Source organism: Bufo gargarizans, chromosome 10 (genome assembly GCF_014858855.1).
Source record: "Bufo gargarizans isolate SCDJY-AF-19 chromosome 10, ASM1485885v1, whole genome shotgun sequence".
Classification (NCBI taxonomy): Eukaryota; Metazoa; Chordata; class Amphibia; order Anura; family Bufonidae; genus Bufo; species Bufo gargarizans.
The window spans coordinates 30,862,568-31,071,577 of NC_058089.1; the positions used below are offsets into that span (position 1 = coordinate 30,862,568).

The following is a 209,010-nucleotide window of genomic DNA, read 5'->3' on the forward strand; positions in this document are numbered from 1 at the left end:
TAGAATTAAAATTGGGGAAGGGGATTATAAATTTAGTACTCCATGGAAGTGTAGTACTCCCTGACGCAACCGTCAATGCAGAGGCCCGGATGATCGGGGCACATGTCACACTGAGTGGTGGTGTCCTTCCGTATCCCCCTCTTGTGACACACTCTGCACTTTTTTAGGGACTGTCCCTTCTTTTCAGTATGGGGGATCACAACTGGAAAGTGTTGGCCAGGGGCGATCCGGGCGCCTCCAGTTCCCGAGTTTTGCGCATGCCATTATATGGCTTGAGAACTTGATCAGAGAGATCAACTCCTCCCATATACCGATTGTAGTTGACGACGTCCCCACTCCAGTACTGCTGATCGACACAGTTTTTTTTTTACTAGGCCCATGTGCAGCAAAAGGCCTCAAAACGTCCTCATCTCGACTGCACTGACCGGAGTCCAGCCACCGGACCTAGCCAAAAAGGAGCCTGGGAGTTGAGCAATGAACTGTTGGGTGAACAAGTTCGTTTGCTCCACCATCAGATTCACAAAATGGTCACTGAAAAAAAAAAAAATTGTCATATTCAGTGAAGCCAACTGTGGGAATCTGGATTCCTGGTTGGCCAACAAAATCAAGAATCATGGCTCAAAATCCTCTGGGGTACACTATGCAAGTTCACCGGTAGGGGGCTCAGGTGGACTTATCTGGTGGGCTGGAAAACTAGTATGAGCCCCAGAGCTGCTCGTACTAGTGTGGGCCACAGGGTCCATGGCATAGGGGTCCCCTTGCTCCGTCTGGCTGCGTCTTCGCCGTCTTGGGGGCTCATCATCATCACTAGATGATGAGAGGATGCTTATGACAAGAGGAAAGTGGGGTCATCCTCGTCCTCACTGGGGCTCTCGGAGTCAGAGGCAAGCAGGGCATATGCCTTCTCAGTCGAGAATGTCTGGCAGGCCATAGGGGAGTGTGTGCGTGTGTGTGCGTGCGTGCGTGGAAAACTTTATTTAGCGTGCGTGTGTGTGGGGGCACAGGTGTTCTAGTACTTACCCTAAACCTATCAGAAAAATAATTTAAAAAAAAGTGGAAAAATAAAAGATTCGAACTCACTGATCAGCGGTGGGGTGGGCGGTGCGCTAACAGTGGCCGGACGCTAAGAGTCAGCTCAAGCACAAAAAAATAAAAATAAAGTGCTTGCGCCCCCAAAAATGTGGGGGGAGGGACAGGGGGACAAGCTGCAGCACCCCTGGGGGGGGGGTCTAGGGTCACACAGCTGTGTGTGCTGTGGACCCCAGACACCTGATCAGACTGATGCTGAAAAAAAAATAACGTATTTTTTCCTTAAACTCTCCCTAATCTCCCTGCCTAATCTAAGCTGTCCCTAAACCTGTCCCTAGGTACCTGTGGTGGCTCAGATGGGGGGTGCTGGCAAAAGTTGAGGGGTGCTGGGCTCCACGAGGCTCATTTCTCCATGCTCCAGGACGCAGTGTGGAGGAGGAGGCAGAGCTGGGGTAGGTCAACCGCTCCACCAGCCTGTGCAGCCAATCGGAAGCGATCCTGAGAGGTGATGTCATCATCACCTCTTAGGATCTAAGGATGGTGATTTGTGGTATATTATCACACCACCGATCACCATCCTATTCCGGGTTATCGGGTCACCAGAGACCCGAATAACCCGGAAATGCAGCAAACCGCAGGTCTGATATGACCTGCGGTTTGCCGCGATCGCCGATACGGGGGGGGGGGTCACAGGGCCCCCCTCGGCATTGTTACAGAGTGCCTGCTGAATGATTTCAGCAGGCACTCTGTTCCGATCCCCGCCCACCGCACAGCGGTGATCGGGAATACATAGGGCGTACAGAGAGTAAAGATCTTTAAGTACCGGGACATCAGGGCTTACCTGTACGCCCTGTGTCCCCAACAGGTTAATGCTTGGGTTCTCCCATTGACTTCCATTGTGCTCAGGTGCTTGGTACACAGGAGATACTTAACCCATCACTATAACTCCTATCTCAATTTGCTGGATGTTTATTTCAATTGTTTAATATGGCCAGTTTCCTCTCAGGGACTTTGTTCACCGAGGCTCTAGCGATCGAAGCAAGGGATATATTTTCGGATAAGGATGTACCAGGTATAGGCCAACAGGCCACCAGTAAACAGATTTTTAATGATTTATATAATTGCTATAAAGAAAACATTAAATCATGGTGGGAGATTAAATCCCTGGAAAGTTATATAGGTAATAAAATCGTTCCTAGGGGGTTACGCCTTCATGTAAAACCAGCAGAGAGAATCTCCTCACCTTCCCTTCTGACTAAGTGGGAGGAGGTACTAACACAAAGCTCCCTCAATCTGATGAGCCTACTGCTCGAGGAGGAGAGATCGACCTTTGAGCAGTCTTCGAATAAATTACAAGAACAAATTGAGAGTGCCCTGAAACTAAAGGAGGACCCTGAATTTTCAAGACGAGAGGGATCACTCCAAACATCTGTTGAACGCTTTCAGAATCTGATCAAAGACAGGAAGCATAGACAGTTTGTCAGGGACCTCAGTGAATTTAAGGAGAACAGGGCTTACAGCATCATACAGAAACCGGAAGGGGCTGTTGAACCCTCATCTTCTGAATTCGATTCATCAGACACCGACTCATATACAAAGTCCCACGGTAGCTCTTCCCTTACAAGCCGTCAGGGGACGAGGCGACGAGGTGGACGGGGATGGCAGAGGGGAGGTGGTTACAGGGGAAGGGGACGGGGTTCACGAGGGTCAGGATACGTGAATACTTCCTCCTCCTCACCTCCCTCTGGTTATTCCAACACCCAAATTCATACTCAGACTCAACCTCAGCCTTCATCCACCTCTTTTTTAGACAAAAATACGATGCCGTATCCACTGCGCGGTCGCCTGGACAAGGGTCAGTGATGGACCTCCAAATCATCAATTTGTCCAAGCGGTGTCTTACTCCGGACGAGGTGGAGGTCCTTAAAAGAGGCCTGTCATTTGTGCCAACATCCAACTTTAGTCTTTTTTCTTGGACTAAGGACCTCCACCTCTTCTGCAGGAGACTCCGCTGGCACAAGTTCTTCAAGGTCTCAAATAGAGACACCTGTAACAGGCTTGGTCTTGGTGAGGAAGATTTCGATGATCTCCAAACCCTTACTGAATTAAATAGGGACCACACTCGAACTGTCGGTTCAGGTCCCTTTACAACACTGAGACCAAAAAGTAAGAAAATGCCACCACCGGCGAATTACGAACATGTAGACATTTTTCTACAGATGGTGATAAGGGACCTTGAAGAGCTTGACCAACGAGGCCCAAAATTCTATAATCTGTCCATCTCAGAGATGAATGCACTACGTTCCCTGGAGAAGGATCACAGTATCGTAATAAAATCTTCAGATAAAGGCGGGAATCTAGTGGTACTTGAAAACGAGGCATACATGCATATGTGCCTGGAACTGCTAAAGGACAAGGAGGGATATAGAATTTTACCGTCCAACCCGACTCAGACGTTTTTAACCGAGCTTAAAGACATCTTATTGCTCGGTCTGGAGGATAAGGTGATTGGAACATCAGAATTCGAATTTCTCTTACCTAGTAAACCCATGATAGCGACCTTCTATGGACTCCCGAAAGTCCACAAGGGGACTAATCCACTTAAAGGTCGCCCCATAGTGTCAGGTGTAAATTCGCTTACCCAGAACTGCGGGGTGTATTTGGATAAGGTGCTGAGGGAGTTCGTTGTGTCCCTCCCAGCATATACGAGGGACACAATGGACTTCCTCAACAAAATTGATGCCCTTACCCTTGACCCTGAATGTATGTTGTGTAGTATTGACGTGGAATCACTATACAGCTCCATTCCACATCAACATGGGATCAAGGCCATTGAATATTTTCTATGTGCCAGGGGCATTCAATTTGACTTACATAATGCCTTTATTATTAGGTTGCTTGAGTACACTCTTACTCACAATTTCTTTTTGTTCAATTCTAAATTCTACCACCAGCTCAGGGGGACGGCAATGGGCAGTCCCTGTGCCCCGACCTATGCAAACCTCTTCCTGGGCTGGTGGGAGGATACCCATGTCTTCCCAGATCGTGATGTCTGGTGGTCCAAGAATATCCAGCTATGGACCCGCTATATAGACGACGTTTTCGTCGTCTGGAAAGGTGATTCTTGTCAATTTAAACGTTTTGTGTCCGATCTTAACGTGAACGAAATCGGACTCCACTTTACCTTCGAATACCATCCGTCGAGTATTACCTTTCTTGACGTCAAGGTAACAATAGTGGGAGACCGACTTTCTACTAACATACATAGGAAAACAACTGCAACCAACTCTCTTCTTCACTGGAGCAGTTACCACCCTACCCCCCTGAAACGGGGTATCCCTAGGGGACAATATCTCCGAGTTCGGAGGAACTGCTCCAGTGACGAAGCATTCTTTAAGGAGGCGAGGGCTCTCCAGGATAGATTTTTGGCAAGGGGGTATCCACAATCGGTGCTTGGGGAAGCCTTTAAGCACGCATCAACCAGTAAACGTAATGACCTACTAAGTCCTAAAAAGAGGATCACGGATAGCCCCCAACCATTGAGGATTGTTTCAAACTTCGACACCGCTAACCCGGATGTCAAAAAAATACTCAATAAATATTGGCCTATCCTGAGGATGGACCAGGACCTTTATCAGGTCGTTACGGAACGTCCATCTGTGTCCTATCGACGGGGCAGGAGTCTCAAAGACAGGTTGGTAGCTAGTCATTTCACACCACCTGCCAGGGCAGGTACCTGGCTGGACCGTAGACCAGTAGGCATTTATAAATGTGGCAGTTGTAAAGCCTGCCCTTTCTTGAATACGGCCAAAACTATTGTAGGATCCACTTCTGGCCAGACGTTCCAGGTACGAGATTTCATCAACTGTAGATCTAGGGGGTTGGTGTATCTGTGCCAATGCACATGCCCTCTGGACTATGTTGGGAAAACTACTAGAGAGTTCAGAAGGCGTATTCTGGAACATATCAATGATGTCAAAAACAAGGAAATTACTCCGATAGCTGTACATGTTAACGATCATCATGGTGGGGATCCAGGGTGTCTTCGATTCACGGCGCTTGAATTAATACATCCATCGCCACGCGGAGGGGATTGGGACAGGAGGATCCTACAAAAAGAAAGCGAATGGATCCATAGACTCCGGTCTCAATCCCCCCTTGGCCTAAATGAAAGATTGACCTTTTCCTGCTTCTTATAATCTGTTTTACTTACTGGCCTCTGGCCTATGCTAGCTATATCCATAATTCCCCCCCCCCTCCCTCTCTCTCCCCCCCTTCCCGTTCCCTTTTCCGTATGTCCCTCCCCTGTCCTTTCCCTTTATCCTTGCAGCATATGGGCTCGGTTGGACATTTCTATCCTTTTGGACTGAGCCGGGTGCGTGAAGTACCCAAAAAATTTTTGAATATCACAAACGGTGTATAGTAAATGTTTCACCGTCATTTCTATCATCTCTCTATATATTCTATATCTATTATTACAATAACCCCTTGTCCTCATTATGGCCCTTTATTTAATCATCTGCCATCTTGATATCCTCTTTATCTATAGATTTATATATACTCCCCTCTGAGCATTAATCCTAAATAACAAAGTTACCTTCTATTATTCAGATAGTTGATTTCTATATTACTTATCTCCATGTATCCATCTCAATGGACTTACAAAAGCGGCTTTAAATTATCATTGACACATTGTGGCCATGCACTTATGCCACTCAATGTTGTTATATATATGTTATTGGGAGGATTTCACGCTCCCTTATTCGATCTGGCCCATTGCGCTCCAGTCTGGAACGCAGGGCTCAGTCTGGTCATGCCGCATTTAGACGCCGGGATCGCCGTGTGTTCCACGCTGGAACGCAAGACCCGATGACGTCAGATCCGGACGGCTGAACCGGATATCCTGCGGCGTGCGTTCCACAATGGAGCGCACGCCGTCACTAGTTCAGGCGTGCGAACCATACACCGGAGGGGGTCACCTATGAACAGGTGATTATATTTCTAATTAGAGGACCTGTATAAATCAAGGGCTACTTGGATCTGACCAAGTATTGGACCCTGGGAGGCTTCATAGGATCTGAGGGACTCATCTTCATAAGTAAGTACCCCTATTTTATTACAGCTAGCCAGGAGATGATACTTTTTGGGCATGCCTGAGATATATATACTCCTTTGTCATTAAGTGTACTTCAATTAGTGGACGGCCAGACCCTGAGGGGCCGGACTACACTATCCAGATCACCGTTAAAGGTAACTAGTCTATCAGGTGTTACTTTATATATGGGTATTGGATATTCCGCTGTGATCTTACCTATTACTATTTTTCTAGTATCCCATCATACTGGATGTGAGTCAAACAGACTGTGGACAACATTAACACAACCTGTTGTCTAGAGCACCACTATCTAGAAGACTGCCATATGTATTTTTTGGCATCAACCACGATCACGTATGTGCTCTATATGTTGCCTTACTCTAGTGAGTGTTCTCCTATAATCTGATAGATGTTGGTGGAGGCGTCTCACAATAGTGGGTGTGTAACCTGTGTACACTTGAACGCATATATATAGCGTGTGTTATCTTTTTCTCTACAGATATCCACGGTTGATGGCCATATGTGAGGTGCACATGCCCGTTATATCAAGATGCCCGATTTTGCACCTATCCCTCTAGACCTCCCAGAAATACTATCTGGTCCAATTTCCTTTCTTTTTTAACTATATATGTCGTGTGATACCGCCTGCTAGACGGCTACTTTATAGGGATGCCAACATTGTTTGGGTCTCCACCCGTCTGACATGGTCTTTGCTTTATTATCCTTATTGGTGATTTATCTTATATGTATCCACCCCCTGATGATCCCATACGGTGGGGGAAACGCGTCGGGGCTTTACACAGACTAGTTCTGTGACATGATTGATTATCCTTCATTCGGTGTCCTTTTGTAATTGTAGTTTAGTTTATTGCACCGTGTACCTGTTGGTCCTCTGCATCAACAGGGCTGTATACACCGTGCATTGCGTGTTATTGATCTTCCTTGTCCACGCCCACACCAGCCCGCCACATTCGACCCTGACTCTTAATCACCTTACTTGTTAGGGCACATCAGGAGTGTCCAGTTAGGTTCGAGGACAGGGGGCCTCCACCATCAGGAGTCGCCCCTGGGCTCAGGGCCTAGTATTAGGGATTATAGCCTAGGGCTCTCTCCAACATCCCCAAAAGCTTGGTTATCTGGGTGGTCTGGTGTGGACCTGGACATTATGTGGACAATGTGTTTGTTATAAGTAATATTAAACTTTAATCATTTATATTTTTGTTAGGGTTAGGCCTTAGCTGGACTTGGCTTGGTACACAGGAGATACCCAGGTTATAACAGCATGATCTAATTAAATAATTATAATTTATACTAGCTGTACATTTATAATGATATACAGATGATGCCCAAGTTATTCCAGCTTAGTCCATATATAATTTATACTCTGATATGTAGTCCTGTAAGTACCTGGGGCAGAGGGATCTGTGCTAACCTTATGCCTAGTGGGCTGAGTGCTGATTCTGCTGGCTCTTCAAGCACTGTACGGCCTGGACCAGTGTGGAATCATAGATGGCAGGCAGTGCTAGTGAGCATTGATCAGAGTGGCACCCGCGACCCGCAGCCGCTCCCGTCTGAACTAAAGGTACACGTCGGAGCACGTAGCAGCGCTGATGACATTGTGATGTCACGTCATGCAGCGCACTGTGCGGTCTGGACATGCTGCCAGGCCCTGCTCCTAGTGATGGGGATACGTAAAGTCATCCTGACCGGTGCCCACTACCATCACCCGTGTAACCACAAAAAAATAGAACTTCTGGCCGTCCTAGCCTTGTGTCGGACGGAGGACCAGGAGCCTGAAAACCGGACTGTCCCGCCACCCTAGTGTGTGTGTGTGTGTGGTATATACTGTGTGGCAGGAAAATGGATGTGCAATGTGCATGTGAGAGATATTTCTCTGCTGTCTATACATATGCTACAGACATAGTGGTGCAATGTCACAATAATACTTAGTGCACCAATCAGCAAGATCTACTTAGACCTAATAAAATTTTAAGTTGCATGTATTGCAATTGTGTGTCATTAATGCCTATTTGCACAATCGCGAATCTATTGGAACACTCTATCTGCATATAAAGCAACTAGCAGAACTAGGCCACACCTGTATCGCGCATGCGCATTGCGCGCATACTGCATTGCTGATTTTGCAATCAAGAAAATAATCTTGAATTGTCGAATATATGACGAATATTCTACCAAATATTTGCTAAATATCGCAAATTCGAATATTGCCCCTGTCGATCATCACTAGTCTCCGCTGAACATCATCAAGGCGAGCTATGGTCGTGTAAGATCTTCTAAAATAGCCAGAGATTTTCCTGGCCTACCATAAGACGTCCTGGACCCTGGGGTATTTGGCAACAAAACGCTGCACGACTAATTTTAGGATGTGTGCCGTGCACGGCACGTGTGTAATTGTGCCCTGTTTGACGCTCAGCAGATTGGCACCATTGTCACACACCACTTTACCAACTGCCAAATTGAGCAGGGTTAGCCACTGATTGGCCTGTGTCTGCAGAACTGAAAGCAGTGCAGGACTGGTGTGGTCTTGGCTTCCAGGCACAACAGCCGCAGCACAGCATGGCAACATCTCACCTGGGAAGTCGAATAGGTTCTGAGGAGCTTGGGGGGTGCAGCGGAAGGGGCAGTAGCAGTGGAAAAGGAGGAGTCAACTGAGGAGTAGATGGAGGATGGAGTAGGAGGAGAAGAAGAAGAGGCAGGCCTGCATGCAATCCGTGGCGGTAACACCAAATCCACATGGGAGCCACGGGTTACATGCTTGACGGCCGTCAGAAGGTTCACTCAGTGGGCAGTAAGTTATGCACCTTCCCTGTCCGTGTTTGCTAGACCACGTGTCTGTGGTCAGATGTATGTTGGCACCGACACTGTGTGCCAGAGATATATTCACTTGCCGCTGAACATGGCCACATAGCTCTGGAATGCTCTTCTGGGAGAAATCTTTCCTTCCGGGGACTTTCCATTGCAGTGTGCTAATGGCCACAAATTTTCTAAAGGCCTCCAAGTCCACAAGTTTATATGGCAGTAGTTGGAGGGCTAGCAGTTCCGACAAATCCGACGTTGGGCACGAGGGTTATCCGGCGTCATCAACTTTTTTTGATCAATATTTGTTGGACACTTTTACTGAAAAGTTCGGGTTCAGGTCCGTGGTCCAAAAATCCTAAAGTTCGGTATGAACCCAACCTTATGTATCACAAAATACTGCCACCAGCAGCGCAAAATACATCCCCAAAAACCTTCACTCGCCGGGCCGTGAGGAGTGCTTAGGCAGCCCCCTGGGCATCGGACAAATTTCCCTGTAAGGTTTATGGCCAATCCGTCCCTGGTCTGAGCAAACGACATGTGTCACACATTAGCTGCCAATGGCTAATGTGGAAGTTACATCGGGGAGTATTAAGCATTAAGAGAACATTCACCTCCTTCCTCTGCTCATGCAGGAGGTCTCACATATGGAGCATGGAGTTTCAATGGGTAGAAATATTGCATATCAGGAGATGTTGGGGAAGAGCATTTTGCCTTTGCAGCTCCAGGAGGGCATGTTTTGCACAGTAGCTACTTTCACACTAGCGTTTTTGCTGGATCTGGCAGGGTTCAGCAAAAATGCTTCTGTTGCTGATAATACAACTATCTGCATCCGTTATGAACGGATCCGGTTGTATTATCTTTAACATGCCCAAGACGGATCCATCATGAACTCGATTGAAAGTCAATGGGGAACGGATCCATTTTCTATTTTGTCAGATTGTGTAAGAGAAAACGGATCCGTCCTCATTGACTTGCTTTGTGGGTCATGACAGATCCGTCTTGCTCTGCATGCCAGGACGGAAAGCAAACTGCAGCATGCTGAGGTTTGCTCTCCGGTATAAGAACAGAACGGAATGCATTTTGGAGCATTCCATTCTGTTCAGTTACGTTTTGTCCCCTATGACGGATCTCATTATCGGAAAATATTAACGCTAGTGTGAAAGTAGCCTAAGAGTACCTGAAGTGCATGCACTGTTTCCTGGACATTTTTAACAGGTCTTGCAGTTCAGTAGAAGGTTTGAGGAACCGGGTGACAACAAGATGGAATGTTCTTCCCACTATCAGTAGCCATGGTTCCTGTCTACAGTTGGTGAGGAGACATCCAGTGTTCGATTTCTTTATTGATGACATCACACAGTTCCTTCCCTGTGTGGATCCGTTCACCAAGGCTGACCAGGTGCTCAGGCAAGTGCACACACACATCCTGCATGCCGCCACGTTAACGTCTACTAGTGACTTTGTGAAAAATTCCCAGTCGAGTATGACATTGTCCCTCTACCACTGTGTGATGCCTGCCTGCCGCTGCTTTTATGAACCTGCTCTTAGCTATTGTGTTCCTCACAAGTAGTGACTAGTGACCTGACCTGTTGCTGCGGCTGTGGCTGCGGCTGCTACCACCCGCTTCTTCTGCTGCTACTTGTGCCAGCTACAGCATAATTTTTGCCACTGCCCGTTCCTTTGGAGGGCCCAGGGAACTGTCTGTTGGCCATAGTGTATAACAACTGTATTGGTATCAGAACAAATTAACTATGAATGTCTGTGCATTTGACAGCGATGCACAGGGCAATATATTACACCTGCCTTTTATACTGAGGCACATGACAGGGGTATTGGCTACTTGATGGCCGACCCCATTCTCATCCTCACCACCCATTGGGACACCCCCCTTAACACACAGCCCCTTCCTCCACCTTTTACTAATACATAACCCTCCCATCCTCCCCCCAAAAAACTTCCCTTTAATAAAGACTCAGACACCAGGCCACAGCAGCTATTTTTATTAACAAACAACATAGAATATAAATAAACATATAAAAATAACCATAACAATAATCAATTCCTTGCAAAGGGAGGTCATTGAAGCCCCAAATAACTGGAATACCTTACTAGGTTGCCATCATGCCCGCCAGCTCGAAAGCACCACTGAATGGCCCCTCCTTCAATTCCGCCACCACTGGGAGTCCAGCCCCAACCCATCATCCTCACCAGTGAATAAACCAACTTCAAGGACCTCTCCCCACCTCAGCTGCCGTGACACGACCTTCGCATCCCATTCCCCACCATGCCGACATTCCCATAAGCTGCCACACCCCACCTCCTTCCCATCATAAAGGAAAAAAGAGGGTGGGCACCCTTCTTCTCCCTGTCTCCTTCTTTTAACCCCTCAACCCCCACCCCTAAACTCCACTTAACCAATCCTTAACCCCCTGATCTCCATAATCTGCCCCCCTTTAATCAATTCTTTGCAAAGGGAGGTCCTTGAAGCCCCAAATAACTGGAATACCTCACTAGGTTGCCATCTTGCCTCCAGCCGTTGCCCGCCAGCTCGGATGCCCCACTGAATGGCCCCTCCTTTAACAGAATATGTAACACTTTATACAGAGGGCAAAGAGCATATGGCCCTATACACAAAAGGCACAGAGTATGTGGCCATATACACAAAAGGCACAGAGCATGTGGCACTATATACAGAGGGCACAGAGTATGTGGAACTATATACAGAGGGTACAGAGTATGTGGCACTACCATTGGGGGCCCTATGTGTAGCACCAATGCTGATATTATATTCAGGGCACAGAATGTTGCACTGAGAGGAGTTTGTATGCAGGGTGCCAAAGTGTTGGTAAAGAGAGAAGCTGAAGACATATTCTTGGCAAAATCTGCAGAGCTGAATTGTGGCCAGGAGATGTCATCATGGTTGCCTGAACCAGATGGAGAAGAACTGAGGAGGAGACGTCACCTATAAGTCACTAAAATGGAAATGATTATTCTGCTACTGACTGTGTAGGATGAGTACTGTAGTCACGAGGATGATCTACAGCTGATGATGGGTGGTATTATGCTGTTTTGTGAAACAACAACTCCCAGCATCCCTTTACTACTGTTTAGGCTATACCAGTAGCTTTAGTCTCCGGATTTGACCCTCCACTACTTCACCTGAGCTAAACCTGATCTCCATACTTACCCTGAGTTGACTGCCCTGACTGAAATTGAATTACATGAACTCTGCTTGTCCTGGCCTCAACTTGTCCTTGAGGTCAGGTTTTGCCTGACCCCTCAGTGTTTTGCACTAGTGTATCTTGACTCTATAGGTCAGCAGTCTACAGTCATAGGCAGGTAACATTATCAAGCTGGTGGCATAGCTACATCGCCACTATTCACAGTGGTTCAAAGGTGATGTTCATCATCTATGTAGCATGAGGCTTCTTCCAGGCTCTTTTATTCTCAGTTCCAAGTACAGACTGCTTCCTCTATGCTTGTTTCTAGACAAGTTTCTGCCCCCCTCTGCCCCACAACAGAATGCAGCTTTTACCGCACCATATCCCTCTCATCTGCCATGACAAGCAGACTCCTTAAGCCACTGAAATGCTGTCACTCAGCTGGTAGCCTCTCACCACTTGGTTACCACTGATTGTGTCTGGTTATGAAGCTTGGGTTTGTGGCAAAGTCATAAGCTGTGGCTGATCTGCTCTGCTGTTCTGTGCTGGGCCTGCAACCTCTGGGGGGTTCATCAGCAGACAGCAACTCTCTGTCCTGGCTTTCTCTCATGTCCAAGACCTTCTTTGTTACGATCACATTGCATCTGTGACTGCACTCCATGGTCATCCTAATCACAGTCACCATCTCATTGTCCCCAACTTGAGAACTCTCCTCCTCCTGCTTCCTAGCCTGCATTCCTATGCAGAAAGCAGTGTACAATCCATTGGTAGGGCACCATCACCATCTAGTGACCAGATTTCACTATTATAACTCATTTACGCTAGCTTTTCCTGGCTGCTGACACTTCTTCCTTCATCAGGGCTGAGTTCGAGCAGCAGAACCACCTGCATCTCCATATGTACATATGATGTTTCTCCTATGACCAAAATTATGGACCACTTCATCCTGTATTTGATAGTAGAGCAACATGCTCAGTAGTTTTTGTGTTCTCTTCCTTCTCTCAGTGGTATTACAGAGTGATTTCATAGAGAAACTCAGACACCTTTTGTTCATTGGTTCCCCAAATCCATAGTAATGTATAGCTATATTTCTGTCTAGACAATGGAGAAGTTAATTGCAGTTCATTACATACTATAATTTATGAGTGAAATTGCTGAGGGTGTGTGTGTGTGTGTGTGTGTGAGGGGATATTTTCTTTGCCCGGCAGGAAGACAGGAGAACAGAGGATTAGCTACTGGGGGAGACAGGGTCAGCAGGAGCAGACTGGAATGCACTCCTGGGAAATGCAGGGGCTTTATCTGTCATGTGACCGGCTGCTTCAGATTAGTGATCAAACTAGTTAAAAAGGGTAGCAAACTACACCTGAAAGCAGTCTTTTTGTATTGATAACAATATTGGTTTGCATTTCCTTTACATTGCTGACAACCCATTTAACCTTGATTATACAACTTCATATTGTACTAGCTGAAATTTACGTTTTAATAGAAAAAGAGAAGAAGATAATATGATATAAGTGCTTTTATTTCAAGGCAGGAAAACAAATCCAGCATGCTAAAAAAACAAAAAAAATTACATTAATTATGTGACAAATATTTAGTTGTTAATAGCGTTCTTCATTGCAAATGGAAATGGGCTCTTCTTAATGCAAATTAAGACCTCTTCTTCTTACAGAGCGTCTCACACGGACAGGAGTCTGATCTGCACTCGTTTTCTCGTGTCCACAGTCTGTATTCATGCAGTCACATTTCTCCACATCAATGTACTCATGGTCTACCTCACTGCCATCAGAACATTGGAGCTTGACGTGCTTCTGGCTGGTCTGCACCTCCTGGCAGCAGGTACATTTATGTGACATGGCTTTGGCTTGCGCAGAGTACCTAGAGTATAGAAACGGTATTAATTTATCAGTCTTTATCATTATAATATATATATTTTTTTATGTATTACTCTAAGGTAATGTAATAAAGTTTGCATGAGAAAAAAGTAATAAAATTCTTAGGTGACTTTAATCACCACTTAGGGAAGCTCAGGGGTTTTCGTCATACTGTTCAATGATAGAGTTTAACCCCTTAAAGGGGTTGTCCATCATTAACATGTTTTTTTAAATACCAAACCCACACTACCAAACCTGTAAAGCATACTTTCTTGCTTTCGACTGCTTGGTTCCTGCTCCATGGACCTACTGCTGTCTTCACTGTGCTTCTAAACTTCTAGCATGGACAGGGTCACATTCACCGCTGTAGCCAATAACTGACCTCATCACTCACCCACTCAACCCAACTTCTTTTGTTGGAAAGTGTGCAGCTGTTACATCATAAATATGGCCCTCATTTTGAACACCATATTTCACAATTTATTTACACCAGACAACTTAAAGCTCTATGTCTCCTGCTTCTCTTCACACTTTGCATGACAAAAAAAAAGCTGCCTGCAACCACCACTAGATGGAGCTCAGTGAATGGAAATGTATACAGTTACCATTGACATTAATGTTGCACTGAGCTGTTCCTAGTTGTGGCTGCAGTGGACCTATGTCGGGAACAAATGTAGCTCAGCCAGGTCACCCATCTTATCTGGCCCCATAGCAGTCTGCCTCCATGGTGAATACACCACTGCTCTAAACAGGCCATTGGAAAATCAAAAGTTGATAAAATGGTTCACTAGAATATTGAACATATTATTCATATACATTAATATCACAAATAAATTTATATCCATTGTGAACTAATATTTTGTAGTATTACTTACAATGAATAGGTTCCACATGTTCCATCACAACGAGCCATCCTCACTCTATTTTCTGACCGGCAGTTGTTGTAGACGAGATAGTCATAGCTTGTTTGCAGGTGACAGCCAGAAGTTTTTTCAATACCTGCCAAGTAAATTATATTTTGTTGTATTTACTTTGATACAATAGCAAGATAATTACAGAACAAGATAAGAATTCAAAGGGGTGATCCCATCTCGACCATTCACGGCCAAAATGGGAACGACCAGAGTAAGTAGTTCTAGAAACATCCGAGCCTGCTGTACTCCGCTGAGTCCATAACTCCCATAGCAATGAATGGGACCTATGCAAACAGTGGATTATATGAGATTAGAAAAAAGGCTTCTTAGGTTGCATCTGGTATTGCAGCTTGAATGTGTCTGAGGAGCTGTACCAGAAAGAGTCTTTGGACAAGAGTTTCTTGAAGAGAGAAGCCATTTTGATTTTTGCATCAAAATATAGTCCCTTTACAAAGGTTTTACTGTACCAATAAAAATAAAACACTGCTGTAAATTCTATACATATGTTCTATACTTACATATCTTACAGCAGCCATTAGGTAAAAGCTGAATGGTGTCCTGCAAAAATATATAAACACATTTACAGTCTGTTCAAAAATATATATTTAGGAAAAAATAAAAACATCCCAGAAAAGATGAAGGCTGTAAAATTTGGAGTTAGGGACAAATATATTATTACAAGTAGGATATTTTATGTCAAGCGGTATTGCGCAAATGTTGGCATCAGACTATTGGAAGTAATAAGGAGGTGGAGGGGAAATTGTTTAGCAACTTCCAGTACAGTATCTTTCGGGTGAATTAATTTCCAACTTTTAAATATGGGTTAATTTTGAGTGAAGCACTGGTGTAATTACATTGGTCCCTTGAGTTACATTATTAATTGGTTCCAGGATGACCATTGTACCGTATGTTGAAACCATTGTATCATGAGTCCAAATCTCCATGGAAAACTAGTGATTGGTTCTGGAGCCCAAAGGGTGGGGTGTAAGACATAAACGGGATCTGAACATGGTGCATGTGCTGAAAACAGATAGTAGAGGCTGAAGCATGGAGGCTAGTGGTTTATTTCAGTGATGGTTTATATCAGTTAAATTGAGTCTTACGACTGTTAGTGATGAGCGGCAGGGGCAATATTCGAATTCGCAATATTTCGTGAATATATGGTAGAATATTCGTCATATAATGTAAAAATTGCGTAAGATTATTTTTGTGATTTTGAAAAATCTTTAATGTAAAAATCGCTTAATGCGAAGCAGGTCAAAAACAAATATATAGCACTATAGAATATAGTGCTATATATACATTTTTTAGAATATTCAGTATTTTTTTCCATCTGAAGTTTTGATTCCTCCCTGCTTAAGTTGCTTGTGGGCCAATGGCTCATTGGCCCACGAACAAGAAGCAGGGAGGAATCATGTTTTCAGATGGAAAGAAAATTCCAAATATTCGACATAACGAATATATGGCACTATATTCAAAATATTAGCGAATTCTCAAAGTTGCGATATTCGCGATAAATATTCGTAATTCGAATATTTGCACGCAACACTAACGACTGTATCTTAAACCAATATGTTCTGGCAAAATGTGTTCAATAGGTAGGATGCTTGCATTTATATTACTCACAGGTTCACATAGATCCTCATTAAAAAGAGGGCATGAGATTTCTGAGACGGATGTGATGAATTGTTTCCTTAACACGACACAGCTGTACACGGTGCAGTTGTCATTTTCAGCATATAGAGTTGTATCAGGCTGTAGAAGACAACAGTAAAGAAAGTCAAGGTTGTAAAAATGTTAGCAAGTTCTTAAAGATATTTCCAGTGCTTCCCATTATAGGTACAGTGTATACAGGAAGGCAACCGATGCATGTTCAGCCTAATTTTTATACTTGAATATTGTCATTTCCCTAAGGCATCTACCAAGGTGTTGTCCTACCATAAGAACTGGAGGAGGGCTTTTATCAAGACTATCAAGTCCTGATTCCCCCTTTCTCAGCCAGATGTATGCACATTAGGGGTTTACATTGATCTTGATACTGCCCTGCATGTCAGGTGAGATTCTCAGCAAACTAACCCTGGGGGTAAATTCTAGATCTGTCTGCATGTTCCCACGTTTTTTACTTTTAAAAGACGCAGCCCAGTCTTTGGTCATAGCCTTTGGGATAATTTGCTGCAGTTTTTTTGAGAAGTGAATACTTGGCTTAGGAATATATGAAAATACTTTTCTAGGCTATATTCGCCAAGAAGTACCCTATAAGTTCTATATTAATACTATAGATTGACTGATCATTAGTTCTCCCAAATCTCCCAATGTCAATATTTCTGGACCAATGAGGCTGCTCCCATTAAAGGGATCTTCCATTTTCAAAAAAGAAAATGACCAAGAGGGAAATATTGTATTTAATTATGAAAAAAAAAAATGCAGATTCTGGTAAATCCTCTATAGTTTCAGCACTGTTGCCCTGGTGCCCACCATCACTGCAGTAATGTCAGCATATTAACAACATGTGACCACTGCAGCCAATCATTGGCGTCAGCAGTTGAAAATGACTATGTGTGTACAGCTCCTATAAGTTTCTTTCATCTGTCACATACTTAATTAACTCACTGCCTAGGGGAAAGGATGAATGGAGTATCAATATAGGATCGGACTACACAGGGTCTGTTTGTAGTCTGTTACCATGGGAACACGTAGATCTACATAGAAGCTGTATACACTTTGCAAGACTAGTTGCAGCATTACTTCTTTTTCATTTTAGATGCTTTAGAATAATAGGATGGACATGGTTTTTAAATATTACCAATGTAATCAATAGAAAAAGTGATGTATGAACATACCTTCATGAGTTTGTAACTGCCGCCATAGTTTATAACGCAATGGGTTTGTTCACAGACTCCACAACAGTCGTTTGTGTTCGGTCTCAGCTCAAAGCCCTGTGATTAAAAGTTGAGAAGAAAACCATATATGACATATATATATATATATATATATATACCATATTACTTATATATCATTACTTATATAGACTGTACTTACGATCGGGCACTCTACGTTACAAGGTACATGGGTGCATTTTATCTCTAGTCCCGTTGGGCTATGGTCATCCTCTGCACACACACAGCTCTGGCATTTGTCGGAAAACACTGGTGCTCCAGGCTGCAGAGATACAAGGTCACAGCATGCTCAGAAGGACAGTGAGAAGCATTGTACAAATAGTTAAAGCATCAATATTAGCTAAATAAGAGAAATGTCAAAAAAATTCATTAAGTTTAGCATTGCAATATACATTTTGGATTGCATAACCGGGGTGGTCATAGTGTGTCACAAACACTACAGAACTCGCCTAATAGATATTACGGTAGTTATAAACTCACACTAAGTTTCTGTGGATCTCTGACTATAGAGAATGGCCTTGATGCATTGTAACGACTACATGTTCCTGTCAAGGTGGCCATACACCTTCAATAGCTGTTGGCCAAATGCTCATTTCACCGACAGCTATCTCTCACGACCTCCCCAATTACACTTGGTTCAGGAGAAAAGTGGTTATGTAAATGGAGATAGAGGAGGAAGCCTGTGGAAAGATACCCAGGCAGTAGATTAACTCTAGTCGGGACAAAAGGATGAGGTGTTAAAATTCAACATGCTTGATCCAGATGATGTTCGTAGAGATTCCCCATTTACATTAGATTGGCATAAAGTCCTACCAAAAATGGTAGGTTCAGCAGACAATACTGTTATGTTTATAGAGGTTTTTAGCTGATTATAAAGCAGTGCAAGACCACGGAAGAGCAAAGTTGGACACTGCTGTGTCTGGGGCACAGCAGTGACTATTTTATGGATACTGCTATGTGGCTGGCTCAATATATGGTTAATTCTGTTTAATGGGCACAATTCTGCATGGATGCTAGTACTTTGCTGATCTATGTACAATATATGGCCTGTATATACTAAAATGTGGAATGTGGATAGGTAGTGCCACTTCATAGGCACTGTGATACCTAATTAGTTTAAGGTATGTTTTCCAGAGTTTGGCTAGTATTATAGTGCATTTAAAGTTCTATACTTGTAGTTCTTGAACAGCAATTTTGTCTTTAGTGCATGGCCCAAAAGGCAGGGAGCTGGCCATCCATATTACATGTAATAGCTTGGCACGTAGTTGCTAGTGATGAGCGGCAGGGGCTATATTCAAATTCGCGACATTTCACAAATATTTGGGAAAATATTTGTCATATATTCGCGAAATCAGGATAATTTTTTTGATTGCAAAAAATCGGCAATGTGATATTCTCATAATGCGCACAAAATACAGGCGTGGGTCACTTTTTCTACATTTTCCAAGCTGCTACAAGTTTCCTGAGACCGGAGAAAATGGTTGGCACAGCAGAACATTAAAAACGGTTTTATATGCAGATAGAGTGCTCCAATATATTCGCGATTGTGCTAATCGCCACTAATGATGCGAACATTTTAGCGGGTCTGCATTTATGTATGGACAGCACTACCTAACACACTGCACTGCAACAACTACACTATATCGGGATATAACCTACACAGACTATCTGTATTATATATATATATAAGCTATCTAACTATCTAATGTAATGTAATGAGTGGAAAGCACAGAGCACAGCAATGACACTGCTCTCTCTTTAGAAAATGGCTGCTGGGGAGGTTCTTATATAGTAAGGGGTAGGCAGCTTTCCTATTGGTTGCTAGGGATATTACTAAGCTCAGACAAAGACATTGCAGCCTTCTCATTGTCCCACAAGCAAGAAGGGATGGTACTGATTTAAAAAAAATCTAGACTATATTCGAAATTATGAAAATATATCACTATAGTCTAAATATTAGCGAATTCTCAAAGTGCTGATATTCGCGATTAATATTCGCAATTCGAATATTCGCGTCCAACACTAGTAATTGCAGCATTGAATAATTGTCTGCTGTGCCTAAACCCATTTGGTTATGTGGTGCAGAGAGAGTTCCCTTGATTTGCCTCCAAATGTTCAACTATTATCTGCATGAGAACCTGTTTCCAGGAGTTTAATTCCCCTACAGCACCAGTACAGGGTTAGTGACAGCAATACAATGGTGCTTCCTGAGATCTATGATGTTGTAGTCACTCTGATTAATTGATTTAATGTCAATAAACTATCCCAGATAGTGGAAAAGAATATGGAGTTCCTTAAGCCTATAGAACAACTTACCAAATATTCAGCGTTTCCATGCACACAGACATTCTTACGAACTGCAAGACAGCAAAACAGATATAAGTTGTTTTAACTAGCATACAACTGGTTAAAATGTTTGAGGTAACTGGGAAATGTATTGTCATTTATAACTAATGAAAGTTGGCGATCGGCTACCAATACAATGTGACCAAGTTGACTAGTGTCTTATCCTGTATGATTTGACATTTTTTTTGCCTAATTTTTTCTTTATTTGCTTGAAGAAGCCATCTTACATAAAAAAAAAAAAAAGAGAGAAATCTCTCAATGTTAAAGGGTGATAAAACCTACTGTATGTTAAAAGAAAATTGAGTGCGCAAGCGCTCTGGCCTTTCAACATTCATGGCTCTGCTCGGTTTTCGAATGAGTATGGATGCCATGTACTTTTTATAAATCTGAATTCCTCTCCCTTAATAAGCCTAGTAGAGCCAATGAAAACCAAAGAGACGGAGAGCTTTGAGCAGTTGGCGGTGCAGGTAAAAATTAGCAGCCAATTTTTTTCCACTGCATGTTAATGGATTGTGGAAACCCCATTTACTTGCATGGGAGGCAGTTTGAGTATGGAATTTCAGCATGGGAATCTTTAAACCTAGCCTCATACATATTTAAAATATACATAACAATTTTATTTATAAAAGCAGAAAGCTAAAACTAAGGTAAATCAAAAAGATTATAAAAATGTATATATTATCTAATTATTTGTCCATTGAGTCTTCTTTTGCAACAACAAAAAACATCACTAGCATTAAGATAGCCTTAGCAAAAAAAAAAAAATTAAGATCTTAAAGAGATTTTCTGGTACTAGCAATTGAATAGATCCCAGATCAACATTCTATATAACTACCAGTAACCCTATTGATGACATATTAGATTGGTGGGAGTCGAAACAAGAAGGAGCCATGACGTGCCAGCACTAGCACAGCCCCATGCACTGTGTAGTGGCACAGAACTGTTCTGCAAGCTCTGTCCCATTGAAGAGTCACACTCATACCAATCTAATATTGATGACTTACCCTAAAAAATTCCTCATTAGGTTCTGGAAAGCCCATTTAAGTCCTGAGCAGTTTAGAATATTGTACTGATTTAGGTCAATGGCAGCAAAATTAATTACATCATCAAATAGAAAATAATGAAAAAAGGATCTCCCAGGGCCCATGGAAAATCTGATATTAAGCACATACCGCATGTGTAGACAGGACAGCAATGTCCATCTGGAATGCTTCCAACCACTTCATAGCCAAGCTTACAGTTGGGGGATTTCGTTGAGCATAATTTAGTGTCACATTCTAAATGGAGGAAAGAATATCATAATTAGCCTTATGTCAGCACATACTGTCTACATGTTCATTCACATCAGAACTCTTTATGTAGTGTAACTATGAAGGAGACACCAGTACTTACTGCACACGGTCTCATTACAGCAGCTATCAGTGGGACTGATCTGGATCTCTGGATAGAAACCTTCCAGATTACAGGTCACTTGATTCATTTCTTTACATTTATGTTCTTGACAAGTGATTCCAATACCACCTTCTCGGCAAATGCAGTCCTGGCAGTTATGCTGGAACTGTTCCCCAAACTGTAAGGACACAATATTAATAAAAATTTAACAAAATCTAAATTTAAAATGCAAAAACATGGTATGCTTTCGAGTAGCATACATAATACAGCACCCATCGGTCTTCACTGGTCTCTTCTTCCTGGTCCCTCTTGAACAACAGGAAATGACCTCAGCCTAGTGATTGGCTGAGTGTTCTTTCTTGAGTACTGCATCTAGAGGGACCTCAAAGTAGAAACCAGCTGAAGTGTCAGAATGAAAATGACAAATATCAGTAAGTATCACTTTTTAAATGCCCTTTATTTCTGAGTCTTTAAAAAAAATGTTAGTGGCTGACAACCCCTTTGATAGTCTTCCTTCTTTGACTTCTTTGAAGTTGTCAATTTCTACTTATCTCAGACAGCAATACAAAGATTTCTGGCCCAGCTGCTTGTAATGTGATGTACATTTACAGCCATGGCCTGGTCAACATTTTATAGAGAATGGCTAAAAGGTTGAAAGGATGCCAGAAGAATGACTTACTTGTCGTGGTATGTTGTCCGTTCCAACACATCCTGAAAGAACAGAACAATACAAGTGAGATGCCGTGGTTCACTTAACTAATGCTTCAATATTTGCCCCTTATTTTTCGTCTTCTAGCTTGTACCATGTTATAGTCGACTGAGAAATCCTGAAACCAATATTTCCCAGGTAAGCTGCTTAACCACCTACGATTTTCATTCCCCTCATTACCCCGAGGTAATGAATATGTAACACCGCTTCATAATATACAATAGATATGTTATGTATATTTCTACTAACAGGTGAATAACATCCTACTCATTCTTACCACAAGTTTCCACGCAAATGTCCACTGCTTGACTAAAGAGTATTGTACCCGGTGGGCAGAAACATCCTTCAACAGTGCGATTATTTGCTGCAATCTGAGCATTTTCTTTTGGACTGAAAGATAACAGTCATAGTTTAGATGTTTGCATAGATATGTGATGTTATCCCCATCTAGTGGTGACTGTAGGCATTAATACTTATTTTTTATAGGGGAGTTTATTAAGACATTAATTATACCAGTGTTATAAAAAAAAAAAAAATATGAAAAAAAAGCCAACTTTATTAACAGGCATCGACCTGTTAGTAAACATGGCATATCTTCTGGTAGTCCATCAGCCAGAAAAGCAAATCCTCACCAGCTATGAGCTGACATAGATTTTAGAAACATAGAAACATAGAATGTGTCGGCAGATAAGAACCATTTGGCCCATCTAGTTTGCACTATGGTTTACTCCAGTTTCTGGTAACAGTAAATCTCTCAAGCCACTGGAGGCCACGTCACCCCTCTTAATAAACCCCATCCAATTGGTGGTTAGACCAGAATAAAAACATTTTTAAAAGTTTCAAATTTTGTACCAAATTTTTAGACTAATTTAACAAGAAAACTGAAATTACTCCAAACTACTGGCTTTCATAATTTTCTGTCTGGTGCATGGACAGTAGGAAATCTGAAAAAACTTAATAAATTTGGCACTTCTCATGATAGCACAGGGCAAATAAAGACTTGCATTCTTAATAAATCTTAATAAATCGCCCCCTATGTGTATGTAGGTGTTTTGGAGCTCTGCATCAGAAAACGTGATAAAACAGATTCTATGAAATATAAAAAAATACATGAGCACAACATCTTTGACTTAAGGTTAATAAACTATAACTCGGGCTGATTTTTAGCATACACTGCGCAAAATAATTGTCACGAAATTGGGTGTAGTTTATGTGGCCTAAAATTCCCATTTAACACTTACGTGGTTTCACATGTTTGTGATAAAACTGGACCACAGGCTTTGTAGACTTTGGATGATGGGCAAGATAATGCTGAAATAAATGAAATCCAATAGTTTATTCCAGTATGTAACTAATAAAAAATAAAAAAGTAGCTTAGTTTTTTTTTTTTGGGGGTGAAATGCACTGCTACAAAGTAACTTACGACATTCTGGGGCTCGAGATCTCCAGTCAACGCAAACACCTTGATCTCCACAGATGAAAGCATATTGTTGCAAACTGGTACATTCAATGTTGGAATTTGGAACATGGCAGCTATCAAACTGGCAAGCTTTGTAAAAGTCATTGGGTGACAGGGTCTTGTGGCATTCCTTGAATGGTCTTTTCATTGCAAATACAAAAAGAATAAAACATTATTTGGGGCAAGTAAAAAAAATATATAATTCCAACTAATATGTGAAAAAAAGCTATAAAATGCTTACGCTTCCAAAAGGAGGTCGCATAGAGGTGACGGTTTGCAGGGGGTTGGACGCACTGTGACTTTGGGGGGTACTGTCGGTCTTAAGTGACTACATTCTGGTTTCCTTGGATCTGATACAACCCAGGCATCAGCCATAATTTCACAGTTCGATATAATAGTACCATTAGGCAACCTGCAGTCATCCGTTTTGTTGTTGGTGCAAGTACCTATAAAGGATGAATTTCTATTATTTCTAGAATTCATGATATTCCTAGTAATTGTTTTTTTTCCATACAGATCAGAATATTAGAGTTTACAGTAAATTGTTAATGTGTACCTAAACTTTTATTTTATATTTAATAATTCAACAGTTTGAATGGTAACAGGAAACTGTGCAATGTATTTTATTAAAGGAAAGTATCTACTTCTGGATTTGTTTAGTTGTTTCTGCATACTATGCTGCCTAACATAGCTGTTTTATGTGATAGAATATGCAGCATATTTTTGCTATGTGAGCACATCCTCATGGATTTCACCATGAAAAGCATTCTGCAGATTGCTATGTACTATGATACTGGAAACTGCAGAAGGCAAACAGTGAAAACAATTTAACTGGACCCTATTGCAAAAATGTTTTTCAACCTAAACTGCATACATTAAAGTAATAAAAAGTCCAAAGGTGTCCATGACCTTTAATAACTGTGGAGAAGTGTTACCTTTGATTACCATATATCATAGATAAACATGTAAAAATACAGTATCATTCAAAACTGACTTCCAGTAGTGCAAATTTTGTATTAAGTGCAGTGTGTACTGTGTGTTTCATGTGGTTGCATGCACAAGGCATTACTGACTGCAAACATTTAGAAGGCGACATGATGGGATTTTGTGAAACTGTAGGAATCTCAAAAGTGCATTTAGTAAGTGTCTCTAATGACACAAATAATATGACCTCCAAAATGTAACTTAATATATTATAAGGGTATTTTAAGTACTGATTGGTTCTGTCCCTTTAATTCTGTTCCCTTTTATTATTACCATTCTGTGTAATGATGTTCCTTGTAAATGTAGTACCCATCCCCCATTGTGCTGATAACAACACATTCCTAAGTGATCTGATGGGAAAAACTGTGGTCTGCTCTAACAATTAATTGGGATTCCACCATGAACTTCATCCTAGGTAGGATATAAGTATTGATTTGCCCTATCTCTTGTACACCCTGGGGTGTCAGTCATGTGTTATAACTTGGTAGACAGACATGTGTTATAGCATGATTGACTGGATCCCTACCCCATATTTAGGCTAGTGATGTTTCTAAACTTTTTTTTATTCTTTATGTAATTTGTTTGTGTTATTGTTTATTTAATCACACTTAGTAAATATATTTATTCACTTAGCCTGCGTAAATTTATTAATTCTTAAATCTTTTGAATTCACGTTACGTTACACTTGTCCAAATGTTACCTTGTTCACAGCAATTAAGCGGTGGATATGCAAAAGTCAACATTATGTATGTTCATGGAATGTATCCAAGCAGAACAAGCAAAGGTTCAATATTTTAAATTATAGCAGTAAAGGAGGGAAATTGACATAAATTATGCATTATAATACCTCATAAGAAAAACTTACCGCACTGCCCTTGTGTGTTATGTCCAAAAAGTCTATATGGCAATTTAACCGAGAAAGACAAACCATTGTATGTGATATTGGTCTCCAATTCTGGTATTTCCACAACATAATTAATGCCAGATTTATACACTTTAACTCCATATTTCTTATAAGGTAATCCAACTATTTCATCATTTATGAGAACCTGTAGACAAATTACACAACAATAAAGCAACCAATGTATAAAAGTCTAAAATAGCCAAGGAAATCAAAGGGAACCTGTCACCATGAAAATGTGAATTAATCTACATGCAGCATGCCATAGAGCAGGAGGAGCTGAGCAGACTGATATGGAGTTTAGTAACATTTGTTTCTGTATCATTTGTATTTTTTTTTTCATTTAAATTCCTGCTTGTTCTGTGCTTTGAAGTCAAGAAGGGGGTCCTATCAGTGATTGACAGCTATCTCTGTATACATAGTCATAGAGGGAAGGCTATCAATCACTAATAGAACCACCTCCTTGACTCCGAAGTTCAGAATGAGCAGAGATATAAATGTATACATTGCAAGTTTTACTGAATCTTTTCCCATAAAACAATATAACAATCTGCCCAGCTTCTGCTCTGTCACATGCTGCCTGCAGCTCATACTCCATGTTCTACATGACAGGTTCCCTTTAAGCATTTGTGTTTTAGAGGATCTCTTGCAGGAAATCCCCTTATATCAGTACGGGTGGCTGACATTCAAATAACCAACTCCTCACATTAGCTGTTTAAGGTGGCAAACTGGTAAAGCAGCATCTTAACATTTTTGGCCAGTAATTACTAAACATTGTTTATGGATGTCTTTATCTTCTAGTTTATGGAACCATACAACAGTAGGGCTGGCCGTCTCATGATCTGTTATACATATGTTTGATCCATCCTACCTGTAAGCTTATTGGTATCAAGCTTTTTGCTTTAATGCGTATTATCTGCGATTCATGCTGGACAATGATATCACGAGGGCAAGAGACTCGGTCTTGTGCTCCGCAATCATAGTTATCAATGTATACTCCAAAGTTGTCAATCTTCTTTTCAATTTCCTCCACTAAGGTATAGGTGCAGTTGCCTTGGAAACTATAATAGGTCCCATCAAATGTGATATAATGGGGGTCTCCCCAGCCATTGCACACACCTAAATAAGAAAATTAAGGATAGGATTTACAGCAGTTATCAACATTTAGATTTTTTAGCATGTTATATATATACACTTTTACAGTTAGTTTCAGGGACCCTATCTCTAACCTAACATTATGCTTTTGACACATTTTATAATTCAGAGCAGAAACACTCACAATCACACTCCCAGTGCCAGCAGCAGAGGTCTTCATCTGGTACAGCTATGGGTTGAAGACCATTAGCACATGTGATCTTAGGTGGTGGTTCACACTTGAGTTCAATGATCTCTACTGTGTTGTTTTCCAGACACCTAGCCATAGTGCAGTTACACAGCATCCAGGTTTCATTATGCTGGAAAGACAAAACATAAATGTAAGTGATAAATATAATTCAAATGAGTTTTCATGATAATTATTCATGATAATTCATGCCCCAGAAGTATGTCTATTACTAGACATTCCAAGAGAGTAGGCAAGTATTGTCTAGAACAATAATAGAAAGGAGCACTGTATTAATCTTTTAGAACACTGAAATTAATGAGCAGCTTTCAAGGAGTCTAGAGAGGGAAACTAGCAAATAGACATCCACCAATTAGTAGAATGACTCATACTAATATGAAAGCAGCACAGAATGGTCGAAATATGAGGTGCTTGCCACAAGAACCTTGGAGCTATGATGCTCCAATTAGAGTTCTTTTCAAGGTATGAGAAGAATGAAGTAGCAACAGTGCTAAGAAACTGTGGTGCCACTTTGTCTCCCATCAGCTCCACTTGGCTTTTCCATTTGGTTGCATGGTCTCTCATTGACTATAAAGGGCTAAACATGCCTCACCCAACCTCTGATGAACCATCATCTAACAGAGGGGCTTGATGCATTTCTAACTCCCCTGCCACTTTATTTCATAAATTCACAGTAGTTGGTCCTTCACGATTCAGACATTGATGGAAATTCCTACATATATACCATCAATGCCTTTAAAACGTACCTGTCATTTCAAATACGTTTTCACAATAAGCTGCTATAGGCGTGCAAATGACTGATAACACTATATCTGACCATCGCATGACCTGACATTTTCCCCTGCATGCTGCACCTCTAATGCTCAATTGTCAGAGCTGGTGGGTGGAAAATAGCTGTAATGATGTCTACCCATAGACTACACATATAGATAAGATATTCTTGCACAGTACTGAGCTGAATTGATGTGAATAAAGCACTTAGTGTGAAATGTCACATTTATTATTAGAGGCTGAATCATGTCTCCCTCTCTTTGTTTTTAAATGATGTTTACTGCTTTGCCTACTATCCTTTCCATAGACTTCTATGGGACAATGTTTTCTAATCTTTCAGTGAGCAGGCAGCCCATTTTAGTTTTAACAAAATGCATCTATCACAAATTACAGAGAGAAAGTCAATTTAGAAAATAGGGATGAGTAAGAAAACAGCTGATCAGTCTAGTACAAGGCATTTTCTCTGATCAGCTATATTACAAAGTTTCTCATATTTACACGTAATATTGATTTATGCAGTTGTATAAAAGCACAGTGGCCATTTAAAGTATGTGTTTCATCTTTCATGTTAAGCCTTCTCTCTCCCACTTTCTCTGTTTTCAATAAATAGTTCTTACTTATCATCTAGAATTTACTTTAAACTATTGCCTGAAGAAAAGACGTAGTAAAATACGATTCAATTCATTATTAAGATTGAGGAAATTATATAACGTCCATCCAAACAATTTTATTTAAACATTATCTATCCCTCCATTGGTATTTTGTAAAATAATATTAGAAAAGGGGCCCACTGACTTCATACACAGTTACTGTGAAATAATCGAATGTGACATTTTGTTTCCACTAGAATCTGTGGGACTGTAATGGCCCATCAGCTTCCCTCATGAAAACTAGAGGGAAAATGCATATATACAGTTTTGTACATATGCTTTTTACTTACCTCGCGATATGGGTCAAATGGACAACCAGGTTTTTTACTTGTTGACATGACCATAGATGTTGTAGTTGTGGACTTTGTTGTTGATGTTGTGGTTGGCGTTGTAGTAGAAGTCTGTGTTGGTGTGCTGGTAGTAGTTGTAGTGTTGGTTATGATTTCCGGTGGTATGGTGCTGCTTTGTGGTGGTGTTGAAGGACTTGTGGTGGTGGGCGTTGTAGTAGTAGTCTGTGTTGGTGTGCTGGTGGTAGTTGTAGTGTTGGTTATGATTTCCGGTGGTATGGTGCTGCTTTGTGGTGGTGTTGAAGGACTTGTGGTGGTGGGCGTTGTAGTAGTAGTCTCTGTTGGTGTGCTGGTGGTAGTTGTAGTGCTAGTTATGATTTCCGGTGTTGTGGTGCTGCTTTGTGGTGGTGTTGAAGGACTTGTGGTTGTGGATGAGTTGCAATTCCAGTGATTAACTCGTAGCACGCATTCTTTAGTGCAAATGACTTCGTAACAAGTTTCATTTATAAAACCAGTAGTTATTGTTTGATCTGTAAATTAAAAAAAATGTTTACATAATTATTGGAAATGGAACATTTCAGTATTTTTTGTACCTACAAAATGAAACATTTTCTTTTTTTAACAGTTCATAGTTACTGGGGTTGCCTGCCTTTGCCTATGCCGTTCATTTCAAAGTTAATAGTCCAAATTTTATATGGAGAAAATTGGACATGGCACCTGAAGAGTGAGTGAAGCAGGTCTGTGAAAGTGGTTCTACAGCCGGGGCTATATGGTGACTAAATATGGAGATTAAATTTATATGGTTAGGCATTTTAGGAAGATGCAATATTTCTCATGGGGTATATTTCAAACTGCATAATTTGCTCATGAATTATAGACATTATATAGTCCCAGTCTTATGGCTCGTATATAGCGGCACAGTCTCCATTTACTGGCTCCAACAAGAACTATGGGGGAAATGTATCATTCCCCTTACATCTCTTCGTGGCAAATCCACCGGATTTGTGACTTTACAATGCAAGTGTGACTTTTTTAGTCTGCATTTTATGCCACCCTCGCCAAGTGATCCGTGATGTGGGGTGCACACGGCCGGTGCCTGAAAATTGCAGACCCACTGTTTGCAGGCCGCAATATGGGCACAGCCGGGAAATGGCCATGTGCATGACCCCTAACTTTGTTTCTAAGGGAGAGTCCCCTACATACATATAATCACTGCCTAAAGAAACGTTGACTGATGGGATTAAAACACTAAGCTTTATTAAATATATATTAAAAAGGAAATAAGGAGGGACTTATATGTCACATAAAAAATGAAAAGAAAAAAAAACTGTTGCTAATGACCTAAAAACAGCTGCAAATTATAGTAGTACACTTGGTCATACATGCTTTATGGCAGATGAGGGACCAGTGGCTACTCAATATTGTAGACTGCAGCGTAGATACTTTACTGCACGCTGCCCACAAATGCACACAGTGGCTCTAAGCCATATCCTGTCTGCTGTAGCGCCTGTTTGACAGATAGGATGCCAGTAGTCACTGTGTGCTATTGAGCCAAAGAACACCCAATGACGGAGTGTACTGAGCCAGGGGTCGGGGGAGCCAATATCAGCACCAACCCCCATTCCACCTCCACATGCTCAGACACCTCTCCTTCCTACTGGCAAATGCAGCGGCTATGCTATACATGTTGTCCATACAATTCACTAAGTCTGCTGTCCATGATCCTATCTATAGCTCTACACATTTCGCCGTAGGGCACATCAGGAGCTAAGGATCCCTAATCTAAAGATAGATAAACAAACATATTGGTATAGTCTGGCAATTATTGGTAAACTACGAGATTCACCCAATGTTGCCAATGCAAATGTACTGTATTAGCACTCTTAATAATGTACTAGGGTGTAGACTTTAGATTGGATTTCAACAAGCAATTTCTGAGTCAAACACAGGAGTGGATACTACAGAAAAGAGATATAATCGGTATTTCCTGCATACCTTTCCTTCCCTTTGTATCCACTACTGACTTTGGTGGAAAAACCATAAAAGTGCATCAAAAACCACTTGTGTGAATCCAACCTGTAGACTGCAGTAAATCCTGCTTAAACTTCTGTAAGAAGCTAATGCAAATTAAAATATATTTTTATTTTCATGTTGCAGAAAAAATCTGCTGCAAGTTCATCATCTGCACAGATTCTGCAAGATTCGTAAGAATAGGTCATCAATATCTTCAGCACCCTTTAAATATTTTGAGTGTTGGGAAACCAGAGATGTTTAGGTCTATATATGAGAAATAAACTCTGATGGCTAATACATGACTGAAAGGTATATTCCAATTTCAGGCATTGATGGCATATCACTAGGATATGTCATCAATGTCAGATAGGTGCAGGTCCCACCTCCAGGACCCACCCCTATCTCTGGAATGGGACCACCTCTCTATTCACCACTACTGGACTGTCGGAAATAACTTGGCTATTTTCAGAGGTCCCTAGCGGTGAACCGAAGGTGCTACGCATGCACATCTCCTCTCCCTTCACTTCAGGGGCCTTGTTCTGGAGATATAAGTGGGTCCCAGAGGTGGGAGCTACACCTATCTGAAATTGATAGCATATAATAGCGATATGACCTCAATGTCTGACATGGGAAAACCCCTTTAAGATATAGATTTTTTTACTTTGGTAATTGTAATGCTAAGTACTATTTAAATGAAAAACCTGTCAAACCGGTATTGTGATTGGTTTGGTATTAAATACAGAATTTCTGTGAATGACATACCTGGTGGATATGGTGTCCCATGGTACAAGCAGACACATGGTGTGGAAGACATGATGGTCGTCTGAGAAGTGGTGGTGGTTTCTGGAGTTGTAACAGAACTAGTAGAAAAGTTTGTGGTTGTTGGACTAATCGTAGTTGGTTCTGGAAACACATACATTACAATATAATTATTTGAGAAATAGCAACAATAATGCAGTTATTGAGTTGTAAATTCTGCCATTATGTCATCAGTGTGGACAGTATGTGTATAATATTGTCTACATACAGTGGATTATGTTGAGGCATACAGGACAGGATGTTTAGCTCACAGAACATTGCCTAGACAGAACACAATTGCATCCACTTTTCAGCTGAGGGCAGAACTAGTGGCACCAATTTTCTGCAACCGAAAATTGGTGCCACTCAACTGAATGGTGCTTGCTGAAATCTATGTGCTTACCACCAAAATAAATCCCATTGAAATAGATGGAAATGATTTGCTGTGTGTGAAGGCCCCCTTGCAGCTTGTGAAGTTTACCAACAGTGTTCTTATCAATGACAGCAGATAGATATCTTGGGAATTAAAGTACTGTGTGCTATTTATGCAGTGATTAAACTTTATTTGAATGAAACCAGAAAACCACTTTAAAGGGTTTCCTTGGATCACTATGGTGTTTAACGGACATGCTCATGTAGTTGCTTACCTAGTGTACATACATTGTTTCAGTTAGACCCTCCTGACCTGTTTTGACCATGTAAACTTACCCCTCTGTTTCCATCTTGTGTTTTTGCACTTCCTGTTGCATTATCCAACCAAACCCATGATGCACTTCTCCTTCCTTTGCCACAGCTCCAGCACCGCCCCTAACAACATCCAGCTAGTTTATAGCTCCTCCCACCTAGCTAGTTACATAGACACCTCCCTATCAATGCCCCGCCCATGGACATAACTTCACAGGAAATAAGAAAGAGCGGCATGGACAGGGTCATGTGACCACAGCCCACATCAGATGATTTGAGCAATAAAGGTAAAATAAATACATTACAAAATTAGAGCTACCTTCGTAAGTGAGTATTTTAAAGGATGACGATGCAACTAAGAAAACCCCTTTAAGCGTATTTTCATCCTTGTCAGATACATTGTGGATTTTCTGTCACAGATTTTCCTGTGGTAAATCTGCAGAGCTGTATGGTACCAGCAAAGTGGATAAGATTTTAACAAATCTCACCCATGTGATGTGTAAAAAATTCACATTATTAAGTTAACATTCTGTGTGGATTTGAAATATGCTGCTCATTTCCAATGTGGATTTCAGCATTTGGAGTGGAGACTGTGAAATCTGCAGCCATTTCTGCTTCAAAAACATACAGTTTTGTGCCATGGTTTTTGTTGCAATTTTTGCTGTACTTCTGTGTCAAAATTCATGACATCCATGACAAGATGGTTAGTGGTTCATCATCAAGATGTCTGTAATGGATCCGTGTTTGGTCCATGTGTCCGTTTTTTTGCCCTCCATGTGTCATCTGTATTCCATGGACACTGCTAGGCTGAAAATTAATTTCCAGAGCATCTCCTAGCAACCATCTGCAAAAACCACGGTCCAAACATGGATGCCATCCGTGTTGTGTCAGTGGTTTTCACTGACTCATAGACTATAATTGGTGTTAGGGATTCATAATCATGGACAGAAATAGTGTATGCCTCCATGGAGTCACCATGGACCCACAGTTCATGGAAAACCACTGATGTGTGAATACACGCATTAAAGTCAATGGTTACGTGAGTGGTCCGTGGAGACCACAGACAGCGGACATCCATGATTCACTGAAGTCTGAAAGAGTCATCAGTCTGGATGAGCGATGTAAAACCCATCCATTTTCCATTTTCACTACACAAGAATGGAGTCTGTGTGTTGAAAATATTTTCCCCAGACTAAGGGCTAATACACGGTGGGTCCGCAATACATGGGCACCGGTCGTCTTCATCCTGCATCACGGACCCATTCACTTGAATGGGTCAGCAATCTGGTTCTATTTTTCTGCGGTGCGGAAGGTTTACAAACCCATTCAAGTTGAATGGGTCTGGATCCATCTGCGGAATCCACACAGATGTTGCCCGTGTATTGGTAACCGCAAATTGCAGGCCTCATGCACGGAACAGCCGACCAACGACCATGCGCATGAGCCCTTATTCACTTGAATGAACAAGTCTTGCACTTGCACTTGCTGGAGTGCTTGGATTCATTTCTCTGCAAAGACCGACATCCGGCACAGAAAATTGTACTCACTCATTGACGATAATACTCTATGTCAGCGTTCAGTCCACGGACATGAACATTGCTCATCTGAAAAATCTACAAGGCTATAGGGATTTATCAAACTGGTGTAAAGTAGAACTGGCTTAGTTGCCCATAGCAACCAATCGGATTTCACCTTACATTTTTCACAGCTTCTTTGGAAAATGAAAGGTGGAATCTGATTGGTTGCTATGGGCAACTAAGCCAGTTCTACTTTACACCAGTTTGATAAATCTCCCACTATGTTCTCACTTTGGTTATTTGATAAGTATTTCGGGTTGGATTCTGTACCGAAATATGAACACAATTTACATCCAACGCAAGCAGATGGGGTTTTTGGAACCCTATCCAGATGCTCACAGCAAAAATGCACACTAAGGGCTCAGGCACACGACCGTATGTATTTTGCGATCTGCAAAACAAGGGTCTGCAAAAAATGCAGATGACGACCGTATGCATTCAATATTTTGCGGAACGGAACAGCTGGCCTCTAATAGAACAGTCCTATTCTTGTCTGTTATTCGGACAATAATAGGACATGTTTTTTTTTTGTGAAACGGACATGCGGACATACGGAAACGGAATGAACATGGAATAGCTTCTGTTTTTTTTTGCAGACCCATTAAAATGAATGGTTCCGCATACGGTCCACAAAAAAAAATGGAACGGGCACGGAAAGAAAATTAGTTTGTGTGCATGAGCCCTAACTAGTATGTTTATTCTTCTCTTGGATTTTGCTTGCAAAAGCTACAGATGAGACCAGTTGAATGGCAGTGGGGCTAATCCTTGCATGGATCACGAGCACATCTGTGGCAGAAATCCCAAAATTATACTCAGATTCATTATGAAAGAATCACTCTTCCTGCCTCCCCTTGCCCCTCTCATCTGTGACTATAGTTAAGTATATTTAATAGGAACAGGAGGAGGCGAGATACAGCAGATTCAGAACTATTATAAGACCCGTCTCTCCACCTCCTATGTATTAAACACTTGTAAGCTATTTTAAACTCCTTTTTTAAACTCCTTTTAAACTCAACTATGTAGCTCCATACACCCTATTCCTAAAGGGGTATTCCCATCTTGGAAACCGTGGGCATATAGCTAGGATATGCCCCCAATGTCTTATAGGTGTGGTTCCCGCCTCTGGGACTCACACCTATACTTAGAATGGAACTTGTAAAGTCTAGGAGGGTGCATAATGGGATAAATGCATAAATGAATGGGATGTTCACTTACTGAACTCCATTACTCCACTCCCTTCTATGGGGCTGACAGATATAGCCAAGCCATCACTCAGTTATTTTCAGCACTCCCTTAGGAATGAATGGATGGCGGCCGCGCATGCACGGTGCACCCTACGGTACTTTGCGAGCTTCAGTCTAATTTTAGATGCGGGTCCCACCTCTGCCCCCTAGCGATATACCCCCAATGTCTGAGATGGGAATTCCTCTTTAACTGCTTCCTACAATCTCACGCTATTTAGTTGCATTGCCCGGCAGAATAAAACTTCAAATTCACACTACTCCTGATGAGAAAAAAAGGTGTGTACTACACTCCCCAACTCCTACCTGGCAATAGTTTAGCATGGTTATAAGTGCAGATGAAAAAGGGCTCCTGCGGCCTACTGACAGTTTTCTCTATTACTGTGCATAGAAAGAAAGCTATCATTCAGCAGCAGGGGGGTGGGAGCTAGTAGCCCATAAATATCAGGGACTTCAGATCGCACCTACATTATTGAGAGTTTTCCTGGCTTGGCTTACACCTATTAAATTGTGATTTTATGGAAACTACTGGAAGAAAGCAACTGAGTATAATCAGGGCTTCTGTCACTACTTAATGAGAGGGCAGCATAAACCGGGTTCACTTTAATTGGAGACACTTGAGGTTGATGTGGATGTAATGTGCTTTTATGCAGTATTTGAGGTTGTGCTAATCATGATACAATAGTGTGAGAGTGCTGGCAACAGTGGATTAGGAAGCTGAGATTGTTCATGATGTCAGCTCGTTATTATAATTACCGTATAGGGTTTCGTTAGATGGTGTGGACAACGTTGTAAGTGGCGGTGTTCTGATTTCGACGCTATGCGCTGTGTGAGAATAATATTAATATTGTTAAAAACTGTAAGACAGACTTAAAGAAGACAAGAACAACCCTCTCACACTGATTACAAATATAATTCATCATACATAGACCCTTTACAATCCATAAAGTAAAATCTACAGCAAATTTGCTACAAAATCTGTGGATTTTGTCACAAATTCACCACAGATTCAATGGTAAGTCCACAACCTAATTTTTTTTCACTACAAATTATGTCTAGTGTGGACATGCGCTAAAAGTATGTTAAATAGAACTTGTCTGTTATCATTTAACTACATAGTAGGCTTGGTATTATGGCATTTTTTGCGAAAATTGTGAATGCAACCGATATTACACCAGAATTTATTTATTTATTCTTAACACTAATACAGCAAATAACGTTCAATGTACACCACATGACTGATAAAACATTTTTGGTTTAAAACACTATTTGAGTTACCACATTATGGATGGAACAGCTGAAATAAATAGAAAAATATGAAATTAAACAATACGCATTCATCTTTAATAGTTCTACTTACTTGGAGTTCTGGTCGTTGTAGAAGTTGTAGTGGTGGTTGATGGTGATATAGTTGTAATCACAGAGGTGGTGGTTGTTGGTGATGAAGTTGTAGTCTCAGAGGTGGTGGTTGTTGGTGATGAAGTTGTAGTCTCAGAGGTGGTGGTTGTTGGTGATGAAGTTGTAGTCTCAGAGGTGGTGGTTGTTGGTGAAGTAGTTGTAGTCTCAGAGGTGGTGGTCGTTGGTGATGGAGTTCTAGAAGTTGTAGTCTCAGATGTTGTTGGTGATGTAGTTGTTGTAGTTGTAGTAGTTGTATAAGGTGTAGTTGGGCAATAGTCAGGTAAAGGCCGGCAGCAGTACACACTGATCTCATAGTTGTAGCACACTGGCTTGTATCCTATAAGATCTTTGTTGTTACAGATGAGCCCAATGGAGACATCACAGGTCACCATCTGTCCCAACTGGTATAATGGCTTATCTGGGTATTTTGTTGCTCTGCAGGAAATGTTCTCTGGTTTCATATCACCCTCACACACTTCAAATCCAGCATTCTCAATGTTCTCATATGTCTCATAATCTCCTCCATTGGGTTCATATTTAGGAGTACTCACATCAAACCATTGTGACCACTTGCAAACAGGATCACAGTTAGGAGTTGCTAGATAAAACAGAAGTAAAATACATAACATTAACCAAGTAGACTCACTTAATATGAGTTCTAGAGAAAAAATTAGTCTGGGCTGACACAATGCGGCTTCCAGTTGTGGCCGACACACTGCAACCTACAGTTGGTACACATTTTTGGTGGGAATACTTCAACTTCAAAATCCTGTGATCATTGGCAGCTGAGGAAGGGCCTTAAAGTTTAGCATAAAAAGAGTTTTCCGAGATTTTAATACTGATGACCTTTCAGCGTACATTGTATAGCAGCTGTGTCTGGTATAACACTCAGCCCCACTCACTTCTATGTGGCTGAACTGTGTCTAGGCCACATGACAGATGAACATGCAGTCACTGGCTTAGGAAAAGCTGCGAGAAGGCCAGTGCTCACAGGAGCGCCGTTGCCTTCTCAAACAGCTGTTTGGTGGGGACCCTGGTTGTCAGACCCCCACCAATACGATACTGATAACCTATCCAGAAGTTAGGTCATCAGTATTAAAATCATGGAAACCCCATTTTCCTGTGTATAAGCTACTAACAGGGATGAACAAATATCACAGGCCTTCAATCTTGAATTCCTCTTTCCCCTGGTTCTTATGGGGAAGTATTTAGAAAACATTATACTTTTGTTATTTTCAATCCATTTCTACTTTTGTCTTTATATTGGTTTCTGCATGCAATTTCTAAAGCCAATATCAGTAGTGGATTATAAAATGAGAGAAAGTATAAAGAACAGATACGACTTCTCTTCTTTTTAATTCACTCCTGATTTTGGTTTCCAAAACTGCATGCTGAAACCTGACAGTGCGGTCATACTCTCTTAGATACCTTTGTGCAGCATGACAAGGGGGAAAAAAACAAAATGGCCACATGATTTTTCCGCAATTGTGCAGTAGTTTTACCCTCAAAACCACCTGACTATTAACATAACTTTTAATGGGCATGCAGTTTGGTGGGTTAAACTGTGGTATGGCTGTAAAAATCATGTACTCATTATCAATCATTAAACCGCACCCATCAGGAATGGGCATCACATGCTTCTGGCCAACTCTATATGTGCCCGTAACCTCACCACTCCTGCTGATCTAATAAACCAGTAGTATACGTGGAGGAACCACTGGCACTTGCTCTCCCCATTTTACAGGTCACATGGCACCACCAACATGACTTTTTTTCAATGACAGATGAATGCCAAAATAAAGAAAAGAAAGGAGCACTTCATGTGCAGGACTATAAAACAAGGGGAGTAATGCAGGTATGGGTAAACAGTAATACATTAATAGGGTGATGTGCTGCGGGCATGACAGATATACAAGCATGGTACAAATTCTCCGGACTTCTGGCCTGGATCCCAACCAGCATAAACAACAGTATCTGTGGCCGGTAGTAGTAGTGGAGAGAATATCACCAATATAGGATTGGTGCTATACTGTCCTCAGGGGTAGAAAGGCTAATCCCATGTAGTTATTTCTAGTTTCAGTTTATTAGGGCATCAAATCAACACATTTTAAAGGTGAAAAGCCATCTTCATTGGGTTCAATCCCAGATGAAAAATGGTTGTTCACATTCAAAATGTGTACTTTTGATGCAGTAATAAACGAAAACTAGAAGTAGCTATACTGGATTTACTGTTCAATCCCTGAGGACATTACCAGAATGTTGATTCTCTTTTTGCTGATATTGTCTCCACTACTGAATAAAAACTACACTTCCTGCATGTGGTCTGGTGTCTACCTCTTGGTGACGCTGAAAACAGAGGAAATGCCTGCTCAGCCAATTATAAAGATAAGTCACCACTGCATTAAGATCAGTTCTATTTATTTTTTTAATTTAAATTATTCTGAGGTTTTTAAAAATAATTATCATCTTACAGATAAGCCTTTCGAACAGGCTTTTTCACCACCAATATTTATGGCATATTCACAGAATATGCCATAAAAGATCTTATACTTGGGGTTACCACCTTTGCAACACCACCAACTAATAATGTTTACTCTATAGCACACATTTGAAAAAAGGACCAAAAAAACAGTACTGTGGTTTAAAACTATTTGGGTTACTTGGTTATAAATAAAACTGTAGAAATACATCTAATACTAATTAAATAAATATGCACTAAAGATATATGGTTCCTTGTTTCATTCTTACTTGAAGATGTGGTCACTGATGTAGTTGTAGCAGTCAAAGTGGTTGATGTTTGAGGTTCTGGAGTACTTGGGATGACAGAAGTAGTTGTACTCTCAGTGGTGGTGGTGGTTGCTGGTGATGAAGTTGTAGTCTCAGAGGTGGTGGTTGTTGGTGAAAGAGTTGTAGTCTCAGAGGTGGTGGTTGTTGGTGAAGTAGTTGTAGTCTCAGAGGTGGTGGTTGTTGGTGATGAAGTTGTAGTCTCAGAGGTGGTGGTTGTTGGTGAAGTAGTTGTAGTCTCAGAGGTGGTGGTTGTTGGTGAAGTAGTTGTAGTCTCAGAGGTGGTGGTAGTTGGTGAAGTAGTTGTAGTTTCAGAGGTGGTAGTTATTGGTGATGTAGTTGTCGTCTCAGTGGTGGTGGTCGTTGGTGATGTAGTTCTAGAAGTTGTAGTCTCAGATGTTGTTGGTGATGTAGTTGTTGTAGTTGTAGTAGTTGCATAAGTTGTAGTTAGGCAATCATCATGTAAAGGCCGGCAGCAGTACACACTGATCTCATAGTTGTAGCACACTGGCTTGTATCCTATAAGATCTTTGTTGCTACAGATGAGCCCAATGGAGACATCACAGGTCACCATCTGTCCCAACTGGTATAATGGCTTATCTGGGTATTTTGTTGCTCTGCAGGAAATGTTCTCTGGTTTCATATCACCCTCACACACTTCAAATCCAGCATTCTTGATGTTCTCATATGTCTCATAATCTCCTCCATTGGGTTCATATTTAGGAGTACTCACATCAAACCATTGTGACCACTTGCAAACAGGATCACAGTTAGGAGTTGCTAGATAAAACAGAAGTAAAATACATAACATTAACCAAGTAGACTCACTTAATATGAGTTCTAGAGAACAAATTAGCCTGGGCTGACACAATGCGGCTTCCAGTTGTGGCCGACACACTGCAACCTACAGTTGGTACACAATTTTGATGGCAATACTTTAACTTCAAAATCCTGTTATCATTGGCAGCTGAGGAAGGGCCTTAAAGATTAGCATAAAAAGGGTTTTCCGAGATTTTAATACTGATGACCTATCAGCGTACATTGTATAGCAGCTGTGTCTGGTATAGCACTCAGCCCCACTCACTTCTATGTGGCTAAACTGTGTCTAGGCCACATGACAGATGAACATGCCGTCACTGGCTTAGGAAATGTTGCGAGAAGGCCAGCGCTCACAGGACCGCCGTTGCCTTCTCAAACAGCTGTTTGGTGGGGACCCGGGATGTCAGACCCCCACCAATGCGATACTGATAACCTATCCAGAAGTTAGGTCATCAGTATTAAAATTACAGAAACCCTGTTTTACTGTGTATAAGCTACTAACAGGGATGAACAAATATCACAGGCCTTCAATCCTGAATTCCCCTTTCCCCTGGTTCTTATGGGGAAGTATTTAGAAAACATTATACTTTTGTTATTTTCAATCCATTTCTACTTTTGTCTTTATATTGGTTTCTGCATGCAATTTCTAAAGCCAATATCAGTAGTGGATTATAAAATGAGAGAAAGTATAAAGAACAGATACGACTTCTCTTCTTTTTAATTCATTTCTGATTTTGGTTTCCAAAACTGCATGCTGAAACCTGACAGTGCGGTCATACTCTCTTAGATACCTTTGTGCAGCATGACAAGGGGGAAAAAAACAAAATGGCCACATGATTTTTCCGCAATTGTGCAGTAGTTTTACCCTCAAAACCACCTGACTATTAACATAACTTTTAATGGGCATGCAGTTTGGTGGGTTAAACTGTGGTATGGCTGTAAAAATCATGTACTCATTATCAATCTTTAATCCGCACCCATCAGGAATGGGCATCACATGCTTCTGGCCAACACTACGTGTGCCCGTAACCTCACCACTGCTGCTGATCTAATAAACCAGTAGTATACGTGGAGGAACCACTGGCACTTGCTCTCCCTATTTTACAGGTCTCATGGCACCACCAACATGACTTTTTTTCAATGACAGATGAATGCCAAAATAAAGAAAAGAAAGGAGCACTTCATGTGCAGGACTATAAAACAAGGGGAGTAATGCAGGTATGGGTAAACAGTAATACATTAATAGGGTGATGTGCTGCGGGCATGACAGATATACAAGCATGGTACAAATTCTCTGGACTTCTGGCCTGGATCCCAACCAGCATAAACAACAGTATCTGTGGCCGGTAGTAGTAGTGGAGAGAATATCACCAATATAGGATTGGTGCTATACTGTCCTCAGGGGTAGAAAGGCTAATCCCATGTAGTTATTTCTAGTTTCAGTTTATTAGGGCATCAAAACAATACATTTCAAAGGTGAAAAGCCATCTTTATTGGGCTCAATCCCAGATGAAAAAGGTTGTTCACATTCAAAATGTGTACTTTTGATGCAGTAATAAACGAAAACTAGAAGTAGCTATACTGGATTTACTGTTCAATCCCTGAGGACATTACCAGAATGTTGATTCTCTTTTTGCTGATATTGTCTCGACTACTGAATAAAAACTACACTTCCTGGAATGTGGTCTGGTGTCTACCTCTTGGTGACTGAGGAAATGCCTGCTCAGCCAATTACTAAGACAAGTCACCACTGCACTAAGATCGTTTTTTTATTCATTTTTTATTTAAATTATTCTGAGGTTTTTAAAAATAATTATCATCTTACAGATAAGCCTTTCGAACGGGCGTTTTCACCACCAATATTTATGGCATATCCACAAAATATGCCATAAAGATCTTATACTTGGGGTTAACACCTTTGCAACACCACCAACTGATAAGGTTCACGCTATACCACACATTTGAAAAAAGGACCAAAAAACAGTACTGTGGTTTTAAACTATTTTGGTTACTTGGTTATAAATAAAACTGTAGAAATAAATCTAATACTAATTAAATAAATATGCACTAAAGATATATGGTTCCTTGTTTCATTCTTACTTGAAGATGCGGTCACTGATGTAGTTGTAGCAGTCGAAGTGGTTGATGTTGGAGATTCTGGAGTACTTGTGATGACAGAAGTAGTTGTACTCTCAGTGGTGGTGGTTGTTGGTGAAGTAGTTGTAGTCTCAGAGGTGGTGGTTGTTGGTGATGAAGTTGTAGTCTCAGAGGTAGTAGTTGTTGGTGAAAGAGTTGTAGTCTCAGAGGTGGTGGTGGTTGGTGAAGTAGTTGTAGTCTCAGAGGTGGTGGTTGTTGGTGATGAAGTTGTAGTCTCAGAGGTGGTGGTTGTTGGTGAAGTAGTTGTAGTCTCAGAGGTGGTAGTTGGTGATGTAGTTGTCGTCTCAGTGGTGGTGGTCGTTGGTGATGGAGTTCTAGAAGTTGTAGTCTCAGAGGTGGTAGTTGGTGATGTAGTTGTCGTCTCAGTGGTGGTGGTCGTTGGTGATGGAGTTCTAGAAGTTGTAGTCTCAGATGTTGTTGGTGATGTAGTTGTTGTAGTTGTAGTAGTTGTATAAGGTGTAGTTGGGCAATAGTCAGGTAAAGGCCGGCAACAGTACACACTGATCTCATAGTTGTAGCACACTGGCTTGTATCCTATAAGATCTTTGTTGTTACAGATGAGCCCAATGGAGACATCACAGGTCACCATCTGTCCCAACTGGTATAATGGCTTATCTGGGTATTTTGTTGCTCTGCAGGAAATGTTCTCTGGTTTCATATCACCCTCACACACTTCAAATCCAGCATTCTCAATGTTCTCATATGTCTCATAATCTCCTCCATTGGGTTCATATTTAGGAGTACTCACATCAAACCATTGTGACCACTTGCAAACAGGATCACAGTTAGGAGTTGCTAGATAAAACAGAAGTAAAATACATAACATTAACCAAGTAGACTCACTTAATATGAGTTCTAGAGAACAAATTAGTCTGGGCTGACACAATGTGGCTTCCAGTTGTGGCCGACACACTGCAACCTACAGTTAGTAAACAATTTTGGTGGCAATACTTTAACTTCAAAATCCTGTTATCATTGGCAGCTGAGGAAGGGCCTTAAAGTTAAGCATAAAAAGAGTTTTCCGAGATTTTAATACTGATGACCTTTCAGCGTACATTGTATAGCAGCTGTGTCTGGTATAGCACTCAGCCCCACTCACTTCTATGTGGCTGAACTGTGTCTAGGCCACATGACAGATGAACATGCAGTCACTGGCTTAGGAAATGTTGCGAGAAGGCCCCAGTGCTCACAGGAGCGCCGTTGCCTTCTCAAACAGCTGTTTGGTGGGGACCCTGGATGTCAGACCCCCACCAATACGATACTGATAACCTATCCAGAAGTTAGGTCATCAGTATTAAAATCACGGAAACCCAATTTTACTGTGTATAAGCTACTAACAGGGATGAACAAATATCACAGGCCTTCAATCTTGAATTCCCCTTTCCTCTGGTTCTTATGGGGAAGTATTTAGAAAACATTATACTTTTGTTATTTTCAATCCATTTCTACTTTTGTCTTTATATTGGTTTCTGCATGCAATTTTTAAAGCCAATATCAGTAGTGGATTATAAAATGAGAGAAAGTATAAAGAACAGATACAACTTCTCTTCTTTTTAATTCACTCCTGATTTTGGTTTCCAAAACTGCATGCTGAAACCTGACAGTGCGGTCATACTCTCTTAGATACCTTTGTGCAGCATGACAAGGGGGAAAAAAACAAAATGGCCACATGATTTTTCCGCAATTGTGCAGTAGTTTTATCCTCAAAACCACCTGACTATTAACATCACTTTTAATGGGCATGCAGTTTGGTGGGTTAAACTGTGGTATGGCTGTAAAAATCATGTACTCATTATCAATCTTTAAACTGCACCCATCAGGAATGGGCATCACATGCTTCTGGCCAACACTACGTGTGCCCGTAACCTCACCACTGCTGCTGATCTAATAAACCAGTAGTATACGTGGAGGAACCACTGGCAATTGCTCTCCCTATTTTACAGGTCTCATGGCACCACCAACATGACTTTTTTCAATGACAGATGAATGCCAAAATAAAGAAAAGAAAGGAGCACTTCATGTGCAGGACTATAAAACAAGGGGAGTAATGCAGGTTTCGGTAAACAGTAATACATTAATAGGGTGATGTGCTGCGGGCATGACAGATATACAAGCATGGTACAAATTCTCTGGACTTCTGGCCTGGATCCCAACCAGCATAAACTACAGTATCTGTGGCCGGTAGTAGTAGTGGAGAGAATATCACCAATATAGGATTGGTGCTATACTGTCCTCAGGGGTAGAAAGGCTAATCCCATGTAGTTATTTCTAGTTTCAGTTCATTAGGGCATCAAATCAACACATTTCAAAGGTGAAAAGCCATCTTCATTGGGCTCAATCCCAGATGAAAAAGGTTGTTCACATTCAAAATGTGTACTTTTGATGCAGTAATAAACGAAAACTAGAAGTAGCTATACTGAATTTACTGTTCAATCCCCGAGGACATTACCAGAATGTTGATTCTCTTTTTGCTGATATTGTCTCCACTACTGAATAAAAACTACACTTCCTGGAATGTGGTCTGGTGTCTACCTCTTGGTGACTGAGGAAATGCCTGCTCAGCCAATTACTAAGACAAGTCACCACTGCACTAAGATCATTTTTTTATTTATTTAAATTATTCTGAGGTTTTTAAAAATAATTATCATCTTACAGATAAGCCTTTCGAACAGGCTTTTTCACCACCAATATTTATAGCATATATTTATGGCATATCCACAGAATATGCCATAAAGATCTTATACTTGGGGTTAACACCTTTGCAACACCACCAACTAATAAGGTTCACTCTATACCACACATTTGAAAAAAGGACAAAAAAAACTGTACCGTGGTTTAAAACTATTTGGGTTACTTGGTTATAAATAAAACTGTAGAAATAAATCTAATACTAATTAAATCAATATGCACTAAAGATATATGGTTCCTTGTTTCATTCTTACTTGAAGATGCGGTCACTGATGTAGTTGTAGCAGTCGAAGTGGTTGATGTTGGAGATTCTGGAGTACTTGTGATGACAGAAGTAGTTGTACTCTCAGTGGTGGTGGTTGTTGGTGAAGTAGTTGTAGTCTCAGAGGTGGTGGTTGTTGGTGATGAAGTTGTAGTCTCAGAGGTAGTAGTTGTTGGTGAAAGAGTTGTAGTCTCAGAGGTGGTGGTGGTTGGTGAAGTAGTTGTAGTCTCAGAGGTGGTGGTTGTTGGTGATGAAGTTGTAGTCTCAGAGGTGGTGGTTGTTGGTGAAGTAGTTGTAGTCTCAGAGGTGGTAGTTGTTGGTGAAGTAGTTGTAGTCTCAGAGGTGGTCGTTGGTGATGTAGTTGTCGTCTCAGTGGTGGTGGTCGTTGGTGATGGAGTTCTAGAAGTTGTAGTCTCAGATGTTGTTGGTGATGTAGTTGAAGTAGTTGTATAAGGTGTAGTTGGGCAATAGTCAGGTAAAGGCCGGCAGCAGTACACACTGATCTCATAGTTGTAGCACACTGGCTTGTATCCTATAAGATCTTTGTTGTAACAGATGAGCCCAATGGAGACATCACAGGTCACCATCTGTCCCAACTGGTATAATGGCTTATCTGGGTATTTCGTTGCTCTGCAGGAAATGTTCTCTGGTTTCATATCACCCTCACACACTTCAAATCCAGCATTCTCAATGTTCTCATAAGTCTCATAATCTCCTCCATTGGGTTCATATTTAGGAGTACTCACATCAAACCATTGTGACCACTTGCAAACAGGATCACAGTTAGGAGTTGCTAGATAAAACAGAAGTAAAATACATAACATTAACCAAGTAGACTCACTTAATATGAGTTCTAGAGAACAAATTAGTCTGGGCTGACACAATGCAGCTTCCAGTTGTGGCCGACACACTGCAACCTACAGTTGGTAAACAATTTTGGTGGGAATACTTCAACTTCAAAATCCTGTTATCATTGGCAGCTGAGGAAGGGCCTTAAAGTTTAGCATAAAAGGGTTTTCTGAGATTTTAATACTGATGACCTTTCAGTGTACATTGTATAGCAGCTGTGTCTGGTATAGCACTCAGCCCCACTCACTTCTATATGGCTGAACTGTGTCTAGGCCACATGACAGATGAACATGCAGTCACTGGCTTAGGAAATGTTGTGAGAAGGCCAGCGCTCACAGGAGCGCCGTTGCCTTCTCAAACAGATGTTTGGTGGGGACCCTGGTTGTGAGACCCCCACCAATTCGATACTGATAACCTATCCTGAGGTTAGGTCATCAGTATTAAAATCACGGAAACCCCATTTTCCTGTGTATAGGCTACTAACAGGGATGAACAAATATCACAGGCCTTCAATCTTGAATTCCCCTTTCCCCTAGTTCTTATGGGGAAGTATTTAGAAAACATTATACTTTTGTTATTTTCAATCCTTTTCTACTTTTGTCTTTATATTGGTTTCTGCATGCAATTTTTAAAGCCAATATCAGTAGTGGATTATAAAATGAGAGAAAGTATAAAGAACAGATACAACTTCTCTTCTTTTTAATTCACTCCTGATTTTGGTTTCCAAAACTGCATGCTGAAACCTGACAGTGCGGTCATACTCTCTTAGATACCTTTGTGCAGCATGACAAGGGGAAAAAAATCAAAATGGCCACATGATTTTGCAGCAATTGTGCAGTAGCTTTACCCTCAAAACCACCTGACTATTAACATAACTTTTAATGGGCATGTAGTTTGGTGGGTTAAACTGTGGTATGGCTGTAAAAATCATGTACTCATTATCAATCTTTAAACTGCACCCATCAGGAATGGGCATCACATGCTTCTGGCCAACACTACGTGTGCCCGTAACCTCTCCACTCCTGCTGATCTAATAAACCAGTAGTATACGTGGAGGAACCACTGGCACTTGCTCTCTCCCTATTTTACAGGTCTCATGGCACCACCAACATGACTTTTTTTAATGACAGATGAATGCCAAAATAAAGAAAAGAAAGGAGCACTTCATGTGCAGGACTATAAAACAAGGGGAGGAATGCAGGTTTGGGTAAACAGTAATACATTAACAGGGTGATGTGCTGCAGGCATGACAGATATACAAGCATGGTACAAATTCTCTGGACTTCTGGCCTGGATCCCAACCAGCATAAACGACAGTATCTGTGGCCGGTAGTAGTAGTGGAGAGAATATCACCAATATAGGATTGGTGCTATACTGTCCTCAGGGGTAGAAAGGCTAATCCCATGTAGTTATTTCTAGTTTCAGTTTGGGCATCAAAACAATACATTTCAAATGTGAAAAGCCATCTTCATTGGGCTCAATCCCAGATGAAAAAGGTTGTTCACATTCAAAATGTGTACTTTTGATGCAGTAATAAACGAAAACTAGAAGTAGCTATACTGGATTTACTGTTCAATCCCTGAGGACATTACCAGAATGTTGATTCTCTTTTTGCTGATATTGTCTCCACTACTGAATAAAAACTACACTTCCTGGAATGTGGTCTGGTGTCTACCTCTTGGTGACTGAGGAAATGCCTGCTCAGCCAATTACTAAGACAAGTCACCAAGTATTTTTTTTAATTTAAATTATTCTGAAGTTTTTAAAAATAATTTTAATCTTACCAATAAGCCTTTTCAAAAGGGCTTTTTCACCACCAATATTTATGGCATAGCCACAGAATATGCTATAAAGATCTCATACTTGGGGTTACCACCTTTGGAACACCACCAACTAATAATGTTTACTCTATACCACACATTTGAAAAAAGGACAAAAAAATACAATACTGCGGTTTAAAGCTATTTGGGATTCTTGGTTATAAATAAAACTGTAGAAATAAATATAATACTAATTAAATAAATATGCACTAAAGATATATGGTTCCTTGTTTCATTCTTACTTGAAGATACGGTCACTGATGTAGTTGTAGCAGTTGAAGTGGTTGGTGTTGGAGGTTCTGGAGTACTTGTGATGACAGAAGTAGTTGTAGTCTCAGAGGTGGTGGTTGTTGGTGATGGAGTTGTAGTTTCAGAGGTGGTAGTCGTTGGTGATGTAGTTGTAGTCTCAGAGGTGGTGGTCGTTGGTGATGTAGTTGTAGTCTCAGAGGTGGTGGTCGTTGGTGATGTAGTTGTAGTCTCAGAGGTGGTGGTAGTTGATGATGGAGTTGTAGTTTCAGAGGTGGTGGTTGTTGGTGATGTAGTTGTAGTTTCAGAAGTGGTGGTTGTTGGTGATGTAGTTGTAGTTTCAGAGGTGGTAGTTGTTGGTGATGTAGTTGTAGTAGTGGTTTTAGAGGTTGTTGTAAAGCATTCTTCAGGTAAAGGTCGGCAGCAGTACACACTGATCTCATAGTTGTAGCACACAGGCATGAACCCTGTTTGATCTTTGTTGTAACAGATTAGGCCAGTGGAGACATCACAGGCCAATGTCTGTCCCAGCTGGTCTAGTGTCATATCTGGGAATTTCTGTGCTCTGCAGGAAATGTTTTCTGGTCTCATATCACCCTCACACACTTCTAATCCAGCATTTGTGATGTTCTCATATGTCTCAAAATCTCCTCCATTGGGTTCATATTTAGGATAACTCACATCAAACCACGGTGACCATGTGCAGGAAGGATCACAGTTAGGAGTTACTAGATAAAATAGAAATAAAATACATAACATTAACCAATTGCACTCACTTAATATGAGCTCTAAAGAACAAATTAGTGTGGGAGGACAAAATGCAGCTGCCAGTTGTGTCCGACACACTGCAACCTACAGTTGCTACACAATTTTGGTGGGAATACTTCAATTTCAACTTTAAAATCCTCTGGTCAATGGCAGCTGTGGGAGGGCCTTAAAAAGTAACAAAATATTTGTTAACATGTCCCTAATGCCCTAACAATTTTTTTTAAAATATACTTTATTAATGTATTTTGTATTTTTAATAGACCCCCCCAAAGCGCACCTTTCCCTGTGAGCTTAAAATTGACTTTTCTGTACACCGCTGACTTCTCAGTAGTGTACAGAGTTGTCACTTCATCAATGGGGCCACAGTGCAGGGCCTACGGGCAAGAGCACACATTGCAGCTCCTGTCTGTGCCCCCCCCCCCCGGAGGTTTACTAAATGCTGGCATAGCACATGGGTACCCTATAACCACGTGCTATGCCAGGATCAGCTGAGCGGAGTGAGCTCCTGCCTGAGCCTGCTTCTCTAAGCTAAAAGTCCTGCATGTCAGCTCTTACCTTAGTGAAGCAGGCAAAGGCAGGAGCCGCTCCACTCAGCTAATCCTGGCATAGCACATGGTTACAGGGCACCCTTGTGCTATTCCAGCAATAAACCTCCGGGGGAGAACGGGCAGGAGCAGCAATGTGTGCTTCTGCCTGTACTCCCTGCGCTGCGGCCCCATTGAGAAACTGTAAACTCCGTACACCGCTGACAAGTTCCACAGAGAAAGGTGCGCCTTGAGTGGGGGGGGGGGAGGTTTAGTCTATTCAAAATAATACAAAATGCATTAATAAAGTACATGACAAAAACTGTTATTAGAGCATTAGGGACATTAACAAAAATTTATTGAAAAGTTTACTTACTTTTTAAAGTTAAGCGTAAAACGGGTTTTCTGAGATTTTAATACTGATAACCTTTTCGCTGTACATTGTATAGCAGCTGTGCCTGGTATAGCGCTGAGCCCCATTCACTTCTATAGGGCTGAACTGCGTCTAGGCCACGTGACACATGAACGTGCCGTCACTGACTAAGGGAGAGCACAGGAGCGCCGTTGCCTTCTCAAACAGCTGTTTGGTGGGGGTCTCTGGTGTCAGACCCCGACCAATAAGATACTGATAACCTATCCAGAGGATAGTTCATCAGTATTAAAATCATGGAAACACCATTGTACTGTGCATAGGTTACTAGCAGGCTACAGGACTTCATTCTTGAATTCCCCTTTCCCCTGGTCTTCTCACACAGTGGGGAAGTATTTAGAAAACATTATACTTTTGTTATTTTCAATCCATTTCTACTTTTGTCTTTATATTTGTTTCCGCGTGCAACTTTTGAAGCCAATATCAGGAGTGGATTATAAAAGGAGAGAAAATATAAAGAACAGATACGACTTCTCTTCTTTTTAATTTACTCCTCATGTTGGTTTCCAAAACTCTCTTAGATACCTTTGTGCGGCTAATTGGCCACACAATTTTGCATCAATTTTACCCTCAAAACCACCTGACTATTAACATAACTTTGAATGGGCATGCAGTTTGGTGGGTTAAACTGTGGTATTGCTGTAGAAATCATGTACACATTATCAATCTTTAAACCGCACCCACCAGGAATGGGCATCACATGCTTCTGGCCAACACTACGTGTGCCCGTAACCTCACCACTGCTGCTGATCTAATAAACCAGTAGTATATGTAGAGGAACCACTGGCACTTGCTCTGCCCATTTTACAGGTCTCATGGCACCACCAACATGACTTTTTTTCAATGACAGATGAATGCCAAAATAAAGAAAAGAAAGGAGCACTTCATTTGCAGGGCTATAAAACAAGGGGAGGAATGCAGGTATGGGTAAACAGTAATACATTAACAGGGTGATGTGCTGCGGGCATGACAGATATACAAGCATGGTACAAATTCTCTGGACTTCTGGCCTGGATCCCAACCAGCATAAACTACAGTAACTGTGGCCGGTAGTAGTTGTGGAGAAAATATCACCAATATAGGATTGGTGCTATACTGTCCTCAGGGGTAGAAAGGCTAATCCCATGTAGTTATTTCTAGTTTCAGTTTATTAGGGCATCAAAACAATACATTTCAAAGGTGAAAAGCCATCTTCATTGGGCTCAATCCCAGATGAAGAAGGTTGTTCACATTCAAGAAGGTTGTTCAGAATCAAAATGTTTACTTTTGATGCAGTAATAAACGAAAACTAGAAGTAACTATACTGAATTTACTGTTCAATCCCTGAGGACATTACCAGAATGTTGAATCTCTTTTTCCTGATGTTCTCTCCACTACTGAATAAAAACTACACTTCCTGGAATGTGGTCTGGTGTCTACCTCTTGGAAATAGAGGAAATGCCTGCTCAGCCAAGCCAAATTATTATAAGACAAGTCACAACTGTGTTATGGTCAGTATTAATAAAAAAAAAATATATATATATTTTTTTTACTATTCTGATCCTTTTGAAAAGGCTTTTCACCACCAATAATCCACAGAATATGCCATAAGGATCTCATACTTGGGGTTATCACCTGGAACCCCACCAACTAATAATGTTCACTCTATACCACACATTAGAAAAAATAGAGTAGTTTGAGTTGAAATCTTTCAGCTCCTAGCTCACCAGGACCAAAAGGGCATAAAGCATAGAGTACCTTCACAATGCTCCTGCTTTTAATGCTTCAGCCCATGGGCAAAGCTTCTTGGAAAGAATTTATTTTACTATTATGCAGCACATTCCTGGAAAGCCGCTGCTTCTGTTCTGTGACAATGGCAGGACCGAATAGGCGTTCCATATCTGTGGGATCAGGATGCTGCACTTAGAGGCAGGCAGACAGCAGTACAGCTGGGTGGGTGAGTCTCACAGGGGATCAGCTGCTTCCTCCTTGGTGGCCACATAGACTGCCTATAGTGTCTATCTGTCACTAAGATGATTGGTGGAGCAGCAATGTGCTTCTAAATCAATCAGATTAGCATTTAGTGCTGCATTGCAAAGGAAAGGGGTAAGAGCCTGGACAGAGGGCGGCTTTGGATGTAGTGTTCTTGGATTTTGCAAAGGCTTTTGATACTGTCCCTCATAGACATTTAATAGGTAAAATAAGGTCTATAGGTTTAGAAAGTATAGTCTGTAATTGGATTGAAAACTGTCTGAAGGACCGTGTCCAGAGAGTTGTGGTCAATGATTTCTATTCAGAATGGTCCCAGGTTATAAGTGGTGTACCCCAAGGTTCAGTGCTGGGTCCTGTATTATCTAATTTATTTCCATTTTTGCAGATGACACTAAGCTATGTAGTACTGTGCAGTCTTCGGAAGATGTCCATAAACTACAAGCTGAATTGGACACTCTGGGTGAATGGGCATCAACTTGACAAATGAGGTTCAATGTGGATAAATGTAAAGTTATGCATTTGGGTGGTAATAATCTAAGTGCATCATATGTCCTAAGGGATGTAACACTGGGAGGGTCTCTTGTAGAGAAAGTCTTTGATGTCCTTGTAGATCAAAGATTAAATAACAGCATACAATGTCAATCAACTGCTTTTAAGGCCACCAGGATACTGTCATGCATTAAACGAGGCATGGACTCGCAGGACAGGGATGTAATATTACTAATTTATAAAGCTTTTCTGTGGCCTCATCTGGAATATGCAGTTCAGTTCTGGGCACCAGTTCATAGAAAGGATGCTCTGGAGCTGGAGAGAGTACAGAAGAGAGCGACTAAACTCATAAGGGGCATGGAGGGTCTTGTAATTTATTTAGTCTTGAGAAGAGACGTCTAAGGGGGGACATGATTAACCTATACAAAAATATAAATGGCTCATACACAAAATATGCTGAAAAGCTGTTCCATGTAAAATACCAAGACAAGGGGCACTGCCTCCGACTGGAGAAGATAAAGTTCAGCCCCCAGAGGGATCAAGAATTTTTCACTGCAATAGTCTAACTCACGACGTGGTCACAGCAGGAACAGTGGACAGTTTTAAAAAGTGCCTAGATAAGTTCTTGAAAGTAAATGACATTAATGCTTATGAAACTGTGCAGAAATCTGGGTCTCCCTTCCTTTTCTAAAATTTGCGTCCCCACATCCCTTGATTGAAATTTATTGGACTTTATTGGATTTTTTTTCAGCCGTATTTACTATGTAACTAAAATGAATCACTCCTCACTCCTCTCTCCTCGTCCTCTGCCAGGACCTCCACTACAGGAAGGAAAGTCATGCCATGGTTGTAGCGTGCAGTGGCACTCCACTGTTTAAACCCCTGGCAACATGGATGCCCAAAAGGCAGGGATGTAAAGAAATAAAAGATTTAAAAAAGATGTCCTCTGTGGTGGCACCCCCTTCAGACCGCTACCCTAGGCTAGTGTCCTTTAGTGCCTAATTGGAAATACGCCCCTGTCTCTCTCCATGCATCGGGGGGGGGGGGGGGAAGCAAGACAAACTCAATAGAAAGTAAATCTTGCTTCTGATTACTGCAGTGAGGAGAGAGAACGCACTATGGAAGTGTTTCTCTCTACCCATCAGTGGGGGATCTCAGTCACCAATCAAAACCTTTGATACCGTTTGTCTCTATGACATATAAGAAGTTTCCTGAACACTCTTTAAAGTGACATGAACACTTAACACTAAACACTTTACCCTTTAATGTGACATGCTATAAGTAGATACCTTACAATCATTACAATCAATTTTCTTATGAACATAACTTGGAGCAGTTAATGCAGTACAGATTTGTATGTATGGTGGATGTCAGGTTTTTGAAGATCACCCCACAGCCGATTAGTAGAGATGTCCCGAACTATTCGCCGGCGAATAGTTCCCGGCGAACATAGCTTGTTCGCGTTCGCCGCTGCGGGCGAACATATGCGATGTTCGGTCCGCCTCCTATACGTCATCATTGAGCAAACTTTGACCCTGTACCTCACAGTCAGCAGACATATTCCAGCCAATCAGCAGCAGACCCTCACTCCCAGACCCTCCCACCGCCTATCAAAAAGCATCTATCTTAAATTTATTCTGAAGCTGCAGTGTCACAAAGTTGTAATCACAATGTGATTAATACAGGTTATATTAATGGCATTGCAATTACAACTTAGAGCTGGGTTCCTAATGGTTATATTGATAGAACGAAGATTGAGAATATAGTGCTATATTCGTTGTAAATTCTAGCAATACAACCATTAGGAACTCAGATCTAAGTTGTAATCGCAATGCGAATGCAAGCTAAGTTCCTAATGGTTGTATTGCTAGAATTGACGAATATAACGAATATAGCGCTATATTCTCAATCTTCGTTATATTCTAGCAATACAACCATTAGGAACCCAGCAGCTCTAAGTTGAAATCGCAATGCGATTTATATAACCTGCATTAATCGCATTGCGATTACAACTTTGTCAAATCCGACAGTACATTCTAGCATGGAGCCGTTCCCATGGTGATGGGGATGCCCCATGAGCACGGAAGTCGGCAGAAGCTCTAAGTTGAAATCGCAATGCGATCAATTCAAGTTCTATAAATCGCATTGCGATTTCAACAGAACTTCTGCTGACTTCCGTGCTCATGGAGCGTCCCCATCACCATGGGAACGGCTCCATGCTAGAATGTACTGTCGGATTTGAGAAAGTTGAAATCGCAATGCGATTAATTCAAGTTCTATAAATCGCATTGCGATTTCAACTTACCACACTCTGCGTCAACTACGTAATTTTCCATGGGAGTTTTGCCATGGATCCCCCTCCGGCATGCCACAGTCCAGGTGTTGGTCCCCTTGAAACAACTTTTCCATCACTATTGTGGCCACAAAGAGTACCTGTGGGTTTTCAAATTCGCCTTCCTATTGATGTCTATTGCGGTTCGCACGTTCGCGAACATTTGCGGAAATTCGCGTTCGCCGTTCGCGTTCGCCGTTTGCGAACGGAAAATTTTATGTTCGCGACATCACTACCGATTAGTCCCTGCTGTATCACACAGAAGACATCCATTAGCAGTGTCTGTTATCGGAAGCAACTCCCATTACTGACACTTAATCCCTCACATACTATAGTCCAGTGATGGCTAACCTCTGGCACTCCAGTTGTGGTAAAACTATGACTCCCATCATGCTCCATTTATTTCTATGGAGTTCTGAGCACAGCCAAGCAAGTATGCATCTTGAGAGTTGTAGTTTTACCATAGCTGGAGTGCCGGAGGTTAGCCATCACAGCTATAGTCTATTGCAAGCGTGGCATTTGAGTAGAGGCTCCCTTCGACGATCAAACATCCACCTGTAAGAAGACTACCAGAGCTGTTCTGTTAACATGGCAGCCTGGGAACTTCCAAAGGCTCCCAGATCAGCCATAGAAAAGTTCCTATTTAGACTTGTCTTATGCTGATGGTCTTAAGGTCGATCACCAAAATCAGATGGATTTTAGGGAGGCAGCACTCCAAGCATAGCATTATGTGCACAGTTGTGGTTATGACTTTTGCTATATAAATATAAAACTGTAATTGAATGATTCAGGAGTAGAAGTATCTGGAGGACATCATTGTCTCTGAGGCCCAGTGTACCTCTACCTTTAGCAAGCCGATGGAGAAACTGGCTGGCTTCCAGGGCTGTTCTTACAAAACATAGTCTGAGAGAGAAAGATTTGTTAAATTGTACGTACCGGTACTTGGACTTGACGTTGGAGTTGTCTCTTCAGTTTCTTCAGTTGTACACTCTGTGGTGGTGACTGGTGTTGGTAAAGTTGTGGTCACACTAGTTGTAGTGGGGCTTGTAGTTGTGCTCTTTGTTGTAGTCACACTGGGGGTTGGAGTTGTAGGCTCTGTGTTTTTAGAAGCAGAGTCTTAACAATAAGTGGGTGAAACTAAACATTATTAAAGGGTTTTCTGGAACTTAAATATTAATAATTTATTCTCATCAATATTTAATGGGTTCCAGGCATGGCAAATAAGTGCTGCAGTGCTACAAGTGGATATTCTATCTACATGTATATAAAAAAAAACTGTGTTCACAAGGAGAACAAGCCCCATCTTCCAGGAGCGGCAGAGGAGCTCCATTTAAATTTTAGCTATGATGACACCTATGCTATATGTACATTACTGAATGTACAACAATGTTTTACTTCATGTGCAAGTCCTGTATATATATATATATATATATATATATATATATGATGACTGCTTCAAGTAATATGAGGCAAAGGAAAGATATATTAAACCGCCTAAAAGAAAAACCATTTGATGTCTATAGCGACCACTCACATCACAGCTTTTATTTTGTACTTGACTTTTGAAAAATAAAAACTGTGCTGTGATGGGTTTCTGTGGGCAGCAGACAGCTTTTCATGTAGATGATTATCATAAATCATTTATGTGTGACGTTGAAAACAATGCAAACACACTTACTGCAGAACATACTGACTAGGAAAGATTTAGAGGGAGATTTATCAAAACTCCATAGCAACCAATCAATATTCCATTTTTCAGAGCTACTTTGGAAAATGAAAGGATCAATCTTACAGGTTGCTATTTTGGAAACATATTACTTTTTTAGTGAATATTGTAAATAAACTTTACCTGAGGTTGTAGTTGTAGTAGTGGTGGTTGGAGATGTACAGAAACCAGGTAGAGGTCGGCAGCAGTACACACTGATCTCATAGTTGTAGCACACAGGCATGAACCCTGTTTGATCTTTGTTGTAACAGATGAGGCCAGTGGAGACATTACAGGTCAATGTCTGTCCCAGCTGGTCTAGTGTCATATCTGGGAATTTCTGTGCTCTGCAGGAAATGTCCTCTGGTCTCATATCACCCTCACACACTTCTAATCCAGCATTTGTGATGTTCTTATAGGTCTCAAAATCTCCTCCATTGGGTTCATATTTTGGATAACTCACATCAAACCACGGTGACCACTTGCAATCAGGAACACAAATACCTACAAAAATCAGAACATATTTTATTGTCAATAAATATTATGATAAATATAAAACAGATATCCACAGTATATGTTCCTTATAGTAGAGACAAAAAGTAACACACTTGTCACACATTAGTGGTTTCAAATGTAGTAGTCTTAGTATTCATTTAAAATGTTAATATTTGAACATCTAAAATAATAAAATAAAAAAAACGGAGAGCAATGTATATTGTAGTGTACAGGTGTTTAACTATACTGATATAAAAAGCCACTGTGCTCTATATGTGTTTCCATTTTAAATATTACTTGCAAATTCACAGGAAATATGCATTGAATGCATGATAGGTCATAGGTAGACAGACTCAAAAACACCTGTGATAGAAAAGTCAACCCAGAAATAACATATTGGCGTAGTCTATTATATTTTTGACAACTGTTCTATGATGGACAAATTGAGTCTCTGTAAGTGTGATGAACTGCACTCTACCTTGCATCTATTTGAAAAATAATAGTTTTTTGTGCATGTCTTTGCATACCTGATCCTAATTTGTTATGTTCTTATAATATACCTCTTTTAGTTACTCAACTTAGAGACGTCTGTAACCACTTCTTATTATTTGATATAAATATGTATTCTAGATATGATTTATACTGTAATGCAATTAATGCACATATTCCACATCTCTTTATGAAGTATCCCGCTTTTTCTGAATTTTCCTTTATGGTTTTTGCTTGTTTGCCTATGTAAGTAATGTAGCTTTTTACAGGGTTTGTCTGTTTACCAAGTCAGTTTAGAGGCTGATTGGACAGGGTTTAAAATAGAAACATTTGAGCATTCATATTTTTAGGGCTCAATAGTCACGTGGTGTTTGTGACATATCACTATTGAGGCAATTGATTGGTTAGCAGTGCCACCAATAGTCACATGTATAAGGCACTTCATCTCTAATGGGCTGGCAGATACAGGAGCCGCCAGGGACAGGAACCTCATCACTGCAATGGGGACACTGTAAATAAAAGCCTTTTGTTAAGTTTTTTTTATTTATTTTTTTATATATATTCTATATCTACCCAGCCCTTAAATTCAATTTCATCTCAATCAATCAAGCATTTTCATATTATAATATTTTATAATGTTTCTCACCTGAAGTTGTAGTGAACTTTGTAGTGGTAAAAAAAAATCTAATGCTAATTAAATCAATTTGCACTAAAGATGTTTTGGGGGTTATTTTTCAAACTGGTGTAAAGTAGAACTGGCTTAGTTGCCCATAGCAACCGATCAGATTCCTCCTTTTATTTTCCAAAGGAGCTGTCCGAAATGAAAGGTTGAATCTGATTGGTTGCCATAGGCAACTAAGCCAGTTCTACTTTATACCAGTTTAATAAATCACCACCTTTGTTTCTAGTTTAATTCTTACTTGAAAATGTGGTCACTGATGTAGTTGTTGCAGTCGTAGTGGTTGGTGTTGGAGGTTCTAGAGTACTCGTGATGACAGAAGTAGTTGTGGTCTCAGAGGTGGTGGTTGCTGGTGATGTAGTTGTCGTCTCAGAGGTGGTGGTTGTTGATGATGTAGTTGTAGTTTCAGAGGTGGTGGTTGTTGGTGATGTAGTTGTCCACTCAGAGGTGGTGGTTGTTGGTGATGGAGTTGTAGTCTCAGAGGTGGTGGTTGTTGGTGATGTAGTTGTCCACTCAGAGCTGTGGGTTGTTGGTGAATTAGTTGAAGTTGCTGTAGTTGTGGTTGTTGGTGATGTAGTTGTCGTCTCAGAGGTGGTGGTTGTTGGTGATGTAGTTGTCCACTCAGAGGTGGTGGTTGTTGGTGATGGAGTTGTAGTCTCAGAGGTGGTGGTTGTTGGTGATGTAGTTGTCCACTCAGAACTGTGGGTTGTTGGTGAATTAGTTGAAGTTGCTGTAGTTGTGGTTGTTGGTGATGTGGTTGTCGTCTCAGAGGTGGTGGTTGTTGGTGATGTAGTTGTCCACTCAGAGGTGGTGGTTGTTGGTGATGGAGTTGTAGTCTCAGAGGTGGTGGTTGTTGGTGATGTAGTTGTCCACTCAGAACTGTGGGTTGTTGGTGAATTAGTTGAAGTTGATGTAGTTGTGGTTGTTGGTGATGTAGTTGTCGTCTCAGAGGTGGTGGTTGTTGGTGATGTAGTTGTCCACTCAGAGGTGGTGGTTGTTGGTGATGGAGTTGTAATCTCAGAGGTGGTGGTTGTTGGTGATGTAGTTGTCCACTCAGAACTGTGGGTTGTTGGTGAATTAGTTGAAGTTGCTGTAGTTGTGGTTGTTGGTGATGTAGTTGTCGTCTCAGAGGTGGTGGTTGTTGGTGATGTAGTTGTCCACTCAGAGGTAGTGGTTGTTGGTGAAGTAGTTGAAGTTGCTGTACTTGTGGTTGTTGGTGATGTAGTTGTAGTCTCAGAGGTGGTGGTTGTTGGTGATGTGGTTGTCCACTCAGAGGTGGTGGTTGTTGGAGAAGTAGTTGTAGTTGTTGGAGTTGTGGTTGTTGGTGATGTAGTTGTCGTCTCAGAGTTGGTGGTTGTTGGTGATGTAGTTGTCCATTCAGAAGTCGGTGGTTGTTGGTGATGTAGTTGTTGCAGTAGTTGTATAGGTTGTAGTTGTACAGAAATCAGGTAGAGGTTGGCAGCAGTACACACTGATCTCATAGTTGTAGCACACAGGCTTGTATCCTATAAGATCGTTATTGTTACAGATGAGCCCAATGGAGACATCACAGGTCACCATCTGTCCCAGCTGGTGTAATGGCTTATCTGGGTATTTCGTTGCTCTGCAGGAAATGTTCTCTGGTCTCATATCACCCTCACACACTTCAAATCCAGCATTCTCAATGTTCTTATATGTCTCAAAATCTCCTCCATTGGGTTCATATTTAGGAGTACTCACATCAAACCATTGTGACCACTTGCAAACAGGATCACAGTTAGGAGTTGCTAGATAAAACAGAAATAAAATATATAACATTTATCAAGTAGACTCACTTTAATATAAGCCCTAGGGGACAAATTTGACTACTATTATACATTGGAACTCCTATTGGCCACATGATTTTGTTTGTAATACGTTGCAAGCAAAATCGTGTTGGCATTGGCAACCAAGGGTTGCCGCATGTGGCAACCATGGCTCATACACCCAGCCTCAGAGTTTAGTATTTACAGTGTGGGGTTCTTTTTCCCTTGTTTTTTCACAGACAATGAAAATGCAGAATTTTTTCAACAACTAGATTACTATTTTGTAAGTGATATTGCAGTTCCTGAATCCAAAAGTGAGTGGACTTTAGGGTACGAACACACGGCATGGCCGTACTGTGATCGGGTTGCGGCCCTGCTGCCATCAGGAACCACGCGGCCAATAAGCCACAGCTGCCTTGCATTTGGCTAATTTGGTGTTTTTTTTTTTTGCATTTGGTGGTTTTTACCCCACCTGCTCTTCGCATACAGGGAGGTACCCCAAGAATCGACAGGGTTTTCTCCTTTTGAATTACTGTTTGGAAGGAGGGTACGAGGGCCGTTAGACCTAATTAGGGAGCATTGGGAGGGTGAGAGTAGCCCAGATGGAACCCCTATCGTATCTTACGTACTGGAGTTCCAGGACCGTCTGGAGGCGCTGACTCAGACTGTGCGCACCAACCTCCGGGCGGCCCAGTAGCGCCAGCGCCGATGGTACGATAGGGGAGCCAGAGACCGCAGCTTTCAAGTGGGGCAGAAGGTTTTGATTTTAAAACCCATCCGCACAGACAAGCTGCAGGCCATCTGGCAACGCCCATACTAGGTGGTGGAACAGAGATGTGACACCACCTATGTGATTGTCCCCTGCTCAGGGGTAGGGAAGAGACGCATGCTCCATATAAACATGCTCAAACCCTACCATGAGAGGATAGAGGACGTGGCGGCGATATGCGCCTCAGCCTCTGAGGATCAGGAGAATCTGCCCCTACCTGACCTATTAGAACAGGAAGAACAGACAGAGCCCTCCAAGGGGGTTCGGCTGGGGGAGCGGCTAAGCCCTCAGGAGCGTGCCCAGGTACAAGAGCTGATTGTAGCTAAAGGGGCTACCTTCTCCAATTTGCCTGGGTACACTCCGCTGGCCACCCACCGAGTCGAAACCCCGGGACAGCTACCTATGCGGCAGACTCCATATCGCATCCCTGAAGCAGTCAGAACACATATGAAAACTGAAATTGACGAGATGTTGCAGCTGGGGGTTATCGAACCTTCCGATAGCCCCTGGGCATCGCCGGTAGTGCTGGTACCCAGGAAGGACGGTACGACACGTTTCAGTGTCGACTACCGGAGGCTAAATGACAAAACGGTGTCTGATGCCTATCCGATGCCTCGGATAGACGAGCTGCTGGATAAGATGGCACGGGGCCAGTATCTCACTACCATAGATCTATGTAAGGGATACTGGCAGATTCCCTAGCCGAGGATGCCATGCCCAAGTCAGGCGTTTGTCACCCCAGTTTGGCCTGTATCAATTTCGGGTCATGCCATTCGGGATGAAAAACGCTCCGGCAACTTTTCAGCGGATGGTCGATCGGTTACTGGACGGATTCCAGGAATACGCCTGTGCCTACTTGGATGACATCGCTATATTCAGCCAGACCTGGGAAGAGCACCTACAACACATAGGGGCCATCCTAGATCGTATTGGAGAGGCAGGATTAACACTGAAACCCAGCAAGTGTCATATAGGGATGGCCGAAGTGCAGTACTTGGGCCACCGGGTGGGGAGCGGGCAACAGAAACCGGAACCAGCTAAAGTGGAAGCTGTAGCTAAATGGCCCACTCCTAGGACAAAAACCCAAGTGCTAGCGTTTCTGGGTACCGCAGGGTACTATAGAAAATTCGTGCCCAATTATAGCGCCCTGGCTAAACCCCTGACTGACCTGACACGTAAGAATCTTGCTTGACAGGTTGTCTGGGCCCCAGAGTGTGATCAGGCATTCCAACAACTGAAGACTGCTCTAACTAATGCTCCCGTACTTGCTGCTCCTGATCAAACTAAAAGATTTCTTGTTCACACAGACGCTTCAATGTTTGGATTGGGAGCAGTGCTGAGCCAAGTTGGAGCCGATGGCGGAGAACACCCCGTAGCTTACTTGAGCCGAAAGTTATTGCCACGAGAAGTAAGTTACGCCGCCATTGAGAAGGAGTGTCTGGCTGTGGTGTGGGCCCTCAAAAAGTTACAGCCGTACTTATATGGACAACCTTTTTCCTTACTCACAGATCACAACCCGTTGGTGTGGCTAAATCGTGTGGCTGGAGACAATGCCAGGCTGCTGCGCTGGAGTCTGGCGCTGCAGCCGTATGACTTTACCATCCACTACCGCCCAGGGAAACAAAACGATAACGCCGACGGGTTATCCAGACAAACTGAACTTGAAAAGTGATCTGTGAGTACTCTCCCGGACATCCCCAAGCCGATCCGTTGGGATCAGACTGTGCATGCCGGCTTGGTTCTGAGGGAGCATTGTGGCAAACCTAGCCACTTCTGGACTATAATGTAAGAAAGGTTGTCCGTACGTTTGAATGCAATATAGGGGCATGTGGTATTTTATATTGCTACTACTGCCCCTTTAAGACTGGGTAGCAGATTGCATTCAGGCTGTCTTAAAGATTATGTATGCTATTATGTGTTCGGTTAAATTGTATATGTGTATGCCAGGGTTCAAGTTAGTCCATTACGTTTGGTAATTGTATTTTGTGGATTACGTCTCAGACAATGCTTATTGTGTTGGTTAATTACGTCTCAGACAATGCTCATTTGGTTTTGTTTATTGTGTTACAGACAGAGGGAAGGGGATTTTGTGTACAATGGCATGGGGAACTGTATAAATATACAAGCTTGTGAATAAAGCGGGCTGTTGACTCCCAGACTGTGTTTCGTCCGGTTATTGGGAGGATTGGGAATATTGCCGTACTGTTCAGCGCTGACTGTGGATTTACCTGTTATACCAGCGGAGATCGTGGATTCTAATATTGCACTCCGCTACACAGATTTTTTTCAACAACTAGATTACTATTTTGTAAGTGATATTGCATTTACTGAATCGAAAAGTGAGTGGACATTAGGGTACGAACACACGGCATGGCCGTACTGTGATCGGGTTGTGGCCCTGCTGCGTGCTGTCCACTGAGATGTATAGGTCCGTGGACCAAAATTACAGCCGTGTGCATGAACATTAAAAGCTATATAAACTTTTATGGTATGCAATTTCTATTATTTTTATGTGTTAGAGTATAATTTTAAAACTTTTAGATTTTTTTTAAACATTCATTTCCTTTAAGGCTGGGTTCACATCACCATTTTGTTTTCCGTTCCCCTAATCCATCAGAAAAACAGAAAAGAACAAAATGAAAACGCTGTCTGTATTTTAAGCATACATATCAGTTATGCACATTTTGCATCCATTTTAGACATTTCCATCTGAGACCCGTTTTAGACGGAATAAAAGTCCTACACAGATTATTTTTATTTTATATTCTAAAATAATGGATCTCAGATCGAAATGGCTAAAGCGGGTGCAAAATGTGCATAACTGAGCACAATGGAGTTGTCTTTTTTTTTTTTTTTTATTCTGATGGATTGGATTAACAGACAATGAAGCAATGATGTGAACCTGGCCTAGGTCTCTGGGGAAAATTATTTTAATCTGGTGTTGCTCATAGTAACCATTTAAATTCTACATTTCATTTTTTAGCGCACCTTTGAAAAATAAAAGGTGAAATAGGATTGTTGCTATGTGTAACTAACTCAGTTTTCCTTTTTTATCAGTTTTGACATAACATCTATGTTATACAAGATTGAAAAATTACACCTACTACATAAGTGTCATCTTTTAACCAATGCCACACTGTGCCAAAGTAATATAAACCATCTTGAGTGTCTATATATATATATATATATATATATATATATATTGTTTGTTTGTTTTAAAGAATAACATTTGTATACAGCATATAGAGGAAAAACGAGGTGCCCAGGGCTGGACTGGCCTAGCAGAGTACTAGAGGAATTCTCCAGTGGGCCCAAATTCTAACAATGATGGACCCCTAATAAAACAGGGCCTTTAAGGTCCAATATTCACACAAATTGGGTCCGCAGAAGCATTCCCTCTGGTGGGCCAAAGGGACTTCAGTCTAACCCTGAAGATGCTTTAGTTTTGTACAGTACAAATGTATCTTACGTGAAGATGTTGTCACCGATGTAGTTGTTGTGGTCTTTGTAATAGTTGGAGTCGAAGGCTCTGGAGTAGATGTAATGATAGGAGTGTTTGTAGACTGTGAGGTGGTAGTTGTTGGTGATGTGCTCGTACTTTGAGTTGGTGTGGTCTCTGTAGTAGTTGTTGGACCTAAATTAAATGTAGTTAAGCATTTCAGAATACCATATAATTTGTGTTTATGCAATTTAAAGAAAAATTACTATACATAATTTTCAGCTATATAGTGACTTTTACAGTGGTGCTTGAAAGTTCATACATCCTTCAGAATTCTGTAATTCCTGTCTAAATTTGACCTAAACCTACACTAGATTTTCACACAAGTCCTAAAAATAGATAAAGATAATTAAATCACACAAATCTGTCAAAAATATTAGACTTGGTCATTTATTTTAGGAAAATGATCCAATACCACATGTCTGTGAGTGGCAAAAGTATGTGAACCTGGTGTTCTGGTAATTGTTAATTTGTCCTGCACATCGGCTTACAGGAATTTTAGCCAATTTTTAAGTACAAAATAGCTTAATCTCTGTTATGTTGCTGGGTTTACCTCCTATAAACAGCTCACTTCAGGTTCTTCCACAACATTTCTATTGGATTAAGGTCAGGACATTGACTTGACCATTCCAAAGCTTTAATTTAATTCTTTTTTAACCATTCTTTAGCAGAATAACTTTTGTTCTTAGGGTAGTTGTTTTGCTGCATGACCCACATTCTCTTGAGATTCACCTCACAGACTGATGTATGGCCTAGATGCAGCAAAATAGGCTCAAACCATGACCATGACTACCACCACTAGGTTTCAAACTGGAATGCAGTGTTTTCCTTTCTGCAACCATATAACTTCTCAATTAAATCAAACATTCTATTTTGTACTCATCCATCCACAAAACATTGTTCCAATAGCGTTCTGGCTTGTCCAGGTGAGCAAACTGCAAATGGGCAGCATTGTTCTTTTTGGAGCTTTCTCCTTTCAATCCTGCCATGCACACCGTTGTTGTTCATTGTCCTCCTCATGGTGCACTTATGATCTTTAACATTAGGTAATGTGAGAAAGGCCTTTAGTTGCTTAGAGGTTAACTCGGGTTCGTTTGTGACCTAGCTGACTATTACACACCTCTCTCTTGGCATGATTTTGATTGCTTGAGCACTCCTAGGGGTGGGAATAATTGTCTTGAATTTCCTAAAATCTGTCCAAACTCTTTAGAGATGATTTTCTAACCTTTTCCAAATTGATGAGCATCACTAGCTTTCTTCAGAGGTCCTCAAAAATCTATTTTGTTTGTGCCTTGATACATAAACATGTGTTGTGAAGATCAGACTTTGATAGAGCCCTATTCTTTGAATAAAACAGGTTGCTTATTCACAGCTGATTATCAGCCCATTGATTGAAAACACCTAACTGTAATTTCAGTTTCAAATTATCTGTTAATTCTAAGGATTCATACTTTTGCAACTCACAGACGTGATATTGTGTCATTTCCCTCACAAAATAGATGACTAAATCTTCTGATTTGTTATCTTTATTTTATCTTTATAGACAATTCTGCAGGGTTCACAAACTTCCAAGCACCACTGTATAATATCTGGGAAGTACCTCTGGGAAAACTACTTATTGGAAGGACAGGGGACCCTTGTATACTCTGAGATGTTTGTTCTGCTGATAGGTGGCATTATCAAAGGTGGGCTCTTCACGTATCATTTATAACATATCCTGTATGTATACAATAAGTATTTTGGTGGGAAAACCACTTGAATAGCTCATAAAAACGTGACCACATAAATACATGTTATACAGTACACATAAAATTTATTTTATTATTCCTAGTTTGGTTACTTACTTGAAGTTGTGGTTACTGATGTAGTCGTTGTGGTCTTTGTAATGGTTGGTGTTGGAGGCTCTGGAGTACTTGTAATGAAAGGAGTAGTTGTGGTCTCAGAGGTGGTTGTTGGTGATGTACTTGTTGTAGTTGTAGTCTCAGAGGTGGTTGTTGGTGATGTACTTGTTGTAGTTGTAGTCTCAGAGGTGGTTGTTGGTGATGTACTTGTTGTAGTTGTAGTCTCAGAGGTGGTTGTTGATGTTGTAGTTGTAGAGGTTGTAGTTGTACAGAAATCAGGTAGAGGTCGGCAGCAGTACACACTGATCTCATAGTTGTAGCACACTGGCTTGTATCCTATAAGATCTTTGTTGTTACAGATGAGCCCAATGGAGACATCACAGGTCACCATCTGTCCCAATTGTTGTATTGGCTTATCTGGGTATTTTGTTGCTCTGCAGGAAATGTTCTCTGGTCTCATGTCTCCTTCACACACTTCAAATCCAGCATTCTTAATGCTCTCATATGTCTCAAAATCTCCTCCATTGGGTTCATATTTAGGAGTACTCACATCAAACCATTGTGACCATGTGCAGAAAGGATCACAGTTAGGAGTTACTGAATAGAATAAAACACAAAGATTTGTACATACATACATATGTAAGTTAAGATAAATGTAAACACATTCATTCTTAAAGGATCACTGAGTTTTCAGAAAACTTTTTAAATGACATAGAAACATCTGAGTGCTGAGACCCTCACCAATTGGTAGAACGAGAAGAGAAAAATGCTCTCTCCAGGGCCGTATTAAGAGTTCATACTGCCATAGGCACTTTAATGCCCCTCCCCATATGTCCATAGAATGTAGATAGTTGGCAGCCAAATGCTCTCTAGACCATCCTCTATCCCTCCCAACAACCCAATATGCATATAAGCTACACTGCAAAAAAAAATCAACAGTGGGACAGATTATACTAAGGCTGATGTTTCCTACCCCAGTGTTACTTAGAGGCCCAATAAAGTCAGGTGCACCTAATTTATTAAGAGGCTTATGGTTAGTCTCCTCTTTCGGCAATCCATGCAACTAAATACAAAGCAATGCCAGCTCTGAGCTGGGGTACATTTGCATTATAATTTTCGGACCTAAACTGTAATAAATGTGTAGGGCTGCGCATGGCCGTGGGTTTTCGCTGCTTGTAACATAGTAGTTTGAGTTGACATCTTCGAGCTCCTAGCTAACCAGAACCAAAAGGACATAAAGGATATAGTAACTTCACAATGCTCCTGCTTTTAATGCTTCAGCCCATGGGCAAAGCTTCCTGGAAAGGTTTACTTTTACTATTATGCAGCACATTCCTGTAAAGCCGCTGCCTCTGTTCTGTGACAATGGCAGGACCGGATTTTAATAATGAATGAATTGTACATTGCACTTATTACAACTATTTTTTTAAAAGTACAACTGCTCCACTTCATGTTTATATTTGTAGGATGAAGGAGCTTGAGATGAGACACTATTATTTTTATAGTGCATACATAATAGTACAGTATATAGTAGATCTCCTGCCCATAGTACATATATTATATATACACTTGCACTATATGCAGCATGGTATCTGCTATATATACTACTACTGTATATCTACTGTGGCGATGTGAACTGTAAAATGCATGGGAAAGTCCCGGAAGGGGTGTATATCTCTCCAAGGTTCCTCAACTGGCTGAGGTGGGTGAAATCCAGAATGACGCTGGCTTCACTAAATATAGTTGGTGGAGCTATTTTCTTTATTTATTCAGGGCTGGATTTTACTTGGATTGGGATGGTAGGTTTTGTCAGTGGGACCTCCCAATCCACCCAGGTTTTTCCCTAGCAGGAAGGTGATCGCAGGTGAGGCCCGCTGTAATCAGGCCGGCATAAAGCACCTCCCAGGGTGTCAGTCTGAGAAGGGAGAAGTGTGAACCTGGAGCAGAGGCTCTGTGTGTGGTCTCAGTCAGGAGGACGGAGGGGCCACAAGGCTATGCGAAGCCTGATCTCTTCCCTGTGCGGACTTACTCTTGATGAGCGGAACCTGCTAAGGCTTGGAGCCTGAGACCCTGACACTAAGTGGTACTCAGAGGTGAGTCAGGGAAACCTATGTGTTTAGGTAGAGCCCAGACGGGCAGGAGTTTATTTTGTATAACTGTTTATGTTTTGTCCCTTAAATCCTGGTGTCTGTAAAGATATCTGTGAGTGTGACCCCCTGAAAGAGAGCTACCCCTTACTACACAATATCTGCAGAAGATCTAGCATATATACTGTGCAGTGCATTAGGTCTATATGTAGTAGATCTCCTGCATATAGTGTGTATATATAGTAGATCTCCTGCGTATAATAGTATATAAACAGTACTAGATCTTCTGCATATAGGACTGGTAGTGAACCTTGGCATGATTGACCGCATAGGGATGATAGGGGTTCCATACCTGTGGGATCAGGATGCTGCACTCAGAGGCAGGCAGACAGCAGTACAGCTGGGTGGGTGAGTCTCACAGGGGATCAGCTGCTTCCTCCTTGGTGGCCACATAGACTGCCTATAGTGTCTACCTCAAGAGAATTTAGACTAGGACCTTCAGAATCACAGGTGCATATCCATGAAGCAAACATGATGATAAAAAAGAAAATGGCTGCACACCATTATACATACATACAAACAATAGAAGCTAAGAAATGGGGGTCATTCTAAATAAAACTTGTATAATACCTACTATAAATGAGTCAATGGAGGCTCTTAGCGCACATATTTGATCAAACGTGTGTCGGGCCCATCTACCAGGTGTCAAGGTGGCTTCCGCAGATGGGTCCCTGACACTAGTATACTGCCTCTCTATGGACTTACCTAAGCCTACAATTTTCTTTTTTATAATCATGTTTGCTTCATGGATATGCACCTGTGATTTGGAAGGTTCTAGTCTAAATTTTCTTGTAGTATTAATTGAGGGTAGCTCCTTTTTTAGACTGAACACGCCCTTCTACCTGGGACTTCTGAGCAGAGTATTTATGTAGCTGGTCCTTACACTGCCCTGAATATTGTAGGCCTTTAGTGCCTAATTGGAAATACGCCCCGTGCAGTAGGAGAGAATGCAAGACAAACTCAATAGAAAGTAAATGAGTCCATCTTGCTTCTGACTACTGCAGTGAGGAGAGAGAACGCACTATGGAAGTGTTTCTCTCTACCCATCAGTGGGGGATCTCAGCACTATGTAGTTTGTCTCTATGACATATCAGAAATTTCCTGAACACTCTTTAAAGGGAACCTGTCACCTGGATTTTGGGTAGAGAGCTGAGGACATGGGCTGCTAGATGGCCGCTAGCACATCCACAATATCCAGTCCCCATAGCTCTGTGTGCTTTTATTGTCCAAAAAAACGATTTGATACATATTCAAATCAACATAAAAGAGTCATATCTTACTTGTGTGACCAGAGAAGAGTCATATTTTCAAGCTCTGACTCATCTCAGGTTAATTTGCATATGTATCAAATAGTTTTTTTTACACAATAAAAGCACACAGAGCTATGGGGACTGGGTATTGCGGATGTGCTAGCGGCCATCTAGACACCCATGTCCTCAGCTCTATACACAAAATCCTGGTGACAGGTTCCCTTTAAAGTGACAGAAACACTTACACTTTTCGCTTTAATGTGACATGCTATATGTAGATACCTTACAATGATTACAATCAGCAATTTTCTTATGAACATAACTTTTGGGGCAGTTAATGCAGTACAGATTTGCATGTACTGTATGATGGATGTCAGGTCTTTGAAGATCGCCCCATAGCCGATGAGTCCCTGCTGTTTCATACAGAAGACATCCGTTAGCAGTGTCTGTTATTCAAGGCAACTCCCATTACTGACACTTAATCCCTCGGGTGTTATGGTCTATTGCAACCACGGCATAGTCATTTAGAAACAATCAAACATCCACCTGTAACCCTGGGTTCAGATCAGAGCGTTCGGGGTGTCGCGCTCTGTATGCGCGATTCTACGGGCGTCTGACATACGCGGCTCCGAAACAAGCGAACGCCTATTGTCGCGCGTTCCCGCTAAGTCTATGTACGTGAATGCGCGACAAGACGCCCCAAAGAAGCTCATGTACTTCTTGGGGCGTCAGGCGTTTTACAGCGCGATCGTACGCGCTGTAAAACGCCCAGGTGAGAACCATGCCGATAGGGAAGCATTGGTTTCTCCTTGTTAAGCGTTTTACAGCGCGTAGGAACGCGCTGTAAAACGCTTAGGTCTGAACCCAGCCTTAGACTACCAGAGCTGTTTTGTTAACATGGCAGCCTGGGAACTTCTAAAGGCTCCCAGATCAGTAAAGTTCCTATTAAGACCTGTCTTATGCTGATGGTCTTACTAGGATGGATTTCCGGGAGGCAGCACTCCAAGCATAGCATTATGTGCACCGTTGTGGCTATGACTTTTTCTATATAAATTTAAAACTGTAATTGAATGATTCAGGAGTAGAAGTATCTGGAGGACATCATCATCTCTGAGGCCCAGTGTACCTCTACCTTTAGCAAGCCATATGGAGAAACTGTCTGGCTTCCAGGGCTGTTCTTACAAAACATAGTCTGAGAGAGAAAGATTTGTTAAATTGTACGTACCGGTACTTGGACGTGACGTTGGAGTTGTCTCTTCAGTTTCTTCAGTTGTACACTCTGTGGTGGTGACTGTTGTTGGTAAAGTTGTGGTCACACTGGTTGTAGTGGGGCTTGTAGTTGTGCTCTTTGTTGTAGTTACGCTGGGGGTTGGAGTTGTAGGCTCTGTGTGTTTAGAAGCAGAGTCTTAACAATAAGTGGGTGAAACTAAACATTATTAAAGAGTTTTCTGGAACTTAAATATTAATGATTTATTCTCATCAATATTTAATGGATTCCTGGCACAGCAAATGAGTGCTGCAGCATCTTAAAAAGGTTTCCCTACAGATAACATTCAACAGTTTTTAAATCAGCACCTGGATCTGGATACTTTTGTAACTGCATGTAATTAAAAATGTATGATAGCTACTGAGTTATTTAATCAAACTATCTGCATAGCGCCATCTGCTGTTTGCTTTTTTCTGATTTCTCTGTCCTGCTAAGGCTACTTTTACACTTGCGTTCGGAGCGTATCCGTCTGGTATCTGCACAGACGGATCCGCTCCTATAATGCAAACGATGGTATCTGTACTCAGACGGATCCGTCCAGACTTTACATTGAAAGTCAATGGGGGACGGATCCGTTTGAAATTGCACCATATTGTGTCAACTTCAAACGGATCCGTCCCCATTGACTTACATTGTAAGTCTGGACGGATCCGTTTGGCTCCGCACTGCCAGACGGACACCAAAACGCTGCAAGCAGCGTTCGGGTGTCCGTCTGCTGAGCGGAGCAGAGGCAAGACGGAGCCAGACTGATGCATTCTGAGCGGATCTGCATCCACTCAGAATGCATTGGGGCTGGACGGATCCGTTCGGGGCCGCTTGTGAGAGCCTTCAAAAGGAATTTACAAGCCACTGTGCTCTATATGTGTTCCCATTTCAAATATCAATTGCTAATTCACAGGAAATATGCATTGAATGCATGATAGGTCATAGGTAGATAGACTAAAAATAAATAAATAACGTATTGGCATTGCATATAATATTTTTGACACTTGTTATATGATGGACAAATTCAGTCTCTGTAAGTTTGATGAACTACACTCTACCTTGCATCTATTTGAAATAAAATAGTTTTTTTGTGCGTGTCTTTGAATACTTGATCCTACTTTGTTATATTCTTATAATATATCTCTTTAAGGGCTTTTTCACACTTGCGTTGTCCGGATCCGTCGTGTACTCCACTTGCCGGAATTACACGCCGGATCCGGAAAAACACAAGTCAACTGAAAGCATTTGAAGACGGATCCGTCTTCAAAATGCGTTCAGTGTTACTATGGCAGCCAGGATGCTATTAAAGTCCTGGTTGCCATAGTAGTAGTGGGGAGCGGGGGAGCAGTATACTTACCGTCCGTGCGGCTCCCAGGGCGCTCCAGAATGACGTCAGAGGGCCCCATGCGCATGGATGACGTGTCCATGCGATCACATGATCCATGCGCGTGGGGCGCCCTGACGTCACTCTGGAGCGCCCCGGGAGCCGCACGGACGGTAAGTATACTGCTCCCCCGCTCCCCACTACACTTTACCATGGCTGCCAGGACTTTAGCGTCCTGGCAGCCATGGTAACCATTCAGAAAAAGCTAAACGTCGGATCCGGTAATGTGCCGAAACGACGTTTAGCTTAAGGCCGGATCCGGATTAATGCCTTTCAATGGGCATTAATTCCGGATCCGGCCTTGCGGCAAGTGTTCAGGATTTTTGGCCGGAGCAAAAAGCGCAGCATGCTGCGGTATTTTATCCGGCCAAAAAACGTTCCGGTCGTGAACTGAAGACATCCTGATGCATCCTGAACGGATTTCACTCCATTCAGAATGCATTAGGATAATCCTGATCAGGATTCTTCCGGCATAGAGCCCCGACGACGGAACTCTATGCCGGAAGAAAAGAACGCAAGTGTGAAAGAGCCCTTTGTTACTTAACTTAGAGACTTCTATAACCACTTATTATTATTTGATATCAATGTGTGTTCTAGATATGGTTTATACTGTAATGCAATCAATGCACATATTCCACATCTCTTTATGAAGTATCCCCCTTTCTGAATTGTCCTTTTTGCTTGTTTGCCTGTTAAGTAATGTAGCTTTTTTTTACAGGGGTTTGTCTGTTTACCAAGTCAGTTTGGAGGCTGATTGGACAGGGTTTAAAACAGAAACACTTGGGCATTCATATTTTTAGGGCTCAGTAGTCATGTGGTGTTTGTGACATATCACTACTAAGGCATTTGATTGGTTAGCAGTGATCACATGCCACCAATAGTCACATGTATAAGGCACGTCATCACTAATGGGCTGGCAGATACAGGAGCCGCCAGGGACAGGAACCTCAGCACTGGAATGGGGACACTGAATAAATGCCTTTTGTTAAGTTCTTTTGTTTTGCTTTGAACCATGTCTAGCCAGCCCTCAAATTCAATTTAATCTCAATCTCTTTTACCATTTATATCAAGCATTTTCATATCATAATATTTTATAATGTTTCTCACCTGAAGTTGTAGTGAACTTTGTAGTCGTTGTACTTTCAGTTGTTGTGGTTGTTGGTGTTGTGGTTTCAGATGTTGTTGTGGTCTCTGTAGTGGTAGGAGTTGTACTTTCAGTTGTTGTGGTTGTTGGTGTTGTAGTTACAGATGTTGTGGTCTCTGTAGTGGTGGAAGTTGTACTTTCAGTTGTTGTGGTTGTTGGTGTTGTGGTTTCAGATGTTGTTGTGGTCTCTGTAGTGGTAGGAGTTGTACTTTCAGTTGTTGTGGTTGTTGGTGTTGTAGTTACAGATGTTGTGGTCTCTGTAGTGGTGGAAGTTGTACTTTCAGTTGTTGTGGGTGTTGGTGTTGTGGTTTCAGATGTTGTTGTGGTCTCTGTAGTGGTAGGAGTTGTACTTTCAGTTGTTGTAGTTGTTGGTGTTGTAGTTACAGATGTTGTGGTCTCTGTAGTGGTGGGAGTTGTACTTTCAGTTGTTGTGGTTGTTGGTGCTGTAGTGGTAGGACTTAATGTCTCTGTGGTAGTTGTGATTTTAGTAGTAGTACTTTGAGTAGTAGTTGTAGTTGTGGTAGTGGTTTTAGAGGTTGTACTTTCACAATATTCAGGTAAAGGTCGGCAGCAGTATACACTGATCTCATAGTTGTAGCACACAGGCATGAACCCTGTTTGATCTTTGTTGTAACAGATTAGGCCAGTGGAGACATCACAGGTCAATGTCTGTCCCAGCTGGTCAAGTGTCATATCTGGGAATTTCTGTGCTCTGCAGGAAATGTTTCTGGTCTCATATTCTCCTTACACACTTCATGTCCAGCATTTGTGATGTTCTCATAGGTCTCAAAATCTCCTCCATTGGGTTCATATTTAGGATAACTCACATCAAACCATTGTGACCACTTGCAATCAGGATCACAGGGGCCAGGATTTGCTAGATGAAATAAAAGTAAAATATATTATCTAACATTTATCAAGTAAATTCACTTAATATGATCTCTAGGAAACAACTTAGCCTAGGATTACATACTATCACTGCCATAATTCATAGAAAATTCAATTTTGATGGTAATGCCTCAGCTTTACAAGCAAAATAGTGAGAGCACTAGCGGTCAAGGGGAGGTGGGATTCGGCCACTTGCAGCAGCCGAAGCATAGAAAAACAGCTTTAGAGTTTAGTCTTTACAGTGTATAGGTCACTAGCAAGGGTGAAAACAAATATTACAAGCCCGCATTCTTGGAGTCCCCTTTCTTTTGTTTCTTTACAGACAATGGCAACAAGACTGTCTTAGATGCCATTGGGCAAGGAATGATTTGAGATGAGCAAAGTTCTTAAAAGTTCAATTTGAATTTTACAAGCGCATTTCTTTGTAAGTAGTACGTGCAATGATTGCACCACTCCACGTCATTGTACCCCTCAGATGCCACAATCATACATGATCACGCCATCTGATAGTTGAAATGCAGTGTAAAATTTACAGAAATTCTTTTTTTTTAAATCATACTTACGGCCTCCATTTGCTCTCGACAGACCGGCCGCCTTCCTTGAAGATCTGGCACGAAATCTTGTGCGGCCTGAGATGACGTCTTTACGCCGGCCGGCGTAGTGACATCATATGTCACCACACATGGGATTTCGACTGAGATCTTCAAATAATGTGGCGACAGCCGACCCATCACAAGCAAATGGAGGAGGTAAGTATGATTTTGTTTTTGTTTTTATTTATACTATTTCAGGTTAAATTGATCATCTATCACAAAGCACAAGGATTATTAGCTGCAGATCTTGACCAGACAAGTCTTCTAAGGGAATTAGACACAAGTCTAGCATTTATGATATTCTGATAGCTCTTAAAGCCTGTCTGCTCTCATCAATTCTGTGAATGCTCTGCACCTGCTACTGCTGTGAGTTGCCTGTTGCTGCCACCACCATCATCATCATCATGATACTACTCCTATCCTGTATAGGTGAAAATGAAGAGGTGATGATATGGTTTTGTTGAAGCTGCTTATTCTTGCCAGTGCATGCTATCAGTTTGGCTATGTAAATGGGGGGGGGGGGGGCACTGGGTGGGGGGGATCTGGAGCGTATAATTTTTATGAAGTCTCATCGGGAACTTTCTATAAGGTCAAATCTGGGGTTTGTAATTTTAGGGGATGTCATGTGGGGTCTGTAAACAGAGGGAGGCTGGTCTGAGTTCTGTATAAATAGGGAGACCTGTATATACAAGGGAATCTGAGGTCTGTATTCTAGGGGTTCTATCTTTTATGCTTTAGGGTCTATATACTGGGCTAGGCTGGGGTCTGTATGGTGAGGATCTGTATCTTTATTTAGGAAGTCTGACCTGGAAATCACAATGCAATGCCAGATCCATGATAAAGCAAACTCCATCAGCATTCCAACTGGTTCCATTGTTTTCAAATGGTGCCTGTCTGGGTTTTGACGTGGTGTTTGTCATTTTGGCAGAAGAACAGTGCTGCATGCTGTGCTATTCTTCCTGCCACGTACAACAGAACCTGCAAAGCGGCTCCACTGACAGGAATTTAACAAAACCTTATCACTGATCACTTCCTTGGGGTATTTAGTTATAATGTGTTATCACTAGAGGGTGCTTGATTTAAAGAGGTCTGGAAACACTTCTTTATACTATATAAAACATATACTAAGCTAAATAATTAGATATGACAATACATTTTTACATAGAGACTGGTCATCCTATGATCAAGGGGTTTAGTCCTAGTCATCCATATTAAAGTCTTCAAGTCATCCATATTAAAAAGTTACCAAAAACCCACAGAAGAAAGGTGTATTTTTTAATTAATGTTGGCTGCAAGATGGCATTGTATTATTTTGCTTTCCTTGATTGCATGATACTACTCATTTCCATGTTTAAGTTGTCAAGTTGAGCATTAGCAGTTGAATCCATGCTATATGTACTGTAGGTTTTAATTTGTATTTTGCATTTTTGTATTTTGTATATATTTTTTTGTATTCAAGACAATGTATTTCTATATTTCTTTTTTAAAGGGGTTGTCCAGTTTAGAAAACCCAGTTTATAGTAGCGGTAGTCCTCCTCATCGCTTGGCCAGAGTTTAGAATAGTTACAAAGAGCATTTGCAAAGATTTGAATGAGCCCTGTGTAATGCTTAGCATTTTATATCTTGTGAGCTGGTTTAATCTTTCTTTCAACACTGTTTTTCTTTTTAAAAATGTCAAACAGAAAGTTGTTCCCATCAATTGTTACTTACTTGGTGTTGGAGTTGGAGTTGTCTCTTCAGTTTCTTCAGTTGTACACTCTGTGGTGGTGACTGTTGTTGGCAAAGTTGTGGTCACACTGGTAGTAGTGGGGCTAGTAGTTGTGGTCTTTGTTGAAGTTGATGTGGGCTCTGGAGTTGTAGACTCTGTGCATATAGAATATTAATAATAAGTGGGTGATGCTGAACATTATTAATGCTAATAAAAAATTGAACAGCAAGAATAGAGACATTGACCGACACTGTAACGTAAGAATCTGCACAGTAACCAACTCTCACCACGTTCCAATTTTTTTTACTGTGCTTAAAAAGGTTTTCAAGGACTTACCTACTGATTTTAGGTCATCAACATCAGATCATCAGGGTCTGAATTTTTCCACCTGTACTGTTTAGCTGTTTGCAGGAGAAGCGGTGCTACAACCAGACACCTGAACTGCACAGCTCGATCCACTATGCAGTGGCCTCACCTGGTTATTGCAGCTCTACTCCTGCCTCCTGCCAATCTGATTCTGATGACCTATCCTAATATAAATTATTGTTCTAGTATATAGGAGTTATTATATTGAACAGAATAACAGATAGATCATGCACATTACATACAAGTATCTACTATAGATTATTTAATATACGTTTTCAGTTCTTAAAATGGGGAATCAGAATGGAGAAATGGTGTCTACAAGGGAAACAAGCCTCAACCCTTCCTTCCTCAATGTATGGGGGTAATGGTGATATATCCCAAAAGAGGTAGCAGATGGGCATGATGCCAACTATGCCTTAGGTACATCCCTTCATGTACACAAAATTATGTTTTATTGCAGCTGCAGCTTTTTCAGCATTTATAATACCTTGACACAATAGGGAAGTTTTATAAGCCTTGTCTAGTATTAAGCATGTGTAAACTTGACTACAAATGAACCAAATGATGCTGGAGGATTAAATTGGCATAACTTTTTTGGTGTAATTTTGTCACACATTTAAGCCATGCCCTTACCTACTTAACCACATCTCCTTGTCTGGGAAGGTGCATAAAATAAATGTGGGGCCAGTTTTTTTGGGCTGAATTAAGCAAAAATTGTGGGGCATTAAGCTTAATAAATTGCCCCATTGCATACACCTTTGCTACAGAACTTTATTTATTTATTACATTTTATTGGATATTACAAACAATGCGATCCTTTACCTGAGATTGTAGTTGTTGTACTTGGAGTTGTAGTTGTAGTGGTGGTTGTTGGTGTTGTAGTTGTACATTCAGGTCGGCAGCAGTACACACTGATCTCATAGTTGTAGCACACAGGCATGAACCCTGTTTGATCTTTGTTGTAACAAATGAGGCCAGTGGAGACATCACAGGTCAATGTCTGTCCCAGCTGGTCTAGTGTCATATCTGGGAATTTCGTTGCTCTGCAGGAAATGTTCTCTGGTTTCATATCCTCCTTACACACTTCCAAGCCAGCATTCTTGATGTTCTCGTATGTCTCAAACTCTCCTCCATTGGGTTCATATTTAGGATAGCTCACATCAAACCATGGTGACCATGTGCAAACTTGGTCACAGGGGGGATAAACTGCAGAAATCAGGACACATTTTTATGGTGAAATGATTAAATATTCTAATGAATAAAAAACATATCTAAATAACTAAAGGTCCCACCTTTGGTTTCAAATGTATAGTGGTCAACTTAATTGAGTCCATTTATTTTAAAGTACTTTTTTAACTTAACTATTTTTTATTTATTTGTTTTAGTTATTTATTTATTTTTTTATGCTTTTATTTATTTTTACATTTGAGCACTTAAAATTTGGATATTGCTGTAAGTAAATAGTAGAAAATAGTTTATTTTAAAAAGTTGCAAATATTTATGTTGGAATACAAAAGAATATTGGCATGTGTCAAAAAAAACTTGTTCCTGTTCTATCTCTTTCATTGAACAGTTTCTACAAGAATCAAACCCCTTTACTCCATCATCAACTAGCAAACTATCATCTATAAATCATACTGCGTTAGATAGTATTTGGAGCAAATTGTGCAAAAGCAAAGCAATAAATATGTTAAAATACATGCTCAACGTAGGTGTCACTGGTTTATTTTTTTTTATTTTTTTACGGAATTTCATAACAGTAGTAGAACTAAATTCAGACTGTTTGGATTTGCTGCAGATCTGCAAGGAAAATATGCAAGATAAATTTACAATGAATAGTGTAATTTGATGTGGAATCTCAAAAGGAGAAAAAACTCAATGGTTTGGAGATCTACTATTGTAGATTTTTTCGTGGATCTGTAAGTAACCTACAGCAAAACTGCAACATAAAATTGCATAAATGGACACTAACTTTTCAAACAACTCTAGGTGAACCTGAACAAATCTTTAAAGCACTTTGATTAAACATTTTCCTATTTTTCACCTTAAAAACACTTCTGAAATCTCAACCACTAGGGTTCTCCCCCTAGCAATTTTACTGTCCACTGACTAGGTGAATCCCATCCTTAGTAGCCAAGACAGACTGAAGAAAGTGGTTGTGTCTTTCTTCACTGGCTGGCTCCACATCTTAATGTGTATCTGAGCTCAGTGCAGAGGCCCCTTCCCTATTTAGCTTGAACAGTACAGAATGCTGAGTGTCTTAGACTGATGTTTTCCATGTATGACAGCCACATCTTCACTGTGCTACATAGTAAGTGTATTTCTTACTTCAATCATATTACAATTCATTTATGAAGTCTGTGCTATAATCAATGTGTCCTTTGAGTTCTGTGACCCGCAATTATTTCCCCCCTTTCTATGTTGTCATAATAATGTGTATTTTGAGTCCAAAATCTGTGTGCTGTGAGATTAAACTGTCTGTTACACACCATCTGTGCTGACAATAGGGCAAAATATTAGAATAGGGCTCACTGGTGATTGACCTAGTAGTATGGAAAATAAAGTCTAGAGCAGTATAGTACTGGCAGACTGCCTGCATTAGGACACCCCTTCCCCCCCCCCCCCCTCCAGGCTTGGGGAGAACTACTGGATGCAGGAGCAGCATACTGTGGAAGATAAAGGCAATATGAGCAGAACAGAGCACTTGGGGAAGGCTGGAATGGATGCTCATATTGAATTATATAAATATTTTGTCAATATTTCTCACCTGAAGTTGTTGTTCCTATTGTAGTAGTAACTGTTGTTGTCGTAGGTGACGTTGTTGTTGGTGGAGTTGTCGTAGGTGACATTGTTGTTGGTGGAGTTGTCGTAGGTGACGTTGTTGTTGGTGGAGTTGTCGTTGGTGAAGTTGTTGATGGCGGAGTTGTCGTTGGTGAAGTTGTTGGTGGAGTTGTCGTTGGTGAAGTTGTCGTTGTAGTAGTAGTGGTAGTGAATGTTGTGGTAGCTGGCGTTGTGGAATGAACACAATCAATGCTGCAACAGTATACGCTGATCTCATAATTGAAGCACTTTTGCCAAAGGCTGCTCCCTGTGCTCTGCTCACTGTTCCTACAAATGAGTCCATATGATACATTGCAATATACAACCTGATTCAATTCATCTAAGCTGACATCAGGAGCATTTGCTGCTCTGCATTGAATTTTCTCTGGGACGTCACAGAATTTGTGATGCTTTCTTATCTCGTCATATGTTTCATAATCACCGCTACCAACATCATCTTTTGGCTTGCTGACATCAAACCATTCGGTCCAAAGGCAAACTTCTTGAAGAACACAAGCTGTGAAAAAAAGAGGTAAGCAAATGAAATACGATATGTACAATCATTTAAAAAAATATTTGGTGAGGTAGATCTATACCTGCCAATAACATCATAGGAAATGGATGACAACAAGTTAAGTAGTTACTGGGTTGAAAAAAGATATAAGCCCTTCAACTTCAACCTTTCATACTGGTAAAAACTGATTCCTTCAGAGAAAGACCAATAACTCCCACTAAATAACAAAGGCCAAAGTGCCATAAAATTCCATCCTGACTTCTACATGTGTGGTAAGTGGTGGTGTTCCAACCTCCAGAACCACTACAATCAACAGAATGATGGAGCAGCAGAGTTCTTTGGGCTGAGCGAGTAACCAAGGAGTGGCCAGGGTGCTCACAGTCCTGTTTGACTACAGAAGTGTATAGACATTTCTGTTTACTAGTTTATTTCATGACATTAAAAGAGTCTTTAATGTAGAAAATTTACACAAAAAATCCCGGCACCTGCCTTTCATCTCATTCTTTTTCTTTGTCCTACTTTGTGTTATATTAAAGTCAAAGCTGAAAAAGATATCTCTAGCATATGCCATCAATGTCAGATAATTGAGGATCTAACCTCTGGGACCTGCTTCTATCTCCAGAAAAGGCACCCCAAAGTTAAGGAAGAGCAGCCAACCATACGCGACCAGCCTCCATTTAGCGCTACGAAAGTTCCAAAAATAGCTAAGCGCTGGCTCTGCTATTTCTGGCAGTTCCATAGCGGTAAGTTGACAGGTAGCCATACATGTACGGTGTGCTCTCCATTCACAGTTATGGGACTTCTGAAATTAGCTGAGAACGCTTTCTCAGCTATTTTTAAAACTTCACTAGCGGTAAATGAAGATCATGCCACTCAGAAACGGTGTGCTCTCCTTCACTTTAGGGGCCCTGTTCTTGAGATAGCGGTGGAACCTGCACCCATCTGACATTGATGGCATTTGCTAGACATAAGTCATCAATGTCGGAGATTGGAATAACAGCAGTAGTAGGTACTTACTTGTAGATGGAGGGCTTGTTGTTGTCACAGGAGTTGTGACTGAAAATAGAAATATTGGTGTTATTTTCTCTTTAAATTTTGTGGTGGTGAAAGGTTCGGATCATACAAAATATGATATCATGGATATGTTAAAAAGCATAAAACATTTATGCATATGGCTGTGAAAAGGCTTTGTAGTAAAGAAATAGATGTAAAATGTGCCTACGTCCCCAAACTCTTATGGCTAATGTTATACTGTACAGTTTTCAAACCAGCACCTGGATCTGAATAGTGATGAGCGGCAGGGGTCATATTCTAATTTGCGATATTTCGCGAATACTTTTTAGAATATTCGAAAATTCAATTTTTTTTTTACTCGAAAAATCAGCAAGGTTATGATTTTTCGTAATTCGAATTTTCGGATTCGAATTTTTATTGCGAATTTTTCAACTTACAACTATTAGACAAAGAAGATTATAGTACTATATTAGCTAAATTGCTCTATATTCGATTTTGTTTTCGAATATTCGCTATATTGCTATAACTTCTTGTTTTAGAATATTACGAATATTCGAAAAAACTAATATATAGCAATATAGCGAATATTCTAAAAAAAACTAATATAGAGCAATTTAGCTAATATAGTGCTATAATCTTTTATTTTATAGTTCTAATTTTTTTCAATCTGAACTTCAGATGAGAAAAAAAGTACAACTGTTAGACAAAGAAGATTATAGCACTATATTAGCTAAATTGCTCTATATTCGTTTCTTTTCGAATATTCGCTATATTGCTATAACTTCGTTTTTTTGAATATTTGTAATATTCTAAAACAAGAATATATAGCAATATAGCGAATATTCGAAAAAAAATGAATATAGAGCAATTTAGCTAATATAGTGCTATAATCTTCTTTGTCTAACAGTTGTAATTTTTTTCCCATCTGAAGTCCAGATTGGAAAAAAATTACAACTATAAAAAAAAGATTATAGCACTATATTAGCTAAATTGCTCTATATTAGTTTTTTTCGAATATTCGCTATATTGCTATAACTTTGTTTTTCGAATATTCGTAATATTCTAAAACAAGAATATATAGCAATATAGCGAATATTCGAAAAACTAATATAGAGCAAAATTCGCAAACACTACTACTCCTGAAGTCAAGTATATTGCAGCCTTCTTATTGGCCCACAAGCTAGAAGCAGGGAGGGATCATGTGTACTGATAAAAAAAAAAAAAAAGGAAAAAAAAATTTGAATATTCAAAATTACGAATATATATAACTATATTAAAAATATTTGTGAATTTTCGAAGTACCTATATTCGTGATAAAAATTCGAATATTCGTGATCAACGCTAGATCTGAATACATTTGGAATTGTTTTGTAATAAAAAATGTATCATAGCCACTGAGTTATTCAATAATATGTATCGGTATATCGCCACCTGCTGTTCGCGCTTTTTAAAATTTCTCTGCCCTGCTCAGTGAGATGGAAGCACGTACTCAGTTCCATCCTTCTACTGGTACTAGCTACAATAGAAGGGCCACACCCTCTATGCCCCTGAGATAGGACATGACCCTGGGCTTCAAATCAATCTAGTAGAACGATTGGAACAATGAATGGGGAGATCTCTGGATCCATGTGAGGTGCAGGGCTGGTTCTAGCTTTGTTAGAAAGAGACTATCATGTACTATATTGTGTATGATCTTCATTTTTTACATTAATCATGTGATAACCCCTTTATCAGTGGAGTTATTTTGTGACAGTTTTGTTATAACAGACAGCTAAATAGAAGTAGTACCTGTTGTGGTGGATACAGTAGGAGTAGTAGTAACAGTAGTGATTGATGTTGTAGTAGGTGCTGTAGTAGTACAGACTGTAACATTTACTGTAACATTCCCATTTTCACATCGTCTTTCAATGCAAACTCCAGACTGTTCTTCTGCAGATATGATTTCACCTTCTTCATATCTTGTCCCATTGATCATACAGAAACATGCTACAACCGAAGTGTTCAAAGTGAGTTACTGAAAACTGTACCAGGAAATTGCACTTTACTACATTGCAATGGAGTAGTATCACATGGAAGAAGACATCACTCTGTCTTTTGACAGTTGGTGACTTCATGCAAAGTAACATATCGGCTGTACTTTTATGTTATGTACTTTCACATCTAACAGTATTTCCTTAATTGCCATTAGTAGCCCCAAAATAAAGTAATTATAAGTCATAATACCTCACATTTACATTGCAGCTTAAAGGGGTTCTCCAGAAGTTTTTTAATGATGACCTAGCCTTTGTATAGATCATCAATATCTGATTGGTGGGGGTCTGACACCCAGGACCCCCACCAATCAGTTGCTTGAGGAAGCATTGTTGCTAGCAGTAGCGCCACGGCCTTCTCTTGTACATTGTATAGCGGCTGTGTTTGGTATTATGCCCAGCCCCATTCCCTTCAATGGGACTGAGCTGTGCCTAGGCCATGTAACCAATAAAGGTGAGCTAACATGGCCAAGGAAAAGCTGAGAAGACCGATGTACTACTACCAGCACTACTGCCTTCTCACACAGCTGATCGGCAGAGGATCCCCAGAAATCAGATACTGATATTGACCTATTTAGAGGATAGGTCATCAGTAAAAAAAACTCCAAGAAAATCCCTTTAACCCAATCATTATAGCCTTCGGGGGGCTATTTCGTTAGAAAGCCCTGCCCCCCACCAATACCCTGAGGTTTTTGCAAAAACAGGGAACTGACAACATTATGTATTACCATATGTTTTTATACAGCCCCTTCAACTTTATTAGATCCTTTTCTAAATGTGCTAAAAATAATTTTTATAATATAATTTTTAATATTTCTATATATATATATATTTTTTTTTTTTTACTTTCCATGCAAAATAGACAGCTAAAGTTCAGGTGCCTATTTCACTTTAAAATCCATAGTCATATACAGCTCTACTGGAGTACAGATTCCTCTAAGGCTGAGTTCACACGGGCGAGATTTCCACGCGGGTGCAATGCGGGAGGTGAACGCATTGCACCCGCACTGAATCTGGACCTATTCATTTCTATGGGGCTGTGCACATGAGCGGTGATTTTCACGCATCACTTATGCGTTGCGTGAAAATCGCAGCATACTCTATATTGTGCGTTTATCACGCAACGCAGGCCCCATAGAAGTGAATGGGGCTGAGTGAAAATCGCAAGCATCCGCAATCAAGTGCAGATGCGGTGCGATTTTCACGCATGGTTGCTAAGATGACAGTCTATTCACTGTATTATTTTCCCTTTTAACATGGTTATAAGGGAAAATAATAGCATTCTTTAACACAGAATGCTTAGTAGGTGCTCAATTGACCACCTACTAAGCATTCTGTGTTAAAGAATGCTTATATTTTCCCTTATAACATAACCGTGTTATAAGGGAAAATAATAACATCTACACAACACTGAACCCAAACCTATACTTCAGTGAAGAAGTTCGGGTCTGAGTACCACAGTCAGTTTTTTTATCACGCGCGTACAAAACGCATTGCACCCATTGCAAAACTGACTGCAATTGGGTACCTACTCGCGCGGGTTTGCCGAAACGCATCTGGACCTTATCCGGACACGCTCATGTGAACTCAGCCTAAGGCCGCACTGAGTGCTGTACAGGCCAAAGCATTGTTGCTCCTGCCTGTACCAGCGTTGCTCCATAAAGCCTGGCATACATGGGCTATGTAGGCTTTACCAGAGCAGGTACAAGCAGGAGAGCGATGTCTTATGTGAGCTCCTGGCCTGAGCTCGCCCGCTCCCTAATTGCCTGCACTGATGTGGTATACCACCTATTGGCAGAGCTGAGAGGATCAAGCGCACGTAAGAAGCTGCTCTCTGCTCGTGCCCCCTCTGCATGGAGTTTGTATGTTCTCCCCGTATTTGGGTGGGTTTCCTCCTGGTACTCGGGTTTCCTCCCACACTCCAAAGACATACTAATAGGAAACTTATGCCTAAGGCCTCATGCACACGGCCATTGTTTGGGTCCGCATCCGAGCCGCCGTTTTGGCGGCTCGGATGCGGACCCATTCATTTCAATGGAGCCGCCAAAGATGCGGACAACACTCCGTGTGCTGTCCGCATCCGTGGCTCCGTTCCGCAGCACCGCAAAAAAAATATAACATGTCCTTTTCTTGTCCGTGATTTGCGGACAAGAATAGGCATTATATTGCCGGCGCCCGTTCAATTCCGCAAATTGCGGAAGGCAACACGGGCGCCTTCAATTTTTTGCGGATCCGTGGTTTGCGGACTACAAAAAACGGCACGGTAGTGTGCATGAGGCCTTATTCTCATGTCAGTGTTTGGTCAGTGATTTTCATCAGTGATTGTGAGCCAAAACCAGGACTGGAGCCTCCACAGAGATAAGGTCTAAGGGAAAGATCTGCATCTGTTCTGTGTTTAGAGCCGTGTCTGGTTGTGGCTGAAAATCACTGATCTGTGTGAATAAGGCCTCATGCACACGACCGTTGTGTCCCGTGTCCGTTGTTCCATTTTTCGTGATTTTCTGCGGACCCATTGACTTTCAATGAGTCAGTGGAAAACTCGGCTAATGCACCGTTTGTCATCCGCGTCCGTGATCTGTGTTTCCAGTCCGTGAAAAAAATATGACCTGTCCTATTTTTTTCACGGACAGCGGTTCGCGGACCCATTCAAGTCAATGGCTCCGTGAAAAAACACTGAGGCACACAAGATTGTCATCCGCGTCCGTGCGTCAGCGTCCGTTTTTTTCCTATCATTTGCATGGCAAACTTGACTTAGATTTTTTTTTTACTTTCCGTGTGTCTAACTTTATTTTTGGAGGATCACCAGACATGAAGGAAACAAAAACGGACACGGATCACGGAACAACGGAACCCCTTTTTGCGGACCGCAAAAAAATACTGTCGTGTGCATGAGGCCTAAGGCATTAAATTGTGAGCTCCACAGGAGACAGAAAGCAATGATAACATCTGTAAAGTTCTGTGGAATTTGTCAGCGCTATAAAAGTGAGTAAAATAAATAAAATAAATGTACATATAATATATAGTCTCATTATGTATCCACCTGATAAGTAGAGAGCTGGTTGTGCAGATCTATTTTGAGGGTCTGCTGTATATGTATGACTATGCCTGTAATTTCTAACTCCCTTTGAATTTCTTAAAATTCAATAGCACCCTCATGAAATAGAAATAAAAAATGCTAGAGCAAATATTACAATAATAATAGTGAATCTACCTGATTGATTGTAAAAACACTCGACCTTTGATTCAGAGGTGCAGACACTGAAACAGAAAAGAAATATATTGTTACATAGTTGTCCTATCACTGATGACTTATCCTCAAGATAGCAGATTAGTGGGGGGTACAACACCCCTACCAATCAGCTCTTTCAGCATGGTAGCAGCAGAAGCAGAAGGCTCCATACACTGAGGGGTTTCTGGTATTGGCATACTGCAGTTCAGCTCTCTTTTATTTGAAAGGAAAATAAGCTGCAGTACCCCAGCACTGCCACGAAACAGTATATGGCGCTGTCTTCCTTCAGCTCTATACACCGTATACCACCCAGCAGCCCAGAACAGCTGATTGGTGGGTGTGCATTTCTCAGACCACCACTGATCTGATATTGATGACCTATCCAGATGATCGGTCATCAATAGCTGTAGCCCGAAGAACACCTTGGAGTAAAAGCCTGCCTACTTGCAGGCAGTAGTAATTCTTACCAAGAAGTACAAGGTATAGTAGTAGGCACAGGATTATCCTTGTCATAGTGAGTATTGTTAATGTAACAGCCACAGTCCTCCTTGGTTACGCATATTCTGTTTGACTCATCAAATATAGGCCGGTCCTGTGGACAACTAGGGTAACAACCTGAAAAACATGGATGGTAAAGAGGTTCAACATACAAACGTAGAAATGATCATCAATAACATCAGTACAATCACAATTGAAATGACTCCTAAGTCAGGAGCTCAGAAATGTTTTGTAGGTCGGTATCTGCATTGGATGATTACTTGCTGTTTAGTTTCCTCAGATCTTGGCTGCTTTCAGAGCCTTCATCTGTGTCTACAGTTTAGCTTCAGTGCCTAGACTGAGGTAGTCTGAGACTCACTCCATGTATGATCATGTGTACAATCTCTAGAAACAATAATCACTTTTCATGGACATCCATAGCAATGCAAAGCAGTAAATATTCTTCTATAGGATACACTACAACAGTCCTTACACCGGGTGCCCTTTTAACTTAATGACTTGGAAGCACTTTGTGTTTTAATCCAGTACTTGCAGTGATATCATGTTGTCCCCTATTACAATCCACTTCTCTGTTATGGGGATGCCATACAGTGGACACGCTTGCTTTCCACGCCTAGGTCTGTAGGTACCTCTGTATCTACTATTTTGTTGTCCAGGAAATATTACAGACTGTCTTTCTACTACAGCATATGACCTGTCACTTTGCAGGCTCCAAAACCTTTCCTAACTGTCTCCTGAACTTTGGTTCCACCTCCCTCTTGCAGACACACAGCACATAGACACTCTAGCAGGATCTGTATGCTGGGGGAATGCAGCTGCTCTGGGTTTTACAATGAGAAAGGAGGTGTGTCTCAGACTATCTCAGACTCCCTCTGTGTAGTGTAGCTAAACAGTGGTCACCAATAACAGCTCTGTCCTAAAGGAACTAAGCTGAAAAAAGGAGCCAATAAAATAACACCAGAAAAACATCCCCTGTAGGTACATATAGTTTTGAGCTCCTGAATCCAGGGTCATTTCAAGTCAAATCTATCTCTAATACAACTAGTGTAGACATAATGATTATCGTATTACAAATATTTCCTTAAAGGGCTATTCCATTGAATGGCAATATTCACTGTTGACTTCAAGAGGAAGCAATGTTTTTGAAATTATGGGCTACTTATGTATGAAGCATATTAGAAAATTGCATAGTTTACATTGTATAATGAACAGGCTTTATTTGCTGAAATTGGAATACCCCTTTGCTATTTTACACAGAAATATAAATTGCATAGACTTTGGACCAGTGATGACTGAATTTCTTGAAATTCAATTCTACATTAATTCTGCAGTCGGTCCGGTGATTTGATTCAGTTCTTAATAAATTTGGCCCAAATGGAAAATACGCCAATTGTCCTGAAAAGTTTTGTATAATTCTCTTGGGTCTACTGGGACTGTATCTAACTCATTTTGAACGCCAAACCTGCATATGTAATCTTAAAGTTACAGCAACGTGTATAGCTATGGATAATTGCATAGCTGCTGGTGGCAACAAACATCTGCACTTTTTGTTTAAAAAGATAGTCCCAAAAAAACTTTATTTTTGGTGGCAATTGCCTGCTGGTATGTATACACACATATTGCCTGGGTCATATGTTCCACCTTCTTCATCTTACCTATCTTCTGAGCTGAAAAATGGCTGATGCCAATTTGAGAAATTCACCCAAATTCAATTGCCAAAAATTCAGTTTTGATATGACCAGAATTTTGGGAAAATTCATGTTGAATTTGGTTCATTTAGAATCAATTGTCCCATCTCTACTTAGGTCCTATATATTTTATTACTAAAACATTTCTCAAAATTGGTAGGATACAATGCTTACCTTCCAGATAAGTAATGGTGACATTTGTGTAGACGTTATTAATGGAACGACATGTCTGAATTTCGTGATTGCCGCATGGGTGATAATGCCATTCACATTCATCCTCAGGATTGTAATAGTCACAAAATATGGCTAAAGTGGAAGAAAAGAACGTTTCCTGTAAATACTTTAGTTCTTCAAATCTCAAATGCTGTTTTAAGTGGACAACACATACGTATGTACCATATGCATTTATTGTAATCGTGTGCTTTATATGCAGGTGATCGAAAATGTCATACAGAAACTAACTCATATATAATGCTACCTCTGAAGCCAGACTATTGAAGGTAAACCTTCTACAGTACCATCTTAAGTATTGTATGGGGTGGAACATGCCACAGTTTTTTCATATGAAATGGGAGGCACAGTATGGGTCCACCATAGACTTTTATGGGTGCTGTATTATGGCTCCAAACAAAACGAGGTCTTACTTGCTATGGGCAAACTGGGACTCATCAACTTTCCACCAATACTACATATATACAATACATTGTCCCCAAAGTAATTGTTAATAAATTACTCACGGCATATGTCTGGTGTTCTCCAGTAGACACAGGCTTCTGCTTTGGTACACTCTTGAGCATAGGCAGCGACTGCGGTACAGAAGCATTCACAGTCTCCACCACTGTCACATGAGCAGGCATCATTTACACAGGCCTCATAAAATGGTATTGGATCAACCTTAAAGAAGTAGATCAATTTTTGTGAATTTTTCAAAAATGTTTTCGAATTGCACTAATAAAAACATTAGCATTTAAAGTGATCAGAAACTCTCATCTAATGCAGGGCTTTTCAAACCTTTTCTTTCAGGGCCTCACCAGCCAAAACATTCCCCTGGGACTCAAAAGTACTCTACCTTTGTACCAAAAGAGGGATTTAAAATGTTCAGTGTCAGCCACAGTGCCCTAATATAGTGTCATCCAATGTGTTCCCAGTACGAGCCACAAAGTCCATACTTAGTTATCTTCTTGATGCTCCTGCCTCTTCTTCCTCAAGAAGGGACTTAAAGGGAATGTGTCACCAAATTGTTCTGCCATCTTGCCTGAGCTGTTCTTAACATAATTTAAAAAAACATTTAAAGAATTGCTTTATGGCAGCCACAAGGACCATAGACACAACGGACAGGAACTGACATCGTTGACTTCTATGGGACAGTTTTCTAGGCATGCTCTGTGACCTGTGCAGAGGTCATTGTACAAGGAAAGAATAGATAAGCTTTGACAATCACCTATTGTAAATGAAGGATCCTGTGTTATCTATACACAGGGGTGCTATTTGTCATTCTAAACTTGCCTGTAATGATAAGGAGATAACTACAGTAAAGTGATTTGTACAGAACAAGAAGTGCTCCCTTTTATTAGGCCTAGTGACCATTGTGAAAACTTCAGGATTTTATGGGTATTTTTTAAATATGGATATTGCTATTTGTCAATTAAAAATAACATGGACATTTCTTAATGCTAACTCTGAGATGCTTAGGATGCATGATGCCCCTCATGATGAGTTAGGGGAGTGACTTCCAGTTTGAAAAGCCCTGCTCTATACTCATTGCATTATTGCAGAAGAAAACCTTGATGCAGACTTGAGAGTTTCCATACAGTCCAGTCTAATCTGATTACCTTGCTATGACAGACTTTGAATACTTGGCTTTTGATAAGTCCGCACTGTTTTTCTGACCAGGAGTGGCGATGTGGGTTTTTGCTACAGGGATTGATGATTTCGGTTGCCTCAGGACAGGAGGCATCCAACTTCCAGCTGTTTCCAAACTCCAGCACATCATTGACTTGTAACATATGACTGGTTTTAAAGTCGTTTTGTGAGTTGTCATCAAAATTTCCACATAAGCCACAAAGTTTTCCCTAGAACAAAAAAAAATGAGGTGGCAAGTTAGTGAAAACTGAACAAAGTCAAAATATGCACAAGCTGTAAATTTGGTTATCAGGAAAGCGTATGGGTATATTTTCTTCTGTTTTTATTCCATCTTTGATTTTCAAATCCCCTGATATTCAGTTTACAACCTGCTTCTAGATTCAGACTTTTCTCATGTGGGTATGTCTCTTCCAATAATGCATACTGGATCTGTGTGTCCAGGATGTTTCTGCCTTCCCCCTGCAATTTGCCTTGTGTGTGTTTTCCTCCCCATCTACATCCTGTGTGAGCTGCCCTTCTTATATCCTCTCCCTTCTCCACACATCTACCATGTAGAGACCCTCATGCTGCTATCTCTATGGGCTCATGCACTTGAACGTATTTTTATTCTGTTTGCTGAACCATTCACTTCAATGTTGCTTGAAAAAAACAGAAATGACTTTGTGTGCATTCCATGTCTGCTTTTTAAAATTCTTGAAACCTTGTGTTCTGTAGAACTGAGTATTGAACAAGATCAACTTACCTTGTATGCTGGTGACACCTTAATGAAAATAGTTGTTTTTCTATCCCAAATCAAAAGAATTCCGTTGCTTGCTTCAATGACCATGTAAATCCCCACTTCCCGGGTCAGGTATGTCACACGCTTCACACCTTCACCTGTTGTTTCCTCTATGTGCTTGTCTGCTAACTTCAGTACAGTTTTCTGAAAGTTGTCAGAATATAACCAAAGGGATAAATTTTACTTTCTACTTGTACACAGTTTATGGCATTACACTATCATGTGGCTCTGACACTGACGTTTTCTGTCTAGATTGGTTCATTTGTCCTTATGAATGATCTCAGGATTACAAAAACATGGCTGCTTTCTGGTAGACACATATCCATGTTTCAGCATGCTCTGTGTAGTTAATAGAGCTGAGCTGCTATAGCGTACCACAAACAACCTGTGGAGAGAGATCAACTGTTTTTGGAAGAAAGTGGCCTTGTTTTTCTAAACCTGGACAAGCTGTGGCTTACCACCGCCATGTCTCCTTAGCTACAAAAAGGGTCAGGACCACTAGTACAAAGTAACAGTTCTTCAATGTTGAGCAGATATGTTCTGTAAAAGCCATAAAGTAAAAATACAAGTGTAGTAATGGTGAAATACAGCTGATCGGTGGGGATGCTAGGTTTAAGACCATAACTGATCAGATATTGATGACCCTTCCTGTGGAAAGGTCATCAATATACCGTAGGAGTCTCTTTAATAATATAATGTAACATTCATGAACAATCTGGATAGAAAATACATACTCCTAGGAAGACTTTTATAGACTTGGAACAAGTAACGCCGGTGGTGCCACATGGGATGTTCTCTATGATGATGCTGAAGTTGCCTGCAGAGTGGTTGGGGCCACAGTAATCCTGCAATGACATAAGTTACATTATTGATGACAGTGTAATGGCAAACACTTCACATCAAAATATTTCTACCTTAAACAAATATTTTGAACTCAGTAACCAGCCACCCCCATCCCCCAAAACACACAGTTACTACAGAGAGAGAGAGAGCAGGGTCCCACCACTTGACATTAACTTTTTTGCCAATTCAGTATTCACTTACATGCCCTATATGGAGAGCAGAGTGGTATATAGATTTTAAGGCTTCATTCACACGTCAGAGTTTTGGTCAGTGATTTCCGTCCAGCTATTTTAAAGACGCAGATATTCATACAGTAGTAATTCACCAAAGTCTTGCACAACTTCGGGCGAGAAGAACTTTGGCTCCATGGAGCCAATACATTTTAATGCTATACAGAAACAGCATTAAAATCTAGGTATTTGAACAAATTGACTTTGGATCTATGATCCAAAGGTTGATTTGCTGAAGCCTATTGCCTGAGACCATTAAAATCTTGTACAAACCCAGCAATATGGTAAAATAAAAAAAGTTATCTTATACTCATCCCTTCTCTCCGGCAGAATTTTGTGCAGTCCAACACTGCAGACAGTGATTGGCTGCAGTGGTCACATGTGATGTTCAGTTGTATGAAATGTTACTGCTCAGTGTTGGACTGGGATTCCTTGGCCCAGCAGAAGAAATTACTTTTGGGACCCAAACAGCTGTTTCAAAACTACAACTCCTAGCATGCCCAGACTGCCTATAGATATCAGCCTACACCAGAGCATGGTGGAAATAGTAGCTGGAGAGCCACAGGTTGGCCATCCATGCTCTATCAATCATCAATAATAAATAATGTCTAATAGGTTTTAAAACAAAGAAACAGACCCCAGTAGCAAGTGACTAGCTCCAATGAGGCTCCAAATGGGATTTCTCTCATGGACCAGTGGGGCCCAGTATTGCATCAGAGCCAGGGCCACCTGGGACATCCTCTGGTGCACCGGTCCACCTCTGTTACTGCTGCAGCCAATCCCCTTCCTTGGTGTTAGACCAATGATGACAGTGATTGGCTGCAGTGGTCATGTGCCATATAATGACACGTCTCCGCTGCAGTTTGTAAACAAGTTGCGGCAGGAGGGCCAGGCCGGCGACATGGATAACACTAATTGTTTTTTTATTTTAGGCTATTGCAGGGTTTGCCCAAGACCTTTGATTATCTCAGACATTCCTTTGGGATTTATATATAAAACGCCAGTTTCAATTAATTGTCCCCAAAGTGTTGTGATAATTACATACATTTCTTTTATTTGTATTTCTTTATTAATGGTTGACGTATCATTTTTTTGCCCTTATAGTTACAGATGACGCTTTTCATGCTTTGACAACAGTAGTTCAGATCTTGCATACCTTTAGTCTACTCCATTCTTCCATACATAACTACATGCAGTTCCGTCGCATGCGGATCCGTCTAAAAAATGCATTGAAACACCGGATCCGTCTCTCCTGTTGTCATCCGGAAATACGGATCCGGTATTTTTGCTTTTTTTTTTTTGCATTTTTAAAGGTCTGCGTCAATGCGGCAATTTTAATGCCGGATCTGGCACTAAAACATTTCAATGGAAATTAATGTCAGAGCCAGCTTTCCGGCAAGTGTTCTGGAATTTTAGACTGAGAAAATACGATATTTTCTCCGGCCAAATACCGTAAGAGTCACTGAACTGATGCATCCTGATGCATACTGAATGGATTGCTTTCCATTCAGAATTCATTAGGATTAAACTGATCAGTTTTTTTCCAGTATTGAGCTCCTGTGACAGAACTCAATATCGGAAAAGAATAATGCTAGTGTGAAAGTACCCTCTCACCTATTTTAAATATCTATACTAAATACAACCCCACCTTCAGCTAGCAAGGCTCTCCATTCTAGGATTATGGTTGGAATTTTGAAGTATCACAAACACCTTATATCATGTTAAGGCATAAGAAAAGATCAGTGAATGAGGAATCTCAAAATGTCATATTTGCTAAGTGCAAAATAATATGTGAACAAATAGTAAAGAGAAATGAGCAAATAGTAGAAAAAGTATAGATAGCAGCAGATAGTTGCTATGTATAGTTACATGTGAATTGCTTTGCTTACCTGGGCAGCAACAAATTCACAGTTTCCATCGAAGTCATAAAATTTGTCGTCAAATGTGATATAATGACCATTTCCATAGATTATACATGTTCCATAGCAGATAGCATTAGTACACGTCCATCTTCCTCTCTGACATGAGCTAGAACAGTGAAAAAATCCAATTAGATTTTCAGATTTTTTTTTTGCTATATTAGGTATAATTCCATTAATAATCCATTAACCACAGTCTCAGTTTTAAGAATAAGGTGAAGCGTTTAGCCGATCCTCATAGATCTGGATTTTCCACTTCCCTGCAATTAGTTGTTATTTCCAGGGGCCACTTCTCTCCAGACATTTCTCTTGAAACTGAGTAACCATTCATGCCATGGACAGGTCAAGTCCACCACTGTGGCAGCTGCTCTTACAAGGCACTCTCTCTTTCAGCTCATAGAGGTAGGATCCCATCAGGACACCACACTCTATAATGTCCGTTATGCCCTTGTAGGGTTGTCTTCATGAGAAAGCTATTTGCTTAAAGAGATCCTCTTGCTCCAAATAAAAAAAAATCACATTAGATGGGGAACAGAGAGTACAGCAACCTGGTGCCCTCATTTTCACCTGTTGAACCATGGATCTGCCAATTCACCTGTCCCACCTCTACCACCTAAGATGACCACCACGCTTCTCAGATTACCAGATGCACAGTTCCTGCTGCTTTCAGATTGACCAGTGCTGACCACGTAAGCAGTGCTGACCTATCCAAGAACAGTGTTTTAGACTACCAATGCACAGTGTACATTGCGTAGTCTGGGAAGTGGAGCCTTAGGTGGCAGAAGAGGCACTATCTTCAGATACCCATAGAAAGGAATGGAGAGATCCAAGTATATACACCCACCTCTCCATTCATGTTAGTTGCAAATCAGGGCACCATTTTCAAGATAGGAGAAAGTCCCAGAGGTGGGATTTGCAGCTACTGGACTTCTATGGCATATGTTGTGGATATGTCATAAATATCCAGTCAGGAGTACCCCTTTTAAGGCCCAAGGGAAGAAAGTTGGGTCTTTACTGCAAGTAAAAGTGTAATAGTGGCAGATATGATTGATATTTTATCTTCTAAATGTCTGTTTACCACACTGGTGGGGTTCTTACCAATACCTCTTAGGCTACTACTCTGAAAGGCTGGCCTACTTGTTCACCACTCGACAACAAATGACCTTGTTACAAGTGATTTAAATGGTCGCCTCACAACAGATGATCATCAACCTATCATTGCTCCAACTAATCTTTTCCAGATCGTCTTCTTCCCTTCCTACGCCAGTTCTTCTTTTCTCGCTTAATATTTTTGTATCATGTTCAAAAAAATAAAGTTTTTTTGAAACTCCACAAGCAAAGCACTGGGACAGATTTCTATTTCAACTCTGAATCCCCCGAAAGTCATCAGTATATGTAGTTCATGGATAACATTGTTCATAGGAACAGTTAGGAAATATTAAATCACATACTAAAGTAAAATAAGAGATGAAACTATTCAAACGAATGAATTCAAGAGAGAGAGCGGTATGCAAATGCTAAGAATTTCCAAACTGTCCAGTTTTTCTATAATGAAACCCTTCGGATCGCTTATAAATTTATATTTAAAGTTATATTAGTTTGTTCATTAAAACGCTATGTTACCATGTATTGCAGTCAACTTTCACTTTGGATCCATGGGGATAAATGTCTTCATTATGGACACAAGGACACCTGTCTTCAGGGACGCAGCCTCCAGCTCCATCATCTAGAAGTCCATTGGGGCAAACACATCCTGAGATACACTCTGTCTGGAACTATATTAGAAAAAAGTAATTGTACAGTCTCTGCTTTACTATAAAATATAATAATAGTAATAATAGAGAGAGACTCAACATACGTATTCAACTCCCAGAGTCTTGCAGCTTCTATGTACTGTAGATCGTGAAACCCCTGAGTAGGCCTTGTTACAGTCAAAGTAGACTTTTCCAGCAGGACAAGCTGTGAAGAGACATTGGACGAGTCTGTATTATACTATATATGAAGTATATCTATAATGTATTACTAACATTATTTGTATGAGAGTAGAAACAAACCAGGTTCTCTTTAAAGGCTCACAATAATCTCAATTTGTTATTAGTTGCATTAACATTATAATATAGATAAAAAAGAGAACAATGCAATATTTTCCTACTTTCATTGACTGGTGTGGTGCAGAGAAGTTTTCCATGATGGCAGGAGCTGGTTTAAAAAAGAATTGTAGAATATGTTGTTAATAACTTCATGTTATGTCATGTTGTGCAAATACATTGACCTAAAATATATATGGAGTCATGCTTATACATTACTTGTAATTAATCTATTGCAGTTTCTCTCTGAGAACCACAGAATAGCCAGAGGAAAACTGATGCCAGAATAGATCCCATGGTTGTCTATGAGATAGTTTCTAATCTGTATCGCAGTTTTGACATCGATCGGATGCTTTATAGTGCCAGACCAAAAAACATAGCGTGCAGTTTTTGGGCTATGGCTACAGGACTGGTGCTCATGCATATACCGTACATCAATCATGTCCGGCACTGGCATGAAGCCCTGTCAGAAACACCTGATATATGTACACCCAGCCTAAGGCTTCATGTACATGGCCATAACCATATTTTGATCCACAAAAAAAAAAGATTTGCAAGATATGGATACTTTCCATGTGTATGTACACATTTTCCTCACTCCCATCAATAAAAAGGACTATTCTTGTCCACAATATGGACCACATTAGGACATATTCTATAATTTGAAGAGTGGCCACATGGATCCACAAAAATTACATGCGTGCATAGCCTCATAGAAATGAATTGATCAGTGGATCAGTGTTCTATCCACAAAAAAAGGTCATGTGTACGGAGCTTTACTGTGTTGAGCAAGAAATCACTTACCAGCGCTCATCGTGCTTGTAGATAACATCTAATGGCTGAACATATGTGCCTTGGTAATAGCAGGAACATTTAGCTACATCTACACAATGGTCCTTTTCATTCAAATACTGTCCGTCTGGACACCCACAGCCATCTACTGGTGTAAAGACAGTGTGACAAGACTTCTCGCCCTCTGCCAGGGATTGGCAGGTTGGTTGGCATGTAGTCAAGTTGTACAGATAAACTTGGGTAGATGGACAAGAATGAATGTCCTTGTCTGTAGAGAACAAAACATGAAACAAGATTTTAATGTTTTTGAATTTTTGACTTTGAATTTTCCCAAGAAATCAACTTAAAGAGAGTCTGACATTTCTGTTTTAGTAAATAATTGTCATAGATTAACAATGCCGAAACAGCTTTTCTCATAACTCTACGCTGTGCCATTCTTCTGCCGTTCCTCATGGATATTAACAATTGGGTGTTACCAGTTTGGAAGGGTGTCCTTACATAGGTTGACATTGTCCAATTAGTACTAACAGTGCCAGACTGAGTAGGGACCACACCCAACTGGTACCACTTGCTTGTCAGTTTATTCATAAATTTGTAGGAGACATAAAAAGGAATAACACAATGCAGAGCTCAAGAGAAAGATGCTCCAGAATTGAGGAATACAAGTTTTTTTATTAAAATACATACAGTATGTCAGGAGAGATGGCAGGTCCACTTTACTTTAATTCTGGCTTATACTAAAGTCTTAAGTCAATTTATAATAGAAATATAAAGGATTAACAAAAATTGCATGAAATAATTTATAATTTCCTCTACTGCAGGACACTGTATGAGTAAATACTACTGTTAAACAAATCTCTAAAATAATCAGTTTTTAAGGTCATTATGCTCCTATAGAGAATGTAGAAAGGGAAGGCCCCATTTCACCATGGTGTCATTATACTTCCTCGTGGGTGTCAACTTTTAAAATGCTCCCGCCCTATACATTCATTGACACATACCCAAACAAGGGTAGAATAAAAAGGCACAAAGGCAGTGCTATTGTGAGCCAATATAAGAAAGGGGCCTCATTTTGGATCCGCTCTCCTCTAGCGTTTCTATATCATTAGCCGATTAAGCTGTTCTTACCACAGATCCCTTTCTTCCATCCCCAGAGAATGATCCCTTTCGCGGCACAGGCTCTGACGTAGGAGGAGAGAGCTGCACACATACAGTGCTCACTGTCCTTACAGTTACATGAGTCATAGCGACATCTCTGTGGATGAATCATAAGATGAAATTATAGTATAGTATAGTATGGTATAGTACAAAGGTGCTTGAGATTGTACATGCAAAATTGCCACCAACCTTTACATATTCAGTAGGATCTATTGTGGAATGACACTTGGCAAAAGCAGACTCCTCCCTTTCCAAGTTAGAGCACCAATATTCTGCGTAATTTTCTGAAAAATACAGGAATTTGGAAATTTAAATGCCATATTAGTGGAAGAAAATTCAAGAACATCATATGTGGCTACAGAAAACCAAGAATCGGCACACTGCTCTTATAGGTAAGGAGACTTCAGTAGGTAAGTATAAGCTGTTTATTTAATTGGATGGGAATTATACGTTTCAGGGCTGGATGGGCCCATCTATCAGATTCAAACCAAGAAAGTAATCTATATACACTGTAATCCTTGGAGATATGGCTATGTTAACAATATCTTCATTGCTTTAATTCATAAAAGCTGGATCAGTATCCATTCCTGACAGACTATTACTACTATGATGGTCTTTCCTATGTTCACTACTGACTGGTATCTACAGTATAGTGTTGTCTTTTTTACTATGCTTTGTATCCCTGTCTTTATTACAGTAGATTTTTTTTAGTCAAACAACTTTATCTTTTAGATATAATTTTTATCAAGACATGTTTTGATGTGCAGTGAAATATAGTCTTACTGTTCTCAATGCTGAGGCTGCACGGATCCTCCAACCAGTCAGATATGTCATGGCAACTGGCCTGGGCCTTCCACGTGTTGACAAAGGCTGATGCTGTGGCTTCCACAAGACCTCCAGATGTTTTAAAGTCATCTCCTTCCTTAGAGTTAAAGTCTCCACAAAGACCTAAACAAGACAATGAATTGTTATGACCATTTGGAATATTGTTAATAAAAAATATAGTGAAACTGGAAAATAAATGGGCCACATTCCACCAGTTCTTTTATGATCCAAAAATGAAGAACACATGGTGCTGCTGCAAAACTCTCTTCAACCCAGATGTGTAAGTTTCCATCCAGATGGAGACTCAATTACTTTGATATCAGTGGTGCTCAGTGTCGCAGAGAAAGTCTCTAGATTGCAACATGCAGTAGAAGACGGATTTGACACTCACCCATCCAAAGTGGCATTTATTCACACATCATGGTACATAGGAGGTGGACAGGAAAGTCATTTTCTGTCCACATCCCATGTACCATGGCATCTGAATAAACTCCATTTTCGATGGGTGAGTGCCTCGTCCTTTTACTTTTACTGTAAGTTCTTATATTATACCATGTCTACTTGATACTTTGGAGATCCAAATAAAAAGAGACTGCTAGAACTATTTTAAAAAAATTATTGGGATTTTTTTCCCTCAAGGTATTCTATATGCTAAAAGGGGTTTCCAGCTTTTTAGAAGCTAGAAGTTGGAGTTGGAACTACACTGCTCTGTCCACTGTATGGTGCTTGGAGTTGGTTACTGCAGCACTGCTCCCAGGCACTTCACTTTGCTGCAGTAACCAGCTTCCATCAGTGGGGTGTTGGTGATCAGACAGTCATGGCCTATTCTAAGGACAATGCCACCATTTGTAAAAATCTGGACAGCACTGAGAGAGTTGGAGGCTATACGGAGAGCTTTGATGGAATTTTTTACAAACTGTGAAGTTTTTTGGTTAAAATTATTTTTTGTGATTGGGTTTTGTTGAAATGTTTAACAGTTTATTCTCATACAATGTATTCTGATACACTGCAGGCTGCTTTTTCCGGTTCTATGCTAAATCCATCAAATGAGCTCTCTGGTGGCCCTCTCTCTGCTCTCCTAAATGTTCATAAAGCTGAAACCTTTTTGAAGTATGGTTATTTTATTTGGTTGTAAAAATGTCAGCTTATAATCATGTTCAGGAGAGCTGGGACCTAGACCCTTGACTACAGTCCGAGCCATCAAAGGACTTGTCTGATGGATTCACTGAATAGGACTGAGCAGCCTGCAATGTATGAGAGTACATGCAGGCTGCAGAAGACAAACAATGGAACATTTTTAATAAGACTCAATTATAAAAATTGCTTTTAGAAAAAATACAAGCAGTTCATTAAAAAAAACACACCCCAAAGGTGTTCATAACTTTTATGATAGTTGTCACAAAACAAGTTATTTCACATTGTGCTTCTATATAGTTGCATCTTTAGAAAACCCAATAGACAACAAGTTCTAAATTTGTGATGCGATAGCATGATAGAGGTATTATATATGATTTAGTTCTTACCAGCTTGCCCTTTTTGCAAGTTATTCATATTGCTAAATACAAATATGAAGCAGAGTGTTTATAACCTTTAGAATTTATCATATTTCTGCATGCACTTTTTTATTAAAGGGGTCAAATGTATGTTCTATCATGGTCATTTCTGTGGGATTCCATTTGGTGCAAAATGAATCACTTCAAACGCATTTGTTTGTCCTAGCTCAGTCAAGATAATTTTTCCCTAGATCCAAAATAAGCAGCATGCTTAAAAAACACCACGCAACAACCAAAAAATTGGTGTTGGTTTAACTGACCTTGCAGTTGTCCTTTGGCGAATTTCTCCATTGTAAGGTATAACTGCATTGTCGGAGACAGCTGAATCTGCATTTTGAGGCCATTTATAGCTTGAAGAATGATATAGTTTTCAAACGGCTGCAGGACTGAAAAACTGGCTGTGGAAAAACAGAGACATCCTGATAGTTACCTAGTGACCTAGAAATTGAGATCCCACCATCAAATCTCCTTCACCCATTCGGACCCATGGTTTTGTTTATTTTCTGAATATATAATTGCATACATTTTATATATATTTGTGATTTTTACCTGTTAGATGAGGCAAGGTTATTTTAAGCTCATTGAATAGCACTGTGCCATCTGCTTTGATGATCACAACCTAGAGGAATTAAAAGATAGATGAATGGGCTTCTTAGATTAGATTAGTCTTAATTCTTTATTATTTTCTTAAGAGCCACTACTATTACTATTGCCAGTCTATTGTTAATAATACTTACATTGTTCTTGTTGTCTGTCAGGAATACAACAGATTTAAGACAGGTTTCTCTCTCGGAAGAACTACAGGGTGTCAGTTCACCTAATATTACATGTGATTCATTTGAATTGCCCTGTAATGAGGAATAAACCATAAGAAAGTCAATTACATTTTCATAGATAGATAGATAGAAAAAAGAACTTAAAATAACTATTTCTTGCCTTAGATAACACATAGTAACAGTTCCCATGAAAAGTGTAGGCCTTCTTATCAAAAGTGGTGAAATGTGCTCCACCTTCAATGGCGCAAACTCCTGGGCAGGACCGATCTGTACAACTCCATTTTCCTGCTACACAGTGGCTAAAATAAATATAATATTGGGAAGATACATGAGAGACATGGATTGGTAGATTGCTTGGAGACAGAACGTAGATATATAGGTCTGGCAGAGCCTACAAGCCTCTCCTTTGGCCAGGTTATAACAGGGCTAGAGCAGCAAGCAGAATCTTTGCCCCGGTTGGAGGAAAGCATAGCTACTTGGTTAGAAAACCACTGAGATCATCTTAGAGACCCTCATATTCCTGTCCTTACCATTCATCGCAGTCGTTTTCCATGGTTTCTCCGGGCGCATATAAAGTATCTCGATGCTTGCAGTGACACTGGCTGACCGGTACACAGCCCCTGTTGGTATAATCATCCTGTACAGTGCCTGGAAAGAGTCAATAAATATATTTTATTATTCTATAAAATGTCATTTTAATCTTTCATAAATGTATATATGCGCAATATATGTACTATAGTCTATTCTCCTGTGAATTTGCCACCTATGAGACCCCTAAAAACTGTATAGTTACAGAATCATTACTTGTCCAAATCTCCTCATATCTCACTCCTCCTGTAAATGTCAGAGACGGCCTGCAGCCACCACATACTGTCTATACATTGAACTTCATTAGAAGACAAGACCAGTCCCAGTCTTAACCTCCCTCTACTGGTGTAAGATGCCTCTTGTAACAGCGGCTGTCGTGCGCCGCTGTTACCCTGCTTACCACCACGGTCCCGTGCTCAGGGGTGATTTGTGGCCAGAGCTTCCCATTTACCGCTGCAGCTCTGGGCTCTGTTTGTGTAGGTGCTGTGGTTCTGAGGATCCGCTCCACAGTTTCATGGCCCACAGCATGCTTGCTGCTGGTTTTTTGCAGCTCTTCCTTGAGGGCTGGCGCACATCATTTCCTGGGTTTTATGGGTTAGGTCATGTGACCTTGCTGACCAATCCTAGCCCTCATGCGCATATATAAGTGGCTCAGCCCCCTTCCCAGATGCCTCAGTGTCAAGTTCCTTATGCTCTGCTAGGTTCCTGAGATTCATTTGTGTTCCTGACTTGTACCTGTGTTCATGGATTCTGTTACCCGTCTGATCCCTACCTGCTTGCCTTGACTCTCCTGTTGCCAAACTTGATTGCCTGACCTGTACCTGTGCCACCTGCCCTGACCTTTTGCCTATCTGACTACGCCTCTGCCTCATCCTTTGGTCATGCACTGTTGCTCCTAGTAATGACCCACCTGCCTGACTAACACCTGTACTTCTAGTACCCTTCCCCGGTACCTCCTGGTCTGCCTGGACCAGCTGCCACTGACTTAGAGATTGCTCTGGAGTAGCCCCTGGCAACTACACTATCGGCTCAAGTCTATCCTCACCATCAAAAGCTCTAGTGAAAACCAGGTAGTTGCTTAGACACGCCCCTCCAGAGTATAGCCAGTCAGTGGCACAGTGGGTTCATACCCGCTGATTCGTAACACCTCTTAATATATTAGTTACATCTCTGCCCTGCCGTGCCCCAGAAACTGAAGTCTACACCAGCTAGAGGCTGGGCAGACTTGAGCTCTAATCTATGCCAGTTTTTGACAACGGTTATAGTAAAACCAGCTGGCAGCGCTAAGCCCCACCCTCCTTCTGTGCCCCGACCCTTTTCTCAACACTTTTAAAAAGTGTCAAGAACCTCTAAATGTCCAAATTATGGCACAAATATAACATGTGCCATAATCATACACTTTTTTACGCCACTATTGTGGCATAAAATCTTTGATAAATCCTACCCCTAAGTATGCATTAGACTTCTAAACTCCCCCTAAGTTCCCCCTAGTGACTGAAGCGGGTGGAAAAGTTCAAGCGGTTTCCTATGTTAATTACCTATTGCAACTTTTTAAATGTTACAAAAAAGGAGCACTCTTACTCTAGCAGAAGGGTGACATAAAAACTGTAAGTAAGTCTAGTGATTGGACAGCTCCACCAGATATTACAGTGGTTTGAGGTGCAACTGCTGTGACTCACCCAGTCAGTAATAAAGAATATAGAGGAACTGTAGTAGCAGGCACTCTCTAATTCTAGAGTCACATATTAATTGTAATAAAAACAGGCAATACTGAGTTATCAAATTTTAGATGTATTTCTATAAAATGCAGATAATAAAAAATCTCAATAATAAATGATGCAATAAAGGTAATAAATAATGATAAAAGGAAAAATTGATGAGGTAATAGTCCCAAACAATAGTAGATTAATGATATAAAAATAGTATAAAAATAGTAAAACCAGGTAGCTAATAATCTGAAAAAAGATGATGTAAAAATTAATCAGTATTGCATATATAGTCCTTCCAATGTTGTTAACCATATACTTTCGATTTTTGTAATATTCGGTAGCAACCTTGTATGTTTCAGGTTGTAGCTGATCCGAAATAGTACTGCTGGTCTCAGGTACAAGTCTTAATAAACTGCTGATCTCAAGTTAAAAATCATATTCGATAAAAACACAGAAAACCCTCCTGTTGAATTAGTATCCTATCAGAGGGAGTCTGTCAAAAGAACTTACGTGCGGGGTAGGTATTCTTCGGTAGCTGTGCCTTAACGCGGCGTCCCCGTGTCTTCTTCGGCACCTAAAATTGTTTACCTCTCAGAATTTTCCCCTACGCAGCTCTTCCGATTTAGTCAATTGCAGCCTTACCCGGACAAGGCCTCGGCGTCCCATGTGGACTCTGGGGGCGCGCTTCGCATAGGTTAGGCAATGCGGTTGTTTGCTCTGTCTCACGATTACACGTGACCGGGATGTAATTGATCCGGGAAAAAGGCAAAACCAGTGATGCGATACAGTCTCTGATTAGATGAATAATAATACTGGAGTGCGCAGCGCTCAGTGAGTGTGATGATGAAGGGACCGAATGCCCCGAAACACGTTTGAGGAAGTTTGGGGACTTACTAATATTATTCATCTAATCAAAGACTTTACCGCATCACTGGTTTTGCCTTTTTCCCGGATCAATTACATCCCGGTCACGTGTGAAGGATACGTGGCGAGACAGCGCAAATAACTGCATTCCCTAACCTATGCGAAGCACGCCACCAGACTCCACGTGGGACGCCGAGGCCTTGTCCGGGTAAGGCTGCAATTGACTAAATAGGAAGAGCTGAGTAGGGGGAAATGCGGGACGCCGTGTTAAGGCACAGCTACCGAAGAATACCTACCCCGCACGTAGGTTCCTTTGACAGACTCCCTCTGATAGGATACAAATTCAACAGGAGGGTTTTCTGTGTTTTTATCGAATACGATTTTTAACTTGATATCAGCAGTTTATTAAGACTTGTACCTGAGACCAGCAGTATTATTTCGGATCAGCTACAACCCAAAACATACAAGGTTGCTACCGAATATAGTATAAAGTATATGTTTTACAACATTGGAAGGACTATATATGCAATACTGATTTATTTTTACATCATAATTTTTTTGCAAATTATTAGCTACCTGATTTTACCATTTTATACTATTTTTATATCAATAATCTACTATTGTTTGGGACTATTACCTCATCTATTTTTCCTTTTATCATTATTTATTACCTTTTGCATCATTTATTATTGAGATTTGTATTACCTGCATTTTATAGAAATACATCTAAATTTTGATAACTCAGTATTGCTGTTTTTATTACAATTAATATGTGACTCTAGATTTAGAGAGTGCCTGCTACTACAGTTCCTTGATATAAAAACTGTAGACTGTAGTGTTATATGCGACTTTTAATAAATTTGGAGCTCATTAGGGCAACAGAGACTCAAGAAAAACTGACTTCAGAAATTGTCTTCATCATAAACTCTGCTTATTTATGTCTCTGCATGGATTTTGGAGCCCTCAAGCAGAAAACGTACAGCCATAAATATGCAGCATCTTAAGAAATTACATGATCAGCAGAAAAGGTTGAACCCACATAGTGTTAAATTGTTTAGGAGGTACCTAACTGGATGCAGTTGTAAAGGTAGAGACCATGTGCACTTGCTGACTTCTCTGTATGCTCAGTGTAGTTTTATTATGTTTGTATAGTACAATAAACCTCTCACTTTATTATTATGGGCAGGAATTTTATATATTATTTCTGCATAACTCACCTTCAGGACAGAAGCAGCCATCCATGTAATGCTCCTCACACAAGCTGTGTATTTCTAGGTGGGAGCACGAGTTCTTGCAAGGCGAGGCACTTTCTTGATAAATCATATTTGCAGGACATTGTTTAGCTGGAAAACATATCAATCTCAATTTATATTATGCATGAAATAAGTGAGAGCATCAATCTCTTCTGCGTGAATGCTTTATATTTCATTCATAGTCATTTAAGGCTTATAGAGGAGCTGTCACCTCTAGTGTTGGGCGAGCACGCTCAGCGTTCGGCTCGAGCATCCCTATGCTCGGCCAAATATCACGTGTTCTCAAGCGCGATGCTCGAGTCAGTGTATTTAAATCTAATTATAGCCTCTATTTCTGAAAAGTTTCTGGCGGGTTTCGAACTCACAACCATCTACATTACAGGCAAGAATGTTAACCACTACACTTTAGAGTTGCATGGCCAGTTACATAATAAATTAGACTTCAACTGTGTCTCATATTTTTTTAATTTTTTTTTTTTTTTAGTAACTGGCAATGCAGCTCTATAGTGTAGTGGTTAACATTCTTGGCTGTAATGTAGAGGTTTGTGAGTTTGAATCCTGCCAGAAACTTTTCAGAAATACAGGCTAAATTAGATTTAAATACACTGGGTGTCCCCAAGCACTGACCCCATATATGGACATAGCTATATATGGAGTCAGAGCAGGGACTCCTAAGCCTAACTAGAGTCCCGACACCCTCCCCTTTTCAGAGCAGGGGGTGCCTGGTTTAATGCTCGGGTTCTTCCATTGTGCTCGGGTGCTCTGTAGATCACTTGAGCATCGGGAAATATTCTACTCGAGCACCAGAGCACATGAGCACTTTGGTGCTTGACCAACACTAGTCACCTCTCCTGGAAGTTCTGTTTTAATATGCACTTGTATTCTTCATGATATAAGAATTTAGGATTTTTAGAATTTTCTTCTTAGAATGCTGTTTTATGCAGCTCATCTGTTACTGCTAGAAGTGCATGAACGAATTTGACACAGTCTGGCACTGTCCAGTCAGAGCTAACAACATCAGACTGTGCAGGAGCAAGCTCCTTTCGCATTTCCAGGAGGAATAACATCTTCTCAGAGTTCCAGATGAGCATGTATGGCCTATAAGTCTCCTCGCGCTGACTAAGGCGCTCTCTTTCCCCGAGGAGAGATAGTAACCAACAAATCCTGACTTAGGCCTCTCACCCAGTTAAGCCAGTACTCTCTGCTCTGCATTGATGAGGGTAAATCACCCTGAAACAGCTGTCTGCAGATGAGATGCTGGCTTATTTAATATCCAAGTCATGTCTCAAGGGCTAGTTAAAGGGCCAAATATTGACTTATAGTATAGCTGCCTTACATCTGGTGGCATTAGCAGAGCTTGTTTAGAGCTCATTTCCATACCCTCTTCCCAGAATTCCAGAGGAGCATGGCCTATAACTCTTCTCATGCCAACTAAGGCACTCTCTCTCCAAGAAGAGATAGTACCCCCCAAATCCCACTAGTGGAATGACATACATTTAAAGAAAACATGCTCCAGACTTGTTGTTCCATGGGTAATATAATATTTACTAAAACTGTCATGTCAGGAGAGGTGACAGATTTTATGTAAGTGAGGAGAATTAAAATCCTTACGACAGAAGTTATCAGTTCTCCAGTTTCCCGGACGTCCTCCAGCGTGAGAGCATTGTCGGGAATACTCAGTGATGGTGCTACACAAGCAGAAGGAGTCTTGAGAGTGATCACAGGAGCACATGTCCAGCATGCAGGCCTGGATGTAGTTTTCCAGGTTCAGGAGACTTTCACAGTCTGAGAATGCCTCATGTCTCAGGTGCTGTTCACACACAGAGCGCTAAAGGGTAGAAATATCAATAGTTACATACTCTCTGCAAAGTAACATTTATAAGAGATTTCTGGGTGAAAACAGTGGATCAATATTAGTATTAAACACTCAGACAAGCCCTTTACTTACGAATTGGGAACATTGCGCTGTGTCTGTTTTCTGAGTCTCATCTTTGTCTGTGCACTCATCATTTGGGTCATGAATGTTTTGCAAATTTCCAAATTGTATTGGGTTCAGTATAATACCTAAAGAGAAGAAAGACACCATGTAGCATACCACTTGCTATTTGGACTGAGAAGTGAACAACATAACCTGTGTCCTGTTTGCCAATTTGGTTAAACTGGTATTCTTATGAAAGACGATGGCAGTATCTTGTAATATAGGTGATCAGTGTCTAACATTGATGGTTAGGGATGAGCGAACTCGAACTGTATAGTTCGGGTTCGTACCGAATTTTGGGGTGTCCGTGACACGGACCCGAACCCGGACATTTTCGTAAAAGTCCGGGTTCGGGTTCGGTGTTCGTCGCTTTCTTGGCGCTTTTGTGACGCTTTCTTGGCGCTTTTTGAAAGGCTGCAAAGCAGCCAATCAACAAGCGTCATACTACTTGCCCCAAGAGGCCATCACAGCCATGCCTACTATTGGCATGGCTGTGATTGGCCAGAGCACCATGTGACCCAGCCTCTATTTAAGCTGGAGTCACATAGCGCCGCCCGTCACTCTGCTCTGATTAGCGTAGGGAGAGGTTGCGGCTGCGACAGTAGGGCGAGATTAGGCAGATTAACTCCTCCAAAGGACTTGATTAACTGATCGATCTGCAGCTGTGGATCATTGAGCTGCTGATCCTCAATTGCTCACTGTTTTTAGGCTGCACAGACCGTTTGTCAGTCTCATTTTTCTGGGGTGATCGGCGGCCATTTTGTGTCTTGTGGTGCGCCAGCACAAGCTGCGACCAAGTGCATTTAACCCTCAATGGTGTGGTTGTTTTTTGGCTAAAGCCTACATCAGGGTGAAGCTGTCACACCAAGTGCATTTAACCAGCAATAGTCTGTTCATTTTTTGGCCATATACAAAATCAGGGGCAAGCTGCGCCTGTCACCAAGTGCATTTAACCCTCAATGGTGTGGTTGTTTTTTGGCTAAAGCCTACATCAGGGTGAAGCTGTCACACCAAGTGCATTTAACCAGCAATAGTCTGTTCATTTTTTGGCCATATACAAAATCAGGGGCAAGCTGCGCCTGTCACCAAGTGCATTTAACCCTCAATGGTGTGGTTGTTTTTTGGCTAAAGCCTACATCAGGGTGAAGCTGTCACACCAAGTGCATTTAACCAGCAATAGTCTGTTCATTTTTTGGCCATATACAAAATCAGGGGCAAGCTGCGCCTGTCACCAAGTGCATTTAACCCTCAATGGTGTGGTTGTTTTTTGGCTAAAGCCTACATCAGGGTGAAGCTGTCACACCAAGTGCATTTAACCAGCAATAGTCTGTTCATTTTTTGGCCATATCCCAGTCTAATTCTGTCACTAAATCCATACCGGTCACCCAGCGCCTAAATACTAGGCCTCAAATTTATATCCAGCTAAATCTGTCCCTAGTGCTGTAGCTGGGCGAGTTATTTAGTGTCCGTTCAAGCACATTTCTTGTTCTGGGTTGAAATACAATTCCCAATTTAGCAATTTCATAATTTAGTGGTTCCTGCTATATCAGAGCTCTTTGAAATCTATCCCAAAAAGGGTATATAATATTGAAGGTGCACATAGGGTCATTCAGAGTAACTTCACACACACCCGCTACTGTGTATTTCCAAGTCTAATTCTGTCACTAAATCCATACCGGTGACCCAGCGCCTAAATACTAGGCCTCAAATTTAATTCCCTCTAAATCTCTCGTTACCCACCGCTGTACTGTTGTTGCTGGGCAAGATATTTAGTGTCCGTCAAAGCACATTTTTTGTTCTGGGTTGAAGTACAATTCCCAATTTAGCAATTTCATAATTTAGTGGTTTCTGCTATATCAGAGCTATTTGAAATCTATCCCAAAAAGGGTATATAATATTGAAGGTGCACATAGGGTCATTCAGAATAACTTCACACACACCCGCTACTGTGTATTTCCAAGTCTAATTCTGTCACTAAACCCATACCTGTCACCCAGCGCCTAAATACTAGGCCTCAAATTTAAATCCCTCTAAATCTCTCGTTACCGTTGTCCTGTTGTAGCTGGGAAAGTTATTTAGTGCCCGTCAAAGCACATTTTTTGTTCTGGGTTGAAGTACAATTCCCAATTTAGCAATTTCATAATTTAGTGGTTCCTGCTATATCAGAGCTATTTGAAATCTATCCCAAAAAGGGTATATAATATTGAAGGTGCACATAGGGTCATTCAGAATAACTTCACACACACCCGCTACTGTGTATTTCCAAGTCTAATTCTGTCACTAAATCCATACCGGTGACCCAGCGCCTAAATACTAGGCCTCAAATTTAATTCCCTCTAAATCTCTCGTTACCCACCGCTGTACTGTTGTTGCTGGGCAAGATATTTAGTGTCCGTCAAAGCACATTTTTTGTTCTGGGTTGAAGTACAATTCCCAATTTAGCAATTTCATAATTTAGTGGTTTCTGCTATATCAGAGCTATTTGAAATCTATCCCTAAAAGGGTATATAATATTGAAGGTGCACATAGGGTCATTCAGAATAACTTCACACACACCCGCTACTGTGTATTTCCAAGTCTAATTCTGTCACTAAATCCATACCGGTGACCCAGCGCCTAAATACTAGGCCTCAAATTTAATTCCCTCTAAATCTCTCGTTACCCACCGGTGTACTGTTGTTGCTGGGCAAGATATTTAGTGTCCGTCAAAGCACATTTTTTGTTCTGGGTTGAAGTACAATTCGCAATTTAGCAATTTCATAATTTAGTGGTTTCTGCTATATCAGAGCTATTTGAAATCTATCCCTAAAAGGGTATATAATATTGAAGGTGCACATAGGGTCATTCAGAATAACTTCACACACACGCTTCTGTGCATTTCCAAGTCTAATTCTGTCACTAAATCCATACCGGTGACCCAGCGCCTAAATACTAGGCCTCAAATTTAATTCCCTCTAAATCTCTCGTTACCCACCGGTGTACTGTTGTTGCTGGGCAAGATATTTAGTGTCCGTCAAAGCACATTTTTTGTTCTGGGTTGAAGTACAATTCCCAATTTAGCAATTTCATAATTTAGTGGTTTCTGCTATATCAGAGCTATTTGAAATCTATCCCAAAAAGGGTATATAATATTGAAGGTGCACATAGGGTCATTCAGAATAACTTCACACACACCCGCTTCTGTGCATTTCCAAGTCTAATTCTGTCACTAAATCCATACCGGTGACCCAGCGCCTAAATACTAGGCCTCAAATTTAATTCCCTCTAAATCTCTCGTTACCCACCGGTGTACTGTTGTTGCTGGGCAAGATATTTAGTGTCCGTCAAAGCACATTTTTTGTTCTGGGTTGAAGTACAATTCCCAATTTAGCAATTTCATAATTTAGTGGTTTCTGCTATATCAGAGCTATTTGAAATCTATCCCTAAAAGGGTATATAATATTGAAGGTGCACATAGGGTCATTCAGAATAACTTCACACACACGCTTCTGTGCATTTCCAAGTCTAATTCTGTCACTAAATCCATACCGGTGACCCAGCGCCTAAATACTAGGCCTCAAATTTAAATCCCTCTAAATCTCTCGTTACCCACCACTGTACTGTTGTTGCTGGGCAAGATATTTAGTGTCCGTCAAAGCACATTTTTTGTTCTGGGTTGAAGTACAATTCCCAATTTAGCAATTTCATAATTTAGTGGTTTCTGCTATATCAGAGCTATTTGAAATCTATCCCTAAAAGGGTATATAATATTGAAGGTGCACATTGGGTTATTCAGAATAACTTCACACACACGCTTCTGTGCATTTCCAAGTCTAATTCTGTCACTAAATCCATACCGGTGACCCAGCGCCTAAATACTAGGCCTCAAATTTAAATACCTCTAAATCTCTCGTTACCCACCGCTGTACTGTTGTTGCTGGGCAAGATATTTAGTGTCCGTCAAAGCACATTTTTTGTTCCGGGTTGAAGTACAATTCCCAATTTAGCAATTTCATAATTTAGTGGTTTCTGCTATATCAGAGCTATTTGAAATCTATCCCTAAAAGGGTATATAATATTGAAGGTGCACATAGGGTCATTCAGAATAACTTCACACACACGCTTCTGTGCATTTCCAAGTCTAATTCTGTCACTAAATCCATACCGGTGACCCAGCGCCTAAATACTAGGCCTCAAATTTAATTCCCTCTAAATCTCTCGTTACCCACCGGTGTACTGTTGTTGCTGGGCAAGATATTTAGTGTCCGTCAAAGCACATTTTTTGTTCTGGGTTGAAGTACAATTCCCAATTTAGCAATTTCATAATTTAGTGGTTTCTGCTATATCAGAGCTATTTGAAATCTATCCCTAAAAGGGTATATAATATTGAAGGTGCACATAGGGTCATTCAGAATAACTTCACACACACGCTTCTGTGCATTTCCAAGTCTAATTCTGTCACTAAATCCATACCGGTGACCCAGCGCCTAAATACTAGGCCTCAAATTTAATTCCCTCTAAATCTCTCGTTACCCACCGGTGTACTGTTGTTGCTGGGCAAGATATTTAGTGTCCGTCAAAGCACATTTTTTGTTCTGGGTTGAAGTACAATTCCCAATTTAGCAATTTCATAATTTAGTGGTTTCTGCTATATCAGAGCTATTTGAAATCTATCCCTAAAAGGGTATATAATATTGAAGGTGCACATAGGGTCATTCAGAATAACTTCACACACACGCTTCTGTGCATTTCCAAGTCTAATTCTGTCACTAAATCCATACCGGTGACCCAGCGCCTAAATACTAGGCCTCAAATTTAAATCCCTCTAAATCTCTCGTTACCCACCGCTGTACTGTTGTTGCTGGGCAAGATATTTAGTGTCCGTCAAAGCACATTTTTTGTTCTGGGTTGAAGTACAATTCCCAATTTAGCAATTTCATAATTTAGTGGTTTCTGCTATATCAGAGCTATTTGAAATCTATCCCTAAAAGGGTATATAATATTGAAGGTGCACATAGGGTCATTCAGAATAACTTCACACACACGCTTCTGTGCATTTCCAAGTCTAATTCTGTCACTAAATCCATACCGGTCACCCAGCGCCTAAATACTAGGCCTCAAATTTATATCCCGCTGAATTTGAATACAATACATTGGGCCAAATAATATATTTGTTGTTGTGGTGAACCATAACAATGAGAAAAACATCTAGTAAGGGACGCGGACGTGGACATGGTCGTGGTGGTGTTAGTGGACCCTCTGGTGCTGGGAGAGGACGTGGCCGTTCTGCCACATCCACACGTCCTAGTGTACCAACTACCTCAGGTCCCAGTAGCCGCCAGAATTTACAGCGATATATGGTGGGGCCCAATGCCGTTCTAAGGATGGTAAGGCCTGAGCAGGTACAGGCATTAGTCAATTGGGTGGCCGACAGTGGATCCAGCACGTTCACATTATCTCCCACCCAGTCTTCTGCAGAAAGCGCACAGATGGCGCCTGAAAACCAACCCCATCAGTCTGTCACATCACCCCCATGCATACCAGGGAAACTGTCTCAGCCTCAAGTTATGCAGCAGTCTCTTATGCTGTTTGAAGACTCCGCTGGCAGGGTTTCCCAAGGGCATCCACCTAGCCCTTCCCCAGCGGTGAAAGACATAGAATGCACTGACGCACAACCACTTATGTTTCCTGATGATGAGGACATGGGAATACCACCTCAGCATGTCTCTGATGATGACGAAACACAGGTGCCAACTGCTGCGTCTTTCTGCAGTGTGCAGACTGAACAGGAGGTCAGGGATCAAGACTGGGTGGAAGACGATGCAGGGGACGATGAGGTCCTAGACCCCACATGGAATGAAGGTCGTGCCACTGACTTTCACAGTTCGGAGGAAGAGGCAGTGGTGAGACCGAGCCAACAGCGTAGCAAAAGAGGGAGCAGTGGGCAAAAGCAGAACACCCGCCGCCAAGAGACTCCGCCTGCTACTGACCGCCGCCATCTGGGACCGAGCACCCCAAAGGCAGCTTCAAGGAGTTCCCTGGCATGGCACTTCTTCAAACAATGTGCTGACGACAAGACCCGAGTGGTTTGCACGCTGTGCCATCAGAGCCTGAAGCGAGGCATTAACGTTCTGAACCTGAGCACAACCTGCATGACCAGGCACCTGCATGCAAAGCATGAACTGCAGTGGAGTAAACACCTTAAAACCAAGGAAGTCACTCAGGCTCCCCCTGCTACCTCTTCTGCTGCTGCCGCCTCGGCCTATTCTGCTGCTGCCGCCTCGGCCTCTTCCTCCGCCTCTGGAGGAACGTTGGCACCTGCCGCCCAGCAAACAGGGGATGTACCACCAACACCACCACCACCACCTCCGTCACCAAGCGTCTCAACCATGTCACACGCCAGCGTTCAGCTCTCCATCTCACAAACATTTGATAGAAAGCGTAAATTCCCACCTAGCCACCCTCGATCCCTGGCCCTGAATGCCAGCATTTCTAAACTACTGGCCTATGAAATGCTGTCATTTAGGCTGGTGGACACAGACAGCTTCAAACAGCTCATGTCGCTTGCTGTCCCACAGTATGTTGTTCCCAGCCGGCACTACTTCTCCAAGAGAGCCGTGCCTTCCCTGCACAACCAAGTATCCGATAAAATCAAGTGTGCACTGCGCAACGCCATCTGTAGCAAGGTCCACCTAACCACAGATACGTGGACCAGTAAGCACGGCCAGGGACGCTATATCTCCCTAACTGCACACTGGGTAAATGTAGTGGCAGCTGGGCCCCAGGCGGAGAGCTGTTTGGCGCACGTCCTGCCGCCGCCAAGGATCGCAGGGCAACATTCTTTGCCTCCTGTTGCCACCTCCTCCTTCTCGGCTTCCTCCTCCTCTTCTTCCACCTGCTCATCCAGTCAGCCACACACCTTCACCACCAACTTCAGCACAGCCCGGGGTAAACGTCAGCAGGCCATTCTGAAACTCATATGTTTGGGGGACAGGCCCCACACCGCACAGGAGTTGTGGCGGGGTATTGAACAACAGACCGACGAGTGGTTGCTGCCGGTGAGCCTCAAGCCCGGCCTGGTGGTGTGTGATAATGGGCGAAATCTCGTTGCAGCTCTGGGACTAGCCAATTTGACGCACATCCCTTGCTTGGCGCATGTGCTGAATTTGGTGGTGCAGAAGTTCATTCACAACTACCCCGACATGTCAGAGCTGCTGCATAAAGTGCGGGCCGTCTGTTCGCGCTTCCGGCGTTCACATCCTGCCGCTGCTCGCCTGTCTGCGCTACAGCGTAACTTCGGCCTTCCCGCTCACCGCCTCATATGCGACGTGCCCACCAGGTGGAACTCCACCTTGCACATGCTGGACAGACTGTGCGAGCAGCAGCAGGCCATAGTGGAGTTTCAGCTGCAGCACGCACGGGTCAGTCGCACTACAGAACAGCACCACTTCACCACCAATGACTGGGCCTCCATGCGAGACCTGTGTGCCCTGTTGCGCTGTTTCGAGTACTCCACCAACATGGCCAGTGGCGATGACACCGTTATCAGCGTTACAATACCACTTCTATGTCTCCTTGAGAAAACACTTAGGGCGATGATGGAACAGGAGGTGGCCCAGGAGGAGGAGGAGGAGGATGAGGAAGAGGGGTCATTTTTAGCACTTTCAGGCCAGTCTCTTCGAAGTGACTCAGAGGGAGGTTTTTTGCAACAGCAGAGGCCAGGTACAAATGTGGCCAGCCAGGGCCCACTACTGGAGGACGAGGAGGACGAGGATGAGGAGGAGGTGGAGGAGGATGAGGATGAAGCATGGTCACAGCGGGGTGGCACCCAACGCAGCTCGGGTCCATCACTGGTGCGTGGCTGGGGGGAAAGGCAGGACGATGACGATACGCCTCCCACAGAGGACAGCTTGTCCTTACCCCTGGGCAGCCTGGCACACATGAGCGACTACATGCTGCAGTGCCTGCGCAACGACAGCAGAGTTGCCCACATTTTAACCTGTGCGGACTACTGGGTTGCCACCCTGCTGGATCCACGCTACAAAGACAATGTGCCCACCTTACTTCCTGCACTGGAGCGTGATAGGAAGATGCGCGAGTACAAGCGCACGTTGGTAGACGCGCTACTGAGAGCATTCCCAAATGTCACAGGGGAACAAGTGGAAGCCCAAGGCCAAGGCAGAGGAGGAGCAAGAGGTCGCCAAGGCAGCTGTGTCACGGCCAGCTCCTCTGAGGGCAGGGTTAGCATGGCAGAGATGTGGAAAACTTTTGTCAACACGCCACAGCTAACTGCACCACCACCTGATACGCAACGTGTTAGCAGGAGGCAACATTTCACTAACATGGTGGAACAGTACGTGTGCACACCCCTCCACGTACTGACTGATGGTTCGGCCCCATTCAACTTCTGGGTCTCTAAATTGTCCACGTGGCCAGAGCTAGCCTTTTATGCCTTGGAGGTGCTGGCCTGCCCGGCAGCCAGCGTTTTGTCTGAACGTGTATTCAGCACGGCAGGGGGCGTCATTACAGACAAACGCAGCCGCCTGTCTACAGCCAATGTGGACAAGCTGACGTTCATAAAAATGAACCAGGCATGGATCCCACAGGACCTGTCCGTCCCTTGTCCAGATTAGACATTAACTACCTCCCCATAACCATATATTATTGGACTCCAGGGCACTTCCTCATTCAATCCTATTTTTATTTTCATTTTACCATTATATTGCGAGGCTACCCAAAGTTGAATGAACCTCTCCTCTGCCTGTGTGCTAGGCCTAAATATATGCCAATGGACTGTTGCAGTGGTGGGTGACGTGAAGCCTCATTCTCTGCTATGACATGCAGACTGATTCTCTGCTGACATGAAGCCAGATCCTCTGTTACGGGAGCTCTCTCCTCTGCCTGGGTGCTGGGCCTAAATTTATGACAATTGACTGTTGCAGTGGTGGGTGACGTGAAGCCTGATTCTCTGCTATGACATGCAGACTGATTCTCTGCTGACATGAAGCCAGATCCTCTGTTACGGGACCTCTCTCCTCTGCCTGGGTGCTGGGCCTAAATTTATGAAAATTGACTGTTGCAGTGGTGGGTGACGTGAAGCCTGATTCTCTGCTATGATATGAAGACTGATTCTCTGCTGACATGAAGCCAGATTGTCTGTTACGGGACCTTTCTCCTCTGCCTGGGTTCTGGGCCTAAATTTATGAAAATTGACTGTTGCAGTGGTGGGTGACGTGAAGCCTGATTCTCTGCTATGATATGAAGACTGATTCTCTGCTGACATGAAGCCAGATTGTCTGTTACGGGACCTTTCTCCTCTGCCTGGGTTCTGGGCCTAAATTTATGAAAATTGACTGTTGCAGTGGTGGGTGACGTGAAGCCTGATTCTCTGCTATGATATGAAGACTGATTCTCTGCTGACATGAAGCCAGATTGTCTGTTACGGGACCTTTCTCCTCTGCCTGGGTTCTGGGCCTAAATTTATGAAAATTGACTCTTACAGTGGTGGGTGACGTGAAGCCTGATTCTCTGCTATGATATGAAGACTGATTCTCTGCTGACATGAAGCCAGATTCTCTGTTACGGGACCTCTCTCCTCTGCCTGGGTGCTGGGCCTAAATTTATGACAATGGACTGTTGCAGTGGTGGCTGACGTGAAGCCTGATTCTCTGCTATGACATGCAGACTGATTCTCTGCTGTCATGAAGCCAGATTGTCTGTTACGGGACCTCTCTGCTCTGCCTGTGTGCTAGGCCTAAATATATGCCAATGGACTGTTGCAGTGGTGGCTGACGTGAAGCCTCATTCTCTGCTATGACATGCAGACTAATTCTCTGCTGACATGAAGCCAGATTGTCTGTTACGGGACCTCTCTCCTCTGCCTGGGTGCTGGGCCTAAATTTATGACAATGGACTGTTGCAGTGGTGGCTGACGTGAAGCCTGATTCTCTGCTATGACATGCAGACTAATTCTCTGCTGACATGAAGCCAGATTGTCTGTTACGGGACCTCTCTCCTCTGCCTGGGTGCTGGGCCTAAATATATGCCAATGGACTGTTGCAGTGGTGGCTGACGTGAAGCCTCATTCTCTGCTATGACATGCAGACTAATTCTCTGCTGTCATGAAGCCAGATTGTCTGTTACGGGACCTCTCTGCTCTGCCTGTGTGCTAGGCCTAAATATATGCCAATGGACTGTTGCAGTGGTGGGTGACGTGAAGCCTCATTCTCTGCTATGACATGCAGACTGATTCTCTGCTGACATGAAGCCAGATTGTCTGTTACGGGACCTCTCTGCTCTGCCTGTGTGCTAGGCCTAAATATATGCCAATGGACTGTTGCAGTGGTGGGTGACGTGAAGCCTCATTCTCTGCTATGACATGCAGACTGATTCTCTGCTGACATGAAGCCAGATTGTCTGTTACGGGACCTCTCTGCTCTGCCTGTGTGCTAGGCCTAAATATATGCCAATGGACTGTTGCAGTGGTGGGTGACGTGAAGCCTCATTCTCTGCTATGACATGCAGACTAATTCTCTGCTGACATGAAGCCAGATTGTCTGTTACGGGACCTCTCTGCTCTGCCTGTGTGCTAGGCCTAAATATATGCCAATGGACTGTTGCAGTGGTGGGTGACGTGAAGCCTCATTCTCTGCTATGACATGCAGACTGATTCTCTGCTGACATGAAGCCAGATCCTCTGTTACGGGAGCTCTCTCCTCTGCCTGGGTGCTGGGCCTAAATTTATGACAATTGACTGTTGCAGTGGTGGGTGACGTGAAGCCTCATTCTCTGCTATGACATGCAGACTGATTCTCTGCTGACATGAAGCCAGATCCTCTGTTACGGGAGCTCTCTCCTCTGCCTGGGTGCTGGGCCTAAATTTATGACAATTGACTGTTGCAGTGGTGGGTGACGTGAAGCCTGATTCTCTGCTATGATATGAAGACTGATTCTCTGCTGACATGAAGCCAGATTGTCTGTTACGGGACCTTTCTCCTCTGCCTGGGTTCTGGGCCTAAATTTATGAAAATTGACTCTTACAGTGGTGGGTGACGTGAAGCCTGATTCTCTGCTATGATATGAAGACTGATTCTCTGCTGACATGAAGCCAGATTCTCTGTTACGGGACCTCTCTCCTCTGCCTGGGTGCTGGGTAGTGTTGAGCGCGAATATTCGAAAAGCAAATTTTTTTCGCGAATATCGCAACTTCGCGATTTCGCGAATATTTCGAATATAGTGCTATATATTCGTAAAAACGAATATTCGTTTTTTGTTTCCCCCCCCCCCCCCCACAAAATTACAGTACACATATAATTGATTGTTTCCCAAAGGTCCAACAGCTCAGATCTTACTCACATTGCCTAGAAAGTGATTGAGGCGCGAATCTTCGTAAGGCGATTTTATTAGCGCACATGCGAATATCGGCACGTCCCAGAACAGAGGCAAAGGGCTTTGCATTCATACATTAGTGAATTGAGTTGCGAATCTTCGTAAGGCGATTTTATTAGCGCACATGCGAATATCTACACTTGTCCCAGAACAGAGGCAAAGGGCTTTGCATTCATACATTAGTGATTGAATTGAGCTGCGAATCTTCGTAAGGCGATTTTATTAACGCAAATGCAAATATCTACACTTGTCCCCAGAACAGAGAGGCAAAGGCCTGTGCATTCATATAGTATAGCACCATATTCGCGAATACGTAGAACTTCGTAAAATTCGATTTACGAATATTCGTATTTTTTATTTTACTTTCCACCTTACAGATTACATTGATCTGTACTCTGTCAACTACTGTCATCACCCCCCACTGTATCTCGATTGATTCCCAAAAGTCTCACATTCCCTAGAAAGTGATTGAGGTGCGAATCTTCGTAAGGCGATTTTATTAGCGCACATGCGAATATCTACACTTGTCCCAGAACAGAGGCAAAGGGCATTGCATTCATACATTAGTGATTGAATTGAGTTGCGAATCTTCGTAAGGCGATTTCATTAGCGCACATGTGAATTTTGCATAGCATATGTATTATGCGATAATTCGAATTATCGCATATGCGAAATAATAACGAATTTGAATAATCGCGAATATTTTACGAATATTCTTTCGAATATTCACAAAATTTCGCGAATTCGAATATGGGACATGCCGCTCAACACTAGTGCTGGGCCTAAATTTATGACAATGGACTGTTGCAGTGGTGGGTGACGTGAAGCCTGATTCTCTGCTATGACATGCAGACTGATTCTCTGCTGACATGAAGCCAGATTGTCTGTTACGGGACCTCTCTCCTCTGCCTGGGTGCCGGGGCCTAAATATCTGAGAATGGACTGTTCCAGTGGTGGGTGACGGGAAGCCAGATTCTCTGCTATGGAACCTCTCTCCAATTGATTTTGGTTAATTTTTATTTATTTAATTTTTATTTTAATTCATTTCCCTATCCACATTTGTTTGCAGGGGATTTACCTACATGTTGCTGCCTTTTGCAGCCCTCTAGCTCTTTCCTGGGCTGTTTTACAGCCTTTTTAGTGCCGAAAAGTTCGGGTCCCCATTGACTTCAATGGGGTTCGGGTTCGGGACGAAGTTCGGATCGGGTTCGGATCCCGAACCCGAACATTTCCGGGATGTTCGGCCGAACTTCTCGAACCCGAACATCCAGGTGTTCGCTCAACTCTATTGATGGTATATCCTAGCCAAGCCCACTTTGGCACTCCAATGATACAGCACTGCTCTCTTCTGTGTCCTGTGTTATAACCTTGTTTTGCTGAATTAGGTTGTCTTCCACTTTCTACAGAGGATCAAGTTGGTCATGGCCAAAGGGGAAAATGCACTATCTATCGTATTTCTGTTCTAGATATCAGTATTGTATGGTCAATCTCTTGGGAATTGTGGTAACCCACGCACATCTATTGTTAACATTACTACTAATTGTGTAACTAATAAGCAAATGCTAAACCATGACTCCTCTAGCTTTATTTTGTGCTAGACCAATCCTTACATCTTTACCTCTTCTGTGTACTAAATCCCTAATTTACTACATTTCACATTGTGCCCATCCAAGATTAGGGTGCTAAAATTAACCATTTTTTACAGACTACTTACTCCCAGATACAAATTCATTATAAAGAGGGACACCATTGTAATCACCACACAGACCGCAGGTACGGTTATTAAACTTTGGATCCAGTTCCAGCTAAGAAGAAAAGAAGAGAAAACATTCATCATGAGGAACAATAAACCAAGACTTACTTAACTAAAATAATATCAGAACAAAGTGTTAATTTCTCTATATGAGTTAATGATAGTACAGTTTAGGTTGTGGAACTTATACGCCAGTGGAAAATTATATAAAGAAAATGTGTATATAAACACAACCAGCTTCCTCAAATCTGCCTAGGAGCTATATATTTTGCATGAAACTCACCATGACAGCATCTTCTTTATTCCACATGAGGGTCAAGCCCGTCTTTGTGTACAACTTAAAATAGGCATCGTTTTTATGAATCAGGATTCCAAAGCTGTAGTAAGGTGTCTTAGCTCTAAAAAATAAAAATAATCAAAAGAATGAAAATCTCCTTCTCATAGATCTTCAAAAAATTCTCAGAAAGTATGCTTAGAGACCTGATGTGGCACCTATCACATTGACCTGACACAAGTCTATTACGTGCAAAAAGTTTGGTAGGGATCTACTTGTTTGAACTCCCTTTAAATGTTATACTTGCTTGTCTCTTTCCTCACATCTGCATTGATGGGTCATCTAGGACTTTCTAACAATAGACATTCACCTTCTACCTTCTTTTGATCGATGGGAAGAATGAAGTATACAACACCATGGATTCAGTTACACAAAGGGTTTGAGTGTTGAACTTGAGGTCATCTACTATGGGGTCAGCCAAGTCAGCATTTCCATTATGAGGAATAGGAAATGACAACACAAGTAGATATAATATATAAACTATACAAAGGAAGACGATATTATGTGCAAATGGCTCATAAAGTTTGGTGCTCAAAATCAATGTAGAATCATACAATTTAATACGTATATCAGTAGTACGTAAACCATTTTAATTTCAGACTTCATAAAGTCATGTTAAATTTAACTTCTTATTCCCATGGACATCTCAGGTATAAAAAGATAAAAGAGTATCCTTAGAAATTCCCCTGCTTCCTTAGTATGGACTGGCTTCAATTAAAATGCTGAAATTATTTAGTAAATCAATATAAAAACTTTCAGATTGATAACCTTAGACCTTCATGGATTTCCATGACAGTATGACACATAATAGGCTTTATCAATGTAGCCACATCTCTTCAGATCTTCAAATAATTTTAATTTAAAAAAGGTAAAGGGTTAAACCTAATATCCACTTGATGACTAATCCAGTGTGGTATGATATTATAAATATTTATAGCTTCTTATTAAATTTTACAATCTGATGAGTCCAACCTCAGCCTGCTCACCATATGGTCTAAGATATATATGAGGCTTGGTGTGGTCATGAATAAACTCATTTTAATTGCTTTATAAAATGGACAACACCCAAGGGAACTCCTTATACAAATGTCAGTCTATATACTAGACCTTCAGGACCACAGATGTTCTTCCCAGAAGGCAGTGCTGTCATTTGACAGCTTAATAAATGCTTTCCTATAGGTAATTTATGACATTTTCAGGAAATACCACAACATTGTCAGTAGTTAGATATTTATCATTCAGGGAACTCTTATATAGTCAGTAGACCTTAACTAAAAACTACTTTACTAAAAAGTAATTATAGTCATGGGAGAATTCTATTGCACAAAGGCTTCGTAGGGGTTATTACTTTATCTATGGACAATATATCTGCAACAACTTTACAAAGATATCCATCTGCAAATTATTGAAATGTGATTTTCTGCCCCAGACCTACATTTTACTACCACTACGCTCCATTGGCTAAAGAATGAGATGGTATCATTACATAAGCAAAAGGCATTCTCTAAAAAATTCTTCACAGTAGGTTGAAGGTAAGCCCATGGTACAGTATAAATGATAGTGTAATGGGTGAGATTTCATTGTGCATCAAATATCGTAACCCTCCACCAAGATTCTTAACCTTATTGCCCCCGATAAGGCAGCAAGGGGTTGCCCAAGATTTTGATGTTGATGACCTTTCATTAGGATGGATCATCAATATCAGATCAGCGTGGGTCTGACTGCCGCAACCCTCAACTGAGCTGCTGGATCTGCTGCCTATTCCTAGGATAGTGACATTATGTTCATTGGTCACATAGCCTAGGCTCAGCTCAGTCCCTTTCAAATGAAGGGGGCTGAGGTACAATACCAAGCACACCTATTATTCATTGGGTGGCGCTGTGCTTGTTGAACTGTGAGGAGGTGCTCACCAAAGTGCCAGAGTCTCCTCACACAACTGATCATCAGTGGTCTCAGGTGTTGAACACCTGCTGCTTATCTGATATTGGTGACCTCTCCTGAAAAGAGGTCATCAATTCATAATCTTGGAAAAAACCCTTTAAAAGGTCACTGAGTTTTCAGGAAATGTTTGATATGTCATGAGTCATCCAAGTTTCTGATTGGTGGGGGTCTAACTGCTGAGACCTCTACTATCCCTAAATTGAAGAGGACCCCTATGCTTTTTATTAAGTCTGTCTTGCTTCTTCTCCTGCAGCGAGAAGAGAAAACTTGATATGCAAGCACTTCTCTCTCCTTCTACTGACCACCACCAGTCAAAATTTAAGGATATTCATATAGCTCTAGCTATCAAATGCAAAGCAATGATAAGATCTGTCCATCATCTATCCATCTACCCACTTGACAAGGGTAGAACATGTCTACTCGAATGGCCATAGGACCCATAAAAATCAGTGGCCCTGCCAAATGCTTAAGTTTGCTAGATGTTGACGCTGATTTTATCTGCCAGTGAATACAGGAAAGATTTAGGGTTACTTTAGGGAATATGAATCTTAATTAGGCATCTTAAGCTACTTTCAACTAGCTTTAATATTTTCTGGTATTGAGATCCGTCATATGGTCTCAATACCAGAAATAAAACGCTTCAGTTTTGTCCCTATTAATTGTCAATGGGGACAAAACGTAATTGAACAGAATGGAGTGCTCCAAAATGCATTCCGCATGCTGCGGTTTGCTTTCCATCATGGGATGTGGAGCAAGATGGATCCGTCATGACCCACACTGCAAGTCAACAAGGACGGATCCGTTTTCTCTGATACAATCTGACACAATAGAAAACTGATCCGTCCTCCATTGAATTTCAATGGAGTTCATGACGGATCCGTCTTGGCTATGTTAAAGATAATACAACCGGATCCGTTCATAACGGATGCAGATAGTTGTATTATCAGTAACGGAAGCATTTTTGCTTAGCACTGCTGGAGCCAGCAAAAACACTAGTGTGAAAATACCCTTAGGGGGTGTTGGATCAGAGCAAACATGTTTTATCCACTGAAATATTATGTCACAGCAATTCTCACCCTATAATTTGTAGGTTTGTATTACAGGAGGGTCAGTTATAGGATATCAATTGCAATGACACTGACAACGCAAGCCCAAGGTAAAATTAACAAAAAAACTGTGGTTTACTTTAAATCAAGGAACATGAAAATGTGTTATGGTATTTAGATAAAGATAGGTAGACTGTATACTGTGGAGATACATTCATAGAATTCAGTGGAGAAAATGACAATTTACTGTAAGTTACTTTTTCTATCAAGTCTTTGACAAACTTTCTATTACATATTCAGCAAATTAAAGTGTAAGCAGGTAAGTTACGGTAGATTTACCAATAAAAGAGTCTCTATTTGAATTATTTCCAAAATCTCGATCGAGATAGGGGTCTGGAATTAAGCATCAGATATCCCGAATAAATTGGACTTGGCGTGAAGTAGTACTCTTTTACTCCTCAGCCTCTGACTTTTGTACGTTTATAGATCAGTTTGGTCAATTTTAACAGCCAACTGATTTTAGTGGAGCAAGGACCACAACTATATGTCCCCCAGATTACAACAGTTTATAGAAAAGGGCAAGGAAGATTAAAGTCTCAATTTGAGGGGCTGGTAGTCAACAAACATATCAAGAAAAACAGAACTCCTTTTACACAAATTAGCTCTAGTTCACACCTTTTTCCTTTCTGAAATTCTATACATTATGCAACTCGTCATGATGACAATTCAATACAATTGTGTGCCACAGAGTAAAAAAAGGTGAAACATTGAATGTGTTTACATAGGAGCCCCATAGGTGACAAATGGCTGATGGTTGGTATCCTTCAGATGCATCCATCAGAACCATTCAGTAAAACTGCATATATACATGAAACATACATTTTTTTTTTTTACATAAAAGCCAATGGTGGTGGAAGTTTGAAGGGTTCCATCCATCAAGGTTTTTTTTTTTCACGATTGTGTCTTACATCTCAAGATATGATTTAGAGACAGTTAAGGAAGAACACATCTGTATAAAGTGTTGCTAAATTTTACCTATAAGTTAGTATTGGGTACAGCAGCTACACAGTTTATAAACTGGAGCATAATGCACTCTGACAGAGCAACACAAATTTTAAAGGGAACCGGTGAGCATTGAAATGCAGTGCAATCTGCTGCATATTATAGATCAGGAGGAGCTGAGCAGATTAATATATAGTTTTGTGGGTAAAGATTCAGTAAAAATTGTAATTTATACATTTAAGGTATATTCCTGCTATTTCTGATTTCATTGGTCAGGGGGAGGTGTTACCAGTGATTGATACCATTCCCTGTATATATACACACTTACACAGAGAATGCAGAGATTTAAATGTATAATTTACAAGTTTTACTGAATCTTTCCCCATAAAAAATATATATCAATCTGCCCAGCTCCTCCTGCTCCATAACATGCTGCCTGCAGATTACACTGGATTTTATGGCGACATGTCCTCTTTAAATACATCTCTGTTCACACCGGCACTATTTCTATCAGGTTTCTGTTGTTTTACATCATTCTGACACAGGTTGCCGTTCTTTCCATTACAGAAAATGGAAAACTGGCTAACCCGGAAAAAAAGGGATTAAGATCATGCATGCGCTATTAAACAGATTATATAGTAAAAATGGAAGGCATGACAGAGGTGTGAACAGAAGTGTTTATAAAAATATTAGGTGTCCAAACTTTAAAAAATTCTATAATATTATTATTTTTTATTATTATTATTATTATAAAATTATATAAGTATAATGTACTTACATGGCTCCGTTCACTATCACGATGCTACTTTTCAGCTGAATGATGACATCTTTGATTGCGACGGTGATCTTGTCTATATGGGGGTGACCACTGACCATGGACCGGTGGACGTGGACAGAGAACTCCTGATAGGACTCTCCACAGTCTGAGGCCAAATTGTAGCTACAGCTGCCAGGAAACTGGTAGAAATCCCCATCAAAGGTTTTGAAATGATGGTTTCCCCAGGTACTGCAGACGTAGTGACCATGATTACGGATTCGACCTGTTGACAATTGGTCAAGAAGGTTAGAACGAGTTTAAAAACGGTAGAGGTAATTTATCAAAGGAAAGCTGTCTTCGTTGCTCTTAGAAACCAATCAGGTTCTACCTTTCATTTTACAAAGGAACTTTGAAAAATAAAAGGTGGAATCTGAATGGTTGCTATGGGCAACTAAACCAGTTCTAGTTAACACCAGTTTTGATACATTTCCCCCACTTAGTATGTAGCAATTAACAAAGCTAGTTCCTCTGTGTAATGTCCCTATAAACATGAAGTAAGAATGTTATAACTTCACTAGAAAGCCTCATGAGCGGGCAGAACTTCTGTAAGAAAGATCAAATCTCTAATATAGAGTAAAACCACTAATTTACGTTACATTAAAAGACTCTCTTCATCCATACAGTGGTTTATTGTCCAGGGTTCTTAGCATGTGTAAACTTCCCAGACTCTTATCTATTGACTAAGTTGTTAAACTGTCTACAATGAGGAGTAAAAACCTGTTATTACCATTAGTACATTATTATGGTCTTTCTTGATCACTTGGTCCAAAATGACTCTCTTCTGCCAGACAGTAAACCCAATCATTTTCTACTATGTCAAAATGCACACATGTAACGTAAAAGGGATTTCAGAAACTTTAAGTATTTACCTGTTCTCACATCTACAGCATCAGAGAGGCCCAAAGCCAACCATAGCACCCACAAGCTGGCAGTGTGGTACCCCATTGTATGCCCCAGGGGCGATGCACATTCAGGAGTGTCAGGATCATTCGCACCTTGCTCTTATAGGATTATTTGGTGTCTTAATGACATCACAGCAGGAGGGGCATGGAAATCTTTAATCTTTACAATCGAGGTAAACATTCCTTTTCTTTCTTCATATCAATACATTTGGGAGGGATATTTTAAAAGATATTCATTTCCTTAACTCTGTCACTACAGACCAAGCCTTTGACAAACAAGCTGGTCAATCTAGACTATATATCTCTTGTTGGCTTCATTTTCTTTCAAGTAAGGGTCACAATATGGTTTTAACTATGTGTGAATATAACATCGTACATATAATACATGATAATTTAAGAGACAGATAAATAGACAGATAGATAGCAAAAAAAAGAAGGTCCATCGTAACAAAAGACAAGGCAAACACAAAAGAACAGCGCCGTTGCCTTCTCAAATAGCTGATCGGCGGAGGTCTCCGGTGTCAGACCCCCACCGATCACATACTCATCACCTATCAAGAGGATAGGTCATCAGTATTTAAGTCTCAGAAACCCCCTATGACATATTCAAAGTTGTACCATGCTAGGTTCATTAAAGCAGGCATTAAAGAGTCCTATTCTACAACCTGTTACTTGATGTAAATGATTACTTCTGATTAATTCTGACATGTTAATTGACCTAAATGTAGGAGTCATCAGCCTGAAAAACCTACCTCTACTTCAACCACATCTCCAGATTTGATGTTCTAGTGCAAAGTTGTGTTTCTTGTTTATTTTCTAGTAATGGACCCTTAAAGGGGTTTTGTACAGATTTTGTCTGATAAATGCGGGTCCCACCTCTGGGACCCACACCTACACGGAGAACAGAAAGTAGTGGAGGGCATACTTCGTATGTGCAGCCGTCCTTCATTCATTTCTATGGGGCCGCTGGCACTGCCTCAGCTACGCCACATAGCCACTGGCTCAGCCACATAGAAATGAATGAGAGCGGAGCCGTGCATGCGCAGTGTGCTCCCATTAACTTGTAGGGAAGCAGCGCTTAGTGGTGGCCGGACCCCAGGAAAACCCGGGGTCCTCCAGCCACAACTCTCCCTGCTCAGTTCTCTTGGTAGGTGTGGGTCCCCGAGGTGGGACCTGCACCAGTCAGACAATGGGGTCATATCCTAGCCGCCCAAGAAAAACAGCAGAGGAAGCTACCAGAGAGGAAAGTGTACATGAAAAAAGTAACAATATTTTATCGCATGTATATTGCAATAATACTTCATTTGAAATACTATATTCATTACATAGTAATATATTTCATGGGATGCCCACTTATGAGCACTTGTAAGCTTGTGAATAAACAAGAACTTTTTTGGAGTGATGCCTAAATTCTTTTCTAGACCATAGGAATCTAGTGTCTGAAGATGACTCATCACGGACATGCATAGGATATTATTCTTGGCATGGTCTGTGACCTAAGCAAAGGTTATTGTGTAGGGAGGGGTGGGGGAGCTGTGACCATCATATGTTGTCAAAGGTGGAAAAAAAACACCACCAATTTGTTAGAAAAAAAATGTTTCAATGTAATACTTGATTTAAAACATATGTTTTCAGATGATAGATTAGATTAAAAAAAGTGATTGTAAATAAAAAAGGTTTGTTTTCTTTTGTAGAAATTCTCTAGTCTATACCAAGAGTTGCCTATAGTCAAACATGGTGCTGCTTCTGTATACGGTAAGCTATCTCTTTCAACCTCTTAAACTTTTTGCCAAAAATAGTAATATATAAGGAAATATTTAAAACCTAAAGCAAAGTGCTTCTCTTGCAAACCTTTACATATATACATCAATGGGCTAGACGCTACAGAAGGTTTCTGTTTGTGCCTGCTAATTCATGGATGAAGGAAAGTTCAAGAACGTGCGAAGCCATGGTGCATGAGTGAATTGCTGCTTATAGTTACATAGTTATAGAGTGAATACAAAAAGATAAAATACACAAATCCACCAAGTTCAAGCAAGGGATAGGTGGGAATGTGAATTTTAGAATAAGGGAGTGAGTCATAGACTTCAACACATTTTCATAAGCATTAATATTATTTCATTTTAAGAAGTCATCTAAGGCTACTTTAACACTAGCGTTTCTATTTTCCGGTATTGAGATCCGTCATAGGGTCTCAACAGAGATGAGCTATTTGAATCTTACAAAGTGGAATTCCATCCGAATTTCAGGAAAAATTGGATTTGCAACGAATGCAAGTTTCCTCGCGCTTCGTGGTAACGAATCACAATTTTTCCTAAAATGGCGGCTACACATGTGAGGACATGGGGCAATGAACTCTGGGAAGGTGGGCTGACCCATAATGTCATGCATGCAGCCAATCAGCAGCCAGCCAGCCCTTTGATGTCAGAGCCCTATAAATACGGCGGCCATCTTAGAGTTAGACATTTTCTAGTGTTCTGACTGCAGGGACAGTTGTAAGAAGGCACTAGGGACAGCAATAGGAAAAACCTAATTGTGAAAAAAAAAAGGGAAAAAACGATTTGTAAGTGCATCATTTCACAGCATCATAGTGCAGGGAGAGACGTCAGAAGGCGCTAGGGACAGTGCCAGAAAAGCGATTTACAAGTGCAGGGAAAAAATAGGGAGGAATCATTTCCCAGCATCTTAGTGCAGGAAGTAATGTCTGAAGTCGCTAGGGACAGTACTAGAAAAACCTCATAGTGAAAAAAAAAAAAAAAAGTGATTTACAAGTGCAGGAAAACATTATTTGGGGATCCAAATAGCCATCATACAGCTCTTGTATTCTAGCAGTTTTTTGTGTTAAAAGAGTTTAGTGTGCTATTTCATTACCAAAGGGAAAACAATATACGCACTTCACTGTTGCAGTTATTTGTGGTGAAAGAGTTTAGTGGTCTATTTCAGTACAGAAAAAAATATATATTCTCAGTTCACTTCGGCGGTTATATCTTTTGAAAGCGTTTAGTGGCCTATTTCAGTACAAAAAGAAAAATATAAATATATTCTCAGTTCACGTCGACGGTTATATGTCTTGAAAGCGTTTAGTGGCCTATTTCAGTATAAAAAAATATATATATTCTAAGTTGTGTTGAAAGCTCCCCTACAAGTGAATGGGAGCACACTGCGCATGCGCGGCTCAGCTCCCATTCAAAGCATGGCTGGGAGTCAGCAGGGTGGCAGTAGTGGGAGGTCGGGAGCCAAACATGCCCGGGGTAGGCCACCTGCTTCGCAGCAGCCTACCTGCCCGGGAAGTAGTGGTGCAGGGGTCCACGGAAGCAGCTGCGGTAGCAGTCAGTCAATGCGACGGTTATATGTGTCTCCACTCTGTCAAGGGGCTCTACTTGTATAAGCGTTCAATAGAACAGGTTCTGTAGACATCTATGTGGAATCAGCTGGCGACTGTGTAAAAGCAGTGCGCTTCTTCTTGGCACTAACATAGATCTGTAAGGCTGAGTTCATACTTGAGTTATTTGGTCAGTTTTGGCCCTGTGACTGCCCTAATAAGTGAAGTGTGCATTGCTTTTAAGAGCGACGTATGTTATCTGCATGTCATACGGACTCACAGTATTATTTCACTACCAAAGCAGACTCTCTATGCGTGTTACTTAAGGCACAGTGTTCTACATCACTATTAAGGCTCTCAGCAGCCAGGAAATAGCCGTTTCTTTTATGTAATTCGCTGCAAATATATTCGGAACAAACCAAATTTTCCAGAAAAAGTCGTCTTAGAAAATTTTAGAAAAATTTGCTTCTCTCTAGGTCTCAGTACCGGAAAAAAACGCTTGAGTTTTGTCCCCATTCATTGTCAATGGGGACAAAACGTAACTGAACAAAACGTAATGCTCCAAAATGCATTCTATTCCGTTCCGTTCTCATACCAGAGAGAAAACCGCAGCATCCTGCGGTTTGCTTTCCGTCCTGGGATGTCGAGCAAGACGGATCCGTCATGAGCCACAATGTAAGTCAATGGGGACGGATCCATTTTCTCTGACACAATTTGACACAATAGAAAATGGATCCGTCCTCCATTGACTTTCAATGGTGTTCATGACGGATCCGTCTTGGGTATGTTAAAGATAATACAACCGGATCTGTTCATAACGCATGCAGATGGTTGTATTACCAGTAACGGAAGTGTTTTTGCTGAACCCTGCTGGATCAAAAACACTAGTGTGAGAGTAGCCTAAGCCTTTTTAAAAATATCCACTGTTCCTGCTGTAACCACGTCCTGAGGTAGACTATTCCACTGATTCACAGTTCTCACAGTGAAGAATCCTTGGTGCTTCTGGAGACTGAACTTTTCCTTCTCCAGTCGGAGGCAGTGCCCCCTTGTCTTTTGAGGGGATTTTACATGGAACAGCTTTTCACAATATTTTTTGTATGGCCCATTTATATATTTGTATGGGTTAACCCCTTCCTGACTCCCCTCACGTAAATTTACGTTGCCGATAGGGCATTTAAAAATGGCGCTGCTCGCGAGCAGAGCGGGTGCCATAGCCGACGGGCGCCTAATATTTTAAACAGCGGGCACCTGGGACTAATTTAACCCCTCAGATGCCTTGGTAAAATGTGACCACAGCTCCCAGTCGTGTACCGGCTCCACCTGGTGAGGGTCGGGGGGGCCGGATGTACTGTGTGGCAGCACCTCTACTCAGGAGTAGTACAGGGCTGCCGTACATTAGTTCCTATGGAGCGCCTGTGGCAGTGTAATTTTCATAAACTCCAATGCTAGTGCATTGGAGTCTATGAAAAAAACTATCTACTGATTGTTTATTATAGTTCCATAGAGGAACTATTAAAAAGTGAAAAAAATGAAAAAAGTTTTAAAAATATAAAAATTTTAATCACCCCCCTTTCCTCAAAGTTAAACTTAAAAATAGCGTCATGTGCATTGCTCTGTGCGAAAACACCTGTACTATTAAAATATGGAAATATTGTTTTTTGGTCGCTTTACCTCCCACAAAAATTTATTAAAAACTGATCAAAAGTTATACACATCCCAGAATGGTATCAATAAAAAGATCAAGATAACCCCGCAAAAAATAAGCCATCACACTGCTCTGTACACAGAAATTATATAAAGCAAGTTATGGGGGTCAGAATATGCCAATGCAAAGAACAAAATATTTTTTTCCAAAGTTTTTAATTTTTTTTCAGTATTAAAATGCAAGAAAAACTATACATATGTGGTATCATTGTAATCATACTGGTCCGGAGAATAAAAGTAACAGGTCAGTTTCACCACATAAGAAACAGTGTAAAAAAAATGTGCTTTTTTTTTTATTTCCACCCCATTTGGAATTTTTTCTCCACTTTCCACCACATTGTATGCATTTATAAATGGTGCCATTCGAAATTTTGTCCTGCAAAAAACAAGCCTTCATACGGCTATGTGAATGAAAAAATAAAAAAGTTATGCCTTTGGGAGGGCTGGGAATAAAAAAACTTAAACTGAAAATCAACTGGTCTTGAAAGGGTTAATCATGTCCCCCCCCTTAGACGCCTCTTCTCAAGACTATATACATTTAATTATTTTAATCAATCCTCATAACTAAGACCCTCCATGCCCCTTATCAGTTTAGTCGCTCTCCGTTGTACTTTTTCCAGCTCCAGAGCATCATTTCTATGGACAGGTGCACAGAACTGAACTGTATATTCCAGATGAGGCTGCACCAAAACTTTGTAAGGTGGTAATATTACATCCCTTTCCCGCGAGTCCATGCCTTGTTTAATGCATGACAATATTCTGCTAGACCTAGAAGCAGCTAATTGACATAGTATGCTGTTATTTAATCTACGATCTACAAGGACACCCAAAGCCTTTTTTACAAATGACTTCCCCAGTGTTACCTCCCCTAGGACGTATGATGCTTGGAGATTATTATAACCAAGATTCAAAACTTTACATTTATCCACATTGAACCTCATTTGCCAAGCTGATGCCCAAATACTCAGTCTCAAAGTCAGCTTGTAGTTTATGGACATCTTCCATACACTGCACAGTACAATATAGCTTAGTGTCATCTGCAAAAATAGAAACGGTGCTATTAATCCTGTCTTTGATATCATTAATAAATACATTAAATAATAGGGGGCCTAGCACTGAACCTGGAACTTCTACATCTCAAAAACTTATACTCATGAGTCCTACCAAATTGATCTTGAAGAGCATATGAACCAAATATGTGTCACCGTATGTCTATACTGTGGCATACATTTGCCACAGACTGCCAATAAAAATGACATCACATGGTCTAATTGTCTTGAAGACATTGTCAACTCTGCTTTCCCAACATATACTTGTCACACCAAGTCTGAAAAAAATACCTTTTTTGCATACTATGTGTGGGTTTTTAAAGTGCATAAACGTTCCAAAGATGATTAGTCTCTGTACGCACTGCAAACATGGGGGGTAATTTACTATAGAGTAGTTCTGCACTAGTTTTCTGGTGTTTCAAAGTCCCAAATGTTGTTGCAAGTGTTGTTATGTGACCAAATTTGGGACTGTTTAGCTTTTTATGACAACTTCACCACAAAAAAAAAAAGAGGGCAGGAGAGGCAGGCAAAGGGTGGGAGGTCAGGGACCTAACTCTTTTGATAGGTGCACCAGAAAACTGTCTCAGAAAACCTACATCAGAAACCTACTCTAGCTCCTTACTTTCAGATTTCAGTTCTTGTGCAGAAGATACAACAAATTTAAGCCTCATGCACAGAACCATACTTTTGGTCCGCAGATCGAATGCAGACCCATTCATTTCAGTGGGACCGCAAAAGATGCAGACAGTATCTTTTGGGTAGGACATTTCTACAGATGTTAAAAAAATGGTGGCAAGCACATAGCTGGGATTTGTGTGGTCATGGGCAAAAGGCCTTATTGAGAGGTACAGTATGCACCCTTTATAAATTGATTAGATCTTCTAGTTGGGCTTATAGGCTGGTGTGTGAAATACTGTTCTTAGTAAAATGAACCCCGTGGGGGGAAATCAGCCTTCAGTGCACCAGCTTCCCAAGAAGTAATTGATAGATGTTGGCACCTGAGTAGCTCTAATCCAATTTACCAGAATACAGTGAAATTACAAAAGGTGGGTAGATCTATTAATGTGTATGCAGAGCAAATACAATTAGATTGTTTTCCTGGGTAAACCTATAAATAATGCAGTGTCTACACCCTGTTCAGAATACAGCAGATATCACTAACACTTTCTAATGTAAGATTCCTTCAATATTTCGTGCTCTATTCTAAGGGATATGTGACCCTTTGTTGTTAATAATTACAAATAAGCCAGTTCCCATCACATTAAGTTGGGGACTAAGAGACGTATTAATGGGTTTAAAGGTCAGTACGTACGGCATTTACAATGTTCCTGCTCTAGAATAAGTCAGAATGTCTACAGACTGGTGCAGTTAATGCTAAACTAATGCCTGCAGAGTTAAATGCCCATAGGTGAAGTGTTGCCAGTCTGCCAGACTCAAAATGCACCTTCACTCCGTATTTTCTAGCAAATGATACACTCAAGTATCACTATATGTACCGGTCAGCCATAACATTGATGCACATGAGGAGCCATGGCTAGCCCATCTTGTCTGAAGAAGAGCTACTGGAGCACAAATTGCTGAAATTACTGGCTATTTAGAAAGAAATCAGCAGAGTTGCAGACCAGTCAGAATGTCCATGCTGACCCTTGTCCACGAGTGGACTGGCCATAGACTCTACAGGGAAATTTCCCAGTGAGCCAATGTCCAGGAGGCCACCCAAGCCCTCCTCATGGCCGCCAGATCTGTACATAACGATCTGATGTTCTCAGCTAGGAGTATCAGGTACAGGTGCCCTCATGAATTTAACTGTATCACCAACCTCAGGACAATGATACAGTTGAATACTATGATGCGGGCGGCAGTATTTTATGCTGCTCTGTGGTATTTAATTCTGCTGGGGCAGTATTTTGTGCTGCACTAAGGTACTACTGGCCCTGCCTACTTCTACACATATTATTCATGCTGACTTGTGTTGCCCTGCCTTCTGTCAGTCTGGATCCATCTATTACCTGGGGCCACTTTGAAATTATTTTCCAGGGCCACTTTAAGTTCCCAGTCCACCCCTGCCCCTGCCCAAAGAATCTACAGTACAGGGTGGGCCATTTATATGGATACACCTTAATAAAATGGGAATGGTTGGTGATATTAACTTCCTGTTTGTGGCACATTAGTATATGTAAGGGGGGAAACTTTTCAAGATGGGTGGTGACCATGGTGGCCATTTTGAAGTCGGACATTTTGAATCCAACTTTTGTTTTCTCAATAGGAAGAGGGTCATGTGACACATCAAACTTATTGGGAATTTCACAAGAAAATGGTGTGCTTGGTTTTAACGTAACTTTATTCTTTCATGAGTTATTTACAAGTTTCTGACCACTTATAAAATGTGTTCAATGTGCTGCCCATTGTGTTGGATTGTCAATGCAACCCTCTTCTCCGACTCTTCACACACTGATAGCAACACCGCAGGAGAAATGCTAGCACAGGCTTCCAGTATCCGTAGTTTCAGGTGCTGCACATCTCATATCTTCACAACATATAGGCACATGAGCATCAGAAATTGACCACTGAGCAATGTAATAAGGTCTTATCAATCACATTTTCTTATACATCATGTGCATGGTCGGGTGTGTGTGCATCTTTCCTGGGGAAAAGATAGCGCTAGAATGCACTATAGGGAGAGCACAAGATGGTAGAGCAGGGATGTTCTGCCCAATGCTCTGATGGGAAACCTTGAGTCCTGGCATTTATGCATTCATGTGGACATTCCCGAGGCATGGTGTTGCCATCAGGAATTTCTGGGCCTCATATAGGCAATTAGGGAAATCATGTATCCCACCACCTCCAGCCAATCTTACATTCATGGCCATAACTATTTTTTCTTTTTTGTTTTGCATCAGGTCATTTTTCCATATACATAAGTACAATTTTAATTTCTATTAACTTTTATTATAGGTCAACGAAGAGAAAAAAATATGGTGCATTTTAATTTATACTATTTACCAATCAGCATTAATGATATATTCACCATATTATATGAGTTATTATGATTACAGGGATACACAATACTGTTATTATGTGATATTTAAGAATTGTTACAAATGAGTATATTACAAAATCGCATTTATTGTAATGGCTTTTGCTTTGTTACTTATTTTTAATAACATTAATTTTGCTGAAAAAATGCAACTTTTACTTTTATCTTTTCTTTTGCCAAAAAAGAAAAGCTGGGAAGTAAAAATTCAATTTTTTCTGCCAAAATTTCAACTCACTGTACAGGTCTCTGCTGGGATATGAACCTCAAACCTTCTGTATAGCAAGCAGAAGGTTTACCACTATACTATAGAACTACTGCTCTGTTTTAAAGGTAGGATTTTCTTTGCTTAAAAAGTAGTATTACTGTACTCATCACAGGCATAGTAAATAGTATTATAGTAGTTTCTTTTTTTTACGAACAGAAAATTATTTTGTCACTACAGAGCAGTTCTCTATTGTAATGGTAAATCTGCCACATAAAATAACATAACAAAAACAGGTGCACTCTGCGGTCTTATTAACCCTCGTACTGGTGTAAAATTGAGAAATAGCCAACATATCCTGCTTGGAGGACATGTCTGAGCCCGAGTACCGCGCCAAGGTTTCTCAAGTAGCTCGGGACCTAACGCTAAACCTACCTGGCAGTATGGGCAATACCAGGAGCCAGTGGGTACTTGTGGTCCGCTGCAGGCATCCTCCATTGTATGCATTTTTGCTGGGGATTGCCATTAGCAACGGGCCACAAGTGCAGGATCTGCCCAGCCCGGTATAGATGCACCACTGCATATGGGGTTGAGCACTTCCTGCTTTTTAATACCACGCCAATTTGTAGTTTGTATTTAGAATTTCTGGAGGTGTAGAAACTCCTAGTCTGAATGTGCCTTCATTTGCATCCACAGGCAGCATTCTGGTGCACATGTGAGGCCCTGGCTATATCAGCCAGTCTTGGGTGGGGCTCAGAGCTCTCTGCCTCCTCCCATTGTATGCATGGTCACATGCTGGAGATTACTGGGAGATTGCTTTGAGTTAGACCTTGCGCGCCTGTAATTCGCCCACTGGCTCCTGGTATTGCCCATACGGCCCAGGTAGGTTTAGCGTTTGGTCCAAAGCTACTTGAGAAACCTTGGCACAGTGCTTGGGCTCAGACATGTCCTCCAAGCAGGATATGTTGGCTAATTCTCAATTTTACACCAGTGCGAGGGTTAGTACCGCAGAGTGCACCTGTCTTTGTTTTTGTTATGTTATTTTGACTGCTTATCACATCCACACAATTGCTATCCAGTGTAGGATGTCCATTGTGGTACTTGTGGTCCGCTGCAGGAATCCTCCATTGTATGCATTTTGCATTAGCAACGGGCCACAAGTGCGGGGTCTGCCCCCCCCCCCCTTCCTGCTTTTTAATACCACGCCAATTTGTAGTTTAAATCAGCCACCTGCCATACAGAAGTTCTTGGATTCAATTTAAAACATAAATCTGCAAAATAGTTTGTTTAGTGAATGTTTATGTGCTGGGAGAGGACCTCTTCCCCAAGCTCATATTGAGAGGGCCCCACTTTTTTAGTATTCATTGAAGTGACTACTAATGAAGCTGATGATGTAAATTGGCTGGGCCCAGCCCCCCAGCTGCTCTGGACCCGTGACTGCAGTACCACCAGTGGATTCCCTGCTAAGACACATCCAACCTACAGTACCTAAATGACACAGACCAAATACAACCCTTCATGCCAACAGTATTTCCTATTGGCAGTAGTCTCTTTAAGCAGGATAATGTACCCTGCCACACTGCAAAAATATTCAGGAATGGTTTGAGGAACATGAACAAGAGTTCAAGGTATTGACTTGGCCTCCAAATTACTGAGATCTCAATCTAATCCATCACTTGTGAGATGCACTAGACCATGGAGTCCCCAAATGATAAATTACAGGACTTAAAGAATTTAATGTAAAATACTACAGGACATCTCCATGGGACCTGTGGAAGCCATGTTTTCATGGATCTGTTTTGGTGGTACTAAGGGGATCTACAAAATATTAGGCAGGTGGATTTAATGTTATGACTGATTGGAGTTTAGTCCATTAATGCACAAAAATAAGCAATGTCTCTGGTTACAATTTTATAATCCTCTGTGTCACCAAAATAAAAATTGTCTTTCTGTGAAACCTATTGGCACAGGGATAGAACACGATAACAGTGTAATGTTGGGCTTATATTTTACATCATTTTCAACAAAAGTCAACATGATCTGACAAATATTATATGTTTGTGGGCAGCCTGACTCTACCTTAATGTCTGCTGTCGGGGAAAACAGGGATCGGCCATGTTGTATTTTAACATTCTCAATACTTCATTCCCCTAGAGGTAAGCAGAGCCAGACTTGGCAAGCCACTTATTGTCTACTCCATACTGCAAAATTCATGATCCACTCCTTTGTCAGAGTTTATCTCCCCAAGAACAAAAGAATGGGGGGAGAGTCTTGAGGCCCATATACACACATGATGGTTGACCGACACCACTGAAGTCTGACATACATTCAATATGTATGGACAGCATATGGTCCAGCAGAAGAAAAGCCCATTTGCAGCTGACGTTGAAGCCAATTACTTGCACCTTAAGATCTAATTCTTTTTGGTAGATTGACCTAATAGATGATAAATCCCAAGTGTTCAACGATAAGGAAAATGTTTGCAATGCAATTAAAAGTGGATGTGCACATGTTCTGTATCTACATAGGTGAGATGTGTCAGCCCTGAGTCCACATACAGTTAGTATAACTTTTATCATACAAAGACTACGCCTACCAGAAATCCCTTTTCGAAGAGCATCATGTCTCAATAAAATGATAAGTTGTATTTCCCAAATATGCAAAGTAGGATAAGTAGAGATCTACTAGAAAGCGACTAGATAACATATTATCTGCCATTTAAAAGGGAACCTCCTTTGACAATTGATCTGGGTTTTCTTTGGAAGCCTTCTGCTACAAACTCCAAATGTTATCCAAAGCCGTCTCCTGTTGCTATGTTTAATATGAATGAATGGGAACTAGCAGTCTTATAATATTAGTAGATGAGATATTTTATCAGGTTTATCTGTATATTCTGGTGTCACCCGCTCATAAAAGTAAACAGCTGAAGCGTGTATATTTCTGTTGACATAAGATTATACAATGTCCAAACCATCTTATGTATGAGATCTGATGTCAATTGTGCTGGAAATTCCGACAGGTCTATATTTTGTGTCCCCCTCCTTACTATGTGTTTCGTATGCAGGCAAAACCTGATGATCGAGTTTTTGATGTTTCAACATTTTTGACAGTGTGCCATTTATATATATATATATATATATGTTAGCAATTTATTGAACTTGGAACAACATCTTAAACAAATAAAAAAAAGTTACAAGGGTGCAAGCCATCCCAGCTGCTGTGTGCATAGTGCTAAATATACTTACCCTCCACGTTGGACTCTTCACATAAGTCAGCATACACTGTATTGCAATAGCCAATTTAACCACTGGGCTTGTGATCCATAATCAGTACCTGAAGACTGGGTGCCTGTAAGGTCTGGTAATCGGGTTCACTCCACATATTATATATTGGATATAGTAGATTCATTGTATCAGGGCAGATTTGTTGGGGGATCAAATACAGCAATTGTGTCAGAATTCCAGGGAAAATTGTGCCATGCACCAGATTTGTTAGGCTACTTTCACACAAGAGTTTTTGCTGAATCCATAATGGATCAGCAAACCTGCTTCCGTCACGAAAATACAACCGTCTGCACAGATACGGTTGTATTATCTGTAAAAAAGCCAAGACGGATCTGTCATGAACACCATTGAAAGTCAGTGGGGGGCGGATCCGTTTTCTATTGTGTCAAAGAAAACGGATCCGTCCCCATTGACTTACATTGTGTGTCAGGACGTCTTACTTCGCACCACATCGCAGACAGAAAATGAGGGGAAGGAAACCAAACAGAACGGAATGCATTCTGGTGCACTCCGTTTCATTCAGTTTTGTACCCATTGACAATGAATGTAGACAACACGGAAGCGTTTTCCCCCAGTATTGAGATCCTATGACGGATCTCAATAGCGGAAAGGGAAAGCGCAGATGTGAAAGTGTTTTAGACACTTTTTGCACTTTAACAGACACTTTACAGACTAGGGGAACATAATACAGATTAGGGGAGGAAACTAATGAGATTAAACCATTGTGGCACAATCCAAATCGCCCCTCTAGTCTTTAATAAGGGCCCTTTAGACTGTCCAATGTTCGTACGCTCGTTTATCGGGTAATAAGATCTTTGGTGCAGACACCCAAATCATCATTTGCCGGCAGCAGATTGTCTAAACAGCACTGCTGCCAGCAAACACTGGGTTTGCTGTACTAAGTCGGCTTCTGAATAAGTGGAGTTTAAAGAACCGGAGTTTAAGACAAGGAGCAAGAAACTAAGGTTTGCTAGATTTCATTGTGTGTTGTTTGCTTGATTCTAGCTAGTCCTCCAACTACAGCAGACGGGGTCTAATTCCAACTCATATTTACTGTTTTCCTTCCTTACTGTTAATCCCCATTAAAACATGTGCTCCATGGACAATGCTACCAAGTGTGTGTCCTGTGCAATGTATGCGTGCCTTGAATAGCCATTCGAGGGTGAATACATTTGCACTAGATGCAATCACGTTGCGTATTTGGAAGCCCAGATCTTGGATCTAAATAAGCAGCTTGAAATACTTATGGGCATTGCAGACCTGGAGAGAGGCTTAGACCTCACTGTGCAGGCGCTGACTGAGGTCAGTGCAATGGAGGTGGGAGGAGGAGGGCAAGATCAGGACTATTGGGTCAGCAGTTGGGTTAATGTAGGAAGAAGGGGTAGAGGGAAAAGTGCCAGGGAGGCTAGCCCTGAGCTGGAACGCCCTAGTAAATATGCCTGTTTGGCTGATATTAGGAAATTAAGCTCAGGGCCAGCAACACCGCAGCAGGGCATTTCTCCTAGCAATTTTTTTCTTGATCGCGAAAAATCAGCAATGTTATATTTGCGTAACGCACGCAAAATACAGGCGTGGGTCACTATAGCTACATTTTTCAAGCTGCTATAAGTTTTCTGAGACTGGAGAAAATGGTTGGCACGGCAGAACATTACAATAGCTTTATATGCAGATAGAGTGCTCCAATATATGCACAATTGCGAAATCGGCACTAATGATGCAAATATTTTGGCGCAATACGTGCAACTTCACATTTTAACAGGTCTGACTACTTATTAGTGATTGGTGCACTAAGTATTGTTGTGAACTTGTGACATCACAGCACTATGTATGTAGCATGTACAGGGAGTGCAGAATTATTAGGCAAATGAGTATTTTGACCACATCATCCTCTTTATGCATGTTGTCTTACTCCAAGCTGTATAGGCTCGAAAGCCTACTACCAATTAAGCATATTAGGTGATGTGCATCTCTGTAATGAGAAGGGGTGTGGTCTAATGACATCAACACCCTATATCAGGTGTGCATAATTATTAGGCAACTTCCTTTCCTTTGGCAAAATGGGTCAAAAGAAGGACTTGACAGGCTCAGAAAAGGCAAAAATAGTGCAATATCTTGCAGAGGGATGCAGCACTCTTAAAATTGCAAAGCTTCTGAAGCGTGATCATCGAACAATCAAGCGTTTCATTCAAAATAGTCAACAGGGTCGCAAGAAGCGTGTGCAAAAACCAAGGCGCAAAATAACTGCCCATGAACTGAGAAAAGTCAAGCGTGCAGCTGCCAAGATGCCACTTGCCACCAGTTTGGCCATATTTCAGAGCTGCAACATCACTGGAGTGCCCAAAAGCACAAGGTGTGCAATACTCAGAGACATGGCCAAGGTAAGAAAGGCTGAAAGACGACCACCACTGAACAAGACACACAAGCTGAAACGTCAAGACTGGGCCAAGAAATATCTCAAGACTGATTTTTCAAAGGTTTTATGGACTGATGAAATGAGAGTGAGTCTTGATGGGCCAGATGGATGGGCCCGTGGCTGGATTGGTAAAGGGCAGAGAGCTCCAGTCCGACTCAGACGCCAGCAAGGTGGAGGTGGAGTACTGGTTTGGGCTGGTATCATCAAAGATGAGCTTGTGGGGCCTTTTCGGGTTGAGGATGGAGTCAAGCTCAACTCCCAGTCCTACTGCCAGTTTCTGGAAGACACCTTCTTCAAGCAGTGGTACAGGAAGAAGTCTGCATCCTTCAAGAAAAACATGATTTTCATGCAGGACAATGCTCCCTCACACGCGTCCAAGTACTCCACAGCGTGGCTGGCAAGAAAGGGTATAAAAGAATAAAATCTAATGACATGGCCTCCTTGTTCACCTGATCTGAACCCCATTGAGAACCTGTGGTCCATCATCAAATGTGAGATTTACAAGGAGGGAAAACAGTACACCTCTCTGAACAGTGTCTGGGAGGCTGTGGTTGCTGCTGCACGCAATGTTGATGGTGAACAGATCAAAACACTGACAGAATCCATGGATGGCAGGCTTTTGAGTGTCCTTGCACGGCAATGACACTGCTGTCTCTCTCATATTTGCAAAATACTGCATACAAGGGCTGCTGGGGAGGTTCTTATATAGTAAGGGGTAGGCAACTTTCCTATTGGTTGCTAGGGATGTTGCTAAGCTCAGACAGACATCGCAGCCTTCTCATTGGCCTACAAGCAAGAAGGGAGGTTACTGATTAAAACAAATCTAGAATATTCAAAATTACAAATATATATCACTATGTTCTAAATATTCTCAAATTCTCGAAGTGCCGATATTCGTGATTAATATTCGCTATTTGAATATTTGCGCCCAACACTAGCAACCAGGAGGAATTCCCCTGCAGGAAGGATGGGAAAAGGAGTGCAGCAAAGGTTAGACAGATGCTAGTGGTAGGGGACTCTAATATTAGGACAGATAGGGTCATCTGTGACCGTGAATGCCGAACAGTGTGTTGTCTTCCGTGTGCTCGGATTCAGCATATTGCGGATCGGATTGGCAAAATGCTGGGTGGGGCTGGGGAAGACCTGGTGGTCATGGTACACATTGGCACCAATGACAAAGTCAGGGAGAGATGGAAGGTCCTCAAAAATGATTTTAGGGAACTAGGAGAGAAGCTCAAGTCCAGGACCTCCAAGGTCCAAGTATTTTCAGAAATACTACCAGTGCCACGAGCATCACCAGAGAGACAACGGGAGCTTAGGGAGTTAAATAAGTGGCTCAGAAGCTGGTGCAGGAAGGAAGGGTTTGGGTTCATGGTGAGCCGACTTCTCTGTCAGTTACAGGCTCTACAGTAGGGACGGGCTGCACCTTAATGGGGAGGGTGCAACTGCCCTGGGGGATAAATGTTAAGATGGCTGGAGGATAGTGTTGGGCGAGCATCCTCGGCCAAACACAAATTTTACTCGAGCATAGCAATGCTTGGCACATCGCCGTGTTCGGCCGAGTACTGTGTGTGCTCGAGCGTGATGCTCAAGTCTCCTCCCTGCAACGTTTGTTGGCTGCTACGAAGCCAATAAACGTACAGGTAAGTACTGCCATTCACTGTAATGCCGTAGCCATGTTGGCTACTGGCATTACAGTGATTGGCTGGCCGGAACGCGTCAGATGACACGTGTTCGGCTCAGTCTCAGGCTACATACACACGTCCGTTGTGTGTTTTGCAAAACACGGATGGCGTCCATATGCGTTCCGCAATTTGCGGAACGGCACAGACAGCAATTAATATAACTGCCTATTCTAGTCTGCAAAATGGACAAGAATAGGACAGGTTTTATTTTTATGCGGACCACGGAACGGAGCAGCGGATGCGGACAGCACACAGAGTGAATGGGTCCGCATCCAAGCCGCAAAAACTGCGGCTCGGATGCGGACCAAAACAATGGTAGTGTGCATGTAGCCTTAGTCAGGGAGAGCTGGAGAGCAGAAGGGAGAGATAATGTAGGGAGTGAAATAGGAATATTTTAGCTTTTATACTTGTTATAGACCCAAAAGTCCTTTTAAGGACTATTGTTGTGTGTGGCAGCAATATATATTTTTAGTGCAACCTGCTCTAAATAGCTTGCAATTGTTTGGCAGCTGCAGACAGCGACATTTTCTGCACTACATCTCCTGTGTAACGTTGGCGCAACCTAAAAATATCTGTGACATCCATTGTACTTTTTCCATAGACGGTGTCCGCTGCGGACAGTTAAATTACCTGCGCTACATCTACTGTATAACGTTTGCGTATGTGATATATCAGTGACATTCAGTCTAATTTTTTCTGCTACTGGTGGTAGCGACATTAACTGCGCTACATCTCCTGTATAACATTTGCCAATCCTAAATATCAGTGACATTAATCAGTATTTTTTTATTAGCCGCTGGTGACAGCGACATTAATTGCGCTATACTTCCTGTTTAACGTGTGTGCATCCTAAATATCAGTGACATTCATTCAGTGTAATTTTTTATTAGTCGGTGGTGACAGAGACATTACTTGCGCTATACCTCCTGTTTAACGTGTGCGAATCCTAAATATCAGTGACATTCATTCTGTGTAATTTTTTATTAGCCGGTGGTGACAGAGACATTACTTGCGCTATACCTCCTGTATAACCTGTGCGCATCCTAAAAATATCTATGACATTCTGTGTACTTTATTTGCGCATACACTTACAAAACCTGCGCTACTGTACGTGTGACATACTTGCAAGCACATATACCATTTAATATGCACAAGGCGAGCAGTAAGGGATAAGGAAGTGGCCGTGCTGCTATGGTGAACGCAGAGGCCGTGGCCCTGGGTGTGGTGAAACTGTGCCTGCTGCCAGAGCACAAGAAAAATGCTGATCCACGATACCTAGCTTCATGTCCCAGTTTGCAAGGTAATGCAGGACACCACTCTCAAAGTCAGACCAGTGCGACCAGGTGCTTGGTTGGATTGCAGCAGATAATGCTTCCAGTCGGTTAAGCACCACCCTATCTTCCACAAAGTCCAGTCTCAATAGCCAAGAGTCTGGTCCACAGAATCCTCACCCTGATCCTCCTTCCACCCACCATGGAGAGTCTTGGTAAACAAGTGATCCCACACTTGGATATTCCGAGGAGCTGTTTTCATCGCCATTCCTTAATTTGGGCCTCTTGCCAAGCCCGCTTGAAGAGGGACATGAGATCTTGTGCCCCGATTCCCAAACTCTAGAGCATCCACAGTCTGAAGAAGATGACGGTGGGGAACGACAATTAGTGTTTCACGAGGTGGATGATGATAATGAGACACAGTTGCCAATAAGTCAACTGCAATTAGTGTCTCAAGAGGTTCATGATGAGGATGAGACACAGTTGTCAATAACTGTGTCACAGAGGTCAACAAGTCAGGACGATGACCAGAGTGAGGAAGTGGAACAGGAGGTGCTAGACGATGAAGTCACTGACCCAACCTGGGAAGGTGGCAAGCCGAGCAAGAATAGCAGTACAGAGGGGGAGGGATCCGCAGCGCCAGAACAGGCTGGAAGAGGCAGTAGGGTGGCAAAAGGGAGAAGGCGGGCCACACCAAACAGGCCAGCAAATGTTCCCCGGAGCACCCCCTTACATCAATCTCCCTTGCCAAGGGGTAAGTGTTCCGCAGTCTGGCGCTTTTTTGAGGAAAGTGCAGACAATAAAAGAATTGTCATTTGCAACCTGTGCTGTACCAAAATGAGCAGGGGCATGAACACTAGCAACCTCACCACCAGCAGCATGGTCCTCCACATGGCATCAAAGCACCCTAATAGGTGGGCTGAACTCCTGGGTCCACAACAAGTGTCTGTGGGTCACAACACTGCCTCCTCTTCCCCTGTGTTATGTGCTGGCCGATCCCCTGTCCAAGACGCAGGCCCAGATGCCTCCCGCCATGCACCTGGACCTTTGAAAGCACCATCAGCTAGCACATCCACTTCTGTATCCCAGCGCAGCGTACAGATGTCTATACCCCAGGCCTTTGAACAAAAGCGCAAATACCCAGCCACCCACCTACAGACCATAGCACTAAATGCCCACCTTTCCAAATTGCTGGCCCTGGAAATGTTGCCATTTAGGCTTGTGGACACTGAAGCTTTCTGCAGTCTGATAGCGGTGGCTGTCCTGCGATACTCTGTTCCCAGCTGCCAAAATTTTTCACGGTGTGCAGTCCCAGCCTTACAACCAGCATGTGTCCCTTAACATCACCCGTGCCCTGACCAACGCAGTTATTGGGAGGGTCCACTTAACGACTGACACATGGACAAGTGCTTTTGGCCAGGGACGCTACATTTTCCTGACGGCACACTGGGTGAATGTTGTGAACGCTGGGAGTGAGTCGTACCCTGGGATGGCACAGGTGCTACCGACGCCAAGGATTGCGGGCCCTACTTCCATGCGTTAGTGGCTGCAATCCCTCTTTATCCTCCTCCACTTCCACCTCTGAATTCTCATCTTGCAGCACCAGTCAGCCATCAGTCAGTAGCTGGAAACAGTGTAGCACTGCAGTGGGGAAGCGGCAACAGGCCTGCTTAAACTGATCTGTTTAGGTGACAAACAGCACACCGCCGCAGAGCTGTGGCAGGGGATAAGGGACTAGACTGAGCTGTGGCTCTCGCCACTCTACCTACAACCAGGCATAGTTGTGTCTGATAATGTGTGCAACTTGGTGGTGGCTTTGGAGCTCGGAAAGCTCACACACATACCATGCCTAGCCCATTTGTTCAACTTAGCGGTTCAGCGGTTTCTCAAAACCTACCCCAATTTGCCTGAGCTACTGGTGAAGGTGCACCACGTGTGTCCCACTTCCACAAGTCGTCGACAGCTTCTGCCGGTCTCGCAACGCTGCAGCAGCGCTTGCAATTGCCAGCTCACTGACTGTTCTGCGACGTGAGCACGAGCTGGAACTCCACGTTCCACATGTTGGCCAGGCTTTGTGAGCAGCAGAGGGCAGTAGTGGAATACCAGCTGCAACATGGTCTTCGCCTTTCCAGTCAGCTTCCGCTCTTCACAAGCGACGAGTGGGCATTGATGTCTGACCTCTGTGAGGTTTTACGCAACTTTGTGGAATCAACACAGATGGTGAGCTGCGATAACACTATTATCAGCGTAACCATCCCACTTCTGTGTCTACTCAAATGCTCACTGCTCACAATTAAGGCGGACCCTTTGCATGTGGAAGAGGTGGAAATAGGGGAAGAAAGTACACAGGCTGATAGCCAGACCACCCTCAGTTCGTCTTCTCAGCGCAAATTAGATGATGATGAGGAGAAGAAGGAGGAGCAGGAGATGGTTGCCTCCGCTACAGAGGGTAGTACCCATGGAAGTTTTATTTTATCTGTTCAGTGTTGATGGGTAGAAGAGGAGGAAAAGGATGATGAGATTGAGAGTCATCCTCCTGATGAGGACAGTAAAATCTTGTCTGTAGGGATCCCTTGATCCTCGCGTTGTAAGCATTTTGGCCAACACCGATTACTGGTTGTTCACCCTTCTTGTCCCCCACTACAAAAAGATTTTCTCATCTCTCATTTCTGTGGTGGAGAGGACGAGCAAAACGGTGCAATACCAGAAGGTCCTTGTGGAAAAATTGCTCCCAAAATTTCCAGCTGACAACGCTGGCTGCAGAGTACGTAGTTCCTTGGCCAACCGAGGAGGGAAGACGAGGGGAATACACAGCAGTTCCAACAGAGGCAGGGCAACACTCTCCAAGGCCTGGGACAGTTTCATGACACCCTGTCAGCACCCTCAACCTAAAGCTTGGCCTAGTGTCACAAGGAGGGAAACATTTTGGAATATGGTGAAGGAGTACCTGGCAGACCGTGTCAGCGTCCTCAGTGATCCCTGTGTGCCTTACAACTATTGGATGTCCAAGCTGAACACATGGCACGAACATGCTTTTTAGGCTGCCCTCGCTCCTAATGTTTTAGAGATTCAGCTCAGCGGGGGGCCCTCACCCATAATGTTTTAGAGGGTCACCAGCAGGCCCTCAACCATAATGTTTTTGAGGGTCACCAGCAGGCCCTCAACCATAATGTTTTAGAGGGTCAGCTCAGCAGCAGACCCTCACCCCTAAATTTTTAGATGGTCAGCTCGGCAGCAGGCCATCACCCACAACATTTTTTAGATGGTCAGCTCAGCAGCAGGCCCTGGCCCACAAAAGTTTTTAGATGGTCAGCTCGGGAGCAGGCCCTCACCCACAAAATTTTTTAGATGGTCAGCTCAACAGCAGGCCCTTAAATTTTTTTAGGTGGTCAGCTCGGCAGCAGGCCCTCATCTACAATGTTTTAGATGGTCAGCTCAGAAGCAGGCCCTCGCCCACTAAATTTTTTAGATGGTCAGTTCGGCAGAAGGCCCTCGCACACAAAATATTTTAGATGGTCAGCTCGGCAGCAGGCCCTCGCCCACAATTTTTTTTAGATGGTCAGCTTGGCAGCAGGCCCTCACCCCTAATGTTTAAAATGGTCAGCTCAGCAGGAGACCGTCACCCCTAATGTTTCAGATGGTCCTGGAGCGTTTGGTCTACTCTCGCCTTACCCGCTATCTCTCTGATCACTCTCTCCTCGATCCACTACAATTTGGTTTCCGCCCCCTGCATTCGACAGAAAATGCCCTCACCAAAGTGACAAATGACCTCCTGACAGCAAAATGCAACGGTAACTACTCTCTGCTCATTCTCCTTGAACTCTCTGCAGCTTTTGACACTGTAGACCACCATCTCCTGCTCACCATACTCCAATCCTTTGGCCTAAAGGATACCGCCCTCTCCTGGTGTTCTTCCTATCTCTCTGGTCGCTCTTTCAGTGTATCATTTGCTGGCTCCACTTCCTTACCTCTCCCCCTCGCTGTTGGAGTTCCTCGGGGTTTAGTCCTAGGCCCTCTCCTTCTCCCTGTACACAGCACAATTGGACAGACCATCAGCAGATTTTGTTTCCAGTACCATCTCTATGCTTATCTTTGGTGTGTTGGACAGATCTAAATTCCTCTCAATGAATGAGGGGAATAGAGAAATAGGAGAGAAAAGGGGCGCACAATAGGGTAGTATGTATATACAGATACAATGATAATATCATAGGAATTGTGAAGGCTCACCTTTTTTGGTTGTGCAAAATTTAGGCACAACTCTATTGAAGGCTTTAAAGTGATGAGACTTATCTTCCGGAACTGCAGCCGCAGATTGTGAGTGCTTTTTGATGGGATGTCCAATCCCACAAAAGGAAAAAATGGCAATAAGAGAGAAATTCTGCTTTGGCGCAAGTCCACAAATGGAAACAGTCTCACAAGTATGGTAGTTCTTCTTTAATGGAAACAACGCGTTTCGGGGAGTGAAACTTCCCCTTCATCAGGTTTCAGGATGAAACCTGATGAAGGGGAAGTTTCACTCCCCGAAACGCGTTGTTTCCATTAAAGAAGAACTACCATACTTGTGAGACTGTTTTCATTTGTGGACTTGCGCCGAAGCAGAATTTCTCTCTTATTGCCATCTCTATGCTTATGACACACAACTATACACTTTATCCCCTGACATCACACCTGCTGTATTACAGAACACCAGCGACTGTCTCTAACATTATGTCCTCTCTCTCTATCTGAAACGTAATCTTTCAAAAACTGAACTTCTTTTGTTCTCTCCATCTACTAACCTACCTAAACCTGATATCTGCCTCTCGGAGTGCAACACCATCATCACATCTAGGCAGCACGCCCGCTGTCTCGGGGTGACTTTTGACACGGATCTTTCTTTCACCCCCTATATTCAATCTCTCTCCCGCTCATGCCACCTGCACCTCAAAAACATCTCTAGTATCCACCCATTTCTCACTATGGAAACAACAAAAACTCTCATTGCTGCCCTGATCCACTCCCGCCTTGATTACTGCAACTCACTATTAATTGGCCTCCTCACCAGACTCTCCCCTCTCCAATCTATTCTTAATGCAGCAGCCAGGGTCACCTATCTGTCCAAACGCTATTCTGATGCCTCCGCCCTGTGTCAGTCATTGCACTGACTACCCATACACTATAGAGTCCAATTCAAACTGCTCGTTCTCACCCACAAAGCCCTCCACCCTACATCTCTTCCCTTATCTCTGTCTACCACCCTTCCCGTGCTCTCTGTTCAGCCAATGACTTACGACTGACTTCCACAAAAATCTGAACCTCTCTCTCCCAGCTCCAAGATTTCTCCCGAGCTGCACCGGTTCTCTGGAATGCCCTACCCCAAGAAATTAGGCTTAATCACAACATGCACAGTTTTAAGCGTTTGCTAAAAACACATATTTTCAGGGTGGCCTATCACCTCCCTCGATCTAACCTCCCAATAGACCATTTATCATTCCCTGAAGCTGAGCCTCCACTGCACCCAGAAGCACTCCATATATCGGCTGCTGACCGGCTCATGTGGCTTTATATCTGCTTCTCTATTCTCCCAAGATGGCTGGACTACCGTACATAACAAGCACTTCTACCTTTTGTGTTACCCCTATCCCCTCATAGATTGTAAGCTCTTGCGAGAAGGGCCCTCATTCCTCTTGTTGTAGTAATCAACTTGTCTGTTGCTATGTTATTTATGACTGTTTGTACATAAACCCCTGAATTGTAAGGCGCAGCGGAATATGTTGGCGCTATATAAATAAAGATTATTATTATTATATTATTGTCAGTCTGTAAAATTGGTGTACTACTCGGACAACATTGTTCCCAGCAGCGACCTGGGAGTCCAAGATGCATCCAGACATCCTCCCCATGCTGTTCCTGAACCATTTCAGTGGTATTTTCATCAATTTCTGACCTTTTCCTGTGAAACAGGGTGTACCATTGAAAATACGGCAAAATCAGCAGCAATCGCCCCATAAGACGCACTGCTATTTTCCCCCCACTTTTGGGTATATATATGTATATATTTTTTTAGATACATATTTATTTCCCTCTAGCCTGTTTTATATATATATAAGGACTCATGCACACGACCGTTGTTTCATTCCGTGTCCGTTATTCAGTTTTTCGTGATTTTCTGCAAACCCATTGACTTTCAATGGGTCTGTTGAAAACTCGGTTAATGCACCATTTGTCATCCGCGATCCGTGGTTCCAATCCATCAAAAAAATATAACCTGTCCTATTTTTTTCACGGAAAATGGTTTGCGGACCCATTCAAGTCAATGGGACCGTGAAAAAACACAGAGGCACACAAGATTGTCATCCGCTTCCGCGCGTCCGTTTTTTTCCTATCATTTGCATGGCAAACCTGTCTTAGATTTTTTTTATTTTCCTTTATGTCTGGTGATCCTCCAAAAATAAAGGAAGACACACGGAAACAAAAACGGAAACGGATCACGGAACAACGGAACCCCATTTTGCGGAACGGAACACAACAACGGTCGTGTGCATGAGGCCTAAATATATGATTTTAATCTTTGGCTACTTTCACATCTGCGTTTTCAATTCCACTGTTGAGATCCGTCATAGGATCTCAATAGAGGAAGAAAACGCTTCAGTTTTGTCCCCATTCATTGTCAATAGGGACAAAACTGAACTGAACAAAACAAAATGCACCAAAATGCATTCCGTTCCGTTTGGTTGCTTTCCCATCGTGGACAGAAAAACGCTGTGGTGCGGAGCAAGACGGATCTATCCTGACACAATGTAAGTCAGCGGGGACAGATCTGTTTTCTCTCACACGGATCCGTCCCCCATTGACTTTTAATGGTGTTCAAGACGGATCCGTCATGGCTATATAAGACATAATACAACCGGATCCGTTCATGACGGATGCATGCGGTTGTATTATTGTAACGGAAGCATTTTTGCAGATCCATGACAGATCCACAAAAAATGCTAATGTGAAAGTAGCCTTAATTGTACTGTTTTATCCACTGTACAGTGCCTTGCAAAAGTATTCACCCCCCTTGGCTTTTTTCATATTTTGTTACATTACAGCCTTAAGTTCAATGTTTTGCTAATCTGAATTGTATGTGGTTGATCAGAACACAATAGTCTAAGTTGGTAAAGTGAAATAAAAAATATATATATATTAAACTATTGTTTAGAACTAGAAAACAGAAAATTGGCATGTGCCTATGTATTCACCCCCTTTGTTAGAAAGACCATAAAAAGCTCTGGCGCAACCAATTACCTTCAGAAGTCACATAATTAGTGAAATGATGTCAACCTGTGTGCAATCTTAGTGTCACATGATCTGTCAATACATATACACACCTTTTTTGAAAGGCCCCAGAGGCTGCAAAACCTTAGCAAGAGGCATCACTAACCAAACACTGCCATGAAGACCAAGGAACTCTCCAAACAAGTAAGGGACAATGTTGTTGAGAAGTACAACTCAGGGTTAGGTTATAAAAAAATATCCAAATCTTTGATGATCCCCAGGAGCACCATAAAATCTATCATAACCAAATGGAAAGAACATGGCACAACAGTAAACCTGCCTAGAGACGGCCGCCCACCAAAACTCACAGACCGGTCAAGGAGGGTATTAATCAGAGAAGCAGCACAGAGACTTACGGGAAACCAGGAGGAGCTGCAGAGTTCCACAGCAGAGACTGGAGTATCTGTACATAGGAGGACAATAAGCCGTACGCTCCATAGAGTTGGGCTTTATGGCAGAGTGGCCAGAAGAAAGCCATTACTTTTAGCTAAAAACAAGGCATGTTGTGAGTTTGCAAAAAGGCATGTGGGAGACTCACAAAATGTATGGAGGAAGGTGCATCATGCTGTGGGGATGTATTTCAGCAGCCGGGACTGGGAAACTGGTCAGAGTTGAGGCAAAGATGGATGGTGCTAAATAGAGGGATATTCTTGAGCAAAACCTGCACCACTCTGTGCGTGATTTGAGGCTAGGACGGAGGTTCACCTTCCAGCAGGACACTGACCCCAAACACACTGCTAAAGCAACACGTGAGTGGTTTAAGGGGAAACATGTTAATGTGTTGGAATGGCCTAGTCAAAGCCCAGGTCTGAATCCAATAGAAAATCTGTGGTCAGACTTAAAGATTGCTGTTCACAAGCACAAACCATCCAACTTGAAGGAACTGGAGCAGTTTTGCAAGGAGGAATGGGCAAAAATCACAGTCTGGGAAACTGGTCAGAGTTGAGGCAAAGATGGATGGTGCTAAATAGAGGTATATTCTTGAGCAAAACCTGCACCACTCTGTGCGTGATTTGAGGCTAGGACGGAGGTTCACCTTCCAGCAGGACACTGACCCCAAACACACTGCTAAAGCAACACGTGAGTGGTTTAAGGGGAAACATGTACAGGTCCTTCTCAAAAAATTAGCATATTGTGATAAAGTTCATTATTTTCTGTAATGTACTGATAAACATTAGACTTTCATATATTTTAGATTCATTACACACCAACTGAAGTAGTTCAAGCCTTTTATTGTTTTAATATTGATGATTTTGGCATACAGTTCATGAAAACCCAAATTTCCTATCTCAAAAAATTTGCATATTTCATCCGACCAATAAAAGAAAAGTGTTTTTAATACAAAAAAAAGTCAACCTTCAAATAATTATGTTCAGTTATGCACTCAATACTTGGTCGGGAATCCTTTTGCAGAAATGACTGCTTCAATGCGGCGTGGCATGGAGGCAATCAGCCTGTGGCACTGCTGAGGTGTTATGGAGGCCCAGGATGCTTCGATAGCGGCCTTAAGCTTATCCAGAGTGTTGGGTCTTGCGTCTCTCAACTTTCTCTTCCCAATATCCCACAGATTCTCTATGGGGTTCAGGTCAGGAGAGTTGGCAGGCCAATTGAGCACAGTAATACCATGGTCAGTAAACCATTTACCAGGGGTTTTGGCACTGTGAGCAGGTGCCAGGTCGTGCTGAAAAATGATATCTTCATCTCCATAAAGCTTTTCAGCAGATGGAAGCATGAAGTGCTCCAAAATCTCCTGATAGCTAGCTGCATTGACCCTGCCCTTGATAAAACACAGTGGACCAACACCAGCAGCTGACATGGCACCCCAGACCATCACTGACTGTGGGTACTTGACACTGGACTTCAGGCATTTTGGCATTTCCCTCTCCCCAGTCTTCCTCCAGACTCTGGCACCTTGATTTCCGAATGACATGCAAAATTTGCTTTCATCCGAAAAAAGTACTTTGGACCACTGAGCAACAGTCCAGTGCTGCTTCTCTGTAGCCCAGGTCAGGCACTTCTGCCACTGTTTCTGGGGAATGCGGCACCTGTAGCCCATTTCCTGCACACGCCTGTACACGGTGGCTCTGGATGTTTCTACTCCAGACTCAGTCCACTGCTTCCGCAGGTCCCCCAAGGTCTGGAATCGGTCCTTCTCCACAATCTTCCGCAGGGTCCGGTCACCTCTTCTCGCTGTGCAGCGTTTTCTGCCACACTTTTTCCTTCCCACAGACTTCTCACTGAGGTGCCTTGATACAGCACTCTGGGAACTGCCTTTTCGTTCAGAAATTTCTTTCTGTGTCTTACCCTCTTGCTTGAGGGTGACAATGATGGCCTTCTGGACAGCAGTCAGGTCGGCAGTCTTACCCATGATTGCGGTTTTGAGTAATGAACCAGGCTGGGAGTTTTTAAAAGCCTCAGGAATCTTTTGCAGGTGTTTAGAGTTAATTAGTTGATTCAGATGATTAGGTTAATAGCTCGTTTAGAGAACCTTTTCATGATATGCTAATTTTTTGAGATAGGAATTTTGGGTTTTCATGAGCTGTATGCCAAAATCATCGATATTAAAACAATAAAAGGCTTGAACTACTTCAGTTGGTGTGTAATGAATCTAAAATATATGAAAGTCTAATGTTTATCAGTACATTACAGAAAATAATGAACTTTATCACAATATGCTAATTTTTTGAGAAGGACCTGTAAATGTGTTGGAATGGCCTAGTCAAAGCCCAGGTCTGAATCCAATAGAAAATCTGTGGTCAGACTTAAAGATTGCTGTTCACAAGCACAAACCATCCAACTTGAAGGAACTGGAGCAGTTTTGCAAGGAGGAATGGGCAAAAATCACAGTGGTAAGATCTGGCAAGCTCATAGATACTTATCCAAAGTGACTTGGAGCTGTGATTGCCGCAAAAAGTGGCTCTACAAAGTATTGACTTTAGGAGGGTGAATAGTTATGCACATTGACTTTTTCTGTTATTTTGTCCTATTTTTTGTTTGCTTCACAATAAGAAAAAAAAATCTTCAAAGTTGTGGGCATGTTCTGTAAATGAAACGATGCAAATCCTCAAACAATCTATGTTAATTCCAGGTTGTGAGGCACCAAAATACGAAAAAATCTAAAGGGGTGAATACTTTTGCAAGGCACTGTATATTTCCTTAGGAATTCCATCTTTGAATATTGTATAGGTGCAGCAAAAAAAACACTCTGATGATCATCTAGCTTTCCACTATGTAATCCGGTTGCCACTTTGGCTGCACAGTATTATAGAGAGGTACATTCAATATGATGATGTGTTCCACTGTAGAATGCAAGAGACCCTCTTTTTTGTGGGTTATCAGTGTAATTACGGTATGTTGAAGATCATCATTGGAACGCATACATCACTTCTGGTGGCTGGACACTTTGTACATCACTCACACGAACAGTTATTAGATACTGTTTTTAGTTGTGGTTAGATTTTTTACTGAATAATTTGAATGAAATACGAGTATGCATGTTTGGTGTACATGGACATTAGATCATCTTTGAACCCATTGAGGTGTTTCAGTATTTCTGGTTTACTTCCAGAAGTGACACAATTTCTCTGGTCTTGTGAACATAATGTAAGTAAGTAATGTATAATAGAATGTATTTATGTTTATTGAAATGTTTACTCCTGATGAAGGAAAGATAATACCCAAAAATCTTTGAGGTCTAAGAAAGAAACTTCTAGCAAGTGGTATCCCTGTATCCAACCTAGGTGACTCATCAGTTGAGTGAACATGGCGCAAGGGGTGAGGGATACAAGTATAAGTGCTGACCTCGATTGGAGTGAGAAGTAGGTTCTATGAGAACCTTTGTTCATTGAACTAGATGTCTACTTTTAGATTGTGTTGGTACGAGCGCCTCACTTTGTATATCCTATGTGTTATCTACAGTGGTCGGTGGCTCCATCACCAGCCAAGCATTTATATTAGAGATAAGCGAATCGAATCCCACAAAGTGGAATTCGATCCGAATTTCAGGATAAATTTGATTTGCCTAGAAGCCGAATTTCCTTGTGCTTTGTGTCAGTGAATCGATTTAACGTGAAATAGTATAAAAAACTAAAAAATTCAAACCTCCTCCATTTGCTCGCGACGGGCCACCAGCCTCCATCTTGTTTGAAGATCTCGTCGGAAATCCCGTGGGGCGCGAGATTACATTATCACGCCAGCCGGTGTGATGATATCATACGTCACTACGCCAGCCGGTGTGATGATATCATACGTCACTACGCCAGCCGGTGTGATGACCTAATCTTGTGATGCACAGGATTTCGTCTGAGATCTTCAAGCAAGATGGCGGCGGCCAGCCCGTTGTGAGCAAATGGAGGCGGTAAGTTTGATTTAAAAAAAAAATTATTGTTAATTTTACACTCAGATGCCATGATCATGTATGAACTCGGCATCTGAGCGCGGTACAATGACGGGGGCTGCGCTATCACAGCTCCCTGTTATTGCACCCGCTACTTAGAAAAAATGCGCATTACGAAGTGAATTTTTTTGTGAAATTCGGCGAATCAGCAGAATCGAACTTTTAAGAAATTTGCTCATCTCTAATTCATATCTCTTGAGCGCTGCTGTCCCACTGGATAGTTTAATTACTGAGAGGTTTGTTATTAATACGGCTATTTGGGGTCTATACCTTCTGAACAGTTCCCCAAGAAATATATAGTCCTTTGTTGTCTTCTGTGTTTTTTTTTATTTTTATCTTTCATTCCAACAGATTTTATCTCTTTTTTGCCATTATATTATTCAACCCCATTAAACATCTTTGAAATGAATTAGAACGGAGAATGTAAGCCAGGCCCTCTTCTCCATCATCAATGTCTGACCTTTCAGATGCTCTTCTGGATTAATGAGAAAACATTTCCACAGACACACTCCAAAATGTTGTAGAAAGCCTTCCCAGAAGAGTGGAAACTGTTTAACTGCAAACAGGATTAGAATGGGATATTGTAAAAGCTCCTGTAGGAGTAATTTGTAGGTGTCCCAAAGAAATTGGTCCATATAGTGTAGATGTGTAGGCTAACCTGGAAATGATTTAGAGGCACAGTGAAGACAGAAGTGCACTTTTCTTGCTCCTCCGTATCCCAATGGTTGTCACCAGCATTTACAGTACATAGGAACTTTCGTCCATTTCCATCCATTTGCTTGCACCTCTGAACACTCAATTGGCTAGGTTATTATTGATGCAGTCTATTTCATTTCACCTGCTCTCCATTCAGTAAAGGTCATTTATGGAGGTTCTGAGAAGGGAAGTGACAGATCTCTATTATTACATGATCAGTAGCTACCGACAAAATGCAAAATGAGAGCGTTGGCCAGCTACATGACATTAGTAGACAGCAGCCCAAAAGCAAGATCACATACTGGATATAATGTCTTGAAGTCACTCCATGTATTCTACTTCCTGTACTGACTCATTAACTTCCCCCTTTGTTTGGACTTTTAGCATGGCAGACAGCCTCACTTGACTCTCTCAGTCAGACCATCACCGAGGAGTGAGAGGAATGAGCGACTTAATTAGAGCATCACACATTACTCTGCGTGCAATGCTCTTCTGTGGAAGCCTTTCAAGTGAACAATAGAGCTGTTACTGTTATCCTAATTCTACCTCTCTACTATTTTTCTCTTTCCCTTGCAGCAGCATTAAACTGACAGTGGGTCACCTATCTGTATATAAGTTTTATCTTTCTGTGTTCACTGCTACAAATGTTGTATTTAATTTTCAATGGCATAGTCCAACATAGTGAAAAGGAAAACTTTTTTTTTTTTTTTTTTTTGCATGACTGCTGAGTTTAAAAAAAAAACTTTCTAGTGGAAATGTCTTTTTAAAGTTGTCTTCAAACGCGGCAGATTTTGTAAAAATTCAGCAACTAAAATATCAGTCCCATTTAATTTAATTGGGCGGCAAGCACATGGATTTCTGCAAGTCCCATTCAGGTGAATGGAACTGATTTCCAGTCACAAACGTTTCTGCCACAAAATCTGCTGTGTGTGAAGGCACCCTAAGAAGCAAGATACAGCGGGGCAGTGTGACTGCAGCTTGGCTGAAGTTCAGTAGACATCTCCAGAATAGCAAGAATTTTGGTGGTTGTAGAGGCTCCTAAGCACAGGCAAATTTTGAATTTTCACTATCATCCCCCTTAGTTTTTGGATATGTGATAGAAGGTATTTTATTGAAAGACCATGTACTGGTACTTAAAGAAGGCAACCATGCTTTATTTAAGTGAATATTTTAGGTCTCTTTTAATCCCATGTCACTTTAAAGGTGTCCTTTTGGCTTTTTAAAATATCCATGCATTCTCCTAACATGTCGAAGAAAGATTAGTTTAGGTAGTAGTTACCCGTCCATAACTATGCCGATGCCATTTCTGCTGCATTCACACTGGCAGCGGGCTCTTCCATTCAGGTTCCAACTGGTAGTCTTCCCTTCTCTTCCTGTTCAGCTGCATAATATTAATAGAGAAGGAAAGACATTGAGTTTGGACCAAAGTAGAAGATCTCGCAGCCAGTGTGAATGCAGCAGAAATGGCGGCATTGATGGAGCAATTGATGGGTAAGTTCTAACTAAACTATCTTTCTCCCATAGGTCAGAAGAAAGAAGGGAATTTTTAAAAAGCCCAGAGAGCACCTTTAGCATCAGAGGAGATCCAGTAGAGTTTGCAAGCAAAATATGAAATAATTGATTTAATGTTCAAAAAGAAGGCATTGCACAAAATCATTGTGTTCAATGTTGAATGACAGATCTTTTTGCAGTGATTTCTTCTTTCTTCGTGTTGAGTTTGTTGTAGCTTTAGTGCATCTTCCCGTGTTGGCTTAGTCTTCTGTGGAGCTCTTGGTAAGAGCTGATGTCATTACTTCTTCTACATTCAACAGTTCACATTCTGCATTTATGCAGTCACATTTCTCCACTGCAATGTACTCGTGATCTACCTGACTTCCATCAGAACATTGGAGCATTACTCTCTTCAGGCTGGTCTGCACCTCCTGGCAACAGGCACAACTATGTGACATGGTTTTGGCAGCTGAAGAGTAACTGAAAAAAATATTATATGAAAATATTCACTTCATTAATTCATCTTATAAGGTTAAAAACAGAAGGAGCAGCTGGCCGCTTGCTGCCAAGCCACGCCCACCCAAGCTGCCAATGTCAATTATTTTGGTGGTCATGGATCCACCATATGTGGCCAGTCACACCACCGGGTCATATACTAAATGTAAGTTAAATTTAAAGGGCATCTGTTGGCAGACTATGAAATTGGTTGACCTGGCAGCTGAAGCCATCGATGTTGGTCCTATGTTCATATGTGCCTGCATTGTTAAAAGATTTTTTTTTCCATATATGCAAATGAGCCTCTAGGAGCAATGGGGGCATTGTCAATGTTCCTAGAGGCTCAGTTCTCTCTGCAACTCCTGCGACCTCTGCATTATGATTGACAGGGCCAGGTGTGATAACTAGTTTTGAGCGAGTCGAACCATCCGAACTGGAATTCGAGTTGGAATTGGAGTTTAGAAAAATTAGATACGCAATAAATCCAAATTTCCTTGAGCTTTATGGTAACTAATTATTTTTTTCTTAAAATGGTGGCTACACGTGTTACAAAGTGAAAGTAAGGAGATCACCCATAATGCTGTGCAGGCAGCCAACCACCAGCTAGCCAGCCCCTGTGATGTCACAGCCCTTTAAATGCCTCATCCCGTGTGGTCTCTGTCATTTCACTGTGAGCTGAGCATAGAGAGAGACGTGACAAGCACTAGGGACAGTGTTGTTAAAAGCTTTTATTTGTGAAATGTTGGGTAGGGAGACAGCAAGGACAGTGCAAGGACAGTGTAGGGAGATCATAGGGGGAGTTTACACACTGTAGGGTGAGCATAGGGAGAGCATAGGGAGACTGCAGGGACAGTGTAGGGATTGTAATCTGAAGCTTAAGGGATTCATAGGAGACAGTGCAGTTTGCATCAATCCCTGTGCAGAACACAGAGCTATCTAATTAAAAAGTGTCCACCTTGTGTAATAGATAAGCAATTCTATTAGGCCTTGATTCTCAAATTCGGGTGTGTAAGCTGTCTAATTTTACTGTTATTGTGGTGTTCTCCTGCCTGTCACAGTAACTGTTTCACTACCAGAAAGGTCGTTGTAGAAGAGGACGTCTCTAATTTACACTCAAACCACAAGTGGGGTGGTGGGAGAGAGAAAAGGGGCACACACTACTGTAGTATGTTCGAGCAAATTGAGGTATTAAAAAAGAGAGAAAGGCTCACCTTATTGAGTTGTGCTAGTGATAGGCACAACTCTATTGTAGATGTATAAATGAGATATAATCCGATTCCACAGGACTGCAGCCGCAGGAAATGTTTTTCCTGGAATGGGTGTCCAATCCTCCAGAGAGTGCTTGTCACAGAGAAAGTACTGAATTGGCACCAATTCACTGATGGAGACGGACGTGGAACTTCAAGTTGGATGATTCTTTTTATTCAATGGAAGAGCATACACATGTAAACAACGCGTTTCGGGGACAAACAGTTCCCCTTCATCAGGTTTATCAGAAACCTGATGAAGGGGAACTGTTTGTCACCGAAACGTTTTGTTTACATGTGTTTGCGCTTCCATTGAATAAAAAGAATCATCCAACTTGAAGTTCCACATCCGTCTCCATCAGTGAATTTGCGCCACTGCAGTACTTTCTCCATCACTACCAGAAAGGACTTGCTATGCATGTTGCTGCAATGCACAGAGATTTACACAGAGATACACTCTCTCTGTAGGCCTGAGATACACTCTCCCTGCTGATTTAACACGCTTTGTGGCAAATTAATTCGGATTGAAGCAAATTTCTTGAAAAAATTTGGCAAAGCGTCCAAATAAAATTTTTGAAAACTTCGCTCATCTTTAGTGATAGTGTTTACACCGCCAGGCCCTGTCAATCTAAGTGGAGAGGACATGGCAGTTGCAGAGCCTCTAGGACTAATGGCATATATTAAAGCATAATTTTTCTCAGCAATGAACATGGGACCAACAAAGGTGCCTTCAGCTGCCAAGCCACATAAAAACAGGACAACTAGTTTCATAGGTACAAATCTGCTGACAGATGCCCTTTAATAATCATTATAATAATTATCATAGGTGTAACGTAGGCCATAATGTAGAATTTGTATTAGGTCCCGCCAAAGATGTGACTTTCATAATACTGGTGACTGGGCAGAGGAGCCCTTTGACCCACTCATCATGATGATATATATACAAGTGAAAAGAGATTGTCAGCTTCATTCACATATTTTTGCATGCCTATCACTTCTATCAGTTATATCCTATTGTCAATGTGAGCATATCTCCAGTTACAGAAAGTGCACTGATATTTCATTCATAGGTGGTAGTGATGAGTGGACCAGTGGATGTTCGAGGGGTTCGACCGAACTTCGTTTTAAAGTTTGGTTCGAGTCCAGAACTAGACCTTGCACACCAAACCCCATTGAAGTCAATAGAGACCTGAACTTTAGGGCTGAAAAATGGCTGTAAAAAAGTAATAGAAAGGGCTAGAGGGCTGCAAAAGGATCCAAAATGGGCAAAAGAGCAGTACAATTGCCCTGCAAACAAATATGGATAGGGGAATGGATAGGGGAAAAAATAACAATCTTGAACCAGGAAGCGGAGGTCCAAGTGGAGTAGGAAGTTGAGGAGGCTGTGGACGTGGCGGTGTAGGTGGAAGAGGTGGAGGAAGAAGCAATACTGTTTCTGTTTTTTTTATTTTTTATGTGTCTGTCAATTCTGTGTGTGACCTTCAGCTATTTTTTTGGGGTGGGGTGCAGCCGGTATAATTCTCTACTCTGACAATTTAAGACATAATAAACTTGAGCCAGAAGGTGGAGGTCCGAGTGGAGGAGGAGAGGGACGTGGTGCTACAGGCAGAAGAGGGGGTGGAGGTAGCCAACATTTTATTTTCTTATTTTTTGTGGGTTATTTGGTTAGTGTAGGCCCCAAAACATTGGCAAATGGCAAAGGGAATGCACAAAGTGCGCTGGAGTATAACAATGGCGGGGTGCGGACGGTATACTTCCCTACACTGGCCAAGGGACGGACAAGTCCTGTGGGATCCATTCCCGTTCATTTTAATGAATGTGAGCTTGTCCACGTTGGCTGGTTGGACAGGTGGATGCGCTTGTCTATGATCACCCCCCTTGCCGTGGTAAACAAACGTTCGGACAATACACTTGCTGCACGGCAGGCCAGCACCTCCACAGCGGAAAGGGCAAGCTCAGGCCATGTGCCCAATTTGGAGATCCAGAAGTTGAATGGGGCAGACCCATTAGTCAATATGTGCAGGCATGTGCACGCATACTGTTCCACCATGTTGCTGAAACGCTGCCTCCTGCTAAGACGGTCCGTATCAGATGGTGGTGCTGGATGCTGTTGCATGCTGACAAAGCTTTTCCACATTTTGGCCATGCTAACCCTCGAGGTGCTGGCAGTGCCCCAGCTGTGTTGATGACTTCTTCCTCCTCCTCCTCCTCCTCCTCTGCCTTCACCTCGTGCTTCAACTGAGCCCCCACTGTCAGGTGGGAAGGCCATCAGTAGCACTTTTACCAGTGTGCGCTTGTACTCGCACATCTTTCGATCACGCTCCAGTTACAGAAGTAAGGATGGCACATTGTAATCAGCACTGGTGAGAATGAGGGCAACTTGGCAGCCATTGTGCAGGCACTACAGCATGTAGTCGCTCATGAGTACCAGGCTGCCCAGAGCCAACAACAAGCTGTCCTCGGTGGAAGGTGTATCGTCTGTGTCCTCTGTTTCCTCCCGATCCAGTGATGCCCGTAAGCTGATTTGGATGCCAACCTGCTGTGAATGTGGATGATCCTCATCATCATCATCATCCGCTCCTCCTCATCCTCCAAAACTGTGCCCTCGCTGGACAGTTGTGTACCTGGCCGCTGTTGGTGCAGGAACCCACCCTCGGAGCCACCTGTAAACGACTGGCCTGATAATCGTGGGAATGATCCCTGTTCTTCCTCCTTTTCCTCTTCCATCATCGCCTAAAGGAGACCTAGAAGCAGGATAGTAACGCTGAGGACAGTGTCATCAGCGCTGGCAATATTGGTGGAGTACTCGAAACAGCACAACAAAAAACACAACCCCCGCATGGAGGCCAACTCGTTGGGGGTGAAGTGGTGCTGTTCCGCAGAGCAACACACCTGTGCGTGCTGTAGCTGAAACTCCACTATCGCCTGCTGCTTGCACAGTCTCTCCAGCAGGTGCAAGGTGGAGTTCACCTTGTAGGCACATCGCATCGCAGACAGCACGTGGCGCTGCAGCGCAGACAGACGTGCAGCAGCAGGGTGAAAACACAGAAAGCAGCAATGTCCAATTTTTAACAGGTCCCCTACTCAATGGCGGACATGTGGTGTCACGACACATGTATACACCATATATATGCAACACGCATAAATACACCATATACAGTGGATATAAAAAGTCTACACACCCCTGTTAAAATGTCAGGTTTCTGTGCTGTAAAAAAATGAGACAAATAAATAATTTCAGGACGTTTTCCCCCTTAATGTGACCTATAAACTGTACCACTCAATTGAAAAACAAACTGAAATCTTTTAGGTGGAGGGAAGAAAACAAAACAAAATAAAATAATGAGGTTGCATAAGTGTGCACACCCTCCTATAACTGGGGATGTAGCTGTGTTCAGAATTAAGCAATAACATTCAAAATCATGTTAAATAGGAGTCAGCATACACCATCACTTAAAGTGTCTCTGATTAACCCCAAATAAAGTTCAGCTGCTCTAGTTGGTATTTCCAGAAATTTTCTTAGTCACATCCCACAGCAAAAGCCATGATCCACAGAGAGCTTCTAAAGCATCAGAGGGATCTCATTGTTAAAAGGTATCAGTCAGGAGAAGGGTACAAAAGAATTTCTAAGGCATTAGCTGTACCATGGAACACAGTGAAGTCATCATCAAGTGGAGAAAATATGGCACAACTGTGAAAATTACCAAGAACTGAACGTCCCTCCAAAATTTATGAAAAGACAAGAAGAAAACTGGTCTGGGAGGCTACCAAGAGGCCAACAGCAACAATAAAGGAGCTGCAGGAATATCTGGCAAGTACTGGCTGTGTGGCATATGAGACAACAATCTCCCGTATTCTTCGTATGTCTGGGCTATGGGGTAGAGTGGCAAGATGAAAGCCTTTTCTTACGAAGAAAAACATCCAAGCCAGGCTACATTTTGCAAAAACACATCTGAAGTCTCCCAAAAGCAAGTGGAAAAAGGTATTATGGTCTGATGAAACCAAGGTTGAACTTTTTATTTGGCCATAATTCCAAAATATATGTTTGGCGCAAAAACAACACTGCACATCACCAAAAGAACACCATACCCACACTGAAGAATGGTGGTGGCAGCATCATGCTTTGGGGCAGTTTTTTTTTCAGCTGGAACTGGGTCCTTAGGTAAGCTAGAAGGAATTTTGAACAGTTCCAAATACCAGTCAATATTGGCACAAAACCTTCTGGCTTCTGCTAGAAAGCTGAACATGAAGAGGAACTTCATCTTTCAGCATGACAAAGACCCAAAGCATACATCCAAATCAACAAAGGAATGGCTTCACCAGAAGAAGATTAGAGTTTTGGAATTGCCCAGCCAGAGCCCAGACCTGAATCTGAATGAAAATCTGTTGGGTGATCTGAAGAGTGCTGTGCACAGGAGATGCCCTCGCAATCTGACAGATTTGGAGTGTTTTTGCAAAGAAGAGTGGGCAAATCTTGCCAAGTCAAAATGTGCCATGCTGAAAAATACCCCAAAAGACTGAGTGCTGTAATAAAATCAAAAGGTGCTTCCGCCACATCATCTTCCACCCACTCCTCACCCCTGCTCTCCTCACTGGTCTGCACAGTGCAGAAAGCCGCAGCAGTTGACACCTGTGTTTCGTCATTGTCAGAGACTTGATGTGGTGGTCCTTCCATGTCCTCATCCTCAAACATAATTGGTTGGGCATCAGTTCACTCAATATCTTCCACTTCTGGGGCAGGGCTAGGTGGATGGAAACGGAAACCGCGCCAGCAGAGTCATCAAAGAGCATAAGTGACTGCTGCATGGCTTGGGGCTCAGACTGCTTGGCTGATGTGCAAGGGGTTGAGGTGGTAAACAGATGCCTGTGGGCCACCGTTGCAAACTCTGCGCTTTCAGCAGTGGACCAGGTAGAAGACAGTGTGAAGGAATTGGAGGCACTCTCAGCCATCCAATCTACTTCCGCCTCTACCTGTTCTGGCCCCACCATTCTTAGAGCAGTATTCGGGCCTACAAAATGACACAGAACATCCTGTCGCCTGCATGTCGCCAGAGGAAGGCGTTTCATTTGGGCGCATAGCTGGCACAGATCGACAACGTCCTCTCCCTGCAGCAGGAGCTCCAACACCACTAACACCAGCAGCACCACGGCCACGTTCCTTATTTGATGCTCTCCTCATATTTTTTTACGGTCACCCACCAAATAGGCTGACAGACGAACAATTGTATTTCCACGTCACAAGTTCAAAATAAGTGTTTTGCACCACAAAAAATGGCTTTAGGTCACTGACACAATGAACAGACAAATTTACTCTCCTACTACAGTTAGATGGATGAAAATGAGGTGTTCTTACTATAAAAAAAAAATTTGCTTAGTGTCACCGACACAACAAACAGACGAATGTACTCTCCTACTACAGTTAGACAGATGAAAATGCAGCGTTCTTACAAAAAAAAAAATTCTTCGTGTCACCGACACAATTAACAGATTAATTAACTATTGTATTTCCGTGCCACAGGTGCAAAAGAAGTCTTTTTCACCCCAAAAAATGGCTATAGGTCACCGACACAAGGAAAAGATTAATTTACCCTCCTACTACCATTAGACGGATGCAAATGCAGTGTTCTTAATTTTTTCAGTGTTCAAATTTGGTTTGTCACCAACACAATTAACAGATGGATTAACTATTGTATTTCTGTGTCACAGGGTTACTATAATTGTTTTGCACCCAAAATATGTGTCACTGTCACAATTAACAGATGGATTAAATATTCTATTTCCATGTCACAGGGGAATCTTTAATTGTTTTGAACCCAAAATATAGCTATGTGTCACCGACACAATTAACAGACAGAATAAATATTGGATTTCCTTGTCACAGTGGTACTAAAATTCTTTTGCCCCCCAAAAGATTGCAATGTGTCACCGACACAATTAACAGACTATCGTATTCCCGTGTTACAGGGGTACTAAAACAGTTTTACACCCAAAAAAATAGCTATGTGTCACTGACACAATTAACAGACATTAACTATTGTATTTCTGTGTCACAGGGGTAATTAAAGTGTTTTTCACCCAAAAAATAGCTATGTGTCACCAACACAATTAACAGACGGATTAAGTATTGTATTTCCATGTCACTGGTGCAAAGGAGTATTATTGCACTGACCAAAAATGACTACAGGTCCCCCACAGACTGAAAAGCACGATTAAGTATTGTATTTCAGTGTCAGTTGTGCAAATGTGTTGTATTGCACTACCAAAAATGCCTACAGGCCGTCCTCAGACTGAACAACCCGATTAAGTATTGTATTTCTGTGTCACTGGTGCAAAGGTGTTGTATTGCACTCCAGAAAAATGCCTACAAGTCACCCACAGAGTTATTAAAATCAATAACAGTCCAACACTGTCCATTCATGCAGCAGAGTCCTGTCCCTACACTAGTCAGAGCAGAATGGCGGCACACCACGTGATCCAGCATTTATTCATGCAGGGTCACATGGTGTGCCGGCCAATCACAGCCATGCCAATACTAGGCATGACTGTGATGGCTTCCAAGTGCCCACAGCTTAAACACTCGTTGATTGGCTGTGCTGCCATTTAACAAGCTTTATTTTAACTCCGAAAATGAACACGGACTATGGCGCCAATAAGCGAGTTCGGGTACCCGGACACCGAAATGTTCAGTACAAAGCCGAACAGGGCGGTCCAGGTTCACTCATCACTAATAATAGGGGCTCCTTGCTTTTGGACCCCTGCTTTTGACTGGAATTAAATTGATACAGCACTTGGCAGAGCACATAGCAATTTTAGCTTTTGTCAGCATATTTTGCCTTTACTCAGGAAAGCCAAAGGCAGATAACAGACTACTGACCAAACAAATTTGATTCAACTTATCTAATCATCTGTTGACAGAATTTACTATATGTATGGGGAAAGGCCTGTTTCACACTGGAGTTAATGGCTCCATAGCTTGTTGGATCCATAACTACCGTGTGCAGCTGTGCGCTGCCGGAAGTCCGTCCGGCCCCATATTCATTATAGTGAATGGGACCGGACAGACTTCCAGCAGCACAAAGCTGCACGTGGTATTTACGGATCCAACAAGCTGTTCCCCTGCCGGAACCATTAGCGCCAGTGTGAAACAGGCCTAACTGGTAAAAACGTATGACATGCTCTTACATGGAAAACGTTCCACATGACCCATCACAACGAGACATCTTCACAAAGTCTGCTGTGCGACAATTGTTGTAGGACAGACGCTCATGGTATTCATGCAGCTTGCAAGTCTTTTCAACACCTGGAAAGAGTAGATCACATTTAAAACATTTGTATGCTTTGTCATTAAGGTAATATTTGTCATTACAAAGCTGGATGGTAAATGAATTTGGATCCTTTTTCCTATACATTGTAGATCAAGATATTGTTGTCATTGGAGTCAGCGGTGCACTTACAGGGCAGTGACACAGTTGGAGGCTGCGGCGGGGCAGGGGAGAGGCATGTCCCTTCCCCGTTCCTCTGATAGGCTGCAGGCACTAGTATCTGCAGCCTATCAGAGGCCAGCGCAGACGCCGCGACGATATCATTATCATCGCAGTGCCTGAGCCGGGCAGCATACAAAGCGGGGCACAGGCCTGCATTGCATCGGTGACAGCCGCATGGAGGTAAGTATTAGAGCTTTTTTTTTTTTTTTTTTTTTTGGCACAATGTATGAGAGGGGAACTATAGGGGCATCTAGGGGCGTTTTTTTACTAGCACATTATGGGGGGCACTATGAGGAAGGGGGAGAGGAGCACTGTGGGGGCATCTACTGAGTGAACTAAGAAGGGGGATTTTTACTGGCACATTATGGGGGCCACTATGGGGTCATCTACTGGGGGTACTTTATAGGAGTATGTTATACTGGTACATTATGGGGCACTATGAGGAAGCAGAGAGTGAAGCATTATAGGGGCATTTACTGGGGGCACTATATTGGGGTATTTTATACTGGCATACATTATTGGGTAACTATGGGGACATTAGCTCAACTGCGGGCACTAAGAGGGGGTATTTTATGTACTAGCACACAGAACGGAGGCATTATTTTACTCGTTCACATAATTAGGGGGAATTATTTGCACTGGCACATATTTTAAGGGGGCATTTAAGTACTTTCTACTGTCTCATTATAAGGAGAATTATTACTACTAGGGGCATTATCGTGAGATTTACTACTATGGGGAACACGAGTATTAATATGGGCACTATGGGGGCATTATTACTACTAAGTGTGCTCTGGCAGAGAATTATTTCTATTGGTGGGATTTTGGGGAGCACTATTACTGTGGTAGGCACCCTGGCACAGTATCATCTTAGCACAATAATTTTTGTATAATAATGTTTATACTATTAGTGTCATGGATACTATTTACTGGGCGCAGTTATTTTTTTTAGGGTGCTGTGTGCCAATAATTATTCAAGGGGGCATTTTCTCTGTGGTACTAGTATTTTCAGGGGGACTGTATAGTATTGGGGAGCACAGCAGGCACAGTATTGGGGGTGGCAGGAAAGGGTGTTCAGAAGATGTGAAGATGATGGAAAAGTAGGAAACTAATGTCTGTTTGTCAATATCTGCAGAGACGAGAGATGGCTGAAAAATCATCATGGTGGTCTGGTCTGAATGGAGAAGATGAGGAAAGAGAAAGTCTACATCAAAGGTGACATCACTGAATGTAAGAGGTATGTGGTGCTATGTAGGAAAGGAGATACTCCGGCTCTTCCACTTGCCATTTCCAGAAGGAGGATTCAGAGCTGAGCAGCTATAAGCATGGTGGTGGTAGTTGTCTATTGTATAATGTAAAGCAGGCAGTGCAGCCAGGGCAGGCCCTTCCCTCTCTGTATGATGTGTAGAGCCGGGCTTCTCCACCCGAACCTACACCTTAAATATCGTGCAGCTCCTCCTCCACTCTTCTTTTGGTGCCTTCAGGACTAGAAGGGAGGAAGTGAAGCTGCAACAGCTCCTGCCATGGAGCCATGTGGTGGGCAGTTTGTGAACAGAACTGGATGGTGATTCCTACCACAAGGAGGGGAAAAGAATAGTTTGAGCACAGTAGCTTTATGTTGGGGCCCTGAGTATTAAATACAGTGTGTCTATATTATGAAATCTGAGGCCTATAAGGTATGATAGGGCTCCATAGACTTCTATGGATACCATATTACCACTCCTTACAACCCTCAGGTTTATGGAGCCATGGTATGCATAAGAATTATAGGGGCTTTTTTGGTTCAGAATATTGATGGCCTATCCTCATGATAAGCCATAAATATTAGATCTGAGGGGGTCTGACTCTTGATACCCAATCATCTGTTTAAAGGGGCTGCCATGCTTTTGTGAGTCCTGTGTCCTCTTATTTGTTAGTATGCACAACCACAGTAGGCCCTCAACCATAATGTTTTTGAGGGTCACCAGCAGGCCCTCAACCATAATGTTTTAGAGGGTCAGCTCAGCAGCAGACCCTCACCCCTAAATTTTTAGATGGTCAGCTCGGCAGCAGGCCATCACCCACAACATTTTTTAGATGGTCAGCTCAGCAGCAGGCCCTGGCCCACAAAAGTTTTTAGATGGTCAGCTCGGGAGCAGGCCCTCACCCACAAAATTTTTTAGATGGTCAGCTCAACAGCAGGCCCTTAAATTTTTTTAGGTGGTCAGCTCGGCAGCAGGCCCTCATCTACAATGTTTTAGATGGTCAGCTCAGAAGCAGGCCCTCGCCCACTAAATTTTTTAGATGGTCAGTTCGGCAGAAGGCCCTCGCACACAAAATATTTTAGATGGTCAGCTCGGCAGCAGGCCCTCGCCCACAATTTTTTTTAGATGGTCAGCTTGGCAGCAGGCCCTCACCCCTAATGTTTAAAATGGTCAGCTCAGCAGGAGACCGTCACCCCTAATGTTTCAGATGGTCCTGGAGCGTTTGGTCTACTCTCGCCTTACCCGCTATCTCTCTGATCACTCTCTCCTCGATCCACTACAATTTGGTTTCCGCCCCCTGCATTCGACAGAAAATGCCCTCACCAAAGTGACAAATGACCTCCTGACAGCAAAATGCAACGGTAACTACTCTCTGCTCATTCTCCTTGAACTCTCTGCAGCTTTTGACACTGTAGACCACCATCTCCTGCTCACCATACTCCAATCCTTTGGCCTAAAGGATACCGCCCTCTCCTGGTGTTCTTCCTATCTCTCTGGTCGCTCTTTCAGTGTATCATTTGCTGGCTCCACTTCCTTACCTCTCCCCCTCGCTGTTGGAGTTCCTCGGGGTTTAGTCCTAGGCCCTCTCCTTCTCCCTGTACACAGCACAATTGGACAGACCATCAGCAGATTTTGTTTCCAGTACCATCTCTATGCTTATCTTTGGTGTGTTGGACAGATCTAAATTCCTCTCAATGAATGAGGGGAATAGAGAAATAGGAGAGAAAAGGGGCGCACAATAGGGTAGTATGTATATACAGATACAATGATAATATCATAGGAATTGTGAAGGCTCACCTTTTTTGGTTGTGCAAAATTTAGGCACAACTCTATTGAAGGCTTTAAAGTGATGAGACTTATCTTCCGGAACTGCAGCCGCAGATTGTGAGTGCTTTTTGATGGGATGTCCAATCCCACAAAAGGAAAAAATGGCAATAAGAGAGAAATTCTGCTTTGGCGCAAGTCCACAAATGGAAACAGTCTCACAAGTATGGTAGTTCTTCTTTAATGGAAACAACGCGTTTCGGGGAGTGAAACTTCCCCTTCATCAGGTTTCAGGATGAAACCTGATGAAGGGGAAGTTTCACTCCCCGAAACGCGTTGTTTCCATTAAAGAAGAACTACCATACTTGTGAGACTGTTTTCATTTGTGGACTTGCGCCGAAGCAGAATTTCTCTCTTATTGCCATCTCTATGCTTATGACACACAACTATACACTTTATCCCCTGACATCACACCTGCTGTATTACAGAACACCAGCGACTGTCTCTAACATTATGTCCTCTCTCTCTATCTGAAACGTAATCTTTCAAAAACTGAACTTCTTTTGTTCTCTCCATCTACTAACCTACCTAAACCTGATATCTGCCTCTCGGAGTGCAACACCATCATCACATCTAGGCAGCACGCCCGCTGTCTCGGGGTGACTTTTGACACGGATCTTTCTTTCACCCCCTATATTCAATCTCTCTCCCGCTCATGCCGCCTGCACCTCAAAAACATCTCTAGTATCCACCCATTTCTCACTATGGAAACAACAAAAACTCTCATTGCTGCCCTGATCCACTCCCGCCTTGATTACTGCAACTCACTATTAATTGGCCTCCTCACCAGACTCTCCCCTCTCCAATCTATTCTTAATGCAGCAGCCAGGGTCACCTATCTGTCCAAACGCTATTCTGATGCCTCCGCCCTGTGTCAGTCATTGCACTGACTACCCATACACTATAGAGTCCAATTCAAACTGCTCGTTCTCACCCACAAAGCCCTCCACCCTACATCTCTTCCCTTATCTCTGTCTACCACCCTTCCCGTGCTCTCTGTTCAGCCAATGACTTACGACTGACTTCCACAAAAATCTGAACCTCTCTCTCCCAGCTCCAAGATTTCTCCCGAGCTGCACCGGTTCTCTGGAATGCCCTACCCCAAGAAATTAGGCTTAATCACAACATGCACAGTTTTAAGCGTTTGCTAAAAACACATATTTTCAGGGTGGCCTATCACCTCCCTCGATCTAACCTCCCAATAGACCATTTATCATTCCCTGAAGCTGAGCCTCCACTGCACCCAGAAGCACTCCATATATCGGCTGCTGACCGGCTCATGTGGCTTTATATCTGCTTCTCTATTCTCCCAAGATGGCTGGACTACCGTACATAACAAGCACTTCTACCTTTTGTGTTACCCCTATCCCCTCATAGATTGTAAGCTCTTGCGAGAAGGGCCCTCATTCCTCTTGTTGTAGTAATCAACTTGTCTGTTGCTATGTTATTTATGACTGTTTGTACATAAACCCCTGAATTGTAAGGCGCTGCGGAATATGTTGGCGCTATATAAATAAAGATTATTATTATTATATTATTGTCAGTCTGTAAAATTGGTGTACTACTCAGACAACATTGTTCCCAGCAGCGACCTGGGAGTCCAAGATGCATCCAGACATCCTCCCCATGCTGTTCCTGAACCATTTCAGTGGTATTTTCATCAATTTCTGACCTTTTCCTGTGAAACAGGGTGTACCATTGAAAATACGGCAAAATCAGCAGCAATCGCCCCATAAGACGCACTGCTATTTTCCCCCCACTTTTGGGTATATATATGTATATATTTTTTTAGATACATATTTATTTCCCTCTAGCCTGTTTTATATATATATATATAAGGACTCATGCACACGACCGTTGTTTCATTCCGTGTCCGTTATTCAGTTTTTCGTGATTTTCTGCAAACCCATTGACTTTCAATGGGTCTGTTGAAAACTCGGTTAATGCACCATTTGTCATCCGCGATCCGTGGTTCCAATCCATCAAAAAAATATAACCTGTCCTATTTTTTTCACGGAAAATGGTTTGCGGACCCATTCAAGTCAATGGGACCGTGAAAAAACACAGAGGCACACAAGATTGTCATCCGCTTCCGCGCGTCCGTTTTTTTCCTATCATTTGCATGGCAAACCTGTCTTAGATTTTTTTTATTTTCCTTTATGTCTGGTGATCCTCCAAAAATAAAGGAAGACACACGGAAACAAAAACGGAAACGGATCACGGAACAACGGAACCCCATTTTGCGGAACGGAACACAACAACGGTCGTGTGCATGAGGCCTAAATATATGATTTTAATCTTTGGCTACTTTCACATCTGCGTTTTCAATTCCACTGTTGAGATCCGTCATAGGATCTCAATAGCGGAAGAAAACGCTTCAGTTTTGTCCCCATTCATTGTCAATAGGGACAAAACTGAACTGAACAAAACAAAATGCACCAAAATGCATTCCGTTCCGTTTGGTTGCTTTCCCATCGTGGACAGAAAAACGCTGTGGTGCGGAGCAAGACGGATCTATCCTGACACAATGTAAGTCAGCGGGGACAGATCTGTTTTCTCTCAATACGGATCCGTCCCCCATTGACTTTTAATGGTGTTCAAGACGGATCCGTCATGGCTATATAAGACATAATACAACCGGATCCGTTCATGACGGATGCATGCGGTTGTATTATTGTAACGGAAGCATTTTTGCAGATCCATGACAGATCCACAAAAAATGCTAATGTGAAAGTAGCCTTAATTGTACTGTTTTATCCACTGTACAGTGCCTTGCAAAAGTATTCACCCCCCTTGGCTTTTTTCATATTTTGTTACATTACAGCCTTAAGTTCAATGTTTTGCTAATCTGAATTGTATGTGGTTGATCAGAACACAATAGTCTAAGTTGGTAAAGTGAAATAAAAAATATATAGAATATATTGTTTAGAACTAGAAAACAGAAAATTGGCATGTGCCTATGTATTCACCCCCTTTGTTAGAAAGACCATAAAAAGCTCTGGCGCAACCAATTACCTTCAGAAGTCACATAATTAGTGAAATGATGTCAACCTGTGTGCAATCTTAGTGTCACATGATCTGTCAATACATATACACACCTTTTTTGAAAGGCCCCAGAGGCTGCAAAACCTTAGCAAGAGGCATCACTAACCAAACATTGCCATGAAGACCAAGGAACTCTCCAAACAAGTAAGGGACAATGTTGTTGAGAAGTACAACTCAGGGTTAGGTTATAAAAAAATATCCAAATCTTTGATGATCCCCAGGAGCACCATAAAATCTATCATAACCAAATGGAAAGACGGCCGCCCACCAAAACTCACAGACCGGTCAAGGAGGATATTAATCAGAGAAGCAGCACAGAGACTTACGGGAAACCAGGAGGAGCTGCAGAGTTCCACAGCAGAGACTGGAGTATCTGTACATAGGAGGACAATAAGCCGTACGCTCCATAGAGTTGGGCTTTATGGCAGAGTGGCCAGAAGAAAGCCATTACTTTTAGCTAAAAACAAGGCATGTTGTGAGTTTGCAAAAAGGCATGTGGGAGGCTCACAAAATGTATGGAGGAAGGTGCATCATGCTGTGGGGATGTATTTCAGCAGCCGGGACTGGGAAACTGGTCAGAGTTGAGGCAAAGATGGATGGTGCTAAATAGAGGGATATTCTTGAGCAAAACCTGCACCACTCTGTGCGTGATTTGAGGCTAGGACGGAGGTTCACCTTCCAGCAGGACACTGACCCCAAACACACTGCTAAAGCAACACGTGAGTGGTTTAAGGGGAAACATGTTAATGTGTTGGAATGGCCTAGTCAAAGCCCAGGTCTGAATCCAATAGAAAATCTGTGGTCAGACTTAAAGATTGCTGTTCACAAGCACAAACCATCCAACTTGAAGGAACTGGAGCAGTTTTGCAAGGAGGAATGGGCAAAAATCACAGTGGTAAGATCTGGCAAGCTCACAGATACTTATCCAAAGTGACTTGGAGCTGTGATTGCCGCAAAAAGTGGCTCTACAAAGTATTGACTTTAGGAGGGTGAATAGTTATGCACATTGACTTTTTCTGTTATTTTGTCCTATTTTTTGTTTGCTTCACAATAAGAAAAAAAAATCTTCAAAGTTGTGGGCATGTTCTGTAAATGAAACGATGCAAATCCTCAAACAATCTATGTTAATTCCAGGTTGTGAGGCACCAAAATACGAAAAAAGCTAAAGGGGTGAATACTTTTGCAAGGCACTGTATATTTCCTTAGGAATTCCATCTTTGAATATTGTATAGGTGCAGCAAAAAAAACACTCTGATGATCATCTAGCTTTCCACTATGTAATCCGGTTGCCACTTTGGCTGCACAGTATTATAGAGAGGTACATTCAATATGATGATGTGTTCCACTGTAGAATGCAAGAGACCCTCTTTTTTGTGGGTTATCAGTGTAATTACGGTATGTTGAAGATCATCATTGGAACGCATACACCACTTCTGGTGGCTGGACACTTTGTACATCACTCACACGAACAGTTATTAGATACTGTTTTTAGTTGTGGTTAGATTTTTTACTGAATAATTTGAATGAAATACGAGTATGCATGTTTGGTGTACATGGACATTAGATCATCTTTGAACCCATTGAGGTGTTTCAGTATTTCTGGTTTACTTCCAGAAGTGACACAATTTCTCTGGTCTTGTGAACATAATGTAAGTAAGTAATGTATAATAGAATGTATTTATGTTTATTGAAATGTTTACTCCTGATGAAGGAAAGATAATACCCAAAAATCTTTGAGGTCTAAGAAAGAAACTTCTAGCAAGTGGTATCCCTGTATCCAACCTAGGTGACTCATCAGTTGAGTGAACATGGCGCAAGGGGTGAGGGATACAAGTATAAGTGCTGACCTCGATTGGAGTGAGAAGTAGGTTCTATGAGAACCTTTGTTCATTGAACTAGATGTCTACTTTTAGATTGTGTTGGTACGAGCGCCTCACTTTGTATATATCCTATGTGTTATCTACAGTGGTCGGTGGCTCCATCACCAGCCAAGCATTTATATTAGAGATAAGCGAATCGAATCCCACAAAGTGGAATTCGATCCGAATTTCAGGATAAATTTGATTTGCCTAGAAGCCGAATTTCCTTGTGCTTTGTGTCAGTGAATCGATTTAACGTGAAATAGTATAAAAAACTAAAAAATTCAAACCTCCTCCATTTGCTCGCGACGGGCCACCAGCCTCCATCTTGTTTGAAGATCTCGTCGGAAATCCCGTGGGGCGCGAGATTACATTATCACGCCAGCCGGTGTGATGATATCATACGTCACTACGCCAGCCGGTGTGATGATATCATACGTCACTACGCCAGCCGGTGTGATGACCTAATCTTGTGATGCACAGGATTTCGTCTGAGATCTTCAAGCAAGATGGCGGCGGCCAGCCCGTTGTGAGCAAATGGAGGCGGTAAGTTTGATTTAAAAAAAAAATTATTGTTAATTTTACACTCAGATGCCATGATCATGTATGAACTCGGCATCTGAGCGCGGTACAATGACGGGGGCTGCGCTATCACAGCTCCCTGTTATTGCACCCGCTACTTAGAAAAAATGCGCATTACGAAGTGAATTTTTTTGTGAAATTCGGCGAATCAGCAGAATCGAACTTTTAAGAAATTTGCTCATCTCTAATTCATATCTCTTGAGCGCTGCTGTCCCACTGGATAGTTTAATTACTGAGAGGTTTGTTATTAATACGGCTATTTGGGGTCTATACCTTCTGAACAGTTCCCCAAGAAATATATAGTCCTTTGTTGTCTTCTGTGTTTTTTTTATTTTTATCTTTCATTCCAACAGATTTTATCTCTTTTTTGCCATTATATTATTCAACCCCATTAAACATCTTTGAAATGAATTAGAACGGAGAATGTAAGCCAGGCCCTCTTCTCCATCATCAATGTCTGACCTTTCAGATGCTCTTCTGGATTAATGGGAAAACATTTCCACAGACACACTCCAAAATGTTGTAGAAAGCCTTCCCAGAAGAGTGGAAACTGTTTAACTGCAAACAGGATTAGAATGGGATATTGTAAAAGCTCCTGTAGGAGTGATTTGTAGGTGTCCCAAAGAAATTGGTCCATATAGTGTAGATGTGTAGGCTAACCTGGCAATGATTTAGAGGCACAGTGAAGACAGAAGTGCACTTTTCTTGCTCCTCCGTATCCCAATGGTTGTCACCAGCATTTACAGTACATAGGAACTTTCGTCCATTTCCATCCATTTGCTTGCACCTCTGAACACTCAATTGGCTAGGTTATTATTGATGCAGTCTATTTCATTTCACCTGCTCTCCATTCAGTAAAGGTCATTTATGGAGGTTCTGAGAAGGGAAGTGACAGATCTCTATTATTACATGATCAGTAGCTACCGACAAAATGCAGAATGAGAGCGTTGGCCAGCAACATGACATTAGTAGACAGCAGCCCAAAAGCAAGATCACATACTGGATATAATGTCTTGAAGTCACTCCATGTATTCTACTTCCTGTACTGACTCTTTAACTTCCCCCTTTGTTTGGACTTTTAGCATGGCAGACAGCCTCACTTGACTCTCTCAGTCAGACCATCACCGAGGAGTGAGAGGAATGAGCGACTTAATTAGAGCATCACACATTACTCTACGTGCAATGATCTTCTGTGGAAGCCTTTCAAGTGAACAATAGAGCTGTTACTGTTATCCTAATTCTACCTATCTACTATTTTTCTCTTTCCCTTGCAGCAGCATTAAACTGACAGTGGGTCACCTATCTGTATATAAGTTTTATCTTTCTGTGTTCACTGCTACAAATGTTGTATTTAATTTTCAATGGCATAGTCCAACATAGTGAAAAGGAAAACTTTTTTTTTTTTTTTTGCATGACTGCTGAGTTTTAAAAAAAACCTTTCTAGTGGAAATGTCTTTTTAAAGTTGTCTTCAAACGCGGCAGATTTTGTAAAAATTCAGCAACTAAAAATCAGTCCCATTTAATTTAATTGGGCGGCAAGCACATGGATTTCTGCAAGTCCCATTCAGGTGAATGGAACTGATTTCCAGTCACAAACGTTTCTGCCACAAAATCTGCTGTGTGTGAAGGCACCCTAAGAAGCAAGATACAGCGGGGCAGTTTGACTGCAGCTTGGCTGAAGTTCAGTAGACATCTCCAGAATAGCAAGAATTTTGGTGGTTGTAGAGGCTCCTAAGCACAGGCAAATTTTGAATTTTCACTATCATCCCCCTTAGTTTTTGGATATGTGATAGAAGGTATTTTATTGAAAGACCATGTACTGGTACTTAAAGAAGGCAACCATGCTTTATTTAAGTGAATATTTTAGGTCTCTTTTAATCCCATGTCACTTTAAAGGTGTCCTTTTGGCTTTTTAAAATATCCATGCATTCTCCTAACATGTCGAAGAAAGATTAGTTTAGGTAGTAGTTACCCGTCCATAACTATGCCGATGCCATTTCTGCTGCATTCACACTGGCAGCGGGCTCTTCCATTCAGGTTCCAACTGGTAGTCTTCCCTTCTCTTCCTGTTCAGCTGCATAATATTAATAGAGAAGGAAAGACATCGAGTTTGGACCAAAGTAGAAGATCTCGCAGCCAGTGTGAATGCAGCAGAAATGGCGGCATTGATGGAGCAATTGATGGGTAAGTTCTAACTAAACTATCTTTCTCCCATAGGTCAGAAGAAAGAAGGGAATTTTTAAAAAGCCCAGAGAGCACCTTTAGCATCAGAGGAGATCCAGTAGGGTTTGCAAGCAAAATATGAAATAATTGATTTAATGTTCAAAAAGAAGGCATTGCACAAAATCATTGTGTTCAATGTTGAATGACAGATCTTTTTGCAGTGATTTCTTCTTTCTTCGTGTTGAGTTTGTTGTAGCTTTAGTGCATCTTCCCGTGTTGGCTTAGTCTTCTGTGGAGCTCTTGGTAGGAGCTGATGTCATTACTTCTTCTACATTCAACAGTTCACATTCTGCATTTATGCAGTCACATTTCTCCACTGCAATGTACTCGTGATCTACCTGACTTCCATCAGAACATTGGAGCATTACTCTCTTCAGGCTGGTCTGCACCTCCTGGCAACAGGCACAACTATGTGACATGGTTTTGGCAGCTGAAGAGTAACTGAAAAAAATATTATATGAAAATATTCACTTCATTAATTTATCTTATAAGGTTAAAAACAAAAGGAGAAGCTGTCCGCTTGCTGCCAAGCCACGCCCACCCAAGCTGCCAATGTCAATTATTTTGGTGGTCATGGATCCACCATATGTGGCCAGTCAGACCACCGGGTCATATACTAAATGTAAGTAAAATTTAAAGGGTATCTGTTGGCAGACTATGAAATTGGTTGTTCTGCGCATGTGCACTTGGCAGCTAAAGGCATCGATGTTGGTCCTATGTTCATATGTGCCTACATTGTTGAAAGATTTTTTTTTTCCATATATGCAAATGAGCCTCTAGGAGCAATGGGGGCATTGTCATTGTTCCTAGAGGCTCAGTTCTCTCTGCAACTGCTGCGTCCTCTGCATTATGATTGACAGGGCCAGGTGTGATAACTAGTTTTGAACGAAGTGAAATTCGAGTTGGAATTGGAGTTTAGAAAAATTTTATTCGCAATAAATCCAAATTTCCTCGCGCTTTATAGTAACTAATTATTTTTTTTCCTAAAATGGTGGCTACACGTGTTACAAAGTGAAAGTAAGGAGATCACCCATAATGCTGTGCAGGCAGCCAACCACCAGCTAGCCAGCCCCTGTGATGTCACAGCCCTTTAAATGCCTCATCCCGTGTGGTCTCTGTCATTTCACTGTGAGCTGAGCATAGAGAGAGACGTGACAAGCACTAGGGACAGTGTTGTTAAAAGCTTTTATTTGTGAAATGTTGGGTAGGGAGACAGCAAGGACAGTGCAAGGACAGTGTAGGGAGATCATAGGGGGAGTTTACACACTGTAGGGTGAGCATAGGGAGAGCATAGGGAGACTGCAGGGACAGTGTAGGGATTGTAATCTGAAGCTTAAGGGATTCATAGGAGACAGTGCAGTTTGCATCAATCCCTGTGCAGAACACAGAGCTATCTAATTAAAAAGTGTCCACCTTGTGTAATAGATAAGCAATTCTATTAGGCCTTGATTCTCAAATTCGGGTGTGTAAGCTGTCTAATTTTACTGTTATTGTGGTGTTCTCCTGCCTGTCACAGTAACTGTTTCACTACCAGAAAGGTCGTTGTAGAAGAGGACGTCTCTAATTTACACTCAAACCACAAGTGGGGTGGTGGGAGAGAGAAAAGGGGCACACACTAGGGTAGTATGTTCGAGCAAATTGAGGTATTAAAAAAGAGAGGCTCACCTTATTGAGTTGTGCTAGTGATAGGCACAACTCTATTGTAGATGTATAAATGAGATATAATCCGATTCCACAGGACTGCAGCCGCAGGAAATGTTTTTCCTGGAATGGGTGTCCAATCCTCCAGAGAGTGCTTGTCACAGAGAAAGTACTGAATTGGCACCAATTCACTGATGGAGACGGACGTGGAACTTCAAGTTGGATGATTCTTTTTATTCAATGGAAGAGCATACACATGTAAACAACGCGTTTCGGGGACAAACAGTTCCCCTTCATCAGGTTTATCAGGAACCTGATGAAGGGGAACTGTTTGTCACCGAAACGTTTTGTTTACATGTGTTTGCGCTTCCATTGAATAAAAAGAATCATCCAACTTGAAGTTCCACATCCGTCTCCATCAGTGAATTTGCGCCACTGCAGTACTTTCTCCATCACTACCAGAAAGGACTTGCTATGCATGTTGCTGCAATGCACAGAGATTTACACAGAGATACACTCTCTCTGTAGGCCTGAGATACACTCTCCCTGCTGATTTAACACGCTTTGTGGCAAATTAATTCGGATTGAAGCAAATTTCTTGAAAAAATTTGGCAAAGCGTCCAAATAAAATTTTTGAAAACTTCGCTCATCTTTAGTGATAGTGTTTACACCGCCAGGCCCTGTCAATCTAAGTGGAGAGGACATGGCAGTTGCAGAGCCTCTAGGACTAATGGCATATATTAAAGCATAATTTTTCTCAGCAATGAACATGGGACCAACAAAGGTGCCTTCAGCTGCCAAGCCACATAAAAACAGGACAACTAGTTTCATAGGTACAAATCTGCTGACAGATGCCCTTTAATAATCATTATAATAATTATCATAGGTGTAACGTAGGCCATAATGTAGAATTTGTATTAGGTCCCGCCAAAGATGTGACGTTCATAATACTGGTGACTGGGCAGAGGAGCCCTTTGACCCACTCATCATGATGATATATATACAAGTGAAAAGAGATTGTCAGCTTCATTCACATATTTTTGCATGCCTATCACTTCTATCAGTTATATCCTATTGTCAATGTGAGCATATCTCCAGTTACAGAAAGTGCACTGATATTTCATTCATAGGTGGTAGTGATGAGTGGACCAGTGGATGTTCGAGGGGTTCGACCGAACTTCGTTTTAAAGTTTGGTTCGAGTCCAGAACTAGACCTTGCACACCAAACCCCATTGAAGTCAATAGAGACCTGAACTTTAGGGCTGAAAAATGGCTGTAAAAAAGTAATAGAAAGGGCTAGAGGGCTGCAAAAGGATCCAAAATGGGCAAAAGAGCAGTACAATTGCCCTGCAAACAAATATGGATAGGGGAATGACTTAAAAAAACATAAAATACATAAAAATAAAAAATAACAATCTTGAACCAGGAAGCGGAGGTCCAAGTGGAGTAGGAAGTTGAGGAGACTGTGGACGTGGCGGTGTAGGTGGAAGAGGCGGAGGAAGAAGCAATACTGTTTCTGTTTTTTTTTTTTATGTGTCTGTCAATTCTGTGTGTGACCTTCAGCTATTTTTTTGGGGTGGGGTGCAGCCGGTATAATTCTCTACTCTGACAATTTAAGACATAATAAACTTGAGCCAGAAGGTGGAGGTCCGAGTGGAGGAGGAGAGGGACGTGGTGCTACAGGCAGAAGAGGGGGTGGAGGTAGCCAACATTTTCTTTTCTTATTTTTTGTGGGTTATTTGGTTAGTGTAGGCCCCAAAACATTGGGAAATGGCAAAGGGAATGCACAAAGTGCGCTGGAGTATAACAATGGCGGGGTGCGGATGGTATACTTCCCTGGCCAAGGGATGGACAAGTCCTGTGGGATCCATTCCCGTTCATTTTAATGAATGTGAGCTTGTCCACGTTGGCTGGTTGGACAGGTGGATGCGCTTGTCTATGATCACCCCCCTTGCCGTGCTAAACAAACGTTCGGACAATACACTTGCTGCACGGCAGGCCAGCACCTCCACAGCGGAAAGGGCAAGCTCAGGCCATGTGCCCAATTTGGAGATCCAGAAGTTGAATGGGGCAGACCCATTAGTCAATATGTGCAGGCATGTGCACGCATACTGTTCCACCATGTTGCTGAAAAGCTGCCTCCTGCTAAGATGGTCCGTATCAGATGGTGGTGCTGGATGCTGTTGCATGCTGACAAAGCTTTTCCACATTTTGGCCATGCTAACCCTCGAGGTGCTGGCAGTGCCCCAGCTGTGTTGACGACTTCTTCCTCCTCCTCCTCTGCCTTCACCTTGTGCTTCAACTGAGCCCCCACTGTCAGGTGGGAATGCCATCAGTAGCACTTTTACCAGTGTGCGCTTGTACTCGCACATCTTTCGATCACGCTCCAGTAACAGAAGTAAGGATGGCACATTGTCCTTGTAGAAGGGATCCAGCAGGGTGGCCACCCAGTAATCAGCACTGGTGAGAATGAGGGCAACTTGGCAGCCATTGTGCAGGCACTACAGCATGTAGTCGCTCATGAGTACCAGGCTGCCCAGAGCCAACAACAAGCTGTCCTCGGTGGAAGGTGTATCGTCTGTGTCCTCTGTTTCCTCCCGATCCAGTGATGCCCATAAGCTGATTTGGATGCCAACCTGCTGTGAATGTGGATGATCCTCATCATCATCATCATCCGCTCCTCCTCATCCTCCAAAACTGTGCCCTCGCTGGACAGTTGTGTACCTGGCCGCTGTTGGTGCAGGAACCCACCCTCGGAGCCACCTGTAAACGACTGGCCTGATAATCGTGGGAATGATCCCTGTTCTTCCTCCTTTTCCTCTTCCATCATCGCCTAAAGGAGACCTAGAAGCAGGATAGTAACGCTGAGGACAGTGTCATCAGCGCTGGCCATATTGGTGGAGTACTCGAAACAGCACAACAAAAAACACAACCCCCGCATGGAGGCCAACTCGTTGGGGGTGAAGTGGTGCTGTTCCGCAGAGCAACACACCTGTGCGTGCTGTAGCTGAAACTCCACTATCGCCTGCTGCTTGCACAGTCTCTCCAGCAGGTGCAAGGTGGAGTTCACCTTGTAGGCACATCGCAGACAGCACGCGGCGCTGCAGCGCAGACAGACGTGCAGCAGCAGGGTGAAAACACAGAAAGCAGCAATGTCCAATTTTTAACAGGTCCCCTACTCAATGGCGGACATGTGGTGTCACGACACATGTATACACCATATATATGCAACACGCATAAATACACCATATACAGTGGATATAAAAAGTCTACACACCCCTGTTAAAATGTCAGGTTTCTGTGCTGTAAAAAAATGAGACAAATAAATAATTTCAGGACGTTTCCCCCTTAATGTGACCTATAAACTGTACCACTCAATTGAAAAACAAACTGAAATCTTTTAGGTGGAGGGAAGAAAACAAAACAAACTAAAATAACGAGGTTGCATAAGTGTGCACACCCTCCTATAACTGGGGATGTAGCTGTGTTCAGAATTAAGCAATAACATTCAAAATCATGTTAAATAGGAGTCAGCATACACCATCATTTAAAGTGTCTCTGATTAACCCCAAATAAAGTTCAGCTGCTCTAGTTGGTATTTCCAGAAATTTTCTTAGTCACATCCCACAGCAAAAGCCATGATCCACAGAGAGCTTCTAAAGCATCAGAGGGATCTCATTGTTAAAAGGTATCAGTCAGGAGAAGGGTACAAAAGAATTTCTAAGGCATTAGCTATACCATGGAACACAGTGAAGTCATCATCAAGTGGAGAAAATATGGCACAACTGTGAAAATTACCAAGAACTGAACGTCCCTCCAAAATTTATGAAAAGACAAGAAGAAAACTGGTCTGGGAGGCTACCAAGAGGCCTACAGCAACAATAAAGGAGCTGCAGGAATATCTGGCAAGTACTGGCTGTGTGGCATATGAGACAACAATCTCCCGTATTCTTCGTATGTCTGGGCTATGGGGTAGAGTGGCAAGATGAAAGCCTTTTCTTACGAAGAAAAACATCCAAGCCAGGCTACATTTTGCAAAAACACATCTGAAGTCTCCCAAAAGCAAGTGGAAAAAGGTATTATGGTCTGATGAAACCAAGGTTGAACTTTTTATTTTGCCATAATTCCAAAATATATGTTTGGCGCAAAAACAACACTGCACATCACCAAAAGAACACCATACCCACACTGAAGAATGGTGGTGGCAGCATCATGCTTTGGGGCAGTTTGTTTTTCAGCTGGAACTGGGTCCTTAGGTAAGCTAGAAGGAATTTTGAACAGTTCCAAATACCAGTCAATATTGGCACAAAACCTTCAGGCTTCTGCTAGAAAGCTGAACATGAAGAGGAACTTCATCTTTCAGCATGACAAAGACCCAAAGCATACATCCAAATCAACAAAGGAATGGCTTCACCAGAAGAAGATTAGAGTTTTGGAATTGCCCAGCCAGAGCCCAGACCTGAATCCGAATGAAAATCTGTTGGGTGATCTGAAGAGTGCTGTGCACAGGAGATGCCCTCGCAATCTGACAGATTTGGAGTGTTTTTGCAAAGAAGAGTGGGCAAATCTTGCCAAGTCAAAATGTGCCATGCTGAAAAATACCCCAAAAGACTGAGTGCTGTAATAAAATCAAAAGGTGCTTCCGCCACATCATCTTCCACCCACTCCTCACCCCTGCTCTCCTCACTGGTCTGCACAGTGCAGAAAGCCGCAGCAGTTGACACCTGTGTTTCGTCATTGTCAGAGACTTGATGTGGTGGTCCTTCCATGTCCTCATCCTCAAACATAATTGGTTGGGCATCAGTTCACTCAATATCTTCCACTTCTGGGGCAGGGCTAGGTGGATGGAAACGGAAACCGCGCCAGCAGAGTCATCAAAGAGCATAAGTGACTGCTGCATGGCTTGGGGCTCAGACTGCTTGGCTGATGTGCAAGGGGTTGAGGTGGTAAACAGATGCCTGTGGGCCACCGTTGCAAACTCTGCACTTTCAGCAGTGGACCAGGTAGAAGACAGTGTGAAGGAATTGGAGGCACTCTCAGCCATCCAATCTACTTCCGCCTCTACCTGTTCTGGCCCCACCATTCTTAGAGCAGTATTCGGGCCTACAAAATGACACAGAACATCCTGTCGCCTGCATGTCGCCAGAGGAAGGCGTTTTATTTGGGCGCATAGCTGGCACAGATCGACAACGTCCTCTCCCTGCAGCAGGAGCTCCAACACCACTAACACCAGCAGCACCACGGCCACGTTCCTTATTTGATGCTCTCCTCATATTTTTTTACGGTCACCCACCAAATAGGCTGACAGACGAACAATTGTATTTCCACGTCACAAGTTCAAAATAAGTGTTTTGCACCACAAAAAATGGCTTTAGGTCACTGACACAATGAACAGACAAATTTACTCTCCTACTACAGTTAGATGGATGAAAATGAGGTGTTCTTACTATAAAAAAAAAAAATTGCTTAGTGTCATCGACACAACAAACAGACGAATGTACTCTCCTACTACAGTTAGACAGATGAAAATGCCGCGTTCTTACAAAAAAAAAAATTCTTCGTGTCACCGACACAATTAACAGATTAATTAACTATTGTATTTCCGTGCCACAGGTGCAAAAGAAGTCTTTTTCACCCCAAAAAATGGCTATAGGTCACCGACACAAGGAAAAGATGAATTTACCCTCCTACTACCATTAGACGGATGCAAATGCAGTGTTCTTAATTTTTTCAGTGTTCAAATTTGGTTTGTCACCAACACAATTAACAGATGGATTAACTATTGTATTTCTGTGTCACAGGGGTACTATAATTGTTTTGCACCCAAAATATGTGTCACTGTCACAATTAACAGATGGATTAAATATTCTATTTCCATGTCACAGGGGAATCTTTAATTGTTTTGAACCCAAAATATAGCTATGTGTCACCGACACAATTAACAGACAGAATAAATATTGGATTTCCTTGTCACAGTGGTACTAAAATTCTTTTGCCCCCCAAAAGATTGCAATGTGTCACCGACACAATTAACAGACTATCGTATTCCCGTGTTACAGGGGTACTAAAACAGTTTTACACCCAAAAAAATAGCTATGTGTCACTGACACAATTAACAGACATTAACTATTGTATTTCTGTGTCACAGGGGTAATTAAAGTGTTTTTCACCCAAAAAATAGCTATGTGTCACCAACACAATTAACAGACGGATTAAGTATTGTATTTCCATGTCACTGGTGCAAAGGAGTATTATTGCACTGACCAAAAATGACTACAGGTCCCCCACAGACTGAAAAGCACGATTAAGTATTGTATTTCAGTGTCAGTTGTGCAAATGTGTTGTATTGCACTACCAAAAATGCCTACAGGTCGTCCTCAGACTGAACAACCCGATTAAGTATTGTATTTCTGTGTCACTGGTGCAAAGGTGTTGTATTGCACTCCAGAAAAATGCCTACAAGTCACCCACAGAGTTATTAAAATCAATAACAGTCCAACACTGTCCATTCATGCAGCAGAGTCCTGTCCCTACACTAGTCAGAGCAGAATGGCGGCACACCACGTGATCCAGCATTTATTCATGCAGGGTCACATGGTGTGCCGGCCAATCACAGCCATGCCAATACTAGGCATGACTGTGATGGCTTCCAAGTGCCCACAGCTTAAACACTCGTTGATTGGCTGCGCTGCCATTTAACAAGCTTTATTTTAACTCCGAAAATGAACACGGACTATGGCGCCAATAAGCGAGTTCGGGTACCCGGACACCGAAATGTTCAGTACAAAGCCGAACAGGGCGGTCCGGGTTCACTCATCACTAATAATAGGGGCTCCTTGCTTTTGGACCCCTGCTTTTGACTGGAATTAAATTGATACAGCACTTGGCAGAGCACAGGGGCGTAGCTAGAAATGCATGGGCCCCATAGCAAACAAAATTTATGGGCCCCCCCGCAGCCCCCACATATCTATCGGGCCTCCCACCACCCCTTCCAGAGCTCCCACCCAAACACCCATCCTAGATCTCCCACCGCCATGAGCAGTTTCACACTTGCGGCAGGACGGATCCGACAGGCTGTTCAGCCTGTTGGATCCGTCCTGCCGCTATTTCGCCTTGCTGCCACTCCATCCCCATTGACTATAATGGGAACGGGGACGGAGCTCTGGTGCAGCGCGGCAGTGTGCGGTGAAAGGCTGGCGGCCGAAAAGTACTGCAAGTCCGACTTTTTCGTCCGGTGGCCTCTCACCGCGCAGTGCCATGCTGCGCAGGAGCTCCGCCCCATCCCTATTAGAGTCAATGGGGACGGAGCAGCGGCCCAGCGAAATAGCAGCCGGACGGATCCGACAGGCTGAACAGCCTGCCGGATCCGTCCTGCCGCAAGTGTAAAAGTACCTTTATGTCTGTCATATAAGAGTGTGCCCCCCAAAAGAAGGAAGGGGTGCCCTCCTTATCACAGCTGGCATCTCTTTTTAACATCAGATCATCAGACTCTCACTTACTAATTACAGCACACACCCCTGTAGTGTCCACCATCAGACAGAGGAGGGAAGAAAAGAAACCCCAGAAATAGAGTGTCAGTGTGCCCCCCAATGTGTTGGGGGCCACACTCAGGGCCGGATTAACGTAGGGGCTGATGGAGCTGCAGCTCCAGGCCCCTACCATAAAATAGGCCCATCCGTGCCAGGCAAAAAGGCCGTCGGGAGCGGCCTTTTGCCGATTTGTACACAGCGCATGATGCGCATCGCATCCGCATGGTGCAGGAGGGATAATCGCGGGCGCACTGAGTTCATATCCGGCGGGCCGCGTCATTACAGGAACAGCACCAGCTGCTCTCACGTCCTGCCACTGCCACCGGATATACGTCACAGCCGGATATCCGGAGGCCGGACGTCAGAGCAGCTGGTGCGGTTCCTATAAATAATGCCCGCCAGATATGAACTCAGTAGTGTGCCCGCGATTATTCCTCCTGCACCACAGTTTCGATCAGCACAGCACAGGACGGCGACGGCCCACAGGCGCTGGGTCACAGGCAGCCCACACACCACACGGAGAGTCGGAGACAGCAGGCAGCAGCAGCAGGAGCTTCTGGAGGCAGGCTGCAGCAGGTATGAGATACACTCATCTAGTTGGAAGGGAGGGCATCAGGGCAATCATAGTGCTGTTATGATTTATGGACACAGCTCTCAGCAGGCTCAGAAACAGCCTGTGGACTGTGACTCTCAAGAAGCACAGCCAGATAGAAGGCTGGCTAAGCATGCTGAGAGCTGTGTCCATAAATCAGAACAGCACTATGAAAATTACTGACTGGCTTAGCTACTTTCACACTAGCGTTCATAGGTCCGTTCGTGAGCTCCGTTTGAAGGAGCTCACGAGCGGACCCGAACGCCTCCGTCCAGCCCTGATGCAGTCTGAATGGAGCGGATCCGCTCAGACTGCATCAGTCTGGCGGCGTTCAGCCTCCGCTCCGCTCGCCTCCGCACGGACAGGCGGACAGCTGAACGCTGCTTGCAGCGTTCAGCTGTCCGCCTGGCCGTGCGGAGGCGAGCGGATCCGTTCAGACTTACAATGTAAGTCAATGGGAACGGATCCGCTTGAAGATGTCACCATATGGCTCAATCTTCAAGCAGATCCGTCCCCCATTGACTTTACATTGAAAGTCTGAACGGATCCGCTCAGGCTACTTTCACACTTAGAATTTTTTCTAAGTTATTAATGCAGACGGATCCGTACTGAACGTAGCCTCCGTCTGCATTAATATGATCGGATCCGTTCAGAACGGATCCGATCGAACGCTAGTGTGAAAGTAGCCTAAGGCTACTTTCACACTAGCGTTCGGTTCAGAGCGGATCCGTTCTGAACGGATCCGCTCATATAATGCAAACGGTGGCTCAGTTCAGAACGGATCCGTCTGCATTATATTGTCAAAAAAATGTCTGTGAAATTAGCCTGAACGGATCCGTCCAGACTTTTACATTGAAAGTCAATGGGGAACGGATCCATTTGAAGATTGAGCCATATTGTGTCATCTTCAAACGGATCCGTCCCCATTGACTTACATTGTAAGTCTGGACGGATCCGCTTGCCTCCGCACGGCCAGGCGACACCCGAACGCTGCAAGCAGCGTTCAGGTGTCCGCCTGCTGAGCGGAGGACAAACAGTGCCAGACTGATGCATTCTGAGCGGATCCGCGTTGCGTTTTGATTTCATATATTATGTATATATTTCCATAAAAAGGCCCAGCAAAATCCTCAGCACCAGGCCCATGATGCTCTTAATCCGGCCCTGGCCACACTCTAGTTCTGGGGTTTCTTCCGTCCCCTGTCTGATGGTGGACACTACAGGCCAGGGCGCAGGGTGTGTGCTGTAATTAGTGTGAGTCTGATGATCTGAATTCTGAAGTTAAAAAGAGCTGCCTGCAGACCTGCAAGGATAAGGAGGGCGCCCCTTGCTTCTCTTGGGCCCCAACTTGAATCCTGAGGACTTGGGGGCCCCACTCTGAGTCTGCAGGCAGCTCTTTTTCACTTAAGAATTTAGATTATCTCAGACATCATAAATGCCATCTCAATAATCTCATTTCAAGTGAATCACATCACTTACTTTTACAGTCACTGTAGTCACACAGACAGCAGGCACAGACTGGAGTGGCACTGGCACGGCAGGACTGTCACTGGACTGGACGGAGACTGGAGTGACGTCTCTTCTGGACTCTGGAGACCACTGACTGAGGACTGGTCTGGACTAGTGACTGTCTGTGACTCGGTAAGGTTCCTCCTCTCTCTCTCACTCTGAGTCTGAGCTGCGCCTGCTCTGCCTCAGACTGGTTTTAGAGAGGTATGGCAGCAGGCAGCACTCCCTCTCCCTCCCTAGTCCCTCCACAACGGCCAACAGGTAACCTAACCCCCCCTCCACGGTCCGGCCCCGCCCCCTCCACGGTCAGGCCCCGCCCCCTCCACGGTCCGGCCCCGCCCAAGTCCGCCTCCTCCTCCTCCCTCTAGTTACAATACCTACCTCTTCTTCTGCTCTGCGGCAGTGCGCCCCGGCCGGGCCCGCCTGCTTCAGTCTCCAGGCCCTCCACCACTCCAGTCCTGACTAGTACTACTCCTCCTCCTTGCCTTCCCCCCCAGCTAGGCCCAAGCCTCGGACCGCCCACTACACTGGGCGGGCGGTCGGGCCTGGCTGCCTGTGTCTTTTCACTGTGACTGTAACTTTTAATTAAAAATAATAATGAATGCGGTCCGGGCGGGCCCCTAGTGGCGTAGGGCCCCATAGCCACTGCTATGGTTGCTATGGCGATCCCTATGCCACTGGCAGAGCACATAGCAATTTTAGCTTTTGTCAGCATATTTTGCCTTTACTCAGGAAAGCCAAAGGCAGATAACAGACTACTGACCAAACAAATTTGATTCAACTTATCTAATCATCTGTTGACAGAATTTACTATATGTATGGGGAAAGGCCTGTTTCACACTGGAGTTAATGGCTCCATAGCTTGTTGGATCCATAACTACCGTGTGCAGCTGTGCGCTGCCGGAAGTCCGTCCGGCCCCATATTCATTATAGTGAATGGGACCGGACAGACTTCCAGCAGCACAAAGCTGCACGTGGTATTTACGGATCCAACAAGCTGTTCCCCTGCCGGAACCATTAGCGCCAGTGTGAAACAGGCCTAACTGGTAAAAACGTATGACATGTTCTTACATGGAAAACGTTCCACATGATCCATCACAACGAGACATCTTCACAAAGTCTGCTGTGCGACAATTGTTGTAGGACAGACGCTCATGGTATTCATGCAGCTTGCAGGTCTTTTCAACACCTGGAAAGAGTAGATCACATTTAAAACATTTGTATGCTTTGTCATTAAGAAAATATTTGTCATTACAACGCTGGATGGTAAATGAATTTGGATCCATTTTTCCTATACATTGTAGATCAAGATATTGTTGTCATTGGAGTCAGCGGCGCACTGACAGGGCAGTGACACAGTTGGAGGCTGCGGCGGGGCAGGGGAGAGGCGTGTCCCTTCCCCGTTCCTCTGATAGGCTGCAGGTACTAGTATCTGCAGCCTATCAGAGGCCAGCGCAGACAGCGCGATGATATCATTATCATTGCGGCGCCTGAGCCGGGCAGCATACAAAGCGGGGCACAGACCTGCATCGCATCGGTGACAGCCGCATGGAGGGCATCTAGGGGCATTTTTTACTGGCACTATGGGGGGCACTATGATGAAGGGGGAGAGGAGCACTGTGGGGGCATCTACTGAGGGCACTAAGAAGGGGCATTTTTACTGGCACATTATGGGGGCCACTATGGGGAAGGGGGGAGAGGAGCACTATAGGGGCATCTACTGGGGCTCTAAGAAGGGGTATTTTATAATGACACATTATGGGGGATACTATGGGCATCTACTGGGAGCACTATATAGGGGCATCTGCTGGGGGCGCTAAGAAGTGGTATTTTATACTGGCACATTATGAGGGCACTATAAAGAAGGGGGAGAGGAGCATTATAGGGGAATCTGCTGTGGGGAAATAAGAAGGGGCATTTTATACTGTTGCATTATGGGGACACTATGGGAAAGGGGGAGAGGAGCACTATGGGGGCATCTACTGGTGGCTTTAAGAAGGGGTATTTTATACTGCCACATTATGGGGGACACTATGGGCATCTACTGGGGGCACTATACAGGGGAATTTTATATTGGGACATGTAATGGGGGCTACTATGGGGAAGAGAGAAAGAAGAGCACTATGGGGTCATCTACTGGGGGTACTTTATAGGAGTATGTTATACTGGTACATTATGGGGCACTATGAGGAAGCAGAGAGTGGAGCATTATGGGGGCATTTACTGGGGGCACTATATTGGGGTATTTTATACTGGCATACATTAATGGGTAACTATGGGGACATTAGCTCAACTGCGGGCACTAAGAGGGGGTATTTTATTTACTGGCACACAGAACGGAGGCATTATTTTACTCGTTCACATAATTAGGGGGAATTATTTGCACTGGCACATATTTTAAGGGGGCATTTAAGTACTTTCTACTGTCTCATTATAAGGAGAATTATTACTACTAGGGGCATTATTGTGAGCTTTACTACTATGGGGAACATGAGTACTAGTATGGGCACTATGGGGGCATTATTACTACTAAGTGTGCTCTGGCAGAGAATTGTTTCTATTGGTGGGATTTTGGGGAGCACTATTACTGTGGTAGGCACCCTGGCACAGTATCATCTTGGCACAATTATTTTTGGGGGACATTATGTTTATACTATTAGTGTCAGGGATACTATTTACTGGGCGCAGTTATTTTTTTTAGGGTGCTGTGTGCCAATAATTATTCAAGGGGGCACTATCTCTGTGGTACTTGCATTTTCAGGGGGACTATATAGTATTGGGGAGCACAGCAGGCACACTATTGGAGGTGTCAGAATGGGGTGTTCAGAAGATGTGAAGATGATGGAAAAGTAGGAAACTAATGTCTGTTTGTCAATATCTGCAGAGACGAGAGATGGCTGAAAAATCATCATGGTGGTCTGGTCTGAATGGAGAAGATGAGGAAAGAGAAAGTCTACATCAAAGGTGACATCACTGAATGTAAGAGGTATGTGGTGCTATGTAGGAAAGGAGATACTCCGGCTCTTCCACTTGCCATTTCCAGAAGGAGGATTCAGAGCTGAGCAGCTATAAGCATGGTGGTGGTAGTTGTCTATTGTATAATGTAAAGCAGGCAGTGCAGCCAGGGCAGGCTCTTCCCTCTCTGTATGATGTGTAGAGCTGGGCTTCTCCACCCGAACCTACACCTTAAATATCGTGCAGCTCCTCCTCCACTCCTCTTTTGGTGCCTTCAGGACTAGAAGGGAGGAAGTGAAGCTGCAACAGCTCCTGCCATGTTTGTGAACAGAACTGGATGGTGATTCCTACCACAGGGAGGGAAAAAGAAAAGTTTGAGCACAGTAACTTTATGTTGGGGCCCTGAGTATTAAATACAGTGGGCCAGATTTATCATTACTCAGACAGCTGACTCCACTTTCACATATGGCTAAAGTCAGTTTTAGCCAAGTCAGATTTATGATCGGCCCTTTAAGACTGTAATAAATGTGGTTTGACGGTAGCAGTTTATCCGTCAGTAAGCTGCTTTACAAAAGTCGCACGTTTTTATGAAAAAGTCGCACGTTTTTATGAAAAAGTCGCATGTTCTATTAAAAAGTCTCATAAGATAAGCATGGTCCTCACTGGAGTGAAATTGTGCATGAAAAGTGGGATAGATTGTATTTTTTTGGATATTACTTATAAAGTGGGTTTTGGATATGACTAATAAAGAAAATTTTACTTTACTGCAAAATATTACATGAGTTTGCATTGATTATTGTAGGTTACTGAATACTTACATACTTTACAGCAGCCATCAGGTAAGAATTCAATGGTTCCCTACAGTAAAATGAAATAGATTGAATGATAAAACATATGATACTGGGCGAGGCAGACTTGTAGAAATTTCTGCAGCTGAAAATTCCATTCCATACATCTCAGTGGTGTTGCTTCTGCAGCATATAGCAGGTGGTTGAGGGATTGCTGTAGGGTGTGCTGTATTTACCAATGCAAACCCAACAGCATGTGCCACTGATAATAAATGAGTCCCAATCCATGTGACCAAAAGGCCAAGCGTTGGAAGTTTTCATAAATAGCTCATGATATATTTGTCATTTTTTTTTGTGCTGTTTCAGTGAACCTGCGACATAACAATGCAGTGCAATCTGCAGGCCTTATGTTAAAGAGCAGGAGGAGCTGAATTACCAAAGCTTCAATATAAGTAACTTGTAATAAAATCCTTCCCCAGCCAATGGTTGGCTGCCCCCGGACATTTAACGTACCCACCCCAGTTGGGGGGGCCTGAACTAGGTTATCTAGTCTCTAGTTAAAAGCAAAGGTATCATTCTCTATCTGACTTCTGTGTACTGAACTCCAGCCTAACAACCAACTCTGACTCCTAGCCTCCTGCCCTTCTGCCACCTGTTCTGACTTCAGACTTGTCTCTAATATATGTTTGTATGCTGCCTGCCCTGACCTCAGCCTGTCTCCTGACTCTGTACGTTGACTGACCCTCCGGTACCTGCATCTTTTTCTCGGATGCCAATGAGTTAGCCTCCAATAGCACCAGGACTACTCCAGGAGGTAGCTGTCAGGATATGGCGACTACCGTCACACACAAACAGGGATACTGCAGCCCTAAACTTCCTAGACCCACTATCCCTACCTACTTCCATGGTCACCCTAGGCAGTGACACCACAACTGGGCAGCAGTCCATAAATTCACAAGCCAGAGGAGTCTTCAGCAATACCACAAGGTAACAGCAGCGGGAGCCAGAGGACAAGCCATTCACTGGCACCTGTACATACAGCCGGCCTTAAAGGGGTTATCCAACACCTATAATGCCCTCAAAATGCCCGAGCACCTCATACCGGTTATATTCACCCTGTTCCCCGGCACCCACCTTGCTCCAGCTCCCTGCATGGCAGCCACTGCATCTTCCCGTCACCTGACTCAAAACATCCAGAGATGGGGCGGGGGGCAGCCAATAGCAGGCCGTGACAGGGATGAGTCTCTCTAGCATCCTGTGTCCCGATTGTGGCCTGCTATTGGCTGCCCCATCGCGCGGATCAAAACATCCAGCCACGACCGGAACGAGCCTCCCTGCATCACCTGCAATGCTAGGGAGGCTCGTCCCTGTCATGGTCTGCTATTGGCTGCCTTCCCCCCATCGCCGGATGTTTGGATCCGGGTGATGGGCAGATGCAGCAGCGGCCGTGTGGGCATCAGAGCGATGCAGGTGCCGGGGAGCGGGGCAAGTATAACCTGTGTGAGGTGCCAAGACATTTTGGGGGGCACTATAGGAGTTGGATAACCCCTTTAAATAGATTGCTAGCCATAGCTTCATTCCGGCGTCACTGCAGACCAAGCAGAGCTGTCAGTTGATGGAGCTGACGCTCTGGTGCCCCGACACACCTTGTCATTGGCCGTGGCTCTGATCTCTGAAGGGACCGCACAGCTGATTTGGTTCCCTCTCAACCGGATGTTGCCGCCCCACCAAGGCAGCTCCGGCTGGAGAAACCGTGACAATAGCAGCCTGGTTGGTTCTCTGCAGCAAAGTCCAGATCCCTGTATATAGGTTAAAGGGTAACTACCTGGGGACCGCCAGAACAATGCCCTTAAGTTTAGCCCGTGAGCTGTCCGTGGTATCAAGGCCTGGCATCCTGCTGAGAGCAGGAGCGCACGGCGTCATTGGTTGCTATGACGCCGTGCGTTTCATGCCGCCACTGCACTACAGTAATACACTGGTATGATCTATACGAGTGTATAACTGTAGTGCACCGGCGGCATGAAGCGCACGGCGTCATAGCATCCAATGACGATATGCGCTCCTACTCTCAGCAGGATGCCAGGCCAGGATACCACGGACCGCTCACGGCCGTGGAACATGGCCGTCTGCATTCGGCCTAAGTCCATATCACATAGGCAGGGCCGGTGTTGGGGGGGCAAACTGGGCAATTGCCCAGGGCCCCCTTTCCGTTTCTCTAACATGCTGCAGCTGTCTGCTGCTGTCCACCCCGCACAATCTCCCCTTCTCACCAGACCTAGGTGACTGCACAGCATTAGAATCCTGCTGCCACAAACCAGCATAAGGACGTTCTGTGTGGGCGGGGCTAACATAGCCCCGCCCCCATCCTTTGTCTGCACTTGCTCCAGGCTGCAAGGCCCAAACCAGATTGGGATGACTGGGCCTGCTACTGCATCCGATCCCCAGGCTCTGACCTCAGCTGCTGGACAACAGGAGCTCCCAGGACCCTGTCCTATCATAGCACCTGGCCTGTTCCCTCTCCAGCTGGTAAGTCCATGGAGCAAAACACATGCAGCAGTGTCTGTGGAGGAGGAGGGTGCAGGGCTGCTGGTGGTCACACTCTCATTGTAATGCCCTGCACTTCCCTCAAATACTTATGGCTGCTGATCTTTGAGCTTCCTGTGCCCCCCTCTGTGAGCTCCCTTTGCCACCTTGTCCGCTGCGTGCGCTCCCTGTGCCCTCTGTGTGGGCTCCCTGTGCCCTCTGTGTGGGCTCCCTGTGTCCCCTGTGCTCCCGGTGTGTGCTCCATGTCTGTGTTGCCTATGTAAGCTCCCAGTGCCCCCTGTGTGCACTCCCTGTGCCCCCACTGTGTGAGTTGTGTGTGATCCCTGTGCCCCCTATGCCCCCTGTATGAGCTCCTTGTGTCCTGTGCTCTCTGTGTGACTCCAGTATGAGCTAGGTCTGCAGCACTTTTAGGACACCACTAAACGCGTGCTTGTGAAGTAGCCGTGATGCGTTCAACTACCACGTGGCTGTATGGGCCATAGAGGGCTCTAGTTAAACTAATGAAGACGGCATTGTTTAGGTGGTCTGCATTGCTAATGGTGGGGGAGCGCATAGATTAAGTATCTGAGTCCAAATTAGCAGTTTTTTTTTTTTCACTCCTCGGGGGATGCAGACCAGGGCTGCTAATAAGGGCATCTGTAAAGCTTTGTCAGACATTGTGGCTGTATCACGGATCCCCCATAACAGTGTGTCATCCACGGATCCCCCAATAACAGTGTGTCATCCACGGATCCCCCATAACTGTGTGTCATCCACGGATCCCCCAATAACAGTGTGTCATCCACGGATCCCCCATAACTGTGTGTCATCCACGGATCCCCCATAACTGTGTGTCATCCACGGATCCCCCATAACTGTGTGTCATCCACGGATCCCCCATAACTGTGTGTCATCCACGGATCCCCCATAACTGTGTGTCATCCACGGATCCCCCATAACTGTGTGTCATCCACGGATCCTCCATAACTGTGTGTCATCCACGGATCCTCCATAACTGTGTGTCATCCACGGATCCTCCATAACTGTGTGTCATCCACGGATCCTCCATAACTGTGTGTCATCCACGGATCCTCCATAACTGTGTGTCATCCACGGATCCCCCATAACTGTGTGTCATCCACGGATTCCCCCATAACTGTGTGTCATCCACGGATCCCCCATAACAGTGTGTCATTCACGGATCCCCCATAACAGTGTGTCATTCACGGATCCCCCATAACAGTGTGTCATCCACAGATCCCCCATAACAGTGTGTCATCCACGGATCCCCTATAACAGTGTGCATGTCCAGCATTATCTTCATTCACTGCTATGGAATTTCGAAAAAATAGCATAATGGAGGATGACCACGCGTGCACATTGTGCGGACAACCCCTTTTTTTCAGCTTGTGGTTTTATAAACTGCACCATGGAAAAAAAGAAGTGCCCAGGCCATTCATAACGCGGGGTACATGTCCAGAATTCCCATTGAAAATGGGAAGGAATAAAAATCCATGGTAAAGCTGCATAAAAAAATGTTTTAAAAAATTTGTCGGAAAAAAAACCTGATGCGGGTTTTTTTAGGCACAGAAAATACTCCAACGAGGCTGCAGGATCAGCAGCTTACAGTGGAAAGGCTAAAGAGATATAATGTGGCATTCTACACTGCTGTGGTTGCAACCGCTGTCCGTGCCTACAAAATCCTGAAAGCCTACTGGTCCAATATTTTGGGACTTGGGGCCCCACTTTCAATTTTGCCCAGGGCCACACTTTGTCTAAAACCGGCCCTGCACATAGGAACATGTTTTATCATACTCACAGGCTCACAGTCATCTTCATGAAAATGGGGGCAAGAAATTTGGGACATTGATGTGATGAACTGATTCTTGATCACGGAGCAGCTGTACAGGGTGCAGTTATTGTCAGAAGGAATCGTTTCTCCAGGCTGAAGAAATAAACGTTAGAAATGTCCTGTGTATACATCATGTTTAAGGCCTCATGCACACGACCGTTTTTGTGGTCCGCATCCGAGACACATTTTTTGCGGCTTGGGTGCAGACCACTTCACTTCAATGGGGCCGAAAAAGATGCGGACAGCACTCCGCATGCTGTCCACATCCGTTGCACCGTTCCGTCGCCCGCAAAAAAAATATAGCATGTCCTATTCTTGTCCATTCTGCGGACAAGAATAGGCATGTCTACAATGGGCCGCCCGTTCCGTTCTGCAAATTGCGGAAGGCAGACGGCGGCTTCCGTTTTTTGCAGATCCGCGGTTTGTGGACCGCAAAAAAAACGGCACGGTCGTGTGCATGAGGCCTCATTCTGACAGATCTACAGATGGAGCAGGGTTAGCACTCAAACTCTTAACTCAAATTTCTTAAATCATCGTGTTATCTTGAAACAAAAGCCATTGAAAAGCAATTGAAGGTGTTTGCTTAGTTAAGATAACACATCTCAGAAATCTCAGAAAGCAGGAGTGTTAAGGTAACTTATTAAGGACATAACCATTTGCAATGAGTATACAATATATGTAGATTAATAGATTATGAAATTCTAAGGCCCCTTTCACACGGCTGAGAATTCCGTGCGGCAGCAATGCGTAAGGTGAACGCATTGCACCCGCACTGAATCCGGACCCATTCACTTCAATGGGGCTGTGCACATGAGCGGTGATTTTCACGCATCACTTGTGTGTTGCGTGAAAATCGCAGGCCTCATAGAAGTGAATTGGGCTGCGTGAAAATTGCAAGCATCCACAAGCAAGTGCCGATGTAGTGGGATTTTCACGCACGGTTGCTAGGAGACGATCGGGATGGGGACCCGATCTTTATTATTTTCCAAATAATAGCATTCTTAATACAGAATGCTTAGTAAAATGTCCATTGAGGGGTTAAAAATAATAAACAAATTTAACTCACCCCATCCACTTGGTCGCGTAGAGGATATCTTCTTCTTTCTACTTTCTTCAGGACCTGGCTAAAGGACCTTTGATGACGTCACTGCGCTCATCACATGGTCCATCACCATGGTGATGGACCAAGTGATGAGCGCATTGACATCAAAGGTCCTTTAGCCAGGTGCTGAAGAAAGTAGAAAGAAGAAGAGATCCTCTACGTGACCAAGTGGATGGGGTGAGTTAAATTAGTTTATTATTTTTAACCCCTCCAGCCCTATTGTACTATGCATTCTGTATTAAGAATGCTATTATTTTCCCTTATAACCATGTTATAAGGGAAAATAATAAAATCTAACCCAAATCCGAACTTCTGTGAAGAAGTCCGGGTTCGGGTGTGGGTACCAAACATGCCGATTTTTCTCACGCGCGTGCAAAACGCATTAAAACGCTTTGCACTCGAGCAGAAAAATTGTGCATTTTCCCGCAACGTACCCGCATCCTATCCGGCCCTTGTGAAAGAGGCCTAACTGTGCGCTGCGAGGGTCTGACACCTGGCGCCCTTACTGTTCAGCTGTTCTGGGAAACGACTAAACTATAGGCTCTGTCTACTGTGTAGTGGCTGAACCAGGTACTGCAGCTCAGCTTCCATTTCAGTGAATGGGAGCTGAGCTTCAGTAGGGCAGCACCAGAAACTACACAGGGTATGGAGACTTCTGCTTCCACTATGCAAACTGTATAGTTTCTGGCACCAAGCTGCACAAAACAGCAAATCAGTAAGGGCGCCAGGTATTAGACATCCACCAGTCTGATACTGATGACCAATCCCAAGGATAGGTCTTCAATATCTGTAGCCCAGACAACCTCTTTAATAACTCTGGCCATTCATTTAGCATTTTGGCTGCAAAGTGTAAACAAATGATGTGACTATGCCAGAATATCAGGCAGCCATGTAATGACAGAATTTCTGATAATGACTATTGGATACAGGTGTCATAGTCATACCTTCATGAGATGGTAGGAAGTAATGGAATCGTTGATTTTCAGGACGCAGTGAGTCTGCTCACACTCTCCGCAGCAATGGTGCGTGCTCTTCTTCGGCGCAAAGCCCTGTGGTTAAAAACAAACAATTCTTATTAGAATTTACCATTTTGTTGCAAAGTTATTGCAGATTTCACCCATTGTGTTACACCTACAGTATGGTATTGTCAGGGGCAGGGCTTCCACTAAAAGTATATTTTTCGGTCTAGGCCTCAAACACCCTACTGTGTCCATCAACCTATGAGGGTAATGATATGATCTTATTTTTGTAGTCTCTCTTTGGCCCATACCATATACTGAGTGGGTCCATGGGGGAGGGGTAAAGAATACTATTTGGGGCCTGTTCATTTACACGTAGGTGAAACAAAGGCCATGTAGCGACTGGTTAGTAGGGAGCAGTGAGTTTGGGCCCCTTCAGCAGTACCATCTGTAATGCCCTAATGGTAGGCCAGAAAAAGACTATAGTATATGGGGGTTCCCTGCAATGTTGAGTTTACAGTCCAATTACTAGTGTTGCGCGAATCAAAGTTCACGAAGTGGACTTCGATCCAAATTTCAGGAAAAATTTGATTCAGCCCAAAGCCAAATTTCCTCGTAACTAATCAATTTTCTCTGAAATGGTGGTAAAATAAAAAAAAATTAAAATAATAATCACACTTAAAGGGGTATTCCATTCTTAGACAATGGGGGCATATCGCTAGGATATGCCCCCATTGTCTGATAGGTGGGACCCGCACCTATATCGAGAATGGAGTGGGGAGCGCTGTGGCTGGAAAACCCCAGATTTCCCGGGGTCCGTCCACCACCAAGCGCTAATCCCCGCCTCTCCCATAGAAGTGAATGGGAGCGTGCCGCGCATGCGCAGCCCATGCTCCCATTCATTTCTATAGGCCAGACGGCAATAGGCGAGCCAGCGCTCTGCAATTTTCAGTGGCCCCATAGAAATGAATGGAGGGCGGCTCTGATCATGCGCAGTGCACTCTCCTACACTTTCGGGGCTCCGTTCTCAATATAAAACAATGGGGTCATAACCTAGCGATATGCCCCCATTGTCTGAGATGAGAAAACTGCGTCCATCTTGTTTGAAGATCCTGTGCGAAATCTGGTGCACGGTGACGTATGACCTCACCACGCCGGCCAACGTGATAATGTCATCACGCACTGCGCAAGATTTCACGCTGGATCTTCAAGCAAGATGGCCGCGGTGGCCTCTTCACAATCAAACGGATGAGGTAAGTACAATTACATTTTTATTTTAATTAGCAACCAGGATCTCGGATGCTACAATAAACGTGGCATCTGAGGGGTTCAAAGACGGGGGCGGCGCAATCGCCGCTCCCTGTCATTTTTTACCCGCTATTTACAAAGATGAAGTCATTCGTCACAAAGTGAATCTTTTTGTAAAATTCGGCAAAGCAGCCAAATAGAATTTTTGAGAACGTTGCTCCTCCCTAGTACTTACCAATGGGCACTGTGCATTATATGGGACATCTCTACACGTAACCTTCAGCCCCGTGGTGCTGTTCGCACGTTCTTCACACACACAGCTCTGGCAGTCATCAGTATGGACTGGGGCCCCCGGCTGCGGACAGAAAATGTCATTGCTTTTCAATGAGTAATGTGTTTTCATTCATATGAACTGAAGCGATGTGATTTATTGACTGATACAAGCAGAGCGATTAGCAAAAGTATTCAACCTGCAGAAAAATTCACACATTTGTCAAGATTATGAATGACACTGGTTCCATTACAAACCAGGCTGTTCCTAAAACACCTTTTCAAACTCATAATTTATTATTTGTCAGCAGATCATTTGAAAAAATACAATTACATTAAAGGGAATGTTTTTTACCTGTATTTTTTTTCTGCTAATGAAAAACCGATATTGATACTTGTTCTTAATCTTTTCTTTCTAACCTCTTTTTTTATTAATTTCTTTTGCATTCTGTTTCCTAAATATGATTATTGGGTCTGCCATCGTGCCAGTGGTGCCGCCGTGCCCACAAACTGCAGCTCCGCAAAACACAGGCACCGGCCGTGTGAACTTCACATTGCAGAGCGGTCCCATCGACTCTGATGGGTCTGTGATCTGCAAGATGCAGCGAAAGATAGAACATGTTCCATCTTTTACAGTGTGGAGGCACGGATAGGGTTTAAGCCTTAGAGCGGCCTTAGAGCTATGCTTTACAGCAGCCACATGGACTATAGGCACAAAAGATTGGAGAGGACTCATTGACTTCTATGGTTGTGTTCTAGACATGCTCTGTGACCTGTGCAGAGGTCATTGTGCAGGGAGGGAGAGGAGGAGAGGAGCTGTGACATCACCTTTTGCGTAGGGTGTGATCCGAGGTTATCAATACAGATGTTTTATCTATCATTGTATTCCTGTCTGTGATGATAATGACATGACTGCTGAAAAAGGATCTCTGCTGAACATGAAGGGTTATCCTATTACTAGACTTATTGAACAGTGCGAAAACTGCAAGATTTTAGTATTATTTTTAAATACAGGGGCATGAACATTCTTTAAGAAATTGCCAAAAAATGAAAAACTAAATAGGTGTAACATAAAAATTTGACTTAAACAAAAGGCCATTCTCTTATTATATATTCCATTTTGTTTTAAACTGGCAGGGAACCTATCAGTTTAATTAATGAACCCCCTACCTTCCATCGTCCCCCCTCCCTCATTACTCCTGCCACTGCAGACATTATATAAATGTTTTGGCTGCAACTATAATGTGCCAAACACTGAACATGGCTGCTGCCGCAAACCACTGGCCTCAGCACTGAATACAGTACAAGATCACTGAGGCCAGTGAGTGACTGCAGTAGTTCATCACACAACAGGCTCTGACAATGCGTTATGGACCCCACTGACCACAATAGGGTCCATCAGGATCTCTCATGGTGTCCATAATGTTACCTGAAAATATTGGGGGTATTAATAAGCCTCTGCGCTGGCAGTGGATCTGCTGACTTTATGTAGAGGCCCCGGCCTCTACATAACTTCGGCATATCCAGTGTTACGCCCCCAAGTGGCATTACCACTCCTACACCCTGCTTATGTCTGTATATGCAATAACCATTTTATCTTATGTCTTTATTCCAGGTCCTCCAGGTGCAATTTTTCTTAGGGTACTTTCACATTAGCTGCAGGGGTGTCCGGCAGGCTTTACCGCAGCTGGCGTCACGTTTACTTGCTCTATAAGAGGGACATATTTCGTAGAAACCTACTAAGGATCAAGGGATACCCCAGACGCTGAAACCCGTGGGCCCGTTGCACTAGAGCCGGTCTAAATGTAAGCTTCCTTGAATGAGATGGGCCTGCATTCCTACGCTACGCCCACTTTTGTAAACCTGGCACGAAAGGAGAAAAGTCATAGTTTGCAGCTCAAATATCCCTGTGCCAGAAATACGCCTAATATAGGCGTATTTCTGATCATAAATTACCCCCACTGAGTTTTCGAGTTTGAATACTGTCGACGTTGATGAGATACGTCAGGCTGTATACATCTGTATACAGTGAGCTCCCCCTAATGGTGGCTGCAGATATCTGCTATGATAGTGTCACAGCAAGTAATAGAAGCACTTCAGTGCCAAGCCCCTACAGCATAGCAGTCACGTAGCCTGACTGCTATATGGTCCAGGAAATAGGAAAAAAATGTACTTACATAAATATTCAACTGCAATGGACAATTTGTTCATTTGCTAAGGGTTTGGACACTGAATAACTAACTGTGTACATATATACCAACAGATGACATCTCTCGTTTCAAGCTTCCCTTACCATATATTCTGCATTGCCGTGCACACAAACTTTCTTTGGAACTGTAAAGACAGTAATAGTTGATTTTATATACTGTCTTCAAGGCAACATGTATCAGTAACAGCATATAGAAAAAAATCTATTTAAATTTTAAAGGACAGAAAGGGAATCGCTGATTAAAGTACATTACCAAATGAAGGCTGGTGACTGACACATTCCTGAATGGAGTTCCACTTTTACTTTTTATAGTTTAATTATCAAAAAAGTTGTGTTTGAGAAATGTAGGATAATAAAAAATAAATAATAATAAACATAAAATAAATCACAGCGATTCCAGCTGCGGGAGCGCTCAGTTGAGTGTCAGCTCCTTGTATACAGTATATTAATAGACAGCACCACTCTCTCACGTAGTGCAATAGAGTCCCACTCAACCATTCCACCGGACACAATCCATGGAAGAGAATGGCACTATGTCTGACGAATCGAGGTTAGGAAAAAATGGAAGAGGGTTAATCCTGTACTCCTGTGAAAGGAGATGTAGGATACAAACGCAGGGCGCCAAGGGTGAAGGCCAAGGTAGAAAAAAGTGTATTATAAATGGAAGAAAATGTCCTGGGTAAAGATAAAAATGACAGGTAGGAAGCTAAGGAAGACTTGGTGATTTTTTTCTCTTTTCTCTACTATGTCTGACACCACTTTAAATGGACAGCCTACAGCTATTAAGGCATGCTGGGAGTTGTAGTTTGGCAATAACTGGAGGGCCACAGGTTGAGATCCATCCATTATAACAGAAACAAAGAAAATAGCAGAGAGGAAGTGGTGGCGTGTCAGAACGAGCTGAGATCCTGAGCCTGATAAAATAACTGCTTCTGCCTCCTGTGTGTCTGTAAGTGTGATCTCCCCCATCTTATCTGTTCTGTGAGCTCAAGAGCTTACAACAAACATATAAGGGAAATAAGGGAAAGGACGTCACAGCAGTACACAGCAGTACAGTGCTTCCGTAGAAGGGAGACACCCCCTGCTTGTTAGAAAAATGCATCTAGCTATGCAGCAGAAGAGGGGAATAATTAGGCTAAAAAAGACAATAGGAAGCCCCTAAAAAGACTTATTAACCTTCAGTTATGACTATACAATGAAGCACAGCCATTATACAAACTTTTTGGAAAAACTCAGGAAAGACAAACATTTGAAGATGATAGATAGACAGGAAAAGATATGAGATAGATAGATAGATAGATAGATAGATAGATAGATAGATAGAATAGCTCTTACCACATTGATACTGAATACAGCAGTGTCCCTCTGGAATGCTACCCACAGCTTTATAGCCGAGCTCACAGGTGGGAGATACAGTTTCACATCTACTTCTGTCACACTCTGCAAAGGGAATCGCTGATTAAAGTACACTACCTCAGCACATTAAGTGACTGGTACATTCCTGGATGGAGTCCTACATTTATTTGTCATAGTTTAATTCGCAAAAATTTTCTGTTTCAGAAATGTAGGATAATCAAAACACTCAGTGGAGTGTCAGCTCCTTCTAAATATTCATAGATAGCGTCACTCTTGTCCAGGAGCTGTGTCAGGTGTTGCAGTATAGTCACACTCCACCCATCCAACCGGACACAGCCTAAGGCCTTCTGCACGCGAATGTGTGCGCCCCGTGGTCGTGCTGCGGGCCGCAAAATGCGGGCCGCAATGCACGAACACCATCCGTGGGGCAGCCGCAGCGGATCGTGGACCCATTCACTTTAATGGACATGTTCAATCTTTTTGCGGAACTGAAGTACGGGACGAAACCCCACGGAAGCACTCCGTAGTGCTCCAGTAGGGTTCAGTTCCGTGCTTCCATTCCGCATCTCCGGATTTGCGGACCCATTGAAGTAACCGGATTTGCGGACCCATTCGTGATGTGGAATGCACATGGAACGGTGCCCGTGTATTGCAGATCCGCAAATGTGGTCCGCAAGACGGCAACGGGAAGCACACGTTCGCGTGCAGGAGGCCTAAGGACGAGAATGGCACTATGTCTAACAGCACTATGAAGAGTCTGTAGTGTTTCCACATCCCTTTCATTGTCATGATCGAGAGACTTCGTCAGTGTTCCTTCCAAGCAGTCAGAAAGAAAAGAGTTAAAGTTTATATCCATCTTTGCTATCAATTTAAAATGATCCTGGTGCATCTAAAATGACAAACAACACCTGCAGACCTATGTGTCCCCATGGTAACCGATTATAAGTTCTGATCCTACAGTCACATTCCCATACATCTGTCATCTACGTCTTGCCAAGATGCATTTGATACAACTTAGAGGTCACAATGGACCTCAATAATAACATACTAACATTAATAGGAGATGCCATCATTGAGAAAACTTGGAAAATCCCTTAAAGGGAATCTGTAATCTCCAAAACACCCCTCAAACTAGAATAAGCGGTGTATAATGTAAGTGGTGCTGAGTACAGTTACTGCGTGTCATTTTTATCTTCATACTCACTTGCGTTCCAACTCTGTGCTCCCACATACCAGCAGTAAAATGCTTTGAGAGGACTCCTCTTTGAGTCCTCTCCATTATATGCATGAGCTCAGGAGTCCTCTCAATGCATTTCACTGCCAGTTTGTGGGAGCACAGTGTTTGAACCCAAGAGAGTATGAAGATAAAAATGACATAATCGGACTCTCCATCACTTACACTATACACCGCTTACTCTAGTTTACGGGGGTGTTTCTGAGCTGACAGATTCCCTTTAATGGCAAAACAAGCAGTACTTACTGCACACAGTCTCTTCACAGCAGGGATCGGAGGGGCTGGTCTGGATTTCAGGATAGAAACCTTCTAAGTCACAGTGAACTTCAGTCCTCTTCTTGCACTTGTGTTTTTGACAAGTTATTCCACTACCGCCCTCAATGCAAGTGCAGTCCTGGCAGCCGAATTGGAATTTTTCTCCAAACTGTACAGAAATAACCCACTAATTATTTAATATTTGCACCCCAGATATATGTCATTGCATCTCATAAGGGTACAGGCCCACGGTCAGTAGTGTTGATCGAGCACCAAAGTGCCCGGGTGCTCGAGTTGAACACCTCGGGATGCCGAGCACAATGGAAGTCAATGGGAGAACCCGAACATTAAACCAGGCACCCCCTGCTCTGAAGAGGGGAGGGTATCTGGTTCACAGGAAAAGGTCATGAAACTGTCCCAGGCTTTGAAGAGTGTTGCCCTGCCTCTGTTGGAACTGCTGTGTGTTCCCCTCGTCTCCCCTCCTCGGTTGCCCAAGCAAGTACGTACTCTGATGTTGTCAGCTGGAAGTTTTTGGAGCAATTTATCCACAAGGACCTTCTGGTATTGCACCATTTTGCTCATCCTCTCCACCACAGGAATGAGAGATGAGAAATTCTCTTTGTAGCGGGGGTCGAGAAGAGTGATCAACCAGTGGTCGGTGTTGGCCAAAATGCTTATAACGTGAGGTTCATGGGAAAGGCAGCATAACAAAGTCAGCCATGTGTGCCAGAGTCCTAACAGACAAGACTTCGCTGTCCTCATCAGGAGGATGACTCTAAATCTCCTCATCCTTTTCCTCCTCTTCGGCCAATCCACGCTGAACAGATGGAATAAACCTGCTATGGGTACTACCCTCTGTAGCGGAGGCAACTGTCTCCTGCTTGTCCTCATCATCATCCAATTTGGGCTGAGAACACGAATGAAGTGTGGTCTGGCTATCACCCTGTGTACTGTATTCCCCCATTTCCACCTCTTCATTTCCACGCCAAACAGGTGCGCTGAATGTCACAGATGTTTAGGATGTGCAAATGTAACACAACAGAGGTAGCACAGGTTGTGTCACTGTCAGCAGCGGCCAAACAATTGCACGCAATTTAGCGCAGGTTGCGCTAATAATATATATTGCAGCCAGATAAAACAATAGTCCTTAAAAGGACTTTTGGCTCTCTAACACCTTTCAAGACTAAACCCTGCCTAAAAATAAAAAACAATTCCTTTCCCTACACTATCTGTCCCTTCTGCTGCAGCTCTACCTGACTGAGCCGAACCACGTGTCATCGGGTGCTATACATGACGCGTTCCGGCCAGCCAATCACTGTAATGTAACCAACATGGCTACGGCATTACAGTGAGTGCCAGTACTTCCCCGCACGTTTATTGGCTGCGTAGTAGCCAACAAACGTGCGGAGAGGAGACTTGAGTCAAAATGGTGTTCGGACGAGGATGCTCGCCCAACACTAACGGTCACGTTTCCTGATTCAGTTTTGGAAGCCAAAACCAGGAGTGAATTCAAAAAAGTGGAGGAACTGTATCTGTCCTTTTTACTCTCTCCTGATTTTAGCTTCGAAAACTGCATCAGGAAACCTGACCGTGTGGCTGTATCCTTATGGCAAGTTTTCTTCATTCTACTTATACAATTGCTTTAAACTGATATAGATGGCATGTAAAAGCATAAGGGCTGGATATTCACAAATAAGTTAAAAAAAAGAAAAAAAAGACTCCCCGGCTCAGGCCTCCTCTACTAGCTAGAACATTTAGTCGCTTTACACTGAAGGCCTAAGCGGGTATTCTGTAATACCGCATTCTTCCAGCAGGATTAAGGTGCAACTCATCGCCGGAGGCCTCAGCAAGCCATCCTGTGCTCCTCCTGCTTCCTCTTCTACTTGATTGAGCAGGCCATTCAAGATGACCATGCAGGAACATTGACTTTTAAATCAAGATGGAGAGGGAGGGGATGGCAGAGGAAATAGGATGGGCAATTGTGCATACAGTGGCTTGAGCCTGCCCCCAGTGAACTTAACTGCATATTTGCCTATGAGTTAACTTTTTCTAAAGAATGAAGGAAGGGATCATTAAGTGAAAGGTATCACATTCAACTGAGGTTGCCCTACAAGGCATTGTGGATGGTTTACCAGTGAATTTCCTGGTGACAGACTCTCTGGAAGATAGCCATACAAGTACTGTAAGTACAACAGCAAAAGATTCCTCTTAGGGTGGGTTCACATTACATTTTTGCCATCCATTTAACATATACAAAAAACGTATGCGCTAAACAAATGTTTCAGGCGGGTGCAACACAGTGGCATATGTTTTACCATAGAGTTCCATTGTAAAAAATATAAGTTGTGACACAGTGAGGGGAATGGTCTGGAAAAACAGGTATTTTCCTCCCCGCGTGTGCTGCTGGGCTGATTTGCAGCCAGGTGGGGTCAAATACTGGACTGGATTTTATTTTGCCATTCCGGGATTTTGGCAGCACCTGGCTGTCCTTAAATA

General features: G+C 42.5%; 1 protein-coding gene across 1 annotated transcript; it reads right to left on the reverse strand.

Annotated features, from left to right (window-relative positions):
• Positions 1–13,647: 13,647 nt before the first annotated feature.
• On the reverse strand, positions 13,648–126,686 carry LOC122920031 (mucin-2-like). Its single transcript, XM_044269241.1, is given in 67 exon segments — positions 13,648–13,980; positions 14,852–14,975; positions 15,409–15,448; positions 16,517–16,645; positions 17,731–17,826; positions 17,930–18,049; positions 20,104–20,144; positions 21,306–21,410; positions 21,526–21,703; positions 22,205–22,236; positions 22,512–22,624; positions 23,476–23,545; positions 23,658–23,833; positions 23,935–24,139; positions 25,543–25,726; positions 26,450–26,697; positions 26,858–27,032; positions 28,632–28,872; positions 29,062–29,158; positions 31,404–31,544; positions 35,698–35,766; positions 36,302–36,937; positions 39,088–39,903; positions 42,043–42,884; positions 45,326–45,838; positions 47,982–48,693; positions 50,977–50,990; positions 55,469–55,595; positions 56,329–56,688; positions 58,155–59,200; positions 59,250–59,613; positions 63,870–64,034; positions 65,744–66,337; positions 70,363–70,542; positions 72,881–73,655; positions 73,658–73,794; positions 76,109–76,259; positions 79,271–79,809; positions 80,824–80,862; positions 82,609–82,806; positions 86,062–86,108; positions 86,547–86,694; positions 88,440–88,571; positions 89,003–89,159; positions 90,098–90,337; positions 90,871–91,050; positions 91,641–91,751; positions 93,869–94,007; positions 95,522–95,673; positions 95,757–95,857; positions 96,051–96,097; positions 96,790–97,045; positions 97,906–98,032; positions 98,125–98,219; positions 98,719–98,883; positions 100,574–100,711; positions 100,863–100,932; positions 101,051–101,161; positions 101,250–101,388; positions 101,620–101,737; positions 105,468–105,593; positions 107,115–107,331; positions 107,452–107,567; positions 120,563–120,653; positions 120,885–120,999; positions 125,703–125,964; positions 126,611–126,686. Coding segments are annotated over 67 exon segments (14,706 nt in total). The 3' UTR covers positions 13,648–13,742.
• Positions 126,687–209,010: the final 82,324 nt, after the last annotated feature.